Consider the following 284051-nt stretch of genomic DNA (forward strand, 5'->3'; position numbering starts at 1 on the left):
GGGGCCACTGCTGCTTCACGAGTAAAGGGGGTGCTGCCCGCGTGCACGTCAGAAAGGTCGTTCCACCATCCAGGTGGAAGGGGGAGGCCGGACTGATGGTGAGAAGCGGCCATAGCCATCCAGACCCCTGGGTCAGCTTCTCCCCATCCAGTGTTTAGGGTCCTCCCAGACCGGGCCCCTGGCTCCGGCTTCAGCCCGACACTTCCAGCTGGAAACACACCATCTTGCCGTGGGAAGGGGGCTGTCATCAGAGTGTGGGTGGTGGTGGTGGGCCCAGCAAGGCTCTGAGTTCTGGTGGGACACAGCCTGCAGGAAGCCCTGGGCGGCATTCAGCCAGTCCCCGACCTCAACTGAGGACTCAGGGGACGGTCCCAGGGCTGGACTTGGGCCTGGACAAAAAAGTCCAGGACCCCAGGCCCGGGGCAGGAGCATGGTGGGTATGGGTCCTTCTGCCCAGCACCGGGAACCCTCCCCACCTTACTCTCTCCTGCTAGCAGAGCTGGTCCAGGGCCCAGCCTAGACTGGAGGGTGGGGCGGCCTCCGAAGAGCACCCCTCGCTCTTCTAGGCCCCCACGTGGGGCTCCCAGGGGGCAGAGCCAGGCCACCCTGCCTCGGGGCCTTGTGGTCCCCTTGACTCCCGGGGGCTCCCATCAGATCCCCCGGGGCTGGGCCTGGCTGAAGCTGGCCCGGCCTCCCCGATGGCTGCTACCATGTGACGCCCGACCACAGGGGAAGAGCACCTTTATTGTCAGAGGATTACCGCCCCTCCATGAAGACAGGCCTGTAAGAAGCCACACCTGGCCCCCCACCCAGCCAGCCCTGCCTCCCGAGGGGCAGTCCAGGCCTCGAGGGCAGGGAGAGGTCATCAGGGCCCAGAGGGACGGAGCACAGCCTCCCAGTAGCACCAAGGGTGGTGGGACAAGTCACTCATGCCACAAGGGGAGACCACGGGGGTGGCGCCAGCACCTGGGAATGTCTGCATTTGCTGCCGTGGCCGAGACAGCCAGAGAGGAGCACCAGGGCAGGTCCAGGGCACAGAGGACCCGACGCCCAAGAGGCCTTGAGGGCCCTGGTCTGAGCTACTCTAGGGCACCGGGACCCAGGACCGGAGCCAGGCTGGGCCCACAGGACCAAGCGCGGAGCGTCTCTCCCCAGCAGGGCCTGGGAATCAGGTGGCGACCCCTCCTTCTCCTTGGGACACAGGACTTGCCTTGTAAATCGAAGGGGGCCACCCTAACCCTAACCCTGCCGGTTCTCAGCGAGTCTGGGAGAGGCTGGGGCTGGAGGGACACCCCCAGAGGGTGCACCGTCCCATTCAATCTTCCTCCTCGCTGCTCAGCGGTGGGAGGCCCTGGGAGGGTGGGTAGGGTCAGAGGGATTAGGATGCAGTAGGGGGCGATGCCAGTTCAGTCTGAGGATCCTGGCACCCCAACGCTCCTCTCTCACGGTCTCCAAGTCCACTGACTGTCAGGGGTTTATTCAAGGTCTCCCTGGCCTTTAAGAGCAGCTATAGGCCAAGCTGCCCACATCCCCACCTGTGAAGTAGACCCCCGAGCCCAGGGAGGAATGTCAAGGAAGGAGGACGGAGGGCCCCCAGGGTCTCGAGCTGGGCAGGGCCTGCCCTCCTTCCCGGCTGGAGCCTCCGGGGCCGTCGGGCCCAGCGCCTGCCCTGTGTGAGTGTCCCCGTGAAGAGGGGGAGCTGGCAGGTAGAGAGAACACGGGTTCAAATCCTGCCCCGGTCCTCCATGGTCCAGGGGCCTCGGGCAGGTGATTTATCCTCTCCCAGCCTCTGCCCCCAAGTACAGTGGGGGGAACGAGCCTACGTCCTAAGGGTTAAATGAGACAGTGTAGGGAAGTGCCTCGGGTGGGCCCAGCCGACTCAGGGACCCAGTAAATGGCGAGTACTATGACGACTCTCACGCCCCACCCAGCCACCAGACCCCGTCTCCAGCAGGGAGTGGGGGTGGGGAGGGCAGGGACCAGGGCAGGGCTCGGCCGGGGGCGCTGGGCCCCTCTGGCCCCCGCCCCTGGCGTTGCCATCTGTCCCCAAGGCCCCCGGGAGCCAGTGTCCCTGACGGTTGTGCAGGCCTGGAGCCCAGTCCCACTCGGGGTGTCCTCAGTGCTGACGGCAGCACAGGCCTCGGGGTGGGGTCTCTGGCGGAGCCGGGGCTCCTCTGGGAGAGCTGGCCTCCTACTTCCCACCGCTGGCCCGGCCAGCGCTCCTCTGCCCGGGGTCGGGCCCGAGCAGGACGGCCAGGGAGCCGTCGGGTGGGGGGCCTCCGCGCTTCATCTTGAGGTTGGCTCTCAGGGCGGCGTCCTGGCCAGAGCCCCCCTCAGGGGTGGCCTGGGGATCTGGAAGGAAAGCAGGAGGGTGGGCTCACGCAGGGCCTCAGGAGCCCACGAAGCCCCTTCACTTCCAGTCCTGCCAGCCAAGGAACCTCTGTGCCCAGTGAGGGTGGGACAAAGCAGCTGCCAGCGTCTAGTTTTCATGCATTCATTCTCTCACTCATTTATTCATCCATTCATTCATCCATTCATTCAACTCATCCACTCATCCATTCATTCACTCATTCATTCAGTCTCCCACTCACTCATCTACTTATTCACCATTCACTCATTCATTCATTCTTCAAACAATGCTGACCAGGGCCAGGTTCCAGGCACTGCAGAGGTCCCAGGGAGAGATATAGACACCCCAACCCGTAAGGGAATAGAAGGCTCGGTGGAGAACAGGGAGGAGACAGGAGCGCGGCTTCCCAGAGGAAGAGATCCTAGAACAGGCCCTGAGACCAGAGCTGGTGTTCAGGAGGCGGAGCGACCAGTCTGAGCAGAGGTGTGGTGCTGAGAAGGGCCCGGGGCGCCTGGATGACGGCTCTGAGTCACCGGACGCCAGGCTGTGCTAGGGGAGGGACTTGGGAGCTGTACCTCGGTCTCGGGCAGCAGGGAGCCACGGAGGGTTCTTGAGCAGGGGTGGGACAGGGGCAGACTGGCCGCCAGGTGCGGGGCCATCAGGGCAGGGAAAGAGGGGACCAGAGGCAGCACGGGCGAGGGCAGCAGGGGAGGCGGGGCGGAGGGAGATGCTGGACTCGGCGGCCCGGGTCACCGCTCACCGTGGATGCCAATCATGTGTTCCAGGATGAGCACTCTCTCGGCCAAAATCTTCAGGGCCTCCCGCAGCTGCTGCACCCCCTCGCCCTGGGGTGGAGAAAAACGTGGGGTCAGGGCCGCCCTGCTCCAGCGTCCTGTCCCAGCCCTCACTTCCCTCTTGTCACCATCGTCAACGCAACAACCACCACAGACGAGACACCCCGGCACCAGGGCTGGGGTTCGAACTCCAGTTCACAGACACGGAACTTGAAGCCCTGACGAGCCGGCCCCACAGCCCGGAAGTAGCCAAGCCGGAAGTGACCAGCCGGAAGTGGCCAAGCCCGGGGCTTCACAGCTCTGGCTTCCTCCAGCCTGAGCTTGCTGCTCCCATGGCCGCCAGTTGCCTCCCTGTGCACCCTTCTTTCTAGAAAATATCCTGCTGTGGGCAGAGCACCTCATACGGGCCCATGGGTGGGAGGCGCTTTGCTGTTCTCCGTCCCGGTCCCACCCATCCGAGGGCAGAGCCGAGGCTGCCGGAAGGCCCCTGGGAGGGCACAAAGATGGCGCCTCTGCGTTCCTGGGACCCGGCATACACACGGCGAAGGACCTCGGGTGTCAGGACACGTGAACAGGCTGATTAATGGAGAAGAGAAGATGACAAGGTCACTTTGAAAAAAAAAAAAAAGTGATGGTAGAGAGGCAAGGCCCCGCCCCAGCGGCAGCAGCAAACAGGAACCTTTTTGGCTGGTGGAACATGACAGCTCTGTCATGACACTTAGATTAATTGCTCTTAAAGCAAAATAAAACCGGAGAGCACGCTACTGAGTTACACAAGAGAGCTCTTCCCGTCAAAGACCATGAGAAGCCGGACTGTGGGTAGTGTCTGGGATGGGGGTGTCCGCGGTGAGGAGCAGGGCTCCAGGCCCCCTCTGTCAGGACCCAGTTAAGCCCTGGTTCCCGGGCCACAGGAGGCACGCTGATGAAACTGGGCAGGGGGAAGTCGTGGGTACCCTCCCAGTCATCCATCGCAAGTGACCCCAGCATCCACATCTTCCTCCCACTGTCTCTTGTGCCCACCATGGCTGCCACGGTTCCAGCCTCAATCCTATAAGGATCCCTTCAATCCTATAAGGACCTCTGAAAGGTCCCCTGATCCCAGCTTTACCCTCTCCAGCCCAGCCTGCCTCACATAGCTGCCCACCTCCAATGCCCACCGCCCACCTCTCCAGGCACCCCCAGCCCTGGCTTAGCATCTCCCCAAGTTCACTCGGAGGTGCAGCGTGCCCGCTGTGCTGGACATCTGGCCGAGCCCTGTCACACCAGGTGACTCATTCCAGCTTGCCCCACCGCCCTCGTTCCCTTTATGCATCACTCTGGTCCCCAGCCTCCCCTCCGCTTCCCAGAAGGTATGGTCCCTACAGCCACGCTCGCGTTCCATCCGTGCCCCTGCCCTGCCCCGACTTGTTCTGACCGCTGTGAGCTCCCAACCTCCTTCTTCCATCCGTCCTCTCCCACATCCACCAGCCAGCTCTCCGCCTGCCTGTACACCCTTCAGTCCAGCAGCACCATGACCTTGGGCACGTCCGTGTGCCAGGCGCTGTCATGGGAGGGTCCTAGCCCTGGAGAGAGACCCCACAACCCGAGGCCTCCTTCAAACAGAGGGTCTCGTCCACTGGTCCGTTACTCCTCCGCCCTGTCTGGCGGGGTCGCCCCCACCCTCAGGCCCTGGGCCAGTCATCTCATCTGCGCTCCCCCACTGCAGCTGACTTCACACCGGGCCACAGTCACTATCCACTCCACTGCCTCCCCCGCCAGTGGGCCCCCACTCGCGCTGCGACTGATGCCCTGCTCAGGATGAAGGTGTTGGTCCAGCTCTACTGGACTGTCCCGCAAGGACACAGCCAGGGGGCAGGAGGGGAGCACAGGCCCAGGGGCACAGTTACCTCAGCGGCGGCTTTCTCCTCCTCTTCCCCCTTCCCGCCAGGCTCCCCCTGGGAAGAAAGTCACGAGGTCAGTGATGGGTGACCAGCTTCTCTACCCGGGACCCCTGCACAGGTCGGCATGGGCTTGACTTGAGGGGCTTAATTCTGTTTCTAGGGAGGGAGGAGTCAGGTTGGAACTCAGGTTCCGGCTCTTCCAGGGATAAGGCCCCCTGCCTTTCCCCTCTGTTCCCCTGACTCTAAAATTGGGGCCAGGGACTTCCCCGGTTGGTCCAGTGGTTGAGAAGCCACCTTCCAGTGCGGGGGGACGTGGGTTCAGTTCCTGGTCAAGGAACTAGGATCTCACATGCTGCACTGCAATTAGAGAACCTATGCACGGCAACAGAGACCCAGCGCAGCCAAAATAAATGAAATGTAAAAAAATTAAAATTTAAATAAGTAAGTAAAACAGGGCCAGTAATATCAGCCTCACAATAACACCTAGGAGGCCACTTACTCTTATATGACTTTACCTCTCTGTGCCTCGGTTTTTCCGTCTCCAAAATGGGGATAATAACAGTGCCTGCCTCACAGAGCTATTAGGAGGATTAAATAAATCACTCTCGATAACAAGCTTGGGGAAGGCCTGCCTTTGGAGGCTAACACTCCTCAATTTAAATCTTGGCTCTACTTTGGTCTGTGTGACCTTGGGCAAGTTGCTTAACCTTTCTGGGCCCCAGCTGCCAGTTCTGGCTAAGAGGGAAAATAAAGCACCATCTCGCGGGGGCACTGTGAAGCTTCAACCCACTAAGGATAAAGAGGGCCTCCACATAGAAGATGAGCCCCCTTCTCCCCCAGCCCTGTGCCTCTGACATAAGACTTGGGCACGTGCCCACTTCCTTGGCCCTGAAGATAGGGGCTGAGTCTTGTGAATTCTTATTTTTAAGATGGGAAATGAATGGTCAGCCGTCTATGTCTATTCCTGGGAAGTTCAGAGAAAGCAAGGGACTCTGCAGGTCACCCAGCACATTAACCCAGGGGCCTGGGCTCCTGGCAAAAGACCTTAGGACTGTCATCCAAGCCCCTCGACGGGTGGCTATTTCAGTCCTTACTTCATATGCCCAAGGACGGGGGGAGTGTCCCACTTCCCAAAGTCACCCCTTCCCAACTTGGGCAGCTGGCACTGCACCCAGGTTGCCCAGTTCTCTCCCTCTACTCCGTCCTGGCTGGGCTGGATCTGGCCATGCCCGGGGAGGCTGGGGGCCTGAGCTCAGTCAGGCTGCCTGCGGCAGACACACACCCAGTTGGTACCCGGCGCCTGCACCCGAGCCCATCGCCCTGGGGGTGGCCCCACACACGGCCCCACACTTACAGACGGCCCCGTGGCGCCCCGCTCTCCAGCCAGGCCCTGCAGAAAATCAGACAAAGCAAGTTAGGCTTTGCCCTGCCCAACCCCTTAGTCCTCTGCACGCCCTCCCCTGCACTGGGCTCTGGAAATCTGAAAAACAGGACAGGAGGAGGGTGGGCGGGAGAGGAAATTGGGGGGGGGGTGCCACAGCGGGGGGCCTGTCTGCTCCTGGAGCCCCCCTACTGGCCAGTGGATGACCGTGGGCTTCCACTGAGTCCCCCATCTTCTCGTCTGTGAAATGGGCCAATGCCAAGTATGGTCATCACTTGGAGAAGGCACGTGTGTGCGTGCATGCTCAGTCATGTCCGACTCTCTGCAACCTCATGGACTGTAGCCCCCTAGGCTCCCCTGTCCCTGGGATTCTCCAGACAAGAACACTAGAGGGGGTTGCCATCACCTTCTCCAGGGATCAAACTCGAGTCTCCTGTGTCTCCTGCTTTGGCAGGCAGATTCTTCACTGTCTGAGCTACCGGGAAGACCCTTGGAGAAGGGAACCGGATGGCCGCATACACATCCCCCCAGCACTCAGAAAGGGCCCTCCTAGAATGAGTGACAGCAGTGGTGGTCTCAGGCTTCCCTGGAGGCTCAGACGGTAAAGAATCCACCTGCCAATGCAGGAGACCCGGGTTCGATCTCGGGGTCGGGAAGATCCCCTGGAGAAGGGAATGGCAACCCCCTCCAGTACTCTTGCTGGGAAATCCCATGGACAGAGGAGCCTGGAGGAGCCATGAAGACTACAGTCCATGGGGTCACAAGGAATCAGACACTACTGAGCCACTAACACGACTCCTACTAGTGGTGAAGGCGAGGGTCCCCGCGTGGGCTCCCCATCAGCATTGAGGCCCGGTCAGAAGGCTCCCTGGAGCCCCAGACCTGTGCATCAAGCTGTCCCCAAGCACCCCGACCTGGCTGGCCAGGAGGCGCCCCCGCTCATCCTCTCCAAAGTGGAACTCCTGGTCTCCCCCAGCCCAGCCATCCGGCCCCCACCCTGTGGTCTCTCTTTTCCATGAAATGGCTCTGCGGTCCCAGCCACTCCTGTACGCACCTCGCAGTTAACCTTCCTCTTCCCGTCCTCACCGAATTTATTCCATCAACCAGACCTGTCAGGTCCACTTTCTAGATACGCCTGTTTCCTCTGCTCTGCCCCAGCCTCCTCCCTGATTTCCCTGCTCCACTCCCTCGCCCCCGCCTTCTACTCCTCAAGCCACAGCCAGAGGGGCCCTGGAAGATGAAAATGGGGTCCTGGACTCTCCCTCCCTGACACTTGATAAGGCCCCCTTTCACTGTGACCCAGGTCTGCGCATGGGCTCTGCAGGTTCCGCCCTGCCCACTTCCCTCCCACCTCACCTCCCCCGACACGCTTCTTCACTCAGGACCTGCCTGGTGTTTCCCGGCCTCAGGACCTTTGCACTTATGCTTCCCTTTACCTGAAACGCTCTTGGCATCTTTGCGTGACTGCTCCTTTCTGGGTCCTTGGGTCTCAGCCGAAGCGTCACCTTCTCCTATCTGTCACCCCGCTCCTGTTGCTGTAGGTCCCGCCCCACTTACTCTCTATCACATCTGCCTCCCCCATCAGACTACCTGCTCGCAGAGGGCAGGGACCTCGAGAAAGTTGGAGCGGGGCCTGGAGTGACCTCGGCCCTGCCGGGACCCCTGCTCTGCTCCCTTGCTGGGTGACTCTGGCAAGTGACAGAACCTCTCTGAGCCTCTGCGTCCCCGTCACTGCTGGGACAACACAATGGGGACCCTGAAAGGAGTTGGCGTGAGCAGGTGGGGGGAAGGGTCAGGGACACCATCATCTCTGACCTTGCCTGTTGCTGTGGGCTTGGGTCTCTAGAGGGGGGTCCTACTGCCCCCAGCCCTTCTCACGAGAGCCTCTGTCAGCCTCACACCCCCTCCTGCCCTTTTGTCAGGGGTGAGCTGTCCAGCCTCGCAGTGGGAGCCCCGCTTCTCAGTCACCCCCACCCCCACCTCCTGCCCAGGCCCGAGTTCCAGGGAACCTGAAGCCCTCGGCCTGGATGAGCTGCAGGAAGCTCTGTGCAGACACCCCCAAACAAAACCCTGCCTACCTTGGTGTCCAAAGTCCCCCCTCCTCCGTGTGACATCCCCCCTAGACCCCTGGGGCCCTGCAGCACAAGTCATTTCCCCCTGACACTTTATTTCTCTCTTACTCCCTGTAACAACCCACTCCGTCTTAGCAGCCAAGGAGCCGGAGCCCAGAGAGGCTGTCTTTCTGCCCAACGTCACACAGCTGAGGAGGCAAAGCCATTGCCCCCCCACCCAGGCAATTCTCATCCAAGAGGGGCCATGGCTGTGATCCTGGCCCAGCTCCACACACCGCCTGCATGACCTCGGGTTACCTCATCTATGAAATGGGAACGATGCTAACTTCTCTGGGGCCCAGGTAGCTGCTGCTGCTGCTGCTAAGTCGCTTCAGTAGTGTCCGACTCGGTGCGACCCCATAGATGGCAGCCCACCAGGCTCTGCCATCCCTGGGATTCTTCAGGCAAGAACACTGGAGTGGGTTGCCATTTCCTTCTCCAATGCATGAAAGTGAGAAGTGAAAGTGAAGCCGTGTCCAACTCTTAGCGACCCCATGAACTGCAGCCTACCAGGCTCCTCCGTCCCTGGGATTCTCCAGGCAAGAGCACTGGAGTGGGTGCCATGGGGCCCAGGTGAGGTGGGCAGCAAAGGGCTGTTGCTAAGAAAACAAGGATTCCATGCCTACCTTCCCCTGGGGCCCACCTGGACTCAGGTGGGGACCAGCCAGGTGGGCTGGTTCCTTCCTGAGCAACCGTGCTGCTAAGAAGCCCGGCCCCTTTCTTCCTGGGGAGACAGTGCCCTCACCCTCCCCAGAGATGGGCGGGACCTTACCTGGGATCCAGGCGCACCCGGGGGGCCAGGGGGGCCATGTGGTCCAGGGGGACCTGCCGGCAGAGTCATAGATGGTCACCTGGAGCCAGAGACTCCCCCCGCCCCCTCATCGGCTCTGGACAGGGGCCTTCCTACCCACCCTGGGTCTGTCTCCTTGGCCAGCGCAGAAAGGGGAGGTGAATAAATGGTGAGGGAGGGGGCATGGGCTCCCTGGCCCCCTGCCCACCCCCAGAGCAGAGAGCCCACTGCAAGCCCCTCTCGCTGCCTGTAATCCCTAGACCACAGCCCGCTGCTGCTCCCACAGCCTCATCCACGGGGCCGGGGGGCGCCCTGTAGCCCGTCCCCAGCTGGTCAGTCCTCGGGCAAATCTCCCTGCCCCGCCTCGGGACCTCAGACCTCACCTCCCTGAGACCATCCTCCTTGCCTGGGTTACTACAACTGCTGCCTACCACCCGGAGTGCTGGTCACCCATCCACGCAGCATGCCCCCCCCTCCCCAAGTTACTTTTCAGACAGGTCCCTCTCAGCCCAGCCTCCTCCACCTTCATCGGTCAAACACCCTCCTGGAAAGTCCCTCTGGGTCCATGCCTTTGTGGTGGCTGTTCCTTCCTCCTGGAGTGTCCCCATCCCCTCCACATCCCAGTCAACTCCCACCAGTCTCAGACTGAGCGTCACCTCCTCCAGGAAGCCTTCCAGGCACCTACCCCCACCTCTTCCCTAGGCAAATCCCTGACAGTGACCAGCCACTGCCTCGGGCCACTGCTGGTTTGAATGCCAGCCCCCCCTCTGGGCCAGGGAGCCCCCAGAGGATCAGGCTAGGCCCAATGGGTGCAGTGTAGGGCATGGTGTTCGTGACTAAATGCCTCGAATATTTGGAAGAGTGAGGTCTCTGCCCCCTGGGCTGCTAGTCTGTACCAGAGTGCCCCCTGGCATGCCTAGGGAGGACCTACAGCAAAGTGCACCCCTGTGGGGGGTAATGGTGTGGACGCAGTCTAGCTAAAAGGCAAACACCCTCCCAGCACCCTCCTCAATGCTCCCTTTTAAATGGGGGCACCCTGGCCCAGCCGCGAGCCCAGCCCTGCTTTCTGGGAGGATTCACCGACAGCAGGAGGGCACCGCCCGCCTTCTCCACTAGAATGTACCGTGAAGACAGAAATCTTTTGTTTGTCCAAGGATCCCAGGAACCCAGGACACTGGCCAGCCTGTAGGAGGTGCTCAGTGGGTGTTTCCTGACTGCGTGAGACACTGAACCACTGGCGGGGAATGACTGCCCGGCCTGGAGCCGAATCAAGAGGCGCCCCCAGCCCGAGGGCGCCCAGTGCCTGTTGCTTTCATTCAGGGGTAGTACCTATCAGAGGAGAGGGCCACACACCTGGGCTCCCCCCACACCACCCCCTCCCCCAGTGAGGGTCCCATCCCCTCTCCCAGGACCCCGCTTTCTGCCTGAAGGCCCAGGGCCCTCTGTCTCGCCCAGGCACCTGCCCCATCAGCTCCCTCTGTCTTCCCACCCACCATCCCCTACGCAGACCTCCTGGACCTAGGCCTCCAGCACCTGGAGGACCCCTGCTCTGGCTCACTCGAGGGCGGCCTGGGGCTGCTTCATGTGGGTGTCAGGACACCCAGAAACACTGTATCCAGTCGCAGGGGAGCTGCCACCCATGAGCACCCCCTCAAGCCGCTGCCGGCTGGGGCAGACCCAGTGCCCTGCCAAGGCCATGAGCCCCCAACCGGCCCCTTCAGGACCCCCGGCCCAGGTGAAGCCCAGGAGTGGGTACCAGTGGAGACCAGCTGCTGCTGCTGCCCTCTGCACTCACCTGGGGGGCCAGGGGGACCCCGGGGCCCCGGGACGCCCGCCAACACTGTGTCCACAGCCGCGGAGGCCAGCTGCACGTCTCCATCTGCGGGAAGGGCAGAGTGGCCTGTGACCTGTGGGGCGGGGCTGGAGGGCTAGAGCTGAGTCCCCCAGAGCCAGGAAGAGCGGCCCGGACCCTGCTGGGCCTCACTGCGGCTCCTGCCCCCTTGGCTCAGAGGAGCTCCCTCGTGTGTAGTCACTCAGTCGTGTCCGACTCTTTGTGACCCCATAGACTGGGGCCCGCCAGGCTCCTCTGTCCATGGGATTCTCCAGGCAAGAGTATTGGAGTGGGTTGCCATTTCCTTCTCCGGGCGATCTTCCTGATCCAGGGATCGAAAACGGGACTCCTGCATTGCAGGCAGATTCTTTACTGACGAGCCATCAACACAGAGGCCAAATCAGAGAAGGGGGGAAGCCCTGTGGGCTCTGTTTAAAGTACAAACTTCTTCCTGAAAGTTCCAGGCCCTTAGGCTCCGGCTCCACCTTGCTCACCTCCCCGCTGTCCAGGCCGGACTCTGTTCCAGGCTCCCCTCCACATGCCCATCCTGACACACCTGACTAGCTCACTCTTGTGGGGCCTCCTCCAGGAAGCCCTCCCTGACCACTCTTCTGAGCCGCAGGGCCCTGGGGCAGATGGGGTCTGTCTCGTGGCCTGGGTCCCTCCAGAGTGAGCCCCATGTGATCTCACCCTGCGCTGTCCTGACGCAGAAGCAGACAGCCAGGCTTGGAAATCTCTGGGCTGGGGGTGTTCGCCTCTGCCTTTCCCCCCTTACCCCCGCCACGGAAGCCTGGGCAGCCCTTCCATAGGCCTCGCGGCTGGCGGGCCTCCTACACCTGCTCAGTGCTGGCTAACCAGGTGCCTCCACCGGGACCCCCCCAACACACACTCTTCCTAAACGTTCACATCTGCGCCCTCCAGGCAGTCTGCCCTCTCTTGGGGACCCCAGGGCTGGGGAAGGAGGGTACTGTCTCGGGGGAGCTCCGAGCAATGGAGGCGGGCAGCGGCAGACGCCGGGCATCACGCCCAGGCTGGGGCCGGCTGAGCTCTCGTGGCCCCGCGATGCCGGGCGGTGGAACCCTTAGACCCCCAGGGTACTAAACAAGCATCACCCTTTCGCCTCCACCAGGGGGCACCACTGAGCCCACCACGACAGTGAGACTCTGGGTCGCCAGGGACTTCCTTGCTCTGGCCCCCGCACACGCGGAGGGCAGCCCAGGCACCCCGATTCCCTTGGGAATGAGTCCTTCCCTCGTGGCTGGGGGCTGTGTACCCCAGAGCAACTCCGTCAGGATGTATTACCACTCCTGCTCTAGGGATGGGGAAACGGAGGCTGGGAGCGGGACCCTGTGATTCAGGCGCAGGTCTAACGCTCGGGGCAGGGCGGCGCTGCCCGGGGAGCGGGGCGGACAGGGCGGAGGCGGGCGCGGGGCGCGGGGCGGGAGGGGGCCTGGGTTTCTCTGACGGCTGACCAAGAGGTCCCTGTGCCCCCACGGTGCCCGGGATGTCACCCACTCAGACTGCCAAGTCAATCTCATCACCCCTTCTTAAAACCTTTCTCGTTTCCCAGGGCCCTTAGCCAAAGCCACGCCCTCCATGGGCCGCAGGCCCCACCCCCGCCCCATCTCTGGGGTGCCCTCCCAGGACCCGCCCTCCCCCCATGCTCCCGGCCGCGGGTTCTGTGTGTGCTCAACGGCGCCCTCTTGTGCTAGGCTGTGGCTCCTGCAGGCAGGAGACTTGTTTCGCTCACTGCTGTATCCCGGAGGTTACAACACACAGTCCCACAACTGGGAGGTGCTCCATCCATCAGCGCCTGTCCAGTGGCCTACAGTGAGGGGATTTGTGAAGAGCACAGGGGTGACGGATGACCTTGGTGGTGGTACTGTCACCAGGGGGGACCCCAAGGCCAGGCCAGAGAGCAGAGGGACATCAGGGGGTCAGACCCCAGGGGCAGGAGCTGAGCACAGAGGCAGGGACAGGCCCCTGGGGCCAACAGTGGGGTTTGGGGGACCACCCCCCACCTAGGCTACCCCGTCCCCCCACCTGGCAAAGCTGAGGCCCTACTCACAGACAGTCTGCTTCACGGGGTCCTTTTGGGGGAGTGGACCCTCCGAATTCTGGCCTGCCGTCCCACCCCAGCCCTCAAGCATGACACTCACTGTCCTTGTCCGTCGGTGGCTGCAGGGAGTAGAGGACACCTTGGGGGCCGTTTGGAGGGAGGCCCGGGCTGCCTGCTGGGCCAGGGGGGCCGGGGGGGCCAGGGCGCCCCATCTCTCCAGGAAGCCCACGGGGCCCTGGTGGCCCCAAGAGGCCTGCAGGGGAAAAGAGGAGTCACAGGAGGGCCGGGCCTCATGATTGACATTACAAAGATGAGAAATAGACCCGGGAGGGCAAGGTGGTGGCCTCTAGTCCCAGAGACTCCCTGGAGGGCTGTCCTGGGATATAATGAAATGACTTCCCTTCTCCAGCCAGTGCAGAGGGGACCCCGGGCAGCCAGGCGGGAGGTCAGGGAGGTCTGGTCGGTGAAGTCAGCGGGCGCTGTGGCCAGATGACCTCAGCCCTGGGGTAGGGGCAGCGAGGGTGACTGCCAGCCTGGCCCAGCCCCATACCTGCCCCGACAGGGTCCAGGAGCAGCTGCGTGACCTCTCGACGTTGTTTACAAGGCAGAGCACAACCTCCAGCCCCCAGCAGCCCCGCCCCCACAGCTGGAGCCTTCTCCTCCCATAGTCCCGGGTGAGACCAGGCCCCAAAGTGCTTGGAAGGAGGCTGCCCCGGGAGGTGGTGGTGGGAAGGGAGGGAACCTGGAGCCCTGCTAGATGGCAGTCATCAGCTCCACCAAGAAAGAGGGGGTCTGGGATGCCTCACCTGCTTGGACAGGGGAGAAACCCCAACCCCCTTCCCCCAGTGGACGAAGTCACGTCGGGGTATGTGTGTGGGCGGGTGTCCTTACCAGGAGGCCCCGCTGGGCCCTTTTCTCCTGCCTGACCACGGTCACCTTTGGAGCCTGGGGGACCTGCAGGCCCTGGTGGTCCCGTCTGTCCAGGGGGCCCTGGGGATAGAATGAAATGAGGCCTGAGAACATTGTGCGCTGAGCTGCCTCCATTGGCTCCAGGCTAAACGACCTTGCTGTCTGGTCAGACCTGCCCTCTCACCTGCCATGGGCAAAGGGACCACATCATCACAGTATACAAACCAGTTTTGTTCCTGTTCACTTCTATGATCTCAAGAGCTACTTGTGTTCCTATTTGACAGGTGGGGTAAACTGAGGCTCAGAAAGGTGTGGCCCCTTGCTCAAGGTGGCAGTGCCAGGCTGTAAATGAGTCAGAACCCTCCTTCCACATCCTGCTGTTTCTTTGCTCAGGCTTGGGGACTGGGATTCATGCAAAGATCATCCCAATAAGGCCTCCTTAGAGACCCCGGGAAGCCTTGAAGGATCTGCCTGCCCTCTGGGGATCTCCAGGTCCCAAGGGTGGGCAAGTGTAGATGGAGAGGCACTGTGTGGCCTGCAGACAGCCCCTTCTCCCTCAGAAAGGCCTGGACCTGGGGAGGATGCTCAAAAAATGCTTGCTGACCAGATGGAGGGCTCCTTGGGGACCCCGCTGGGGCCGCCAGTTTCCAGGGATTCCCGCTTGGCCTCTGGGATGCCAGGATGCACCTAGGTGTAACCATTTGTAGGGTTTGTGCTCCACCTGGTGGCCATATTGGGAATGACATGCCCCCATAAGAAAGTTGCCTTGGGAGAACAGAAGCCTCTCCCAGCTTCCTCCCTCCCCTCCAGGGGGCACTGGGGCCTGGGGCCTTCAGAAGAGGAGAACCGCCCTCCCCCGCCCCCCCCCCCCACTTCCCCCTGAACTCTGCTCGCTCTTCAGTCCCAGAAGAAGGATTTGAAGAAGACAGGTCTCCTGGGAGTGAGACTTTGGGGAGAATGGCTAGAGAGGTGGGCCGGGGACCCGGGGCAAGTGAGACACCCCCTCCTCCCACAGCAGCCCAAGCTCACCCTCCACACGGCCTCCAGACCCCTCAGAAGCCTGCAGAGTGTCTGCTGCTTCCCTGGCCTCGGGACTGGCCACTGGCGGTCAACTTTCCCACTGCTGGGGGTCTGCAGGCAGGGAGGGGTCAGAGTTGGGTCTGGGCGGGATTGCTAAGAAGCTGGGGGCCAAACTGGGTGACAGCAGGAGGAAGGGTGTCCCCTGCAAAGGGCTCCAGTGAGGCTGTGAATTATTGAGTCAAAATGGCACTGGATCGCTGGGTGACCCCAGGGGTCACTTCTCTGAGCCTCGGTTCTCTCTCCCGTAACTTGAGCTTTACGAGCTCTCTGGAATGATTAGCCATGATATCTGTAGAGACTAGAGTGATATAAAAATACTGAATAACTGGCACAGCACAGATCCTCACCAGTCAGACGAGACCTCAGTCTTAAATCCTGGAGTTCAGCCACACGGATGATGGCAGCTACACCTCCGCTCAGGGTAAAGTCCCAGCACAGTGCCAGGCACGTGGCGGGCATTCAACAATCCTAACTATAGTATTACAGTTACTATTACTGTTCTGCAGTCCCAGAGAGTGCAGTCCAGTGGAGAGAGACTGCAGAGAGAAATTTACCCCGACTTCAAAACGTGGTGGGAAGAGTGAAAGCAACAGACCAGGGGCGTCCTCCAGCTCTGGTCAGAGAATTCAGAGAGGATCCCCTGGAAGGTTGGGAGGAGGCAGTAAGCTCCCCATCCCTGGGGGTGTACAGGCAGGGGCTGCTGTAAAATCGAGCCAGTCAAGGATGGAGCTGGGCTGGGGGCCTACGTGTAGATGCTAAATGGTGAAGCCAGTTTAGACAGCCAGTGAAGACAGCAGCTGGACTGTGAGACAGTAAAGAATAGTGAGGACTGTGGCAAACTGCAGAGCTTGAGTGAGATCTGTGGGGGCCTGACTTAAGCCCTGACTTAGCTGCAGCCAACTGTTTCTTTTTTTTGCCAATATTTTTTTTGTCCACATCACACGGCACGTGGGATCTTAGGGACTGAACCTGCACCCCTTACATTCGAAACACCAGGGAAGTCCCAGCTAACTGTTTCTATAAGGGACTGCCAACCCCAATGGCCAGCTCTTCCATTTTTCTAAGAGAAATGAGAAATCCTGACTTTTCTGTGAAATCCCCCAAATGTTGGCTCAGTTTTCCAAAATGCCCTTTGGGTGTGTATGACCTACTGGTGGAGGCCCGGTGAGGCCTCCCTGCCCGCCCCCCATCCCCCAGGCCTCACTCACCAGCCGGGCCTGTGGGCCTTCTCCTCTGGGGCCCGGGGTGGGCAAGCGGGATGGCGTCAGGGAGGAGACCCTCGTTCCAGGGCGGTGGGGTGTTCTGGGGCGTCGGCAAGTCATTGTCTGGGCCCGAGGGCCGCTCTGCTGCTTCCAGAAGGAGAACCTGGACCGCAGAAGGGCAGAGGGTCAGCCCCGGGGCACGGGTGAACGGGGATGTGAGCCCCAGGGGACCAGCAGCTGCCCGCTGCTCATGCAACCACCGTCCCCTCGCTGGAATGTTCTCCCACCCCACCCCCAGCCCTTCCCATCTCACAAAGCCCTCCGACCCTCGGGCTCAGGCAGGGCCCCTGCAGACATGTTCAGAGTCACCATACTTTTCTCCTAGAGAGGCCGTCACTGGGATTAGACTGTGCTTGTCTGAATAATGACCACGGTCACCCCCACTTCACTGGTTCTTCCCTAGAGAGGGACCAGGCAGGCTTGTCCCCCACGCTGTCTGGCTCAGGGCACAGTGTGGTCAGGGAATATTTGTGGCAGGATGGATGGGTGCGAGGAGGGAGAGATGGGCAGAGGGAAAGAAAGAAAAGGAAAGGGAAGGGAAGGAAAGAAGAGAAGAGGAGAAAAGGGGAAAAAAAGAGAAAGAAAGAATAAACGGGCCCAATTCGGTGTGTGAGTTTAGCAGGAGATCCAGGGAAACAAAGGGGGCCATGGTCACTCAGGGCCCGCCTGGAAAGCAGCCCATCCTCTCCCCCGGAGGAAAGCAGGGGTTAAAACCCAAAAGGACACAGGGCCTCAGTAGGGAGACTCTTCCTAATTCACGGCACCTGGGAGCCAGGAGGGCTTTCCTGGTGGCTCAGCTGGTAAAGAATCCGCCTGCAGTGTGGGAGACCCCGGTTTGATTCCTGAGTCGGGAAGATCCCCTGGAGAAGGGATGGGCTGCCCACTCCAGTATTCCTGGGCTTCCCTGGTAGCTCAGATGTAACGAATACGCCTGCTAATGCAGGAGGCACAGGAGACATGGGTTCGTTCCCTGGGTCCGGAAGATCCCATGGAAGAGGGCATGGCAACCGACTCCAGCATTCTTGCCTGGAGAGTCCCATGGACAGAGAAGCCTGGCAGGCTACAGTCCACGGGGTGCAAATAGTCAGACACGGCTGAGTGACTAACACTTTCACTGATCAAAATTGTACTTGGGGCTTTCCCAGTGGCACAGTGGTAAAGAATCTGCCTGCCAGTGCAGGAGAGGTGCGTCCGATCTCTGGATTGGGAAGATTCCCTGGAGAAAGAAATATCAACCCACTCCAGTCTTCTCTCCTGAAGAATTTCATGGACACAGGAACCTGGTGGGCTCCAGTCCGTGGGGTCACAAAGAGCCGGACAGGACTGAAGCCACTCAGCGCCCCGTAGCACAGGGAGCCGGAGGTCCGGCTGTTCCCAAAGAGGCCAGCAGGGGGCGCAGCACACCGGGATCTGCACAGCGCAGGCGGGCAGGTGCTCACCCACCTGGACCCACGCACCCCAGAAGAGGGGGCACTGGGGTTCCCCCCCCAATATCTGATGGGGCCCGGATTCCCGTCCCGATCTGCCAGACAGGAAGGAAGAAGTCCAGCGTCTCACGTTCCCCACCCTCCCCCCCGCCCCGCCCCCCAACCCAGTTCTTAGAAACTCCAAATCCGGCTAGATTCTCAGACTCAGCGCAGGGAGATGAAAGCGTTCCGAGGACGCGGGGCTGAGGGTGGGCCTGTCTGGAGGCTGCTGGGAGCGGAATCGCTGGCGTCTAATTCTGCAGATGCTGCTGCCTGAAGGCGTCCAAGCTCCAGCGCCCGGCCTATACCCCCACCCCACCCTACCCTGCGCCCACCCCAACCACCAGAGTCCTGGCGCACCTTAATTACAGGGGGACCCCATGGGACCCCGGGCCTCTCCCCGGGCCCTTCGGCCTGCCTGGAGCCCGCTGCCCCTCCCCTCCCCTCCACCTGCCCCGGTCCCCTCCTGCAGCCCCCACAGCGGCCGTGGGTGAGGACCTCATGCAGGTAAACCCGGCGGAACCCTCCCCCCCCCAAAAAAAAACCTCTAGAGACGCCACACGGTGCGTACACAGGTGACCAGCTCAGCCTCCCCTGCATCTCCTCCACCCGGCTCTGCTCCAGCCGTCCTGAACTCGCCCAGCCCCCTCAGACCGAGGCCTCCCCACCCCTCCGAGCCGCTGCTCCAGCAGCGCCCTCCACCAGCGCTGCCCCCAGCCCCTGGAAGATTCTGAGACACGGGAGAGCTGTCCCCTTGTCGCTGAGTCTGTCTGACCCTCTGGGCCCTGTACAGTCACTCTGGAGCAACACCGACGGCCCGCCTTTGGGAGTCAGGACCACCTGGGGAGGGGCGCCCTGTTCGCTCTGGTCCCCAGACCCCTGCCCATGTGAAGTACCATGTGATGGGGGAGGAGGCTCAGGCCCTGCCACCAGCCAGGCTGGTTCGAATCCCGGCTCTCCCACTAGATAGCCATGATATGCAAGCATCGTGATCTTTGTGGGCCTCAGTCTTCCCATCAGCAAAGTGGGGATGATAACACGGACCCTGCAGGGCCACAGAAGATCAGGGGCACACAGCACGTGGGCACCCGCTTACTCCTGCTGATGCTGGGGTGGCGTTCGGGGGGGAGTCACGGAAACAAACGGCTGCCTTCACAGCCCCCAGGCCTGGGCTGGGCTGAGGTTTTCTGGGGGCACAGAAAGGGTCCTTCTGAGCGCCTCCTCCCACCAGCTCTGCAGCATCCCTGGGCCTGGGTGACGAAGTTTCCCAAGACCCTTGGGAACAAAGTGGCATCCCAGATCTCATGTCCCCACCTGTACTGGGTGGGCTCCTGCACTGTGAGGCTCTGGCGACCCCCAGGGCCCCTGTCTCTCAGCCCCTCTCCTTCCTGGTCCTTACAAGGGCTCATGAAACAGGAAGGGCCACTGCAGCCATGCCAGAGACGAGATGGAAAGAGAGGCTCAGAGACCGCAAGGTCACCCAGCCAGTCAACGGGGGGGCCAGGGCCCCGTGTGGCACCTCATCCACTGCTCCACTGCTGGGCTGCTGCCCTGGCCTCAGTGGAGCGTCACGGAGGCCCTGAGCAGGGGAGCGGCGGGCTCAGACCGCATAGTGGCTTGGGGGTGGAACTCCTCGCGGAGGGGAGGGTTACAATCCCTGCCCCCACCACGGAGGGGACATCCACTGGGATGCTGACCCGCCATGGCCAAGGGGTGGAGCTGGGGGTGGACAGGGCAAGGAGACTTGGCTGTCGGTGTAGGGGATGGGGGCCCCGGGGCCGTGAGCGAGAGGCTGGGGGTGCAAACTGTCAGGACCTGGAGGCCAGGACTTGGGGGCAGAACGTGAAGGCAGGGGGTGGCCCTGTCTCTAGCCTGGCTTGGGGGGGGGGGGGTAGGATCGCCACCATTCAAACAGCGGCACAGGAGAGGACAGGTCTGGGGGTGAAGGTCCCCAGTCAGGGGGATGAGTTGAGATACAGCATGTTGGTGGGGGTGCGGAGGACTCCTCCGGGTGAACATAGGTAACAGGGGGGCTCCAGGAGCCGGGGGAGTGTGGCTTGGCGGGATCAGGGTGGGGGCAACCAGACTGGGCTCCTGGGCTCCTTTCGTGGTAGGGCTCCCGGGCTCCCCGAAGGGACCCTCTGCCTACAACCTCGCCCCTGCACAAAAGACCAAGCTCACTCCTTCCTGGGGCATCTCCCTCACAGACACCAAGGTCCACAGAGCCCATGGACCCAGGCAGAGGAGCCATGGACACCGTCAAGTTAGAAGCAGCCCACTCCAGAGTTCAAGCCCCCGTGGTCTGGTCGTGGCCAACCTCCTGGAGAAACTGACCCGTCTCTGCCGGGCTGAGCTCACCGGGGCGCAGTGGGCGGCGTGGGGACTCAGCTGAGAAAACCAGACGCCAGCCAGTCTTCCATCTCAGGGGTTCTGATGACGTCCTTGTGGCCTGGCTGATTGGCCAGGACACCACCCTCCTGCACCAGAGACCAGGCCTCACCCAGGGAAATCCCCTTGGGCTCCCTCCCACTCAGTCAGGTCCTTGGAGTCAGAGTGTAAACTGAGGGGGAGGAGAGGAAGGAAGGCAGGAAACTTTTTTTCTGCTGTCTTTCTACCCCACGATCCCCCAACAGCTGCTCTAGCCTATCCTAGGAAGGGGGTGGGAGGAATCTAGATCTGCTCCTAGGTTTGGATCCTTAAGCAACTAGGGCACTGCAAGGAGTGAAGATGGAGCTGTCCTTTGCCGTTGCCTGGCCTCCAACCACCTCCTCTTCCTTGGCTCTAGAACCCTTACTGTGAGCCAGTGAGTATGCCCCAGAGAAGGAATCATCACTGGCCAATTACTCATTTTCCCAGCTCCCTTGTACCTAGGAGGTGCGCATATAGCCTAGTGTTGGCCAATGAGACATAATGAATTTCTTGAGATACTTTGCTTCACCCTCTACTACCTGCCTTTGAACAATGTATAAGGATGTGAGGCTTCGAGCTGCAGCAGCCACTTTGTAATCATGAGGCACTGACCATGAGGCACTCTGGTGACTCAGACAGCAAAGAGTCTGTCTGCAGTGCAGGAGACCAGGGTTCAATCCCTGGGTCAGGAAGATCCCCTGGAGAAGGGCATGGCAACCTACTCCAGTATTCTTGCCTGGAGAATTCCATGAACAGAGGAGCCTGGCAGGCTACAGTTCTTGGGGCCACAAAGAGTTGGACAGGACTGAGTAACGAACGCTTTAGCACTAAATGACATGAGGACAAAAGCCAATTCACTAAGAAGGTGGAGAGGAAGGCTGTGGAGGGAGTCTGGTTTCTTGAGTCACCAAACCAATCCCAAAACCACAGAGTCTGGACTTCCTATTGAACTAAAAATAAATGCTAAGAAATAAGCTGCCAATGGCTGGGTTCGCATTGCTGGCCACTGAATGCATCCCTCTTGACATGTCAAAACAGGCTTCTCCTCTTGAGGAAGCAGACGTCGAAGTTTCCAGGCCTTGGACTTACTGCTGGCTGCCCAGGTTCTGACTCCCCATCGGGGATCTGCCTGCCCGCTTCTGCCTTCACCCACCTGACCCCAGCTCCGTGCTCTCTCTGACCCTGTGGGCTCCCCTGACCTCACACGCCCCTGAGGCTGCAGGGCTGTCCTGGCTGCTAGCCTGGCCTGCGTCCCCCACCCTCTCTCGGCTGCTGCCCCTCAGGGCCCTCTGATGGGGCGGGTGAAGCTCCGAGGGGCCCTGCTTCTCCAGGGGACACGTGGGCACCCAGCAGGCAGGCGGGCAGCTGGAAGGTGACCCAGACTGGACACAGGGGCTGAGACAGGAGCCTCCCACCGCCATCGGGAAATCCAGAAGGGACCCCACGGCTGCCACCTCTCTGGACACCTGTCTCAAGCTTCCTCGTCTATCTCCCCACCCAAGGGTCACCTGAGGTCATCTCTCTATGAGCCAGGGAGGGGCCGGGAAGTGACCCCTTCCGCTTCCACCTTTCAGGGCACCAGGCTGACGCCCAGAGCTGAGAAGGGTCCTGTTATCACTGGGTCATCACTGGGACAGCCTGATCCCCACAGTCTGTGGAGGAGACCCCCTGAGGTCCACGGAGGAGTCACGACCCTCACCCTCGGGGCCGGAGAGTAAGCCCGCCTCCAGCCCTCCACTCTGGCCGGGCCGGGGTGCGGTGTCCCCAGGCAGAGGGCGGCGCAGGGTGGGGGCACCAGGGGAGGACTTGCTCATGGCGGGCGGGCATGGGTGAGGGCCGGGGCGGGGGGACAGCGGACGTGGTGCCGGTCCTGCCTCAGAGCTGTGACTTGTAACACCCCGAGGTGCTGGGCCGGCGCTCTGCCAAACCACGCAGAGGTTTCAGGTGTCTGGAAAATGTCTGTCAGGCCAGTGAGCCTGGGGAGCCGGCCTTTTCTAGAGTCTTAGGTACCATGAGTTCCTTCTAGCATCTTCCCCAGCACCTTTCATCCCTGCCAGGGCTGCCCCAGCCCCAGCTTGGCTCATGTGGCAGCATCCGCTCCCTGAAGCCTTCTGCCCCCACCCTGCAGAGCCGCTGACCCAGGGAGGGCACGGGGTCTCCACCCCCGGCCTCTGCCCAGGCACCTGGGCTGCTGGGGGACCCTCCTGCCTGCGGGGACAAGGGAGGCCATTCACGCTTCTGCCGTGGGGCTCCTCCCATGTACCTGTGCCTCCATCAGGAAGAGGCCACAGCGAGGTGGCACAAATGGGAACACAGGGTCTCACATCTGTCCAGCACGGGGCCCCCACCCCGGCCCCTGAGGCCCCGAGCGGTCCTGCGAGGCTGGCACCCCCGCGCTCCACAGAGGAGGAAGTGGGGCTCAGGTTGGGGGTGGTCCCACACGTGCCCGGCTCCAGCTGCCAGTCACCGCAGTCCCCATCGCACCAGGCAGACGTCCCCACGGTCAGGCTTCAGGGCAGGAGGCACGGCCGAAGGGTGACGCAGCATTGGCCAGGGCTGTGTGCGTCTCTGTGCATCTGTGCGTGTGTTTATGTATATGTCTATGTGTGTGTGCCTCTGTGTGTTCATGTGTGTTTATATGTGTGTCTCTGTGTTTATGTATGTGTCTATGTGTGTGTTCATGTATGTGTCTGTATGTATCTCTCTGTGTGTGTCTATATGTGTGGCTATGTGTGTCTGTGCGTGTATCTGTGTGTGTGTGTATCTGTCTGTGTGTGTCTGTGTGTGTATCTGTGTGTCTGTGTATGTGTATTTGTGTGTGTATCTATGTCTGTGTGTATCTGTCTGTGTGTGTATCTATGTGTGTGTCTGTGTGTGTATCTATGTGTGTTTCTGTGTGTGTATCTGTGTGTGTGTCTGTGTGTGTATCTGTCTATGTGTGTGTCTGTGTGTGTATCTGTGTGTGTGTGTCTGTGTGTGTATCTGTCTGTGTGTGTCTGTGTGTATCTGTGTGTGTGTGTCTCTGTGTGTATCTGTCTGTGTGTGTCTGTGTGTGTATCTATGTGTGTGTGCATCTGGGTGTGTATCTGTCTATGTGTGTGTCTGTCTGTGTGTGTATCTGTCTGTGTGTGTATCTGTGTCTGTGTGTCTGTGTGTGTGTATCTATGTGTGTCTGTGTGTGTCTGTGTGTATGTGTGTCTGTGTGTGTGTATCTCTGTATCTGTGTGTGTGTGTCTGTGTATCTGTGTGTGTGTCTGTGTGTGTATCTAGGTGTGTGTATCTGTGTGTGTATCTAGGTGTGTGTATCTGTGTGTGTATCTATGTGTGTGTCTGTGTGTGTGTGTCTGGGTGTGTATCTGTGTGTGTGTGTATCTGTCTATGTGTGTCTGTGCGTGTATCTGTCTATGTGTGTGTCTGTGTGTGTATCTGTGTGTGTGTGTGTGTATCTGTCTGTGTGTGTATCTATGTGTGTATCTGTCTATGTGTGTGTCTGTCTGTGTGTATCTGTCTGTGTGTGTGTCTGTGTGTGTATGTGTGTCTGTGTGTGTGTCTGTGTGTGTATCTATGTGTGTGTGTGTGTGTGTGTCTGTCTATGTGTGTCTGTGCGTGTATCTGTCTATGTGTGTGTCCATGCGTGTATCTGTCTGTGTGTGTGTCTGTGTCTGTGTGTCTGCAGGGAGGCCCAGCCTGTCAGGCTCCCCTGGGCTGGGGTTCGACCCCTGGGTCTGCTCTGTGTTCCCGCTGTGGGGGTCTCGCAGCCCACCTCGGCGCCCTGCCCCCACTCCGGCCTCCCTGCCGGCCGGCCATGCTCACAGCGCCCTCCCGGGCAGCGCCCTGGCCCAGCTGTTGCAGTCTGCCCTGGAGAGAGTGCTGCCTCGGCTCAGGTCAGTCCAGCCCCCCGTGCTGGCTCTGCCCTGGGCCAGGAGCCCCCGGCAGTCCCGCTGCCCCCAGAGGCTCCTTGGAGGTTGGAGGCACAGCAGCCGCAGCCCCCAAGCCTGCCTCCCCCAGACCAGTCACCCTGCGCCTGCTTTCCAGGTGAAGGCGGTGGGGCTTGTCTGCAGGGGCACGTGGGGACAGGGGCAGCAGGCAGAAGCGCGTCCCAGCGAGGGCCAGGCCGGCCCCCAGGCAGGCTCTGCGCTGTCTCCCAGGGGCCAGGCGGGACAGAGCCCCAGGTGTCCCCACGGAGACGCTTCCCTGACACACCCGCACCTCTCACATCCTCCCCTTCTCTGAGCCCTATCCTCCTCCGCTGCTGCCTGGGGCCACTCCCAGATAAGTGACCTGGGCTTTACTGAGCCCTTCTGCCTCTGGGGTGGGCTGCTCCACCCCACTGCCCCCTGATGTAGACGGGGAGAAAGCTCTCAGGGGCCAGGCGGCTCCTCCTCCATCAGCTCCTGAGCCCAGCCCCGTGCAAGACCGGGAAGGAGGAACCAGAGTGGGGGTCAGCAGCCCTGGGGGGACAGCGACTTCCCTCCTCTTTCCAATGAGGGGTCAGCATCTGGGCTTCTGGTCTCCCAGCCATCGCGGCCCACACCCAGACCAGCCTGCTGCCTGGGACCCTCGGGCTTCTTACTCATCCTACTCCCCTCTCCCACCCCAGGAGGCTGGCCCGGCCTAGAGAAAGTTACCTAGAGCCACGGAGGCCCCAGATAGCACCCAGCCCCCGGGACCAGGCTGCTCAGGCCTGCCGGGCTCCCTGAGGCTGACGCCAGCTCCTCCCTCTTCAACTCCCTAGGCCCAGGATCCCCAAACCATCTGACCTTGGCCTCCAGCGTGGTCAGCCGCTCGCTCATGTCGCTGAGCCGGGTACAGTTCATACATTCTGAAAGAGAAGAGGTGAGAGTGGAGTGGATCCTGGGGAGAGAGCAGCCCAGCCAGGCAGGATAGCCTCTGCTCAGGCAGGCAGGGAAATCTCTGAGTTGCTGCCTGGAAAACTCCTACGCATCCTTCAGAGCCTTATCTTTAGTGCCCCCTCCTCCAGGCAGCCTGCCTGACCTCCAAGCCTCCTTTCTGGGCATCCACAGCAGAGTATTGCAAATCGTCTGAGCTACGACCTGGGATGCCTTGTCAGCCTGCAAGTGTTATATGCGCAAGGTCTTTGTCTATTTTGTTTGTTCATGAATTTCAGTACCTGGCACAAACTAGTGGCTCAAAAAATATCTGAGGACTTCCCTGGTGGCACAGTGGATGGGACTCCCCTTGCCAGTGCAGGGGACCTAGTTTGATCCCTGGTCTGGCAGGATTCCACATGCCGCAAGCTACTAAGCCTGTACGCCACAACTACTGAAGCCTGCAAGCTCGAAGGCCCTCAAGTTGTAACTAATGAGCTTCTGTGCCGAAACTACTGAAGCCCGCACCCTAGGGCCAGCAAGTCACAACTACTGAGCCTGCATGCTGCAACTACTGAAGCCCGTGTGCCTAGAGCCTGTGTTCCACAACAAGAGAAGCCAGCAATGAGAAGCCCGTGCACTGCAACTAGAGAATGGCCCCTGCTTGCCACAACTAAAGAAAAGCCCGTGCAGGAACAAAAACCCAGTGTAGCCAAAGATAAGTAAAAAATAAACAAATAGAGCAGTGTGTACATGTCGAAAAATATTTTTTAAAAATAAACTCCACCATTAAAAAAAAAATCTGATAGTTAATGAATGGGTAGTAAATGAGACACACTCCCTGCCTTTGAGAGCTACAGTCTGAGGAAGGGGACAGGTAAAAAGACATAGGCTGCTAAGGGCTGTAAGAACAGAACGTGTAAAAGAGCAACGTGAAAGTTGTTCAGTTGTGTACAACTCTTTGAGACCCTGTGGATATATTGTCCATGGAATTCTCCAGGCCAGAATAATGGAGTGGGTAGCCATTCCCTTCTCCAGTGGATCTTCCCAAATCAGGGATCAAATCCAGGTCTCCCACATTGCAGGCGGATTCTTAACCAGCTGAGCCATCAGGGAAGCCCAAGAATACTGGAGTGGGTAGCCTATCTGGAGTTACCAAAGCCCATCTGGGCTGGGGGTGGTCCAGGAGGGCTTCCTGGAGGCAGTGGCATCTAAGGTGAGGCCTGAGGGATGCACAGTGATTGATCAGATTCCATAGAAGGAAGAATTAGTGCTGACACCAGAGGGGAACAGAACGGGGAGGGTCTTCCAGCAGCCTAGCGGGCCAGAGCACACCTGGGGACCACAAGGCTGGAGCAGGAGGACAGTGGGGAGGAGCCCGGCAGTGTCCTGAGACCAATGGGCAGCTGTCGGAGGGGGTGAAAGCCAAGGTCAGATTTGCATTTTTAAAAGCTCGCTCTGGCAGCAGAGTGTACCGTGGGAGGCTGTGGGAGGGCCCCAGAGCCGGAAGGCCAATTAGGAGACCAGTAATGGTTAACCTCCCAGGCACACATCTCCCTGGGCTGTAATCATCTATTTATGTCTGTCTCCCCCAGAGACCCAGAGCTCTTTAATGAGGAAATAGATGGTTCAAAGCTGTTCCTAAGAGCTTTTATTGCTCTGGAAGTCAGGAGATAGATTCCTCCCTCAGTTCAAAGCCTGACCCACAGCCACCCCTTTCTGGTCAAGCAGACACACGAGAGGTATTAGGGTAACTCAGCATGCCCCATTTGGTGTTCAGAGGCCCCTTGGCTGTGGCGAGGCTCCCATGCCCACTGGCGGGGTCCCCGCCCCCCATCATCAGCCCTGTCTGTCTTTGGAGAAGTCCTGTATCTTTGTCACTGAACATGAACCACCTTGGAAATGTCCCTGTTTTACAATAATGCTTGTCCTGTGAGAGATGCAACGAAACTCCCAGGATCTTAGGACCTTGGGAACAGGTGGTTCAGGCTGTGTCTTCACCAGGGGTGCCCAGCCTCGGGGCCATGGGGGCTGACAGCCCCTTACTTTCTGCTCACCAGCCCTACCCCGGTTTCTGTGGGTTGGCAGGGACCCCCTCATCCTCATCTCCTTCCCCATCCACCCTGGGCTGTGCCCAGTTCATGGTTTATAAGCCTTTTTTTTTTTTTTTTAGAAACAAAACTCTTTTTCTTTCCCCAATAAAACCTTGTCAGTAACCCTGATACATAAAAGAGATTAAAGACTGAGGTATAAACACTGGAACTTTAAAACAACTAGAAGAATGTATACAGTTGTCTGACTCAGGGACAGGGCAGGATTTCACAAAAGACCAGCAGGAACGGAGGTGGTTTTCTGGTTAAACGTGGGGTGTTGAACACACATGTTTCCCTCCAACTCCTCCCAGCAAAAGGGATGGTAAAGAAAGTAAAAGGTACAAGGCACAGAGCAGAGAGACGAGCAGAGGGGACTTCTCAAGGATGAGTCACTAGGGGAAAGGCAGAGAGGGGCCGAGTCCCAGGCTGGCAGACACAGGAGGGCTTGGAGAACAGGGAGGGCTGATGGTCCTCTCCGGGCTCAGGGATCCACCCCAGGGGAAATGCCCACAGGCACTGAAATTCAGGGGGGCCCCCTTTACAATTTGGCGGTGGGAGGAGGGCGGCTCTCTGGAATGGCTCTGCGGGTAAAGAATCCACCTGCAATGCAGGAGATGCAGGAGACGCAGGTTCGATCCTAGGCTGGGAAGATCCCCTGGAGGAGGAAGTGGCAACTCACTATAGTATTCTTGCCTGAAAGACCCCATGGACAGAGGACCCTGGCGAGCTAGAGTCCAAAGGGTCGCACAGAGTCGGACATGACTGAGCACGCACACGTACCCTGTACAATGACCAGGTGCCCCTAGGCCCCCAGTCAACGAGGCCAGACACACGGAAAGATGCCCAGGGGACATTCAGTGCCTCCCTCCTAAATACAGCAGGATCCTGGTGCCTCTGAAAGCTGCCTTTCATGGGAAAGACAGACATCGAAACAAAACAAGGGTCTCACGTGTCATGCCACCCACCCCACCTCCACCCACCCACTCCCGCCCATCCATCCACCCACTCATCCATCCTCCAGCCTGACATTCACACCCCACCCCGTCCCCTACCCACCCCCGGCCACCCCCTCCTCCACGTGGAGGACTGGTGGGTGCCCGTGAGCCCCTTGGTGACCCTGTGCTCATATCCTTTTGCTTTTGTTTTAGATGTGGACCATTTTTTAAAGTCTTCATCAAATCTGTTACAACATTTCTTCGTTTTTCATGTCTTGGCACTTGGGCCACGAGGCATGTGGGAACTTAGCTCCTCCACCAGGGATCGAACCAGCGACCCCTGCATGGGAAGACAAAGTCTCAACCAACCACCAGACTGCCGGGGGGCCCCACCCCGTGCTAATGCTGATGCACAGGGGGTAGGGTAGCGGGAATGGGGTGCCTGCCCTCGCAGCAGAGACCCAAGAGCATCTTATGGGACAAAAAGGGCGTCGACTCTGGAAGCGGACTGGTCCGGAGAACTTTCTGGCTTGAGCTTCATCTGTTCCCTGCACACACAGGAGGGCGCCACCCCACCCTGGGGACCCCCCTCCCGAAGGAAGAAGGTGGGGCAGGATGGCCATGGGTGAGGTGTCAATCGGGCCTCAGCTCCACGCAGTGAACGTTCCCGAGGCATCTGGGACCCGTGAACACATTTCCAGGGTCTGAGGCAGCACACAGGATGCCCTGCAGGGGGGCCGGTCAGCAGAGAGAGGGGCGAGCCTGGGGCTCACATAGGAACCTGTTTCTGGAAAGCGTGCAGGGCCCCGGGCCTAGTCTGCGCTGGCACTGGGCACCCTGCTCGGCCTGCGGGGAGCGGCTTGGCTGTCAGCCGGCCTGGGGAGGGGTAGGGAGGGGTTCGGCACCCCAGCCGCAGAGAGAGGCCCAGCCAGCGGGCAGGGTCCCAGGCTGCCATCCCGGCCTCCCGTGCCACCTGCCCGGGCAGGCGCTCTGAAGCTGGGCGGGTTTTATGGCTCCCCTGGCATCCTGTCATCGACAAGCAATTAAATTATGTGTGTTTAACTTTCTCTAATTATTCCTCGGGGCGGCGGAACTATGGAAACGGGCCTGGCGGGGCGATGCTGGCTGTGTGACCGGCCGAGGCCCTGCCCACCTGGCTCCGGGCCTCGGTTTCCCCTCCCTGAGAGGCAAACTCTTCCCTTTCTGGGGTTCCGAGGATTCCCACCTTCCCAGCACACGCGGGTCCACGAGCGTTTCCTCGAGTCTAGGACACAGAGGCAGAACTTGGGCTTGGAGATCTTTGCCAGTATATGTGGATTGGAGGTGAGGGGGTGCGTGGCTGAGACAGAGGACTGACTGCTCAGTGCGGCCGGCAGAGAGAGAGCTAGGGAGGCCGCTGGCTCACTGTGGGGCTTGGGGCCCGCTTTCTCTCTGCACCTCAGTTTCTCCATCTGTAAAAGGGGTCTATACTTTTTTAAAAATCAGTTTTACTTCTGTATTTATTTTTGACCCTGCGAGGTCTTTGTTGCTGCATGAGGGCTTTCGCTAGTTGCAGAAAGCGGGAGCTACTCTCATTGCGGTGCAGGGGCTTCCCCTTGCAGTGGCTTTTCCTGTCATGGAGCACAGGCTCTAGGGTGAGCAGGCTTCAGTAGTTGCGGTTCCTGGGCTCTCAAGCACAGGCTCGCTAGTTCTAAGGCACGGGCTTAGCTGCTCCGAGGCATGTGGGATCTTCCTGGACCAGGGATCGAACTCATGTTTCCTGCATCGGCAGACAGGTTCTTTACCACTGAGCCACCAGGGAAGCCCTAAAGGGGTTTACACTGACCAGCTCCAGGGGCCCCAGGCTCTCTGCTCCTGCCCCCTGCCCCCTCGGCCTCTCACTGCTGGGCTCCCACCACCCACTGCAGAGGGTAGGTGGGGCCAACCCACCACGTGCCTTTGGCCAGCACTGCTTCCGGTCGTGGCTCTGAATCCTGAAGTCAGGAGCCTCCCCCTGAATGAGATCGGATTCCCAAGGTCTGGGCTTCGCTGACAGGGCAGGGGTTGGCTACTGCAGAGACTCCTAAAGAGGCAGAGTCAGTCCCCTGTGTGGCTGAGATGCCGATGGCGGCAGACAGGGTGGCCCTGCCTGAGGCCCATCGACCCTCTCAGAGGTGGTCTGCAGGCAGGGGGCATACACAGGGTGGGTGTCACCCGCAGCCCACCCAGTGGGGCCTGGCTGGAGGAGACCCCCACATCCCCTGGGAGACCCTTGACCCTAGCCAAGACTCCAAGGGGAAGACAGTTCCACGGAGGCCAACAGGGTAAGATGCTGCGGGGACGGGGTGGGGCAGGCCAGTTAGACTGGCTGTGAGTGCCTACAAGGCGCCGCAGGAACAAGAGGGTCCTGAGCGGCCTCAGTGTCCCTAATGTGACGAAAGCGGTGGAGGTAGGCGTTCCACTCCCACCCCAAAAAGCCTGACTATCGGGAATGAAAGCTGGCGGCAAAGAGGGGTACTGAGAACTCTCCTCTCTCATGGTAAGCCTTGAGGGGCTAATGGCCTTTTAAAAACAATATACATATTTAATATATTGAATACATGAGTGCGTTCTTATCGCTTCAGTCAAGTCCGACTCTGCAAACCTATAGGTTGTAGCCCGCCAGCCTCCTCTGTCCACGGGATTCTCCAGGCAAGAATACTGGAGCAGGCTGCCCTGCCCTTCTCTAGGGGATCTTTAATTTAAATGTTTAACTGGGTAAAAACACAGAACGTGCTTATGATGCTGCGTGGAAAATATACAAAACTGTGTTTCTTCATGAGCTGGCAGGAGACAAGCCAGCTGCAGGCTGGAGTTGCAGAGTCTCTTGGGATCCCCAGACGCCTGGGACCACCAAGAGGTGATCATTTTAGATTTTTCCAATCCTGATGTTTCCAATTCAACCTGAAGCTCTTAACCGCCCTCTGGTGCTCTGGAGCTGAGCCTCGTGGGTAGCAGAGAGGCCCTGATGGGAATTTTGTAAAATATCAATACCTTTCCTGGACCTGGGAAGTCACCTCTCCAGTTAACTTGTAGAGAGCCTCTTGTCCAGGTAACCGCAGACAGATGGGATTTTTCTAAGACACAGACCCCAAAAGGAAGGGTGGAAAGGGTGAGGCCAGGCCGAAGGTGGGGGCCCTGCCCTGGGTCTCCTCTGTGCTCCCTCACACATGCCAGAGCAATGAACCCCAGCGGGGCCGGGGAGCCTGCTGGTCGGACAGAGCAATGGCTGCATGCCAGGCCCAGCCGTGGGGCTCATGGACGGGACAGAATAATTAAATTCCATCCTTTTTCTATGTCAGGGATCACAGAGAAGGCCAGAGTTTTTCAGGAACTTCTGCCAAGAGTTTTTATTGAAAAGTAATTTGAGTTCCTTCTTGAAGAGGGGCAGCCTTGCATGGGTGTCCTCACCGTGGAAATAAAAATCCCCAAAGGACCAGCTGCATTGAAGCTGCTCAGAGCACAGTGGGAGCTGGCAACCCCCCCCCCCCTCCCCCCCCACACACCAGCATCCTCTGGACTGCAGAAATTTCCAGCAATGTTCAGAAAAACCCCATGGGGAAAAGAGACAACATGGGTGAGTGAAAACTATTCACCAAGGTTCATCAGTCACCTATGAGGTGAGAGGCAGAAATACCCTGGCATGCGTCGCTCCCTTTGTGAGTGAGGAAGATGAGACTCAAGAGAGGTTTAACAACGTAGTCAAGGTCACCCAGCTTGTTGATTAAAGGCAGCCTTCCCTTCCCAGAAGGCCACGGTGGGCGAGGCTAGATGCCCTGGTTGGGGGAAGAACTCTCCACGCGATATGAAAACAGTGCCTGGATCGTGACTAGACATGGGTGAAGTCTGTGATTTTTGCATCCCCCTAGCTTCCCAGGTGATGCAAGTGGTAAAGAACCCACCCACCAATGCAGGAGACATAAAAGACGTGGGTTCGATCCTTGGGTAGATCCCCTGAAGGAGGGCATGGCAACCCACTTCAGTATTCTTCCCTGGAGAATGCCATGGACAGAGGAGCTTGGCAGGCTATAGACCACAGGGTCACAAAGAGTCAGACACGACTGGAGTGACTTAGTACGTGCGCGTGGCCCTACAGACTCTGCCAATCTGACTGGGGAAGTCTGTCTTCTTCCCTCTCAACCTCCAAATCCAGCCCAGAGTTCAAGATTGTTGGGTCTTGTACCGCGGCTGGACCACACCCCAAAACATCTTTGCCCTCGAAAAATCTAAAGAGGAATTACTGGAATTACTAAGTTAATTTAGCAAGGATTATAGAGTTTTCAAAAACCAACCATATTACTATACATTGACAATAAACCACGTAGAAAATGAAATGTTAAAATATCATTCACACAGCATCAAATTATCTAGGAATAAATCTACTGAAAATTATAAAACATCACTGAGAGAAATTAAAGTAGACTTAAATAAATGAAAAGGTACACTATACTCATGGATTGGAAGGTGCCATACTATATACGTTAATTCTCTCCCAATTGATCTATCCATTCAATGCAACCTCATTCAAAATCTTAGAAGGTTTTTTTGTATGTTCTGTGTGTGTGTCTCAGGTTGTTTCCAAAATATATACAAAAATGCAAAGGTCCAAGAATAGCCAAACGCAAAGATGAAATAGAACAAACGTGGAAGACTTATACAACCAGAACTGAGATCTACTATAAAACTATAGTAATTAAGACACTGTATTATTGGTGCAAAGACAGACAAATAGATTCACATTTAACACAGTCACCTGGTTTATAAAAAAGGTATATATGAGTAAAGGAGAGAAAGGAAGGACTTCAGTAAAGAGTACTGGCTCAATTGGACATCAAAATGGAGAAGTAAAATAAAAGAATTTGACCCCCCAACCCATACCACACACGAAAGTTGATTCCAGATACACTGTAGATCTAACTGTTAAAAAAGAAACCACAGTTTTTTGGAAATTCCCTGGTGGTCCAGTGTTTAGGACTCCGTGCTTTCACTGCAGAGGGCACAGGTTCAATCTCCGGTTGGGGAACTAAGATCTCACACGTCATGCCAAATTTCGCCAAAACAGCAATACAAAAACACAAAACAAAAACAAACAAACAAAAAAATCCAATATAATTTTAATAAAATATAGGTAACTTACCTTCATGATCTCAGAATAGACAAAGATTTCTTCTAATACAAAAAGCAGTAACATTAAGGAAAGCTTTGATAAGATGAATTGCATTAAATGTAAGAATTTCTTTTCATCAGAAGACAGCATTAAGAGAATGAAGACGCCTATCATCAAGTAGAAGAGGTCCTTGGAATACATAAAACCACAAAATAAGATGCCAAATGGCTGAGTCATTCGTAGAGGGGCTCAACTCCCTAGCTCTATCAGGAAATGCAAATTAAACTACACCCACTAGGACAGCTGAAAACGCAAGACTAACAATGCAAGTATCTGAGTATCCAAGAGGGTATGAGTCACTGGGACTCTAAGACAGCATCAATGCAATGTCCATGAAACAACCACGGATATTGTGGCTGTTTCTAATAGGGACGAGCAATTTCCTCTAATAGGAGCAATTCCATCTCCAGGTACAAAAATGAATAATTTCACCAAAAGGCCTGTGTAAGAATAAGCAGTGTTGCTCCAAATAACCAAAAATTTTTAATAATCTGAATTCCCATTGGTGGCTGATGGGATAAACTAAATATTCACAAAATGGAATACTGCACAGTAAGAAGTGCACAGGAACCACATACCCAGTGGATGAACTCAGAGATGACAGACCCCAGAGAGCACACACTCATGTCAGTCCATTTACTGAAAGTTCCATCACAGGCAGGACAGCTCGAAGGCGGTGGCCTGTGGGTCAGTGGTTGCCTTGAGGAGGGCAGTTAGAAGAGGCAGGGGGAGGACTTCTAAGATGATGAAAATGGTCTCTTTCTTGACGAGGATGCTAGTACACAGGCGTGGTCTGTGTAAAACACGTCTAACCCTAACCTTGCTCATCCTAAATCACCAATCTGACATGTCACACTCCAGTATTCCCCACCGCCCTGAGGAAAACCCCCGTCCCCATGAACGGGTTGCTTGCCATGATCTGAGCACCCCTCACTCTTCTAGTTCTTTGGCATTTGCCTGTCTTGTTATCATATCCAGAAATAGATTCTAACCCACTCCAATGATTAGTAAATTCCTACTGAAGCACCACCTCCTCCAGGGAGCCTTCCTTGACTACTCCAGGAGGACCCAGGCAGCCAGTTTCCTACTAATTGCCAAGAGTGCAATATACACCTTGCTTAGAGCACTCAGCAGCCTGGCTGGGGAACATCTTGTGTACCCCTCCTCCCCGTGGGTCCAGGTCTCATCCATTCTCGTATTCTGAGAAGTGGGGCAGGCATACGCCTCTGTCACACGGGGCTGCAAAGAAGCTCATGTGTCCTCTCGGACAGAGGCAGCACCACCTTGGGGGAGGGGGCGAGCAGATCTAGAAGGAGACCCTCAGCTCATTGCTCAGGTGGCCCACCTTGGAGGACCTCAGGGAACTCGGGCAGGGGAGGGAAGGGACCGTTCTCCTCCCTCAGCAGGCAGGGGTCGTGTGTCCCAAGCGAACCCTGGCAACTCTGTGCTGGGAGCTTCCTCCCTGCTCCCCGCCCCCGCCACCCCGAGCAGCTGGTTTCCATTTCCACCGAGGCCAGGAGAAGTGGAAGGGGCTTAAGGTAGAGATAAGAAAGCCGTTTGGAGGCTGAAGTTCATTACCTTCTGGCTCATGTCTTGGTGGGAGGGGAAGAAGGGAGGAAATGCTCTCTTCCGATTTCACAATAGCAGAGAGGATCTGACCCGTGTGGAGCCACGCAGGTCATAATAATGATAAAAAGAAGAAAAAGCAGCTCGCATTCACAGAGTGCTCACTCTGCCAGACGCTCACGGAAGGACGAAACCCGAGGCACCACTTTTCATGGATACTTGTCTGATTCCTACAACAACCCAGTGAGGGAAGAACCTTTGTTATCTCTGTTTTGCAGATGAAGCAACCCAGGCACAGAGAGATTAGGTAATTTGCCCAAAGTCACACAGCTAGCAAGTGCCCGCGGCTGGATTCAAAGCAGGCAGTCGGGTGGTGGTGTTGTTGGGGCATACCACTGGCTCTTAGCCGGCTTAGTTGCGGCTCGCATGCTGGATCTTAGTTGCCCAGCCAGGGACTGAACCCACGTTTGTTTGAGGCAACATCTTTCTCATCAGCACTGTTTCCAGCGGACTGCGGAGTGACTCCCTTTCAGACTGACTGGCACAGCTGGGAGAAGTCTCCAGAAATCCATGAGTAGGCAACAGCCAGAATTCTGCAAGATCAAGGACTTCTTGGTCCTACTCAGAATTCTGCTGGAGTGGGGTTCCCACAGCTGGGGGTACTTGGATTAAAGGGGTCATGTACCCGTTTGCTCAGTGGAGAGATTTCCAGTCTCCTAGGACTGTCCTACAGGACTCGAGGGGGGTTTTATCCAGAAATAAGAGATTCAGGGGCTTCCCTGATGGCTCAGTGGCAAAGAATCCGCCTGCCAATGTGGAGACACGGGTTCGATCACTGATCCGGGAAGATCCCATAAGCATTGGAGCAACTAAGACCGGAAGCTGCAATTACTGAGCCCACATGCCTCAGCAGGGGAAGCTCGTGTGCCCTGGAGCCTGTGCTCCGAAATAAGAGGAGCCACTGCAATGAGAAGCCCACACACTGCAAATTCAGAGTAGCCCTGACTCGCTGCAACTAGAGAAAATCCCGTGCAGCAACGAAGACCCAGGGCAGCCAAATAAATTAAAAAAGTAAGAGATCCAGTCTCTGCAGTCATTTGAGGGGTTGAGAAAGCGGAGGACACCCCTGCATACGTTTTATTTTTCAGGGTTCACCGATCCGGCTGCTTATCTTGGGTGGATTTCTGAGGTTCGCGTTGTTAATCTGAAGTTATTGTCTGAAGTGCTGTCTTTCTTTTTCCCTCATCCAGAACGAAATCATAAATATCTCCAGGGTCCCAGAACGCTGGCAGGCGGCCCTGCCTGGGTCTGAAAGATGACACCAAGTGCAGCCCAGGGAGACCAGCTCTGACTCCCCCCGCCCCCATGGACATGTGGCATCGGTGGGCATGCCACCATCGTTCTATATCAGCGGGAAAGGATCCTTTTTAACAGGGCTCCGAGCTCAAGGTCAACGTTCAGGAGCCCTAAAGCGAAGCAGGCTGACTGAGGGCCTCCAGAATATGGGAGAGGCTGCCTGATTCTGCTGGGCAGATCACCCACAGTCTTGGACCCAAGGCAGGGCCTCCCCCTCTTGCATCACTGGTCCAGGCTCAGGCAGGTGATGAGCTCTAATCTTAGGGAAACGGATGAGGTGCCCCAAAGACAATCAGAAGTGGGCAGAGTCACTTGGGGGTTTGGGGCTTTCAGGGGAAAATGGCGGTAGAGTTCAAAGTCCCCAGGTGGGAGGTCTGGGGGAGCCCCAGGCATTGGAGCACCTCCTGGGAGCAGTTCTGATCTTTCCCTGCGTGCACTTGGGCAGACCCCTTCCCTTCTCAGGGTCTCTACTCCTCCAAAGGTACAGGAAGGCTCAAGGTGGCTTCAGCTTTAATTCAAGGATCAGCTGGGCTCCAGGGAAGCCCTTGGTCTCTTAACAGCATCGTCTACGTCTCGAAGGTTGTTCAGGGGAGCTGGGATGCGAGTGTGGGGTGCTTCCTCTGACACCAGGTCTCCCAAGCTCTCTTTTCTGTTGGTCGCTCTGCATGGCTCATGGGATATTAGTTCCCCAACCAAGGACTGAACCTGCACCCTCGGCAGTGAGAGCACAGAGTTCTAACCACCGGACCACCAAGGAATCCCAAAAGGCTCCCAAGTTCTCTATCAGAGGACGAATCCCAGGCTGGAGAGACCACAGGCCTGACCTCCTACCAAAGAAGGGCTCAGAGCAGCAGTTTTCAAATGCTCTTTTTATAAAATAATAATAATAATAATTTTCTTTATTTTGGCCATGCCGGGTCGTAGTTGCGGCATGTGGGATCTAGTTCCTTGACCAGGGATAGAACCCACACCCCCAGCATTGGGAGTGTGAAGTCTTAGCCACTGGACCACCAGGGAAGTCCCTCAAATGCCTTTTTTTTTTTTTCCCTCAAATGCCTTTTTAAAAGGACGAGGTTTTATTTTTTTCCTATACACATGGCTTCTGGAGCCGTCAAAAGATAATAAGTCAAAGAGACGCTGCTCTGACTGCATGGGGTGGGAGCCCAGAGCCCCGGCGTCAGGCGGTGCACCGCCTACCCCTGGGCTCGAGGTGGGCAAGAGGGAGACGGGTCTTGGTGCCCCCACCCCCCGTTCTTGGCCATTCAAGGGCACAGCATGTGATGACGCCCACCCCACGTCCAGCGGGGGACGCAGTGACCACACAGAAGGTTCCTGCTTCACGACATGGGGCAGTCTGGGCTCAGCTCCCCCAGACAATGTCTGCAGTTTATATTCTTTCAGGTCTGACCTGCTCCCTCCCTGCATACCTATCTCTCAGGGACCACCTTGCACTGGTCAGCTGCCCCCTCCTAGCCCAGGCCACCTGGCCTCCTGTTGAGACAGGGGATGAGGGAAACCAAGAAGGAGGAGGAGTGGGCAGATGACAAGACTCCGGATTCCCAGGGTCAAACCTGGACTGCATCCTTCCCCACAGGAGGAGGTTGTCATGGCAACTAAAGGACCACTTGACAGAGCCAGTCCCCACATGAGACACAGACCTTCACTGAGGGTGGATTTTTCTGCTCATTGCCTGTTTTTTCCAGCCTGGACAATCACTCGGACACAATCTGGCTCTTTCTTAGAGACATTTTCCCTCCCCCGACTGACCTGATAGTTTAAAACACATTCAAGCAACAGAGAGGCATTTGTTTAGGATTTACTGTGTTTGCCTAATAGCTCAAGGCTTAGTCATCTCTCTGGGCCCTCCACCTCGACAAGCTGTGTGACCTTGGGGAAGTGACTTAACTCTCTGAACTTCAGCTGCTTTGGTCCCAAGGATGAGGGTAATCAAGGCCACCTTCTCAGACAGAGAAGGGGCAGCTATATTTGTACCCATATTAGAAAACAAACCTCCTATACAATTGTAAAGGCCTTAGGCCTACCTCATTGGGCCCTTTCTTTTAACAGGTGAGAAAATAGATCGGAGGTGGTACGTTGTTCATGGATGTAGCCACACACTTGAGGTGATGGTCCACCCAGGGCTAAAACCCAGTCCTGGGCGTACACCTTCTCACCATTGCAGGGCAGGCACGCCACTACTCCCTGTTAGTCATTTACACCATAGTAAGAATCTGTACGCCACCACCGGAAGCCCAACACCATACAAAGAGTTCTGCCGTCCCTCTCTCCTGCCAGGAGAGCCTAGCAGGGAGATAATGTTATTGCCATAATTAAGGAGGGGCGAGAGACGGTTCAGCCCCCAAAGGTAAAACGTGGCCCAGGATCTGGAAATGCCAAGACTCCCTGGTCACCTGCTCCACGTGTGTGCAGATTAGAGGAAGGGACGAGAAACCTTCTGCTCAGGCACAGAGCGTGATTCCTGGATCCGGGCTCCTCCTGGCCGTTTTACCCGCATCCAGATGCTAGGCTAGAGCCACGGGAGAAGCTTCTGCTCCACGAGCAGGGCTCTCGTCCACACTGGTCCTACCCCAGGCTCCTGGGAGCCCAGCTGGACTCACCAAGTGGCAGGTGCGAGAAGGCTCGGGCGGGCCGCTGCAGGGGAGGTGAGGGGACAGCCCGAGGCGGGCCTTGGAGTCTGATGCTTGCGCCCTGCTCACAGCTGGGCTGCCCTGTGCGGGGGAAGGAGAGCCCCGCTCTCCTCCCTCCAGCCCCTCCAAGCTTTAGGGATGCGGTGGTGGGGTCTGGGGTGCAGATTATCTCGGGGGAGGGGTCAGTCCAAGTGCCAGGGAGGGGCAGTCTGACCCAGTTACCCCCACTTCCTTTCTCCGTCTCTTCTTCCGCCCAGCTCTGCACAGCAGACCCGGGCGCTGCAGCCAGAGACACATCTGGCTGCCTGGGAAGGGCCCTGACGCCAGCAGAGTCCAAGGAAACAAGTCTCGGAGACCCCAAGGGCCTGGGGTGGGGGCAGGGCGTGGGGGGAGGGGCTGGGGTAGACCCAAACAGCTCGGGACCCCTTGCTGGCCCAGCCTCAGCCAAGTCCTGAAGGACAACAGGAGTCCAGAAATGAGCCTCCCTATTAGTGGGGGCATCCGGTCCCCCTTCCTCCAACACCACCCTCTCAGCCCTGCACCCTGGGGCCCCGAGAGGCAGCGATCCAAGACTACAGAAGTCTGCCAGTCTGGTGAGTGTGAAACGCCCCCGCACTGTGGTTTGAATTTGCATGTTCCACACTGCTAATGAGGCTGAACATCTTTTCATAAGTTTTTGAGCCATTTGTCCCCACCACCTCCCCTCCAGCCTGTGAAAGGCCTGTCCATGTTCTTGACCCATTTCTCTATTGGCTATTTCTTGTTGATTCAGGGGAGTTCTTTATTTCCGATGTCAAAGTGTTGTCAGTTTTCGACACTGCAAATATCTCCTCCCAGTCGTGGCTTGTGGGGCTTTTGGTTTTCTTGCATTTGGTAACGCTGCCTTTTCTCAGACAGAAGTTTCCCAAACCATTTGCTTTTAATTCCTTTAAAGGTATGGTGTAGAGTCGTGACAGGTACCTCCGTATCCCACTCACAACTTTCAAAGGGGGGCAAGTCTACTGACTCACTCACACCAGCACGTGATGTTGGCTGTCGGATCGGTAGCGGAGGTCTATGCGGTCATAAGTTCCTTCCTCTGTCTTGTTTGCCAGGAGTTTCCATCATGAAGAGGTGTTGAATTGTATCCTTAAACTGTTCGTGAGCTGAATCACATGAATAGATTTTCTAAATTCTCCTTGGTCACGATCTATTTCTTTTCATGCATGGCTGGATTTAAAATAACTAATATTAAGGATTTTTCACTTGACTCATCTATAGTTCCAACCCGGAACCAACCTGGTGGCCCCAGACGGAGGGTAAATTTCAGTCTTGAATTTGGGGGAGGTTGAGGCCCAAGATTTTGATTTCTCAGGCTTGTTTTTTCCTTTCCTGAGTCCAGACACACAAGCTCCCTTGTTGTCATGAACCAGGGGTAGACTTTTCCGGTCTCCTCTTTCACCACGTCTCAGCTATCACTTAACACAGGAGCCCACCCCATCCCCCTCTTCTGGTTCAGGTATGAACTTTGGTCCACATCCCCACCTACCAAAGGGCAACCATAGCCACAGGGTCAGAACCCTCTGCTTCTTTGGCTTACTGGCCACCGGAACGTCAGGGGGTCACAGTGCCTCGGTAAGTCCTGGGGGCCCCCCACTTGGTCCCTGCCCTGGAGGGGAGGTACAGAAGGACTGACAACCTCTTCCCTGATTTTTTCCAAGTTGAAGTTCAATTTAAAATGTAAAAGAAATGGTTCTTGAAAATGCTGATGAAAAAGGCAAATGGATACCATCTTCCTACTGGTCCGCCAGCTGACCCAAGCACAGGGTGATAGTACATGGTATGTAAGTGCTGGTAGAACTCAGTCTTCTAAGGCCGAGAGGTCATTTGGGGGGACTTCTCCAGCTGTCCCGTGGTTACGATTCCACCTTCCAGTAAAAGGGGCGTGGGTTCGATCCCTAGCTGGGGAACTGGATCCTGCATGCATGCTACAACAAAGGAGTCGCAAGCTGCAACTAAGACTTAGCACAGCCAAAATTGATTAATTATTTTTAAAAAAAAGATAGAGTCCCATAAAAAGACCCTCACAGCGTGGCCTCTGGACCCTCCAGTCCATCTCCTTCACCTCTCCCCTTCTCCACAGCCTCCCTCTGCACCACATCACATGGCCTGTGGTCCCCAAAACAGACCGTGACCTTCTCTGGCTTCTGAACTTCGCACATCATCTCTGTGGCAGAGGCCTCCTTGCCCCATTGACAGACTCCTCCATCGAGGCCAAGCAGTGGGTGTGGAAGGACTGGGGGCCCATGTGGGGAGGTTGGGGGTCCCGGGGGACTTCGAGGAAACCATTGTTCCTTGATGCTTTGGGCAGGGCTGGACTGTGCCCATATTTAGAACCACTGTTCATGAGCCAACGGCAGCTCCACCCTGGGACAGGACATGGGGACTGCAGGTTTGATCAAAGGCTACAGAACCCAGGCCAAGTGCAAATGCCAGGAGGGAGCAAAGCATCCTTTCCTTTGTGAAAAAGGACTGTTTACCCTGAATAAAGATAAAGAGAGGGACGCAGATCGCAGGTGTAAACTATTATATGTATATGAGATGGATAAATAACAAGGTCCTACTGCATAGCACTAGCTTCCCCAGTGGCTCAGCAGGTAAAGAATCCACCTGCAATGCAAGAGACAGAGGAGACTCAGGTTTGATTCTTAGGTGGGGAAGATCCCTTGGAGGAGGAAGTGGCAGCCCACTCCAGTATTTTGCCTGGAGAATCCCATGGACAGAGGAGCCTGGCGGGCTGCAGTCCAAAGGGTCACAAAGAGTCGGACATGACTGAATGACTAAGCAGGAACTGTATTATAGCACAGGGAATGATATTCAATATCCTGTGATGAACCATAATGGAAAAGAATATGAAAAAGGAACACATATTTACGCTTGTGTACCCGAATCACTTTGCTGTCCAGCACACATTCACGCAACATCATAAATCAACTGTATTTCAATAAAATAAGATTTAAAGAAAGAAACGGACACAAAGACTAGAGAGGAGATGGAGATTAGACAAGATCACCTAAAAGGAGCCAGGGCAGGGTGACCAAACATAAATGAACTAATTTTTTAAAAGTTGCTGTTGGAAGGTGGTGCCGGGCTGAGTGTGGGAGGTGGACAGGATCCTGCCCGCTTTTTCTGGACACACAATAGGGTATTCTGGGAAAGCTTGCTGATGGAGTGAGAACTGCCCCTTCCCTTTGGGAAAACCTTTCCTGGCCTGCCCTGAGTGGGATCCAAATGCTGAGGGCACTTCCTATGGAGAAGCAAGACTCCCATCACTTGTGGCTGGTGATCCTGACATCTCCCAGGCCCACACATGACCCCCTGGGACGGGGCAGCTGCAGGGAGCTGGTGGCAGAGCCTGGCCTGGGGAGACCAATGGCATCTAATATTCAATCTGACATCATCTGGCCACGGTTTCCAGAGACTAAAATTAGGCCGAGGAAATTTAGGATGCTGCTTCAAATTTCCAAAAAAAACAGGGGTGGGGGCCAGAAAATGGATCATAAAAGAATTTTTGTGACTCAGTCCCAGCTAGGGAAAACAGCCATGAGCTCCACTTATGGGAAGAGGCAGAGGAACCTTTTATCCATTCACTATAAAGGGAGACCCAAACTCTCTGAGCTAGCACACTCCCACTAGCGGTTTCCTGGTTTAGCTCCATTTCATCAATGGCTTCCTTAGTGGCTCAGATGGTAAAGAATCTGCCTGCAATGCAGGAGACCTGGGTTCAATCCCTGGATTGGGAATGTCCCCTGGAGAAGGGAATAGCTACCCACTCCAGTATTCTTGCCTGGAGACTTCCCATGGACAGAGGAGCCTAACGGGCCACAGTCCATGGGGTCGCAAAGAGTCGGACACGACTGAGTGACTACGCTTTCACTTTTTCTTCATTGGATCAGACAGACACCAGGCCCTGTCCAGGGTCAGCCAGCAGCTGGCGGGGCTCCACCTTGAACCCAACTGCTTGATACAATCCTCTGCCCCCCAAGGACATTCAGTTTCCCCAGTTATGAGGGATGAGGAGGGTCCCCAAAGTCCTGCTGCTCCATTAGAATAAAGTGTTTATACCCAGGGATCAGCTGAGAAAGGTCCAGGCTACTCTGGACCTGAGAATTTAAGAAGTGACCCCTGTCCCATGTGGAGTGGGGCCTGGCAAGGATTAGGGGGTGTCTCCTTGTTTTCCCACCAAGGCTGAAGGACCTTGGATACAGGTTTCTTACTGAGAGATCAGGGAACACTTGGAATCTAGAAGCAAGATGATCGGTCATGGGCATGTTTTAGGAGAAACTGTCTGAAGTTTTGTCCAATTCTCAGAGTTGGGGATCCATAACTCCTCTAAATGTCAAGACCACGGCCTTGACGGAGCAGTTCAGTTCCACCCCTGACAGATGAGCAGAGAGGGAAGACTGGCTGGAGATGCTAACACAGACACGCACCTCAGCAAGTCAAAAATGGGTGGAAAGATGGAGGAGGGGAAATTCCTGGGCAGAAAGGTCAAGAAACTAGAGGTAGGTTTCTCTGGTGGTCCAGAATCCACCTTGGTGGTTAAGAACCCACCTTCCAGGGCAGGGGACAAGGGTTCAATCCCTGGTCCAGGAAGATTCCACGTGCCGCAGGGTCACTTAGCCCGTGCACCACAGCTCCTGAGCCCACACATCCTAGAGCCCAGGCTCTGCAACAAGGGAAGACGCCTCCATGCAAAGTCCACACACCGCAACTAGAGAGTAGCCCCCACTCAGCCACGAAGACTGAGTGCAGCCGAAAAAAAAGAGAGAGAGAAACCAGGGGTGAGTGAGGGGATGAAGAAATGGAACTGGGAAAATTGCCACAATTGTCAACCATCCGATACAAATGGGGCGCTAGGCTTTTTTAAAGGAGAGGCAGAGAATCACATCCTTAGAATAGAAACCACTAGCTGCTGGAGGAAAAAGGGAACTTGCACTTCTGGCAAAAGTCTGAGGAGCTCCTTCAGGGGCCTCCTAAAAAGAAGGGTAAGTGGAAACGTGATGTCCCCAGCACCTCCACAGCAGAAAACCACATCGGCGCACAAGGAGCCTCTCCCAGGACCTCCCAAGGCTTCCAGGAGCAAGCCTGGGGGAGGCAGCGCCCTTATGTGTCCTGTGGGCCGTTATACTGCCCTCACATGGCTGTGGTGGGAATTACAGGAGCAAGCTGGCATGAACCCCTGCTCCACCCTACACAGAGCCAGGCCCAGAGTAGGCAGGAACTCGACACAGATGTGTTCTCGTCCTTGAAATGAAAAGAACAGGACAGTGACCTGAATGGGAAGGAAATCCAAAAAAGAGGGGATATATGTATACGGATAGCTGATTCACTTTGCTGTGTAGTAGAAACTAACACAATGCTAAGAAGCAACTACACTTCAATAAAAATTAATTTAAAAAAAGAAAGAAAAGAACAGGACACGTCACCATTAAGAACTGTTGAGAGGGAGGGAAATGCTAGGTGGGCACCGGTGAGGAATTTCCTGGTATCTTCAGGATCGTGGTCTTCCGAGTGTACCCCTGGCAACACAGCAAAGACTCGGGTCTGCTTTGGGGATTTCATTTCTGACGTACTGGGCAAATGCTTTCAGAGTTGTAGAATAAATAAACAGGAAGCTGGAAGGGAAAACTAGCATCCCCCAGTCACCGCACCCCTCCACCCCAAACAGAAGGTTGAAAGCCTGATTTCAACACGAGGGTGCTGTGAGGCTGTGCAGACCGGGAAGATCTGCAGTAGCCCCACCCACGGGAAAGAGAAGCCACAGAGGGATCGGCAATGCACGGGGGGGCTAGGAGAAGGCGACCCCCGTGCGGTGCAGGCAGAGCCAGCCCAGAACCGGCCTGCCCACGGCGATTGCAACTCAGAACGCGGAGCCCCTGGGGCTGCCACGCCACCTGAGTGCTGAGCAGACCCGAGGATTCATCTCCCAGACAAGGAGACGGAGGCTCAGACAGAGACAGGCCCTCCCCACAGCACACACTGGGAAGCAGCAAAGCCAAGGAAGGAGCCCAGGCTTTTAAAAACGCCGGAACTGGGACTTCCCTGGTGGTCCTGTGGCTGAGACTCTGCGCTCCCAAAGCAGGGGGCGGGGCGAGGTCCAACCCCTGGCCAGGGAACGAGACCCCACGTGCTGCGATGAGGAGCGCGTATGCCACGCTGAAGACCCTGCATGCGGCGCCGGGGACCAGGTGCCGCCAAAGAAATAATTTTTTTTTTAAAAAGGTCAGAACCCTGTATCTTGACCAACTGATTTTTATCAAGCTTTCCAAGATCGCTCAATGGAGAAAGAAGAGTCTCTCCCATAAATGGTGCTGGGAACACTGAATATCCATAGGCAAAGAATGAAGTTAGACCCCTACCTCACACTATACACAAAAGTTAACCTGAAATGGGTCAACAACTTAATGTAAAGCTGAAATCATAAAACTCACAGAAGAAAACACAGGGTAAGCCTTTGTGACCTTCAGTTCAGTTCAGTTCAGATGCTCAGTCATGTCAGACTCTTTGCGACCCCGTGGACTATAGAGTCCATGAGATTCTCCAGGCCAGAATACTGGAGTGGGTAGCCTTTCCCTTCTCCAGGGGATCTTCCCAACCCAGGGATCAAACCCCAGTCTCCCATATTGCAGGCAGATTCTTTACCAGCTGAGCCACAAGGGAAGCCCCTTGTGACCTTAGATTTGGCAATTAATTCTTAGAAAGTACACCAAAAGCATAAGCAGCAGAAGAAAAAATAGATAAATTGGATTTCACCACAATTAAAACTGTTTGTGCATCAAAGGGCATTATCAAGAATATGAAAAGGCTACTGACAGAATGGAGAAAATATTTGGAAATCCTGTATCTGAAAAGGATCTAGTGTCCAAAATATCTTACAGTATGGCAACAAAAAGACAAACAACTCAATTTAAAAAGAGCAAAGAACTTGAATAGACATTTCTCTATTCTCTGTATAGAGAATTGCCACAAGGGAAGCTCCAAGAATACTGGAGTTGGGGGGGCTATCCTTTCTCCAGCAGATCTTCCTGACTCAGGAATCGAACTGGGGTCTCCCTCATTGCTAGTGGATTCTTTACCAACTGAGCTATCGGGGAAGCCTATTCTCTGTTTAAGAATGGCCAACAAACACATGAAAAGATTCTCAGTGTCATGAGTTGTTAAGAAAATATGCATCAAAACCACAGTGAGCTACCACTGCACATCCTCTATGATAGTTAATGACAAAAATATTTTTTGGGGAAAAAAAAACACAGAAAATAGCAAGTATGTAAGAGGATGTGGAGAAATATGGAACTCTTGTATATTGCTGCTGGGACTGAACAAATGGTCTAGTTGCTATGGAAAACAGTTTGGTAGTTATTCATTAAGGTAAACATTGAACTACCCTATGACTTAGCAATTCTACCCTTAGATAACGAAAGGTTTTAGCCAAGAACTAAAAACAGGTCCTCAAACAACCACACATACATACAGCACTACTTCCAAAAGGTAGAAATAGCTTAAATATTCATCAACAGATGAATGGATAAACAAAGAATAGAATACTCTTCAGCCATAAAAATGAATAATGTACTGATAAAGGTTACAAAGTGGACAAACTTCAAAACATTATGCTAAGTTAAAGAAGCCAGATAGAAAAGGTGTGATTCCATAGATAGATTCTATATAAATATTGATATGTGATTCTAGATAGATATTGTGTGGTTCTATTTATAGGAATAAATATGATAAATCCTCAGAGACAAAGCATAGATCAGTGGGTGCCAGAGGCAGGTAGAAGGGGGTGGTGCAAGGTGGAAAATAATTGGTTAAGGAGCTACAGGTTCAATTCCTGATGAGGGAACTAAGATCTCACATCCCACACGCTACAGGGCACAGCCAAAAAACAACGCACACACACAAAAAAACCCATTGTGGAATAGTTAAATGCTCAAAATGAGCCGGAAGTGATTTTCAGGACAAACTCCAGGAAGTTCCCGCTCTGAAGCCCGGACTGAGCCAGGACCTCAAGATTCATAGCCTAATAAGACCTCATTCCTGCTGGCAAGGTGCTCACAGCTCAGGGACATCTAAGGGGTAAGGGCTATGCCTGAGGGTCACTCAGGGGCTGGGGGAGCCTGGAGCAGGGAAGGGAGGGGACCTGCCTGGCCTTGGCCAAGAAAGGCTTTCTAAGCCTTGAAGTATGAGTGGCTGACCAAGCAAAGAAGGGCAGAGTGCGGTGGGAGAGAGGCCCTCTCTCAGCAGAAGAATGCATGCAAAGGACAGAGATATGAGACAACCATGATGCTGGTGATGATGATGGTGATGATAAGAGACACTAGTAAAACATGTCAATGCACCAAGCCCTGTTTTAAACATTTTACAAATATTAACTCACTTAATCCTCCCCAAAACCCAATGATGACGAGGAAACTGATTGGATGCAGAGGTTAAGGAAGTTGACAGCAGGTGCGTGGTTGAGCTGTATCCTGTCTCCCAAATCCTCTTTAACCACCGTGCATTTGGAGCCTCAGACAGCTCAATATCCTTGGAGGGTAAGATGTGAGAGGGTCAGAGGCGTGGGACATATGAGGGCCCTTAGAAGTCTGGATTCGGGAGACTGCGTGCATCACTACCCAGTCAACCGAGATTTGTGTATTCATTACCACCATTTCCCAGCAGGTGGCGGTCAAGTGCCTTGAGAAAGAAGCACCTTTTCCTAATCTGCACAAAGAGGCGTCTAGTGTGGTGCCATTTGGCTTGTGTCCAGAAGGATCTCAAACAGGGAGGGGGAATGTCCAATTTCCATCTTGGACTGGAGGCTGGTGGGGCGGTCCAGGTGATAGGTGGGTGAGGTCCAACCAGGGGTCAGAGAAGAGAAGATGGGTTCAAGGGCTGTGAATACACGGACTTGGGGATCCCTGGAACTGTTGCAAAGGAAAGTATTGGGGTTTTGAGGTTTCTGGACTCAACAGTCAATAGAGGAACATTCATCCTTAAGCAAGGAGAATATGGGATTTCCCTGGCAGTTCAGTAGTTGAGCCTCTGAGCTTCCAATGCAAGGGGTTGGGTCTGATCCCTGGTTAGGAAACGAAGATCTCTCATGCTGCGTGGTGCAGCCAAGAAAACATATTTTAAAAAAAAAAAAAAAAAGAGGAGAGAAAAACTGAAGTGGTTCTAGGGAGTGTTGATGAATTGGTTTTCGGACATGTAGGGGGTGAGGAGATCATGGGAATCTAAGAGGGACATCCAGAGGGTGACTGAACGAAAAGGAGTGAATCTCAGTGCACGACCCATCAATTTGAGACGCTGGCACTCTGGCTGGGAATCCTATCGGGTCTCAACCATCTTGCAGAGTTATCGCGGGAAACCTGGGAGGAAGTAGGATCTTTCTGGGGTCTCGGAGCAAGTCGAGGTGAAGGAAGCCCAGTGTTACACTTCTGTCCCATCCGAGTGGGACTCTGAGTCACTGTCTCCCCTCCTATGCCAAGAAGATCCTTAAACATACTCTCTCCATGAGGGCTGCAGAATCCACTTACTAATAGGAAGGAGTCCGTGTTTCTGGGAACACACAGAGTTCTGACACCCCAGATTGCTGCAACTGAACCGAAAGAACAAAGCGATCCAGAGATCCACAGCCTGGATGCAGCAGACACAGGCTGGCACCGAGGACCCACCCCCAACGTCTGGCCGACTCAAGGTCTGGGGTCCCCTTCTCAGGGCCCTCGAGCCTGAGCCACTGGCACTGTCCGTGGGGGTTGGGCGGGCAGGTCTGGCCTGGGATGGGTTTGGTTTCTGCTAAGAGTCCCCCACCGGCTCTTTGATTAGCAGCCAAGACATGCTTCTTTCCAAGTCAAAAATAAAATAAAAGAAAGCATGTTACAAAGTGACTCCCTCTCCCCGGCTCATTTTAATGTGGTTTTCGGCATCGGCTTATTAGAGAACATGTGTGTGCAATATGGCTGTCACAGCCGGGATCCTGGGAGGCCGCCGGGCCGCGCAATCAAGACAAGCAGGAAGGAAGTCGAAGGCCTGTCTTTGAGGATCAGGTAATTGGTGACTCTCAACTATTTGTCCTCGAGGCTCTGAATGGGTCCGGCTTCACCATGTCCTTTCCCCTTATAAAACCAAGGCTTTCTGGAGCCTGGCAGAGGGGAGGGGAAAAGACAGGGAGGTGGGGGGACAGTCCCGGGCCTGGCTTCTCCTGTCTTCGGATCCTCAGACGTGGACAAGGTGGGGAGGGGAGAGCGCTGCAGCAGGCGATCAGGAGACGGAAGGTGTGGCCTCTATCCGTGCTGTGTTATCTTGGGCAAGTGCCTGTTCCACTCTGGGCTGCTGGGCCTCGGTCTCCTCATCTATTAAGAGTTGGTGGGACTCCTGGTGCTCCAGTGATTAAGAATCTGCCTGCCAATGCAGGGGACACAGGTTTGATCCCTGGTTTGGGAACTAAAATCCCAGATGCCAAGGGGCAACCAAGCCGGAGTGTCACAACTACTGAGACCGCACTCTAGGGCCCAGGAGCCAACTACTGAAGCCCACACACCCTAGAGCTGGTGCTCTGCAGCAAGAGAAGCCCACACACCACAACTAGAGAGCAGCCCCCACTCGCTGCAAAGAGAGGAAGCCCAGGCGCAGCAATGAAGACCCACAGCCGCCACAAAGAAATTTTATTAAGAGAAGGTGCCTGACCTAGATGTCAAAAGGTGACTTTCATCTCTGATGTTCCCTGGTTTCTCTTGGTTCGAAGGGGAGGCAGGGAGGGAGGAGAGTGAAGCAGGGCTGGAGGTGTGGCCCCCATCCTGATTGGACCTTGCAGCGGGGGGAGTCCTTGCAATCCTGTAGAGTCAGAAGGTGACTTAAAGACAATCGAGCCCACCCCGGTGTGGCACATGACTCTTGGCCTCAATGTCCCTCCACCAAGAGGAAGTCCACTGCCTCTCTGGGAAACTACCAGCGGGTCATCTCTCCCTCTCCGCCCCCTGGTCCTGGGTGTGCTCACCGGTCCTCCTTCCCGATCCATGACTCAGCCCTTCAGATGTCAGGGGAGCAAAGACAAGTCTCCTCTGAACCTGTATCCTTGGCCCAACAGCCCTCTCTCTGCCCTCCACCTGCAGGTCTGGTGTCCACCTGCGGCCGGCTCGTGCAGACAACAGCCCGTTCTGCTAACAGCCACCCCACCTAGCAGGTGCATCCAGAGAGACAAGGCAGCAGAGGGCAGCGCACCTCTTGAGCACCTAGGATGTGCCAGGCACGCTGCCAGACCCCTGTTTCACAGTCTTGTGATTGCCCAAAGTCACCTGATCTGTCTGTAGCACCCAGAAGTATTAGGCGACCGTGGAACCCAGTGGTTAGGACCCAAGTCCGAGTCTGGCCTCACCGCTATTCAGCTGGGTGAGTCCAGGCTGGTCGCTTAACTTCTCTGAGCCTCAGTGGCCTCACGTGTAGAACAGGGGCCACTTCCTTGGGCGGTGGTGGGGTCCAGTTCACGTAAAGCAGAGCATTGCACAGGGGTGTCAGTGCCGTGCTGAGGCGCCACGTGACCCCGGCTCCATCGGACTCGACCAGGATGCGGGGGGACCACCAGCCACCTCGCAAAAGACCCCTTTGGGGGAGGGGGCGAAGGCTGCATTTGTTTCTCTGAGAAATGACAAATCCCTACAGATTTTAGAAGGCTTCCAAGAATCTGAAGCACCGATTCATCATCGGAGCCCCTGTTCCCCCAGCCATCAGCCATGCCCCACACTCCCCACCTGGGAGGCTCAGACCAGCAGTGGGAGCCCCAGTCACAGGTCTGGTCCTTTCTGCTTGTTCACCTTCCCGTTGTTCTCTGGATGCCCTGCCCCAGCTTACGAGAACCTTCGGGGGCCTGGCTTCGAGGGAGACACACTTGCCGTGGCTGCAGAAGGGTTCCAGGGTGGGATGCAAATAAAGAGAAAAGCAAATACTGCACAGTTGGTGGCTTTCCTGTGATCACCCCCTGTCCCCGGGCCATTTCTTCATGGCCGGGGAAGGACAATGCCATACACGCGCTGTGTACAAACACTCACACACATGCTTGCACACACACACACACACTCAGGCACACACATAGCAGGTTCACACGCACTGCCACTTCCAGACCCACTCAGGCCCATCCACACACGTGATTGGACACACAAGTACACACACAGGCCACACACACACACACACACACACACACACACACACACACACACACAGTGGGCAGGGCTGGAGTCAGAGAATCTGAGCAGCAATTAAGAGCCCAGGCTGTGACGCGTGGTGGCGGGGGCTGCGGGCAAGTCGCTGAATTCCTCAGAGCCCCGGGGCCTCATGGGTGTAACAGAAAAGATCATAAAAACCCTCTGCGCCCCGATGGCTTCTGGGGACGCAGGGAGAAGGCAGCAGACAGGGACATTTTATGAATCACAGACTCCAGCACACACAGCACTGCCCAGCACCAGCATTGCCCAGACAGACAGAAACACTGGCATCTCAGATGTGAAGGGGAGCGTGGTGGAACCCCCCAAATTGGGAGTTGCCTACGAAGGAGGGCACACAGCCTGGATTCCTAAATCTTAAAGCATGATGAGGGGCCAGTTGGAGACAAAGAAGGGGCCCTGGCTCACTCGGGCTTCCCTGGTGGCTCAGACGGCAAAGAATCTGCAGGCAATACAGGAGACCGGGGTTCGATCCCTGGGCCGGGAAGATTTGGTTCATGCCTGATTTTCCAGCCATGGTTTCTGAGATACAAAAAACCAGGAACAGGGTGGTGACAGCCGTTCTGCCACCAATACCCTTCGCCCCTGAAGCCGTAGGAAGGAAAGCGTTGCAGGAACAGAGGAGAAGGGGAGCCCTGCAGAGCCTCTGCTCCCAGGACCCTTGGCCCGGGTTCCATTGCTGACTAGAGAAGTAATAAAAAAGGTGTGTGACAGGAGGGACCGAGTACATATAACCCAGGCCCAATTCTTTGGGGGTGAAGGGAAAATTGGGATGATCCTGGGGGGAGCAGGCAGGTGGGGACCTAGGGAGCCACAGGAGGCACCGGGCCAGCAGATGGGCACTGGGGACAACCAGAGTGAGTGTTCAGACACCACGCAGGGTCCCAGCCCCACCGAGGAGATGCGCCCCGCAGAGGGCTGGGGCTGTGCCAGGAGGGAGGGGGGAGTGCCTATCCCTAGAAGTGCCCAGGAAGAGGGTAGACAGCCATTGGAGGGTATGCCCAGGGGAGGACTGGTTCCCCAAGAATGCATGGGCTGAGCCACGCCCCCACACGGGGCCAGGGAAGGGGGCTTCCAGCCAAGCCGCCCTCCCAGGCTGCAGTTGCCAGGCCCTGTTCATGAGTCCCCAAGGATGGTGGGGCTCCCGCTCAACTCCTTCCCAAATCCCGTCTCCTCCCTGGCAGCCTCCAGCCCATTAGAAGGCTCAGCCTCCAGTTTTGAAGGCGTTTTGGAATCAGGGCCAGTCTGGGTGGAAAGCCCAACCGCCCCCCTCTGAACCTTGGTTTCTCCACCTGAACACAAAGTAGGTTGGACCAAATGACCTCTAAGGCTTTTCAGGGATAATACATCCCACGTGTGCTTTTCTAAAGAGCTGTTTGAACTAAGATCGCAGAACCAGGTACACACAGCTCACATACCAGCTCACACAGAGCTTGTGTATCTACGTAAACCCTAAGGTCACACGCCTCCCAGGCAGGTGCACACTAGGCGCACAACCCAGGCTTGCACATGAGGTGCAGGTACACAGCTGGCTTAGGCACACACGTTTTACACACATCTGCACACACACCTAGAGTGTGTACCACCGTGGACCAGGGTCTGTGGCAGGCCCTGTGGGGATAAACCCAAGGACCATCTTGCCAAAATGGAGTGTGTGGCTGAGCAGGGATCCAGACCTGGGGCAGAAATAACAGGCAGAGAGTGAAAGAGCCGAAAAGAGGGGCAACTGCTAGAGAGAGCTGGGCTTCCACGTGGAGAGACCCAGGTAGGCATCTTGCAGGAGGTGCCCAGTGAACGTGAAAGAAACAGTGGACGATCTGGGGCCCAAAGAGATGGGCCACCTCCAAGGAGAGTCACCTCTGAGTTCATAGCCCCTTCTGGCCTCACCCTACCACCACCGCCACCTCCAGACCCAACGGGGCGGCGGTGAGGGATGGAGCAGGGCCGGCCATGAGGCCCACAGCTCCTACGGCCATTTCCTCCCTAATACTGCAGGCTTATTTCAGTTGGCAAGTCCCTGCGTGATATTTAACGGCCGCGTTTAAATGATCAGGGCGATTTTCTTTTTAATAAGAATAAAAATAAAACACCTCCGGGTACGAGCCCCAACTCCTGAGCCCTGCAGTGAAGGTCTGGTTCTAATGAAGCTGATGGCCCCGCCCCAGAGGCCTGGCTTCATCCCAGAACCGATGCTGCTGGACCAGTGTGAGCAGATGGTCGGCTCACATGGAGGATGTTAAAGATGAGCGTCAGTGACACCGGATGACCTTGGATGTCTGTCATCATAGGGTTTGTCCGAAGACCCCCTTCTGCCCCAGATCAGGGGGTCTCTGGATAAGGCCAGGTGCAGCATGCTCCTGGAGCCTCACTGTGATCTGGAAGGGATGCCACCAGCTCACCAGGCCCGGTTCCATGCCCACTAGGCCATCTATCTATTATATGGTTCCCAGAACCTCTGATACCTAAGCCCTGGGCATGTCAGCCGGTGGAAAGAAAGCCCCCACTGGGCATTTCATTCTTGTACCCAAATGCTCACAACAGCTCCATTCACAATGACCAAAACCTGGAAAGCCTGGAAATACCCCAAAGGTAAATGTCCTTCAACAGGTGAATGGATAAACTGTGGTTCCTTCATACAATGGAATGTCACTCCGTAATAACATAAACAAACTTCTAAACACATGCAACAACATGGACACAGACACCGAATGAATTGAGTCCTATATGAAGGAAGACATACTGCAAAATCCCAGTTATATATGATAGTCTAGAAATTGCAGTGGCACCCCACTCCAGTCCTCTTGCCTGGAGAATCCCTTGGACGGTGGGGCCTGGCAGGTTGTGGTCCATGGGGTCGCAAAGAGTCGGGCACGACTGAGCAACTTCCCTTTCACTTTTCACTTTCACGCATTGGAGAAGGAAATGGCAACCCACTCCAGTGTTCTTGCCTGGAGAATCCCAGGGACAGAGGAGCCTGGTGGGCTTCCGTCTCTGGGGTCGCACAGAGTCGGACATGACTGAAGTGACTTAGCAGCAGCAGCAGCAGCAACTTAGCACTAGAACTTGCAAAGTCAGTCTGCAGTTTTAGAAGTCAGGATAGTGATTCCCTTTGTGGGGTAGTGAGTGGAAAGAAGCACATGGAGATCTTGTGGGAGGACCGGAAGTATTCTATCAATATTTCTCTGTCAAGTGTTGTTGATTTGTCTGTCCTTTTATGTATGTGTGTGTGTTCAGTCACTCAGTCCAGTCAAACTTTTTGCGACCCCATGGATGTAGCCCTCCAGGCTCCTCTGTCCATGGGATTCTCCAGGCAAGAATCCTAGAGTGGGTTGCCATTTCCTACTTCACCCACTGGGCATTTTTACACACCCTCCCAAACACACCAACTCCCAGCAGAGCCTGAGATGCTGATACTAAGGAGGGAAGAGAGAGGCTTGCAAGAACAGCCCTGCTCCTTCTGGCAAGGTGCAGGTCAGCAGCTCAGCTGTGCTAGTGTCTCCAGGCTGCCTCTGCCCTCATAGGCATGAGCGGTGCCTGCACATGAGCTATGGAAAGAGGCAGATTTCCTTCTGGTCCTTACACCTGGATTGAGGCAGGCAAGCCCGGTGGGTAAACAAAGGCCTGGCTGCAACTGGCCACGTGCTGGCTATGTAGCCTTCGGCAAGTTACTTGATCTCTCTGAGTCTCAGTTTTGTCATCAGTAAATGGGGATAACAATCATATATGATAGGGACTTCCCTGGCAGTTCAGCGGTTAAGACTCCGTGCTTCCAAAACAGAGGGCATGAGTTTGATTCCTGGTTGGGAAACTAAAGCCATGTGCCGTGCGGTCTGGCCAAAAATCAATAAGCAAATAAAATGAAAGGTTTAAAAAATTTTTAATAATAAATGATAATATATATTGTTATGTTGGGGCTTCCCTGGTGGGCCAGACAGTAAAGAATCTGTCTGCAATGCAGCAGGCTCAGGTTAGATCCCTGGGTTGGGAAGATCTCCTGGAGAAGAGAATGACTATGTATATCAGCATTCTTGCCTGGAGAATTCCATGGACAGAGGAGCCTGGCAGGCTAGAGTCCATGTGGTTGCAAAGAGTCGGACAAGAAATGAGCAACTAACACTTTCATTGTTAGGTTGGTAATTACACATATATTAATGGGATGAAATGATATAACATAGAATAGCCTGCTTCATGGCATTGTTGGGAGGATTTCGTGAGAGAGTCTCGGCAGAGGGCTTTGCACAGTGGCTGGCAGTGAGAAAGAATTCACTCACTGTGGTGATGTTTCCACTGTGAATATTCCCACTGGAAGTCTCCACTAAACCACCAAGCTGTCAAACACCAAAGTGAATTTACAAACAAGCCATCATGTACGACGCTCAAAGCTTGTGATGGAGAGCTTCTCAGCTTGCCTCCATCAGAGCTATCCAAGGGTTGAGAGGGTTTTTGAAGTTTCATTCAGAGAGGATGGGGCGTGCGGGGGGAACCCAGAAGTGCTGACCTCTCACTCAAGACTGGTGAGGAGGCTTCCACAGGACCGGTGGTCTGGCCACTTGAAGAGTTCAAGGAGGGTTCCCTGTCATCACAGGACACTGAGGCTGTTGGACGGTCTTTGCCCTGGAAATCTAGAAGGCTGGTTGGCTGGTTGGTTGCTTTGGTGGTAGCACCAACAGGAATTGTAGGATCAGCCTGCGTGGGCATCGTTTCAGCTCTTATCCATCTATTGTGGATGAACAAACCTCAGCAGAAGTCAGAGGTGGCCTCCGAATGCCTGGCTGTTGCAAAAGGCAGCCGCAGCTGTCAGGAGAGAGTGGGTCTGTCCAGGTGATGGGATGGGGGCATGCCCCTCCAAAGAGAGAGGCCACTCCAAGCACGGTGGCCCCACATGAAAAAGCCACTGATGAGTATCCCACAGATAGCCACTCTCCTGTCCTTCTGGCTTCGCCTCCACCCTGAACCCCTGCTTCCGCCCCACCCTGGAGAGGCTGAGAGAGGTGCGGGTGTGGCGATGAGGCAGATGAGGTGAGAATGCCTACCCCACTCTGAGCCGGTCAAGGGCCAGGACAGAACTCCCACTTTGAATACATTCTAGAGGGAGTATGGGGACTTCCCTGGAAGTCTACCGGCTAAGACTTTACGCTTCCAGTACAGGGGATGCAGGATCCATCCCCGGTCAGGGTACTAAAATTCCACATGCCTCGCTGTGTGGCCAATAAAATGAAAACAGCAAAAAACAAACAAAAAATGGTATCTGTAAAAACATGAAAACATCAATGATGAAGCATGCATGCATGCTCAGTCACTCAGTCATCTCCAACTCTTTGTGACCCTATAGACTGTAGCCCGCCAGGCTCCTCTCTCCATGGGATTCTCCAGGCAAGAATACTGGAGTGGGTTGCCATATCCTCCTCCAGGGATCTTCCCAACCCAGGGAATCAACCTGGCATCTCCCGTGTCTCTTGCTTTGCAGGCAGATTCTTTACCATTGAGTTACCAGGGAAGCCCAGGATGGTGCATGGGAGACAATAATCAAGGCGCTCCCTGACCACACCCAAAAGTCCCGCGCTTCTCACACCTTCCAGGATAAAGGCGTCTGCTCCATGGGAGGTCCACTGCTTGTTTTCTAGCATCACTAGAGGGATGATCAACATTCCAGTGGAGAAAGAGAATTAGCAAGATAATTAACTAGCAGTTAATAATTGTCAGTTATGTGGCACACAACATATGTTGGGGGTGATACACGCCATGGGGAGAAATAAAGTGGAGCAAAAGAGAAAGTGAGGTGGGGCAGGGGCCACTCTCATCAGATAGCTTAGATGGGAAAGTGTCCTGGCTAGAAGAAACTGTAAGGCCCTGAGGTGGAAGCAGGCTTGTGGTGTTAAGGTAAAACCAGGGGGTCAGTGGGGCTGAGATGGAGAGAGCAGGGCGGGCTGAGAGGTGGGGGGTAGGAGGCAGATGCCAGAAGTTGCCCTGTCCTGTGGCTGATTCCCAGGGTGGGCAGAGGCCAGTTGGAGAAAGGCTCCCACGTACCTGACAACAGATCACACAAGAGTTGGGCTCTGCGAGGCATTTCCTGAAGCATTTCTAGGGCCAGGAGCGAGGGGCCCGGGAGGAGACAGGAGCCCCCAGTCTGTCCCCACCCCCACAAGGTCCATCACCGCCATGGCTCAGCTATAAACCAAGTCCTAAAGCCCACCTTCCAGGATGGCCGGGAGGGCATGGAGACCACAGCTGGGGATGCCAGGTCTCGGGGTCAGCCAGTGGCCCTGCATCCACGCAGGGAGAGGGGCTCCCCCTTCCCCAGCCCGACCTTCCCAGAAACAAGCATACCTCTGCTCCCCCATTCTGGAAAGCATTGAGACCTATGGCTCCATTTCAAGTGCAATTATTACAAACCCTTCAGGGAATGTGAGTTCCAAAATGAAATCTCTCTGTCAAAACTTTCATTAATGCGCCGTCGCTGTGTGCGGATCAGCTTACACCCGTGCCTGCGAGTGCTCGATGGAGACCAGATCCTCAGGGGTGCCGTGTGCAGGGAGCCAGCACCCGGCCTCTCTGTCCTCCTCGAGTTTGCAAACCCCAATACATCTCCAGTCTGTGTCTCTTAAATAGCCTTCGCCCTGGGAACACGTCCACTGGGGATTTCACCAAAGCCGGTGACGAACAAGTCAAAGAAGACACACAACTGCTCATTAGCCTCCAAGAGCCCTCACTAAACTCAGACTGGCATCAGGAGGGAACTGGTGGGTGGGCAGTGTGGAGGACACCAAGCATGTTGCAGATACACACGTGAAGCTTCGTGGCGTAGGATGCTCCCCAAGGCACGCCAGGTCGCTCAGAGCCAGCGTGAGAACCCAGAGCTCCCAACCCCATGCCCAGATCTCACACCTGGAATCTCAATCAATCTGACGCAACTTGGATGGTCCCCGAGGATGGATGCCCTGGGAAGCACCAGGGAACCCAGCCTAGGAGGCAGCCCCGGGATTTAGTTTTCCTATAAAGCAATTGGAGGGCTTTCGTTTGCAGCAATTTTTAGACTAGAAGCTTCCTTCCACCACATGGCTCTTTTCAAATGGACATGGTGAAGGAGATTAAAGAGCAGAGCAGTGACGCCCACTGTCCCTGAATCCCCTCCCCAGTCTGGAATCCTCCTCTTGGAACTCCACGGCTTCTTTCTGAAACGTGGGTCTCAGTTCCGCTCGATCCCTGCTCATCAGTCTTGAATGGCTCCCCATCGCTGACAGTTCAAGTCAGCCTGGGCAGGCAGCATCATGGTGTGCGGCCATGCACTCCACACACCCAGAGAACCACTCACTTCTCCTGGAATCTGCGTCCATGTTTCTGCATTCACTGTCCCCCCACCAAAAGGACTTTCCCAAAGCATCTCACCTGGCCAATTCCTCCTCCTCTTTCCAGACCCGCCTCCTCAAGGAAGCCCTCTCAGATCCCTGCGTCCTCCTCTGCTATGGTACATATAAAGCTATAAAGGGCTTCTTTGATGGCTCAAGATGTAAAGAATCTGCTCCTGCAAAGCAGGAGACATAGTTTCGATCCCTGATTCAGGAAGATCCCCTGGAGAAGGAAATGGCAACCCTCTCCAGTATTTTTGCAAGGAAAATCCCATGAACAGAGGAGCCTGGCGGGCTACAGTCCATGGGGTCGCAAAGAGTTGGGCTGAGCACTAATGCATGGAAAGCCATATGTAGTTTACCTGTCTCTCTGTCTCCTTGCTGATTGGCATGAGCTCCTCAAGGACAAGGACTGGGTCTTATTTTCCTAATTTTCTACTTACTGCCTTAGTGCTTTGGGCCATATGGATCATGACAGGTTATGAGTTTAGGTCCTGGCCCTGGCGCTTAGGTGCTGGGTGAGCTCAAGCAAACTATTCAACTTCTCTCCACCTTGAGAGATAAGCTTCCCCGGCTACAAAGTGATGCCAGCCTCTCACAGTAGCTGGGGATTCAGTGTAGATTCAGTGTCTTTATAAGGCTGAGCCCGGTTCCTCGCATGTGAGGTGCTCAGCACAGGACAACTGGAATGAGAGGAACATGAAATAGGATGAATTTCCCATCGCTCTTGCCCCAGAGCGCAGCTTGAAATCCTGGGAGTGCGGAGTGATTGCCTGCCTTGCCCGCCAGCAGCCACACTGTCAACGCCCTACTTTGCTTCCCAAATGCTGCAGACCCATTTTGGTAGCAAACTCATTTTGGTAGCAAACTAGATTAAGAAGAAGAGAAAAAAAAAAAAAAATGAAGGCTAAAGATGATGAAAGTTTTCCAGAAGGCCAGACAGCATACTGTGAGCCATGAGCACCCACCCCTTGGGGGCATCTTACTGTGATGAAGCCACGCTGCCTCTGGTACACACTGTGTGTGTGTGTGTGCTTACTCGCGTCGTGTCCGACTCTTTGCGACCCCATGGACTGTCCAGGCTCCTCTGTCCTTGGGGATTCTTCAGGCAAGAATACTCGAGTGGGTTCCCATGCCCTCCTCCAGCGGATCTTCCCAAGTTCAGTCCCAGGGACTGAACCCAAGTCTCCCGCATTGCAGGTGGATTCTTTACTGTCTGAGTCACCAGGGAAACCGAAGCATACTGTAGTGGGGAGTCTATCCCTTCTCCAGGGGAACTTGCCGACACAGGAATTGACCTGGGTCTCCTGCATTGTAGGTGGGTTCCTTACCAGCTGAGCTACCAGGGTGTACGTTCCTTCCCGCTAACCCCCGACAGAGGTCAACAGCCAAAGCCACTCTGTTCCTGAGACCTGAATGGCTCCTGCTGGACGTGGCCTGCCATGAGACCCGTGGACCTGGCCACAGTCTATTGGTCCAGAAGTCAGCTGGTTTGAGACCCTGCTCCATTCCAGACAGTAGCAAATTATCTTGGAAAGTGTCATGGCAATTCTGCCTGGAAATACAGGGATGCTGGGAGCCGGGTCACATCAAGGGACGTCGAGCCACTTTCTGGTTTATGCAGGGGATCTCGGAAGGCCCCGGGCCCAGAGTGTCTGGATGGGGTGCTAAACAGCCCCCAGCCTGTCCACAGAGCCTGCCTGTGCCCTTGAGCCGAATCCCATTGCCAGAAGTCCCCTGGGAACTTGGCGAGCTTCTCTTGGAGAAAAAGGGAAATTGAAGCCACGTGCTTCGCAACGCCCCGAGCTGTGAGAACTCGGGTAACCTTACGGCCCAGCGCTGCATGCCGGTGACAGCGAGGGGTGGCGGCTCCTCTTCCCGGACAGCTCCCTGACAGTCTGACATTCTCAGCGGATAGTGTAATGCCTCTTTAAGACAGCCCTTGAAATCTTTTCTTCTCTGTGCCAGAAGAGTATCAGGTCAATTAATTTCTCCAACCATGGCAGCTCCTTCAGGCTGCACGTGCCAGGGGTCAGGTTTAGAGGCAGCGGGGAAGGTGGGGGCGTGATGAGCAGCAGCCCCCTCCCCCAGAGATAAGATGAATCACAGCCAGTGCGGGGCAAGTGACAAGTTCTGATTCAGAGAGGGGGTCTTGCTTGCAACCTGCGGTGATCCGGACAGCCGACGTGTGCTCGCCATCACGGAGCAGGGCCAAGCCAAGTCACGTTCACACCATTAAACCAGTGCAGCTGGGGAACCATAGCCTGGGGAGAAGTGAGGCCTGACCCCCCGCCAACGCCTCCCTTCGCTTAATTCACTCACTCACTCACTCATTCAACAAACCTGCCGTTTGCTAGGTTTGACTCGGGCGCACAGTCCAAATGAGGCACAACTCAACGTCCTGGAACTTACAGTCTTGGCCCTCAAGGAACCCCGACTCTGGAGCACAGGTTCTTAGCCAGGGTCTAAGGATAGAAATCAGGAATTCGTGAACTGTGATGGGAAATAGAATTACAACTTAAAGAAATTTTATTTTTAAATTTATTTTTGGCTGTGCTGGGTCTTTATTGTTGCACGGGCTTTTCTCTAGTTGCGGCGAGTGGGGGATACTCTCTAGCTGAGTGCTCCGGCTTCTCACTGAGGTGGTTTCTCTCATAGGAGAGCATGGGATCTAGGGCGTGTGGGCCCAGTAGCTGCAGCTCCCGGGCTCCAGAGCACAGGCTCAGTAGTTGTGGGGCACGGGCCTAGCTGCTCTACTGTATGTGGGATCTTGTTGGATCAGGGGTCGAACCTGTGTCTCCTGCACTGCAGACTGATTCTTTACCACTGAGCCACCAAGGAAGCCTTATTTTCACCAGCCTCTAGCTGAAATTCAGCATTTCTTACAACAGTGATCACATTAACAGCAACATGAACAATGCAGAGGTAGAAATATCTGTATTTTATATATATATATATAACATATATATATATAAAACGACACATACATATATACATACTTATTTGGCTGTGACGGGTCTTAGCTGCGACATGTGGGATCTAGTTCCCTGACCGTGAATGGAACCCGGGCCCCCTGCATTGGGACACGGAGTCTTGGCCATTGAACCACCAGGGAAGTCCTTGTTTTTGCTCTTAAGAAAAAACAAAGAAGGCCTTTCCTAGAAGGTCCCAATGTCTCAGCAAGAAGAGAGAGTAAAAAAATGTCACTTCCGCAAAAGTTCAGTTCTTACCCTCTTAAGGGCTTCCCTGGTGTCTCAGATGGTAAAGAATCTGCCCACAATGTAGGAAACCCAGGTTTCTATCGCTGGGTCAGGAAGATCCCCTGGAGAAAGGAATGGCAGCAAGCTCGAGTATTCCTGCCTGGAGAACCCCATGGATAGAGGAGCCTGGCGGGTTACCGTCCACGGAGTCGCAAAGAGATGGACACGACCGAGTGATTGAGCTTGCACAAACACACGCGCGTGCACACACACACACACACACATACACACACGCGGTGGAAATACTCCCGCTGTGCCCCAAGCCACCAAAATGACATCACTGGATGCAAAGGTGGGAGAGTGCTCATGAGCAAGCAGGCAGGGGCTCCGGAGTGCAGCTGACAAGACCACACAGGGGAAAAACTCTGCTGCCCCCATTTCACAGATGAGGAGACTGAGGCTCGAAGAGCTTCCCTGGAGACTCAGAATTGAAGTCTTTCCACTTTACCACGAGGCCTCCCGGAAAAGTGCATTCTTCTCAGAACTGCCCTGGAGAGCTGGCAGAGGAGAGGTTGACAGAGAGACTATGGGGGGATGCTGTGGCTGCCAGGAGCCAGCCGCAAGGGGAGCTCCACCATCCACAGCCCCCTGGGCAGAGGGCTCAGCCCGCCCCCGCCCCACAGTGCCCCCTGCAGCCCTGAGCCCAGGTGACCTGCCGGCTCACACAGCTTGCAGAAGGGACCAAGCCTGCAATTCCCCCCAGGGACAGATACATTTTTTTTAACCACATGAGCAGCCACCCAGCAGGCAGTATTTACATTTTCCCTGCAAATACTTTTTATTGTTTTGGTTTTTTCTTTAACGACCGCCTTTCTTCTGAACCAAACAAAAGCTCTTTTGTCCAAGCAGTCCCAGGCACCCTGGAATGTTGTCTGCTCCCCCGGGGGCCACATGGGTCCATCTGCCTCTGAACAGTCAGTGGGAGGACAGAGCTGGAGGCTGGGACCTGGCCGCGGTGTGACCTTGGGCTGCTCACCTGACCATCCTCTTGGTACGTTCATCCCCTCACCTCACAGGGATGCCCAAGGGTCAGCGAGAGCAGATGTGATGGGCTCAGGGTGGGCGCTGGCACACGGGGAATTGCTCGGAGCCCCGCAGGGTCCAAACTGGCCCTGGGGCCTCGGCAGGGACACGAGCAAGTTGGCAGGTGACTTGGTCTCAGGGTCGTGTCGAGCCCTGGGTGGCTGACTGTGTAGTTACTGTCATTTTCTCCCAGGGTGACAAAGGATGGAATGTATCTGGCACCTCTTTCTCCAGCTCTGACAACTGAGAAGACCCTCAGCTTTGCACTTCCTACAGTTGAGTCAAGGCTCACACACCCCCAGCACCCCCACCCCCACACGACTTTCTCACCTGTCAGACCTGAGCTCACAGATTCCCAGTGAGGCTACAACAGAGAACATCCCCAGCCCAGCTGAGTGTCCACACGTTCCAATCCCATGAGGAAACGTGACTTTGGCTGAGAAATTCCAGGGTTTAAACCACAGCGCCCCCAGCTCCGCAGACTAAAATCTTATTGCTAAAGGACCCATTCTCACAAAAGGGGGAAAAAAATATGGTTCTCGTACAAACATTAAATGAGCACGTGTCAAAGATTTTATTTAACATATTAATTAAAGGGGGAACAAACCAGTAAGACACTACAAGCATTTCAAAAGAAAGTTCTTTAGAGCCACAAGACCATGTAGGCAAACAAGGGATGCTGGGATGAATTTACAAAGAAATGCAAACAGGCCCATCCCGAGGGCCATAACCAGCTGCATTCCACTGGACTCCATTATTTACGTTAATACGGACAAGGACTGTTCACGTTATTCCTGGTGTGGTACAGCTTTACAGGGCTGTAAAATACCTCAGAGACATCGGGAGGTGGGGATCACCCAGAAGACCACATTGGACAGGAGACATGGTCAACTTTTTCCCTCTTTCAAAGTCTGCAGCTTCACTGGGATGATGGAAAAGTTCTGGAGACCAATGCTGGGAGATGGTTGCACAACAAACATGAACGGACTTAATATCATGGCCCTGTGTGCTTAAAACTAGTTAAAATGGTCAATTTGTTCTTATGTACATTTTTACCACATTTTTTTTTAAAGGCTTCCATGTAAAAGATACTGTACCAACCCCATCAGTGACATGGTGGGTTCACTTTGTGGCCACAGAGACCAGTGTTGCGAAGGGCTTTGACCTGCCCCGGGGGCTCCTTTCTGCCCAGAACCCCTTCATACCTAGCTTTAGAGGGTAGGCATCCCTTACAGGGGGTGGGCAACCCAAGGGCTCGGGTGTGGGCTGGAGACCTCAGACCTGCACGTGAACTTGACCATCCCGGAGTGCCGGGAGCCAGCACACGAGATCCCACCCATGACAAGGTCATAAGGAGAAGACCTGACAAGCAAGGCAAGTCAGGACTTCAGGGATTTCGAAAAGCTGCCCTGGCGCTCACCTTAAAGATGATCTCTGTCTTTCTGATGCTTGCTATATTAGACTACTCCCTAATTTCTGTGACACGGGTAGAAGGCCTTCCCTGATCTCTTTCCAAACAGAATCAACTTAGAACTTTAATCAATATGTCCCCTGGATGGTGGTATCCTATAAGATTATCCAGGATGAAAGGAGTGTTTCAATTTAGACCCCTTTGCTGGCATTCTAGCCTGCTTGGCAAATGCGTACTAATGTACATGACTGCTCACACCTTAATCATGAACAGCATAAAGAACCTGATCTCACTAAAGGCCCTAATGGGCACAGAGCCCGTCGGGGGGGTGAGGAAGCCCTATTAGAGAACACAAAAATATTATTCTAAAAGTGGTTATAGTTAAAGATTTAGAAAAATAAGAGTTTAGAATTGCTAATTTTAACCAGGAATGCTAAACAGGGGCTGCCTCACCGGAGCTGCAGAGTCTTTGTGTGGTAAACCTTTTAGATAAATTTAACTGATAACTTCTGTAAAAGGACTGACCTTTGTGTTCAATAAAGAATAGATTACGGAAAACAGCTTTGCATTCACCTAGGTCATAAAATGTCAAGAGGCCCCCAGGCCAGAAGATAATGTACAAGACTCTCATAAACAAAGAAGTATGCAGAAAACAACCTGGTTTCGTGAAGGACAAGCTGATATATGTTAAACTATCTTCCCCTTAGAAATGTACCAACTTAGGGTATAAAGGCTACAGTGAAAAATAAAGCATTGCCAGACCCTGCTGCACATCCCCAGTCTGGTCTATCTTTCTCCCTCTCTCTTTCTCTCTCTCTCGCTGATGCCGTTCATCCTGAGGGTACCCCTGGATCCTGCTGAGGCTGGACCCCGGCACTGGAGGAGGGAGAGGAGCCCTGGACTCCACTCTCCTTGAAGCCCCTTCAAAGCATATCACCAGGCCGGGCGGCTGGTCCTAGCCCCTCCCTTTCTCATCAAGTGCACCCAAGAAGGTGTCCAGGATGGTGGGGAAGAGCACCGAACGCTTGCTCAGAAGGGAAAAGGTGAAGGTCACGTGGAGGACGCTCCCCCATCCCACTCCCGGGCGCCAGGTCAACCTCCAGCTCCCAGGCCTGGCAGCAGGCAGAGGGGGCAGGCATGGCTGGGGAGCCCAACATGGGGTCGGGGCACTCAGACTACAGCCCAGGCTGCCCGGTGAGGAGAGGGCTCAGGATGCAGACAGCTGCCTCTTTCTCAGCCTCCTGGGTACCAACTGCCCTGGGGATGGGAAAGCCCCTGAGATCTGGCGGGCTGTGCACCCCTGGGCTGAGAGTCTGGACTGTGTATAGCCCTGAGGCACAGGGTACCAAAGAGACCTTTGGGTCTCCCCCACTCCCAGCGCCTGGAGGAAGAGAAGTTCCCAGAACCTGTGCTCCGAGAGGGTCTTTACTAAGTCACAGAAGGCTCCGTGGAGGCAGGGGACCTGGTGGAGCTGGGACAGGCTGCCCTGTGCCCTGGACATACTCGGCCTTCAGGAGCGAGATCCACAGGCTTGTCCAGGACTTGCACATGCCTGCAACACCTCTGCTGTCTCTCTCGGGCTCAGTGGTGGTACTGGACAGAGAATGCCAGGCTCAGCGAGGGGCAGTCACCATCCCGGGGTCAGCCATGAGCAAGAGGACTCAGGTCACCAAGCTCGGCCTTGGGTCCAGGCCCAGCGGCTCTGAGGGCAGTGTTCCTGCTCTCGTCCAGGAGACACCACCTTGGGGCTTCGTCCCTCCTGAACGTCCAGAGTCGAAGTTCTCTTCCCCACAGAGGTTCTGCTCATCTCTGGGTTTTTCGAACATCTGTGCCTCCTCCTCCCGGCCCTGCATCCTCTCAGCTCCCTTCGTCTGTCTCCCCCAGCACCCTCTGGCCTCCTCTCCCACGCCTGCCTGGAATTCCCTTAATTGGGAGCTGTCGGCCTGGGCTCCCTCCCCCTCCAGCCCCTGGACTGTGTTGAGTTCCCAGTGCCTGTCTGATGACCACGGGGGCAAACAGAGAACTCCGGCCTCCCTGGAGATTGCCCAAAGGCTTTAGAATTAATAGTATGGAGTCTGATTCCAAAATAGCATAAATTACATCCTGGAATCCATTACGTTCTGATCTGTTAGGCAGGAGGAAACGTGGTCTGTAGCAAAATAAAAGACATCCTGGAACCCATTATGGACTCTGATAGAAGACAAAGGCAGCAAAAAAAAAAGGGACATTATGGGATCGACGTGCCTTATAAACGACGTGTTGGCATCCCCCTTCCACCGGGACGTGGATTAACAACAGATGTACTACACTAATGTCGATTTGTATGCTAATCTAAAACAACTGCATGGCCTTTGCAGACAGAAATGCTATAAATGCAGCCGGGGTCCTGTTCCCCACAGCTGCTGGGGACAGAGACAGCGGTCGGCCGGAGGGGTGGGGGTCTGGCTCCAGCCCTTCCCCGCAGAATCGCCTGTGGGGGACCCCCAGCTCAGGGTCAGAGCCCCCAGCCTCCTCATATCTCAAGGTCTCTGCTGAGCCTGGTATGTGAACCCCGAGGCCCGAGGCAAACCCCAAGACTGCAGTAAGGCAGATACATGCAGGCTTGGGTTCTGAAGGAGAATTGGAATTGAGAATTCATTAAGGTCCTCTGCGGGGTTTGATACCTGACCAAACGTTTCCCAAGTTCAGGCATGCTGGAAGGTGAGGATGGATGCCAGAACCTCAGAGAATCTCAGACCCGCTGGGATGACTTAGGCACCCACACCACCATCCAGGATGGGAGTCAGAGGCCGAGCAAGAGCATGGAGCCATTCCAGAGTCACACGAATGCAGCGGCCAGGAGTGGACCCACCCCAAGTCTCCCCTGTCCACTCCCCGACAGCCTAGGCAATACAGGTTTGTAACAGCCTGCTCACAAGAGTGTCAAGACAGTCTGTCTGTCTTGACAGTTCTGTCCCACCAAAGAGCCTTTCCTGAGCCCTCTTCAAGGTCAGGCTCTGTCCGAGATACTGAGATAAATCAGATGATGATCCCAACATTCTGGCCAAAGGAGTCATTCAAAAACAGGTCAGGGGACAGAGGCTGGAACCATGAGGACCACATCCGTGCTGGTCTATGAGCTCCCAAGTGTATGTCCCAGTGGAGCCTGGGTATCCTCTGAAAACACAGTAGCCTATGGCACAAAGGATCCGAACTCACACTTATCACAGAGCACTCACAGCCGACTTTAGAATGTGTCTGCAACTACACATGTGTCTGGTATGGCATGACATGACTAGCCCCTGAAGCCAAGGAGAGAACCCCTCACACAGGGGAGCTGAAAGGCTGATCGGGCTCCCCTGCTGTTGGGGCTCTGGCAGAAGCAGCATCACCTCTCAGGGCCAATGTGTCCAGAGCTGACCTCTGGCCGCCTCCCACCTCCCTGCGGGTCTCTGGCCCTTTTCCTCCCTGGTAGAAACAGACAATATGGACTCAGAAGGCAGAATCCAAATTTTGGCTCTACCAGATGAGAAGTGGCATCTCACATGAGTTCCTTAACCTCTCCAGCTCCCGTTTCTTCACATACAACGCTACCTTGAAGCATTGCCGAGCACTGAGAAAGTAGGACAGGCTTTGCTAGTGACTCAGATGGTAAAGAATCTGCTTGCAATGCAGGAGACCCTGGTTCAATCCCTGGGTTGGAAAGATCCCCTAGAGAAGGAAATGGCTACCCACTCCAGTATTCTTGCCTGGAGAATTCCATGGACAGAGGAGTTTGGTGGGCTATAGTCCATGGGGTTGCAAAGAGTCGGACATGACTGAGCAATCAACACTTTCTTTTTTTCAAGAAATAGGACACTTTCCTGGCATAGTGCCGGACACTTCGAAGGTGTCTGAGAAAAGTTCCTACCTTTCTATCCTGCCTGAGGCAGAGACAGATATAATCACCCCATATCCCTACATTTCCTTGACCCTTTGGAGTTGACCAGGGCCACGTGACTAGCTTCGGACAGTAAGCTATAAGAGGTTGAGGCAGTGAAAAGTCCACGGCTTTTCAATTCCCCACTTATACTGGGTGCAGGTGCAAGATGGTGGAACTTCTGTCAACTTAGAGCCCTTAGGGACTCTGACATGCTGAACCCTCCACTGCCCTGCACCAGACATGCAGCTCGAGCAAGAAAGTAACTTTTGTTGGATTAATTCCCCTCTAAGATCATGGGGCTGTTTGTTACCGAGTGTAACCTGGTCTATTCTGACTGTCACAATATCCTATGTCATGGGGTTATTATATGGATGGTATGAAATAATATATATTATTGTAACTAGCATACCTTGGAAAACAAAGATATGTATAGTCAAAGCTATGATTTTTTCCCTAGTTATGTAAGGATGTGAGAGTTGGACCATAAAGAAGGTGGAGCACCAAAGAACTGATGCTTTCAAATTGTGGTGCTGGAGAAGACCCTTGAGAGTCCCTTGGACAGCAAAGGGATCAAACCAATCAATACTAAAGGAAATCAACCCTGAATATTCATTGGAAGGACTGATGCTGAAGCTGAAGTTCTAATACTCTGGCCACCTGATTCGAAGAGCTGACTCACTGGAAAAGATCCTGATGCTGGGAAAGATTGGAGGCAGGAGGAGAAGGGGACGACAGAGGATGAGATGGTTGGATGGCATTACCGACTCGATGGACATGAGTTTGAGTGAGCTCTAGGAGACAGTGAAAGACAGGGAAGCCTGGCATGCTGCGGTCTGTGGGGTCATAAAGAGTCAGACAGGACTTAGTAACTGAACAATAAACAACTAGCATACCATGTGAACACTAACTTTTAGTTTATTGTTTCTTCCTTAATTTATTCCCTCTTAGAATAAATTTAGCACAACTAAAGATTACAATCTGCACTGGGAGAAAATTAGTTATTTTATTTTCAAAGACCTCCAACTAGGCTACCCACAAATATAAAAAAGAAAAAGAAAAAACACATATGGTATCAATGTAACAGTAATAATCACTGCTAGCATTTATTGAGCACTTATTCTATGGCTAGATCAATTATGTAAATCCTTACCTGATTCTGATTACTCTTTGTAGAAGGCAACATTATTCCTACGTCCTAAGTGGAGAAACTGAGACAAAAGGAAATTAAGAATGGATTTCAGGTTCTAATAGATGGTATATAAGAAAATCCGAAAAACTTCTTTCTATAAGCACTTAGAAACACTGGATTAAAGAAGAAATGCTGGATAAAACACAATGCAAATTATTTTAAATGCATAGCTGAGTTCCGAAGAAAGAAAGGAAGTACTTACAAGAATAGAGGAAACTGAAAAGAGAGTAGATACTATATGAGCAGATGCTCTAACTGGACTTGGGAAATGAGGGAGGGGGTTATCACTACGGTAACACTGGCTGCTTCACTGTGATGTTTACACACCATTCTGCTTTCAGTGTCCATGAAGGGGGAAAGGGCAGCATGCCCCATGAAAGGTTTTCTAGAAGACTATCTGTCAGTCAGCACAGGGAGGGAACAATGAAGCTTCTCTCTTTTCCCTAGATTTAAACAGAAAATTTCTCCTGATGCAGCCAAATCTCAAGCCTGTGCCTTGTGTGGACCTGGGGTTTGAACTGATATTATAAACCCAGAACAATTTACCAGAAATCCACAAACCAAGAAATTAACATAAAAATCCATTCCTAGCTAGTGATATTCTGGAGTGCCTTATAACACTCTATGGGAGAATGGTTCCATAATCCAGGCTACAGGGGATTCTTACAAAAAAAAAAAAAAAAAAGCTGTAACAAAGAAGAGATCCCTATTAAAAAAAGATACATAAAAAACAAGGAAAACAGCTACCATAAGGGAGAGAGCAAAGAAGACAGCCAGGAAGATTAAATCCCAACAACAGGAGAAAATAAAATGACAGTAATAAAGAAAATATGAAATGGCTGATTTATGCTGAAGTTTGACAGAAAACAACAAAATTCTGTAAAACAATTATCCTTCAATTAAAAAATAAATAAAGAATATTTAAAAATAAATAAATAAAAGTTTTAAATGTAAATATATATATATATATATATATATATATATATATATATATATATATATATGTTTTAAAATATTAGAGAGTGGGGGCTTCCTTGGTGGTCCAGTGGTTAAAATTCTGCACTTCCAAAGCAAGGGGCGTGGGTTTGATCCCTGGTCAGGGAACGAAGATACCACATGCTGCACAGTGCCACAGCCAAAAATAAATAAGATTTTTAAAAAATAAAATATTAGAGGGCTAAAAGAAAAATGCTAAAAATTGGATACAAATGGAAAAGAACAAAATATAACCTATGGGAGTTAAAAATATGCTAGTTAAAAATAAAAATGAAATGGACAGTTAAAAAGGCATATTGGATATTGCCGAGAAGAATATTAATAAAAGTTGTATCTGAGAAAATTTTATCCAAAGTGCAAAAGTGAAACACAAAGAAGGAGTAGTTAAGAGACATGGATGACAGAATGAGGACCCTATCTTTCTAAAAAGAGTTCCAGAAGCAACAAATAGAGAAAACGATAAAGAAGAAAAATCTGGAGAGATTATGACTCAGAATTTTCTAGAACTGATTTTAAAATATATGGATCCTCATATATCAAGGATTCAAGGATTGCAAGGAGTCACAAACAGATAAATAAGCTGATCCATACAGTGAATCTGCAGACAAAATCTTATAACCAGCCAAAGCAAAAGGATGAACTATCTCCAAAGACATCTTCAGTAGACCTCTCAACAGCAACAATAGTCCAGAAAATAATGGTATAGTATCTCCAAAGTGCAGGGGAACATGATTATCAACCTAGAATTTTATACCCAACTAAACTAGCATTCAAGAGTCGGGACAACATATAAACATTTTTGGACAAACAAAAGAAAGAAGCTGAAATTGAGATATACTAGGGGAATGAAGATCTTTAAATCAATATACAATATCTCATCTACCAGAGTACCAAAAAATCACATTTGGCAACACCGAATATTAGTAAAAATATAGAGTAATGGGGAACTTTCATATGGGCTGGCAGAATGGAAAGGAAAGAATGGGATTGGAGAGAAAAACAGCAAAACACTGTCTAGGGGTTTGCTCTAGTTTGAGCAAGCTCCAGGAGTTGGTGATGGACAGGGAAGCTTGGCGTGCTGCAGTCCATGGGGTCACAAAGAGTTGGACTGAACTGAACTGAGGGGCTTCTCTGGTGGCTCAGATAGTAAAGAATCTGCCTGCAACGCAGGAGACCCAGGTCCAAACACTGGCTCAGGAAGGTCCACTGGAGAGGGAAAATGGCAGACCACCCAGTATTCCTGCGTGGGAAACCCCATGGACAGAGGAACCTGGTGGGCTGCAGTCCATGGGGTTGCAAAGAGTCGGACACAACTGAGCAACTAAACCAGCACCACAACAGAAGAATTAAAGATCAGCATTCTCAGTCTGGGCAAGCCCGTGCATGTGTGCAGGAGGATCTGAGGGCATTCTCTGTAGTCCTATTTGTATTTGTGAAAAAGTGAAAGCAATATGTCTTTCAGTGGGAGAATAATAAACAAACTGTAGTACATTCATGCAGGAGACTCCTAGAAAGTGATCAATGAACTAGAGGTTAAAAGGTCATCATGGGGACTTCCCTGGTGGTCCAGCAGATAAGACTCCAAGCTCCCAATGCAAGGGGTATGAGTTCAATCCCTGGTCAGGGAACTAGATCCCACATACTGCAACTAAGAGTTTGCACGCAGCAACTAAAGATTTCACATGCCACAACAAAGACCCAGGGCAGCCAAATAAATAAATAAAGATTGTTATAAATTGAGCTCACTGATATTTTAAGTGAAAAAGCAAACTGTAAAAGCATGCATTCAGCAGAACATTATGTATGCAAATTTTAAAACATGCAATCATCTATACTTTTATAGATACTCTACGTGTTAGTCACCCAATCATGTCTGACTCTTTGTGGCCCCATGGACTGTATAGCCAACCAGGCTCCTCTGTCCGTGGAATTCTCCAGGCAAGAACACTGGAATGGGTAGCCATTCCCTTCTTCAAGGGATTTTCCTGACTCAGGGATCAAACCTGGGTCTCCTGCATTGCAGACAGATTCTTTACCATCTGAGCCACAAGGGAAGTATATATACGTAAAATATTAATACAGAAATTTGCCTCAGAAGGGCACACACCAATTTGAGGTTAGTGTTTTGCCTGGGAAGGAAAAAGAGAAAAGGCATGGATGGTGGGACTTCAGCTGTACCTGGTTTTAGTAATACTTGTTAATATTTCATGACTTTAAGACACTGTTTTGAATTATTTTAAAAATAAAAAATTTTAAAGTTAAAAAAAATTGTTTTGAGGCAAATATGACATAATGCTGACAACCACTGTTAACTCTCAGTAGTGGGTACCTGGGTCTCTTATGGGGTACTTTTTATGCATTTTTTAGTTAGTTTGAAACAGTTCCTATGTACAATTTTTAAATTATGAGTTTAACTTGACCATGTGGATGGTAAGAGGTACTAAGGGTTACTGAGCCAAGTTCACCTGCCTCCACAAAGGAACAGCGTGCTGTTTTCCTTGGCTTACTAGTTTTCTGCAGAGATGTAAGGTACACATTTATCAACACTCTCTGAGGACTTCTTTGGTGATTTAGTGGCTAAGACTCCACGCTCCCAATGCAGGGGGCCCAGGTTTGATCCTTGGTCAAGGAAGTAGATCCCACATGCCCCAACTGAGTTTGCATGCCTCAACAAAAAGATGTCCCGTGCCACAACTAAGACCTGGTATAGCCAAAAACCAAACAAATAAATAAACACTCTCCTTAAACCCCACTGAAGTGACAAGAAGATTTTGGGGGTTTGGTTTTTCTAAAGATATAAACTGACAAGGATAAAGAAAAGAGGAGAGAAACTGACTGCAGCAGAAATGTGAAAACTGCAAAACAAATGCAGAAATGGGAGCTGCCTTTGCTGACTCAAGTGTTGAGTCCCGAGTCAGCAGGGTGATGGGCTGAGAAAAGCTCGTTTTCCTCCTGCAAAGGGCAGTGCATCAGGTACTGAGAAAAGGGAAGTTCTGTGGAGGTGTTAAAAATAGGACAGATGTGAAGTCTACAAGGAGGAAGAAGTTTCAAGGTACTCACATCACTTAGGCAGAAAACTGGAGACTTATTCTCCGGAGAGAAAAAAAATAGGATCTCGTGATGTAACGATACCAGGTGTGAAGGAGGGTGAGGGAGCCATGCTGAAAGCTCGTGGGTTAAGTGCAAGTTAACACTCAAAGGGTCAGACCCGCCTCACCCACCCCTCCCCGCCGTCTCAGCTTCCTTTGTGCAGGTGGCCAGATGTACAACCTCCAAGTTCAAGATTAGACAGATTATCTCAGGGGAATCTAACCAGTTCCCGAGAACATCACAGAGGGTTTATTACACACTCACTGCATATCTGCACACTCACACACAAACCTCACACACTAATGCACACATGAGCACAGACTTTACACACATCACTACACACACAGCACGCATATACCACATAGACACACAATCCACTCACCAACACACATATCCCCTACATGCTCACACGTATCACACGCACCCACCATGCACAGACAGCACACCTACCCCTCACACACGCCTGCACTTGCACCAGTTCTATGCATACACGGACCATATGCATAGTCACCACACATATCCCATACTCACGAGGCACACGCACGGATCATAAACACAGATGCACATGATATATGCAAACAGCTTTGCTCTGTGAGTCCACCCTGTGACCTTGACCCTGGCCCTTGGTCTCTGAATGAGGCCTCTGGAGACCTATCCTTCTGCCAAACCAACCCAGCTGGCGACCTGCTTTTCTTTACCCTGCCCGGGGCTTCTCCCTCACAGCTCGGGGATCCCAGAGCTGGCTACAGCCATGGAACAACCCTGTATATAATCGTCCATTCATTCATTTATTCCTTACTGAATGCGGCGTAAGTCCAAAGGCAGGACCTGGTTGTGATTTGCTCTTGGAACAAAGTGACTTGCTCCAAGATCAATCACTTACCAACCATGTGGCCTTCATCTACCCACTTAAGCACTTAGCCTCACCTTTCTCATCTGTAAAATGGGAGCACCGTGATGCCTGCCTGTTCCCTGGGGTTACTGGGAAGGTAAAAGGAAATCTTGTCCCAGGGCCAGGTGCCAGGCAGCACGTGTTTCTCATGGGCCAGGCCCTGGTCTGGTTTCCTGGGTGCTCCCAGGAGCTGGGCACTTCTCAGGAGCCTTGAGAACCTCCTAAGACCTCTGCAGGGTAAGCCCCAATTTTCCTATTTCATTGATGGGGAAAGTGAGGCTCCAGGAAATCATTTGCTTGTCCAACATTTCGTAGCTAGGAAGTGGTGGGGCCAGATTTGACTGTAGGTGAAACCCCACTTTTTTTTCCTTAGGGTGGCGTCCTTGCAGACCAAAAAGCAGCAGAGAAAGACGCAACCCCCAGGCAGCTCAGAGAATAGTTGGAAAAATGAACATGTAGGCAATTGAGAGGAGGAGAAGGGTGGGAGGGAGAGAGTGGGAAGGGGCGGGAGGAGGAAACCCCAAGCCTGGGAGAGAAGTGCTGAAGGAGAGGCCCAGGCAATAAATAACTGTTCAAAGCAGAGCAAGGCACGGGGGTTCTGGAACATTCCAACCCAAGTCAGGAAATACAGCCCCCTCTGAGGGGAAGTTCAGGCAACGCTTGGCCCTAAAGAACATGTGGGAGGTTCTTGTGGGAACAGGGGACCCAGAGCCAAATGTACTCCCTCTGCAGAGCCCGAGGGTCCCCGGGAGGCCTCTCCTCCCCACGACACTTCAGTGGTAAGGAATGAGGGTTTGCGCATATCCTCCAGTGTTTATGAGCTCCGCAGAGCAGGTGGGCACTTCATTAATGCGACAAGATGGTGAAACAGTTGGCTGAGGACAGACCGTCCTCATCCCAGCTGCTCCGTGGTCCCCTGGGGGTCATTCTCCTGGGATGTGATGAACATGACCCTGGTCCACACGTCCTGGGATCACAGAGCCTGTATCCTTCATTCACGCAGTATATACTGCCCTGTAGCACCGATGCCTTCCGAGACTGAATGGCTCCATCCACACGGCAAAGGCCTGAGCATCCTGCAATGGCAGCCGCCCCGTTCAAACGCTCGGTCATCCCTCTGCCACACGTGTGACTCCTGCCGTGATGCACACCGGGGCATCTGGAAACAGACGCCTGCGTTGTGCGCAACGGCTGCTGGAGCCGCGGTATGACATATCATTACCAGATGCCAGGGCCTCCCCTGCCTCAGATCTAGGGACCAAGGTAGGCATCCTCAGTGTATTCAGTACCACCAGCTTACAGAGGCGGTATTATAAAATGTTTATGTTTGACCTTCGTCCCCAGTTCCTGGAATCAAGCTCCCAAAACCTTTGGAATTTCCAGAGTGATGGGAGCCTCTTTTATTATTCACAAAGAGCCCCTTTCAAGCACACCTGAGTTCATGCTAATCAGGTGACTCCAGGTGGGTCCCTAGAGGGCTTTAGGTTGGGGGCTGGTGGCCAAAGGAACCAATCATTTGGTTAGGAGGTTGGAACTTTCAGCCTCAGCCCAGACCACTGGAGAGGGGAGAGGGGCTAGAGACTGACTTCAGTCACCAGTGACCATGATTAAATCAACCGTGTCTATGTAATGGAATTTCCATAAAGATCCCAGAGCATGGGGCTTATAGAGCTGGGTGGGTAAACACACAGAGGTGCTTGGGAGGGCGGTGCACCCCAGAGGGTGTGGAAGCTCAGCACCCTCCCCATCCCTCAACCTGCGGCTGTTCCATTTGGCTGTTCCTGAGTTGTACCCTTTATGATAAAACTGTAGTGGTAAGTACAGTGCTTTCCTGAGTTCTGTGAGTCACTCTAGTGAATTATCGCACTTGAAGGGGTGTCATGGGAACCCACAGCAGGGTGGCAGAGAAGGCCATGTGGCCCCGGGACCTCAGTGCAGCTGGCACCTGAAGTGGGGAGCAGTCTTGTCTGATGGAGCCCTTCATGTGTGGGGTGTCCTCTAACTCTGGACAGCTGGCATCAGAATAGGAATTGGGAGTGTCAAACCCCCAGTAGCAGTCAGAGAATTGGAGAACTGCTGTTGGAACAATGTATTTGGTATCAGAAAGAAAAAAACAAAAGCACAACAGTGTCCATCTTTTCCACAAAGACATCCCCTCAATTTGTTGTTCAGTCGCTCAGTCGTGTCTGACTCTTTGCGACCCCTTGGACTGCAGCACGCCAGGCTTCCCTGTCCATCACCAGAGTTTGCTAAAACTCATGTCCATTGAGTCGGTGATGCCATCCAACCATCTCACCCTCTGTTGTCCCCTTCCCCTCAAGTGCTACTGGCTTAACTTTCAGCCCTTTTCAGAGGAGACCCCAGGATCTCCAGAGGATACCCCAGAGGCCCCCTCTCGATAGCACGGCACTTCACAGCCTCTGAAGCTGCTCCTTTGCCTTGCCACATTTCTCATCACCAAAGCTGCAGGAGGTTGGTCTTAAAATGCAAAAAGGCATTCCTTCTGCTCGACACACGTGTCTACTGCTTTGCTCTGCCAGGTCCTTAAAGATCAGGAGATGGAAACGTTTGTGCTGGAATGTTCTCTGTCTCTTCCACCCCCATTTTACAGATAAGGAAACTGAGGCCCTGTGAGGTTGAGACTTGCCCCAGGTCCACCCAGCTCAGCAGGGCAGTGATCCAGCTCCTGGGTCTCCGGAAACCAGCACTGGTCACTTCCTGTGCTGGAGGAAGCCGCCACCTGGGACCAGAGTCTCCGTGAGCCCTGAGGGCCTTGCCCCAAGCACAGATGCCGGAAAGGAAGTGAAAAAGGAAGAAAGGGCCTCTCCTCCTTCTCCTCTTCTGAAAGCAGTCTTCCCCAGCACATGCTGGAGTCACAGAAATCTCTCATTAAAGTTTTACAGTCTAACCACTGAACATGCTACTTTGTCTCCATAATTTATACCTGACCTGCGTGTCTAGACATGACATCATGGTAAGGTATGCCTCGTTCTGCGGGAAGTTTACAATAACCAGAGCTCAGCCTCGTTGTTACAACAGCCTTGCTCCTGCGGAGGAGAGCCCAGAACCACAGGCTTGCAGACCTCAAAGGCTCACCCCTCGCCAGCAGAACAACCCGGTTTCCAGAGGAGAAACTGACGGGCAGGTGACTTAATGAAGGTCACATACCCAGGAACAGTCTCGGCTTCTGGCCTCACGCTCCCAGCTCCATCCACACCACCTGCCACCTCCCAGCTTCCATTCCGAGCAACATTGGTGCTGATCAGCTGCTTTGAAGGGGAATCTGGTTGGAGCCCAGCCCCTGGCTGCAGACCTCCTCTCCCTCAAGGAGAACAGCACCTCGGCGGGTGAGATCACACCTGGCAGTCGACGCAGGACACCCAGCCCCGGCAGCAGGACTAAGGACCCTGATGCCCTCTCCCTCTTGGGGCCACTCAGCATCTCTGGCAGCTGACTGAACCCCACTTCCGTGACCCCTGGTGCCTGGGAGTCTATGGGTTAAATCTCACGTTGTGCTCAGACCTCAGTTCAGTTCAGTTCAGTCGCTCAGTCGTGTCCGACTCTGCGACCCCATGAACCGCAGCACACCAGGCCTCCCTGTCCATCACCAGTTCCCGGAGTTTACCCAAACTCATGTCCATCGAGTCAGTGATGCCATCCAGCCATCTCATCCTCTGTCGTCCCCTTCTCCTCCTGCCCCCAGTCCCTCCCAGCATCAAGGTCTTTTCCAGTGAGTCAACTCTTCACATGAGGTGACCAAAGTATTGGCATTTCAGCTTCAGCATCAGTCCTTCCAATGAACACCCAGGACTGATCTCCTTTAGGATGGACTGGTTGGATCTCCTTGCAGTCCAAGGGATTCTCAAGAGTCTCCTCCAACACCACAGTTCAAAAACATCAATTTTTCAGGGCTCTGCTTTCTTCACAGTCCAACTCTTACATCCATACATGACCACTGGAAAAACCATAGCCCAACTAGACGGACCTTTGTTGGCAAAGTAATGTCTCTGCTTTTTAATACGCTGTCTAGGTTGGTCATAACTTTCCTTCCAGGAGTAAGTGTTTTTTGATTTCATGGCTGCAATCACCATCTGCAGTGATTTTGGAGCCCAAAAAAATAAAGCCTGACACTGTTTCCACTGTTTCCCCATCTATTTGCCATGAAGTGATGGGACCGGATGCCATGATCTTAGTTTTCTGAATGTTGAGCTTTAAGCCAACTTTTTCACTCTCCTCTTTCACTTTCATCAAGAGGCTTTTTAGTTCCTCTTCACTTTCTGCCATAATGGTGGTGTCATCTGCATATCTGAGGTTATTGATATTTCTCCCAGCAATCTTGATTCCAGCTTGTGCTTCTTCCAGCTCAGACATCAGTCACGTTCAAAAACAGCAGATATAAAATCAACCTCCTCCCCTCACGTTTCTCACACACACACACACACATACACACACACACACACAAGGGCCTAATAGAGATTTTCAGGTCCATTTCAGCCCTAAAGCACCCATATTCAGAAGGAAAGGACACCATGATCAGTCGATGTATATTTCTGATACCTAGCACTTGGCATTGTACCCAACACAGGGCAAGTTGAGAGAACAATAATAGTAACAAGAGCCACTTATTAAGGGCTGCTTGTGCCCATCAGGTACTTTTTAATTCATCTCATTTGATATGCAATAGAATTAATAAGTCTGCAAGACACGTATCATTGAGCCCACTTTACAGATGAGGAAACTGAGGTTCAGAGATAGGAAGTGACTTGCCCACAGAGCGAGGGTGTGGAGACAGCATTTCAGCTCCTGGCCTGGGTTGACGTCTGTGGTATTTCCACTGTCCAGGAGAATGAGAGATATGGAATCCTTCTACAAGGAGAGATGGATCGTTTCATGGTGCTGGGCACCAAGCCCAGACCCCCTGTCTGGGGACTCTAACTGGGAGACGGCCACCCTGGGCAAAGCAGGATCACAGGAAGCAGGGTGTGCGTGACCAACCCTTCCTTTCCTCCAGGATGGGTGGACAGTCATTGTCCCACGCTGCCCAGGGTACCCTTGCCCTCAGCCAGCTGGCCTGGCTCACCCCACACTGCAGGGGATCACGGGTGGGCCCTTGGGGAGGTAAGACACTGTTCTCCACTCTGCTTGTCCTGTTGTAACATGACCACACTCTGCCCATGGGTTTCCGGTTACATGAGAAGGGCCCTGATGCTTTTATCACTGCAAGGCACCTCCTCATATCTGCGTGGGCTGGGGCTCTCCCCTCCTCTCCCCTCCCCAGTCCAAGCCCAGGAGCTAACTCTGTTAAAATGGTTCAGAGAGAACCTTCCTGAGCTCCCAGTGTTGGTCACATGGCACTGGAAGAAAAACATTTAAATGGAGCCCATAAAGCAAATCAGACGGAAGTCCCACCCACCGATTCGGGTATAGCTCATCCACCACTGTCCCCAGGGACAGGAGAACCAGACAGGGCAGCGAGGATGGCGGTCACGGTCGCCTGTCTGATCTGGAGGAGGATTCGGGAAACCGAGTCTGCTCAGCAAGAGAGAGGCAGAGATACTATATGATGGGAAACTAAAAATACACAGCAGGGCTCACTCACAGACACAGGCCCAGGATGAGATGCAGTATGCATGTATGTGTGCATGCTCAGTCGTGTTGAACTCTTTGCGATCCCACGGACTGTAGCCCGGCTGGTTTCTCTGTCCATGGGATTCTCTAGGCATGGATATTGGAGTGGGTTGCAAATCTCTGCTTCAGGGTATCTTCCTGACCCAGACATCAAACCTGAGTCTCTTGCATCTCCTGCATTGGCAGGCAGGTTCTTTATCACTGTGCCACCTGGGAAGCCTGGGGTGAGGTGCAGATGAGATATTAAAGAGGCTGCCTCTCAGGACTTCCCTGGTGATCAGTGGTAAGATTCTGCACTCCCAATGCAGGGGGCCCTGGTTTGATTCCTGGTCAAGGAACCAGATTCCACATGCTGCAACTAAGACTCCGTGTGCCACAACTAAGAGCTTACATGCCAAAAGCAAAGATCCTGCACGCAGCAACTACGCCCCAGTGCAGCCAAGTAAATAAACAAATATTTTAAAAGAAGACGAAGCTGCCTCTCTGAACCCATCCACCCAGGACACGAGGACCCGGGTACCAAAAAGTAAGATGGAGAGAGGGATAGAGGAATGGGTAGATACGTCACCAAGCAAATCTTGGGGGTGGGCCCCATGATGGGATTAGTGAGTGCCTTTAGAAGAAGAGGGGCTTCCCTGGTGGCTCAGATGGTAAAAAATCTGCCTTCAATGCAGGAGACCCAGGTTCAATCCCTGGGTTGGAAAGATTCCTGGAAGAAGGCATGGCAACCCACTCCAGTATTCTTGCTTGGAGAATCCCATGAACAGAGGAGCCTGGCAGGCTACAGTCCATGGGGTCGCAAAGAGTCTGACACGACTGAGCGACTTTCACATAAAGAGACACCGGAGAGCTCTCTCCTTGTCCCTGTGTCCCCATCACCCTTTGGGGACACAGCAAGAAGGTGACCAGAAAGATAGCTTTCACTGGAAACCAAATCTGCCAGTATCTTGATCTTGGACCGCAAGGCTTCCAGAACATTTGCAAAACAAATGTCTGTGGTTTAAGTCCCCTTGTTTCCCTGGTGGCTCAGACAGTAAAGAATCCGCCTGCAATGCGCGAGATCTGGGGCTGATCCCTGGGTAGGGAGGATCCCCTGGAGAAGGGAATGGCTACCCACTCCAGTATTCTGGCCTGGAGAATTCCATGAACAGAGGAGCCTGGCAGGCTGCGGTCCATGGGGTTGCAAAAAGTTGGACATGACTAAGCGACTTTCACTTTCACTAATGCCCCCAGTCTGTGGAATTCTGTTACAACAGCCTGAGCTAAGCAAGCAGATCCAATGAGCCCGTCATCGAGGACATGAGAACACCAAGTGTGCTGTCAGCTCATACAGGTAAAGTGGGTCCAGCCTATCTCTGGGGCACTCATGCAGCCCAAGGGAGGCCGCATGGAGGAGAACAGCCTGGCCGCAGCTCACAGAACAGTGCCTGGGGGGGGGGGGGGCTGCCTCGTGCCTCCTTGGGGGACCCTGGACATAGCCTGCGGAGGTGGGAAGAGTGAGCCTGGAGACGCTGGGCAGGACTCTGGCACCCGCACCACCTCCTGCCATGGCTCTAGTGTGGCCAGTGAGGATTACGGCCAGGCACTGAGCACAGACTCCTGCAAGCTCTGCCAGGTGCTTTGCACAGAGCAGCTGCTCCCGCAATTCCAGGAGACTCAGCGCCCACCACCCCTTCCTCTCCAGGAAGGCTCTTAACCTCCCACCCTGAGAGCTGGGCCCTCTCAGCCCCACCTTAGGAGCAACTGTGAGAAAATGTCCTGTCCAGTTTTCAGAAGGGCTGGATCCCAGCCACCTCCATCCTCTTTCGGGAAAAGACTGAGCTGAGAATCAGGACGGCAGCAGGCTTCAGCAGAGAAAGCCTGGTCCAGGGAACCCATTTCTGCCTGTCAATCCTGGTCTGTCCTTGCTGTCTGCAGAGATGTCCGGTCCACTCTCCTGGGGAAGGAGAGGATGGTAGCAGGGTCATGTCACTCCTTAAGTGCCTGGGTCACGTGGGACACCCTCCCTGGAAGCCCCTCCTCGGCGGGAGGCCCCTGGCTTGCTTCACTCCGTCTCACCCAGCAGACGCCTGCATTCTCTAGTCCTCAGTACATCCTGGTTCTAGGACTGTCGTGATGGGTCCAGACCTCCCCCACCCTCCCCGTCTGTCACCTGGGGTCAAGACACAGAGGTCCCCGATGAGAACATGAGGAGCTGTTGATAACACTGCAGTCCTGGAGGTCCCGGGGAGAGAAGCAGAAGTATCTAGAAGACGAGGCTGTTGAGTTGAAAGGGATCCCTGAATGGGGCCCGTCCAGCACCACCCACCATGACAGGCCAAGTCTTCTGCCAAGCACAGGCACGTCCCAGTCAACTGCATAGACCATGTGGGTGGGGCTGGGGTAGACCAGTTGCCTCTGCCAGCCACTGGCTCCATCCAGTCTAAGATAGCATCATATGGATGAGTTTATAGTTGATGACATTGGCCACGGCCCCCTTCCCCCATCCCGGCCACAGCGTGGGTGTGATGTGCTCAGTCCCTGAGACCCCGGCCCCAGCTGGAAGGTTCTGGAAATGCTTTCCTGCAGCAGGCTGATGGCCCAACCGTCCTCGCCAGTGCACTGGAGCCGCCCCCAGCCACCCAAAGCGAAGTGTGTGACCTTGAGCCCTGGTGTGTGAACTTGGCCCCAGAGAGGATCCTAACGCAAAGCAGGAGGAAGAGGAAGACCAGCTCCTGGATCTGCTGAATTGACGAGACTCCTCCACTGCTTATACTTTCCCCTCTTCTCTTAACATCAGCACCCACCCCCACTGCAGACGTCTCCCCGCCAACACACAGGCCATGTGCTAGACAGCCCTTCCACTCCTTTCCTGAGTGCTCTGGAAAGAAGCCCACTGGCATCTCTCAGGTCGCTGAGGGGATGAACATGTTCTCCCTGGAGCATCAGACACTAATTGAGGGACCCAATCCTCCCCCGACCCCCCGCCAAAGGCTGCGCTCGGCGGGTGGAATGCACATCTGCTATCCTTTGCTCGGCCCCTCCTCCTCGCCCATGCACAGCCCCCTCTACCATGACATCTCACTGTAGCGTGTTTGTGCCATTTCAGGCACACGTGGCCCACCCCCTGGTCTCTGGGCTGGCCGATACTCACCTCTTGAGGAGGTGACTAACTGCAGAGAGACAGAGCCTGACTGTCCTGGGCTCTACCAGCCTTTCCTAGATCTCCGTGGAGGCCCCCATCTCCCTCCTCGTGTTCAGCACGTCAGAGGGAGTGACAGGAGAGCCTTGTCTTGCACCTGGAGCCTCTGCCCTGGAGAGACTCTGGATCTCTGCGGCCAGTGGGAAACATCCGGGTTCCCCCAGAGGTCATGTAACTCCGGCCAGGAGAGCCTCAGAAAATTAACCAGCTTAGCAACCATCTCCTGTGGCACCATGGTGGCCCCAGCCACACCCTGCAAAGTGCCCGTGAATGAACCAGCAGCGGCCACAGGGAGTGCTGGGAGCCCTCTGGACGTGCAGACAGCCCAGCAGCTGAGCGCTGCGCCTGCGACCTGGGCCAGCCCCCGTGCAAGCGCTTTCCAGAGAAAGAACAGGCAGGTGACATCTGTGGATATTTATAGCCCCACACAGCATGACGGGAGGTGCCGAAAGATGCTCGCCTGACAACAAAACCCATCTCGACGGCTGGAACCACTCCAGGCTGGGACGGAGTATCAAAGGGCCCCGAATCTCATCATTGAGGCCACGCTGTCTGTTGAGGCTGTGAGCAGGAGCAGATGCTGAACAGAACAGATTCTCAGCTCACTCTCCCCAACAGGCCAGGGTCAGAAGTCTACCAAAGAGGCCAGCAAAGAAGCAGGTGTTAGAAGCGGCTGAGTGGTCAGTGCCCAAGTGGTCCTCTCCAGCTCAGCCAGTCGGAAAGCAGTGGCCCTTTCTTCTTCCCATCACTTGGTCTCCTGCTCCCCCATGGGTTCCAGCAAGGCCTCACATAGATAATAACATTTCTCTAAGCCTCAGCTACTCGTCTCTACAATGGGGAGAATCAGCCATCCATCATCTGAACCTCTTATCACACACCTGTGAAAACTGCCTTTCTAATCTTTCATTCATTCATTCAAGAAATGTATTGGGTTCCAGCTCTTGGCCAGTGGATGGTGAAAAGACCCTCTGAGTGGTAAGTGGGGTTAAGGCTTTACCTTGCAAGTTGCCAGAAGAGCCTGGAAGCAAGGAAGCTGAGGATAGGAAGGTAGTTCTCCCAAAAGGCTTGGCCAAGAAAGGAAGCCCAAAACGGGACTGTGGCTAAAGGGTGACGCAGATTCAGTAAGACTGTTTTCTCAAAGATGAGAGATGCTTCACTTGCTGATGGAAAGAAACCAGTGGGTGAGAAGGATGGAGCTTATGAGGGCGAGGGGATGCTCAGCGGAGTGTAGATCTGAGAAAGTGAGCTGAGCTGGACATAGAGGGTGATGTCGTGAGCTGGAGGAAGACCCCCTCCCCAATCTCTACCCTCTGGGGGTCACATAGCACCTCTAACTTGGCTTTTGCTGTTGTTCTTTAGTCGTGGCCCACTCTTTTGTGACCCCCATGAACTGTAGTCCACCAGGCTCCTCTGTCCATGGGATTTCCCAGGCAAGAATACTGGAGTGGGTTGCCCTTTCCTCCTCCAGGGGATCTTCCCGACCCAGGGATTTAACCCACATCTCCTACATTGGCAGACGGATTCTTTACCACTGAGCCACCAGGGAAGTCCCTAACGCCTTTAGCAAAGCCCTTTACTTGGCAGTATTATGATGATCTGCTCACACCTCTATCCCCAGCACCCTCCAACATACTCCTGCCCCCACCGTTTAGGAGCTCCTGAGGTCTCCTTTTCATCAGTGTGACCCAAGCACCTTGCACAGTGTCTAGAACCTCCAGGCTAATTTGAATGTATGGCTTGTCCCCCTCCCTTTAATGGCAGCCATGGTAGCAAGTCTTGGAAACATCATCAGATTCACTAAGAATCATTTCCCTAAAATGCTGAGCTCTGCAAATTAGCCAGGAGGCTACAGCCTTCTCCCAGGAGAACTCCTTCTGGCTTTGAACACTCAGCCATTTAAAACACAAACACACTCATACGCAGAGCTCTAGCCAGAGGTGAAATGTCAGCATCGTCTTGGACTCAAATCAGTCAGCTCAGTGCTTGGATGCACTAACTGAGCTACCTCGCCCCGGGCCTGCCCTTGCCCATATGGAGGCCCAGAGGATTCATTTCCTGTCCTGGCCAGGACTCCAGCGTGCATGTGCACGCACGCACACACACACACACACCACCACACACAGGAAGCATTCCCTGGTTGAATTAAACTTGTCATCTCCTGATGAGTTTGTGGCAAAGCTCCTCCACGACACCAAAGCAACATGAGATCTTGCCTCTAAAACACCAGGGACCAGACCATAGCAGGTATTACGTGAAGGAGCCAGGTGAGAGTCCAGTTGATCTGTCCTTTGTGCTGGGGAAGCTTTGAGTGGGATTTCCCAATACCTTAAAGGTTGCGGGTAATTTAGAGTAAGGAGCATTTAATCAGGAGCACGAGATTCAAGTGTCAGCTCTGTATCAGCAATTTGTCAGCTGGATGACCTTGGCCAAGTTCCTGGTTCGCAGGCATCTGTCTTCTTCACATGTCCTCACATGGCAGAAAGGGTGAGGGAGCTCTCTGGAGTCTCTTATAAGGTCACTAATCCCATTCACAGGGCTTCCCAGGTGGCTCAGCAGTAAAGAATCCTCCTGCCAATGCAGGAGACATGGGTTCGATCCCTGGGTCAGGAAGATCCCGTGGAGAAGGAAATGGCAACCCACTCCAATATTCTTGCTTGGGAAACCCCATGGACAGAGGAGCCTGGTGAGCTACAGTCCATGGGGTTGCAAAAGAGACAGAAAGAACTTAGCAACTCAACAACAACCAACAACAATCCCATTCATAAGGGCTCTACCTTCATGACCTAATTACCTCCCAATCTAGATTGCTTCAGTGGTGTCTGACTCTCTGCAACCCTATAGACCAAAACCCACCAGGCTTCTCTCAATTACCTTCCAAAGGCCCCTAATACACCTATATCTTGAGGAATAGATTTCAACATATACCTCTGGGGGAGGGGGACACAGATGGTCTGTAGCAACTTCTGTACTGTGGAAATATAAAATAATGTGACTGAAAGGCCTTCTGAAAGTATGAAATTTCAGACATGAGGAATACTGACGTGATTATACAATGTTGATAAAGGTGTTGGTATCATCTCTGCTGCTAGCCAGTTGAACTCACTTAAAGGGACATCTGTTGGCAGAAGGTGGCTGAAGGAACACTTTTAAATGTACCTCTGGTGATGAAGTAATGGTCCTCTGTCCCAAGGTTACAGCCAACTCCTTTGATCAGCACTGGCAGCAATCATATTCCAGGTACAAAGCTGGTCAAAGGTGTTTGCAGATACTAAGTGTCAGCACTGTGTCGGGTACCACAATGGGAAGTTAGTCACGACAACACTACCCTCCAGAATTTCTCAACCTGTCCACAACACTGTAATAAGCAACCTTTCTAGGGACTTGTTTGGCAGTATGATTCATAACCCTTGATGTGGTGTACATGCTCCCTGACCCAATAATTCTGCTTACGAGTTTATTCTAAGGAAATCACTAAAGATGTGGACAAAGATCTAACTAAAAAGATGGTCACAAAGTTCGAGTGCCAGCCGGATGGAGTAGCTTGTGTCAGACTAATTCCACTTAAGATAAAAATAACACACTCTAGATAAAAATTTAAACAACTATTTGGAGGCACTAGAGAATAACAAAAAGCCAGCAGAAACTGGTGGGAATCCAAAACTTGGCAAACAAGAGAATACCACTGAGTGAATACCACATTACATGGTTTTTCCCTCAAGGTCATACCCCAGTTCAGGCAATGCAGGGTGGCCAGAATGCAAATCAAAAACTGCAGTTGTTGAGTCTTAAGGCTGCCAGAGAACCTGGAAACTGGGGGAAGAAATCTAATTAGAGAAGAACAACACTGAGCTGAGAGCCTTAAACTCTGTGTACAAACTACCCTGAAATCCTTGGCTGACCCCTGAACTGTGCATGTGTAGGGGAGATTCCAACAAGCTTAGCAGAAAACAACAGTGGGAAAGCTACAAAAGCTGAGCAGATGTATCAGCTGCTGTCTAATAAAAGGAAGGTGATCTAGAGCTTGAGTCTCTCCAAGTTAGGGGGCTTAATAAAAACCTCAGTTAGGTGTTTATTATTATAGCTTGCCTTTGAAACCACAGAAAGGCTACACCTTAGGTGAAAAAGCTGTATCCCAAGTCTGATTTACATATCCACCCCAATAAAGTGAAAAAAAACCAAGCCTTCACAAATGTACAGTGATTTAACGGTTTGCTACACAGAAGTCAACACTCTCCCCAAAAAATCTGAATCTCTGAAGTATATTTTTCAAAGTGTCCAGAGACAAGCAAAAGCTATTAACATGGAAGGAAGGAAGGGGAATGAAAGAGAGAGAGAGAGAGAACGAAGTAAACACTACCCAAGTCAAAAGTGTCAATACAAACAAACTATAAGATGACCCAGATGTTGGAAATAGAAGACAAGGACTTAAAAGCAGCTATTACATACACATCCTTGGATACAAAAATAAATTATGGTCATAATGAGTGAACAGATGGGGAAAGCTTATCAGGGAAATATAAGCAAAACAAAAAACCACACATATATACCCACATGGAAATTTCAGAACTGAAAAGCATAATATCTGAAGTGAAAACTTCACTGGAGGGCTTAACAGAAGCTTGTAAAGTCATAAGAAAGAGTCAATGAACTTGACGACAGATTGATAGAAATTATCCAACCTGAAGAAAAGAGGGGAAAAAACACAGATCCTCAATGACAGTCTCAAGCAATCTAACATGGATGCAAATGGAATCTTAAGAGGAGGGGAGAGAATAAGGCAGAAAAATACATTTGAAATGATGGACAAAAATTTTCCAAATTTGGTCAAAAACACGGACTTACAGATCCAAGATGTTCAAAGAAACCCAAGCAAGACTTTTAAGATCTCACTTGGTAACATCATAGTCAAACTGCTGAAAGGCAAAGATGAAGAAAACTCTTGAAAACGACCAAAGGAAAAAAGGAAACATTCTTATTGGGGAAACATGATGACAGCAGACTTCTCACCTGAAATAATGGATGCAAGAAGACAATAGAACGACCAAGCTGTTTAAAATAACTGAAAGAAAAAAGATCAATCCACAATTATAAACTCAATAAAAATATTCAAAAAATTAATGGAAAGTGAAGTATCATAGATGATGTGGAGAAACTACAGCCCCTGTACATTGCAGGTGGAAATGTGAAATGGTGCAGCCACTATGAAAACAGTCTTGCAGTCCCTCAGCTAGTTAAACAGAAAATTACCATATGACTCAGAAACCCCAATCCTAAGTATATATCAAAAAGAATTGAAAACAGGTGTTCAAACAAAAACTTGTACGTGAATGTGCATAGCAGCACTAATCACAATAGTCGAAAGGTGGAAACAACCCAAATTGTCCATCAACTGATGAATGAATAAACAAAACCAGTGTATCCATCTAATGGAATATTATTCATTATTCAGATACATGCCACAACTTGGATGAAGCTTCAAAACATTTTGTAAAGTAAAAGAAGCCAGACACAAAGGCCTCATATTGAATGATTCCATTTATATGAAATATCTAGAATAGGTAAAGCAGTAGAGACAGGAAGCAGATTCGTGGTTGCCAAGCACTAAGGGAAGGAGAGAATGAGGAATGACTGCTTAATGGGTGTAGGGTTTCCCTTTGGGGTGATAAAAATTCTGGAATTAGATAGCATGATGGTTGCAAAACACTCTGAACATATTTAATACCACTGAATCATATGCTTTAAAATGGCTGAAATGGTAAATTTTATGTTAAGTCACTGATTCAATGGACATGAATTTGAGCAAACTCTGGGGATAATGGAGGACAGAGGAGCCTGGCATGCTACAGTCTGTGGGGTCATGAAGAATCAAACATTGCTTAGCAACCAAACAACAACAAATGCATGTTTCTATAGATACAAATATCTATAGATATCTATAGATATATATATAGAGAGATATATATAGATACAAATATCTATAGATAGATAGATAAACATTAACACAAAATAGATATTGAAACATTCTTTTTGCATTCAGAGAATTCACCACAAGTAAATCTGTACTATAAGAATTGCTGAAAGAACTTCTTGGCACTGAGGAAAAAGGATTCTAGAAGAAAGCTCAGAGCTTCAGGAAGAAATAAAGATCATTGGAAATGAAACTACAGAATAAAGGGAAGACTGTTTTTCCTTCTCTTCATGTCTTAAATAGTAATCTGTTAATGCAAAAAGTATAATGATGAATTGTAAAATTTCTAACACATTCATATTTAAAGCATATGACAACAATAGCAAAAGAATGGAGGGAGTAGATAAATGAACTGTTAAAATTTTCTTTCATTGTACATGGAATAGTCCCATACTTACGCTAAGTTTGCTATGATAAGTTAAGACTACAGATTGTAACCTTTTGGAGCACTAGTATATCATACGGAGAAGTATAACTAAAAGCCAGTAAAGGAAAATATGCAACTTCTGATTCCAGTCATGATAGACTAAGTCATATTGAACTTGCCCTCCCATCATAAACAACTAGAACATGAGATGAAATTTATGAAACAAATATTCACAGACATGGAACCATGTGGAGCAGTGATTCCTGAGAGAAGGAAAACAAACAAGGTGATTCCTGAAAGCACTTTCCGGACTGGAGCGCATGATGGTGGTAACAAGTAGCCCACAGCAATCCGTCTGAACTGAAGAAAGAGAAATCAGAGTACGGCCAGGCAGGCTAAGGCAAAACTGGTGGGTGGAATACCAGAGAGAAGAGAATTATACAGATAATTATTCATTCATGGGGGTCAAAAGTTATTGAACTGTATACTTCCGGTGTATGTAAATTAAATACATATAATGCATTGTATGTAAATTATACTTCTATAAAGTTGATTTAAAATGTGCAAATAATTATTAACATAAGAAATAGAAAACATGTGTGGCCCTATATAGATGAAAGAGAATGAATTTGTTATCAAAAATTTCCCCACAAATAAAACTACAGGTCCAGATGGTTTCCCTGTGAATTCAAAGTTTAATTAAACACTTGAAAAAGCAATACGATCTTCAAAAAAAAGAGTTTTCAGAAAACAGAGGAGGGAAAATCTCCCAATTCTTTTTATGAGAACAGCTTAACCCTCATAATTAAAAATTGATAGATAGTAGAAGGAAAGAAAACTACAGATAGACATCAAATATGGAAATATAAAAAAGAATAAAGTATCCAAATGAAGTTCATTCCAGTAATAATAAGGCTACTCCCAGGAACAAAAGATTGGTTTAGTATTCCAAATTAATCAATGTGTTGCATTAACATAACAAAGGATAAAAATATAATCACCTGAATATAGATGCAGAAAAAGCATTTGATAAGATTTAGCTCCTATTCCTATTCCTGATGAATACTCTCAACCAACTTGGAAGTGACTGTCCTCATCTGATAAATAGCACACATAGAAAGTGTTAGTTGCTCAGTCGTGTCCAACTCTTTGTGACCCCATAGATAGCCCGCCAGCCTCCTCCATCCACCGAACTCTCCAGGCAAGAATACTAGAGTGTGTTGCCATTTCCTTCTCCAATACATAGAAAACCTACTGCTAATAACATATTTAATAATAAATTTTTAAATATTGAGAACTTCTCCCCTATGATCAGGAACAAGTATATCTATTCTCACAACCTCTATTAAACATTTTACTAGACATTCTAGTCGGTCCAATAAGACAAGAAAAAGGAATTAAAAGCAAAATATTTGAAAAGAAAAAGCAAAAATGATTTTAGTCACAGAAGACATGAGAGTTTATGTAGAAAATCCAAACAAATCAATATGTAAGCTATAATCAATATATAAGCTAATCAATATATAAGAATTAAAAAATGGATTTAGCATGGGTTTCAGACACAAAGTCAACAATAAAAAATTAAATATATTTCTATATAATATCAGTAAAATAACATGAAAACTTTAATTCTATTTTTTAGAAGCACCAAAAAAAATAGAAATACTTATAAATACATCTAATAAAAGATAAGAAAGCCATCTACTGTGAAAACTACAAAATATTGCTGAGAACAATTAAAGCCTTATATAAATGCAGAGAAATATCATGTTCATGAATCAGAAGATTCACCAGTAAAAGATCCATTCTCCCCAAACTGGGTCTGCAAATTCATCACAATCCTAATTTCAACCCAGTAGACATTTTTATAGACATTAATAAATGGACTGTAAAATTTTTACAGAAATGCAAAAGAACTAGAGTGGTCAAAACAGACTTAAAAAAGAAGAAAACTAGAATTACGTATCATTCCATCCTTACTAGAACAGTTCAAGTTAAAAAAACTAACAACACCAAATGTTGGTGAGAAAGGGGGACAATTGGAAAACACTCTACTTGTAGGAGTACAACGTGTTAACACTTCTTTGGAAACAGTTTGGCTGGTTTTATTATTATTATTAAACAACTCAAAAATGAGCAAAAGTCTTGAACAGACACAAAAGAAGATCTAAGAATGGTTAGTAAGCACTCGAATAGGCATACAGAAAGATGCTCAACATCGTAAATCAACAGGCAAGGGCAAATTAGAAAGTGTTTCATACCCACTGCTGCTGCTGCTTAGTCGCTTGTCGTGTCTGACTCTGTGTGAACTCATGGACTGTAGCCTGCCAGGCTCCTCTGTCCATGGGGTTTCTCCAGGCAAGAATACTGGAGTGGGTTGCCATCCTACTCCAGGAGATCTTCCCAACCCAGGGATCAAACCCAGGTATCCTGCATTGCAGACGGATTCTCTACCATCTGGGCCTCCAGGGAAGCCCAAGAATACTGGAGTGGGTAGCCTATCCATTCTCCAGGGGATCTTCCCAACTCAGGAATAGAACCAGGGTCTCCTGCATTGGAGGTGGATTCTTTACCAGCTGAGCTACTGGGGAAGCCTCGCTTCATACCCACTAGAATGGCTAAAATTAAACGCTGACACCACCAACTGTTGACAAGGATGTGGAGCAATTAGAACATACTTTGCTGATAAGAGTGTAACATGGTAAAACCACTTTAGAAAACAGTTTGACTCTTAAAAACTTAAGCATGCATTGCAACCTAGCAATTCCACTTCTAGCGATCTACCCAAGGGAAATAAAAACAGACATGTTGATAGAAAGACATAAACAAGACTGTTCACAGAAGCTTTCTTCATAAAGGCAAAAACTATAAACAACTCAAACATCTATTCACAGGAAAATGGGTGAATACAACCAGCTATTTTTACAATTGGATGGGCTTCCCAGGTGGCAGTAGTAGTGAAGAATCTGCCTGCCAGTGCAGGAGACATAAGAGACATGGGTTCAACACCTGGGTCAGAAAGGTACCCTGGAGAAGGGAATGGCAACCCACTCCAGTATTCTTGCCTGGAGAATCCCATGGTCAGAGGAGCCTGATGGGCTACTGTTCACAGGGTCGCAAAGAGTCGGACACAACTGAAGCGACTTACCACGTACACATGCATACAACGGAACAATCCTCAGTGACAAAGAAACTACTGATACACATATAAGGACATGAATAAATCTCAAAAACATTATCCTAAGTGAAAGAAAACATGCACAAAGGAGTATATATGACTGCTTTTACATGAAGTTCAAGCATGGATAAAACTGAGCTATGATGTTAGAAATCAGAACAGAGGTTGTTAAGGGGTGGGGATTTTCTGTGAGGTGATATATGCATGTATCAAAATTCTTCAAATTGTACACTTAAAATGGGTGTCCACTGGTATATGTAAATTTTATGTCAGCCAAAGAGAGATGCTTGCAGCAAGATTATGAAAAATTTTTAAATGGAAACAAGTTAAATATTTTCTAGTAGGGGGTTAGTTAATAAAGTGTGTACCCAAATTCCGCAGTCATTGAAATGGTAATAGAAAAAGCAATCTACTGACTAGGAGACGTGTTCATGACAATCGATGTGAAAAAAAAAAGTTATCGAACGGTGTGCAGAGTATAACAGACATGAAAGCACAGAAAAAGGTCTGTGGAACCACTCTGGCAGTCCAGTGGTTAAGATTCGCCTTCCAATGCAGGGGGTGCGGGATCCAGGGTGTTCCCTTGGTCGGGGAACTAAGATCTCACAAGCCTCTGGGCAACTAAGCCCACACCACAACTAGAGAGCCTCGCTGTGCAATAAGAGAAGCCTGTATGCCACAAAGAGAGAAAGCCTGCATGCCACAGCAAAGACCCAGTGTAGCCCTTCCCCTACAAAATAAAGGATCTGGAGGTTTTTCTTCAAAGTGAGACTGGGGGTCACCTTGAGAGGTAAAATTCTGGATGTTTTCACTTTTCTACACCCAACACGTACTTGCTTGTGCAATAAGAAAAAAATATTTCCAGATAGATGCAGATATTACAGTTAATTCTCCTTATTCAGGGTAGCCACATTTCATCAAGTCCCCGGGGAATCCTGAATCAGTGAGTACTGAACCATCGCTTGTGGGGGAAATACAGGATTAGATTCCTGTGAGTATCAGGTCACAACATGTTCGTCAACGGATCAATACGATCAGTACATAAGCTTGTTTTATGTGGGCTTCCATCTAAAGACATCTTATTGAATCTACATTGTAGATTCGTTAACATTTAACCCACAGCCAATAGCAGCACTGTAACTCATGCCAAACAAAGCTTACTTAACACATGTTATTTTCTCAGGAAGTCACATCAGTCTTTTTGCACTAAGAACATTGGCCCACTGTGCTTGGGGACATTTTAGACAAGAATATCACTCCCCTCCCCCCCAAAAATAAAGGCACAAAAATGCGAAGAACACGGCACTAAACAGGCTGTGAAAAGGATGCTTGTTTGCATGAGAACTGAAACCAAGAAGCAAGGAGCCATCTGGTTCAACCTCCTAACATGGGAACACACGTGAGGCAACTCAAATTTTTTATCGCTCTGCACACAGCTCTGAATGGCCACAAAAGTGCTTCAGGTATTAATTTGGGTTACAAGTAAATTTTAGTAAGATTCACAAACGCAGACTCGTCAAATAATTAGGATGGAGGAGTTCCCTGGAGGTCTGGGTGGCTAAGGCTCCATGCTACCAAAGAAGGGGTCCTGGGTTCAATTCTTGGCAAGGGAACTAGATCCCACATGCCACAAGTGAGAGTTTGCATGCTCCAACTAAAGATTCCACGTGCTGAAACTAAGATCTGGCACAGGCAAATAATTAAATAAAAATATATATTTTTAAATAATTAGAATTGATGGTATATAGACATGAGGCTTCCCTGGTGGTTTAGTCGGTAAAAAATCCGCCTGCGACGTAGGAGACATGTCTGTGAAGGAGATCATTCTCAAGCCTCGGGCCAGCACTCCTGGGGCATCCAGGGAGGAAATAGAAATGGAGACTGAGGAGAGGGAAACAGGTCCAGAGACAGGCCATCAGGGAGGCGGGAACCAGCTACCTCCAGGCAATCCCAGCCCAAGTCGTAAAACCAGAGACCGGACAGCTTGGAAGGAAGGCCAGACGCATCAGAAAAAAAGATGCTCCTCCTGGGGAATCTCATCTGAGGCAAAGCGAAACCACGGAGGAGGGCCCCTCTGACCTGCAGGCTTTCCAGAGAGGTCAGCCTGGGAGCTGAGGGGAGGTCATGGTCCAGGCCCCTCCACAACCATCTCAGGAATGTGTCTGAAGTCACAGACACCGCCCTGGCTTTGCCTTCGGTCATTATGGGTTCCTCCCTGGGAATGTAAAGTCGTTACCAGGGCTTCTAGGAACCAGTCCCAACCTCAGCCGGGGGCCTCCTGCTCCCAGGAATCCCTCAAGCCCATAGGGTTCCCAGGACCCTCACACTCACAGATGGATAGGAACTGCTCAACCCCAAGTCTCCTTGAAAGAGGCAAGCCTCATCCCAAGCCCTAAGACGCACACACGTCCTCATCGAGGTGGGCAAGCCTGGAAGATCCTTCCAGAGCTCTGGCAGAGGCTCTGAGGCTGAGAGTGTCTTGCAAGGTGCCAGCACCTCTTACTAATTAGCTCGGGACGCCCAGATGTTTCTGGTGAGTGTGCTGATAACCCACATCGGTGCGGTTGACCAGGGATGATCTTCCTTCCGGAGGGGAGGTGCCACGCGCTCTCAAGGGCAGGCGCCTCTGGGGGCATTTGCCCAGGTCAGAGTCACCCCATCTCCTCTCCCAGGAAGCGGGGGCCCCTGGCCCTGCTTGAACCTACTGCTATCCTGGTGGGCAGAACCTCCCTGAGAACAAAGCTTGACCCTCAAACACCCCTGGCCTGCTGCCGCTTGCCAAGTGTTGTGCTTCGTCTGAGCAGTCTGCAAGAATTACCCAAAACATGCGAGTGGGCCCAAAAGGTGATGGCCCAACCTTTCAATGTCATGGAGCCCACTTCAGGGCCACGGGTCATCCTGGGAGAAGGTTTTTTTGCTTCCTTGCCATTTACCACAGGTTGTAGCTCAGGTTCTGTGAAGTTGGATGTTAACTTGTACAAAACTGTAGAGATGTAAACGATTTCTCAGTAGAGAGGAAAAGCCCAAGGGTTTTGTTAGGATCTAACTTGGGCTTCCCAGGTAACTTGGTGGTAAAGAACCTGCTTGCCAGTGCAAGAGACAGAGGAACTTGGCAAGCTACAGTCCATGGGGTCACAAAGAATCGGACACGACTTAGTGACTAAACAACAACAAATAGTATTTTAACGTACATATAACTAAAATCAGGCTTCCCGGTGGTTCAGTGGGTAAAGAATCCACCTACAATGAAAGAGATGCAAGAGACTCGGGTTCAATCCCTGGGCCAGGAAGATCCCCTGGAGGAGGGCATGGCCATCCACTCCAGTATTCTTGCCTGGAGAATCCCCAGGGACAGAGGAGACTGGCGGGCTACAGTCCATGGGGTCACAAAGAGCCAGACACGACTGGAGTGACGGTGCATACACACAAAACTAAAATCAGTAAGTCAGGGAATAAAAAAAAAGACAAGGGAGGATCGTGTTGTCAGAAAGTCAAGGTTGAGGACAGCTACTGTTTCCAAATACAAAACTGACCCCTGAGCCAGGGGACAGCCTAGCTCTTCTGGAGAACCGGGTGAGCTGCAAACCTGCTCATCAGGCTGGACCCAACCTTCGCTGGACGTGAGCGGTGTGGCAGTGGGCTCTGTCACCCGCCTTGATTTCCACCTAAGCGCTACTGTCTGGCCCCTTCGGGCTCCAGAGCCAGACTGAGCCCAAGGCCCGGGGCTCGGAAGGGACACCTGGCCCTGGGCCCCGCCCTCCTCTGAGCACCGGCCAGGCAGAGGGGCCGGTGGGGTGAGGCCCTCCTGCTCCTTCCACCTACCAGGTCCATCTGCCTTATTCTACAACAGGTGCGGCTTCACGGCTCACATGCGCTCATCTGCATTTACTCAGAGCACATACCCAGCGCTGCCTGCCCCAGCTCCTGCGTGAATCAGAGCCAGAGCAGAAGAAATAGGCTGTGCATTGAATTTCCTCCCCAGGGTGGGGCTTACAATTCTCCTCCAGGCCTGGCCCGAGCAGTGCACACACGGACCCCACCTCGGTGCTCCCCGGGCAGGGAGTCAGGCTCACCCCAGCTGGCTGGTCCCGAGCGTTTAGTTCAGAGATGCTTGGGAGAAAGAAAGAATGTGAAAAAGAGAGGAACTCCTCCCCAACGGAGGGCAGGCGGGAGAGGAGCATCCAGAGACTCTGAGGACCAGCCTGGCCAGCAGCCATCCCCCAACCCCCTTATTTAAAATTAATAAAATGATAAACACAGTTACAGGTAAATGACAATTCAGTACATTTAGCTGCATAATATAAAAATTTACATATTCACAAGCATATAGCTCCTTCATCAACATCGATCATTTTAGTCCATGTAGTCAAAGTCTTCTGGCATCCCAGAATTTTTATCGATTTTATTTTCTCCAAACCCAAATTTTCCCCAGAGACTCACCCTCATCACAGTTGCTCCCGGTAAAGCCAGGGCAGCACCTCCATTCCAGCGCCGTCACTGTGCGGTAGGACACTCTGTACGTGGGTCTGATCAGAGTCCTGTAACTAACACAAGGGCAGCATCAGGACAGTGTGAGGGCCCCCCTCCACCCACCTCAGACCCCACTCCTGCAGAGACCACCCAGCCCAGCCAGATACAGAAGCACAAATATCATATGATATCGCTTTTATATGGAATCTAAAAAAAAATGAACTTATTTATAAAACAGAAACAGACCCACACGCATAGAAACTAAATTTATGGTTGGCTCAGACGGTAAGGAATCTGTCTGAAATGTGGGAGACCCAGCTTCGATCCCTGGGACAGGAAGATCGCCTGGAGAAGGATCTGGCAACCCACGCCAGTATTCTTGCCTGGAGAACCCTATGGACAGAGGAACCTGGTGGGCTACAGTCCATGGGGTCACAAAGAGTTGGACGTGACAAAGCAACTAACACACATACACACACACAAAGGGGATGGAGGGATAAATTAGGAGTTTAGGATTAACAGATACACACTACTACAAATAAAATAGATAACCAACAAGGAGCTACTGTATAGCACAGGGAACTACACTCAATATTTTGTAATAACTTCTAAGGGAAAAGAATCTGAAAAAGAATATATGTACGGGCTTCCCAAGTGGCACAGCGGTAAAGACTTCGACTGCCAATGCAGGAGACACAGGAGACGGGGGTTCAATCCCTGGGTTGGGAAGATCCCACAGAGCAGGAAATGGCAATCCACTCTAGTATTCCTGCCTGGGAAATCCTATGGACAAAGAAGCCTGGCGGGCTACGATGAGATCGCAGAGTCAGACACGACTGAGCACACACACATACATATAAAACTGAATCACTTTGCTATACACCTGAAACTAACATATTGTAATTTACACACTGGAAATCAGCTATAGTTTAAAAAAGGAAAACATACATATGATTGATTTTCACAAGGGGCAAAAACCCAGCTTTATTATTCAATTTCCATCACTGCTTGATCAAGTCTGCACAGCTTCCTCTTGAAAGCAAAACTGCATGACTTCACAGAACTTGCATCTGCTGACACCAAGCAACTTAATCATGAATGGGAAAATTATGAATTAATTGAGAGCAGCAGGCGTGACGTTTTTAGGCGCACTGTTGACAGGAAAACACATAAGTCATGTTTTGAATTTCAGAAATAGTGTGCTAAATCTGAAAAATCCTGTTACACTAATTATTCTTTTAAAAAAAAAAAAAAAATCCTCTCCCTTGTGTTTCGTAAACATTCCAGCGAAGCCACTTTCCCCTGGAGCTCTAAGCTGGGGATGGGGGAGGAGGAAGGGTTGGCAGGGCGCAGCACAGCTGGGGGCTGGAACCTTCGAAGTGAGGGGACGGGAGTCTGCAGGGAGCGGTGCCCAGGGGCAAACCCAGGCCTTAGGGACTCTGAGATCCATGGCAGGAAGATCTCAGGAAGCAGCTGGCATAGGCCACTGGGGTGGGGGGTGGGAGGGCAGAGGACCAGTCATTGTCACCACTCCTCACAGCAAGGGACCTGATGAGACACAGCGGGGTAGGTGAGCCTGGGTCCAAGGAGTCCAAATAGACTGTCTGCATGAGCAACATGGCATCACTGACTCAACGGACATGAGTCTGAGCAGACTCTGGGAGTCAGTGATGGACAGGGAGGCCTAGCGTGCTGCAGTCCACGGGGTGGCAAAGAGTCAGACACAACTGAGCGCCTGAACTGAACTGATAAGAAACATACACCATTTCTCACCCGCGCGTTCACTCGCATGCTCACACACACACACACACACACACATACATACTCACACGCTCACAGCTGCTTCTTGCTGCAGATCTCCCAGCCAGAAACAGGCCCAGCTGGGAAAAGGAAGATGCTTTAATATCTATTTAACATGTCATTTTTTAAAAATTGGAGTATATAGTTGCTTTGGGACTTCCCTCATAGCTCAGTAGGTAAAGAATCTGCCTGCAATGCAGGAAACCTGGGTTTGATTCCTGGGTCTGGAAGATCCCTTGGAGAAGGAAATGGCAACCCACTCCAGTATTCTTGCCTGGAGAATCCCACGGAGAGAGGAGCCTGGCAGGCTACATACAGTCCATGGGGTCACAAGAGTCGGACACAACTGAGCTACTAAACGACCACCACAGTTGCTTTACAAAGCTGTGTTAGTTTCTGCTATATAGCAAAGTGAAATCAGCCACACTGATCCATATATATGTAAACATACATCCCCTCTTCCTTGGATTTCCTTCCCATTTAGGTCATGACAGAACATTGGGTAGAGTTCCCTGGGCTACACAATTGGTTCTCCCCCTTTTTTTTTTTTTTGGCCACACTGCATGGCATACGGGATCTTAGTTCCCTGACCGTGTCACCCAAATTGAAAGTGCAGTCTTAACCACTGAACTGCCAGGGAAGTCCCTCGGTTCTCATTAGTTATCTATTTTACACATTAATAGTGCATATATGCCAATCCCCCCAGAGGAGGGCATGGCAATCCACTCCAGTATTCTTGCCTGGAGAATCCCACGGACAGAGGAGCCTGGTGAGCTACAGTCCGTGGGGTCTCAAAGAGTCGGGCATGACTGACGTGACTTGGCACACATGCCTGCATGCCAATCCCAATCTCAGTTCTAAAATTAATTCTTAAAGGCAGGTTGTTGCTCTGGCTAAGAGGGGGCGGGAAAGCGACGGAACCCCTCCCATAACCACAGCACCATGGGGTAGGTGGAGCCCCGGGCGGTGGGGGCACCAGCTGAGAATTCAGGGTCCTGACCCTAATTCACGATGGAATTGCACATGTTCCTGAACCTCCCTGAGCCTGTTTCCTGGTTTGCACGCTGAGGACCAGGATGCTGGGCGTGAGGCTCAGTGGAAGGGCACGTGTGAGAGCAGAAAGGGGTGTGTAGATGCTAGGCTTGCAAAATACAGACCTGACCTCACTCCTTCTGGCCCGCACCCTTTGGCCATCCCCACTGTGGCCAGGAGAGAGTCTGAGCTGTTTAGCCCCAGGGGCCAGCCCTTCCCCAGCTGCCATGGCTGCCCCCAGGCCCTTTGTGCCATAGGCTGCCCCTCGGCCTCCAGCCCAGGAGCCCTCCCAAGGGCTCTTCACTCTGCCTTGAGTGGTGATGGTGACAAAGTGATAGCAGATACAATGAGAGCTTTGAGTACTTGCCATGTGTCAGGCACTGTTCTGACACATAACAACCCTAACAGGGGGATGCTACCACCATTCCTAATTTACTGAGAGCTTTGGTAACTCTATCAGGGTCACACTGCGAGAAGGTGGTGGAACTAGATTCCAAACCGAGGCAGAACTAGCAGAACCTAGGAATACTAACTTGAGTGCATGCAGTACCAGGGCACCCTGTTCCTCTCTGCATCTGGCCAAGGTACTGAGACGTGGCCCCTGAACCAGAGAGCGAGCTCAGTCCCCAGAGAAAGTCTTGTTCTGCCCCTCTTTCCGAGCGAGGGCCATGGGCTGGTCTGTCCCCTGTGGGACCAGAAGCATCTGGGTGGCTGTGAAGTCCAGGAGCAGGGCCCGCCAGTAGGTGGCGCTGCTTCACCAGCCCAGCAGGCCATGGCTCAGACCCTCCGCCCTCCCCTGAATGGCCAGGGCAGGTGCAAGTGTCCGTGGGCTTATTCCCACCACTTTGCCCTCCTACATCCATGAAGAACTCCCAGCCCTTCCACTGGGGTCCAGTCCACAGATCCACTGATCTTTCTAAAATGATTCTGTTTTGTGGCTGACCTCTCTCAAAACTTTCCACGGCTCCCATAGACCAAAGACCACACTCTCCAGGTCAGCGAATAAGGCCCCACCTAGCGTCCTCCCCTCCCCTCCCTGCACAACCAGCAGTCAAGGCTCCTCCCACCACAACACAACAAGCAGCTCTTCCTGCCTCCCGGCCTTTGCACGTGCCGGCTCCTCTGCCTACTGGCCCTTCCTCCTGTACTCGGCAGAGAAAAGCCCCCAAGAGCCTTCAGGGGGTGATGCCAGGCTCCTCTTCCCTGTGAAGCACCCCCAGTCCTGGCCAGAGTGGATGGGCTCCCTTATCAGCATCCCCACACCCTAGACAGAGCTTGGCTTTTCATGCGGGGTGCCCACTGTATACCAAGCACTGGAATTACAAGAATAAAGGAGGCCACAAGAGCTCTCACGGGGCTAGAGCTGGCGGCACAACTTCTGGATCATAGGTGTGAATATGTGCCTATGCACAGTGCTTCCCTGGTGGCTCAGATGGTAAAGAATCTGCCTGCAATTCAGGAGATCCGGGTTCGATCCTTGGGTAGGGAAGATCCCCTGGAGAAGGAAATGGCAACTCGCTCCAGTATTCTCGCCCGGAGAATTCCACAGGCAGAAGAGCCTGGCAGGCTACAGTCCATGGGGTCGCAAAGAGTCGGACACAACTGAACCACTAACACACACAGGATGGTAAGTGCCAGGGAAGAAAGCACTGAGTTCACTCCTCGCATTGCAATGGATTAGTTTTCTTTTTTTTTAATTAAAATATAATTTACAGGGACTTCCCTGGTGGTCCACTGTGGCTAAGACCCCAAGCTCCCAAAGAAGGAGCCCAGGTTCCATTCCTAATCAGGCAACTAGTTCCCTCATGCCACAACAAAGATCAAAGATCCGGCATGATGCAACTAAGACCTGGTGCAGCCAAATAAACAAATGAATATTTAAAAAAGAAAGAAAGAAAAATATCTTGCCATGTGGATGGAAGACCAGGTTCAGAAGCTCATACCACTTAGCCAACTGACAATCCAGGCTAAGGCAAGACATCTTTCAATACCCTAAAAAAGCATGCCCATGATCCTATAAGTAACACACATGTTTATACCAAGTCATGGCTGGTTCTAACGCTTCAAAAGGCATCATAATTTTCATAATGTGAAAGTCAGCAGTGAGGCAGCAAGTGCCAATACTGAAGGTGCCAAAGCTTTTAAAGAAGAGCTGCAGAGGATAATTGTGGATGAGAAATATTTGCCAGAACAAATATTGAATGTCGATGAAATGAGCTTGTTCTGGAAGTGTGTGCCGAAGTGAACATACATTCATCAGGAGTCCAGGACAATGCCAGGATTCAAGGCTTTCAGAGACCGTGAGGAAGGCTGCTTTGGGGGTGGAAATGTTACAGGGCTCGAATGAAAGTTTTTCCTAATCTACCAGGGGGAGAACCCCAGAACATTCAAGTGTGTGAGCCAGGCACTCACTTCCCGTTTGTTATGGCCATAACAAGAAAGCCTGGATGACATTAACATCGTTTGAAGCCTGGCTTCTTTAAGTGTTTTATCCCTCAAGCAAGAGAATATTGGAGGCAAAACAACATCCCATTCAAGATTCGGCTGATCTCAGACAAGGCTCCGGGGCATCCACAGCATATCAGGACAGGCATCCTGATGTCAAGGTTGTGTAGCTACCACTGAACACAAGTGCACTTATTCCACCCAAGGACCGAGGCGCCACAGCTACGTCCAAACCACACACTTGACACCAGATGTCTGTGCAGGCCCTTGAAGCAACGGGAACTGGTCGAACGCTCTGAGAGTTTTCAAAAGGTTTTAACATAAAAATGCTACCCAGACCACCCATTGCTGCCCATGGGAAGAAGTCACACAGCAATGAGTGAACAGTGAACTGCATTTTGCAGAGAGTTTTAAAGACATATGTGAACACGTTCAAAGGTTTGAACCAAGATTCTCTTGTGGATGAAACAGTCCCGAGATATGAGTGCTTGGGAAACACCTAGAATTGGACATTTGAAGAAGAGGATATTCGTTGTTGGTACCGAGGGTGAAGAACGCTCCAATGAGGAGCTGTTCAAACTGGAGAAAGAAAGAGGGAGAGAAGTCGAAGCAGAGGAAGAAGTTATGCCCGGGGCACCAGGAAAGTTCACAACAAAGAAACTGGCAGAGATGTTTGCTGCCATCAGCAGTGGTGGAGGGATGTTAGAAGAAATGCATGTCAATTACAGGAGGTCCACAAGAGCTGACAGGCAGATACATGATGTTCTTGCTTGCTCTAGAGAAATATACAATGGAGAGAAGAAACACGTTATATAGTCAAAACTTGGTATCTTCCCCAAGAACACTCCACCTGCTAAACCATCAAGTGTTGATGACCTGGTGCCTTCTCCCAAGCTATTCTGGAGCCTCATCCGAAGAGAGGAATGGACGACCCTGTCTCTGTAGCTTCTCCATCATCCAGCGATTAACCTTAGTTCAGCGCTGCAATCATTCTTCAATGTGCCTTCAGCGGGGTAGGCTAACGGTGAGTACCTTCCCATGCTGCTTCTCACTTTTCACCTTCTCACCCTCGTGTAATAAATTACATGAGATGGCCAACATTTCATTATAAAACAGGCTTTGTGTTAGGTGAGTTTGCCCAACTGTAGGCTAATGGAAGTGTCCTCGGCATGTTTCAGGTAGGCTAGGCAAAGCTACAATGTTCAATAGGTCAGGTGCATCTAATGCATTTTTGACTTAAGGTATTTTCAACTTGCAATGGGTTTATGGTGATGTAACCCCATTGTAAGTCAAGGATGATGTGTAGATAAATCTAGTGTTTAGCTCAATGAACTCTGAACCTATGTATACACCAACATTCCTATTGCTCCAAAGTCCTTTTGAACCCCTTCCAAGTTGATTCTCGAGCCCCCAGGCATAACCATTCTGACTTCTCACTAGAGATTAGCTTTGCCGGTTGTAGAATTTCATATGAATGGAATCATACAGCATGCACTCTTTTGTCTGCATTCTTTCTCTCAACCATCATGTCTGTGAGGTTCATCTATATTGTTAAGGGTAGCACTTTTCTGTTTCTTTTTATCCCTAAATAATACTTCATTATATAAACATACCACAGTGTAGCTGTTCTCCTGTTCATGGACTTGGGGTTATTTTCAGTCTCACTATTGGTGAATAAACATGCTATGAGTGTTTTTATACAAGTCTTTGTGGACAAATTTCCACTTCGCTAAGGTATGTACTTAGAAATAGAATTGATGGGCCATAGGACGGATATATGTTTAACTTTAGTAGATGCTACAAACACATGTCCCAAACCTATTTGAGTGAACAAGGTTCACATGCCCAGCAACAGTGTATGAGTTCCAGTTTCTCCATAACCTTGCTAACATTTGATATTGTCAGTCATTTTCATTTCAGTCATTCTAAGGCGTATGCAGAACCCTTTCATTATAATTTTAACCAAAGTTCAACCCTTTCTTCATGTTTGCCATTTAGATATCTCCTTTTGTGAAGTGTCTGCTCAGGTCTTTTGCCCACTTTTAAATTGGGTTTTGGGTCTTTCTTATCAGTTTGTAAGATATACAAGAGAGACCTTTTTCAAATATATGTATTCTGAATGTTTTTTCCCCAACCCGTGGTTTGCCTTTTCATTTTCTTAAAGTATATCTTTACTGATCAGTTGTAAATTTTTATCAAGTTCAATTATCATTTTTAAAATTTTACTATCTGCTGGGCAGGAGTCAAAGTTCATCATTTTCCATTTGAATGTCCACTTGCTACAGCACCAGTTGTTGAAAAGACCTTCTTTTTGCCCAAATTTTCCCACTAAAATTAAATTATCTTACTGCCTTGTTGTGGAGAAGGCAATGGCAACCCACTCCAGTATTCTTGCCTGGAAAATCTCATGGACAGAGGAGCCTGGTAGGCTGCAGTCCATGGGGTCACAAAGAGTCAGACACGACTGAGCAACTAAACTTTCACTTTTCACTTTCATGCATTGGAGAAGGAAATGGCAACCCACTCCAGTGTTCTTGCCTGGAGAATCCCAGGGGTGGGGGAGCCTGGTGGGCTGCAGTCCATGGGGTCGCACAGAGTCGGACACGACTGAAGTGACTTAGCAGCAGCAGCAGCAGTGCCTTGTTGAAAAAAGTCAAACGAGTGTTTAAATATGAGTCTATTTCTTGACTCTATTCTGTTCCATTGATCCGTTTGTCCATTCTTGCACCAAAACCACTTGTCTAAATTAATGTAGCTTACTAATAAGTCTTGAAATATGGTCATGTAAATCCTCCAATCTTGTTCTCCTTCAAGGTTGTCTTGGCACCTAGGTCCTTTATATTCCCACTGCCTTTTTTAATTGTCTTATCAATTTCTGCCAAAAAAAAAACAAACCCACTACAGTGTTGATAAGATTAATGGAATCTATAGATCAATTTGTAGGGAATTGACATCTTAATAATTCCAGTCTTCTTATCCATAAATATAGCACATGTTGTGCTGTGCTTAGTTGATCAGTCATGTTTGACTCTTTGCAACCCCATAGACTCTAGCCCGCCAGGCTCCTCTGTCCATGGGGATTCTCCAGGCAAGAACACTGGAGTGGGTTGCCATGTCCTTCTCCAGGGGATCTTCCCAACCCAGGGATCGAACCCAGGTCTCCTGCACTGCAGATGGATTCTTCATCTGAGTCACAAGAGAAGCCCAAACACAGCATAAGTTTCCATTAATATAAGTCTTCTTTAATTTTTCTCAGCAGAGTACCATCTTTTGTTAAATTTACCCCTAGGTATTTGTACTCCTCTGCTCAGGCTGCCATATTAAAATATAGTAGACTGGATGGTTTAAAACATCCTCACCAACACTTGATCCCAATATATCCCTGCCCATCTGGGAGCCACTGATTGAGCAAGTCCTGCCTCTCTGAGCCCACTGTAAAGTCTGTCCTTGCCTCTCTGAGCCCCCTGTCAAGTCTGGGCTAAGATGCAGCAGCATATAGATCTCTTGCTACCCTGAGACTCTCCAAATATGATGTGGAGTCTCCCATCTATGTCTCACTAACCCTGGTTGTTGCTGTTGCTGTTTTTTCCCAAGACAGACTAATTCTAGGGACTTCTGATCTCTCTATTTTCACTCCCTTCATAGGGCACATCCTGGGAGTTCCTTCACTGCCACTGGGCACATTTAAGGACATATATTTTCCAGGGGGTGGTTATTCACTCAACAAATATCCATGGAAACCTTGACCCTACCCTTCTCTGGCCCCTCCTATCAACGAGTCCAGGGAGATCAGTTCCACCAAGTAGATCCTACCTTCCCACTGCACTCCCTCACCCTGCCCTGGTCCAGCCTCCATCAACACCCTCCCCAGATAGCAGCAATGAGCCCAGACTGGTACCCCAGTTTCCACCCCCCACCCCTGGTATTCCACCCTCCACACAGCAGCTGGCTCCAGTGATGTTTTCAAAGCACAGGTCTCTTCCATGAACCCTTCCCAGCTTCCCTTCAATCTCAGGACAAAAACCAAATCCTCAGTATGACCACGTAGTCTTCTAAGATCCGGCCACTGTGCTTCCTGGCTGCCCGCCCTTGCTCATACCCACATTTACCACCTCCCCACATTTACCACCTCCCCACCCTCTCCCTCCCAGAACTCCAGCAGTCACTGGCTTTTGAATTTCTGAACCCACAGGGCTCTTTCCCACATCAGGGCTCAGCATTCACTGTTCCTTCTGCCCAAGACACCCACTAACACCAATGCAGCCCCCAGTGTTGCCTCCTGAGAAGCCCTCCTTGATCAGTCCACCCGTCAGTTCCGCACACTCCACCACAGGCTAAACCCCTTTGACTTTCACCGTCATAGAACCTTCATAGAGCCCTGACTTCTCTCCTAAACTCTTATCACCCTTTTAAGTATACATCTACCTGGGCGATCATTTGTCTGACATCAGTCTCCTCCACTAACCCCCAGGCCTAGTTCAGGGTTTGGCATATCATACGTGCTCAGTAAAAATTGGTGGAATGAATGAAAAAATCCATGAATAATTTGCACCAGATGGAGTCCCAGGCTGGGAACTTCAGTGCTAACCAAGACAGGGTAGCTCCCGGGAGGAGCCCAGGGTGACATTCGTGGAAACTGATGGGTGCAGGGATGGGGAACAGGGCATGGCCACTTCCACCCACCAGGAGGGCCCAGAAAAGACTGCCCACGTGAGGGGAGACTGGAGGGAGGCCTGCTGAGCTGACAAGGTGAGGAGGCAGCCAGCATCAGCAGAACTAGGAGATTTGGATGATGTTCGGGGGCAGAAGGCTTTGACAGGCAGACAGCACTCGGGGCGGCTGTGAAAGCCTGGAGTGCAGGCAAGGAGCCTGGACTGTGTCCCTGGAGACTGGCCATGCTCTCCAGGCATCCAAGGATGCTGATCAGGAAAATATTTCTGAGCCTGCATGAGATCATATTAATTTATACATGTACATAAACACGTATTATTTACCATCTTTGCAAACATAAAAAAAATCAGTAAAGCTTAATTTCTCTCTTATTTTGTAGATTAAAAAATAAACAGGAGGTTTGATGTGGTTTTTCCACCCCTCGACAAGAGAGTCTCGTGTACCCACAGGGAGACCACCCTTCCAGGCTGTGGGGAAGCCACCCAGGCACTGTGGCTCAGAGGAACATCGTGATCAGATCTGCTATCAAGAGAGACCCCACCTGCATTGGCAAGGCAGCCGGATGGGACAGAAGAGATGGGAGGTGGGGGGGCGAGCAAGGAGGCTGATGGCCAAGAAAGGGGGTGGGGCCGGCAGAGATGAATGACTGCAGGTGACAGAGGGGAAACTGAGGCCAAAGAGGAGCACGGGGTCAGATTCCAGGTTATAAAGTGGCAGAGACTGGACCAAACCTGATCTCCTGAAGGGACCCCATGTTCTCTCCCAGGAATTGGAGGAGGGCCCTGCCCTCTGCAGCCCCCTGGGACCCACTCAGTGAGCAGAGCAGTCATGAAGTCCTTGGAGACGCCTGGCCACAGTCCTCCAGCAGCCACTCAAAGACTGTCCTGGATAGGGGGCAGATGAGTCCTGTGTGTCCCCAAAGGTGGCCCTGGGTGCCCAAGATCACACGAGAGGGAATATGAAGGAAGAGCTCCGGAGAGGGATGAGATGCCCATCACTGGAGGTGTGCAAGCCAAGGTCATGGCTCTCTGGCCTCCAAAGGCAATGCCCCTACAGCACCGTGAGGTCCTTGAGTGGGTGCGACGACAGGGCCATCGTCCTGGGCAGGGTCCGCTGGGAATGACTCTACCAATGACCTCATATGGGGGAGGCAGGCGCCCCCTCCCTCACTGGGCACCGCAGCTCCTGCCCCGACCCCGCTTCGTCAGCGGGGACCACCACGAGGAGGACCAGACTGGGAGGTACCGAGACAGACTGGAGACTCAACAGGAAACGGGAGTGGGGGTTTCAGAAAGGGAGGCAGGAGATTATTAATCTCTTGATTAATAGCAGCGGGGCCGGCGGGGAGGGGGCGGGGCAGGGGCGGTCCCACCGCAGTTCTTCCGCAGGAGGCAGGGTCCTCCCGGCGCTGGCCTCCCCACGGTCCATGCCAGGCGTTCCCAAGTGCAGATGGGAGGGACGGCAGGCCCAGAGGATAGTGTCCCCCACCCAGGTCATCCCTCGTCCCTCGCACTTAAGCCTGGGACCAGAGTCTACTGGTGGGGGACGGGGAGATGGTGGGGGTCGCCGAGGCGGGGGAGGTGGACACATCCAAGCTTCTAGACCCGACCGGGCCGGCTGAGGAGGGGCAGGGAAGAAGGCCACGTTCTAAGAATGCACTAGGTCCAGGACTTCCTGTGGCCTTGTGGGCTGCAGGCAACCCAGCCCGAGGTGGGAGGCTGGCTGGCAGGGGGCCGTCTGGCCGAGAGGAATGAAGGAGGCAGAAGTTCCGGCAAACCCCTCGGCTCAGCACATCTGGAAGAGGTTGGCTCTAATGCCATCAAAGAGCAGAGCTCGGAGGGGCCAGGCAGAGAGTTGAGGGCAGGCCGAGGAAAACTTAACCCCCACAGCCCCGGGGCTCCTCCTTCCGAATCTGTCTGGCCCTGCGACCACCCCATCCAGCCTCTGACCAGGGACTCTGGAGGGCGGGAGGGCGGTGACTGACAACACCCCAACATCCGGCTGCAGGCCAGGGCTGTGATTCCCAGCCGGAAGCAAGATGGGGCCGTTTATCCCCATTTCCCAGGTAGGGAAACTGAGGCACGGGGAGCGGGCAGCACTCATCGTCCTCTGGACTGGTTCTGAGGGCCCTCCGCCGGCAAGGGTCCGGGTCCAGCCCCCTCATTACAAGCCAGAAGGAAAGGCCAGGAGGGAGGAGGCTGCCCCCTGCAGGGTCTTCGGTCCTGCTGTTCCCTCTCCCCATCCTGCTTCCCCAGATCTCAGCTCAAGTGTCCCCCAGGGCAGCCCCAGAACCAGGGCTCACAGCAGAGACACCCTTCCCCCCACTGGCTGTGAGTCTTGGATGGTCATGGCCCTCACGCCCCCGCCCCACCCCCACCTCTGAGAGGGAGGGGTCCTGATCTTCTTGCACACTAGTGCCTGGCACTTAAGTGCTCACTCAGACCCAAACAGCTAAACAGACCAAACACAGGATCAGAGAAACCTGAGTCGGGGCTGCGGGTCCCGAAGCCAAAGCAGGCATCATAGGACCCGGCTCCACACTAGCGTGGACAGACTGGGCCCCAGGCTCAGTCCTCCAGACCTCACGTTTGTCTGTGAACATTAGTTTCGGGTGCCACCCTCCCCAACACACACACATTACAAAAATCCTACATAGAAAAATCATAAAATGGGAAAATCCACAGTTGTAATACAATTTTTTTTCCTTCATTTAAGAGGATGGATAGTTTCTTTATTACTGAACATTTGTTGAGCACCTTCATGTGCCCAGGCTCTGGGATGAGGACATCGTGGTCCTGCCACAGTGATGCGTGCGTAGGTGGCTGGGAAAGTCAGCACTGAAATCAGACCGCCTGGCTTGGTCACGTGCTTGGACCTGCTCGGGGGATGGGCACCCCCTGCCCTGGCCTTCTCTCCTAGTGCTGCTCTGACAAGGCGCCCCCACTCCCTTCTGGGGTCCAAACCCCAACCCCCCCACTCTCTCATTTCCCCACCTCCCCCACTGCCACCCACCCCCAGCCCCGGGCTCCTCAGCACTTTTACTCCTATGGCTGTCTGCCCATCTTCACCAGCCGCCTCCCCGCTCTCCCCCCTCATTGCCGGCAGTTTACAAACATGCTCCTGTGTCTCCTGTCTTAAAAACCAAACATACACCTGCCTGGGCCTCGTGCTGCGCCTCCAGCATCCACGCCCCATTTCTTGCTTCCCTCACAGCAAAACTTCTGGAAAGAGTGTTCTGTTCTCCAGTCTTCATTCCCTCACCTCTCATTTTCCTCCTCCACCCATGCCATCTCAGCATCCATCCTTACCACTCCCCAAAACTGCCCTTGCCACGGTCCCCAGTGACTTCATGTTGCCAAACCCAATGGTCACTCCTTGGCCCTCATCCCATCGGCCACCCAGAAGCACTGAGAGACTCCTACTCTCCCTCCCAAAACTCTCCTCCCAGGACACCGGGTTTTCTGATGTCCCTTCTGACCTGGCTGCTGCTGCTCATATCCTTAGCCCTACCTCCCAGACTCTTCTGGAATCAGCACCCCTTCTCCATCTATTCATCCCCAAGTTCACCTCCAGCCCCGTAGCTTTAAATACCATCAGAATGCTTGTGATTCTCAATTATATCATGTTTACATGCACATGCCATTGCACATGCATGCTAAGTCACCTCAGTCATGTCCAACCAACTCTTTGCAACCCCATAGATTGTAGCTTGCCAGGCCCTTCTATCCATGGGATTCTCCAGGCAAGAAAACTGGAGTGGGTTGCCATGCCCTCCTCCAGGGGATCTTCCTGACCCAGCAATCGAACCCACGCGTTCTGCGGCTCCTCCATTGGCAGGCGGATTCTTTACCACTGAGCTGCCAAGGAAGTTCACCCATACTGTTACATTTTAACACCTCTGATACTGAAATTCATGTAACAGTTGATGGTGTGCTATGGCTTAATTTGAAACATGCTTAGGGGCCATAGTATAATGTATTTCTTCCTACCAATGGCATATGAGAATCCATGAAATTCAGTATGGCTCCAGAGTCTTCCTGGGACTCCAAACTTCCTTACTCAACCACTTACTTGATACCCTGCTCCCCATGGATCCCTGACAGGCATCTCAGACCTCACTTGGCCCAAGTAGAGCTGTTAGTTTCTACCTCCTGGGGATGATCTCTGGTCAGTGTCCCCAGTTCAATGAATGGCATGCCCAACCAGCAAGCCTCTCACACCAAAAATTTAGGGTTATCCCTAGTTGCTCCCACCCATAAGTGATCAGACACTCTGGTCATTTCAGCTTCCAGAGCACCCCCTGAATCCACCCACTTCTCTTCACTTCCCCAGCTCTCACCCACTCTCATCTTGAGCCTGTGTCCATTTTTCCCTCAGCAGCCAGCGATCATTTCAGAACCTAAATCAGCCCATCTCAGGGACCTCCAAAAAGCAGAGAAACTATAAACCCAAAGCAAGCACAAGGAAAGGAAATAGTGACCAACTGTATTTTCCTGGGGTCCAAAGTCACTCGGATATGAAATTAAAAGACACTTGCTTCTTAGAAGGAAAGCTATGACAAACTTAGACAGCCTACAAAAAAGCAGAAACATCACTTTGCCAACAAAAGTCCATATAGTTAAAGCTATGGTGGTTTTTCCCATAGTCACATATGCATGTGAGACTTGGACCATAAAGAAGGCTGAATGCATCAATGAAGAACTGAGATTTTGAATTGTGGTGCTGGAGAAGACTCTTGAGAGTTTCTTGGACAGCAAGGGGACCAAACCAGTCAATCCTAAAGGAGATCAACCCTGAACATTCATTGGAAGGACTGATGCTGAAGCTGAAGCTCCAATACTTTGGTCACCTGAAGCGAAGAGCCGACTCATTGGAAAAGACACTGACACTGGAAAAGATCAAAGACAAAAGGAGAAGGGGACAACAGAGGATGAGATGGTTGGATGGCATCACTGACTCAGTAGATATGAGTTTGAACAAACTCTGGGAGACAGAAGGACAGGGAAGCCTGGCGTGCTGCAGTTCACGGGGTCACAAAGAACTGGATATGACTGAGCGACTGAACAGCAAGCACAAGGAAAGACAAAGTATACAGAAGAGCAGGAATCAAATGGAAATGAGAAAAATGATAGAGAAAAATCAATGAAACCAAAAAGCTGGTTTTCTGTAAAGTTCACAAAAATGACAAACCTCTAGCAAGACTGACAAAGAAAAAAGGAAAGAAGACACAAATGATCAATATCAGGAATGACACAGGGAAGAGCACCACACACATCAATTTAACAACTTAGAAAAAGGGACCAGTTCATCAAAAAACACAAATTATCCCCAACCGACTCAGTATGAAATAGATCATTTGAATAGCCCCATAACTATTAAGGAAATTGAATTTGTAGCTGAAAAACTCCCCATAAAGAAATCTCCAGGCCCAGATGTTCACTGGAGACTTCTTCCAAATGTTTCAGAAGAATTAATAGCAATTGTAGATAATCTCTTCCAGAAAATAAAAGAGGAAGGAGCACTTCCCAACTTATATGAGACCTTGATACCAACGTCAGACAAAGACAGTACAAAACCAGAAGCCTGCAGACCAATATCCATCATGAATACAGACACAAAAATCCTTAGCAAAATATTAGCAAACAGAATTTGTATTACATTTTTAAAAATTATACATCACGGGCAACTGGAGTTTATTCCAGGGATGTGATGTTAGTTCAATATCCCAAAACCATTCAATGTAATCACCATATTCAGCAGCTAAAGACATCCCATGACCATGTCAATCAATGCAAAAGAAAAAATTTTTTGACCAAATTCAGTGCCCATGATAAAAACTCTGATAAAAACAGTAATAGAGAGAACTTCCTCAATCTGATAAAGAACATGGATGATACAAAAATTTTACAGTTAATATTACAGTTGAAGGTGAAATGCTTTTCCTCTATAATTGGGAATGAAGCATTCTCTCCACTCTTATTTATGAGTTCTGGAAGTTCTCGCCAGTGAAAGGGCAAGAAAAGGAAATAACAGACATACAGGTTAGAAAGGAATAAACAGGAGTGTTTCTATTTACAGATGACATGATTGTCTTTGTAGAAAATCTCAAGGAATCTATACCCAAACTTCCAGAACCAATGCATGGGTTCAGCAAGGTTATAGGATCCTAGAAGAGTAATTGTGTTTCTATGTACTATCCATGATATCAAAATTTTAAACTCAATTTTACCAAATGTATTTTTTAAAAAAAACCCTATTTACAATCATTCCAAAAAAAAGAAGAGGATTTATATGCCAAAAACCTATAAGAAATCCAAGAAATCAATGAAGAAAGATGAAAGAAATAAAAAAATTATCTAAATAAATGAAATCCATATTTCTGGATTGGAACAGTCAACATAGTAAAGATATCAATTTTCCTCACTTGGATATACAGGTTTAATGCAATTTCTATTAAAATCTCATCAAGATTTTTGGTAGATAGAGACAAAATTAATCTAAAGTTTATATGAAAAGACATAGGAACTACAGTAGCTAAAATAGTTTCAAAAGAGAAGAACAGGGACTTCCCTGCTGTCCAGTGGTTAAGACTCCAAGCTTCCAATGCAAGGGGCACAGGTTCCATCCCTGGTTGGGGAACTAAGATTCCACATGACCCATGGCACAGCCCCCAACCCCAAAAAAAAATTTAAAAAGAGAGAGAAGAAGAAAGGGGGAAATCAGTCGACCTGATTCCAAGTCTTACACAGCTACAGAAATCAAGACTGTGTGATATTGGCAGAACCATAGACACACATATCAATAGAACAGAAAATAGAACCTAGAAAGAGCCGGACTTGACTGTGCCCAAATGATTTTTAACAAACATACAAAAGCAATTTGATGAAGGAAGGATGTTTTCAACAAATGGTACCAAAATAGCTGGGACATCCCAAGACCAGTAAAATGAACCTTGCCCTAAATTACACACGTCGTGCAAAAATCAACCTAACCTGGACCACAGACTCCTGTGCCAAGTAAAAAACTATAAAATTTCTAGAAAAAAACATAGGAGAAAATCTTCTTAGACTTGACACCAAAAGCACACTCCATAAAATGAAAAGCTGATACACTGGATTTCGTTGAAATTAAAAACTTTTGCTCTGCAAAAGACTGTCATAAGAGGATGAAAAGGCAAGCCACAGAGAGGGAGAAGATATTTGCAAACTATATACCTGACACTGGATTAGCATCTAGAATATATAAAGACACCTCAAACCTCTACAGTAAAGAAAAAAATCCAACTAGAAAATGGGCAAGCGACATGAAGAGACAGTTAATGAAAGAAGATATACAGATGGCAAATAAGCGCATGAAAAGATGTTCAACATTATTAGCCCCTAGGGAAATGCAAATTAAAACCACAGTGAAACAGACTACACAGAATGGCTAAAGTAAAATGTAGTGACAACACCAAATGCTGGCCAGGATACACGAAACTGGATCACTCAGACATTGCTGGTGGGAATGTAAAATGGTACAGTCACTCTGGAAACGGTCTGGCAGTTTCTTTAAAAACTAAACATGCAAGTACCACATGACCCAACAATTGCACTCCTGGGCATTTACCCAGAGACATAAACACCAACATTCACACAAAAACTTGAATATACACAAATGTTTATAGCAGCTTTATTCATTACAGCCCCAAACTGGAAATGACCCAGTTGTTTTTTAGCTTCCGAGATCAGACGAGATCGGGCGCGTTCAGGGTGGTATGGCAGTAGACAAGTTGTTTTTTAAATTAACAGACAAATGGTTACACTAACTGCGGCACATCCATATTACAAAATACTACTCAGCTATAAAAAGGAAGAAGTCCCTTTTTTTTTTGTACTGGGATCTTGACACAACAGTATAGATACTGTGTACAAATACTTCTGATTTGTACACTTAAAGTGGTTAAGATGGCAAACTTTATATTATGTGTATCTTAACACAATGTGAATTTACAATGACCTTGAAATAAAGTTTAATTTAAAAGAAAATTCTAAAGCAAGTCATTTATCATCCGTACCTACACCTTTCAATGGGGACTTCCCTGGTAGTTCAGTAGTGAAGAATCCACCTTCCAATGCACAGGATGCAGGTTCGATCCCAGGTCAGGGAACTAAGATCCCACATGCTGCGGAGCGTCTAAGCTCACTGCAACAGTGCCTTGTGAGCCCAAGCACCGCAACTACAGAGTCCAGGCGCTGCAATGAAAGAGCCTGCACAACACAACACAGATCCTGCATGCCACAACTAAGACCAGACCCAGCCAAATAAATCAATAATAAATGTGCTAAAAATAAAACCTTCAGTGGCTTCCCAACACTCTCTTACAATAAATTCCAAGCTGGCGCTTGCTGAGATCAGTCTCTGCCTCTGTACTGTCCTCACCTGCTCTGCTTCTGGACACGGACCTTTCTCTCTCAAGGTCCTTCATCCAGGACCTTGCTGCCTTAGGGCCTTTGCACCAACTGTCTCCACCCCATCTTCACACGGAGGCTCTTTCTCCCCATTCGTGACTCAGCATCCACGTCATCTCTTCAAAGAATCTCTCCCATGTCCTCTAAAGTTCCTGAGTCTTAATCAGTCACGATACCCTTTTTAAATTTCCTGAACTCATTAGGAGGGCATATTTTTTCTTGTTTTCATATTTAGGTGAATATAAACTCCACTGGGGGACTTCCCTGGTGGTCAGACAGTAAAGAATCTGCCCGCAATGCAGGAGACCCAGGTTTGATCCCTGGGTTGGGAAGATCCCCTGGAGAAGGGCATAGCAACCCACTCCAGTATTCTTGCTGGGAGAATCCCACGGACAGAGGAGCCTGGCGGCTACAGTCCGTGGGGTCGCAAAAAGTCGGATATGACTGAGCGACTTTCTCTTTCACTTTTTCCAACTCCATCAGAGAGAGGATTTAGTCTTATTCACCATCATATTCCACCCCTGTCCCCTGGCACAAAGTAAGTTCCTTTATAAACACTTGCTGAGACCCTTGAGTGCATGAACAAACACAGAGAAAGAGGCCTATGGGGGGCTCCTGGGGGAGAGGGTGGGGGCACAGGGAGGGACTGGGGACACAGGCCAGTCCCCCGGTGCATTCCAAATCGGCCTCACTGTGCCCAGATTCGGTTACACTCATGTTTTCACAACCACACCCTCCCTTCCCCCACCTGCGCAGTTTTGTCATAAAAATGTCATCAGGGTGTAATGAAATAATGTGATGACTTCATAGTGCTCAGCAAAGAGAGGCCCCACCAAGGATTACAGCCCCACTGATCCCCAAATCTCACTCTGCAGACGTGCGGAGACCCCTCCTCCCTGCCGTGGCCCCAGCCCAGACTTCACACGGAGCCGGCTGGGCAGCAGGAGGGGCTAGTGCAGGTGCCCCAAGCACTCGGCAGCAAAACAGCTCCGCATCAGCTCATGAGTCACTGGATATTTACACCTCTTCTCTGGGCATCGGAGCCAACGTACCAAGGGCATACCACCAGCAAGACACTGGCCAGGACGTGCTGTCACCTCCAACACCAAATCCCCCCAATAACTTCATACGACGCATCATTTTTACAGAAGAAACAAGCCAAACCCCAACACCCTTCCCTTCTCTTCCTACCCTCAGTCCATCCCACGCAGGGTGTGTGGGCCAGCCCGCATGCACCAGTTCTATTCGTGCTCCAACCATGCTTCTCATTCCCACAAAGAGCCATCCTTCAGCGCCCCCCTTAAGGCTTGCGGTGCACCCATCATAGGCACCGTCCTCCAGATTCAAGGGAGAGGCCAGTGCAGGCCTGGAAGCCAGTCAAGGCTATTTAGCCAGGTGCCCAGAGAATGGCCTAGGAGAGGCCGTGGGCTCCGTGGACACTTACCCCTGGCCTCATGGACTCTGTACTCCATGAGGATGGGCATGGCTGCAGGGCCAGAGTGGCCTCCCTGAAGGGTCCCCTTGACCTGAGTGGAAAGGCCATCTGCCCCAGGCACTCTGCTCTCAGGGTGGCGGAGGGGTGCAGGCAGGCCCCTCCTTCAGGCCTGTCCATCTCCTACGGCTCCACAGGTGCAAGAGAACATGGCGAGACTGCTGCTCTGGAAAAAACCCAGAGCTCTGAGCCAGCAGGACACTCCCCAGGCACATAGTGATGGGTGGAGGGCTCCACTCAGCTCACCCTTCTTTCCGCCTCCAGCCTCCTGCTTTGGGTCCTCACTGCTCAAAGTGCTCCCATCAAAGAGAAAGAAATGCCTCAGCCAGTTGTCTTGGCAGGAAGGGTAGGGGAGATAAATCTATTTAACCAAAGGCTCCTGGACTAGACGCTGCAAAATCTATGGAAGGACCAGCTAAGCCCCAACTCCTCAGCTGTGTGACAGCGCAGAGGTCCCTTCTGTCATCACCCAGCCCCATGCAGGGGTCCGGAGCCTCTGAGATCCTCCCATCATGACCACCAGCTGTTACTGCTTCTTTGCTGTGAGTCCCTGCCGCAGCTCTGACGTCACCTCATCCCAGGAGACTTCCTGATCCACCCCCCTAATCAGGATGAGGTACCTGGCAGAGAGGAAGTCAAAGGAGGCCGAGATCTTGAGCATATCGTCGGCCCCACGTGGAAGCACCTCTTCCAGACTGCTGTGAGGTTAATAGGCTCCCGTTACTGAAGCCTCTTTTGCAAACACTGCAAACGCCGTCTCCTGCGTTCGACCCAAGGTGTCGAGAGACACGGGAGGACTCACACATAAGACACAGCGCCGGCCCCAAAGGGCCCCCAGGAACCTCCCAGGCTCCTCCTGCCCGCTCTGCTGAGGGTGATCAGCCCGGAGTACAAATTTTTGAAGCATGCAGACTCTTAAGAAAACTATAAAATGATGCTTTACAGGACTTCCCTGGTGGTCCAGTGATTCAGAATCCACCTGCCAATGCAGGGAACACCAGTTCAATCCCTGGTCCGGGAAGATCCCACATGCCAAGGAGCAACTAAGCCCACATACCCTTACTGCTGAAGCCCAAGCTCCACAACAAGGGAGGCCACTGTAATGAAAGACCCTTGCATCACAGCCTCCACTCACTGCAACCAGAGAGAGTCCACTCGGAGCAGCCAAAATAGGTAAATAAATAAAATGTTTAAGTTTTTAAAAAATTAGTCTAAGAAACAATAAGCACCTCGAGACAGCACTATACAATCTGGAGCTTTTTCTTTCTTCTAATTTTTTGGCCACACTGTGCAGCATGTGGGATCTCAGCTCCCCAACCAGGAATCGAACACACACACCCCCAAATTGGAAGCTTGGAGTCTTAACCACTGGGCCACCAGGGACGTCCCTGGAGCTTTTTCTTACCTTGGTAAATGCTCCTCGAAGAAAGCCCCAGCTCAGGAAAGCTCCCCCCGCCACCATGGGTCTGGGCCCCCACACTGTATCCACACAGCATCAGTGACGATGTAACTACACTTGTTACTGTGGTGCTTTGACATACATCCTCCCTTCCCCCCCCACTGTCATCTCCCCAAGTCAAGGACTGATCTGTGTTCTCACTTACACTCTCCTGGGAGCTTTGGGGCGTGTACAAAGGAGGAGATCAACAAATGTTCATTTGGGAGGAAAGGGGAGCTGGGCCTTGAGACCACAGGAGCATCCCAGTGGGGCCTGTTTGATGGGCCAGAGTCAAACCCAACCCAGACCCTGTGACTCCCTGTGACCGTGGGCAAGTCACTTTGCCTCTCTGAGCCTCCATTACCTCATTGTAAGTTTGTGAACCGGTTTATCAGACAAGAACTTAGCTCCATAATGATCTGCATTCACAGCTCAACATCATGAGCTCACTGTGTGCGAATTCTAAGTGTCCTGACAACTCTGATCTCATTTCATCCTCCTGACATCGCATCATCAATTTGGTGATGTTTCTTGAGCCCCCAAACGCCAGGCACTGGCAGCCTAGAGGCACTGAGATAGACCCCTCTCTGGTGGCCCCCAGGCTGGTGGGCTGGGCAGACGATGACCAGGCTGACCACAGAATGAACGCTCTGGGTCAGAGAGCAGCAAATGCTAAGAATGAGATTAAGTGGGATAAAGGGCTGGAAAGTTACAGAGGGGAGAGAGAAGAGAGACGCTGGAATAGAGGACAGAATCTCATTAGGCGATCCAGCGTTTCCAGCTGCTCCAGAGTGAAAACAGTCCAAGCGAAAGGATGGCAAAGGTGATGCCCCGGGGAGAGTTGGAGCCTCCAGGCCAGCCTGGTCCATGTGCCCAGAGCCCAGGGAGCGAGACGGTTTCACGGCATCAGGAAGAGAATGGTCAGCCACAGAGAGAGGGATGGGTTTTTAAGTGAGATGGAAGCTCCTGGAAGATCTGGAGGAGGGCCATGCCTTGATCAGCCAGAAGGAGCTAGAAGGGGACACAAGTGCGGTGGCTGCTACCAGGACTATGCCTCTTAGATGTGAAAAACACAGAACTGGGACCTGAACGCAGGTTGCACTTGGTTCCCCAGGTCACCAGGCAGCGACCCGCCACCGCTCCTGCCCAGCCAGCAGTCCGAGGCCACAGAGGGCGTGCACCCCAGTTCTAACTCAGACATGAGTTACTGGTGAGGAAGAAAAGGGTGTTAAACCCTCCCTCCTTAACAAACAACAGTGACAGAAGTAGAGAGGACAATTACAATAAAAATGCAGTATTCCTTGAAAGAATGAGAATTGAGTTTTACTTCACAAAGCTCCTGTTGGCTGAAGTTTTGAAGGCAGAGGGCAGGCCCATGACAGACGCATGATTGAACATCCTGTTCTTGACTCCTGATGCCAAGGGGAGGGAGAGACCTCCCTGAAAGGCCTGTAAACACCCACTCCAAAGAAAAGGTCCCGATGCTCCTGAACCATTGTTCCCGTTATTTCTTCAGTCATAAAGCAAAGGGCCCTTGTGAAAATCAATGAACATTTGACATTTTTTCAGTTGAGGTCAGTGATTCAGTACTTAGCTCACTTGGCTTTTCTTAAAGGTGCCTTACTGTATTTAGAAAATATAAAAATCTCAGGCTGTAATTTTGACATTAAGAAAGCCAGCCCACTGCTCCCTTCCTTCCAAGGTTTTCTAGTAAAGGCAATCCTGACAGTTCATTCTCTGAACCCAAATACAACACAGTGGAGTGTGTGTGTCTGCATGCATGAACTTTTTTGTTCCACCTCCAGTGCTCTGCGTTTTTCCAGATTTTCTGATGCACAGCCCACTAAGTGCTCAGGCACGTCTGGTTCTTTGTGACCCCATGGACTGTAGCCCACCAGGCTTCTTTGTCCGTGGAATTTTCCAGGCAAGAAATACTGGAGTGACCCACTCCATGGGGTCTTCCCGACCCAGGGATTGAACCTCTGTCTCTTGGGTCTCCTGCACTGGCAGGTGGATTCTTTACCACTAATGCCACTTGGGAAGCCCTTGCTTCCACCGTGGGAGCTGACCGTGGAGTGTACCCAACACAGGGGACTGCAGTTAAAACCCAATTTGGAAAAACAAAAATACAACTGCTCATGTTTATGCCTCCACTCCAAAGACAATATGAGTTTCCTGAAGTCAAATCCCATGTCTTGTAAAGAGCCGTTTCCGAGCTTGGCTCCCTACTTGCAGAAATAGAGACTAGTGGGGCTGGCACTGTGAGACAGGTATAGCCTCGCTCCTCATGGCCTGAATTCCAGCCCCAACCAGCAGCTTCCCTGTTGGAGTGGTCACTCCTCACACTGAGCAGGACGCTCACTGTCAGGGTCATTTATAGATTAGACTCCAAAGACCCTTCTTCTCAGAAGATGCTCCCAGGATCAGGAGATGATGACCTGGTCCTCAGATGATCCCTGATGATGAGAAAGGCAGAAAAGTCTTGGGATTTGGGTCCTGGGATGTGAGGGAGGGAGGGAAAATGGGGTCCCTGTGCCCTCTGCTGAAAAGGAAAGGGAGTTAGGGGTAACTTCCCTGGTGGTTCAATGGGTAAGACTCTGTGCTCCCAATGCAGGGGGCCCGGGTTTGATCCCTGGTCAGGGAACTAGATCCCACATGCCACAACTAAGACTCAGTGCAGCCAAGTAAATAAACAAATAATAGTTTAAAAGAGGAAAGGGGGGCTAGAATCTTTTTTTCATTATCGATCCGTTGGTCATCCTCTAGCACAACAGTTAAAAGTAGCCTTTTGCCTTCGATTTTTGATGGATGTATCCATTTACTTGGGCTTCCCAGGTGCCTCAGTGGTAAAGAATCTGCTTGCCAAGCAGCAGATGCAGGTTCGATCCTTGAGTCGGGAAGATTCCCCTGGAGAAGGAAATGGCTACCCACTCCAGTATTCTTGCCTGGGCAATCCTATGGACAGAGGAGCCTGGTGGGATACAGTCCATGGGGTCGCAAAGAGTTGGACGTGATCTAGTAACTAAGGAGCAGCAGCAGAATCCATTTACTTAGCCATTCCCCCTGCAGAGTGAGTACATCAAAACACCTGCATACAACGCAGACCCCAACTAAAGAACCTCTACTACTAAAAAAAAGATGAAAATCAAAAATTACTATTTGGCAAACACCATAATAATAATTATAGCAAGCAAGAATCATCAATGGATGCTAAAATTACTGGGAGAAAGTAGAAGGAGGAACAGCATATTTGTCTAGACTCCAAATATCTCCCCACAATATACTTATTAATGACAAAGGGAGAAATAATTACACAACAGGGGAGAAACCTGGCTAAGACACCACCTTAACCAAGTGATTAAAGTTAACATCAGCAGTATTGATTCTATGTACCTCTTAATATGTGCCCCAAGAAAGGTACAACATGCCTTTCACAATCTCCTTCCCAAGAATGTATAATCTCCATCAAATAACTGGCTAGTACTTTCACAAGTGCTGAAGTCATAAAAGACAAAGTAAAACCAAGATATGGCCCCAGGCTGGGGGAGACTAAGGAGATATGACAACTTAAACGTAAAATGGGGAAAATAAAACCAGAAAAATGAGATGAGTAGGATGGTTGGTAAAATTTAAACAATGTCTTAGTTTAGAGTATTATATCATTGCTAATTTCCTGGCTTGGATAATTGACTATGGTTGTAAAAGATATTAACCTTAGGAAAATGCTATAGATTCAATGTCTGTGTTTCCCCCAACTCCACCTCTAAATTCTTATGTTGAAACCTAATCCCCAGTGTGATGGTATTTAAAGGTGGGGCCTTCTGGGAAGTGATTAGGTCATAAAGGTGGAGCCCTCATGAATGGGATTAGCACCCTTTTAAAGACCCCAGGGAAGATACATTGAGAAGAGGACTGTCTATGAACAAGGAAGAGAGCTCTCTCCAGATAAAGAATCTGGCAACACATTGATCTTAGACTTCTCAGCCTCCAGAACTGTGAGAAATAAATGTTTGTCATTTAAACCCCCCAGTCTATGGCGGTTTGATACAACAGCCCCAAAAATGGACCAAGACAGGGAAGTTGGTGAAAGGAAAAGCTACACAGAAACTCCATTTACTAGTTTTTGCAACACTTATATAAATATAAAATTAAACTTTAAACAAAGTTTGAAAAAAGCACTTGTAAAATTATTAAAATATATGTATGATAATGTGATTGAAACATGGTCTGGAATGGCTAAATTAGGAAACCACCTAAATATCCATCAATTGAGGGAATGGTAAATAAATGATGATGCTTTTCTACAGTGGAATACTACATAGCTATTAAAAAGGAGGTGTCTCTATGGGAATATATCACAAAATATTTTCCTGGGGGAAAACCAAGTTATAGAACAAAATAACATCACTTCATATTTGTTTAAGAAAATATGTTTACAATCAGGGACAAAGAGAATAGTAGCAGCCAAGGGTGGGGAGCCTTGGGAGTTTGGGATTCAGTTCAGTTCAGTCACTCAGTCGTGTCCGACTCTTTGTGACCCCATGAATCGCAGCACGACAGGCCTCCCTGTCCATCACAAACTCCCAGAATTTACTCAAACTCATGCCCATCGAGTCGGTGATGCCATCCAGCCATCTCATCCTCTGTCATCCCCTTCTCCTCCTGCCCCCAATCCCTCCCAGCATCAGGGTCTTTTCCAACGAGTCAACTGTTCGCAAGAGTGGCCAAAGTATTGGAGTTTCAGCTTCAGCATCAGTTCTTCCAATGAACACCCGGGACTGATCTCCTTTAGGATGGACTGGTTGGCTGCAAACTGGTATATACAGAAAGGATAAACAACAAGGTTCTACTGTTTAGCATAGGGAACTATATTCAATATCCTGTGATAAACCAAAATGTAAAAGAATATGAAAAAGAATATATATATATGTATATGCATAACTGAGTCACTTTGCCACACAGCAGTAATGAACACATTGTAATTCAACTATACTTCAGTAAAACATAAATTAAAAAAGAAGAAGAAAATATATTCACAGATATACATATATGTGGAGAAAAAATCTGGAATGACATTTTAACAATAGGGTTATGGAGGTGACACTGGAAGAAGAGAGAATGTTCATTTTTTTGCTTTACTCAGTTATTACCAAATGCTTGAACTTCTTTTTAGCAGTAAGGATATATCACTATCTTCATAATAAAAACAAACAATAATAATTCTGGCCTAGGAGCATACTCCTGTGGGTCCCACCAATTCATGCTGCAGGCTGATTCTGGGTTCAGCTCCATGCTGAGTCCTATAGTGGGCAGCACTGTGTGGGCACAGGGCCCAACTCAGGGGCTCACTCTCCATCTTTGGTGATGAAAACTTATCCAACTCATGATGACCCCGTGATGGTTAATTTTATGTGTCAACTTGGTAGAGCCACAGTACCTAGCTCTTTGGTCAAATGTGAATGGATGTTGCCATGAAAGTATTTCTTAAGATGAGATTAACATGGAGGGAGTAAACTTTGAGTAAAGCAGATTACCCTCCATAATATGGTGGGCCTCATTCAGTCAGGTGAAGGCCTTCAGAAAAAGACTGACCTCCCCTGAGGAAGAGGAAATTCTGTCAGTGGATTGCCTTCTGACCCCAGCTGCAACAGCAATTCTTCCCTGGGTCTCTGGAGCCTACCCTGCAGCTTTTGGAGGTGCCAACCCACTCCACCACATGAGCCAATTCCTCAAAAATCTCCCATATAATCTACTACCACACATTACTGGTTCTGCTTCTTTGAAGAACCTTGCCTAAAACAGACCCCCCACGCAAATGTCCTCTTAGTGGAGGGCACAAAGTGTTCTCTTAACACAGAAGGGAGAGGGATTTGCAGTTTGAGGTGGCTGGTCCCAGACAGTAGATGAGGAAGGGTCTTTGAAACAGAAACCTAGGGCTGGAGAGGAGTAGGGGTGAGGGGGTAAGGAATCCAGTTCCTGGAGCTGGAGCAAGACCTGAAGGGGCAGAGGATAAGGAGGCAGGCAAGGCTGGGTCTCAGAGTCCCTGGATGTCTAGTCACCCATTCAGACCTCTCTCTCTGAATGCCGAGGAGCTCCTGAGAGCTGGGAGTGGAGGACACTGGAGACAGAAGCAAGGCGGTGGAGGGGGGCGGGGCTTGAGGTGGGCAGGGCCATGAAAGGGGCAGGGCCGTGGTGGGGTGGGGCTGGGCAGAGGCGGGGCTTGGGTGGGTGTGGCTTGAAAGGGGCGGGGGCTGAGGTGTGTTGGAACCTGAGGGGCGGGGCTGTGCGGTGGGCGGGGCTTGTGATGGGTGGGGTTGTGAGTGGGGCTAGAGGTGGGCAGCTCTTGAGAAGAGGGGTTTGTGGGGTTTTGTGTGTGTGTGTGTGTGTGAATGGCCTCGCCTGGCCCTTTTGCTCATCAAATATCCACTGGATTATGAGGATCTTTCAGCTGGGGAGTAAGTCCCTTTCATCTTCGCACACACATTGTCCCCATACCCCAAACACAAAAGGTGCTCCATGAATGCGTGCCTGACTCTGCTTCCAGGCGTCAGCCCACCTACCCCAGCAGCTCTGCTGGAGCTGGGTTCACCCAGAGGAAGTGAAAGGAAAGGCAGAGCTGGCCAGCCCCGCGGCCGTTACCTCACGAGGTTCGCGCAGGGGCCGGGCCACCGGCAGCTCTGGTACACGCGCTGGACCACCGTCTCCGAGCCGTTCTGCACCTGGCAGGACACCGTCCGAGTCACCGTGTGATGGCACCAGTGCCTGTGGGGAGAGCAACAGTCACGTCAGTCCCGCCTGTTCCCCAGGGTCTGACTGGGGATCGAAAGGCCGTCCGAGGCCAGAAGGGGCCCCTCCACATGCCTGCAGGGCCACTGCTGCTGGGCAAGGGGCCCACTGAGACCCTCTGCCCGGTCAAAGGGAGAGAGCAGTCACACCCCTTAGCCATCAAGCACCCCCCCCGCCCCGCCCCCCGCATCATTCCAGTCTTCCAACAACTCCGTGTGAAATCAGGATGGGGCTGTACTCCTGCCAGGAAATCCCCCTCTGGAAGGGAAGACTGTCGGGGAGATGATTAGAACACAATGGAACGCGGGGTCATAGGGAAAATCACAGGATGAGCATGGGGCTGTGAAACTGTGGGAACCCAGCAGGGCCCCCAACCCAGGTCCTAAGAAAGGGCTCCGGCTGAGAACTGAAAGATCCAAGTCAGCCAACCCTAAGTGTAGGGGCAAAGAGTGGGGACAATCCGCAGAAGATACAGCAGAGTGAGCAAAGGCAAGGAGCTGAGACGGACCGTCGTGGGTTCAGAGACCTGCCTGCCGCCAGAAGACTGGAGGAAGGGGAGGAGCCAGGAGACAGGAAGAGGCCTGGAACCTGCCAGGCTAGAAGTGGGTCTCATCCTGACGTTGGTGGGAGCCACTGAAAGACTCTGAGCTGTGGGCAATGATCAGATGGCTCTGATTTTAGAAAAGCCCCTCTGGTGCAGTGTGTAAGAGCTGAGGAGGCCTGAGCTGGGACCCAGGGAGCTCGGGGTGCAGAAAATGTGCAAACCATGTGCAAACAATATGGTGATTGGATCAAGAAGGCAGACACCTCCCCCCTCCCATCTCCAGATCCCAGAAATTGAAATTCTAAAAGTAAGTCCCCCATGAATCATCAAGATGGTGGCAGAGGAGGTCCCTTACTCAGTACCCCCCAGTAACAATAATTTGGCAGTTGTGCTCAGACAAAAATGCCTTTGTGGGAGCTTTGGGATTTTTGCAAACTATTTATCTGATAAGGATTGATATCAAAATATATAAGGAACTCATAAAACTCAATAGCAAAAATTAATAATAATCTATAAAAAATGGCGAAAGAATCTGAATAGACATTTTCCCAAAGAACACATGTAGAATACATACAGATGGCCAACAGACACATGAAAAGGTACTCTCAACATCAGTTTGTGAAAGTCGCTCATTCATGTCCGACTCTTTGTGACATGACCCCATGGACTATACAGTCCATGGGATTCTCCAGGGAAGAATACTGGAGTGGGTAGCAGTTCCCTTCTCCAGGGGATCATCCTAACCCAGGTCTCCTGCACTGCAGGCGGATTCTTTACCAGCTGAGCCACCAGGCAAGTCAAAGAATACTGGAGTGGGTAGCCTATCCCTTCGCCAGGGTATCTTCCCAACCCAGGAATCGAACTGGGTCTCCTGCATTGCAGCAGGTTCTTTACCAGCTGAGCTACCAGGGAAGCTTCATCAGGGAAATGCAAATCAAAATAAGATATCACCTCACACCTGTTAGGATGGCTGTTATCAAAAAGACATGAGAAAACAAGGGTTGTTGAAGGTGGGGGAAAAAGGGAATCATGGTACAATGTTGGTAGGAAGGTAAATCGGTGCACCCATTATGGTAGGTTCCTCAAAAAAATTAAAAATAGAATTATTATATGATCCAGGAATCTCACTTCTGGTTTATCTATCCAGTTCAGTTCAGCTCAATTGCTTCTATCCAAAAGAAACAAAATCAGTATCCCAAAGAAATATCTGTACCTCCTTGTTCATTGCAGCATTATTCACAATAACCAAAATGGAAACAACATGTGTCCATCAACAGATAAATGGATAAAGAAAATATCGTGTACATATACAAGGGAATGTAGTTATTCAACCAGAAAAAAGAAAGGAAACCTTACCATTTGTGACAACATGGACGAATCTAGAGGACATTATGCTAAGGGTGTAAGTCAGACAGAGAAAGACAAATCTGTATGATCTCATTTATAAGAAGAATTTGAAAATGTCAAACTCATAGAACCAGAGAGTAGGACAGTGGTTGTCAGGGGAAAGGGGGATGGGAGAGATGGGGAGATGCTGGTCAAAGGATACAAAATTCCATTTATAAGATGAATAAGTTCTGGGGATCTAATGTACAGTTCAGATCTGTACAGGGTGATTATGGTTCATAATACCATGCTGTACACTTGAAGTTTGCTAAGAGAATAGATCTTCAGTGTTCATACTTATGTTCTTATACACATAAAGAAAGGAGCTATGTGAAATGATAGGTGTGTTAATAATCCATGGTAATCATTTCACAATGCATATGCAATTAAATCATCACATTGTAAACCGAAAAAAATCAAGTTGTACAATCTAAATACTTTTTAAGTTTGTCAATCAGAATTCAATAAAGCAGATAATACAAATAAAAAAGTCCCTAGGAGCCTTGGAAAACAAAAAGCAGTGGGACAGGTACTTTGAGGAATTTGAGGAGCTAAAAGCACCAGGGACTTAATGGAAGGAGGAAGCACAGTCCAAAACACACAGGGAAGAATGGGTTCAAGGTGGGCGCACTGTAGGAGCAGCAAATGTGGCTAATGGGAGAGGGGAGGGGTGCAGAGGTGACTGTCAGAGGACCACAGTAGAAGGAGCCAGACAGGTAGGACCAGGATTCCTAACCTTGCTGGTGTCAAGAATCAGGCATTGGTGTCATACAGATGAAGTAAGTTAGAAAGAGAAAAACAAGTACGTATATTAACGCATGTATGTGGGATCTAGAAAAATGGCATATAGATGATTTTATTTGCAAAGCAGAAAAAGAGACACAGACATGGAGAACAAATACACCGATACCCAGGGGGAAAGCGGAGGGGTGGGGGTGGGGGTGGAATTGGGAGACTGGAATTGACGCATATACACTGTTGCTACTGTGTATAAAATAGATAACTAATGAGAACATACTGTACAGAGCGGGGAATTCTAACGCACTGTTGTGACCTGAATGGGAAGGAAGTCCAAAAAGGAGGGGATGCAGGTATAAATATGACTGATTCACCTTGCTGTTCAGTAGAACCTAACACACCATTGTAAAGCAATACTTCAATAAAAAATTAATTAAAAAAAAAAAAAGAATCAGGCATTGAACTCTCCTGTTTCATGGCGGCTGTGTTCAGAATGGTGCCTCAGAGGCTGATGACCTCCAGGAAAAACTGGGACTCTCTCAAGGTCAGACTGCTGAATTCTTGAACATTCTTTATCCTCTACCTATTCCACCAACCCACCAAGAGGCAAAGCAGCAATGAACAGGGAAACAGAAACAGCTAATAGAAAACCCCAAATGCCAAGAATTTCAAACTATTTAAGAAAAAAAGGCCAATACCCTGAAAGGCACTGACTCAACAGAGAATAAATCAAGCTTCAAGAAAAAAACAATGAATGAAGCAATTGGAGATGCTGCCTTATGGAGATGGTTGTCTCCAGTGTAATTCATGTCCTCAAAGAGACATAATTTTTCACACATAAGAAATACTATGAAATGAAAAAGTTAGATACCTTGGAAATGAAATATGACTGGGAAAAGAAAAAAAGGCTCAACAGGTGGGCTGAAAATACAGAGCAGATAAATTAATGAATGAGCTGATGAATGGATAACGTGAGCCATGACCTCTCCAAGAATGCACTGCAAAGGGTCACAGAGATGGAAAATGTGTGAGCAAAGGTGAGGTACCCAGAGGACAGACCAAGTTCCAACACACATCTATGAGGGGAGACCAGAGAGAGCAAAGGAATGTATAGACTTGAAGCGATAATAAAGAATACGTCCCAGAGCTGGAAAAAGACATGAATTCTTGAGTCTGTGTGTGAATAATTTTTTCATTTTTAAATATTTTTATTGAAGTACAGTTGATTTATAATGTTTCAGGGCACAGCAAAGGGATTCAGTATTATATATATATATATATACACACACACATATATATATACACATACATATATATATATTCTTTTTCAGAATCTTTTCCATTATAGATCATTACAAGATACTGAATACAGTTCCCTGTGCTATAGAGTAGGTCTTTACTGTTTAGTTCATTTATGTATAGTAGTGTGTATCTGTTAATTCCAGATTCCTAATTTATCCCCCTCCTATCTTTCCGCTTTGGTAATCACAAGTTTGTTTTCTATGTCTATGAGTCTATTACTGTTTTGTTAAGAAGTTCATTCATGTAATGCTCTTAGATCCTACATATGAGTGATACCCTATGATATTTGTAAGACGTAAGTTCTTAATTCGAAAGGGCCCACTGAGTGCTAAGCAAGATGAACAAAGAAATGAATGAAAGTGAATCAACAAAATCAAACACAGGCTTTTAAAAAATCAAATAGACAAAATTTGGATAATTATTGTTGAGAGACAAACAAAATACATAAGTAGATACTGAGGACAAGAAAAAATTTTCATACAGAGATTAGACATTGTAAATAAATATTGTGTCTGATCGTAACATCAAAATTTTTCAAAATCTCAACAACTGGACAGTTTTCTAGGAAAATATATTGGCACTGTCAAAAATACCATGAAAGAACATGAAAAAGCAGTCAGAAGTCGACCCCCTTCCCCAAAGGCACCAATTAACCTGGTTCTGCCACCAGTTTGCTTCGTAACTTGAACTGAGCCTCAGTGAAATAAAGAAGTCTACCTCTCAAGGTTATTGTGAGGATTAATGAGCAGGTCCAGGCTACTGGTGTGTGAACGACATGGCACTACCTACCCCAAGGTGTCATGACTGATTAGCTGGCCACTTGAACCCCACAATGTTCATAAAAGTGTAAGAACTGTCCTTCCTACTTTTACAGATGGGAAAAAAAGTAGTGGGAGGTGAATTTTCACTGCCCATGACTCAAATCAGAGTCCGAGTTGGGAAGGGAATCCAGCTCTCCTGCCCAGGGTTGTACCTACACAGTACAAACCACTGTCTGCCAGTTACGCAGGGAAGCCGGGCCTGGACCCTTCCTCTATCTCTACCAGGGAGCATCAGCAAGAATCTCGAGGGACCAACTGCTGCCCATTCCAAGGACCATGCTCCACCCCGAGAGTTGCCCCTGGCGATCTGGAACAAAGTCCAGCCACTTCTGGGTCAACGCTTTCTATAGGGAAATGAGCTATGAATTGGAAAACATTTTCAAATGCCTCGATTCATCATCTCCAGACACTTGATCTTTTAATGGGCTGTAAATGGCCTCCCAAAATCAAAACCTAGCCAAAAACAACCAAGAAGGCAGGCAGAGACAAGGAAGGAGGGCTCCAGGTCTTTTCAGATGGAATTCTAAACCCTCTTCATCCCCAGGCTCCCGAGGTTCCGGGGAATTTTGGGAGAAGACACTCTGCCCTCACATGGGGTCCCCCTTAGGATACCCAGGTCCTGAGTACCACACCTATGTCTTCTGTTCGGTGGGTGGCATCACACCACCGCCCATCCTCACCCCCACCCCTGACCATGATGAGTGCACGATGGTGGGTGAACAAGGCTATATGGGCTACAGAATGACTCCACCCAGAGACCGGCTTGACAGTGGAAGTACAGCTCGTGACTGCACTGGAAGGACTGGCCCAGGGGCACAGAATTTGGGAGTGGCAGGGCTGGTCTTCAAACTGCCTAGGAAGTAAGGGTGGCCTCAGCAGCCTCCATCAGGATCGGGGGAGGGGGGATGACTGGCATTATTGGGGGACATCATCTCAGCAATATCCGTTCACCATTGCCACCCGTCCTCCAATTGAGCTTTCATGAAGGGTCCAGGATGGGAAACTGACTCCCAGATTTGGGGACAAATCTGCTCTCCTCCAGGCTTGTTTCCTTAGGAGGAGAGGCCCAGGGCTACAGTCTATAGGGTGTCGCACAGAGTAGGACACAACTGAAGCGAATTAGCACACGCACGCGCGCATACACACACACACACACACACCCCACCTCTGATGTGTGTTAGTCTCTCAGTCGTGTCCGGCTCTTTATGACCCCATGGACTGTAGCCCACCAGGCTCCTCTGTTCATGGGGATTCTCCAGGCAAGAATACTGGAGTGGGTTGCCATGCCCTCCTCCAAGGGATCTTCCTGACCCTGGGATCGAACCCAGGTCTCCCACATTGCAGGTGAATTCTTTACCATCTGAGCCACCAGGGAAGCCCAATCTACCCCTGATGGAGAAGAGCAACTGATGTGGCCCTGCTCGACCTGGCCCCCAGAGGGGCTGCTCCCAAGCAGCTTTCGCCACACTAAGTGTCTGGCTCTCTGACTTGGTGAATCATGAAATCTTTCGTTGAGTCCTTTGGGAAAAACCAGTGCTAAATGGCTTTAGGAAACCACGTCATGATGAAACGGAGAGGTCTTCAGAACACCCCCAGCCCATGCCTTCCTCTGAACAGGACTAACCAACCCGTCTCTGATGCTGTTTTACCCGGGAGATGCCACTGCAGCAATCCTCCCCGCCTTAGCCCCGGGACCCCCTCCCCCACTGACCCCTGAGCCCCAATCCTGTCTGAGCTTTGCTTTGGGACCTGATCTCACCTCCCCACCGACTCCTGAGCCTGACCCAAGCCTGGGGGCATTGACAGTGCCCTCCTTCCCACAAGGACCACACAGTTTGCCCCCATATCCCTGCCCCACGCTCTGCTCCACTCCCATGTGGCATCACCTCAATGCTTCCTCTTGAACTCCCAACATATGTGCCCCACTTGCACGGACACACCTCGTCACAGCCCATGGAACACCTCAAGACACACCACTGCAATCCATCCACGACTGAGACCATCGCTCTCCAACCCGTTGTCGCTCCATCTTGGTGACCAGCTGCACGAAGCTTCTGGTCCCCTGACCCAGAATCCCCAGGGGGAAGCTGCCCCACCCTCCATCTTCTCCCTCCCTCACGCTCCATGGCTGACCAGCCCTACATCAGTAGAGTCCTACCTGCACCCCGACCCTGGGCCCAGGGTCCTGATGCCCACAGTCCAGCCCCTGCTGGTCTGCCAGCCTCCCTGCAGTCTCCTCCAGGTGCCACCAGAGGGCGCTCCCTAGACCACAACCCATGGGTCCTGAGCATTTAGAGACAGACCTCCTGCAGACAGAGTCGGGCCCAGCCCCTCAAGACTGGTTTCCTGGTTGACAGAGCAGTTTCACATACAGTCATAGGATGACTTGTATCCCCCCAAATTCGTATGCTGAAGCCCTAACCCTAGTTACCTCAAAATCTGACTATTGGCAATAGGGTCTTTTAAAGAGATAATTACATTAAAGTGAGGTCCTTATAGTGGGTTCTAATCCAATATGACTGGTGTCTTTATCAAAAGAGGAAATTTGGATGTGATATGAACAGAGGCGGGGTGGGGTGGTGTGTTTCTCTGGTGGCTCAGACGGTAAAGAATCGCCTGCAATGAGGGAGACCCAGGTTTGATCCCGGGGTCAGGAAGACCCGTGGAGAAGGGAACGGCAACCCACCCCAGTGTTCTTGCCTGGAGAACCCCATGGACAGAGGAACCTGGTGGGCTACCGTCCACAGGGTCTCAAAGAGTTGGACCCGACTGTTGGCTTTCATGAACAGAGGGAAGGAGGCCTCAGGAGAAAGTACCTTTGCCAGGACCTTGATCTTGGACTTCTGGCTTCCAGAACCATAAGGAAAGTAATTTCTGTTGTTTCAGCTGCCCCCTGTGCAGTATTTGGTTATGGCTGTCCCGGTCAACTCATTCACGTGCATGACCTTGTTCAACTTCTACTTTTGTTCAACTTCTCAACAAGTCTCAGGTAGGAATTCTACCAAGAAGGAACCCAGACTGCAGGGGAGATTCAAGGTCACACAGTGATAAGTGATCAGTGTAGGTTCTTCTTTTTTTTTTTTAATTGAAATATAATTAACCTACAATACTATGTGTTTCCAGCTTACAACAGAGTGGTTCAATATTTCTACACCTCACAAAATGATCACCATAGTAAGTCTTGTGACCATCTGTCACTATACAAAGTTTTCACGATATCATGAATTATATTCCCCGGACTGTACATTCTATCCCTGAGATTCACTTATTTTGTAACTGTAAGTTCATCCCTTTTATCTTGGGTCTCGAAGGGCAGCCTTCTAATTCCAAACCTCATGTGGTATCCATGTGGCCATGAAGGAGAGTTAGTAAATACCGCATACTGTTAGCGAATACTGCATACTCCAGCAGGCCCTCAGGGGACCACCTCACACGCCAAACAGCAGGCAGAGGGGCCAGCCCCCGCCTCACGTGTGAAACCGTTGGGACAATTGCTGAGGGTGATTCAGGCCACAGAAGAGCTCACAGGGTGGGCTCCAAAAGGGTCCTGTCCCTGCTCCCTCCCCTCTGCGGTTACCTAATTGGGACCTCCTCACACAACCCTGGGCAGTCAGAACTGCTATCACGCCAGTTTTCCAGGTAAGGAAGCCAAGGCATATCCAAGGCCACCCAACAAGTCAACGGACAACCCAGATTCAAGCCCAGCCCTTAGCCACCTGGCCACCCTGCTGGCTTGACCTGAAGCTCGCCCTGAGAGCCTGGGTCTCTGCATACAGGGGTCTGTCCACCTGGGGCCATGCTGCCAGGAAGGGACAGGGCCGCAGACCGTGACAGACGGAGGCAGCGGGGTGGGCGGGGGGGGTTGGGGGGTGGGGGTCGTGCTGCTGACAGAAACTATGGAAGCCCGGGAGCTGGCATTTGCAGAGGCCTAGGTCCTGGGAGGGAGTCGGGATCCAAGCTAGATCTCCCCAGCCCATAGCGAGGAGCCAAATCTAACAAGAGGAAACACGACCAGGCAAACGTGGAGTCCAGCACTGCAGCCCCAAAACCCAGCGGACGAGCCCCAGATGGGGTGCAGTGGTTCTCGCCAACAATAAGTTCACTGTGAGTCAGCAGAGTGTGCGGTCCACAGCAGGCAAAGGCGATCTCAGGCCGTCTGAACAGCAGAATAATGTTGAGAACATCCCTGCTTGCCTCTGCACCGGCCCAAATACGGCGGACCCTGGGCTGCACCACCCAGAGCCCCTCAATGCAGGGCCTTTAGCCCCAGGTGCTAGGAACACTGCCAGGGGTCATTCAGTCTCGGCTGCCCAGAACCACCTCCCCCAGGTCCCAGGTCTTCCTGGGGCCCCATCCAGTGTCTGGTCCCTGCACGAGATGAAAGCCCCAGCCATATGGACTGCAGGACAAGTGGGAGGGCCATTGGAGGTACAGGGTCCACATCACAGCTCAACTTCTGCCTCTGACTCCTGCTTCAGCCCCACCCCACCCCCCGCCCCAGCTTCCACGGGCATCAATCTTAAGAACCGCCCCAAGACACATCCTCCCTCTTGGACCCCCATGGAGAGGAGCAAATTAAGAAGCGGTGCGCTGGGAGGAGAGGGCTGCTGGCCGCTGTCCTGCGAGTAGGAGACGACAGGGCTGGGAGCGAGGTGGGGCTGAGGACCAGTGAGCATCCACGGGAAGAGGACAGGTCAGAGGCCCACGATCTGGGGAGGGAGAGGGGAAGGCCCCATGCCCCCCAGGCTCCCACCTGCCCTCTCCAGTAGGTGAGACCTGTTGGCAATGGATCATTCAGACATATTCAGACAAATGGGCTTCCCTGGAGGTTCAGTTGGTAAAGAATCCTCCTGCAATGAAGGAGACCCAGGTTCAATCTCTGGGTCGCAAAGATCTCCTGGAGAAGGGCATGGCAACCCACTCCAGTATTCTTGCCTGAAGAATCCTTTGGACAGAGGAGCCTGGCGGGTTATAGTCCATGGGGTTGCAAAGAGTCAGACACGACTGAGCAACTAGGACTTCAGATATATTGAGCAGAAACAAGCTGAAGGCCACAGTGGGGTAGCTTGGGAGCCCAGCTCTGCACCCAGAGATAAGTACAGGGGAACCAGATGACCCTTGCTCGCAGGGCCACCAAGGACCCAGAGCAGGGTCAGAATATGGAGACCATCAGAAGGTACACTTCCACTCAGGCTGGAAAGGTGTCTGCTCCCAGAAGGGTGAGCCACGGTGCAATGAGCTGCCCATATAGTTGTAGTGGGTGTCCTGTCCTAGGAGGTGATGGGTGAGCAGAGGCAGGACCCCCACTCAGTGGATGGAGCGTGAACATACACAACTGGCCCTCAAAGAGCTTGGAGGAGACTCACCCTATTGGAAAAGAGGAGGTAAGACACAGAAGATTTTTAAACGAGATGGGAACCTGGTGAGTGGGGTTCCAGGAAGACCAGCTGGTGGCAGAGGCCAGAGGCTGAGCCCATTCGGGATAAACAGGCACAGTCCTTGAAAGCATCAGCCAAGGCCCCACGGAAGCCCCCTGAAATGGCCTTTACCACCTAGGTCGAAACCGGGCCCATCCATGGGCTACTATGCAGCATCTTGCAACAAATAATCGTCCAAGAAACTGGCTGACATTTCTCTCCATCTCTCATCTCTCATCCACGTAAACCACTGTCTGGAGTTAGGGCTTTGTTTGTGTAAGGATAATTGAATGTGTGTTACACTAAGGCCTGATGGGTTTTCAGGGCACAGAAACCAATAGGAGTGTTTGGATAAGCAGATCAATTTGCGTGCATCTCCTCCCAATCGTTTTTACTGGAACTCTCTGTTTCAAGGCAACACTGGGGAGGAATTTAAGTACATGTGAGGTCACTGGCTTTCAGAGGGAAAGGATGCTGATCGGAAAGTCCCGTGGCAACTGACCAAATGTTTCTGCAAGAAAGGAGTGTGCTGGCACAGACTCCAGGGTGCCAAACAGAGACTTCGAGGGGTAATTCGGACTCGTGGGTGGGTGGGGGGTGTGCTGGAGAGCCAGCAGACCCTGGGGATCTCAGCTGTGCTGCAGGCAGCCTCTGGGCTTCCTCCCACTTCATTATTGTCTGCACTCATCCTCTAGCACCTTCCACAGCAGGGAATTCTTGAGGCCTCCCCCACCAGAAGGGAGGCTGGAGAGAGCCCTGCACGGAACATCAGCTACTTAGGAGTTGAATTTCTTATTCAGAGGAGGGCAGCTAAGGGAGTATATGATTTGGCCGAACCAACCGTGTGGTTTTTGAGCATTTATATCGATCCGCATCTACTCCCCTTAATGGGAGCACCAGAGTCAGCGAGTTGTGAGAAGATGGGGCCAAATGCGTTGTGTGGGATCAGCGTTCCTGCACATGTTTAGGGGGACCACATGCTGAGACGCCCTCTGGCCACAAAGAACCCCCCCGTGACCAGCACTGGAACTGACCAGCACTTTTCCTGAGTGCCCACAGTGCATCAACAAGGTGCTGTGCATTCATTCTGGACCTCCCAATGGTCCTTGATATCCACAGGGGACCAGGATGCATTTGGTCAGTGAGTGATCTCTGTGGAGAGTAGAACCTTCTCGTGTCCAAGATCAGGATGGACCCAGCAGTGTTTTTCTCAGAAGACATGGTCCTTTGTCGTCTTTCTCAAGTGCATCATCTCTCAGAACCACCTCCTGACTCAGATTCTGTGGGGACGGGCCCAGGAACAGGCAGGTGTAATGGGCTCCCAGGTGATGCTGAGTAGGAAGGAGTGGCACTAATGAGAAAGTCTTCTTTCTCCCCTAGTCTCTTTCCTGGGTTGGAGAGACGCGGATTGGTCCAGCTCCTTCACCCACACCACGCCCTAGTAGGTCTAGTTGCTTTGGGTCAGATGCTCACTCCTAGGTGGCTGCGGGGGAGGGGGAGTTACATGGTACAGAACAAGGGGGTCCAGGACCACTACAGCAGGTACTCTGGGGAACTGTGTCCCTTTAGAACAGACTATGAGACAGGCAGGCCCAAGCTGACCTCTCATAGATAACACGTGTGTCCCAAGTAATCATCTCCTCCTCCTCCTCCTTCCTTAGGCATAGACCTCTGGGTTTCTTTAGACTCTGGGCATCAGCAAGAAAAGTAGGCAAAATCATAATCTCATTGGTTGAGGCACAGGCACGTTCACCCAGTTCTGGTCAATGACAAGAGGAAGTTGGCTAAAGGGCTTCTGGAAAACATTATCCCCTATGGGAGAAAGCAGGGAGTGCAAGAAGGGAAGCTCATACTTATTTCTAGACAGAGTTGTATGAGAATGTGATGCCTGGAGCTGTGGCAGCCATATTAGAGCCATGAGGAAAGATAGCCCGGGGAAGGCAGAATAAAGGACAGGGCCCTTGAGCATGTGATGCTGTTGAATCAGCTAACCTTGGAGCCACCCACTTCTTAATATGCAAAATATTAAATCGCCTTGTTGTGTGAGCCCATATCAGTAGGTTTTTACAACCATCTAAAAGCAACCTAATGGAAACCTGCTATCAAACAGCACTGTTAAGACATAAGAATGTGAGACCAGGAGGCCCAGTTTGTGCTCGACCTGCACCACTTACCACCTGCATGACCTTGGGCAAGTCTCAACTTCAGAGTCTCAGTTTCTCATCTGCAAATGGGAGCCCACCTTCCAAGGACTGCCAGAAGTCTCAAGAGGAATAACATCTGTATGAATGTAATCTGCAGACTGCAAACCTCTAGGGAGGTAATAGGTGTTACTTTCAAACTATAGAGATTTACCTCATAATGCAAATCATGGTCCTGAACTAGCTTGATCTCTTCTGGGATGAAAGAAGACTTTGCTCTTTACCCAGTGGTATCTGCATTTTAAAAATATTTATGGGCTTATTTTTTTTGCTGTGCTGTTTTTGTCGTGGCACATGGACTTGGTTGCCTTTCGGTATGTGAGATCTTATTTCCCCGACCAAGGATCAAACCCGCGTCCCCTGCATTGGAAGACAAATCCTTTTGTTTTTTTAACTTCTTATTTTGTATTGAGGTATAGCCGATTAACGAACAATATTGTGACAGTTTTAGGTGAAGAGTGAAGGGACTCAGCCATACATGTATCCACTCCCCCAAACTCCTCTCCCATCGGAAGGTGAATTCTTAACCACTGAACCATCAGGGAAGTCCCTGGAATCTGTAATTTTTTTCCTCCACTAGATGATGAACAGTCTCAGAGGCTGTGTCTGTGGTTTGACCAACCTTGGTTTGGGGTCTTAGGGTCCCTGGGATGTAAATGCTTCACTTCCATAAACATCAGTGTAGCACATGCCCCAAGATTCCCACAGCTGAGTGCCAGTCACAGTGCTGACTCTGCCTGGTGGGCCCAAGTGGGCATCACTCGCTGATCCCACCAATGTCCATGGAGCCCCTGCCTCATGCAAGGTCCCCCAATGAGCTAAGTGTGGCCCTGCGCACTCCGGGATACAGGAAATGCCCAGGTCCTGGGGAGTCAAGAGAATCAGGCTACAGTCCAGGCTACAGTTCCGCCTCGCTGAACAGGCTTCGTGGCATCCGAGCCTCTGTGACCTCCTTTATAAAATGGGAATAATAACATGCAGCCTGGGATCCACAAAAAATAAATGAATGTGAGAGCCGTTTGTCACTTGTTAAGGAGCATCCGTGAGAGTGACTGCCATGGTTATTATCACCGAGACTGTTGGGGAGAGGGGGGCTGCAAACTCACTGGAGCGTCCCCTGACGGCCCAGCCCCTTGGAACTGTGCCCATCTCTGAGAATCCCCACTGCAACGTTCAGGGGGAGGAACAGTACCCCGCGAGGGAGCGGACACATGGGAAGCCCACCTCTCCTCAACCCCCACCACTGTAGATGTGCTGGAAGGTTCTCCCACTTGGTGACGTAGTCGGAATGTGGTTTAGGTGTGTTTTTCTGGACAGCGTCTTGCTATGGACTTAGATGGAGGATTAAGAAAGCTTTGCACCCTCAAGAAGTTTTGCAAAGATCATCCTGTCCCTACCCCGGCTCTTTACAGGTGAGAAGAGAAAGGAAGGACCCAAGATGGATGGCATGCTGGTGGCAGAGCCTGGACAAAAGCCAGGACTCCTGTTTTTAATTTTCTCCCATCCTCCTACAATCAGCCAGGCGAGTGGTTCCCAGTGTTCACTTGAGGGAAAAAAAAAAAAAAAAAAAGCTGATAAGAATCTGAAGAATGTGACGGCTGAAAGGGACTGACTGTGGAATCTGGCATTTGATACCCGCCCGAGGATCACACACAATCACGACCAAGCGAGTCTCCCGTGCACCAAACACCTTCTGGACCTGCATCCATTTCCAAAGGAACAGGGTTTGGGCTCTCAACTCCGGGCCCAGCTGGGTGGCCCATGACACCCCAGAAACCTGCAGCTATCGGAGCCTCTAAGGGATTCCTCAATTCCCTTGCAAAGGGCAGAATTCGGGAGAATGAATGCCGCCTTCCGAATTAAATCCCGCTGTTTGTGAATTCTGCCTTTTCTTTGGGATCCCCACTCCTCAAACCTGCCTTTGCTTCCTAATCTCTTAGCAGTCTCTTGCTCTCAGCACCCTTCACTGGCAGCTCATCACCCCCTCCAGCAGGTAGCAGGGAAACATGGGTTAAAACCAAGGGATCCTGCACTTTTCATCCAAGACAAGCCAGTGGGTTCCAGGGACCTTCCTCACAGGAGCCTCCAGGGCTCTGACTTGGGATCCAGCTGCAGGAATGGCTGTGTGACTTGTTCGGCCCCATCCCTCTCTGGGCCGCCACCTCCTCCTCAGCAGCAGATGGAACAGACAAGAGAGCCTCAGAGCTGGGGGATTGTTATCGAGGCCATCACCCTTCACCTCGGCAGAAGGGCCCGAGAAACACTGCCCCTCGACTAGAGGTCAGACAGCTGGGAAACCAGACTGGCCAAGTGAGGTACCACATCCTCCAGACGGCCAGGGCCAGGCTTCTACTGCCCACGGGGCTGGTGGTGTCCGGGAAAGCCTTGACCTACACCCTTTCCGGGCAGGTAGTTCTGCAAACACCTGAGTCTGCAGAATCCCCCACACCACCCCACAGGGACTCTGATCCCCTCGAACCACACCCACCTGGGCGGGGGCCCTCCCGCTGATGGCAGTTCATCTTCCCTGGTCCCCCCACCCCAGGATGTTCTGCCGGCCTCCCCTCCCCTCCTCTCCTTTCCTGTCACCTGCAGGTTGCCCACCTCCCAATCCACAGAGAACGCTGAGGCCCCAGGTATGCACTCCCTTGGCTTCCCCCCAGCCTCCTCCGGGCTTAGCTGGCTCATCCTCCCCCTCCCACTCACCCGGAAGAGGTGGCTTCTCTGCCTCTCAGCTCACCTGGGATCAGGAGGCTGTGCAAGCTGTCCCCCCACCTCCCAAGCTCCATATAGTCCAGGCTTTCACGTCCATTCTCCACTGGATCTTCGTCCAGCGACCCACAGGCTCCAGGCTCTCGCATCAGACCCCGGTCCCCACGCCCAGGCTCGTCCTTCTCTCTCCTTTGCTTCTTTGGGGCCACAGTTCTCAAAAGAGGAGTCCCAACGCCCCGGCCTCCCAAGTCTCCACTCCTGACTCTCTGAGCCCCATCAACACCTCCTCTTCCTCCTTCCTCTCTGAGCCTCATCTAGACGTTGGGGTCCCCCAGGTCCCATGAACCCATCCCACCCCCTCTATGCCCGCCTTGAGGGAGCTCGTCCACTCCAGGTGTCTAGAGGGAAGGCCCCTGGTCATCGTCTCCAGGCCATCCAGGCACTGGACTGTTCCCAAGCTCAAAAGCGAACTCAGTGTCCTGCACACCAAACTGGCTCCCCTTCCCCACGACTCGGCCCTTCGCTCAGCAAACGTCCCCCGTCATCTCAGCCACCTCACCTGCACCAGGGCTTTATGCTGTCTCCTTAGCACCCACTGGGCCTCCCCTGCTGGCTCCTGCTGCCATTGGTCCCCGCCTCCTGGTCCCTCCCAGGACACAATTCTGCTTCCTCCAGTGCCGCTCACCCCAACACCGGGGCAGGAAATGATCCTTAGCATCCAGCATCAGCATCAGTCAGGCCCAAGGAATGTTCGTGAGGAGGATGGGCATTTGCAGAAGCCTGGAGGTTCTAAAACTGCCAGAGAAACGGCTGCGTGGGGCTGGAGGGGTCATGTGGTTCCAGCCTTGGCCTGAGTACAGGGGAGCCCTCGAAACAGTCTGTAAGCCAGGGCAGGATGTGAACACAGCTAAGTTCCAGAAGGTTTTCTCCAGCAGCCCCTGCATGCGCGACCCCAGGGCTGAGACCCCACCCCAAGACGGCAGCCTCCAGAGAAGCCGGGTGGAAGGCAATCCCTCAGCCCCGCTTTGTTCTCCACTGTGATTGAAGGCAGATGTCCCCCTCATCGGGCAGCCCACCTTCCCCTCACCTTTCCCCTCTCACGCCGCTGCTCTGCCCAAGTCCTCCAGGCACCGCGGGGTCAGCCACAGAAAAAAGAGACAGGATCACCGGAGAAGAACTGCCCCTCTCCCCTGGAACCCGGCGGAGACAGACTCTTTCAAGTTCTTGGTTTGTTTCTGCAGAGCCATTCCCCCACTGTCCCGCTGATGAAAGGCCTTTCCTCTCAGGAACCCCTGCAGACAGGCGGTTCCCACGGAGCCCCGCAGGAGGGCCCTTCCGTCTGCACCTCGTCTGTCCTGGGAGCACGGCCGCGGGGGCTGGCCCGGCTAGTGCACTCCTACAGGCGGGCTTTACCATGAGATCGCGACAGAAAATTAAAGCCATCACAAGCTGCAGCATGCTAGGAAGCAGGCCACCCAAAGGTCGGTCACATGAGACAAAGCTGAAAACTAATGACTTGCAGTTTCCCTGCTAGAAAGGTTTCTTTTCATCAGGTCTGTGGTGGGATGGCTGAGCTTTTGGTTAGAATTCCTCAGAATAAGGGTTTCTCCTCTCCAAGAGACTTCACAACAGGACACTGGGGATCAAATGACGGCGAGACCTGTAGACCCACTGCTTTTCTTTTCTCTAAACCATTTTATTGAAGTATGATGGACATACGAAAAGCTGTACATTACCTAATGGATACAACTGGATGAATTCAGAGACAAGTATACATTGGGGAAATGATCACTACAATCTCTGCCACAAATACATCCATCACTTCTTCCAATGCCTCAGTTTCCCTACCTAAAAAATGGAGATAATACCAGCACCTAACCTGTGGGTCTTTCCAGGCAGCGCTAGTGGTAAAGAAGCCACCTGTCAATGCAGGAGACGTAAGAAGATACAGGCTTGATTCCTGAGTCGGGAAGATCCCCTGGAGGAGGGCATGGCAACCCACTCCAGTATTCTCGTCTGGAGAATCCCCATGGACAGAGGAGCCTGGTGGGCTATAGTTCACAGGGTCGCAGAGTAGGACACAGCTGAAGCGATTGAGCACAGCGCAACCTGTAGGTCACTGTGGGGAATAAATGAGTAGATACACAGGTAGATCAGCTGGCCCAGAATAAGCATCAATGAAGGCTTTGCCATTGTAACTGGTTGTCGAAGATGTTCCAGGAACTGCAGTGGGCAAGTGAGACCGTGTCTAAGCTCTCAGGCCTCTAGAATTGGGTCCAAATGCAGAGATGGCTCCCTGCCCCAGAGAGCGTCAGAGGAGATTTGAGGAGCACCACCAAGGAGGATAGAGAGGAGGACGCAGACTCTCCTGTCCTTCTCCAATTTCCTGGGCCCAGCTGTCACTCAGCCAGATGGGTGGACACACACCCAGGACACCCAGGGCCTTGGGCGGGGTGTGTCATGGCCCCTGCTGGGATGAGCTCACGGTTCAGACCCAGTCAGCCCTTCAGGAAGGTAAGCAACAACCAGGATCCCCAGCAGACCCCAGTACTTCCAGCAAAAAGGGAGTGACCCACACACACATTCCCACGTGGGCTTGTGTGTAAGCAAACACCCAAGACCGGAGAAGCTCCCATCTTGTGCTGGAACCGGACGCCCCCGGCGAAGCAAACAAGCTTCTTTTCTTCGCCATCTGCTCCATCTGCTCCGGCTCCCAGGGCTGGGGCCCTCCCCTCCTCCCCCTCCCCCTTTCCTTCCGCTGCCCCATCCCCCATGTGGCTTCTGTTACCACCGCCAGGCAGCGCTGACCTCTACACAGAAGGCTTTGGTTAGCGGGTCAGGCTGGAGACGCAGGGCGGGGGGCAAAGGGCACAGGCCCAAGAGGATACCTATGTAGGGGGATGCTCTGGGAGGGAACCCTGGAGCCACAGGCAGGAGAGAGAAGGGTGAGGAGCTCTGGGGGTGGTTTTGGGGGGCCCCCAGCTGGCCAGACCCTTCCCCCACCCCCATCAGCCCCCCTCCACCCCAGAACAGCCCCCTGCAGCTTCTCAGCCCTAGAGAAGCAGTTCCCAGTTCCTGAGACCTCACCAGATATTTATATTGAGGCTGCCACAAGGAATTTTCTGGAAAACTCCTCCTTCTCCGCCCACTCCCACTTCAAAGGAAGAAGCTAGACCCCTAAAGCTGGTGGCCTCTGTGGCTCCTTTAAAGTGGCTTCTGGAAAACGGGTCTGATGGGAACGAAGCACAGAAGAGGCCTCTGCTCCAGGACCCCTCGGAATTCCAGACCAGCCCTGGAGAAGGGGGGAGGCCAATGCCTCAGTTTTCCGGAAGAGGGTGGATCAGGCGCTCGCTCGTGGGTTCACTTTTGTCCCTTGCTCTTGTCCCCAGTTATCTGCACCCGTGACTGGGCTGAAGTTTGGGTCTTTGCTCCCAGTGGGTGTCTGACCCGTAGACTTGTAGTCAGGCAAGGCTGACTTTGCCTCAGTCGACCGCACAGTTCCTGGCACTCACGGGCCCACTTAGAGCATCTGAGTGTGAATTCACAGTCTTCTCCCTGCTCTGGGGACTCTGGAGAAAGGCTCTGGTTCTCATCTTCCCTGAATGGTCCTCTTTCCCTTCCTCACCCGAGGCCCTTCTCTTGCTCACAAAATCCTTTCCAGTTCAGGACAACTGATCAGACTGGTTAAAATATCAAAGCTATGTATTATATTATTGAGTGTATGGCTAAGTTGGAGAGAAAGGAAAGGGATTTATACAAGAGGTGAGAAACTAATCATTGCAGATGTTGACTGCAGTCATGAAATGAAAAGATGCTTGCTCCTTGGAAGGAAAGCCATGACCAACCTAGACAGCATATTAAAAAGCAGAGACATTACTTTGCCGACAAAGGTCCATCTAGTCAAAGCTATGGTTTTTTCAGTAGTCATGCATGGATGTGAAAGTTGGACTATAAAGAAAACTGAGCACCAAAGAATTGATGCTTTTGAACTGTGGTGTTGGAGGAGACTCTTGAGAGTCCCTTGGATTGCAAGAAGATCAGACCAGTCAATCCTAAAGGAAATCAGTCCTGAATAGTCATTGGAAGGACTGATGCTGAAGCTGAAACTCCAATACTTTGGCCACCTGATGCAAAGAACTCCTTAGAAAAGACCCTGATGCTGGAAAAGATTGAGGTCAGGAGGAGAAGGCGATGACAGAAGATTAGATGGTGGGATGGCATCACCAACCTGATGGACACGAGTTTGAGTAGGCTCCGGGAGCTGGTGATGGACAGGGAAGCCTAGTGTGCCGCAGTCCATGGGGTCGCGAAGAGTCAGACACGATTGAGCGACTGAACTGAACTGAACTGAGAAACGGACAGGGAGCACAGGCTTGCAAAGGGACAACAGGTCACAGCGAGTCAGAGGCTCCAGGGGCGGCTGCTCCCAGAAGGTGAGAGCTGTGGAGCAGCTCGTACAGGGTCAGGAGGAAATCTGCCCAAAGTGGGGGAGAGTTTGGAGATGAATCGGTAAAAACTCAGAAAAGCTAAGGGGACAAAAACAACCATGAGAATTGTGATTCAAAATTGGGCCAAAGGGACTGCCCTGATGGTCCAATGGCTAAAACTCCACGCTCCCAAGGCAGGGGGCCCAAACTGGGTCCCTGGTCAGGGAACTAGACCCCACATATGCCACCAGTCAGAGTTTGCATGCTGCAACTAAGACCCGGCACAGTCAAATACAAAAATAAATATCTTTTTTAAAAAAGAGAGGCAAAAAATTTCGGCAAAGGACTTAGACATGTCTCTGTAGTTGACAAACAAGTGGACAATAAGCACATGAAGAGATGCTAACTATCCCTAATCATTGGACAAATAAAAACTAAAACCACAATGAGATACCATTTCACACCCATTAGGATAACTATTATCACACACAAAAAAACTACAAAATAACAAGTGTTGGCAAGGGTGTGGAGAAGTTGGAACCCTTTCACACTGCTGTTGGGAATGTAAAATGGTGCAGCCACTATGGAAAACAGTGTGATAGTCCCTCAGAAAAGTTAAAAATAGAAACCATATGACCCAGCAATTCTACTTCCAAGTATCTAGCCAAAAGAAATGTGTACACCCATGTCCCTTAACAGCATTATTTACAACAGTCAGAAAGTTTGGAAGAAACCCAAGTGTCCATCAACAGGTAAATGAATACACAAAATATGGTCATCTACACAATGGAATATTATTCTGTCTTTAAAAAAATGAAGAAATTTTGACACTCGCTACAGCATGGATGAGCTTTGAGGACATTTAAAAAAAATAAAATAATAAAGGGGTCTCCTGCATTGCATGCAGATTCTCTACCATCTGAGCCATCACAGAAGCCCGAGTGAAATAAGTCAGTCACCAAAGGACTAATTCTGTGTGATTTCACTTACACAAGGAACCCAGAGTAGTCAAAACCATGGACACAGAAAGCAGAATGGCAGTCGCCAAGGGCTGGGGAGTGCGGGCAGGAGGAAATAGGGAGTTAGTGTCTAGGCGGTGTATAGTTTCTCTTCTGCAAGATGAAAAGGGTCTGGAGATGGATGGCGTTGATGGTTGCACAATAATGTGAATATACTTAATGTCGCTGAACTGTACACTTAAACGTGGTTAAAGTGGTAAGTTTTAAGTTGTGTGAATTCCATTACAATATAAAGAATTAAAAATTCAAAACCTAAAAAAAAAGGAGCTATAAATGATTTCTTTCTTTCTATTTTTCCATATTTCCCAAATGATCTATGATAAATATAATCAAGTGGGAAAAAAAATAAAGCTTTTTTGAAAGAAGATGTGTCAGGCTCCTTTCACCTAAACATCTGTGCTGGCCACCGGAGCCCCAACCCCTGCTGCTCCCAGGCCTGCCAGGCCCCGGGCTTCCATCAGCTCTCTCTACCTGACACCAACATTTGGTTTCCATTCTCAACTCTTCGCATAATTCTTGGAGATCAGCTCCTGCCGGTTTCGGGTCCAGCGGAAAGAAAGCGGCCCTTGGGAGGGTCAGCTTGCATCCCATGGGGGTGCATTTGGCTGGGCCAGCCCTGAGCTGTCTTGCCCAGACACCCCCTGAACCCCCAGAGCCCATCCATCCTGCCGGGCTACCCACCCACTGTCAGTGGGGCAGGCGAATTTCCTGGTGCGTGGTAACCCAAGCCCTTCTCCGCTCCCCACGGGCATGGTCCAGGCTCTGTTATTAATCTTGGGGCAGATCCTATGTCCAAAGCTGAGACAGCTGTCCCCACGTGCAGCTGCACCAGGCCTGCAGGCAGACAACTTCCAGCCCTCCCACCTCCCTGCCAACAGCCAGGCAGGGAATTGATCTTTTTCCTGCCAAACGCCTTGCTCATGCAATGCCTGGACCCTCACACCGCATCAGGGTCCACCAGGCCCCCCTGTTCACTCCCTGGTTCATTCCAGGCAAGAATGTAACTCCAGGATCCTGAGTTCCAGAGCGACTTAAACTTCTCAGCCTGGAAGGTAAACTCTGCAATGTCCAAGTTGGGCCTGCCACGGTTGAATCAATGCTCAGCCATGGGTTACTTGCTGGGGCAGACAAAGCCATCAAGGATGGGGCTCCTGACCCCAAGAGGCTCAGAGCCCAGTTGCAGAACAAGAGCATGAAATAAGAATAAAGCAAGCCAGACAGAACCTGGGGAAAACAGCCCATAGCAGACACGTGGCCAGGTGCTCCGCATCCAGAAGGCAGCACATCCCACCCCTGGGGCCACTGTTCGCACTAGATTCCAAGCGGAACACGTGGCCCTGATTCAAACAGCTCATTGAAAGGTTCCACGGGAACTGGTTAGGACTGGCCCCATCTCACAGATGTGTAAACTGATGCAAGGTAATTGGAACTTGCCCACAGCTAGATGAGGGGCCAAGGTTCTGACATCAATCTGCCTTTCTCCAAAGCATCAGGTCTATGCTTTTGGGACTATCCACCACAGTCCAACTTGGCTGAAACTTTATAAACTGACCTGCCCAACTACTCACAGATGGCCGATGCCCACCCAGCATGAACCTATTTGGCTTTATCACGTATTTCTGACTCTAAATGGACAGATTCCAGGGATATTGTGATAACCAAGGCAGACAATCCCAGGCTCCCGGAAGCTTCCCTGCTAGGGCACGCCAAGATCTGAAGCATTGATGATTTGGCCTTCTGTATTATCTGAGACACAGCTGTGACTCAGTCTTATCTATCCCTGTGATTTCATCACCAATGGTCATGGAGGGACCAGAGCTGGCACACACAGCCAGCTCGTAGTCCATATGAAGCAACTGGACAGGGACTAAAATACAGCTGGCTTCGGTCTGTAGGAGAATGTCATGCCAGTCTGAAACACTGCTCTCTGGCCTTTAGGAATGCTTTGCGACTCCTGAGGTTTGGGCCGGGGAGAGTGGACACCATATACCTGGGATACCTGTGTGGAAGGACATAGGTTCATGTTCTTGCCTCTGTTAATCAAGATGGCCTTTGGTTTTCCTTGTAACCAAATTTCCCAGCACAGGACAAGTTGGGCAGGGGAAGGGAGGAATTCACATACTCTCCACCCCCAGCTCAGCATTCACCTCCTCTCCCACTTCAAACAGATGCTGGCTTTGTTAGAGAAAAAGAGATAGACCAAACAGAAGCTGGCCAGGGCTGTCCTCAGGAAGAATAAGTTGTTGCTGATGGGGGAGGAAAGGAGAGATGGGTGATAATGACAGAATAATTTAGCCTCAAATCAGAATGATTGACCCTTCAAGGAGTCGAGAAACCACAGTCCCTTATTAGGTTGTTTGTTTAATAAACAGGGGGGTGAAGTGGAGGGAAAGGTAGGTGAATCCTGGGTCCTCTGACTCCAAAAACATTCTACCTATAAACCAAGAAGTGAGGCGAATATATCATCATCTTTGTAGACAAGGAGGAGAAGAGGGAGCAGAGAAGATGATTCTGGGTGAGACCAAACCACAACCCACTTTCTCTTCTCTCTCCTCAGAGCCCTCGACCTCATCATCCCCATTCTTCCAACTCAACCAAGATGCTGACCTACACATGACCAACAAACAAATACACACTCATACCCACTGGAACACAACAGGGTTCTCTACCTCAGAAACCCTAGAGAACCATCTGAAAAACCATTAAAACATGTTTTAATGCCTGAAGGTAGCAGTATATACAACCAACCTGCTCCAAATCAAGTTTTCCTATTTGCCAGATATAAACATTTACAAGTGTCAGGAACAAACAGAACACATTCATGACAGCAATAAAAACTACAAAATGCCTAGGAATAAATCTAACAAGGTCTGGATAAATGGAGCAATGTTCCTTGTTCCCGAAAAACATGCAATATTATAAACATTGAATTCTATTAATCCACTGAGTCAACACAGTCTAGATCAAAATTCCAACAGCATGTTTTATAGAACTAGACAAGATGATTCTAAAATTCACCCAAAAGAAAAATGTACAACACATGCCAAGAATATTTTGATAAAGATGAACAGTGAAAGAGGAATTGCTCTATCAACTAACAAAACAACGAATAAAGATACAGTAATTAAAATAGTGTGATTTTTGGCACCAGATTAGATTAAGAGTTCAGGAAAAAAAAAAAGCTGTGTATATAGCGAAATTTAGTATGCAATTAAAAAAAAATTTCAAATTATTGGGAATAGATGGATTATTCAGTAGAAGTGTAAGGGGAGATTTGGGGGGGGGGGGTGGGAAACTACAGCTAAATCCCTACCTCACAACCTATGTGAAAACTTAGGTGGGAAGCCATGTGTTTATCACAACTCTTCCCACAAGGCTGAGTCTTAACAGGCTTTTGAAGCTCAAAGACACTTTCAATCTTAATCTGTCTGAAATCTAGGATCAATACAACTCTCCAAGGCTCCAACTCTCTGGCGTATCATTCCCTTTTCATTTCCATTTGTGTGGTGGGGGGCAAAATAATGCCCAGCCCCAAAGATGTACTTATCTTAACCCTGGGAACCTGCAAATATGTTATCTCACGTGGTGAAAGAGACTTGGCAGCTGTGATGAAACTGAGGATCTTGAAGTGGAGAGCTGAGCCTCAGGTACCCAGGGGGGCCCAACCTAATCACAAGGATGCTACATAACGGAGGCAGGAGGATCAGAACCAGAGAGAGGGGCTGGAGAATGACTTTTGAAGATGGAGGAAGGAGCCAGAAGTCAAAGAATGCCAGAAGCCTCTAGAACTGAGGCAGGAGGTAGACGGGCCCCACCACCACCACCACCACCACCAGCGTAAAGCCACTGGAGACTCATTCTCTGTGGCCTGAAACTCCAAGATGAGAACAGCAGGACAGTTAAGGGAGGTGGCTGGGCCCCACCCAGACCATGTATTTCTCATTCTCCAAGTCAGGAGATCTCCCCAACCACACACGTGGTTGGAAAAGGCTCCTTGGAGGTCAAAAGGGGAGTGATGCCAAGGCACGTCCTACCCAGACACCTTTTTGGTAAAATCCATCTTAGCTAACAGACGCGTGCGCACACATGGGAGGATCCTGAGATGAACGAAATATGGGCTGTGAACCAGGCAAATCAAAATGATTGGCCAAAGGAAAACTAGAAGAAATGCCCCATAAAAGTAATTCAAACTTCCATGAGGGCCCAACTCAGCAACTCTCTCTCTCTCTGAATCCACCCTTGCGTCCATGCACACATGCTGTACCTGTTTTCCCTTTGAATAAACACTTTACTTGTTTCGCTACTTTCTGTCTTTGTGGAATTCTTTTCTGCAAAGTCCAACAGCCAGGGCCCTTGTCACTGACCACTGGTCTAGTGGTTAAGATTTGGCATTCTGAGCACCTCAACCCAGCCTCAGTCTTTGGCTAGGAACCTGAGCCCTGCTTCAAGGGGCTGCAGGCTGAGGCCACCTGAGATCAGAAACTGGGGAAAGTAAGGAAATGGATTCTTTTCCAGAAGGACCAATCCTGCAAATACCTTTCATCCCAGTGAGACCCACTTCAGACGTCTAACCTCGGGAACTCTAAGATAAGACATTTGTGCTGTTTTAAGTCACAAAGTTCATGGTCATTTGTTACACCAGCCAGTAAGAAACTAGTACAGCTTGCAAAGTGGTTAGTTAGTCCTTTCCTGGATGCTCTCTGTAATCTGGGCACTCTGCAAGAACCTAGAGATACAGCAGGGACCCCTGTCCTCAGAGGACTTATAGTCTTGGACAGCTATTAACTAATGATCAATCAATTAATTGTAGGATTGACTTACAGTTATCATGAGATTCTAAGTATGAGAGTAAGCTCTGAGGGCATTTAACAAAAGGTCCTGACCTTTACCTTGAGGGGGTGGCAGCAAAAGGTTCCCTGAAGATGTGATGTTTAAGTTGATCTCTAAGCTTTGAGCAGGAACTAACTAGGCTAAGAGAAAGCAAAGACTGGCCAAGGCAGTGCAAAGGCTGTGGGGCAGGAAGCAGCTTGAGATTAAAGGGTAGCCAGAGGTGAGCAGAGCACCCAGAGAGACAAGCAGCAGGCTAAGCAGGGGCAGACTGTGCTCTCTCCAAGCCCCTGATACAGGGGTCTCTCCCATTTGCTCAGCTGCCTCTCCAGGAAGGCACATGTTCAGACTTCTTACATGAAGACTTTCAGGATCTGAGCTAATTGTTATCAACACCCAAGGGACAAAAGAGGGAAGGAGCCTGGCAAAGCCCGAAGAGACCCAGGAACTCATGACCTCCCCAAACAGAGAGCGTCTGGGCAGGTTGAGACCTCTCAGAAGGGAGAATCAGCCACATAGCCAAGTCCATCACAGAGGGGCAGGAAGAGGTACATGCTGACTCCCCAGATAAGCCCTCGCAGGAATGACAAAAATGTCAGACGCCAGAGGCAACTGGTGGGGGTGCAGACAGCTGGAGCCAAATCAGAAGGAAACTGCCACCCTTCTCCCCAAAGGCCCTGGCGCCTCCAGGGGCCAGCAGGAGTGGCAGGGTCAGCAGGCAGCCTGCAGCCTGCAGTAGAGCCGGATTCCAGAAGCTACCTTCTGGGGAAGAGGAAAACCTGAGCCTTCACAAGGGCTCCAAAGCAGAGCAGACCTTCAGCTGGGCCTCCCAAGTGTTAGGAACTAGGGGGCTTCCCGGTAAATGCCACAGAGTCCCATACCTTCCAGAGGAGGAAAGGGGAGGGGACCAGATACTTTCAAAGACAAAAGATGTTTCCACTGCAAACCGCAGCCACGCAAGGCCACAAACACCACGCGGATGCGCGCGCGCGCACACACACACACACACACACACACACACAGAGTAAACATCCATCCTCCCGCAAGTGTTGGTTCCCCTGGTCTTATTCACAGGGTGGACTTGGGCCAGACAGAGCTGCAGAGCTGGGGCCCTCGGCCAGTAAGCAGGCCACACTGAGTAATAATTAGTCTGCATATTTCACAAACACGTTCCTCATTTGATCTCAGCCCGATCCTGTTACTTTCACGTTACACGTGAGGCACTGAGTCAATGAAGGGAAGGGCTGGCTTGACTGTGGATCCCCTGGTCCCTTCTCCCCCATCCTGGGGCCACATGAAGCCCCCTCAGCTGTCACAGTCCCAGGACACGAAGCTCCTCAGAACTCCTCTGCCTCTGACTCACCATGGGCATCTCAGGACCCCAGATCCTCCAACCTGCTCCCCAGTCATATTCCAAGGGCAACCCTCAGTGCTCACTCCCCACCAGTGGTTGAGGTTCTGCTGGGAGTGAGGAGATGGGCCCCCATCCTTCACTCTTGGTCGTGAAAACCTGAGCGGGGTCTAAGGGATTCAGAAAAACCAACTGGCTTCTCCCTTCTGTATTTCTCTGGCTCCCCTACAGCATCAGTGGGGACGACTGCAGGGTGAGGTTGCAAATGACCCCCCGAAAGAGGTCCTCTGCAAAAGGTGGAAGCTGCCACAACCACTGAGGCATTTAACCTTGACCCACTTGGCCAGCCTTCCCCAGAGCACAGTATCTGGGACCCCACCCAAAAAACATGCTCCCCAAAAAAGGATCTGGTGGCCATAGATGTCTGCAAACCCCTACTTCTTCCCAAGGCCCAGCAGTCCACTGCTCCCTCTGGGAAAGCCTTTATCACTTCATGGGGCTGCACAGAGCATTTACTAGATATTGTTCCAAGCCCTTTGTGAATATAAACTCGTTGAAGCCCCAGAATGACCCAAGGAAGGAAACACTGTGATTGTGCCCATTTTACAGATAAGGAGACTGAGGCACAGAGAGGTCAGGTGATTCAGTCAGGGCCACCCAGAGCCGGAATTCCCAGGCTGCTTCTCATAACTTCCATTAACACCTGACAGAACAAGCTTGGCAACATCACTACGGCAGGGGAGCTGGCAGAGGTCAGCAGTCAGCGTGGCCAGCTCTGACCTTCCCACCCATCAGCTCTGGGGGTGGCTAGGGGTGGGGCAGACGGAGGCCCAGGAGGTGGGGGGCCCCTGCCTCTCACCCGAGTGTTACAGAATTAACCTGGACTGCATCCAGCTTCTCTCAAGGTGGTCTCGTCCAGGCCACCAAAGAACCATCTCGACCCTGGGATGTTTCTGGGAGGCAGGGCAAGGAAGGACCAGGCAAGGAGGCCGGGGACCCCCTGATTCTTCAGAGAGGAGAACAGTGTGCTGTGTGTCTCCTACCCCAGGATCCGCTGCAGGATTCCCGAAAATCCTCTAACAGTTAGTTATTGTTACTCGATTCCCCCGCCCCAGGCAGAGTTGGTCCGTGTCCAGCTCGCACACTCGAAGCGGCAATGAAGTGTCGGACCCGTTCAAGCCAAGAGAAGCCTGGAGTCGTGTTCTTATTGCCATAGGAATTGTTTCTCTGGGAATGGATTTTAAAATAACAGAGAGGCTGGTGGGGTGGAGGCAGGGGGGAGAGCGGACAGCGAGATGAAGGGCAAGGAGATGCAGAAAACCCGGGGGGCCTGAGGGGAAGGTCTCACCAGATATTCACATTCAGGCCATTCTGTGTGATTTCCACCCACTCCTACTTCAAAGTTGGCGCAGATGGTAAAGAATCTGCAGGAGACCCAGGTTGGATCTTTGGGTTAGGAAGATCCCCTGGAGAAGAGACTGGCAACCCACTCTAATATTCTTGCCTGGAGAATCCCATGGATAGAGGATCCCAGTGGGCTACTGTCCCTGAGGTCGCAAAGGGTTGGACATGACTGAGTGACTAACTCTTTCACTTTTTCACTTTCCTACTTCAAAGGAAGAAGCAGGACCCCCTAAAGCAGGGTGACCTCTGTGGCTCCCCTAAACACGGCTTCTAGAACTGATCTGGTGGGGGTAAAGCGCAGACAAGGGCCTCACGCCAGGACCTCTTAGAAAGACAGACCTGCACGGGGGCAGAGGCCACCCCTCAGCTTCCCGGAGGGTGGAGATCAAGACACTTATTCATTCACTTGCTCGAAAAGCAACCGTGGAACACCTGATGCGTGCAAGCCTGTCAAATACAAGTATTTGACAAAAACACAAGGTGCGTGAACGCCATGCCGTGTTGCTTTTCAAAGCTGAGAAAACACCGTGGAGCCTTTGCCAGGCTCCAGGGAGCTAAAGAGCCAGCTACCGGCCTCCCTCGGGCTCTGGGAAAGGCCAGGAGCTCAAGGCTACAATCTGCTCCCGCTGATCCTCCGTCCACCAAGCGGCTGGATGCTGCCAACCGCGCAGACTCGGAGCACTCCTGTGTCTACTCCATCCCTACCGCCCCAGCCCTGTTTCAGGGTTCCTGACACTGCCTGTTAGCTGCTCCTCTCCTCTGATTCTCCTTCTTCTGCCTGTCTCCTCCACACCAGTGAAGTTGGCATGGGACCCACCGTGACCAAGTCTTGACACAGAGCCCAGGCTCCTTGCTGCTGCTGCTGCTGCTGCTAAGTCGCTTCAGTCGTGTCCGACTCTGTGCGACCCCATAGACAGCAGCCCATTAGGCTCCCCCGTCCCTGGGATTCTCCAGGCAAGAACACTGGAGTGGGTTGCCATTTCCTTCTCCAATGCATGAAAGTGAAAAGTGAAAGGGAAGTCGATCAGTCATGTCCGACTCTTAGCGACCCCATGGACTTCAGCCTACCAGGCTCCTCCATCCGTGGGATTTTCCAGGCAAGAGTAGTGGAGTGGGGTGCCACTGCCTTCTCCACCAGGCTCCTTAGGGTGGCAGAAAAGAGGCTTCGCCCTCAGACTCCAAAGGCCCCAACTGCCTCACACTCCCAACCCTCAGGCAGCTGTTCTGTCACCCGAAACGCCCTTCCCAGTTGCTCACGTAGCCTTGGTCTACCAGGCCAGCGTCTCCCAAGGTGTGGAGTCTGGAACGGGCTTCCCTGATGACTGCATAAAGAATCTGACTGCATTGTAGGAGACAAGGGCTCGATCCCTGGTTGGGGAAGATCCCCTGGAGGAGGGCATGTTAACCCACTCTGGTATTCTTGCCTGGAAAATCCCACAGACAGAGAAACCTGGTGGGCCACAGTCCACGGGGTGGCAGACAGTCAGACGTGACTGAGCACACACACAAGCAGAGCCTGGAACACCATCCCAGCCAAAGGAGTCTGTGGCCTCCTAGGTGTGTGAACCTCCCCCCCTTCTTGGCACTCTTTGCAAGGTTAGCGCACTACACATCACAAGCATGAACACAATGTTTATGACATATTTCTCAAAGCACTTTTAACTTTCACTCATCTAAGCCTACAACAACCTTACAAAGCAGATCTGACCACCCCCATTTTATAGAGGAGAAAACTTAGACATAAAGATTCCCAAACACCCACAGACCTAGCTTCGTTAAACAGGTACTTGCTCATATGCCCCTTGCCTACCTGACCCACTTTGCACACATCTGTGTTACAGCAAATTCCATGACTTGCTCTGGGGGCTTCCCCAACCAGCCTCTGAACTCCTCAAGGGCAAAGGCTAAGTCTGAATCAGCAGTCATCTCACTACCCCAGCACTAAGCATGCAGTAGGTGCTTGTTAGTAACTTCTTTAAGGTAAGGCTCCAGGCACCATGGATCCAGTGGCAGGGACGAGGCTCATGAGCAAGCGGAAAGGACCATCCACTCCTGTGGAATCAGCAGAAAGCCTTTACCATTCAAGGCTCAAGGCAGAGAGCCCCTGCCCCGAAGGCTCAGCCCCCAGCTCCAGCCTGCTGACTGACCCCAACCATGGACTGAGAAGGTTGGATGGTTAAACTCCCAGCTTGGACAAATTCACATGGGTGGGTGTAGACAGCCCAGGCTCAGGGCACAGGCTGGCTCACGCATTCTGGTCCCTGGTGGACCAGTCAGAGCCATGTTCCAGAGGAAACAGGTAGGAGAAATGATTCTATCTTCAGGAAAGGAGAACAGGAAGTGAGTTCTTGGTACAAAGCCCACAGGCAACCACAGATACAGGGGGCACAGGAAACCACCCAAAGAGAGGGGAACAGAGCAATCCTTGAAGACTTCCTGAAGGAGGGGGTTTTGTGACCACCCCAGAAGAGGGTGGAGCCAAGGTATGGGGTGGGGAGTGGACAGGACAAGCACCTCAGCTCAGCAGAAACAAGAAAGAGATTTCAGAGCCAGAGATGAGCCTAGAGGACGAGGCACAGGAACTGGGATGAGGTGGGTGGGAAGCCAAAAGATCCCTGCATTTCCCCAGAGCAAGAGGTCTCTCACTGCAGGCCCTAAGTCAGAGGGGCTGTGGGATCAATTTTCTGAGTCTTGGCAAGCACGTTTTCATGAACTAGATAGACTACGATAAAAAAGAAAGGATCACATATGGTAATAGTAAGCACGATTTTGTGAAACTTATTTCAAGGGTGTGTGTGTGTATGTGTAAGTGCACACGCACAGACTCAAGCACCATATAAAAGGTATTTCCTACTACGGGTCATGATGAAAGAATCTCACAAAAACCTCTGTTCTCCATGCAGTGCTCCTCAAACCTGGCTGCATCAAAGAAAAGAAAAATAAAACACTTGGGGAGGCCATTAGATACAGCTCTCCAGGCCTTAGAGTCTGCATGGGTCTGGTTATCCAATGCTTCAATCTCCCCAGTTCATCCTGGTGAGCCAGTCGGTGCCCTGCTGTGTAAGGGATGCTCTATCAAAGACCAGCTAAATAATCTGTGGGGTGCAGTGCGAACTGAAGTTACAGGACCCCTCATTCAAAAAGCTGCATCAGTAAAGATAGTAGAATACGAAGTGTTTTCCTCTCTTCTGCAGTTCTGTCTCTCTATTTCTCGACCTGTCACTTGTTTAGTGTTTCGCGTGTGTTCCCTCAGGCACGGAGATCCTCGTGGTTAGCAAGGGCAGAACCCTCCCTGCAACTCCACGGGGTGTAAGTGCACGCGCACGCCATCCTTCCCACTAGCCAGCGGGCTGGAGCATCGCCCAGGTCAGGGGCAGGGAAGTCAAGCCAGGCATCTCCCCCTACCAAGGGCCCATCATCATACGGTGGGTGGGCACCCTTCCAGGGTATTACCATCTCTCCCCAGGACATGCCAGGATCAGTGTGGCCAGAGGCTCTGCCCTGCTGAGTCACCCACTGAGCACACTATGTTCTTGCCAGCCCAGGGCGGGCACTACAGCTGCCATGCCCCACTCCAGGGTGTCACAGCGTGCACGCACCTGATCCCAGCCCTCTCGGAGCCCACATCCAGGCTCCAGCCAGAGGCAGAGGGTGGCATCGTCACTGCGCAGGAGTGAAGAGGGGGTGGCCAGGTGGACCTGGGGTGCCAGAGGGTGGGGAGTGAGTAGCGGAGAACAAACAACAGGGAGGTGGTAGGAGGCGTTGAGAGGTAGGTCATGGTCAGCGCTGAGGATCAAGGCCCTGGTGCCTCGTGGTCCCATCAGACTTCCCTTAGAAAGCACGCATTCAAGGCTATGAGTACTGAGAAGTGGGAGACAGTAAGCACAAAGCACTGAACTCCAAGTGTGGACCCTGCTGGGCATCGCACCTGGGCCCCTGCACGGGCCCAAGGGCCCTGCCTGAGAAGCCAGCGGGAGGGAGGCAGGTGGGAGGCCCGGGCGAAGAAGGAAGAAATAGCCCAGGTCCAGCACTGTCAGCATATCAGGGATCAGACCCTTCCCAAAACCTTAACTGGCCACAGAGTTTCTAAAACCAAAAGCAGTCACAAGTTTTGAACTCCATCCTGTCACTTCTTAGAACAGTGTGAAAATCGGTAAAGGCTCTGAAGGTCAGGCCAGAATACAGATGTGCTTCTAAAAGAGCCAGAACAAAATCCCTGTGAGCCACCTTGGGCCCTCCTTCCCAGAAGCTCCCCGTCATCTCTGGAAGGGGTCTTTTCATCCCCAACTACTGCGTGTCCCATGCCACTCGCCTGCCAGTCACCCCCGGCAGGACCCGCATCCGCTCTGAATTCACAGCCTCAGCGGGTCCTTGGTGGATGCGATCTGGTTCACTCTACACAACTGACAGGGCCCGACCCTATTCCTGACCCTGGCCCAGGTCCCCAGCAGGCAGGTGACGGCCCCTGTGGCCCTCACAGTCTAACAGGGGACCAGGCAGAGAGGGCACAGGACGGGAATATCTGGACACAGACAGCTTAGCTCAGTCACCGCGACCTTTTGTGGCCATGGTCATCTGGGGGAAGGCCATTCAACTTCTGAGGATTTGGGGTACATGCATCCTTGCTCCATCCCCAAGACTCACTCCACATTCCCCCAGATCTGCCTTAGACCTGGGCAAGAAGAGCCCCATCCTAGGCAGTGAGCTGCAATAGCAGCCCCAATCTGGCCCTCTCTGGCTACATCCCACCTCACAGGGCAAGGAGACCATGGGGCTGAGGGGATATGACCCCCAGAGCCCACAGTCCCCCTGAGAGCAAGCGTGGGTACCCAGGAGTCCAGAACTCCCTCCCCAGGCACACTCAGGCAGGAGATATGGCCAGCTGGCAGTGGTTGGGTGAGGAGCAGGTGGCGGGCTGGATGGACGGGAGTGTCCAGGGTGTGCGGGTGAGGCCAGACCAGGGTGAGGTATCCAGAGCACAAGGAGGGAAGACAAGGGTGGTTTTTCCTGCACCACCAAGTCCCCGCACAAAATTCACGGAGGCAAGATTTCTAAACGTGAGCCCCAACCCCCACCCCCAGGTCATTAAGAGGGTGTGTTTGTCAAGGTCAATGACAGAATTTATTTTAACAGTTTACAGTTTTAGACCCTCAGTGTCCAACTCTTTGCAACCCCATGGACTGTAGCCCACCAGGCTCCTCTTTCCATGGGATTCTCCAGGCAAGAATACTGGAGTGGGTTGCCGTGCCCTTCTCCAGGGGATCTTCCTGAGCCAGGGATCGAACCCAGGACTCTTGCATTGGAGGCAGATTCTTTACCATCTGAGCCACCAGGGAAGCCCACTCTATCTTTTAAACATTTAGACATACAATGTTCAGCCTTCCATCTGTGACCTCACAAATGTGAGGGGTGGGCAGAGCTGACAGGTGGTATTGGCCAGGGAAGGCCATTTTCATCCCCTCCCCAAGGCCATTATGACCCAGCATCACTGAAGTGTCACCTTCAAATACACCCCAAGAAAAACCTGCTGATGGGAATACAAAACAGTATAACTTCTATGATCCTATCTGGCAGAATTATGCATGTATTTACCTTCTCACTCCAAAAGCCCACTTTTTAAAATGTATCTTGAAGAGGCATTGGCAAAAATATGAAATGAGGGGCTTCCTTAGTGGAGTGGCTTACCACCTGCCCATGCAGGAAACACACGTTTGATCCCTGGTCCGCGAAGATTCCACATGCCGAGGAGCTACTAAGCCTGTGGCCTTAGGGCTTGAGAGCCACAATGACTGAGTCCAAACACCCTAGAACTTGTGCTGCATCTAGAGAAGCCACTGTAATGAGAAGTCCTCGCCCCACAACTCAAGAGTCGCCTCCGCTCGCCGCAACTAGAGAAAGGCCTGTGCAGCAATGAAGACCGAGCACAGCCAAAAATAAAGTGTTTTTAAAAAATTTAAAAATATGAAATGAATAACTCACAAGGCTATTTACTGTGGTATTACATGTGACACAAAAGGTTAGAATAACACAATGTCCATTAGCAGGGGACTCACTGAAAAAAACTACAGTCATGGGCACCACCAAGAACTATAGGGCTACAAAAATGAATGCAGGCGAGATGAACATTCTGGAGACGGATGGTGGTGACAGGTAGACAACACTCAATGTATTTAATACCACTGAACGCTATACTTCAAGATGGTTAAGATGGTAAATTTTATGGTTTATGTAGCTAAAAAAATTTTAACCACAAATTTTTTAATTGTGAAAAACAAAATGAATGCAGAAAACTACCTATGCCCTGATCAGGAGCAATCTCCACAGTCCATCGTGAAACAACGAAGCTAAGTGCAGAACAGTATAACTAGTACACCACCTCTGGATAAGACTTAGTTGCTCAGTCATGTCCTACTCATTGTCACCCCATGGACTGTAGCCCACCACGCTCCTCTGTCCATGGGGATTTCCAGGCAAGAATACTGGAGTGGGTTGCCATTTTCTTCACCGGGGGATCTTCCTGACCCAGGGATCGAACCCTCGTCTCCCACAAGTCTCCTGCATTGCAGGCGGATTTTTTTTTTTACCGCTGAGCCAGTGGGGAAACCCTATAATCAACAAAACCTTAAACAAGGAGAATGTTATCAAGGCCTAGTGTCTTCAAAATGAACTGAGAAGAAAAGAGAGAGGAAGAAGTAGGGACCTGTAGAGAATGGTATTCTGGTGGAGGTTTAAAACCCAATTCTCCAGGAGAAAAAAAAGTCATGTCCACCAGTACTAGTCAGCTCGGGCTGCCTTATCAAAATACCATAGGCTGAGTGGCTTAGACTCCAGACATTTATTTCTAAGATCTGGAGGCTGGGAAGTCCAAGATCAAGGTGCGGATTCAGTTCCTGATAAGGACTATCTTTTTGGCTTGTGGACAGTCGACTTTGGGGTCTACACATGGGAAGGGAAAGTGAGAGAGGGTACTCTAGTCTCTCTTCCTCTTCTTATAAGGACACTATTCCCATCATGGGGACCCGACTCTCATGACCTTATCTAAATCTTCATCTTCATAATTATCTTCCAAAGGCCCCACCTCTAAATACCATCACACTGAAAGTTAGGGCTTCAACATATGAATTGGGGGGTGGAGGGAACATAAACGTTCAATCCATAACACATGATCTAACAAGATCCACCAGACCAACTATGAAGCATTCTTGCCCTCCCCCATTCTCCCAAATAAAAGATCCTAAATCTAATCAAACAGTCACACCTAATCTAGACATGGAACAACTGACTGGTTCAAAACTGCAAAAGGAGTATATTGTCAGCCTGCTTATTTAACTTATATGCTGAGTTCAGTTCAGTTCAGTTCAGTTCAGTCGCTCAGTTGTGTCCAACTCTTTGTGACCCCATGAATCGCAGCACGCCAGGCCTCCCTGTCCATCACGAACTCCCGGAGTTTACAAAAACTCATGCCCATCGAGTCGGTGATGTACATCATGCCAAATGCTGGGCTGGATGAATCACAAGTTGGACTGGAGATTGCCAGAAGAAATATCAACAACCTCACATAGGCAAATGATCCCACTCTAATGGAAGAAAGTGAAGAGGAACTAAAGAGTCTCTTGATGACTGTGAAAGAGGAGAGTGAAAAAGCTGATTTGAAACTCAACATTAAAAAAACTAAGATCATGGCATTTGGTCCCATTACTTCATGACAAACAGAAGAGGGGGAAAGTGGAAGCAGTGACAGATTTTATTTTCTTGGGCTTCAAAATCACTGTGGATGGTGACTGCAGTCATGAAATTAGAAGATGTTTGCTCTTTGGAAGAAAAGCTATGACAAACCTAGACAGCATATTAAAAAGCAGAGACATCACTTTGCTGATAAAAGTCCCATCTAGTCAAAGCTATGGTTTTTCTAGTAGTCATGTACCGATGTGACAGAGTCGGTCCATAAAAAAGGCTGAATGCCGAAGAATTGATGCTTTCAAGTTGTGGTGTTGGAGAAGACTCTTGAGAGTCCCTTGGACAGCAATGAAATCAAACCGGTCAATCCTAAAGGAAATTAACCCTGAATATTCATTGGAAGGACTGTTGCTGAAGTTGAAGCTCCAATACTTTGGCCACCTGATGTGAAGAGCCGACTCATCAGGAAAGACCCTGATGCTGGGAAAGACTGAACCTAAAGGAGAAGGGGGTGGCAGAGCATGAGACGGTTAGAGAGCATCACTAGCTCAATGGACATGAATTTGAGCAAACTCCGGGAGACAGTGGAAGACAGAGGAGCCTGGCGTGCTGCAGTCCATGACCTCGAAAACAGTTGGATGTGACTTAGTCACTAAACAACAATAACAACAAAGAAGAGGTTGTTCTGTCTCTCTGTCCTGTCTGACTCTTTCTGACCCCATGGACTGCCACACACCAGGCTTCCCTGCCAAAAAGTTTAAGAAAAAAAGGCAATGAAGACAGTTGGTCCATGAGAAGCCTTCCTCCTACCACCATTTTCCAGAGCAGCAAACTCTAAAGTATCTGAGAATTCCTCTTTGGACTTGGCTTTCCAGGTTGATTACCTTCAGGATTAACTGGTTTAATTCCCTTGTAGTCCAAGGAACTCTCAAGAGTCTTCTCCAGGACCACAATTCAAAAGCATCAATTCTTTGGTGCTCAGCCTTCTTTATGGACCAACTCTCACATCTGTACATGACTACTGGAAAAACCATAGCTTTGACGATCCGGACCTTTGAGTATACAGAGTAATTACTCATCAAGGTTGGAAGATCAAACCTACTTATTTAACCGTCCATTAGCTTATTGTATAAGCTGTAGGCATTCAGCATGTGTATAACCTGTAGACATTCAGCATGTGGTCTCCCTTTATCCTCTCCCAAGCCTCACACCCTGTAAAGAAGGAACAGGTTTACGGAATGCGAGCCATTCTTCAGGGCAGAAGCAAAAGCAACTCTGTCCCTCGCCCCTGCCCCATGACCCCACTCTGTGGGTGTATTCATTCCTTCCTCTGCTTAAAATCTGGGCAGATCTTCACCACTCTTCTGGTTTCTCTTAGCAGAACATTCTCACTCCAAGAATGAATATTAAAACTCTTATTCAAATTAAAACCTCTCCCTCCCCAGCTGAGAATTGTGCACCCAGAATGGGGTGGAGGGGCCCTTTCTCTGGTTTTCACTCCTCACGCTCTGATCACTCACTGCTGTGTTGGACCCTTTAGAATTGGATACAGAGATGAGGAGGTGACAACAGATGAGACATCTAATCACCATCTGTGAAAGGGAGGGAGGGGATGATCAGGGAGGGAGGCAGGAAGAGGAATGAAATACACATGCTGGTGGCTCCATGGTAAAGAAACCACCTGCCATGCGGGAGACCTGGGTTCAATCCCTGAGTTGGGAAGACACCCTGGAGAAGGGAACAGTCACCCACTCCAGTATTCTGGCCTGGAGAATTCTTGAACTGTATAGCCCATGGGGTCATGAAGAGGCAGACACGACTGAGTGACTTTCACTCTCACTTCAAAGAGCTTCAACAATGTGTTAGCCTTATTCAGGTACAATGGAAGGACTAGGGTGTGAAGCTGGGGGCTCCATCCTTATGCAACCCTCCCGGTCAGTTAATGTTATATTTCCCTTTAGCTTTTACTTGGCATCTGAACCCTCTGTGGCTGACAAGTCATTAGTGGCCCAAACACAGGGCTGCAAGATTTTACTGGAAATGGGTCTCTAAGGAATTGATGTCCTCTTCTTTCTGCTAGAATAGCTTCATCAGAGGGGCCCATGCTGGGCTTGCGATGGAGGTGACCAGAACAGAGCACCCTTGTGTAAAAAGCAAGATGCACCCAGAACGTGTCAGACCTAGATGCCCAGTCCAGGAGGGCAGGCACAGGCACGTATACACACAGAGAAAAGGGAACACAGGACCAACAACCATGAAATAAGAGAAGACCATTTGTCAAGAAACAGCCCTGTCATCCTGCCCATCAACTGAAACCAAGCCACTATAAACACATGCATGGAGCCAAGCAGAGGCCAGTGCTGTGAAGAGCCCAGTGCCAAACGCTGTCCCCAAGCCTTCTGCTTCTGGAGTGAATCAGACTCGGGACCGTGTGACACCAGCCCACAACTCACCCAGACCCGGATCTCACGCCTGCAGTGCCCACGCAGGCCTTTGGGTGGAAAGGCTCAGTCAGGCTCCAAGGCATCTGCCTCAACCTGCCCCAAGCCTGCTTAACACCTCCCAGTATCCCATTTGGAAACCCATTTTCCACACATTCATCCAGTTCGTCCCTGAACTTAACACACCTTCTCCCTGCTCCCATCCTGGTGGAAAGAGTTCTGCGAGATGACATTTGTTGGGGACTCTTTTTATTTGTGCCAAAACCATCCCTTTCCAAATTATCTCTGGAAGTCCCCGAGTTCCAATCTACCAAATGCCCGAACCCGCATCCCCCATTCACCGGCTCCCTGTATAGACTTCCCATCTGGTCCCTCTCAGCACACACAGTCCAGGCTGTAGGAGCCTTTTCCACCTCCCTCCCCACCCCCAGTGCGCACAAACACACTTTTGAATTACAAAAGTAAGATATGCAAACAAGACACAAGCAGACAGAGCCAGGAGGGGGGTGGAGGGAATGGGAGTTCTCGTTCACTCTCTCTTAGGACCTGGTCAAGACCAGGTCTCTCCATACAGGAAACTGCCAAAAATGGTTTCCTACCAACTTTATACGGGTTCCCCAGGTGGCACAGTAGTAAAGGATCCACCTGCAGGAGACACAGGAGAGGTGGGTTCAATCCCTGGGTCGGGAAAATCCCCTGGAGGAGGAAATGGCAACCCACTCCAGTATTCTGGCCTGAAAAATCCCATGGACAGAGGAGCCTGGCAGGCTACAAAGGTTGCAAAGAGTCAGACATGACTGAGCACACACAGTATTATTAAGTATTACCCATTGTGTGTGTGTGTGTATATATATATATATATATATATATATACACCTACATATAGATTGAATTTTTCATAAGTGAGATCTTAAACATATCATTTTTCAACTTGAAAAACTTAATTTTTAAAGTATTCTCCTATGGAAGTGTGCAGATTCCACACTACTCTGGGTGTTTGGAGAATAATACTAATAGAAGCCTTGGGGGAGCATTTCCAAACAAAATGAAGGAAATAAAATTGCATGCAAAATTTTCCAGAAGTACTTTTTATATGCTTTTCTGAGAACCGATTGAACTAGCCATGCAGTGTACCGACACAAAACATCCCGGTCTCCTCAATACAAGGCACTGCTGGAATTCACCCTGGTAGCCCTGCCAGGCTTGGTAAACACCAAGGAGGACAAAAGAACCAGGACCTGTCGCTTCTTGCCTAGCTCCGTAAACAATAAGCCCCGTGGTACCCTAGAAAGCACAGGATTTGGAGAAAGAAGACAGGAGGTGAGTCCTCAGTTGCCACTGAACCTGGGGACCTCTCTGAGAGTCCATGTTTCCTCGGTTAAAGAAAAGACAATAGCTAACCCTGGCGTGGTTTTAGGATCAAAAGAGACGGGTGGCACCAACGCGGGGTGTGTTCAAGAATGGGAAAGGCTAGATTCGAGCGAGCTGCGCAAACGAAAAGACTTGGCAACTTCTACTCGAGGGCTCACGCGTTTTCTGGGGGGATTCAATCACGGATTGAGGAGACGCTGCCCGAACCTTCCTGGGGTGGCCAGCGCGCCACCTGCCGGCGGAGGAGGTGGCCGCGGGGGGGTCCCGGCACCGCGGGCTCGGGAACCCAGCTCCCTTCTCCCAGCCCGCCGCCGACTCTTACGATCCGAGCCGGGTCCTCGTTCCCCGGACGGCCGGGGAGCCGCAGCCCAGGCTGCTCCGCGGGCCCAGCCCCAAAGGCCGGACGGAGTCGCCCCTCCGGTGTCTCTGGCGGCCGGCGTGCGAGTGGGGGGCCCGGATGCAAGGCCTTGGCGTCGCGGGAACCTGCTCCCCAACACAAAGCCGCGGCCGCGCAGGTGAGCGCGGCAGAGCCACGTGAGCCGGTGAACTTGCAGGAACTGGGCCAGCGAGCCCCAGCCAGCCACGGTCGCCCCCCTCCGCGCACCCCTGCCGCAGGTTTGAGCCGCCTCCGCTCGGATTCGGGAGCCGAAGGGGCGACGGTTCGGAGAGCAAGGAAACGAAGGAGGGGGGGTGGGGGGCGCGGCCAGAGACCACCCCAGTCTCAGCCCCGCACCTCCGGTCCCGAGGCCCCGCGCCCTCAGCCCCCACAGTCTGTGCCCCTAGCACGCGATCACCCCCATGTCCTCAGCCCCCCAGTCCTCCACCGTCCTGCGCCCCCAGCCCCCAATCCCACCCTCCCAAGCCCCAAACTCCACCTCCGCGCCCCCAGCCCCGGACCGCCCCGAGTCCCTAGGCCACCAGTTCTCGACCCCCCGGCGTCCCCAGCCCCGGCCGCCCGCTCCCCTAACCCCCCAACCCCCTGATCCGCAGCCCCTAAGCCCCCACTCCCGCGCGCCTCCAGACCCCGGCTTCCCCGAGCCCCCCGGGCCCGCCGCCCACCCCCGCCCCAACCGGCTACTCACCGGCGGCCCCCGTAGCCGCTGCCGGGGGAGCCGGCGCCTGGGTCAGGATAGCTGTGCTGCTGCAGGGCCGCGGCCGGGAAGGGGTAGAGGAAGCCGGTGGCCAGCGCCGACCCGCAGAGGCAGCAGCACGCCCAGGGCAGTAGCAGAGCCAGCTTCATCTTGCGCGGCAGCCCGCGGGGACCCGGAGTCCCGGGCGGGAGGACGGTCGGGAGCGCTCCGGCGGCCGCCGCCGGAGCCGAGCGAACGCGCCTACGAGCGAGCGTAGCCCGGGTCAGAGCTGGAAGTGCCTGGGGGGCGCCCACGCCTCTCAGGGCCGCCTTTTCAAATTCGGCGAGGTGGGCTCTGCGCCGTCAAAGGGGGCGTGGGGCTTTCTCATTAACCCTCGGCGGTCCGGGGCAGAGGAGGCGGCAGTGGAGGCCGAGCCGGGGGAGGGGGGCGGGGTGGGGAGGGTTCCTGCTCCACTGGGGGTCCCGGGAGCCGCGCGCCCCGAAAGCCAGATCTTGTGCCTGGGTCCCCGCACACAAGCTCTTTAGAAACCTCCCAGCCAAACCTTCTTCAGGTCGCAAGCCTTCTGGAGCACCCACCGTGTTCCAGGCATGCTCACCTGGGTAACGTGGTTTTATCCCTACAGTATGGCTGTCTGTATTAGGTGGTGCCATTCCCATTTTTCAGAAGTAAAAACTAATGCTCAAAAAAGTTAAGCAAGAAAGACACACACTCCTTGTCCAAGGCTCTTTGAACCAAATCGTTGCACACCCAGATGTCTGCAGAATCATCTCCCATTTTTACCTCCAGACTCTGTCACCTGCCAGCTAAGTTAAGAAGATGCTTCGAAGGAAGAGGCATTCCGTATGGGGTGCAAAGTTGTCCCTAGACTCACAGATTTGTGAAGCATCATATCTGGGAAGGAGCTGGGGGAAGACGTGATACAATCCCACCTTTTACGGGTGTGAGAACTGGGTCCCAGACTACACACTGAGCCCAAGGCCCGCCTGACCCCAAGTAGGTGTTTTCTGGACCATGTTATCCCCTCGGGGCTTGTACCCAGCACAAAGGGCCAGTGGGAGCTGAAATCCAGCCTGTGTCCCACTCCCCAGGTTAACATCTTTTTCCAGTTCTCCCCATAGCATCCTAGGGGCTGGCAGAGGCCCTGAGGCCAGCTCTGTGCCTGCTAACAGTGGGAAGCTCCTAGTTCCTGAAATGCAGGTAGGACCGGAGAGAAGCCATCAAGTGTGGAAATGCTTGGTGGACTGCAACCCGTTTTATAGAAGAACTGTGGGATTGTTTTTAGAAGAACTGGAAGATGCTGTTGAAAATGTGGAGGGAAAGCTCAGGTTCCACGGCTTTTACCCTCCTGTTACATACCTCAGTGTGTATCCATATATACAGTTCCCATATGTACCTTCTTAAGGGCTTCCCTCATAGTTCAGTCGGTAAAGAATCTGCCTGCAACGCAGGAGACCCAGGTTCTATTCCTGGGTCGGGAAGATCCTCTGAGAAGGAAATGGCAACCCACTCCAGTATTCTCGCCTGGAGAATCCCATGGACAGAGGAGCTTGGCTTGCTACAGCCCATGGGATGGCAAGAGTCAGACACAACTTAGCAACTAAACCACCACCACCATTCTCATGAGTACAAGTCCCAAGATTTCATATCCAGTCCCCTTCACCCTTTCCCCAAACTGCCCATCCTTATCCACTCAATTCCCTCAAATCCTGCCTGGGCTTTTTATTTATTTATTTATTTTTTACTATTTCAGTTCAGTTCAGTTCAGTCACTCAGTCGTGTCCGGCTCTTGGCGACCCCATGGACTGCAGCACACCAGGCTTCCCTGTTCATCACCAACTCCTGGAGCCTACTCAAACTCATGTCTATCGCGTCGGTGATGCCATCCAACCATCTCATCCTCTGTTGTCCCCTTCTCCTCCCGCCTTCAATCTTTCCCAGCATCAGGGTCTTTTCCAATGAGTTGGTTCTTCGAATCAGGTGGCCAAAGTATTGGAGTTTCAGCTTCAACATCAATCCTTCCAATGAATATTCAGGACTGATTTCCTTTAGGATGAACTGATTGGATCTCCTTGCAGTCCAAGGGACTCTCAAGAGTCTTCTTCAACACCATAGCTCAAAAGCATCAATTCTTCAGTGCTCAGACTTCTTTATAGTCCAACTCTCACATCCATACATGACCACTGGAAAAACTATAGCTTTGACTAGATGGACCTTTGTTGGTAAAGTGATGTCTCTGCTTTTTAATATGCTGTCTAGGTTGGTTATAGCTTTTCTTCCAAGAAGCAAACATCTTTTAATTTCATGGCTGCAGTCACCATCTGCAGTGATTTTGGAGCCTCCCAAAATAAAGAAGATTTTAAATCTTCTCTCACTGTTTCCACTGTTTCCCCATCTATTTGCCATGAAGTGATGGAACCCGGTGCCATGATCTTAGTTTTCTGAATGTTGAGCTTTAAGCCAGCTTTTTCACTCTCTTCTTTCACTTTCACCAAGAGGCTCTTTAGTTCTTCACTTTCTGACATAAGGGTGGTGTCATTTGCATATCCGAGGTTATTGATATTTCTCCCAGCAATCTTGATTCTAGCTTGTGCTTCATCCAGCCCAGCATTTCACAAGATGTACTCACATTTAAGTTAAAAAAGCAGGGAGACAATATACAGCCTTGACGTATTCCTTTCCCGATTTGGAACCAGTCTGTTGTTCTATGTCCAGTTCTAACTGTTGCTTCTTGACCTGCATACAGATTTATTTTATTTATTTATTTCCTTGGCTGCATGAGGTCTTACATGTGGCACATGGGCTTCTCTAGTTGTGGCACACGGGCTTAGTTACCCCTCACTTGTGAGGTCTTAGTTCCCTGACTAGGGATCAAACCTGTGTCCCCTGTACTGGAAGGTGGATTCTTAACACTGGGCCACCAGGGAAGCCCCATGCCTCAGCCTTTCAAATGGGACTTCCACACTTCCCAAGTCTGGAGTTTGCACCTAGGAATAAGGATGCACAGAGTCCATCTCTGAGTGGACAGCCCCCTAATGGGAAACATCACTTGGACAAAGGACCACTTTCTTCATCTTGCCCTCCATCCCTTTCTCAAGGCCTAAAAGATTTGGAGAATTTGGGTTATCAGGGGATTTTCAGTGCCTCCCCCAAAAGGAATCTGAACTGTGTTCCTTGGGCTGTTTTCCAACACCCAATAAATGATGAGGTCATCCCTCCCCTCCTCTCCCCCCCCGCCAGGAATTTGTGAGCATCTGTCTTCCTCCTCTCCCTCCTTCACTTGCATAATGAGACCTTAAAGACCAGAGGAATTCCACGTTGCTATAAATTGGCTTTATGCTGTAGGCATTGCAGTAGAGGAACAAGAGTTCACTTTTTATCTTAAACTCATTTTTCCAGTGCCATGGGCAGCACCCAAGCTAGAGGGACCAAGGAGAGAAAGGGATAACACTCTTCCGTAACTGCATGATTCTTTTAGGAGGAAAAGCTTTAGGGAAAGAATTAATACATCCCAGAAACTTCAGGACTAAGGCAGTTGGTTGAATTTGGTCCTCTGTTTCACCTCTAAGACAAAAAGTTCACTCTGGCCCCATGAATGTATATTGAGAAACTTCTGCATGCCCAGCACTCTGCTGGGTGCAGTGAATGCTCTAAGAGAAGCAAGTAACATATTTCTCACCCTCAGGGTGCTTACATTATTTTTTAGGAAGAGTTAAAATAATCTTTTTTTTTTTTTTCCTTCAACAGCATGGACTTCCCTGGTGGTCTAGTGGTTAAGAATCTGCTTGCTAATGCAGAGGACACAGATTCAATTCCTAGTCCAGGAAGATCCCACATGCCGCGGAGCAACTAAGCCCATGTGCCCTAGATCCCGTGCTCCGCAACAAGAAAAGCCCCCACGATGAGAAGCCCGTGCACCGCAACTAGAGAGGAGCCTGCACCCGCAGCAACTAATGAAATCTCATGAGCAGCAACGAAGATCCAGCACAGCCATGAGTAAATAAATAACTCTTTTTAAACCAGTTGGAAGTCTGGACAAATGCTCTGATAACAAGAGGAGATTCCATTTAGAGGGCAAGGGATAAAAATGCAAAGATGCCGAAAATCAAGAAAAGAAATGTGATATCACACAAGTCTACTCCTGGTGCCCCTGCTGACTTGCTGGGTGACCTGGAGTAAATCCCTTCCCTCTCTGGTCCTCCCCAGCATCTTCATTTGGAAAATGAAGAGTGGACTGGCTTGTCTCTAAAGTCTTTTCCAGTACCCGGCCCCCCTCCAAAGAGAGCATGGGAGTCAAGAAGAACGAAGAATTCTCCATTCTTAGAATGTGTGGTATCACATGGAATGTGTGGTATCACATTCTAACCCCTCCCTCACCTCCAGAGGACACCAGGTAATAGGGTTCAATTCCAAAGGGTACCAGCTGTGTGACCTTGGACAAGTTACTTAACCTCTCTGAGCTTCTACATCTGTAAAATCAGAATAACAGTACCCAATGTATGGGTTTGCTAAAAGAATTCAGTGAATTATTCACACAAAGTTCTTGGAATCATGTGCCTGATGCATTGCAATGTTCAATAAATGTTAATGGTTATTATTTGCAGAGCTCTGGTGAGAGATTAAAATTAAACTATGCCCCCCTGCCCTTCTCAAACTCCCAAGTGGGCTCATAACCCAGGAGTGATGGGAGCTTTCTTAGAAGAATCTGGAGCCTGGGATAAATCTGGTATATCGTTCTCTGTGGTCAATAATTTAAAGCAAAACTTCATTTTAAAACAAATACGGGAACATCATTGAGTAGAATGTGATATTTGCATTATTTTTCAAGCTTAAACATAATTGTGGGTGGTGGCAAAAGTGGGGTAGTTTGAGCAGCCTTGAAATAAAGAGCCTTCTGGCATCCTCAGAAAGATCCAGTGACTCCTCGGATTCTAGCCACCCCAGCAGGACTCTGGTTCACACTCCACACAAGTACACATCTCTGTATTTCTAAACTATGCCCACGGCACTCACCGAATACGTGTTAAAGCCTCACCAGAGGCAGAAGTCACTGTTCCCAAGAGTCCGAGAAGTCACGCATGAAAGCCTTGGAGTCGGCATCCAGCTCGTTACTGCTGGCTCCCTCTCCCTAGTGCCATGGCAATCTTGGGGCATCACCTAGCCCCTCCCCCATAGGACTTCAATAAAATGGAAACTGGACAGATAAGGGTCATCACGGTGCCACTGAGCCCTTAACTCCTTGACCGCTCACCACAACTCTAGCACAGACCATCAGGCTTCTCATAATCTCCCCATTTTTCATACGAGGAGACGAGAGAAGTGATTTGTCTGTGATTTTGTGCTCTCTCGCCGGTCTGTAAGTTCAAAAGAGCCTTAGAAACTGGCTTGTTTGTACAAAGAGGGATCAGATTTCTTGGTGGAAGTAGACAAGCCCCCCAATACACACACACACACACACACACACAAACACACACACCCTTGAGAAGTGGGCTCCTCTGCAACTATGTTTCCAAGCCTTTCTGATAAGAAAATATCAGTCAGCATCCTCTTGGGCAGACAAAAAGCAGATCTTCGCTTCTGCTGAAGTCAGCAAAGAGACCAACTGAACAGAGAAGTAAATACTCATCAAGCTGAAGCCAAGGTAAATATTGACCTTCTGGCATGATAAATCCTCCTGTTAATCTAAAACAGAAATCTCCCCCTCCCCCACCAGTCCCCTTCTAGGACACGGATCCTGTAATTCTCCCAGAAGTTCAGGGAAGCAATGGTAGAGACGGGCTGGTTTTCATACTGATTGCTCCAACAGCCCTCCCTCCCAGCTGTTCCAGATCCCAGACCGGCACAGGAGCGGGCTGGATTGACTCAAGGTGGCTATACAGTCGCAACAAAGGGGCTTCTTTGTTTTATTCCAAGCTCTCTGTGCTTCGCCAGGGGCAAAATACGAGCAGAGCATGGGTAGAATGGAAGATGCTGACTCTGTTTTCTTCTTTACCTGGACACCCACAACATTCCACCCACTCCCATAAAAGGGAACACCTCCTTGCTCCGCATGCATACAAGTGTAAGCTTACCGGTTTCCCTAAACATTGGCAGTGAAACAGACGTTTAGGAGACAACTGCAGACATCTAGGTCTTTTTAGCATTGTTAACATTTACATATGGCTTTAGTAAGTCAACTCTGTGTTCTCTTACAAGGAATAAAGAAATAATCAAACACACAAAGACAACAGCAAATTAGATGGCTACCACAGTAGCCCAGGATCTTAAACAAACACAAGCTTGAAAGGGGAAAAAGTAGTATTAAAAGTGAAAGTTAGGTCTTCCCTGGTGGTCCAGTGGTTAAGACTCCACACTTCCACTGCAAGGAAGCGCGGGTCCCATCCCTGATCCACATGCCACCATGCAATGAGGCCAAAAAAAAAAAAAAAGCAAAGCCTAAAATACACTTCCCTAGTGAGCAACTAACACACAGCAACAACAAAACACTTAAAAACATGAAGTCTGCCCAGCTGCCAACACCAAAGGCCCAACTCAAATATGGTGATAAGAAGAAACTGCTGACTGAGATAGCCACAGCTAAATAAATGCTCACCTAAAAACTTAATGAGATTGTCTGTCTGTGTGTGTGTGTGTGTGTGTGTGTGTGTGTGCTCAGTCATGTCCAACTCTTTGCGACCCCCTGGACTCTAGCCCTCCAGGCTCCTCTGTCCATGAGGATTCTCCAGGCAAGAATACCAGAGTGGGTTGCCATGCCCTCCTCCAGGGGATCTTCCCAACTCAGGGATCAAACCCAGGTCTCCCACATTGCAGGCAGATTCTTTACCATCTGAGCCACCATGGAAGCCCCCTTTAATGAGATTACTAGGTGAAACAACGAAGAAAGGAAATGTCTTAGTTTGTCTCCAGTCAATCCTAATGGAAATCAACCCTGACTATTCATTAGAAAGACTGTTGCTGAAGCTGAAACTCCAATACTTTGGCCACCTGATGCGAAGAGCCGACTCATTGGAAAAGACACTGATGCTGGGAAAGATTGATGACAGGAGGAGAACAGGGCAACAGAGGATGAGATGGTTGGATGGCATCACCAACTCAATGAGCCTGAATTTGAGCAAAGTCCAGGAGATAGTGAAGGACAGGGAAGCCTGGCATGCAGCAGTCCACGGGGTCGCCAAGAGTCGGACATGACTGAGCAACTGAACATCAGCAATGTGATGGTATTTAGAGGTGGCGCCTTTGGGAGATGATTAGGCCATGAGGGTGGAGCCCTCATGAATGCGATTAGTGCTCTAATAAAGAGACCCCAGAGAGCTCCCTCCCCTCTTTGGCCAAGTGAGGACACAGCAAGAAGATGACCCTCTGTGAATCAAGAATCAGGCCCTCGACAGACACCAAATCTGCTGGCTCCTAGATCTTGGACTTCCCAGCCTCCAGAAACCATAAGAAATGCACTTCTGTTGCTTGTAAACCCACCTCAATTCATGGTATTATCTCAGCACAAACAAAGACACTCTTCCTGCCTCACCCAGGCTCCCCCTGGTGAGCGTTCTTCAGGACACAGCTCTTCACCAAATCCCCAACTAGGACTGACAACCACGCTGTGCTCCCAGAGATCCTTCTATGTCCACACCCACTTCCACCTGCCGTGCTTACCTCTTAACATATTTTTTTATTTCCCATACCACACACTCTAAGAACAAGGGGGAGTTTCCCACCCATTTCTGTCTCCCTGGACCTAACAGCATCACACTCAGTCCGAGCTTAATAAATATTGGCTGGTCTTCTGAGTAAATCTGTGAACCACTTGGTTTGTTCTCCAAAGTCCCCAGGAAGAGAACAGAGGACAGAGCTGCCCTCCAAGGGGTGGTTTCTGGAGGACATTCATTAAAGTTGGGGACCTGAGCAACCCAGCTGTTTACTCTGTATTCTTTCTTCCTTGTAGGTGACAAAGCAAAGGAGAGAACCACAAATGGGTACTTTTCTGGTGGTCCAGTGGCTAAAACTCCATATTTTCAACGCAAGGGGCCCAGGCTCGATCCCTGGTCAGGGAACTAGATCTCACATGCTGCAACAAAGGTTGAAGATCTCACATGCCACAACTGAGACCCAGCACAGTCTAATACATTTTAAAAAAGAAAAGGTTGAAAAGAAAAAGAATCATAAATGAAAATGCCAGGTGGGTCCTATAGATGGCCAGACCAAAGAAGGAACTTGACATTCATTTCAAGAGAGATTGATATCTTCCCTACTCACATCTCTATCCAAAATTGAGTTTAGTACTTCATAAAGGGCTGTCAGGTGCAACCTTCAAACCAAAAGGCTCCAGATAACCCCATAAACACCAGCCCGCCAATGTCAATTTACCAACATCTTATGAGGTCTTTGTTGTACATAATCAAAAACACCTTCCCCATGGGTTGGAAGGCATGTTTCACTAAAAAGCAGAGAGGAAGACAGACCATGTGCCCTAAAGGAGGTTTTGCACCAATACCCAGACCCAAAAGAAAGAGAATGAAAAGGTTGTTCCACTTGATAAAACCTCACTGCAATTTACTATCATGAAGTGTCTGTTTGAAGTCGGGACAAGTTCTAGATAAGCTCTTCATTGAGAAACCAGGATAAAGGGGGGAGAGGGGAGAGAAGGCAGCCGGAGTGGAACTCTGATTACAGAGCCATTAATTAAGACCATGAAAGGCCACGGAGTTGCCTTTGATTGGAAAAATAGATGAGTGCAGAATTAAAGGCTTTGGGGGAAAATCTTTTCATGCTTAAGGAGAGCCAAAAATTATTTCAAGGGTTTTAACATTAAGGCACTATTAAAACTAAGGCGTTGGTGGCGACAAGATGACCCTGTCAATTTAATCAAAATCTTATGGGGAGGAGGGGGACAAAGTAAGTGACCCGTTTTGTTTCAAAGCCTGTGAGGCTGTCTGGTTCCATGCATGGGCATTTTTCAGGCTGGCCTGGGCCCCCTCACAGAGCCACCCAGAGGGGCCCTGCCATGGGGAAGCAGGCCCCCGAGTCCAGCGTGCACCCCTCGGTGCTCCCCAGAGACTGCCATCCAGCTGGTGTGGGGGTGGGGCTCAGGGTGCTGCCCCAGTCTGGCCTCGCTGCAATCTCTCCCTGATATTCCCACCACTGCCTCCCGACCCCACAGCGAGCCTCCAGGCCCAACAGAACCCCAGCTCACACTGACTACAGGGTGCCTCAGGCAACTTTCTTCACCTCCCTGAACTTCAGTTTCCTTCTCTCTCTGTGAGGCGGAAAGAATATTCCCACTGAGGGTCAGTCGGAACATCCATACCTATTTACATTCAAACATATAATATGATGGCTCAGCAGGTGAAGAATCTGACTGCAATGCAGGAGATACAGGAGATGCAGATTCAGTCCCTGGGTTGGGATGATGCTCTAGAGGAGGAAATATGGACCCACTCCAGTATTCTTGCCTGAGATTCCCAAGCACAGAGGAGACTGGTGGCCTATAGTTCATGGGTTGCAAAGAATCAGACACAACGGAGCACACACGTGCACACGGGTCTATGGAAGCTCCATGTGTGTTGGTTCTCTTCCTCACTTTGTCTCCAATTCTTCCCTGAGTGACATTCAGAAAAGATGGTTCTAGAATGCAGATCATGTCATTGCCCTCCAGGACTTTGCAGAGAATGTCAAGGATCTAGGTTGGACCTCGCTTTGAGCCTGACACTCAGAGCTAACGGTCCTCTTGGCCGCAGCCCTTGTCCTGGTTGCTCTCCCTCAAATACCTGCTGTGGCTCCACACTGCCTACAGAACAAAGTCTGAACTCTCTTTGAACTGGCATTCAAAGCCCTTCAGGAACTGGCCTCGCTACTCTTCTGGAATCATCTCTCACTCCTTACTTCCCTACATGCACATATCCCAGAGCAAGCCATATACACAGGGTCGGGAAATTGCATGAGCTAAGATGGGATTGTGCATGGTTTGGTGCCAAGGACCCAGAGGACTTGGGTAGACAAGTAAGCAAACCCACAGGTACAAGCAGTGTGACACCTGCAAGGGGTGTGTAGGGAGTCCCAAGAGAGGGACCGATGGCTAGAGCAGCCTGTGAGAGTTAAAGATGTCACAGGTCACAGAAGAGCCCTTTGAGAGCTAAGACTGAGAGATGAGTAGGAGTTCGCCGGAGAGAAAGTGGGGGCAGTGCCCAGAAGGGGAAAGAAGGAGGAGGAGCAGAAGCGGGCTGAACAGAGAGGACGTGGGCGAAGGCAGAAGATGAGGCCAGTATAGCTGGACTGCCACAGACGCATCGTGAAGGCTTTGAATGCCAGTTCAAAGAGGGCCTTCTTGCCGTTGACAGCGTGTGCATGCTCAGTCGCATTTGACTCTGTGACCCCATGGACTGTAGCCTACCAGGCTCCTCTGTCCATGGAATTTTCCAGTCAAGGATAATGGAGTGGGTTGCCAGATCCTCCTCCAGGAGCTCTTCCTGACCCAGGGATCGAACTTGCATCTCCTGCATGGGCAGGCGGATTCTCTACCACTGAGCCACCTGGGAAACCCATTGACAATGGGGAGATCCTTAAGAGTAGAATGACTCACACTAATACTCTGCCTCTGGTGACAGCTGGTTAGAAAAACATCTTAAGGAGACAGCGCCAAAAAAAAAAGAAAGAAAGAAAGTCTGTCTAGGGATTTCCCAGGTGGTCCAGTGGTTAAGACTTCACCTTCCAATGCAGAGGATATGGGTTTGACCCCTAGTCGGAGGCTAAGATCCAACATACCTTTCAGCCAAAAAACCAAACCATAAAACAGAAGCAATATTGCACTAAATTCAATGAAGACTTAAAAAAAGAAGACGAAACTCTGTCTAATGCAAATGTTACTAATCCAAAGAGAGAAAATGGTTTGTTTTTTTTTTTAAAGTATGTTGGAAAATAAAGTAAATATGCTATGCGGGCTCAAAAAGCTCCTCCAAAAATCACTGAAATTGGGACCTCCAGTCATTATGTGCCTTGTAAGATGATACAATGGGAAATACATAGCATCATCCACAAAGAAGCCCTGTCTTGAAAAGACATGGAACCTCAATCTAACAAAGCCTTGACGTCTAATCACGAATTTATAGGAAATATGGGAGACAGAGGAACATGTTTAACAATATGAGAGCAGGACTTCCCTGTGGTCTAGTGGTTAAGCCTCTGGCACTGCCAATGCAGGGGGCCCAGGTTTGATCCTTGCTCAGGGAGCAAGATTCTACATGCTGCAATTAAGATTGAAGATCCCGTGTGCCACAACTAAGACTCACCACAGCTAAATAAATAAATAAAAAATCAATATGTTTTTTTAAAAGGGATGGATTTCACTTGATGTAAATTACAGCTCAGTTCAACTGCCTTCAATATAAAGAAATACAGAAAAATTCATTCGCGGACTTCTCTAGTGGTCCAGTGGTTAAGACTCTGGTGTTTCCACTGCAGGGAGCCTGAGTTTGACCCCTGGTCAGGGAACTAGATCCTGCATACCACAACTAAGTGACATAAATAAATTAAAATAAATACTTTTTGAAAACACCAGAGGCAATCAGCCAAGTACAAATGCAGGACATTCCCCGGGTCAATTAACCTGCTTTCTTCCCAACATAATTGGCATGAGAAGGGGAAAAAAAAATGAGGTGATTAAATTAGGTCAAAATTTAGATTAGATTAAAGAGATTTGCCAAATGCAATATGGTATCTTGGATTGGATCCTGGGGCAGGAAAAAAAAATAAAAAGATGTTAGGGGGGAAAAATTATGAAATCTTAATTAACTCTGAGATTTAGTTAATAGTAATGTATTCACATTAATTTACTTTCGACAAATGCACCATGGTTGCCTAAGAGATTAACATTAAGCAAAATGATGTGAGGGATATACAGGAACTCTTATACAAGCTTTTTAACTTCTTTATAAACCTAAAATTATTACAAAATAAAAAGGTTAGGACTTCCCTGGTGGTCCAGTGGTTTAGAATCCACCTTGCAAGGCAGAGGGTGCAGGTTCGATCCCTGGTTGGGGAACTAGAATCCTTGGAGCAGGGCAGACAAATAAACAAATAAATTTTTAAAAAAGAAAGAGAGAGGGTTTGAAAGTTCGAGAGCCAAATACAATGGATGGCCCTTGTTTGGATCCTGGTTTGAACAAATCCATTTTTTTTAAAAAAGTCTTTAAGATAATAGAGGAAAATTGAATATAGACTGGAGATTAGATGATGTTTTCAGGATTAATTGCTCATTTTATTAGGTGTGATAATGATATAGTGGTTATGCTTTTTAAAAAGCCCCTATCTGTTAAACATATGTATGTACTGGTGAAATGATATGATTTCTGGGATTTAGTGTAAAATACTCCAGGAAAAAAAAAAAGTGGTGAGGGTAGATAAAATGAGGTCAAAAGTGGTCGATAATGGTTAAAGCAGATGACGAGTATGCATTTTAAGTTGTCCATACTGACAAGTTAAGAAGAGGAAGGAAGGGGGAAGGAGGGGCGGGGAAGGAAGATGACAAGGGTCAGAGGAGGAGATGGGGAGAGGATGTCTGTACCCTCTCTTCCTTGTTAATGGGTTTAGAGGTATCCCCCTGAAATGCAACAGTCTGGTCACCAACTTGCTTTGTTTCCCTGATCAAGGGAAATGATCAAGAAATGGACAATGATCAAGGTTCCTTGCCAAGGGACTTACCTGCTGGTCCAGTGGCTAAGACTCTGAACCCCCAATGCAGGGGGCCCAGGTTCAATCCCTGGTCAGGGAACTAGATCCCACATGCCACAACTAAGAGCTCGCATGCAGCCACTAAAAGATCATGTAGATCCCGAAAGCTGCAATGAAGATCAAAGATCCTTCACGCTGCAACTAAGACCCGGCATGTCCAAATAAATAAATAGCACCAAAAAACTCATTGCCAAGCCACCGAGCAACACACATCCCACCATAATGATGGCACCAGCAAGGGAGCAGGGTAGGGTAGTGTCAGGGAGTTGGGTCCCAGTCTCCCACAACCTTCATTCAAATCCTGGATGACTTCTAACAGGTCAGTCTCTGTGTCTTGGTTCTAGCTTCTATAAAATAGAAATGAAGGTAAAAAGAGTACCTACCTATGAGGTTGTTGTTAGCGGCTCCCCAGGCGATGCTAGTGGTAAAGAACTCGCCTGCCAGTTCAGGAGAGTCATAAGAGATCCAGGTTTGATCCCTGGGTGGGGAAGATCCCCTGAAAGAGGGCATGGCAACCCACTCCAATATTCCTGCCTGGAGAATCCCATGGAAAGAGGAGTCTGGTGGGTTACAGTCCATAGAGTCGCAAAGAGTCAGACATGAATAAAGCAACTTAGCATGCACGTACCTATGAGGTTGTTGAGAAGTGGCACTCAGTATGGGCTTTCCTGATAGCTCAGTTGGTAAAGAATCCGCGCCTGCAATGCGGGAGACCCCGGTTTGATTCCTGGGTCTGGAAGATCCCCTGGAGAAGGGATAGGCTACCCTCTCCAGTACAGTATTTTTGGGCTTCCCTTGTGGCACCTTGTAAGGACTCAGCGCACATTAGGTGATTTCATTACCATTAACATGCATTCCCCAGCCATGATAAGTTGGTGACCATCGTGTTTTTGCCTCCTGCTCCCCAGACCCTCCTGGACTTCATAACGTAATCCATATGAATGCTGAGAATCACCTCAAATTGTTTGGCTCAAACTGTGCCTTTTAGTTTTCACATGCTCCTAATTTTCAAATTAAATTCTCTTGTTTTCATGGTCTTTGTCAGAAACAATTTGATTAATCCCCTTCACCATTTTGAGAGTCTTCAGATGGTCAAAGAGATCTCTTTTCAAGTAAGAATTTGCCAAACTCTATGACCTTTCCTTATAACTAGCTGATGACAGAAGCGATGTGATGGTTGATCCTTGATACTACATTTTCCTGGGGGAGCAGGGACTTCACGTCTTGTGGCACCAGGCTCTCCCGCCGTCTGTGTAGGAGTGAGCATGCCTTTGATTTATGATATGCTCTGCTATCCTACAGCCCAGCTTCCTGTCCAGCCCTTGCATGACTGCTGTGCTGTGAGCTGAAAGCCCATGAAAGACATTAAAAGGAGTCTTCTGCTGACCCACTGGTCCTCATCTGAGCATGACAGCTCTTTGCAGGACAGATACATAACTAGTCGGTTTACATTTGATGGCATTACACAACACAATCAAGCCTCTTCCTGGCTCTTCTTGTGGTCCTAATTCATAGTAATCTTAACTGCCTTTCTTAGCAATTTTTCATGCTATGAATAAAGACCAGTCCACGAAACAGCATTACCCTAGAGCTGGGCCAACTTTGCACAGTTCTAAAATCTGATGGTGATGGAGCTCAACAAGGGCAGTTACCAGGAACTGAGCTGAGTGTCTGGGGTAAGTTAGCACATTGATCCTCACAAGAGTCCTTCAAAGCAAGTCGCTATTATTATGGCCATTTTACAGGCAAGGATACTGGCACACAAAGCAGTTAAGTAACCCCTCCAAGGTCACCCACCCAGGAAGTGGTGGAGCCAAGCTTTGAACTCAGACCAGCCAGCTGCAGAGCCCTAACTCCTTGTATCCCTGCTTCAAACAGTGACGCACCCAATAGGGACAGCCAGGGACTGTGAAGGTCTCGTCTGATTGGCTGGGATGTCTTCGTGAGGGCTACTGAACTGATTGGATCAAATCATTTTGTTGTTGACGGTGATAATGATGGTTTTTGTTTATTTGATTGGTTGGTTGGTTATTTTCCCTGACAATGAATCCTGGCTATGATATGTCAAGCATCTTCATGTACATGGTCTCATTTTATCTTCCCAATTATCCCATGACATGCAGATTACTATTCCTATCTAACAGAGCCTCAAAGACATCCTTACCCAAAGTCATCTTACTAGCATTTAGACAGAATTCACAAAGTTGAGTTGCCAACGGCAATGGGAGAGGGCCTTCAGTTCATGGAGTAGGTCAGGGGTACCAGTCCATGGCCTGGTAGGAACTGGGCTGCATAGCAGGTAAGCAGCAGGCCAGTGAGAGAAGCTTCATCTGTATTTGCAGCCACTCCTCATTGCTCGAATAACCACCTGAGCTTCACTTCTTTGTCAGATCAGTGGTGGCATTAGATTCTCACAGGAGCACGAACCCTACTGTGAACTGTGCATGTGAGGATCTCAGTTGCCTGTTCCTTATGAGAATCATCCTGAAACCATTACCCCCCGCCACCCTCTGGTTCATGGAAAAACGGTTTTCAACAAAACTGTTCCCTGGTGCCAAAAAGGTTGGGGACCACTTGACTCGAGAACATGACTATGAGCCCCAAACATCCACCCAGAGACAGAGAAGGCAGAGGTCGACACAGAGCAGGACTCGCCCAGAGGCCCCGATGGGAGGACAGTTACAGGAAACCCGCCTCCTTCTCCTCCTGCTTCCGGACTTGCAGTCCCCATGACAGGAGGAAAACCATCTCCCTTTCCAAAACCTGCTATGAAGATTGATTAGATAATAGGAGCAAAGAGCTTTGAAGGGAAGCAAAGGAGGAAACATCCTGTATTTGTGTCTGGGTTGATTCCCAAAAGAATTTAGACAGTGCTTAAGGCCAATGAACTGGATCTGCTCTGGTGACTGGGCTGTTTCTTGTAGGAAAGAAATTGTTTCCCCAAACATGTCTCCTGGAGGGACTGCCAAAATCACCCGGCTCAGCTCCACGCCCAGGCAAGTCTTCCTCCAGCCTAGCCATCACCCGAGGAAAAGGAAACTCATACGGTCAGGTTCACCATGGGCTTGTATGTGAAATGTTGACTCGTACTTAAGACATCAAAGTATGCCTTTGGAGAAAACAATTACCAAATGTTTTTAGAATATGACTCCAATATGTAAGTTTTATTGGGAGGAAAGAAGATGAGATCAATGGATGAGACAGAGCATCAGACTAGATAATTAGGATGGAAGGAGCATCTCAGGACATTTAGTCCACCCCTGTGCTTGTGATCAGTCGCTTCAGTCACGTCAACTCTTTGTGACCCCATGGACGGTAGCCCGCCAGGCTCTTCTGTCCATGGGATTCTCCAGGCAAGAATACTGGAGTGGGTTGCCATGCCCTCCTCTAGGGAATCTTCCTGACCCTGAAATCGAATCCGCGTCTCCTGTGTCTCCTGCGTTGCAGGCGATTCTTCACTGCTGAACCACTGGTGAAGCCCTAGTCCAGCCCCATCCGTGGTCTATTCCCCTCTTCCATGTCAAGCAGTCACCAGCCTGTATCTGAACACCTTGCCCACTGAGCAGGTGGTATATGAATTACTACCCTGATGATAAGTAAGAGAAGAAACACATCATAGAAATTAGCTGATGTTTGCAACATAAATATCCCTATTCCCAAGCCATAGGCATCATTAAGGTGGGACCTTTGTAAACTAACTTTATAATATACTCTGTGGTTGACACTGAAGGAACACAGAGGCTGTTATACATTGCTGATGGAAATACAAAGTGGCACAGTCTAGGTAAAGGTCAAATTAGCTCTATTTATTCAATTCAAAAGTGCATATACCCTTTGAGCAGTAATCACACTTCTGGGAATTTATCCTAGAGCATGTTTCAGAAATGAGATGCATACATACAGTGTTATTCATTGCAGCTCGGTTTGCAATAATATCATGCTGGAAACCACCAAGTATATATCAAAATGGATCTGGTTAATTAAAGTATGGTACATCCACATGGCAGAACACGATGAACCCAAGAAAAGGAGATGAAAGCTCTCACTACACTGATATGGAAAGATCTCCAGGCTCTTCTGCTAAGCGAAGACGAGCAAGGCATAGAGGAGGAGATATAGAGCTTAATGCCTTTTTGCAATAAAGGGAGAAATAAGGTCACATGCTATTAATAATATTTGCTTATAGGATGCATGAAAAACCAAGAAAAGTGGTTCTGTATCTGGGGGAGGAGGCCCAGAGTGGTGTGGATGAGAACAGGTGGGAGAGAGACTTCCTCAGGAATTTTCTTTTTCTAACATTCTTATTTTTAACCATGCGAATTTGTTACCTGTTTAAACACACAAATAAGCACAAATAAAACAAAAGTTAGCCTTGAGGATTTTTGGAAGAAAGTTGGTGAGCAAGTAGCAGAATATCCCATTTAACGCAAGGTCTCCTGAACGTTCTTTTCTCCATCCCCCTCCACCCTCCAACCTTTAGAATGAACAGTAGCCTTCATTTTCAGCAAACATACAGAATTTGGAACAAAAAAGCAGGAAACCAGCTAAGTTCAGCAAGAGTGAAGTAACTCTCTAAGAAGAAATTTTAACAGAAGTATATCTGAAGTGTATCAGAAGTGTTAGTCAAGGCATTAATTTATTTGCAACAGGTTAAGCATATGAATGCTCTTTCCTCCAAAAGACAGGGGCAGAGGGGGCTCAGCAAAGTTCAAGAGGTAAATCAATGTTCAAAAGGTACAACTGGTGTAATGGAAAAACTCTTGTGATCAATGGGATGGAAAGAGTGCATCAAAAGTATCACAAGGGACTTTCTCGGTGGTCCAGTGGCTAAGACTCTGGTGCTCCCAAAGGTGGGGCCTGGGTTCGCTCCCTGGTCAGGGAACTAGAGCCCACATGCCAAAACCAAAATACCTCATATGCCCCAACTAAGACCCAGCACAGCCAAAGAAATAATATTTTTTTAAAAGTATCACACGTGTTACAAAGATTTGAAAGTATTACAAGTAATGGTAATTGTCCAATATCAACCATCTAACGTACCAGGAACTAGACTGGATTGCCTGTATGCTTCATCTCATTCAATCCTCCTAGCAACCCTATCAGGGCTTCTCTGATAGTTCAGTTGGTAAAGAATCCGCCTGCAACACAGGAGACCCCAGTTCGATTCCTGGGTTGGGAAGATTCGCTGGAGAAGGGATAGGCTACCCACTCCAGTATTCTTGGGCATCCCTTGTGGCTCAGCTGGTAAAGAATCTGCCTGCAATGCAGGAGACCTGGGGGTTAGGAAGATCCCTTGGAGAAGGGAAAGGCTACCCACTCCAGTATTCTGGCCTGGAGAATTCCATGGACTGTATAATCCATGGCGTCGCAAAGAGTCAGACAAAACTGAGCGACTTCCACTTTCACTTTCAACAACCCTAGAGGACTGGTCTAGAATCCTTTCACTGGGTGAGACACTAAGGTTCTGTGCTATCTATTGCTACATGACAAATTACCCCAAAACTTGAGCACCTTAAAAGAATGAACACTTGCTATCTCAGTTTCTGCGGGCTGGGGATTTGAGAGAAGCTTAGCTGGGTGTTTCTGGTTCAGAATCTCGCAGGAGGTTGTAGACAAGATGTTGGCCAGGGGGCAAGTCATTTGAAGGCTGGATCGGAGCTCGGGGGACCCACCCAGGATGGTGGGCCACTCACAGTGACTGGCAGGTTAATGCCAGTCGGTAGACAGGAGGCTTCAGTTTCTTACCCCATGAGGTTCTGCACAGGGTGGCTTGTGTCCTTAAGACACAGCAGCTGACCTGCCCCAGAATGACTGGTCAACGAGAGTGGAGGGCGGAAGTTACGATGTCTCTTTTTTCATGACCCAGTTTCAGAAAGTCACATATCCCTCACTATCCTGTTGGTTACATAGGTCAGCCTTCTCAGTGCCAGAGGAACTACCTAAGAGTATGAAAACCAAGACGTGAACGTCATGGGGCCATCTTGAATGTTGGCTCCCACTAAGCCCAAGAGTATAAGTATTCTTCTTAAGATTGGTCAGCTAATTTCAAATTCCACCCTACTTCAAAATCAGTGCTCTTTCCACCACAGAACTGCCTCCCCAAAGCCTGCATGCAGGACATTGCCAAATGAAGACAAAAGGTCCTAGTTAAGCCACATCCCTGTTTCATTGTTTTGCCAAAAGTTTTATCTTCAGCCCGCTGGGAAATACTTTTTTATATTGAAAGCATAGCTCAGGCTTTCTAATGGGGATTGATGAAAAATAATTTTATTTTATTGATCTTGCCCTAAACCAAACTTGCTGAACCTTATCCTTGGCTAGAGCTTTTTAAAAGACAATAATAAAAATAAGGGATGCCTGCATTCATAGAAGACAAAATACTTCCAGATTACAATCCATTTTGTGATCATTCCTATCTTTTAGAGTTGAACCAAACATGTTCAGATCTCTGTGTTGTAGGAGGAGGTGATTGAAGGGCATTTTTATTCCCTCGAATAACAGGAAATCCATCATTTACTCTTTGGTAATAAAAACTGCATGTGTAAGAATTGGGACCATGGAAGGTCAAGTCAAATTAAAGATTTTATGACTGGCGGTTATATTAAATCTTTTCAACAATTTATAGAAAGGATTTGAAGTATGTCAAGTGTATTTCTTTAAGTTTTTTCAACTGAGAGGTTTTATTGCATCAAGTCACAGAATCAGGAGAAAAATTACTCTTAGGTCATCCAGGCCTGGCCCCTGCCAATGTCATATTGCTCCCTTCAGGACCAAAGACCAGATATTAAGCCGTCTGAAGTCAACCTCCCCTAATTAAAATGAAAGTCATAAAGCAACGTATTTCAATAATCTACCATAATAATAATAATCCCAAATTTATATAGTACTTATACCCAAGAAATGTAAAGCAGCTCACATTTTTTATTTCTCTCACCTGGAAACAGAAACTAAAGCCCCCAAGGCAAGTATAAGGGAACTTTCATTAACTTACATATTTACAGAGTAAATGAACGTGTGTTTGTATGTGTGTCTGCATGCATGTGCCAGGAGAGAGGGAGACAGAGCTGAAATTTATTGAGTACCTACTGGGTACCAGGCTTTGAACTGGGTCCACTGGACCCAAATGCGAAGAAGACTCTTCAGAGAAGTCACGGGTTGTAAAGGGATGGAGCACCTCCCAGAGAGGCTCAGGAAATGCAGAGGCTGAGGAAGCCCTGGCTCAGGACCCAATGCAGCTGGTGCAGACTGAGAGGCAAGGCCATTTTCTGCGCACAGAGGAGACACAGCGTCTCCTCACACGGGAAAGAGAACTGCTGTAAAGCCTCGTGGTTCCTGCCTCCTCCCTGACATTAGTTTAGGGTATGGACTCATCATCTGCTTTTTAATAATGGCTCCAGTTGAGAATTAAAATGAGATGATTATATTTGGTAAAGTGCAAGCTAAAAAGTGGTAGACAGGATGGTCTCCGTTGCTAGACTAGAGCTCCCTGGGTGGAGAGGGACTGTACAGATGCATCCCTGAAACCCAGTGTCTACCCAAGTGCCAGGCATTGGTTCTTCCAAAGGCCCACCCAGAGATCTAAGACATGACCCCAAAAACCAGGAGGTCGGTGTGAAATTTCCCTCAATTTTTCAGGTGCGAAAAGAAACAACTTTCTTTGAAGTTCCCTGGACTTTTAGTTGTTTTTTTTTAATACACACAAAAGAATGTGTGTAATATTTGATGGTTATGAAGTAGTATTAGCAAAATAAGCACTAGGGAACATGTCATGGCGCTCAAAAAGTAAGGCAGAACTCAGAGAAGGAGAGAGGTATCCAAACAGCTTCATGGGGCCCCCAATGACCAGATGAAGGACAATCAGAATTAACATCAGAATTAAACAATAATGATAACAGATTATAACCAACTGAATAAAACAGGAAATCAGCAATGCTACGTGACGGCCTGGATGGGAGGGGAGTTTGGGGGCGAATGGATACATAGATATGTATGGCTGAGTCCCTATGCTGTACCTGAAATTGTGACAACACTGTTAATTCGCTACACTCCAATATAAAAGAAAAAGTTAAAAAAGAGAAAAACAGGAAACCAGGAACTGAGAGACTATGCATGTGCAAGATGTAGACACAGATACCGGTACAGACAGTAGATACAGACATATAAATACAAATATATGTCCATATTACACAGCAAGTCCTCTCCTAAGTATTCACCCAACATACATGCAAACATGTGTTCACACAACGCTTTATTTCTAGCAGTCATGTTTATAATAGGCTCAAACTAGAAACAACCCGACCCAAATTCACCATCAACAGGTGAGCAGATAAACAAGTCCTGGTATAATTATACATGACATACAACTCAGCAATAGAAAGGAATGAACTCTTCATACTCACAATATGGATAAATATCAAAAATATTATCCTAAGTGAAAGAAACCAGACACAAAAGAGTAAATATTGTGTGATTTTGTTTGTATAAAACTCTAGAACAGGAAAACTAATTTATAGTGACAAAAAGTATAACAGTTTTCCGGGAACGAGGGGTAAGAAAGAGTTAACTTCAGAGAAACATGAGGGGACTTTGGGGTAATGGGAATGCTCTGTATCTTGTGTAAGTTGGTAGGATGGTAAATGTATATGAGTCTATGCATTTTTCAAAACTCAAAGCCTTATAATCTATTATAGTTACATTATAATCAAATAATATTAACTTTTTAAAAAACTCTGACTCAAGCAGAAAACCACCATCATCTTTCTACCTGAATACCTTCCTAACTGCCATTTGTTCTTCCCTCTTCTTCTTTCTTTAATTGGGAGCATAATGCCTGGAGGCACAGCAGCCACCTTGTGACTATGAGGTTAACAAGCATGAGGACAAAGACTAAAGCTTAGGAAAGCAGAGACATAAAGGTATAAAGATCCTGGTCCATGAGGCCATTTTTCAGCTGCCATACCATCTCTAGACTGTCAACCTTCACACTGTCTTGTTGCCACTAGAATAGGATTTCAGTCAAATTAATTTGCACCCAGAATACAAAGTCCTTCCATCCAGATTATTTCCACTTCATCTTCATTTTTTTCATCAACTGAGAATACATCCCTCCTCCTCCAGAACCCCAAACTAAGAATTCAAGCACATCATCTCCAAAGGTGCATTTTGAAAACGAGGGTTGGACTTGTCTGGTGGTCCAGTGGTTGAGAGTCTGCCTGCCAACGCAGGGAACAGGGGTTCAATCCCTGGTCCAGGAAGATTCCACATGCCTTGGGGCAACTAAGCCCATGTGCCACGACTACTGACACCCAAGAGCCTAGAGCCCATGTTCCACGACAAGAGAAGCCACCACAATGAGAAGCCCTCGCACAGCATCTAGACAGTAGAGTTGCTCATCACAACTGGAGAAAGTCCATACACGGCAACAAAGACCCAGTGTTGCCAAAAATAAATAAATAAATTTTAAAAGGAAAGAAAACAAGGGCTGTCCAAATACCAGGGAACAAGTTCTCTGAAGCCCCATCTCTCACTTGACCCAAGATGAGCGAACAGCACACTCTCCAGAGAAATTCTCCCTCTCTCCCTCTGCAGCCTCATGACACTTGGATAACTTCCAGGTGACATGCTAAGTTCTACAGAATGGACTAGATTCCGGGAGACACTCAACGCCTGTTGTCAGACTTTAAAGCCTCAGCCAAAATTGGAGTCACCTTTTAGCAACCTGTTATGGATCTCTATGTACTTAGAGTCTTGTAGAATGGGGATGTATGAGATGTATGGAGAAAAACAGTGAAGGATACACCCCAGGGTGGAATCATAGCCTCTCCATTGGGAGTTTACTCTTTTGTCTATCTCTTCACTAGAATGAAAACTTCAAGAGGTAAGGAGGGAAAAGGAGAGGTCAAAGGTGAGGTAAGGGAGCCAAAGTATTCATTGCTCAGTTGTGTCCAACTCTTTTTGACTCCATGGACTACAGCCCACCAGGCTCCCCCGTCCATGGGATTTCCCAGGCAAGAATACTGAAGTGGGTTTCCATTTCCTTCTCCAGGGGATCTTCCTGACCCAGGGGTCAAACCCAGGTCTCCTGCATTGCAGGCGGATTCTTTACCATCTGAACCACCAGGGAAGCCCAAGGGAGCCAAACAAAGAAAAAGAAATTACCCCAAATGAAAGGAAACACATGATCACATTTAGCCATTTTTATAAAACTATATGTGTGCGTGTGTTCACATGTTCAAAGATATTAAGTGAAAAGTAGCTTTAAAAAGTGATCCATGACGGTCACTGCATCTAATGGTCAATTCTTCACCTTCCCTGACTTCCCTGGATCTCTCGGCAGCATCTGATAACATGGATCACTCCCTGTCTCGCAACACGGTCCTGACATGGCTTACATGATGGCGTACCCTCCTAGTTTTCTTCCTACCTCTCTGGACATTCTTTTTCAGCTTTTTTTTTTTTTTTTCTTTTTCAGCTTTCTTTGCTAGATTCTCCTCTAAATAGCAGAGTGTCCCAGGGCACTCTCTGTCTACACTTATCTTCTCTGCCGACACTTACCCCCTACTTGTTCTCATCCAGCCCGTGGCTTCAATGGCATTCCACATGCTGACTGATATCTCATCCAGATTCGAGCTCCAATCCTCACCTCACCCATCAGGTACAGACTCTTATCTCCCATTTTTCCCTCAACAACTAATAGGCATCTCAAAACTAACACAACCAAAACAGAACTTTTAATCTCCCACCATAAATCCTCCCCCAGCCTTCTCAAGTCTGGAAATGGCACATTAGTCACACAACCATGAGTCAATGTCCTGGGACTCATTCTTAACTCCTCTTTCCCTGACATCTAATCTATCAGCAGCTCCTGTTAGTTCTACCTTGAAAATGTGTCACAGATTCAATCACCCCTGCTACCCTAGCCAAACCACCATCATCTCGCTCTTAAGCTACCTGAATACCCTCCTAATTATCATGTGTGCGGTCACATTTGACCCCTCTGCTCCACACGGCAGCCAGCGATCACTTTTAAAACATAAATCAGATCATGTCAATCCACTGCTCAGAATCCTCCATGATGACTTTTTTGGCCAATACCAAGTCCATATCCCCATACCCACCCTCACTCCCATTCTGTGCCCCTCTTCTTGGGAAGAGAAATAGGCAAAGCTACAACCTCTATTTCCCAGTTTCCTTTGCAGTGAGGGAGGCCACGTGACACAGTTCTGACCAATGAGACATGAGAAATTACTGGATAGGGATTCTAAGGAAGCCACTATTTTCCTTATAAAAGCAGAGTCTGTTGTCCTTTGTATTTTTTTTTAAAGTTCATTTGGTTTTAACCTTTTTTTTGATATGTGCACACCGCTGTATCTGTTTACTATTTATTGATTTATTTATTTTTAGCTGCACTGGGTCTTCGGTGCTGCATGTGGGCTTTCTCTAGTTGCAGAGAGCAGGGTCTACTCTCTAGTTGCGGTGCTCGGGCTTCTCTGGTTGTGGAGCGCAGGCTCTAGGTGCATGGGTTTCAGTAGTTGCAGCACTGACGTAGTTGCAGGCTCAGTAGTTGCAACATGCTGACTCCAGGGCATATGGGCTTCAGTAGTTGTGGCATAGGGGCTCAGCAGTTGCAGAACACAGACTCTAGAGCATGGGTTCAGTAGTTGCGACTCACGGGCTCTAGAGCATGGGCTCAATAGCTGGGGCTCAAGGGCCTAGTTGCTCCAAGGCATGTGGGATCCTCCTGGACCAGAAAGTGATCCTGCGTCCCCTGCATTGCAGGCGGATTCCCACCCACTGCGCTACACAGGGAAGTCCCACTCTGTATCTTTCGACCTTTGCTCTTCTCCTTTGTTCCTGCCTAGAAAGCAGATACACAATAGGAGAGCAGCCACAACAAAGATGTCAGAAAAGTAAGGAGAAAGCAGCTGCCTCAGCCCCTGTATGCCCATCCCTGGACTCCTGGTTATGTGAGAAAATAATAAATCCCTTATTTGGTTAAGTCGCTGTGGTGAAGTTTCTATGACATGGAGCCAAATACAACCCTGGCGCAGACTTCCAATCACCCTTAGGATGAATTCCCAAAGTCTGACATGGTCTCTCCAAAAGCATCTCCTACCACTCTCCCCTTATTTCTTCCTGCACCGGGGTTCCAGCCAGGTTCCCCGCTATTTTTGGAACATGCCAAGTGTATTTTCACCTCCTTGGCTTTGCCCTTGTTCTTCTGGAGTGTTCTTACCCTAGATCTTTCATATGCTTCGTTTGAGACATCTCTTCACCCAGTTTTCTGCTCTAATGTCACCTCTGCACCAAGGTTTTGCCTTAACTACTCCATCCAAAATTGGCTCCTTCACACACTTTAACTCCTTTGTTGTTGTTGTTGAGTTGCTACACCGTGTCCGACTGTTTGCAACCCCATGGACTGTAGGCTGCCAGGCTTCTCTGTCCATGGGATTTCCCAGGTAAGAATACTGGAGTGGTTGCCATTTCCTCCTCCAGGGGATCTTTCCGACCCAGGGATCGAACCCATGTCTCCTGCATCTCCTGCTTGGCAGGCAGATTCTTTATCACTGAGCCACACTTGGAAAATTCAACTCTTTAGTGATTTATTTTTATTCATAGCACTTGTCAATATCTAAAATTGTCTCTATCTGAGAGCAGACAGTTTTGTTTTACTTAATATCTATCTATTCCACTGTAATCAAAGCTTCAAGAGGTACTGGCACATCCCCAGTATCTAGAAGAAGACAGCAGGTATGCAAAATATATTTACTGAATGACATCTTTTTGAGTTCTTTTTTCTTTTCTTTCCAGTTGTAGCACTTAGAATCTTCGATCTTCCTGGTTGCATGTGGAATCTTTAGTTGATCTTTAGTTGCGGCATGTGGGATCCAACTGTTGGGCCAGGGATCGAACCCAGGCCCCTGCCTTGAGAGCACGGAGTCTTAGCCACTGGACCGCCAAGGAAGACCTGTACCACATCTTAAAATTAAGGTAGACTCTTCTTTACAGTTCATCCTGTATTGCAAAAGAAAGCAGTTTGGTATTGGACTTATTTTGGTTTTATTGTTGTTGTTGTCATACTATTAACAGTACTTTCGGGGGACTAGCATATTTTGTATTGACGCTCTCCGCATATAGACACAATTTCAGGGCCTCACTCAAAATTCTGGAGGGCTCTGTAATTTAAAACCGACCTAAGTGGCTTCCCTAGTAGCTAAGTGGTAAAGACTTTACCTGCCAATGCAGGAGACATCGGTTCAATTCCTGAACTTAGAAGATCCCACATGCAGCCCAGCAACTAAGCCCTGAGTTCCACAACTATTGAGCCTGTGCTCTAGGGTCTTGGAGCTGAAACTACTGAAGCGGAGACCCTAGAACCTATGTTTCATGAGAAGAGGAGCCATCCCACTGCAAGGAAGAGTAAGTAGCCCCTGCTCACAGCAAGGAGAGGAAAGACCGCGCAGGAACAAAGACCCAGCACAGACAAAAATAAACTGACCTGAAATAAACCTCACCAAAAATAAACTGAATGTAGCAGCAATGCCTTCCGACCCCCGCACTATCAGAAAGTCAGGCCAGGGCCTTTTGGTTTCTCCCAGATCATCCAAATGACAGTGAGTGACCCCTTACAGAGATTTGTTTTTTCCCTGACCTTTCCTAGACTGGGCTAGGGATATGATAAATCCGTTCTCAACATGGACAGTATCATGTCAGAGCGATACAGGCGTCAGATACCTGGTTCCAACCCCACCTCACCAGCTACTTGACCCGTTTGAGCTCTGGGGGTTACAAGAAGGAATAAAGGAGATCGGGGACCTGCAGTCGATCTCCTCCCCACAAAGAGAGGTCAGACTCGCAAGCTCTACGGGCTTCCCCACTCAGAAGCGAATCTGCATCCGGATTTTCTGCTTCTCTCCTACCTTCTTGCCTTGCTGCCCACTTCTAACCCTAAGCCCACGCCTCGCATCACGCGGGCGGCATACCACCCCAGAGCCCTCTAGGAGCCCGGCCCCCTGCAAGAACCCGCCCACTCCCGTCGGCCCCCGCGGCCGCTCCCGTCTCCATGGGAACGAAGGTAGCCAACCCGCGCGGTGACTTCCGCTCCGCCCAGACTACGGCGCGGGCTCGGGCGGCGCCTGAGTGGGCCCCGGAGAGAGATGCTGAAGGCGAAGATCCTCTTTGTGGGACCCTGCGAGGTGAGGCCGGGGCCGGCGGGGCGGCAAGCAGGGCCTGGGGGGGGGGGGGGGGAGGGGGGAGCGGACACGGGGTCGCCCCGGGGTTGTGCTGGCACCCGGAGCCCTCCAAGAGCTGGGAGCCCATTCCCACCGCGCCCACCCTGGTGTGTGCTGCTCGCTTCACCAGGAATTCGGCGTTCCCAGACCTTCACCCTGTTGGACTGAGGCCCAAAGGCACATGGTAGTGAGTGGCGTTTGTGATCAGAGCCTAGATCTCACGACTTTCCTTTGCGCCTGTGGCTTTCCCTAATGAAATAACATCAGCGGAGCAAGAAAACCAGGAGGAAGGACTGAACCATTACCTGGTCTTGGAACAATTAGCCTTTAACGTGGGTGGTGATGGCGGGGTTTAAATCTATGTGTAGGTCACATCGTACACAAGAATAAAATTAAGACGGACTGAAACGCTAAATGTGTAAAACAACTGTGGAAGTGGTAAATAAATAACTCTTCAACTTCAGTACCCGTCAGAATTGCCTGGTAGGCCTGTTACAAGTACAACTTGCTGATCCTATCCCAGAGTTTTGATTCAGTAGGTCTGGGAGGGACTTGAGAATTTGTATTTTGTCCATGCGGGTTGTCAAGGGACCACTCGCTGGGAACCATGATAGTAGATGAATATATGGAAAGACATGTTTTTAATCTGGAGTCAGGGAAGGTTGTCTTAAACACAACACAAACATGAAGAAACTGTAGAAGAAATGACAGCAAAATTAAAGCCAAGGGAACATATTAGCAAAATGCTTGACAAAAAAAAAAACAGGAAAGTTTAAGAATCAGTAAAGAAAGTAAGAAGCAACTCAATAGATAATCTAGCAAAGTCTGTGTATAAGAAGTACAACTGACCGAGAAGTATGAAAAGACTTCAGAGTCACAGGAACACAAAACAAAAAGATGACACTTGTTTGCCCATCAGGCTCCCCAGGTAGTGCCAGTGGTAAAGAACCCGCCTGCTAACGCAGGTTCGATCCCTGGGTCAGGAAGATCCCGTGGAGGAGGGCTTGACAACCCACTCCAGGATTCTTGCCGGGAGAGTCACCATGGACAGAGGAGCCTGGTGGGTTCCAGTCCATGGGGTTGCAGGGAGTGGGACATAAATGAAGCAACCGAGCACACAGGCATGCAACATGCAATCTGAGGATGCTTTGAGAGAAAGGAGTATTCTAGGATTCTGTAGATGTGACTATAAATTGATAACACCTTTTTTTTTCTGAGATCAAATTATTAAGGTTTAAAATGTGCATAGCTTATAGTGTAGTAGTTACATTTCTCAATCTCTGAAACTAAAGATCCATCCACATTCCCCATGAGTCTATACAATATTGAACAGGTGGAAACACCCCAGGTGCCCATCAATCAGAGAATGTCTAAATAAACTGAAGTACATTCTTACTTTGGAAGATACTGCAAGAGTGAAACAAAATAAGGCAAATAAACTGACACAGAGAACTCTCCAAGATGTCAACTATTAAATAGGGAGGTCACAACATATGCTCAGAATTAAGAAAAGCAAAACAAGCATAGATATATCTTTTTTTAAAGGAAATTCCCAAACATATACAAGGGGAGAAAGAATGACGAATCCTAGTACCCATCACCTCGCTTCAACAACAAAATATCTTTCTGCATTTATGTATCTCCTCCCTTGCTGCTCTTCAAATTTACCAGCCTTTCTAGTCCTTAAACGTGTCACATCCATTCCTGCCCTGGTGCCTTTAAACTAGCTATTCCCCCTGCTTGGAAGTGAGTAAAGTAGCAGCAGAGCCAGTGCTGAAATCTGTGCTCCCCACAACCCAGAGTGGGCACGGCACCCAACCAGAGAGAACCCCTTGCCCTGGGTGATCTCAGGGTGGCCGTGGCCTCTACTCCATCCCACCTGGGTCCAGGCTGGCTTTTAGAGGGCTTGCTTACGTTGACTTTTCTGCTCTTCTTTTACTGTCCAAGATCTTTTACTGTCTTTGTTTTCATAGAGTGGAAAAACGGTGTTGGCCAACTTTCTGACAGAATCTTCTGACATCACTGAATACAACCCAACCCAAGGAGTGAGGTGAGCCCTGACAAACCCGTGTCGCAGCGTCCCTGCTCCTCACTCGCCTCCTGACTTTGATGGCAGTGGCATCCCCAAAGCACAGTGTTCCCTAAGGAGAGGTACCGCTCTTGTTTTGTCTTTAGGATCCTGGAATTCGAGAACCCACAAGTTACCAGCAACAACAAAGGCACAGAGTGTGAAATTGAGCTCTGGGATTGTGGCGGCGATCCAAAGTACGTTTCCTTTAGAGCACTGGCTCCATCAAATGATTCAAAAATCAGCTGCCCACCAGGCACCTTGGACTCAGGCCTGGTGCCCTTCCTAGCATGTGTCTTGGGCTTGATCAATGGTCTAGCAGTAACATGCATTGCTCTTGAAATGTCGGTGACGGGGTTATGATACAGTGAGAGGTCATCTATCCATGATTAGTTCTTAGACATTATTTTCAAAGTCCATGATTAGAAACTCGAACTGCTGTTTATATGTGGAATCTTACAAAAAAAAAAAAGTACAGATGAACTTATTTACAAAATAGAATCACATATGTAAAAAAACAAACTTATGGTTACCAGGTGGGGAAAGAGGGGTGGATAAGTTGAGAGCTGGGGATTGACATGCCCACACTAAAATGGGCTTCCCATGTGGCACTAGCGGTAAAGAACCCTCCTGCCAACGCAGGAGACATAAGAGACTCGGGGCCCATCCCTGAGTCGTGAAGATGCCCCTGGAGGAGGGCACAGCAATCCACTCCACTATTCTTGCCTGGAGAATCCCATGGACAGAGAAACCTGGCGGGTTACAGTCCATAGGGTCGCAAAGAGTCAGACACGACTAAAGCAACTTAATGTGCATATATAAAATAGATCAACTAAAAAAAAAAAATAGATCAACTAACAAGGACCTACTGTATTAGCACAGGGAACTCAATGTTCTGTAATGACCTATATGGGAAAAGAATCTAACACAAAGTGGACATAGGTATATTTATTACTGATTCACTTCTCTGTACAGCAGAAACTTAACAGTGTAAATTAACTAGACTCTAATAAAACATTAAAAACAAGACACAGAAAGCAGAGCCACCTACCCTTCCCCCCACGCAGGTTCGAGTCTTGCTGGCCAGCCCTGATGAAGGACTCTCACGGAGTGGTGATCGTCTTCAACGCCGACATCCCAAGTCACCGGAAGGAAATTGAGATGTGGTATTCTTGCTTCGTCCAGCAGCAGTTCCTCCAGAATACTCAGTGTCTGTTAATTGCACACCACAAGCCAGGCTCCGGAAGTGACAAAGAAAACCCAGCTTTGGGTAAGGAGCCAGGAGTTCTGGCTTTTGTCTGAAATGCTCTGGGCATTTGTGTGTTGCTCTGTGTTTTGGAAGCCAACAGCTCTGTGCAGTTTGTGAGCACCTGCTGTGTCCTAGCCATTTGTCTTCCTCACCACGTAAATCAGAATTGCCGGGTTAGTAGATCTGCTAGACCACCCAGGTCAGGATGCAGACACTAAAAGCAGAAAGACACTAAGAGGGGAAAAAAACCTGGTTTTAACCCCTCATCCATCCTATTGGGGACACTCTTTCCTGACTTGCCTTTAAGCTCCAATCTGCGTGCGACAGACCCATTAGAGAGGTGTCAAAGTAATCATGAAAAGCAACTCAGAAAATTCAGAAATACCTTCCTCTCTGGTATAAGAACCAAGAGGGCCTAAAAGTGGCTTGCAGAGCTGTGAGCTTATTGCTGGGGGTAGTGAAACCTTTCTCTGTGAAATTGTGTCACGCAGGCCCCACTTTATTTTTGGACTTGGGAAAGTTAAATAAATTGGCTCCTGGAAGACTCAGGTCCTTTGGAGCTAGAAATAGCTGCTCATTGAAAGCTCACAGCCTAGGAACTTCCCTGGTGGTCCAATGGCTAAGACTCCGCGCTCCCAATCCAGAGGGCCCAGGTTCGATGCCTGGTCAGGGAACTAGAGATCCCACATGCTGCAAGGAAGATCAAAGATCCCCCACGCTGCAACTAAGACCTGGTGCAGCTAAATAAAGTAATTCATTTTTTAAAAGTTTATGCCTAATTACATTATTTTCCTTTTTAAGCACCACCCTTGAACAAGCTGAAGCTGGTACACTCAAATCTTGAGGACGGCCCGGAAGAGATCAGGATGGAATTCATAAAGTATTTAAGAAGCATAATCAACTCAGTGTCCGAGAGCAGAGACCAGGAAGAGATGTCCATTATTACCTGACTGGCCTCCATCTGGAAGCTTCCACATCCCAAATGAAGTTAATGTCAATGCAGAGCCTGAAGTCCATCCACCTAAGAAGGTTCTCACTGCCCTTTGGCTGTAGAAGGCATTTTCTTTATTTGCCCCAAAGACCAGTCAGCCAGGGAGTTGACTCGGTACTATCTGTTCTCCATCCTTAGTTCAGCTGAGAAAGTCCTGTTGTTGAATTCTGATTCCTTTGCCCCAGATCTCTCCAAAGAGCTGAAAAACCAAGGTGGTTTCTTTTTTTTTTTTTTTTGGCTTCCTTCCATATGTCACGTCATTAAAGTTGCAGAATTGTACCTGTCATAGCCCAGTGATATAACCATAGTTTAATTCATGTGGATTGGTTTAAATATGATTTTCATTCCTTAATCTATACAATTTGCCTAGGGACATTTTAGAAAAATACTAGCATTTAACCCCTCCAAGATTGTATTTTTACTTCAATGTCCTTGCTATCTGGACACCATATCACATTGGATGGTAGAATACATATACAGTCTCTAAAAAGTTTATTTTCTTAGGGGAATTTACTTCTTAAATATTACTTTGTGTAATACAGGGGAAAACTATGTTATACTGTCATAACACCTAATCTATAAAAACGGTTAAAGGAGTTAATGCTCAGAATAACCAAATAATGGCGAGTTTACAGCTTATTTGTACCAGTGAGTGTGTTTTAGTGATCTTGGGAATTACTGTTCTTTCATAATTTTTACTTCCTGAATTTTTTAATATAGCCAACCTAAAAATATATTAAGTAGATCAAAAGTTAAATGTATGTCATTTCAACTCAAAGTGGAAGAAAAGTAGAGACACTTAGAAGAGGTGAATAAATATGCTTGGCTGCGTTTCACTCTCACAATGAAGAGGGATAAAATGTGGCCATGTGGGTGGTCTGGTTGAGAGAGTGGGATTGGCAGATAATGACAGTTCCGGTAACTCAGGGCTTCCCTAGTGGCTCAGTGGTTAAAAAAAAAAAAAATCCGCCTACTAATGCAGGAGATGTGGGTTCGATCCCTGGCTTGGGAAGATCCCCTGGAGAAGGCAATAGCAACTCACTTCAGTATTTTTGCCTGGGAAATCCCATGGACAGAGGAGCCTGGCGGGCTACAGTCCATGGGGGTCACGAAAGAGTCAGACACGACTTAGCGACTAAACAACAACAACAAAACTTGTAGTAAACTGCCCGGATCATCCGTTAGCACATTTTAAGCCTAGCTTGAGTTCCTTCTTCCTGGACTGCTCTCAGTTGGAACTTTTGCAAGAACACAAACAGGGGATTACACTAACTCAAACTGTAGTTAAATCTTCTTTACATAACAGTAATACTGCAATAATACTATTTACGTAATAATACTAATTTACATAACTGCAATACTGCAATAATACTAATTGATCGGAACTTCCTTGAAGGTCCAGTGGTTAAGAAGCCACCTCCCGGTGCAGGGGATGCGGGTTCGATCCCTGGTCAGGGAACTAAGCCCCAGGTGCCGCCACTCAGCCCCACATGCATCAATGAAAGATCCCGCAACTAAGAACTGACATGGCCAAAAATAAATACTGTTAAAAAAAGATCCCTTTCTCTGTATCACAGATGTGAGGAGCCACAGATGTGTGAAACAGCCTAGATGTGTGGGAGCATCACTCAGTGGGTGGAGAAGGGAGTGTGTGAGTGAGATGGAGTGTGTCAAGGTGGCTGGGTGTGCGTGTGTGGGTGAGCAGACAAGGGGTCAGATGGTGAAAGGATTCTCAGACCTGACCAAGGAGTCAGGCTTTGAGGCACCGCTGAAGGATGATCACTGCAGATCGATGTAGGATCTCCATGGTAAAAAAGCCCCTCAGACCACAGCAGGAGGGCTGGATCAGAAGGCAGACAAGTGTAGAGGTGGCTGCCGTCATTCCTTGATTTGTAGCTGCTGTCACTCCAGTCTTTAAGGCCAACATCTTCAAATCTCTCTCTGCTCCTTCTTCACATCGCCTAATCCCCTGTGTACCTGACTCAAATCTCCCTCTACCGCACTCTTATTAGGACACTTATAATTGCATTTAGGGCCCACGCATGAAATCCAGTATAATCTCCCCATCTAAAGATCCTTAATTTAGTCACATCTACAAAGATGCTTTTTCCAAGTAAAGTATCATTTACAGGATATGTGCATTACAGGGAGTCACGTCTGATATTTTGGGGGCCATTAGTCAGCCTACCACATACGCTGTTCACTGAGGCATTATGGGAGCTTCCCTGGTGGCTCAGATGGTAAAGAATTGCCTGCAATGCAGGAGACCTGGGTTCGATCCTTAGGTCTGGAAGACCCCCTGTAGAAGGGCACGGCAACCCACTCCAGTATTCTTATCTGGAAAAATCCTATGGACAGAGGAGCCTGGTGGACTACAGTCCATAGGGTCACACAGAGTTGGATTTGACTGAGTGACTAAAAAGGAGGCATTATGGAAGAAAAGGAGTAGGTTTGAGAGTAGTGGCAAATGACTAGGTCAAGGTGACTCAGCAAGTGACTCAGAACTGGACCCCATGCCCCAACTCTTTCCACTGTCCTGTGTAACTGGGCAGATGAGTTCCACAAGTGGACCTGGCCAAGAGTGCCACTCTTTGAGACTGAACTTAATAAAGCAACAACAACTACAGCAGCAACAGCAGCAACAACCACTTTTGAAGCTAAACCATCCAGAAAATGGTTTGCAAGTATGTGGCACATAGATCTAGCATCATATTTCTTGAAACCAATCAAATGACTGAGTAGCATTCTGAAGCTTTCTCGGTTGTAAAGAAAACTACAACTCACATTGTAACTTGAATGTCCATATCTTGAAATTGTTCAGGAATGTTCCTGGAGATCATTATATGTTTTCTGGAACACCAGAAGACCCTTATATCCATAGTGTAGGCTATAACAACAAGTAGAATTTTGCTGGCAACTCAGAACATGTAAAAGTTAATGAGAGCAGTACTCTGATATCCATGGAAAAGGTAACTAATTGCATTTGCACCACTCAAAACCATTCTGAATTATGGTTCTTTTAGATCTTGATTTCAGCCTTCCCTATCTGATTCCTGAGAAGTACATGAACATCTTGGCCTTGTTGTTTAGTTGCTAAGTCATGTCTGACTCTTAGTGACCCGATGATCTGCAGCATGCCAGGCTTCCCTGTCCTTCACTATCTCTCAGAGTTTGTTCAAACTTATGTCCATTGAGCCAGTGATGCCATCTGACTGTCTCATCCTCTGTCACCCCGTTCTCCTTCTGCCCTCAATCTTTCCCAGCATCATCCTGGCCTTGGCTGATGCTTTTTCAACAAATGTACTCTTTCCTCAGGCAAGAAATGAAGGCATCTATGGTTTAAAAACCAAAACCAAAGAAATTAAATAAATGAGGAAGGAGGAAACTCTCTGCTTTTGAATGTTAAGAAGAGATTACATATTTTTTGACTGTGACTTCTAAATTGCTTTATCAGGTAAATAGCTCTCTACGTTTATGATCTGAGCCATTCTTCCTACCAAAGTTAAAAGCTAATGGAAATATTGTGTCTGCCAAGTATTCCCACTTCAAAAGGCAAGTTCTTGGTGCTTTGATGTGAGCAACACCTCATCTGTCATTTTACACCACAGAGTTCATTACTATCTAGGCTTTCTGATAGCCTTTAAAAGTATGCCTCCTTTCTCTAAAGCCTCAGGCAGATTTACTCCACACTTACAGCTCTTTGGATCAAGCGTAAATATAGAACCTAAGACTTTCAAAGTGTTGGGGGTGGGGGAGAGAAACGCATCTATTTTATATTTAGAGTCTTATCAGAGCTTTGTAAAGTAATTTATGTAAGAAACAGCGTGTTTTTTTTTTTTTTTTTTAATAAATCTTATAAATCTTTCAGGTGACTTTACAAGACTTGGAAAAACATCTAGGTGTGAGTTAATCAGATCATGTAATAAAATATTTTGTTTGGAAAAATAAAACTCTAATTTTATCAAAGTATGAAGAACGTGGTTTCTACTGATAGAAACCTACTCAAGTACTTTTTTCAAGAATATTTTGCAAAAAAAGAATATTTTGCAAATCCAGCTACTCTTGGAATTTATCACCCTTTTTGGGAGGGCAACTGTTAAAAGCAAAAAGTTGTGCTCTGCATTTGAAAAAAAAAAAAGTGACAATGGCTTTACGATATCAACACAAATGAGATGAACAATCTAAAGAGAACAATTCTTATCTATGAGGAGACTTGTGGGAGACAATAGGTGAAAGGTCAAATATATCATGCCAGCCGGTTAACATGGATTTGATTTTATTATCTGTGTAAGAGCCCTAAGCAGAGCAGGGACAATTACTTTGGTGGCCGCGCGGGGAATAGATTTAAGGGTGTGTTTAAAATACGGCACTGAGGGTTGGCACGAAGAGAAAGGGAAAGATTCTGTAAGTATTGGGCAGACAAACGTGTTTGAGCGGAAACGGGAGAGGTAGGGAGGACTCAATCCCATATCCTCGACTGTAAGTGCTCCAGGTAGTGGCTGTTAATCAATGACTACATTTCCCATAGCCCTTAGGGCAGCAACGCCTACACTTCCCAGAGGGCTGTGCGACGCCCGCGTTGACCCTGAGCATCCGTGGACACTAAAAAGGTAAACAGGAGGGAGTGTACCTTATGTTGCTTTATAACCAGTTTTTTCATCCTCCTCATTTCTTTTGTCCTTCTCTGTCTCCAACTCCTCTGTCCACGGACTTAAGGGCCCCAAATACCCCCGGACTGGTCTCCTTGACAACTCCTTGTTATCTTTTCGGCGGCCCGCGACCGGAAGCGGGGTGTGCCCGGAGACTCCTGGGAAATGTAGTTCAGCCTCCCGATGGCCCCGGCCCAGTCAAATGGCTCGGCCTCCTCGGGCACCAGAACCAAGGGGCGAGGGCGCGTGACCGGCCCGTTCGGAAGCCACGGAGAGTGGAGGCTCATCTGCACATGATCACCCGCAGACCCAGACCCCCGACGGTTGGTGAACCGACGAGCCCAGCCTGTCTCCGTGGTAACCGGCTGGCCGCAGAGAACTGTGGGAAGTGTAGTTGGGCAGGGCCGGCCAGTACTCAAGGTCAGAAAGGTTGCTGTTATACCTATGGCCACCGCGGGCAGAACGATTTTGCGGCATCCGGGCGACGTCGTCCCGCCGTCACCTTGGCCTCTGATCACCCAGGCAGGTGGGCGGCCGCCCCCTGGGAATAAGTTTGGTTGAGATTTGCGGAGACTCATACAGTGGATCATAGTGATGAGAGGGGGGATCTGAGTGGATCAGATTGGAGCCTTTAGAGACAGCATCTAGTCCAATCCTCTTTACTGTTAGAGAAGGGGGTACCCAAGTCCAGAGAGTGTCAAGTGATTTGCCCCGGATCTTCTCACGCCTTTATTTCCAGCACAAAGCACAGTGCCTGGCACAGAGTTGGCGCTCGAGCGTCTGTTAAGTATCACTTCGTACTAAGGACAAACTGCTGAAATACTTCAACAAATTACAAGATAAAAATGGGAAAAAAAATTTTTAAGAGGGAAGTGAACCTGAAGAGACTGTCAACTAAATGCAACCTGTAGACCTGATTTGGGTCATGATTCTAACAACCAATTGAAGATTTTTTTTTTTTTTTTAATCAAGGAAATGTGAACATGGATGATATTAAGTAATTACTGTTCAAAATTTTTAGTTGTGATAATGCTATTGGGGTTTATGCTTTACAAAGAAAAAGCGTTTTGAAGACACACACTGCAGCTCTTATGGGTGAAATGATGCCTGAGGTTTCCTTGAAAAACATCAAATGTGGTGGGGTAGGGGAGAGTAGATGAAAGGAGATTGGCATGATTACTTTCCTCCCAGCTCAGTTGGTAAAGAATCTTCCTGGAATGCAGGAGACCAGGGTTCAATTCCTGGGTTGGGAAGATCCCCTGGAGAAGGAAGTGGTTACCCACCCCAGTATTCTTGCCTGGAGGATTCCATGGACAGAGGACCCTTGCAGGCTATATGTAGTCCACGGATCACAAGAGGTGGATGCGACTTTGAGACTAAACCACCATATAATTACTGGAGATGGAGATAGGTCCAGGAGATTACTATTCTGTTATATATATTCCCCAAAACATCAAGTGTAATTTAATTTGAATCTACTAGAGATACATACTGAGTTATATATCGGGGGGAAAAAAGATATACTACCTAAGATTTATGTTTAAAATACTCCATAGGGACTTCCCTATGGAGTTCCCTACTTCCCTGGTCCAGTAGCTAAAACCAGGATCCCAATGCAAGGGGCCCAAGTTCAATCCCTGGTCAGGGAAGTAGATCCCTAAGTTCAAATGCCACAACTAAAATCTCTCATGCTGCAATCAAGATCAAAGATCCTGTGTGCCGCAGCTAAGACCCAATGCAGCCAAATAAATAAATACTGAAAGGGGAAAAACAAAAAACACACTACACACACACACAAAAGTATGGTGGGGCGAGCTAGAAACAGGAACGGCAGGAAATGAATAGCTACGGAGGCTGGGTGATGGGAACATGAGAGTTTGTTGTAATATTGTACAATAGTCTACAATATTGTATCTCCCACTAGAAAGTGGGATTGAAAATTTCCATAATCGAGGGACTTCTATTTTTTTCAAAAAACTTGTGTATTTCAGAACATTTCTGAAATTAAGCTCATAAAGAGTTTATCTGAAACATAACCCTCCCACGGCACAAGTTAAGCCTCCTTGGGGACTTCTCCAGTCAAGAATGACCTCAGCAATGGCGAGGTCTGTGTCCTTGGCCTCCGCCCAGATCCAGTCCCACAGACCGGCGTCCGGGGAACCTCCCAGAGAGGAGGTTGAGCAGCTGGCCTGCCCCAGAGAAGAGTTTGGAGCAGGAGAGAGAAGAGAGGAGCCGGGAAGGTGACCAGAGAGACCAGAACTGCCAGCCAGGTGAGCTCCTTGCCCTCGGCGGGCAAAGGCAGAGACCCGTGGATGGAACAGGCGTGGCTCTATAGTTTCTGAGCGGACCCAGCCCTCACCCTGCGTCAGAGCTCACACAGTCACCCAGAACCCGGCGGTCGGGGCGATTGTGAGACCAGACCGGGAGGGTGCGACCCTGGCGGGAGAAGGGCAAGCGCGTGAGACAAAGACAGAGGGGCAGGCACCGGGAGCCCAGATCTGTGCGAGCCGAAGGGCTCAGCTAGACAGAAGCGGCCGGGCGGGCAGCCCCCGGGCAGCCTGGTCCCCGCGTGGCTCCGTGAGCAGCCACGGGGGCGCTTTGCAGCTGCGGAAAGACACAGGGCTGCCGGGGCAGTGGCTCCTCCCCGGGCCACTCGGTTCTCACACCAGCCACCTGGCCCCCACCTCAGCCCCCTTCTTGGGGCACTTTTCTGTCACTTCTGCTCTTTTTAAAACAACAAAATACTTTTCCCCCCTCTTATCAACAAAAGTAGTACACGTCCAAGTTTTAAAATACATATAAACAACATTGAAAATTTTTAGTCACGTATTCCAGAATCACTGGTAACGCTGAGTGTCTTTTTTTATGCTTAGAAAGAAAATGCTAGAAAGACACTCAGCGTTACCAGTGATTTTAAGGATACACACACACACACACACACACACACACACACACACACACTTTCTCCACCGTTCAGGTTTCTCATTTAAAAAGCAAAACACAAACAAACAAACAAAAAAAAGGTTTCCGGTGGGAAACTTCCCGGAGTCCCCAGCTCCGTGCCGCCGCCGCGGCCTGTTTCCGGGCTTCCCCAGGGACAGCCTAGAGCCGGGCCTGCATGGGAACGCGGGTGCAGTACCCGCTTCGGCCACAAGAGGGGAGTGCCCACCCACGCACGTCTGCCCGGAAGATCCGCTGGACTCTCAGGTCCGCCCTTCACGCACCAAAGGTTTCCTCCTTGGGATCGAGGCACCGGCACTTAGTTCGAGCTTTATCGCTCACTCTGCTAGCGGCGCCTCTTGGAAAACCGCCTTAGTTAGTGAAGAAAAAGGACAGAACCCACGCACCAACTATATCTGCCCTGGTGTGAAGAAACCTTGGACGGCCCTCTCCGGGCTTCCAGGGAAGGGATGGTCTAAGACTGCCCAGGGCCTCCCCAAGATGAACATTCTCCGCGGCTTCCTATTGTTCGCTGGGTCCAGTCTGAGCTCCTTCTAGGAGCCCCAGGTGACCTGGTCCTTCCTCGCCTCCCTCCCTCCACGTCAGCTCCTTCCCGCTCTGCTCCTCATCCACAGACCTGCCATCGTCGTTCTCTGGAAGGCGCTCCCCAGCACACACCAGGTTGATGCTTATCTTTCAAGTCTTCCCTGACATGTCGCCCCTTCCCCGAAGTCAGCCTCAGTGATGCGAGTCAGGGTCAGGATTCTCCTCTGGGATCCCCCTTTCAAAACACATAGCCTGTTGGATCGCCTGCTTCCTAGAAGTCCCACAAGGGCAGGAGTGTGTCCATCTTGCTCACTCACATCCCCAGCACCGAAGCACAGCACCTGGCCCTCCATAGGACTCAGTGAAGATTTTCCTAATGGATGAACAGAGGAGTGAATGAATGAATGTCTTTCCCTGCCCACTAGAGTCTACAAAAGCCAATGCCCTTCCCCGCTTCCGTCCCCTTTCTTCCTGTTTCACCAGGGGCCTCTCACTGTCCCCGAAGCCTCTGGAAACATTACCCAAGGAACAGTGGTGCTAACGGACCCTTTCTCTCCCAGTGCTGATGGACAGACAGTGGCATCAGGAGTGAGACAGACCTAGACCGGCTGTGCCGCCTGCTAGCCGTGCACTCATCTTCCTTTCTTTACAAAGTAGGGATCACGGGTCACACAGGCAGGGGTCTCAGAAAAGCGCATGCTAGCCTGTCGTGTGGGAGGCAGTGATTAGGTCAGAGTTCTTCCTCCTCCCTTCCCAGCACTCTCTCCAAAGCCCCATCCGAAAGCCAGGACACAGACACCCCTGCAGTCTCGAAGGTGCTCCTGTTTTCCTGACTCCCCTCTTTCCCTGGGTAGCCCAAGCCCCTTGTGACTGACACTTCCTTTCTCCCCTGTCCTTGATCCCAGCACAAACAATGTGCCAGCTACAGAGTTGAGCAGATGCTCGAAAGATATTTGTGGAATGGATGGATGAATGGTCCAGGCACAGCAGCATCCCTGGGGCATATCCGTGAGTTGTCAAAGGTAATGGTGGTCACCTGCCTCTTCCTGGGCAGGTGGGCTTCTGTCCCCTGGGCAACACCAGAGTCAGGTGGGCACATGGCAGACACAAGGCCAGGACTTACCTGCCTGCCGGGAGAGGAAGGAGGCGGGACTGTGAAGAAACAGGGACACGGAGGCCCTGTGGGAAAGTATACTGCTGAGAGCTCGGGAGCCCCTCTGCTTGTCTCCTGCAAGGCACCAGGTCCCCCAGGGGCAAGTGGACCCCAGGGGCGCAGGTGCATGACCTTGTCACTGAACCGGCCTCCCCCACAGGGTGTTTGCGTTCCTTCCAGGTCAAGCCTGTCGTTCCATTACAGGTGCTAAAAGCACAAGTTCCAACAAAGTCGTTATCTAAATTGGCCCTTTCACCACGTTTTTCTCATCCATGACCATTGTATATGACTTGTGCTCTGAGGTACCACTGACTGTCCTCCCATGAGCCCTGCATGGCCTCCCAGTTTCCCGAGGCCGAGCCCTGCATGGCCTCCCAGTTTCCCGAGGCCAGAGGACTCCCAATAGTCCCGTCATTCACGATGAGCATCTGCCCTCTCTCCAGCCCGAGCCCTCGGGTGATGAATGAGGGCTGATTTCTCCTGAACTGATCATCACCCCCGATTCATCACCTGTGAAAGACTTAGCTCCAGAATGGCTTGGCCAAGTTGTGCTTTCTCAAAGCGCCACTGTGCTAATGAAGATACAGGTTTTTCGGTGTGTTGGGCTCCAGGCTGAGCTCTTTGTTAACGCGCTCTCTGCGTCCGTGCCCCCGGCCCTCCCTCGTGAGTTCTCTGATAGCTGCTGCCGCGCTCGGAGGATTTTCCTACATTGACGCCATTCATGGGGGAATCTCTCTAGTATGAGCTACGAGATGAATGGAAATTTCCCCGTATTCAGAATGTTCAAAGATTTCTTCTGGCGTGTGAATTCGTTGATCTTCTGCCAGATTCAGATGCAAGTGTTTGGCCACGTGCGTTTGTGCCAGGCTTAGAGCCTGTGCTGTCCCAGCGTGCTACCTTCCGCGTAAAGGCTCCAGATCCTGGCCTCTGAGGAGCGGCGGTCCCCCCAGGACAGCCCCCACCATGCTGCTCTGGCAGAATGGCTGGGCATAGGTTCCGACAGCACACCGTGGCCCTGGCCTCACACTGTGATGACGCCGTCGGAAATGAGAGTGTCACAGGCACCTCCGTTCAGGCAAACCAAGCTCTGTAGCTCTGTGTCGGCACGAACCCTTGAGCCTCTGACTGTTGGGATTACAGCAGCCAGAAGCGGAACCACTGGTTGGATCCTCTGTTTCCCAAGGGGGCAATAGAGGAACTGTGTTTGGAGCACCCACAGTTCTGGCTCACAAGAAGCTTCCCCAGGAGTGCTTCCCACCCGCCAAACACGGCCCAAAGCCCACCTCTTCCATGAAGGCTTCCTGGGACCCTGCGGGCCTGCAGTTGGGCTCCCAGCCTGCACTCTGCTCACTGGGTCCACTGGGCCCCGAGCCCCCTCTCGCACCCAGCCAAGCTCTGGTCCTTCCTGACCTTCTCATGCATTTTCCTCCTCAGACAGATGTAAAGCTCTTTGAGGAAGAACCACCCGGTGTCCCTTGGACTCACAGCACCTCTGAGCGCCGAGGGACTCGGGATGACATGGGGATCGGTGACTGCATACAGCTGTGGATGCAGACAGATGGATTTGTGGCTCAGGGTCATCACGCATGGAGACACGCTTACCCTTGACTGAAGACATGACCTGCCTTCTCGGGGATGGTTGTCGGCCATTCTCTTCCGGGTCACACAGGAGGAAGGTGATCTCATCTTTATTGCCACCTCTTCCCCCACCCCTGACCTGAAAGCCGGATTAGCCCTGATGTCCGTAAGGTGGCAGAGGCCCTTGGCTCTGCCTGGGGGCACTGCTGGCTGTCATGCGTTGCGCTAACCTTGGAAGTGACCTTGACTGGGGAGGCAGGAACAAGCAAGAAATTAGTATGTTGGAGAGCTGGCCAGTGTCCCGGTTAAGGATGGCTGGCTCAGGGTTCACCCCAAAGATGAACTTGGAGCTCTTTGAGAGCAAGACCTATGTCTGAAGCATCTCTATATTCACAGTGCCTCAATTAACACCTGGCACGTAGCAGGTATTCATCCGACACTGGGCACTCCTGTGGCTGCCAGCAACCAGAGTTACCAGCAAGGAGGTAACAGGAGAACAGATGTTAAGGACTGTATGAAAGGTCCCACCTGTGCTGGCCACCACAAATACATCATCCTTTACCATTCAGCAGAGTGCTGGGTCCCAAGCACAAAATGCAGGAACATCTCTTTGCCTTTTGTTAACTGCAAAATCTCTATCTCCCTACAAAACAAAACAAGACAGAGATAGGCTCTATGTATATATCCATGGATTTATATAGCCATGGCGTGCTCTTCTAAATGTCTTTAAAATCTAGAAAGTTAGAAATGTTGGAGGTGGGGATGATAAGAGCTAGTCCCTAGATCTGGCATTGTCCATCAGAACTGCGTTTCCTAGAAAGCCAAGGCTGCTCTGAACAGCTGAAACTTGAACCCAGGACAGCCTTGAACCCGGTGAAAGGATGAGTAGATCGTGGAGCATTAAGGAGAAAAAGGGAGGGTCCTTGCCAGCCTCCTCTCTGCCTGCTTACCAGAGGCTCATGAGCTCACATGGCGGTCTCTGGGCAGGAAGACAGCTGGCCGCTGGATTTCTGTGCTCCTGTCCTGGGAGTTTAGAGCTGGAACGTCACTTATAGTAGATCTCCAGATACCCTCTCAGATCACTCCTCGAAGGGCCTATCCAAGGAACAAATAGAGTAGGAAGCGATAGAAACAGGCAGAGGAAATTGAAATGGCTAAACCAGGGAAGGCTGTTGGGAGAGAGGGGACTGGAGGGACAGGGACTGTAAGCTCTGTGAAGTTAGAGACTCTTAACTCCTGGGGGGCTGGGTGAAAGCTGTTCCAAAGGCCTCTAGGAAATCACTCAAGAAACTAGAAGGAAAGCTGTCAAGTGCTTCATGGGGTGCAAAGTCACCCCCAGCCCCACTCACCACCATGGGGGGCCCCAGTGGAGCTCCCCATCAGAACTGCCACGCCACGCCAACTCTTTTGATGGGCGCCAGCCAGCGGGATCTCCCCTGGGGCTCGGCCCCACCCGAGCGTGTGACAGGCTCTGAGGACAGCAGTCACTCACATGTGTTTAGTGCTTTACACACAGGGTCTCATTTAATCCTCACAACAACCCTTGAAATGGGATGTTTCTATCCTCACGTTACAGATGAAGAAACTAAGACCTAGAGAGGTGCAGTAACCTGCCCAAGGTCATGCAACTAAGAAGTAGAGGAGCAAGGCTTAGAATCCAGGTCTTGCACGTTCTCATTTTCGTGTTGTGGGATTTTTCACTCCCTTTGCTGGAATCACCAGTCCATTTTCTGTCCCCGTTACGTGGTATCATGTTGAGTTAGTCCTGCTTCTCCAGTCTCTTCCGTGGCCTGCCAAAGCCACAAAATGGTTTCTAAGCTCTAAGTCCAGTGGGTACCAGATGCTGCCAGGCCCTATTAAAGCCACGTTCATGAGAAAGCCCGGCTTCCTACTAGCAGTCCCTGGAATTTCTCCTGTGGGAATTCAGGGGATATATCAGGGCAGACTCAAGAAACTGAAGGCTGTTCATTCTGTAAGTCAAGTAACGGGCACTCAGAGTGAGTGACCTGGACAACTAACTGGATCCAGCTGGGCAGGTTCAGCTGCAGCCACAGGTCAAAGGCCTTGATTCGTCTGCCAGCCGGATTCCTCTCTTCTCCACTTGGCATCCACTGAAACGGGACCGAAATGTGCAAAATGGCCTTTTCCCTCCTGTATCCACCTGGCGTCTCTCTAGTAGACTGGCCTAATTCCCTTATCTTGTTGCCCTGGACTCCAGGAGCCACTGTCCACGCCCTCTGTCCTGCCCCACCCCCATACCCCACCTCGTTCAGCCAGGTGGCTGTGTTGCATCACATGACTCTGCTTCTGTCCTCCTTGAACCACACACACACACACACACACACACACACACACACACACACACACACACACACACACACACACACACTCACACACACACTCACACACTCATGCAGGTCAGTGACCCAGGATCTGTGTACACAGGTCAACAACTTTTGAAGTCCCCTGACTCAGTGAATATTTGGAAAGTCAGTCAGGCCAGGCAGATTCCTCTTTTAGGAAATTTGAACCTCCAAATCAGACTGCATAGGCAGTGTGTGACAGGAGGTCATGAGGGCAAGTAGGCCGGAAGTACACTGAGGTGGAAGGTTGGAGATTGAAGAAAGGCAAAACAATACTTAACATTGGGGGATTAATGAGCCTCTTTGGGCAGAAGATAAGGCTGTGCAGATTAGAGGCAGGGCTCCAGGAAAGGCAGAGAGGGGCGAGCCCTCGAGCCTCCCCAGGCTCGCCAGGCCTGCCTTGCCATGTGTGTCATTGCGCAGGCTCCCCATTTAGTCCCTCTGCTGTCTGTCGGCTCAGAACCAGGCGTGCGACAGCTCTGCCAGCATGACTTATGGGAAGTGGCTGGGGGACCTTCTGGGAAGATGTTGCTTCCTGATTAAAGGAGAATGAAGAGGCCCATCTCTTCCTCCTGCTTTGAACAGGGATGTTTGAGATGTGATACTTGGAGCTGTGGCAGCCCTTTTGAGACCAGGTGTCAACAAGACCAAGGGAGAAAGCCAACATACCAAGGTTGGCCAAGTAGGCAGACCAAAAAAGCCTAGGAGCTCGATGATACCGTTGAACCACCACATCTATCCTGGAACCACCTACTTCCAGTCTTACTGATCTTTAAATTCAACTGTCTTTATTTTCTAAACACATTTCTGCTATTTGCAGCCTAAGGCATTCTTAGCCAACACGGCACTCCTCTGAACTTCCCCCTCATCAACTCCTCAGAGCCCCCACGGCTCTTGGTACAGCTCCAAATGGAAAATCAGCCCAATTTAGCCACTGGAAACCTTAATTGTATGGTAGGAAATACAGGTCAAGATTGGTCATAGCCCACACAAGCAAGCAGCTTGAGCACTTAGTTCTGATTCCCGGAGCGTACAGGGCACTGATGAGGAAGGACAGATTCAGGACAGTTTCAGATGTATGAGCCTGGGTCTTCTAAATTGCGGCTCCATGAGGAACTTTAGAACAAATCAGCATGGAAGGGGTGGGGGGGTGGGTGTTAGTCTCTGGATGCAGAGCCTGAGCATGTGTCAGAAGGCCATGGCAGAAGAAGCAAGCTGGAATTGGCAAATGGTGAGTTAGGCTGGATGAATTCTAGAGGAGGCCATTGTCACACAGCAGGGTTTTCTGAGCCCCATGTACTAGATAAAGGAAATGTATGGCAGCTAGAACTTAACTGATGGAAAACCAGGCTTTTTCGTTACTCTCCAACCAGCCTAAGTGACATTTCAAGTCCTTTGGGGAATAGGGTGCCCTGACTTGAGGCCACTTCCCGCATTCTCCATGCTTTGTCCCTTTGCCACCTGGCCCTTTTTTCTTTACCTTTCCTTCCTATCTTCTCTAAGCATAGTCAGGAGCCAGAAACGCACAGGACCTGAATCGCTTCTTCCTCAACTGGGGAATGGATATAGTGGCAAGCAAGGATGTCTCCTAGAAGACTTAGAATCCCAGGTAGGGATAAGGAGTTTGGTTGGGAGGTGAGAACGCAGTCGGTGGATAAGGACTAGATGAAGCTTTCTTCTGATTCAATTTTCATCACATAATGTGGTTTTTGTGTTGCTTCAACACAAGAAAATGTGCCTGACCCTTGCTTTATGAAAAGAGAAATTGAACTTAGGAACTCTAGCCCTTCCTCTTTAAATGTCTAGTTTTAAATATAAAACAAAGTGAAACTGGTATCCTCCTCATGTAGCTGTCAGATGCATTCAGAACTGGAGAAAAATTGGCCCCCCTCTTTTCCCATCTCAAAATAGTCTTCAGCAGTAAAGAGACGTGGCCCATAGAAGTTCCTCAAGCTAATGGGGGCCCAACACGAATGTGTTGCAATTAGGGTAGAATTTGCAACCTCCAGATCCTACCAGTAAGCCTCGCCTCCTCCACACAGTCCTTTCGCGCCCTCCACAATTTATGGAGTCCTGCCCTTGAAGGTTCAGACTAGGCTGACTCTGCTGTTTGCCTGTTGTATTATTTCATTCATTCAGCAAAACTGGATTGAATACCTACCAGGAATAGAAGTTAAGCTTATAAAAGCAAGTTTATAAGCTTATCTTCCTAAGTCATTAGAGATAAATAAATATATATATATTCTATGAGACAGAGAATGAAATGGAAATCTTGGTTGCAGTGAAAGAAGCAATAAAGTCTAAGCCCCTACTTAATGCAATTCATGCTTTAATTGACAATAAACCCTGAACCCCCTCCCCTCCTCAAAGTTTCCCCATTTATCACTGAAGATTCTCTGAAATCCAATAAGGAAAAGACCTGAAGGCTTTTCCTCATTCTCCACAATCAAGGCTTTTCTCCAGAATGAATTAGTCTGATTACTGGCTAAAAGCTCTCCCACAATCTTTTCCAATAAGAGTGTTTCTTTCCTGTAAATTCTCCAAAGATGATGCTCCACGTTGGTTCCACTCACAGGCTGCTCTCCAGCGTGAATGAGTTCAGTGTACCCCACACCTCCCCCGGACAGCCTCCCCCATTCAGCACACACGCCTGTTTCCCGTCCCCATGAATCAGCCCACATTGTCCGAGGCTGGAACTCTGATTGAAGGTTCTTCCTCATCCCTTCTGCTCCCAGGGCTCCTATCCACTCTGAAATCCCAGATGTCTAATTAGCTCTGAGCACCATCTAAAAGCGCTTTCACAGCTATGACGCGCATGTGGTTTTTCTCCAGTGTGAATTCTCTGACGTTGAATGAGCTTTGCTTTTCCCGAAAGCCCTTACAGTTATGGCATTTGTAGAGTTTCTGCTGCATGTGAATTAGCTGGTATCAGGATGCTGCCGGATGCCTCCTGCAAAAGGATTCTCTCCAAGATGATCGTCAGAATGTTGGGGAGGTGGGGTGCCCGGAGAAAAGTGGCCTCTGTTTCATAAGAAAGACGTTTTCTTCAAGATGTGTACTGTAATAAGGAATAAATTCTGAATTCTGTTCTAAGATTTGGCCATACCTATCTTACTTTAGGGTTTTCTCACCTCTTAAAAAATGTGTATGAATTGCAAATGTTCTCATGTTCATCCCATTCATGGGACGGGTTCTCCAGGATGTCTCTGTATTCACCGACACCTCAAAACTCAGACCTGGTCAGTGTCCCCCAGGGACCATCTCGATGCAGCTGCCTATGAATCTATGACTGCAGAGAGTTCCCATTCAGGCCAGGTGTTCCTGGTCCCAGGCTCACATTATGAAATTAGAGGAAATGTAAATTTCAGCCATTGTCTCTTAAAATATAAAATTTCTTGGACTGAGAATGAAAGATTTGAGCAGATCGATGATAAGAGTGCCTTTGGGGCGAATATATAAAGTGATGGGTGTGACAGACTGCTGGCCTCTGATATTCTTTTGTTCTTTCTTAACCCAATTTTGGCCACAGTGAGAAGGTGCCCATTAAAAATGCTCACCTTCTCTAGTGTCTGGGAGAGAGCATGTGGGCAGTTGCAAGGAGCCACTGTGTCTTGATCTGGGTGCTGGTCAGACAGGCGTGTTCACCTAGTGAAAATCCCTAAGTGGTATACTTTTTAGTATAAAATTAAAAAAAAATCACTTCTCCATCCTTCCAGGCAGCCCCAGGACAGTTCTAGCAAAGGAGATGGAATCAGAATTGGGCTTCCAAGAAACACATGTGACAGGGAGCAGACTCTGGAGCAAGAGCCTTTGGCCTTTTCCCTACCTGCCCCCTTGTTTCTGCTGGATCGTGGTCATGATGCCTGGAGCTACAGCAGCCATTCTGTAAACACGTGGAGGAGGACGGCCACATGCCAAAGAGGGCACAGTGAACCTAAGAAGGTGCCTGGCCCAGGTAGCCTTGAACTTCTCACCTCCAGAAGTTTCATTGTTTTTAGCCTAGAGGGACAGAAATGATTTACATTTGACTGTACGGTTAGGCATCTTTTCCTGTGTTTTTTGCCTTTTGTTTTATTTTCCCCACTCAAAGAACATCTGTACCCTCTGAAAATGTTAGCCCTTCGTGTATGAAAAGGTTGCAGATAGCCTTTCAGATTTGGCATTTGTCTTTTGAGTTTGTGTGTGTGCATGCATGTGTGTCTTTAAATCAAACAGAGGTTACTGCATTTTTGTTTTTTAGCTTCTAAATTTTGCATAATTTTATACTTTTTCCATTCCAGAACTGTTAAAATGCTAACTCTTTATAATGGTATCTCATGGTTTCATTTCATTAAGTTTAAATTTTGGATCCAAGTGGAATTCAATACTATGTGTAAGGAATTAGATCAAGATCCAGGTTTCTCCCTCCCACCACCTCTCAACATTGTCTAGTGAATAACTATCTTTCCCCAGCTATTTTGAAATGCTACCTTTATCATGTGTGAAATTCCATTTGAATTGGAGTTCTTTCTTGAATCTATTTATCGGTCTGTGTCTCCACCACTACATCATTATCTTAATTATTTTGCTTTATAAGTTGTTTCAATATCTGATAAGGTTACTTCCCTCATTACTCTTCTTTTTCAAAATGCTCATGGGTAAAAATAAGGTGGGTAAGTTGGAGCTGGTGAGAGTCACTCAGAGATGGAACACTGTCCTCAAGAGATGTTGGACTCAATGTGGCCAGTCGCATACATGACCGTGGCATTTGCTCAAAGGGAAAGGGGCAAAAGGAGAACAATGAAACATCCTCACAAAATGTCCTATTTATTATGAAGTCAGGGATTGCACAAAGGTTTCTCAACACAGGGAGCATTTTAACAATATATTTTAAACACTTATCCTTTTCCCCTACAATGTATTTCTGGAATCATTTTGTTAAAAAAAAAAAGTCATATTTTCTTTTAATAACTACTCATTCCCAGAAACTCAGCATCAAACAAGTCATGGTTCTAATAAGTAGGTCATAAGAGCAAAAATAGAAAACTTCAGATGGTCTTCAGTACTACACAAGCGTAACAACATGTTTCAAGTCCTATTACATGGCCACGTGTGCACTCAGGGTGGTTCTTCCACAGCCCTCAATGTACTGTGAAGTCTGCACAAAGCACAGATCATTCTATCTAGTCTGAAAATAGCCCCATCTATGACAAAGGGACAAATATAACATTAACAATCATGCTTCCCTTTTTGGAACTTCAGAGAGTCGTGAGGAAATTATATTTAAGATCCAAGACTCTTCTTAAAATAAGCTTTCTAAAGAGAACTGAAATGATCCTATTTCTTCTGATAACTTTCCTTGAGACAAAGGGAAGCATTCAGAATAATTCCCTTGGTCTTATAGCTGCAATATGGTTTTAAGTTTTTCCTAAAAAATGGCTATTATGGTATTTAAAGGCCTTCTTAGGACATTAGTTTTGAGTTCTCAGTAGTATTAAGAGAACTAGTCTCTCAAATCATGCCTTTATTATTCATCTTTGCTATATAAATGTTTGGTATTGGCGTAAAGAACATTAAAATCAAATGTTTGGGAAAATATGGACTCAGTAGCAATCAATGCCTCTAATAAGTGAGAATTTATAAGAGGAAAAGCAAGATCTGATGTGTTAAAAAGGATACTACGTTGGCTGCACATAGTGACTTCCTTCCAAAAAGCACAGTATGGAAATGGGATGGGTTGGGGGACTTCATAGTGGAGAAGCCGGACATACATGACCTCAGTCAGGTGACGGTCAACATCACCAGTGATTCAACATGTTGAGAGGAGATGCCCTTGATATGACGTCATGACAGCGGTACTTTGCCTCTGTCTGTGGCCTTTACCCCCTAAGTCCATAACCCCAGTCTTATCATGAGAAGAACTTCAGACAAACCCCAGATGAGGACATTCTACAAAGTGTCTTGAGTCCTCAACTGTCAAGGTCATCAAAAACAAGAGAAGTCTGAGAAACTGTCATATCTAAGAAGAGCCTGAGAAACGAAGTAATGCAATTACTCTGGATGGCATCTTAGAACACAGGGTAAAAACTAAGGGAATCTAGATGAACTATGAACTTTATTTACTAATATGTTAGTATTGGTTCATTGGAGTTTGCCAGGTGGCGCTAGTGGTAAAGAACCTGCCTGCCGATAACAGAAGACATAAGAGACGTGGGTTTGATCCCTGGCTTGGGAAGATCCCCTGGAGAAGGGCATGGCAACCCACTCCAGGATTCTTGTCTGGAGAATCCCATGGACAGAGGAGCCTGGCGGGCTGCAGTCCATCAGTCACAAAGAGTCGGACATGACTGAAGCCACTTAGCACAACACAGCACATTGTTTCGTTAATATAACAAGCATACCATTAAATGTTAATAATAGGGGAAACTACGTGTGGGTACATGGGAATTCTCTACCTTTGCAACTTTTCTATAAACCTACAACTATTATAAAATAAAAATTTTATTTAAGAATAAGCCAGGGAGGGACTTCCTTGGTGGTCCAGCAGTTAAGAATTTCCCTTGCAGTGCAAGGGACATGGGCTCAATCCCTGGTCAGGGAACTAGATCCCACACGCTGCAACAAGAGTTTGCATGCCACAACTAAAAGAAGACCCCGTATGCCCCAACTAAGACCTGGCACAAATAAGACCTGGCACTGTTTATCAAATAAATAGATAAACATAAAAATTTTTTTAAAATAAAGAATAAAACACTGGGGACTTTCTTGACAATCCAGGGGTTACGACTCCACACTTGTGCTGTAGGGGGAGCATGGGCTCAATCCCATATGTCATGCAGCATGGCCAAAAAAAATTTTTTTAATAAAAGAACAAGACATTGGATGGATGGTGGATCCTGGACAAGCCAGCAGGCATGTGAGGGTCCAGGCAGGAAGCCTCACACTGACTCTCTTCCAGGTTCTATGACATTTCTAAATTCCTACGTCAAGGCCTACCTACCAGGGAACCAGAAATCCTCATCAGAGAAGAGACTGATGAATGGAGAGATTGATGAACCACATCCAACGCTGGCCTACCGTCTGCCAAAAGAGATGGCTGAACGTGTAGCCAGAGAAGCAGCAAATTGGGACCTACAACTAGACGGTGTCAAGCTAATGGCCCCCTGGCGATACACACACCAAGCCAAACAGCACCCTGGTAAGAAGGCCTGTGGGGTAGTAGGGGAAAGTTTGTTAGGTCACACGTCCCGCTTCCACCAAATTCAGAGGAATTAGCCCAATTCTCCCAGAGCCAGGATTCCAGTAAAATGATCTCACTCAGTTCTCTGGTACAGAAAACCTAAAATAAAATAACACTTGTCACCGCTGGAGTGATGGTCTTAGGTCTGCCCTTCACCTTGGGTGGAAAAGAAGATCCACAAATCTTTTCTGAACAAACTACCTACTTACTTCTACCCCTTGAGAGAAATTCCTGATTAATTCTCATCACCGGTCTACCCTGGTGGTCCAGTGGTTAAGAATCTGCCTGCCAAAGTAAATAAATAACAACATCAAGGAATCTGCCTACTAATGCAGGGGACACAGGTTTGATCCGTGGTCTGGGAAGATTCCACATGTTGAGGGGCAATTAACCCCATGTACCGCAACTACTGAAGCCCAGGCATTGTAGAATCCGTGCTCTGAAAGCAAAGCCACTGCAGTGGGAAGCCCAGCATACAGCCATTAGAGAGTAGCCCTAACTCGCCACAACTATAGAACGCCCTCGCAAAGCAATGAAGACCCAGTAGAGCCAAAAATTTTAATTAAAAAATTCTCATCATTTCACCAGAGAAAGATCAGGAAATCAATGCCCCACACTTCTGGGCACCCACGGCAAACTCAGCACAGAGCTGACCACAGTATGGTGGAAAGCGGAAGACATCTGTATAGATAGTTTTCCAGCCATTGTCACCCCGGTCAGTCATCATCTCATCCAAGTTGTACCGAACCAGGTCATTTGCAAAGCACACACATGAGAATCACAGCCACAAAACCCAGCTGTAAAAACATAAGCACCAGGCAGCAGATGCTGGACAAGCAGCAGACTGCCAGTATTCGGGGAAAGAAACCATCACCACCATCATCACGCCGCCTGTCACTCCAGCACTCCACGGAAGTCTCAGGCCAGCATGTGGGTAAGGCTGTGACCCACCCAGGCTGTTGGGTTTCACGTCCCACAGTGAGATCCTGGCAACTATAATTCAGTCTCCGTGGAATTCTAAAGAGGTTCACAGCCCTATCCTTTGGCTGTGTGGCAGGAAGCCACTCCCCTCCATGTAGCCCACAAAGCCATGGATTGTCAAGTCATTCACCACAAATTCAAAGCAATTCAGCCTTGACTGGCCTGGCACAACTGCTCCAACTACAAAGAGCCGGTCAGGAGTCAGATGCCGTCTCCCCAGGCAGAGGCTTAAAGTAGGGTTGCTCCACTTTGGCGCTTTGACATTATGGGCTGGATAATTCCCTCTCGTGGAAGGCTGACTTGTGCGTGGTAGGATATTTGACAGCATCTCCGGCCTCTTCCCATTAAATGCCAATAGTAACCTGTAGTTATGACAGTCAAAAATGCCTCCAGGGACTTCTCAGGTGGTCCAGTGGTTAAGACTCTGAGCGTTCAATGCAGGGGGCGTGGGTTTGATCCCTGGTTGGGGAACTAAGATCCCACATGCCACTCAAGTAGCCAAAAAGATATTTTTTAAAACATCTCCAAGCACTGCCCAGTATCCCTTGCGGGGGACAAATCTCCCCCTGTTGAGAACCACTGGGTTAGACATTAGTACGCTGGGGTCTCCAAAAAGAGCAAGTTATGATTTGACCTAGAGAGAGGAGAGGGCCAGGAGTAAGAAGGTCTGGAAAAGAATAAGGAAAAGATCTCTAAGATAGGATTTGCTTTAAAAAAAAAAAAAAAAAAAAAAAGGAAGAAGAAAAGCATGACATGGCAAGTTAGGTGGAGAATAAAGAAGCCAGTTAAGCAAGAGCTGAGAGGTCAGTATGGAAGGAAACAGAACTCCTTGGGAGTGATATCTGAACCTTATTATCAACAGAGAAACTTGGAGATAGGAATCCTGGGCTCTAACATTAACTCTGCAATTCCCTATCCACATAGTCTTCCTACAGGAACAGACCCATAGATACAGAGAACAAATTGGTGATTGTCCACAGAGAGGAGGGTGGGGGATGGGCAAAATAGGTGAAGGGGATTAAGAGATACCAACTTCCGGTTTTAAAATAGTCACAGGGAGGGAATATACAACATAAGGAATATAATCAATAATACGACAGTAACCGTATGGTGACAGACGGTTACTAGGCTTATCGTGGTAATCACTTTTTATTATATTTAAATGTTGAATCATTATGTTTTACACCTAAAACTAACATCATATGTCAACTATATTTCAGTTTTGTTTTTGTGTTTTTAAAGTATATATCTTGGACTTCCCTGGTGGCTCAGTGGAGAAGAATCTGCCTGCCAATGCAGGGGACATGGGTCCAATCCCTGGTTCAGGAAGATTCCACATGCCTCAGAGCAACTAAGCCACAACTCCTGAACTCACACTCTAGAGCCCGCGTGACACTACTGACACCCACAGGCCTAGAGCCCGTGCTCTGCAACAAGAGCAGCCGCCACGGTGAGAAGTCCGTGCACCACAACTAGAGAGCAGCCCCCGGTCACCAAGACTGGAGGAAGCCTGTGCAGCAATGAAGACCCAGTGCAGCCACAAATAAATGGTTTATTTTTTTAATCTTGTAACCATTTAAAAAAAATCAAATTTGTAATTTCAAAAAAAAAAAAAAAAAAAACCAACAGCTTCCTGTCTCAGTGCTCCCACAACTAGTTTGGTGACTGAACAGATTCCCAGGATGCCATATAAAGTTATATTCAAGGTTAAGATTTATTATAGCAAAGGAGGCAATGCAGGAACAGTAGGAAAATGACGTTCGGAGGCAAAAGCTGGGGGCTACAGTCCATGGGGTTGCAGAGAGTTGGACATGACTGAGCAACTAACACTTTCACTTTCATATATATAGAGAGAGCAGAAATTAATACAACACTGAAATCAACTATACTTCAGTTTTAAAAATTTAATCTACCACATTAACAGGCTAAAGAAGAAAAGCCATATGATCATATCAACCAATGTAGAAAAGTGTTTGACAAAATTCAACACCCATTCATGATTTAAAAAAAAAAAAAAAAACTCTCCACAAACTAGGAATAGAAGGGAACTTCTTCAACCCAAAAAGTAGCATCTACTAAAGACCTACAGTTAACATTATCCTAAGTAGTGAAATGTTGAATGCTTTCCTCCTCATACTGGGAACAAAACAAAGATTTCTGCTCTCACCACTCTTATTCAATATACTATAAGCCATAACCAATGCAATAAGGCAAGAAAAGGAAATTAAAAGCATACAGATTGGAAAAGAAGAAATTAAATTATACCTAATTTCAGATGACACATGACTGTCTACCAAAAAAAAAAAAAAAAAAACCCTCAAAAAATCAACAATTTTAAAAACTGTCTAGAATAAGTGACTTCAACAAGATCTCAGGATATAAGATCAACATACAAAATTACAATACATGTATACAATTATATCAAATAACATTAGAATGACTAAAATGAAAGTACTGATATAGCAAATACAGGAAAGAATGCAAATAAACTAGATCTCTCCTACTTTTCCAATAGAACATTCCCTTGTGCCATATCTCTGGAGCACTATCAAAACCAGAACCACTTTCAGCTAAATTTCCTGCTTGAGTTTTCTTGTATCATCTCTGAAATGCAAATTTAGTCTACCATTTCTCAGAGAGGCTAGGTTTGGTTTATCATCTCACATGAATCTTAATCCCTGTAAGAACATAGGTTTACATCTCTTCTGTCTAACCTGACCTTGAGTACATGAGTTGGATTAGGGAGAGTTGGGTTTCTCTTATCGCTCACCTTAGATGTCCCTTGGACTTTCACTTCTGTCCCTCTCAAGCCATGAGGTAATCAAAACTGTAATCAGTTTCATAACAGTTCCCTGCTGAGTTAGTAAATGCCTTCAGGGCAAAAGTAGTTTTAAGAGCTCATTCACACATTAAAGCAAAGGCAGTGAAAGCAAAAATAAACAAGACTACATCAAAGTAAAAAGTTTCTGCACAACAAATGAAATTATTATCAAAATGAAAAGGCAACCTATGGAATGGAAGAAAATATTTGCAAATCATGTATCTGATAAGGGGTTAATGCCCAAAATATATAAATTACTTATACAACTCAACTGCAAAAAGCAAAGAAACTGATCAAAAAATGGACAAAGGACCTGATCAGATATGTTTCCAAACAAGAGAACAAATGGCCAACAGGTATATGAAAAACTTCTCAATATCAGGAAAATGCAAATCAAAACTGCAATGAGATATTATCTGACACCTGTCAGATAGTTATTATTAAAAAGATGAGAGACAACAAGTGCTGGCAAGGATGTGGAGAAAAGTGAACACTCATGCACCATTATGGAAAATATAAGTTGGTGCAGTCACTATGGAAAACAGTATGGTGGTTCCTCAAAAAATTAAAAATAAAGCTACCATATTATCCAGCAATTCCACTTCTAGGTCTTTATCTGGAAAAAACAAACAAACAAACAAACCACTAACCTGAAAATATGTCTACACCCCCAAGTTCATTGCAGCATTATTTACAACAGCCAAGACATGGAAACAACCAAAGTGTCCCTTGATGGATGAATGGATAAAGAAGCTGTGATGTGTGTGTGTGTGTGTGTGTGCATGCGTGCACTTAGTCAACCTCAGTTGTATCCAACTCTTTGAAACCCCATGGATTGTAACCTGCCAGGCTCCTCTGTCCATGGGATTCTCCCAGCAAGAACACTGGCGTGGGTTCCCATTTCATTCTCCAAGGGATCTTCCCGACTCAGGGATCAAACCCACGTCTTCTAAGAAGAGTTCCCAAAGCACTGCACACACTTCACCATTAGAGGTTTTGTCTTTATTGTTTTTATTGAGTCTCAAGAAGTGCAATCTGTGTTTTCTTCATTCATAAAATATTTCTTGAGCGCCGGCATACATCAGGCACTGGGTTTGGTCGAGGACATATAAACGTGACCTTTAGTCCCCTACCTCAAAGAAGTCACAACTTTTAAGGGAGAAATAGGTTTATAATTATACACAATAAGAGCCAAGAGAGTTGGGAGCAGAAGAGGCTGCCAAAATCCACAAAAGAGACACTTCACTGAGACCAAAAGGGTCTAGAAGAAGGTGCTTGAGTCGAATCTAGGAAGATGTCTATGAGTTAACAGGCTAAAGAGGGAATTGAGCATCTTCACCAATGGGAGTTATCCATGCAGAGGCCCAGAAGTGTGAGAGATCTTGGTGTAAGAAGAATAGCTGTGAGAGGTGAGACAGGACCAAGAAAATCTTAAACTGATTTGTGTCAGGAACTGGTCTGCCATTGACATTTTTCTGATAGCAGGGAGCAGACAGCCCAAGGTACGGTGGGAAGGGACCCAAGACAAAGACCAAGTCAATAGCAGAAGTGCTGTGGAAGTTATTAATCATTTCTGTCCTGTATGCCACTCTCATCTCTGCTGCCACCTTCCCAGCTGGGACTTAACCATGTGCAGGTCTGTTTCAATTACTTATTAATGATATTAATCAACTAACTATAATAAATACATATACAAACCTGTAACCACGTGTCCCGCCACCTATCTCATTTCTCCTATCTCGTTTCTCACCTATCTCCACGGCGTGTGGTAATACGGACCCTTCCCTTCTTCTTTTTACTTGTTTATTTATTTGGCTGAGCCGGGTCTTAGTTGCAGGATGTGGGATCTAGTTCCCTGACCAGGGATCGAACCAGGGCTCCCCGCACTGGGAGTACAGGGTAGTCACTGGACCACCAGTAAGTCCTCTGCCCTTCTTCTTAAAAACTCTCTTTCCTTGGTGTAGGCACACATCTTCCTTGTTCGCCTCCCACCTCTTGGGCTCTTCTTCAACCTTCTCTTAAACGGGTTTCTGGATATTTCTCTAAGCTCACCTTTTCCTCACTCTCCAGTCCAAGGGAGCAGCTGCTTTCTTGCCCATCCTGATGCTGATATCCCTCAGATCCCCACACCCTGCACAGCACATCCTCCTGATCTTTAAGCCCATCATCCCCAGCACTAGGCCTCTTGCTCTTCTTCCTCTGCACATTCCCCTCCCTCTGCTCTCTGCATCCATTCTATTTAGCAGACCTGGTGATCCTATCATCAAATATCCCTGGCATCCATTCCTCATCCCCTGCTTAATCCAGACCCTCCCTAAATCATGCCTCACCAGGATCAAAGCATCTCCTGGTCTTTCCCTCAATATCATTCTCCCTGCACTGCCAGACTGAGACTGTTAAGACATATATATGATCATGCTATTCTCCTGCTTAAAACTTTCAACAGCTCCCCACCACCCACGGGATGAAGGCCCAACTCCTTTAACTTAGCACACAGGCCCTGCATTCTCTGGACCTTGCTGCCTTTTAGCTTCATCCCTCATCCCCTACCATACCCCTATAAACAGTCCTTTATGGAAACCCTTTATGATTTATTGAGCACCTTTTTTCCCCCCTCAGGCTTTCTTGGTGGCTCAGACAATAAAGAATCTCCCTGTGATGTGGGAGACCCGGGTTTGATCCATGGGTTGGGAAGATCCCCTGGAGAAGGGAATAGCAATCCACTCCAGTATTCTTCCCTGGAGAATTCCATGGACAGAGGAACCTGGTGGGCTATAGTCCATGGGATTGCAAAGAGTGGGACACAACTGATCAACTAACACTTTCACTTTATTTTTTTTTAGGCAGAACTCATTATTTCATTTGATCTTCAGAGCAACAGTATCAACTGGTTATTATTATTATTTTCATCTTAAATATGATTTAAAAAGAGGCAGAGTTGTTGAGAAACTTGATCAAGGTCTTTCAACTATTAGGTACTGGACCTGTATCCAAGTAGGGGCAGGACTCCAAAGACATATTCTTAGCTTTTGCCCTAAACTCTGCTTCATCCTTTTCTCTGCCTGGCCAGCTACTCCTCAGCTTTCAAAACTCAGTTCTGCCATCACTTCTTTAAAACTTGTCTTTAACTTTGCAGTCTTGCCTTCAAGATTCCTCCCCTCTCTGCTCTCATCATCAGCAGAATTGAAAGAGAATACTCTGCCCATCATTTTGCAATAATTTCTTTCCCATGTTCCCTCATAAATCAATGACTTTCCCATGAGAAGGGTCTGGATTTTTCTTTATCTTTGTAGTTCTCCCACCTGACGTTGTACCAGGTATGTGATGGGTCCTGACTCTGCTACCTGCTAGCTTGTGGAGACCTAGCAAAGTTATTTCTCCTCTCTGCGCCTCAATGTTCTAATCTGAGTTTGTGTCCTTATCTGGAAAATGGGTATAATAAAAGCTACCATGGAGAGTTGCTGGAAGGATGCAGGGAGAATTTATCTCTAGGCTGGCACACAGTAAGTGCTCTGTACATGATGCCGGTTATTAGACTGTAATAGTTCGCGGAGGTTGATCTCTCTACCCCACCTTAGGGCTAAACATTTTAATTAACATTTCATCTGAATCAACAGGGACCTGGCTCCTGCCCCACCAGCCCTGTGAGGCTGCAGGCTGTGTAGTCAGAAGAAAGACCCCTCCAGCTCCCTGGAGGGCCGGAAGGGCCAGTTGAGGGGGAGTAGGATGACCCAGGTCTGGTGAGATCATGGGAGGAAAGTGTGTTGGGTCTCACAGGTCCTCAAGTCTAGCCCCTCACTGAGCACGGGCACTACCACCCCACCTGCTTCAGGAAGGGCACTGAAGCCCAGCTTTGGGCTCGTCCCTCCAGACTCACCAAGTGAGGGACACCTCCCACACTGCAAATCCATGCGGCAGAACACCAAGTGTATGGTTATGGAAACGGGGCAAGCCAGGAGACCCCTGGCAATCATAAGAGGTATGCAAAGACCTTTATCTCAGGGCCTTTTGGAGTTAAGCTCCAGTATCTGAAAAACTGGGCTTTCCCAGTGGCTCAGTAGTAAAGAATCCACCTGCCAATGCAGGAGACCCAGATCCCTGAGTCAAGAAGATCCCCTGGAGGAGGAAATGGCAGCCCACTCACTATTCTTGCCTGGGAAGTTCCATGGACGAGGAACCTGGCAGGCTACCGTCCATGGGGTCCCAAAGAGTCAGACACCACTTAGTGTCTGAACAACAACATCTGAAAAACTCTCTGCATTCCAGACTCAAGAGAAAATGACAGAAGCTGTCAGAGAGGCCAGGAAGGCACAAGGCTTGCCTGGGAGTCTGATCCACAAAATTCTGGAACAGAACTCAAGGAAGGATTGCATTGTGCATTTACCAATATTTTGTAAAGAATATTTCTGTAGGGTTGAAAAAAAGAAATGAGTTTTCTCATGCAAAACGACTTTTGCATGTTGTATTATTTTGCTAGGGCTGCCCTAACAAAGCATCACAAACTAGGGGAGTGTAATGAGGTGGGAGGAGAGGGGAGTCTTAAACAACAATAATTTATTCCCTCCTAGTTCTAGAGGCTGGAAGTCCAAGATCAAGGGGTCACAGGTGCCTGAGGCTTCTCGTCTTGAGTCATTGTTGGGTGTCTTCCCCCTGCATCCTCACACGACCTTCCCCCTGTGTGTCTGTGTCCTAAATTCCTCATCTTCTGAGGACACCAGTCATACTGGCTAACGGTAATTTAAATTAATTACTTTAAAGATCTTGTCTCCAAATACATTTATTCTTTGAGCCTGGAGGTTAGGCTTTCAACACATGAATTTGGGGGCTCACCCTTCAGTCCATAAAGGTCAGGCAATTCAACATTGAACAAAAAAACCTTCCAAGCACAGATTTATCTAAACTTCCCGTTTCCTTGGGCTCTTCCACTGCTTTCATCTGGTCTCAGCCATTAAGTCAGTAAAAGTGTTAACGTTTTAAAAAATACCTAAACAATTTTGACATTTAGGAAGGTTTGGTGTCTTAGCTGGCTCTCAGATGTGCGCAGCTTGATATGATCTCATTTTTTTCAGAGGAAGCAGCCTCTGTTCAGCTCTTAGTCACAGCTGACCTTCTGCAACATTCCTTCTAGCATCTGAACACTTCCAAGTGGTGGGAGGGGATGTTTTTGAGACCGGAACATTTTGAGTAATCTAACTCATGCAGACATTCTTCTTCATGAATGATCAAGCTACCTAACTTTCTACCAGAAACTGATGATTGTGCATCAGAACTACTTTTTTAGAAAAACTGATCTACCACATATCAAAAGAGATAGCACATAGAAAAACTGCTATGGATCAAGAACCGGAAGACTGAGGAACTGAGAATGGTACTTCACTTCTTTAATCCTGGTTTTTCACTTAAAAAATGTGAGTGGCTTAATTAAAGGTCTTCAATCCTTTCTAAAGGTTTGATGTAAAACAAACATGCAGCTTTCATCACACTGGCATCCTCCTAATCTACCCTAAAAATACAGATTAAATTGTGACCTTCAGCAGAGTTACCCAGCTACTGCTCATCTCAAATATTCCCCCCGCCTTTTTTTTTTTTTTGCTCTTTATTTTTTGGCTGCACATCTTACAGGATCTTAGTTTCCCAACCAGGGACCAAAGCTGGGTCACAGTGAAAGCGCCAAATCCTAACCACTGGATTGCCAGGGAAGTACCCCTCCTCCATAAATTTTAGTATGCTATATTTCGGTTTTCATTTGTCTCTAGGTATGTTTTGATATCTCCTTTGACTCCTTTGATGACACTGGTTGACCAGTAGCATGTTGTTTAATTCCCACATTTTTGTGATTTTCCCATATTTTTCTTGTAATTGATTTCTAGTTTCATAGGAACCTTACCTCCCCCACTAATATTAACAAAATGGAATTTACATGCACATAATGGCTAAATTAAGAGTTGTGGTCATTAGAGCAATAAGTCTTCACTAGAACAAAAACTCAAAAGGTCTCTCTACAAGGCAGAATCCTTACCAACTAAAACCACATTTTTGTAATTCTTTAGCATGACAGTCTCGGAGAAGGCAATGGTACCCCACTCTAGTACTCTTGCCTGGAAAATCCCACTGATGGAGGAACCTGGTAGGCTGCAGTCCATGGGGTCGCTGAGTCAGATATGACTGAGCGACTTCACTTTCACTTTTCACTTTCATGCCTTGAAGAAGTAAATAGCAACCCACTCCAGTGTAGCAGCAGTATGACAGTCTAGAAAGAGGCCCTCTGACCCTGTTCCACGAAACTCTATTCATCTTTGGTAATGTATACAACTTTATCCTGGAAGGTCAATGAGTTCTGAAAGAATTCCTAGAGTCAGTACTCTGGCAGCTCATGGTTGGATGAGAGCAGTGTATGAGGCAGGGATGAAAGATATTCTAGTTCTTTTGGCAGCTTGAATTCATTGCTGAATAAAAACTGATCCAGAAATTTCTCTTGCCTGTTTCTGATTTTGCCTTATTCCCCTTTTTACATCCTATAACCAAAGTGATAAACGGTGATGTCATTCCCAGAATAGACAAATAGGAAAATCATACCTAGATAGTTTAAGGCACATCTGTTGTTTGAAAACACACACACACACACACACACACACAACAAACAAAAGCAAAAATTTTCTTTTTGTCTGTTATTGCTCTCTAAAATTCACTCATCTGAAAGAGGCACTCCAAATAAGTGAATTTATTCGCTGTCCAAACAAAAGGTTTAATGGATAATCACCACGGTTGAGAGGTATCACTGTTGTGTTAACTACCATTGCAGCTGTCTTTTCCGCTTTAGTGGCCTGCAAGAATAAAATCATTTCTGCATATGCTTAGGAGATCTCCCCCTATCCCTCATTCCTTTTAAAGTCTTTTTCTGTCCCCTCACACTAATGTTCTGATAACCGTTATAAAATGTTTATTATGTGCGCCAAGTGCTTTACAGTCATTATCACGTTTCCTCCTAAGAGATTCACTAGGAAGGCACCAGTAATTTCACCCTGCGTTTTCGGCTGAAGAAACTTAAGGAGATAAAGCAAACTAACACAGTCACAGTCTGTAGAGAAATGAGGCTCAATTTTTTTGCTGTTGTTCAGTGGTTCTCAAAGTCCGGTGAGACTGAGCACCAGAATCACCCACAGGGCTTGTAAAAACAGCCGACTGCCGGGGCCCCAGCCCCAGACTGCTACGCAGGTGTGGAGCCGGGCTCAATAAGGTGCATTTCTAAACAATTCTCAAGTGATGTCCAAGCTGCTAGTCCGGGGACCACCTCTAAGAACCACTGTTTCACACCCTTGCTCCTCAAAGTGTGTTTGAGAAGGCACAGCATCGGTGTCCTCTCGGAGCTAATTAGGAACGTAACATCTCGGGCCTCACCGTAGACCTACTGAACCAACTCTGCACTTAACAAGATTCCAGGTGATTCCTGGGCACGTTGTGCGCCCTCATCACATAGATGCGAGACAGACTCTAAAGGAGGCAACAGATAAATTTTCATTTACAGAGAGCGTCTCTGGCTTAAGGATTAGCAACGAGAACCCCTCTCACCCCGGGCCACAAGGGCGAGAACTGAGATTCGGGGATCCCAGGCCTCGGCACCGCCCCTTCCGCCTCTCAGTCCCACCGCGCCCCGCCCCTCCCGCGAAGATGCTCACGTTAATTGGCCAGCGGGGCCTCCGCCAGGGCTCGTCTCGGCTCCGCCTCCTTCCAGAGGGCGGAGACTGCACAGACCCAGACTGCGCGGTCTTTCCGCTCGAGTCTTCCCGGGTCCTCCGGGTCACCGAGCCCTCCTCCTAGAGCAGACCCTGGGGGTCACCCTTACCTCCCGGGCTGACCGAGCCGCTACCCGGAAGTGCGGATGTCGCCGAGGTTCTTAGCGTCTTTTTTTTTTTAAAGAATGCCTGCCGTTACTCTCTCATTCACCCCACGAACAATTCTTGGGTGTCTGCCCTTTGGCAGAGAGATAAACAAGACTCGGTCCCGGTCCACATAAAGGACTGTGGGACTGGGAGATAAGAGCTGCCCCGGAGGGTAACGACCCTGAGCCTGGCAGTTAGTTGCCGGCCACGCAGGGACTCAGATGTTTGGTGGATGGAGAGCTCTGGTGGGAGAGCATTCCGAGTGGAAGAAAGGTGGCCGTCATGAAAACTCACCGTGTGCAGGGCGCATGGGTGCCTGGAGACGAAGCTGGGGAGGTAAGCAGAGGCGATCCTGAAGGGCTTTGTATGCATCATAAGAAATTTCAACCATGTCCTGAGTAGCCTAGACGGTATTTTAATCAGGAGATGTGGGGTCTGATCTGCACTTTAAAATGCAGCTGGCAGCTAGGCTGGGTTGAAAGAGGAAAACACGTGAAGGCCTAAAGAGTATGACGACAGAATGGAGGCAGCTGTGGCCTGATATTATGTATTTATTCCTTAGCTGTCTCTTCTCGTCTACTAAGAAGGATTTATGTCTGTTTAGTTCATTTCTCTTACCCAGCACTTAGAAGGGTGCCTGGAACACAGCAGAACCTTAAGAAATGTTTTGTTGGATGGATGAATGAATCAGTTGGGGATTGACAGGACTTCCTGTCTAATTAAACAGTAGATGAAAGTGGGAAGTAGAGGAGATTGGTCACTGAAGATTAGAATAGGAACAATGGAACCCTTGGGACTTCCCTGGTGGTCCACTGACTAAGACTCCGCGCTCCCATGCAGGGGGCCCAGGTTCCATCGCTGGTCAGGGAACTAGATTCCGCATGCCATAACTAAGACCTGGTGCAGCCAAATAAGTAATAAATTGTTGTAGTTCGGTCATTAAGTCGTGTCCGACTCTTTGCGACCCCGTGGACTGCAGCACGCCAGACTTCCCTGTCTTCCACTATCCCCCGGAGTTTGCTCAAACTCATGTCCATTGAGTTGGTGATGCCATCCAACCATCTCATCCTCTGTCACCCCTTCCCCTCCTGCCCTCAATCCTTCCCAGCATCAGGCTCTTTTCCAGTGAGTTGGCTCCTCACAAAGTATTGGAGCTTCAGCATCAGTCTTTCCAATGAATATGCAGGGTTGATTTCCTTTAGGATTGACTGGTTTGATCTCCTGTTAACTTCTTAAAAATAATAGTGAGATCCTGTTTGGTGGGTGTTTGCTGAGAACTTCTGGGCTGATCTGACAAGATGCTGTAGGGCAGAAGTCCGAAACAGGCTCCAATTTCTGGTGTTGTCAAAGGAGGGCCTCTGCCACCAAGTACCAGTTCTAGGTTTTGGTTCCACCAACAAAAACTGTCCGTTTCCTTTCTGCCCACTCACAGGACTGAATTTGAGAAGGTCATACGTTTTTGTTTTGTTTTAAATATCATCAGCCTAGAATCCAGATGACTGACTTTAAGGCTGTTTATTATTATATTGATGTAACATAATATTGATGTAACATCATTTAATAAAACCATTCCTTGGTGATTTAGTTGTTTGTTTATCTTCAGAGATATGCAGGAATGAATATCTTCATGCCTTGTCTTTCCTTTCTTTTTTTTGGCTTTTGTTGAATACTTTTTCCCCCACAGAAGGAGATACTAGTCAAATAATATAGCTCTTACTATATATTGACTGGTTTCTCTTCCAAAAAGTTAATCATAGCAACTGCAATAACCATTTATGCAACAATTATTAGTACTAATTGAGTATCCACTGGTAGAGGCTGTGAGTTCTATGGCATAAGATGAGCAAAACAGACAGACCCTGCCCTCCTGTAGCTTCCAGTCTAGTACAGGAGGGTGGCATTCATCAGCAAATCACACAAGTGTATAATTAGAAAGTAACACACAGTATGAACTAAAAATACAGGCCACTTGCCAAGAGACAGAAGTCAGTTTTACAACAATCTCAGCAGCTCTGGTGGTGGTTTGGGGGGTTTTGTTTTTAATTTTACTGTATTTTACTAAAAAAACTGGGGGGCGGGGGGGTGGGTAGTGGGATTGCTTTGCCTGTTTTCATTTTGAATTAATCTGAATTGTTCCTTCCTCATTCATCTGCTGCTTAAGGGAAGTCCTCTACTGTGCAAAACAAAACAAAACAAAAGACAAATTTACACGTAAATTTTTTAAAGATAAAAACTGGAGCATACTTACAAACTCGTCACATCCTTTCTGTCTGTTTATTCTTTAACTGACTCCTTGTCTCTGACGCTGAAGCAGGGCTCAGGTTTAAATCCCAGCTCCTCCACTTCTAGCTCTGTGACCTTCAGGAGATGAATTAAGCTTTTTGAGTCTCAGTTTCCTCATGGATCAAACAGAACTCTTGCCTTCCGGGTGTGATTTTTGGACCCAGGTCACATGTGAGCCTTCCTTAATGTGGGGGAAAAAAGAGACAATAGCAGAATAGGCTTTGGCTCCTGGAAGATGTTATTACCATACCCAAACCAATACTCATGTGGTTCACAAAAACACAGGGCTAACTAAGAAAAGAATGAGCGGGTTAGTCTTACATTCTGAAAATGCAGGGTGGGTAGTGCTCAGCCTCTCAACAGGAGCCCTCCTAATCTGGATGCCAGGGAAGGCCTTCCCTAAGGAGGAGTCTTATAGCTTAGAACTGAGGGTCAGTAGGAATTCACCAGGTCAGTCAGGGCACAAACCTATGTGTCATCCTACCGTCCTCTCTCACATCCAGTCCATCTGCTGATGGTTCTTGCTGACCATACTTTCTGACCACATATCCTGAACTCCTTCACCTCCACTGCTGCTGCTGTAGACCAGGTCACCACTGTCTCTTGCCTGGGCCATGCCAGTAGCCACCAGAGGTATTGATCTATGCTGGATCATTTCACTCTCCTGCCCAAAACCCTCCAATGCCTTCCCATCACTTGTCACATAAAGTCCAGATTCCTTACCATAGTCTACAAGGCCCCCCACAGTCTGCCCCTGGCTACCTCTCTGCCCTCATTTTCTAAACAACTCTTATGTGTCCCTTCCTTAAGGCTTTGACTCTTGCTGTTCCGTCTCCCTGGAGCGTTCTCCCCATTCACCTGCATGGCTACTTCAGTACTCTGTCCAGGTGTCACTTCTCCACGATGGGCTTCTTTGAGCTCTCCTCCACCAGCATCCTCTTCTCTCACAGTCCCTTTCCCTGCTTTTCTTGTTTTCACAGCACTTTATAAACTCCTGCCATTATTGTGTTTTTAGTTATTTACTTGTTTGATTATTTTTTCTGTTTTCCACACTAAAATGCAAGCTCTGTGAGAACAGGAACTTTATTCAGTGCTGATCCCAAATACTTAAACAGTGCCTGGCACATAACAGGTGCTCAATAAGTATTTGTTGAATGAACTAAATGGTAAATGAATGAATGAGTCATATAAGCAAAGCTGGGGGCAGGGGTGGGGGGAGATGTTCTAGATAGATAGCAGGGACTGCATGTACAGAGGGCCTGTAGCCACTAGGGGTTGAAGAACTGAAAGAAGGCCTGTGGGGTTGGTGTACAGACAGGCTGCAGTGAAGGAGAGATGATGAAGAGCAGGAGCCAGACCAGACTACAGAGAACCTTCTGGGCTTTGCTGCAAGGTTTTGGCCTTTGTTCTAACAGTAATGAGAAGCTATTAAAGGGTTTCAGATAAACTGAGAGTTGTATTTTTATAAGGTCCTTCTGATACTCCAAAGTGACAAGAGTTTGCATTTGGATGCTATTGAAAAAGATCAGTCGCTCAGTTGTGTCCCATTCTTTGTGACCCCATGGACTGCGGCATGCCAGGCTTCCCTGTCCATCACCAACTCCCAGAGCTTACTCAAACTCCTGTCCATCGAATCAGTGATGCCATCCAACCATCTCATCCTCTTTCGTCCCCTTCTCCTGCCTTCAATCTTTCCCAGCATCAGGGTCCTTTCCAGTGAGTCAGTTCTTTGCATCAGGTGGCCAAAGTATTGGAGCTTCAGCTTCAGCATCAGTCCTTCCAATGAATATTCAGGACTGATTTCTTTTAGGACTGACTGATTGGATCTCCTTGCAGTCCAAGAAAATCTCAAGAGTTTTCTCCAACACCACAGTTCAAAAGCATCAATTCTTTGGCGCTCAGCTTTCTTTATAGTCCAACTCTCACATCCATACATGACTCCTGGAAAAATCATAGCTTTGACTAGCCGGACCTTTGTTGGTAAAGTAATGTCTCTGCTTTTTAATATGCTGTCCAGGTTGGTTATAGCTTTTCTTTCAAGGAGCAAACATCTTTTAATTTCATGGCTGCAGTCACCATCTGCAGTGATTTTGGAGCCCCCCAAAAAATAAAGTCTCTCACACTTTCCCCATCTATTTGCCATGAAGTGATGGGACTGGATGCCATGATCTTCATTTTCTGAATGTTGAGTTTTAAGCCAACTTTTTCACTCTCCTCTTTCATAAGGAGGCTCTTTAGTTCTTCGCTTTCTGCCATAAGGGTGGTGTCATCTGCATATCTGAGGTTATTGATATTTCTCCCAGCAATCCTGATTCCAGCTTGTGCTTTATCCAGCCTGGCATTTCACATGATGTACTCTGCATATAAGTTAAATAAGCCGAGTGACATTATACAGCCTTGACGTACTCCTTTCCTGATTTGGAACCAGTCTGTTGTTCCATGTCCAGTTCTAACTGTTGCTTCTTGACCTACATACAGATTTCTCAGGAGGCAGGTCAGGTGACCTGGTATTCCTATCTCTTTTAAGAATTTTCCACAGTTTGTTGTGATCCACACAGTCAAAGGCTTTGGTGTAGTCAATAAAGCAGAAGTAGATGTTTTTGAAAAAGGCAGAGAAATGTAATTTGGAAGTAAAATGGACAGGCACTACTTCTTATCCCTATAATCCAGGGTAGATGGCTATGCTTACTAGACCCAAGAAGCAAACTTAAGATCTCTTCATTGGCACAGAATTGAGCCATGTAACATATTCTTTTTCCCTCCACAAATTATATTTAACAAACCCTGATGGAGCTTTTGCCACGCACCAGGTCTGTGCCAAGAGCTGCAACAGATACAAACATGGATGAGGGGTAGCAGACCACCCGAGGAAAGTAACATCCTGATAGAAATAGTGGACTTTTGCCTTTCTTAATTCCCTGCCTTGAAAGGAAGATAAGTTCTACTTGCCCTTAGTGTTCAGCCCTATTTTCACTCATCTGCTTCATATTATGTACACCTTTTTACCCTCTCTGCTCACCCCAATGCCCAGCCAAACTTAGGCACTCAGTACATCTTTGAAGGAACGTAAATTTTTCTCCTTGACTATTATGGAACCAGTTCCCTAAATGAGGTTTCTCTTAAAGTTTACTGAACTTATATCAACTGTCCAAGCCAAGTAGAAAAGAGTAACTTCCTACCTTAACTCACAAGGCTATTACGAGGAAAAAAGATTCAAGGGGCTTTGCAAATGTGTTTGGTGTTTGGATGCTAACCCCCTGCATTTGCACTGTGGTCACTACTATTATTTCCTAACAATTCAATAAATATTTCTTGAACATTTCGTTTACCTTGTGCTCAGAGCTAGAGATGGACAGATAAATAAGATACAGTTTCTGCCCTCAGGGAACTTAAATTCACACGTGTGCTGGAGCTCTGTGGGTCAAGGTAAAGAGAATTTGAAAGTCACTACCTGTCCTTCACTGCACAGAACACAGATGCCAGAGCAGCATGCAGCATTTCCCCTTTCCACGTTTTGTTGCTTCTCACTTCCAAGCTCCTTATTGCCCATGACCCCACATAGAAGGCCTTTCCCCCTTGAGTACACCCAGAGGATGCTTTATTAAATAATATTTAAAATATTGGACCTTCTGTGCAAGCAGAGGCAACAGCTTTTCTTTCAATTCCCATTAATAGCATCTCTCATTAGTATGCATTCCAGTCTCTGGCTTACGGTTGACAGTTATAGTTTTCTTTGCTCTTGCATTTTAAGTCCGCCCGGGCCCTGGAAACCCTGGTACTAGTTATAATTTTCTTGCAGGCACTAAAAAGTCATGTAGCCCCTAGGGTCCTAGATATCTGGGAGCAGGGAGTTGGGGTTGGGGGGGGGGCGGTGGAAGGGAGGAAAAGAGAGGGTTAGACTAGATCCTAAAATTACGGGATCCATGCCCAGATCCCCACCTTCTCTTTCCGCTGTTTTCAGTCTGTGGGCTAACCATCAAGACATAGTCTCGAACTTTATTGAGGCAGCCTCTGTAGACAGAGCCACTTGCAGGGTACCCAGGAAGACCCAACTTCAGGACTAGCCAGGCGCTGTGCGCGGCCTGCGGGCCGTGGTGAGGGAGGGGGGCCTATTGGAGCATGCGCATCACTGAGCCCAGATGCGCGCCGCGGCGGCAGCAGGCGGAGGCGGGTTCGGCGACGGCTACGGGAAGCGATTGGCTCTGCGTAGGGGAGGGCAGTCCCGCTTCCGCCGGGCACCGGAAGTGGCCCTCCGCCCCTGTTCAGTGGGCCATGGAGCAAGTGGCGCTGTAGCGTCTGAGTTGTGAGACCTGCGGGGCCGGCGGCCATGGAGGCCGTGCTGAACGAGTTGGTGTCTGTGGAGGACCTGCTGGTGAGGCCTGGCTCCGAGGGAGGGGAAAGGAAGATTCGGAGGGGCGGGCCCTGAGGAGAGTCGGGTAGGGGCCAAACTCTCCTCCCAGCATCAATTTTGGGTAGAGAAGCCGAACTACGGCTCCCGGCAGCCCCAGCAGCGTTCGGCTCTTTCCCAGAGGGTCCACCTTGCCCCAGAGGCTAATGGGAGTTGTAGTTTCCTATGCCACCACGCCTCAGACTCGGGGCCTGGAGTCTGACGGGTGCTAGGTTCTGTCAGAAGCTCGAGGTCAGGATGCGGGCCCTTGATTTTAAGAGCTCCTTCAGTGGCGGGGGAACACAGCGACCACCGTAAAGTTTCACATATTACTCAATCCGGCACAGTGCTAAGTCCCTTGTAGGGAAGGTCTCAATCTTTGTAGCTCTAACAAGAAGTAGGCACTGTTTTTATTATCGTTTTTTCCTTCAGATAAGATAGGGTCCAGACTAGGCAGGGTGGGGCTGAGAGAAGCAGTCTCCGACGAGGGGCCGCGTGGGCTGGACTGTTGTTGAGCTGTTCTGACAGCCTGTTTACTGTTCAAGCCGGCCTCTCGGGGTCAGCTGCTCCGGGAGCGGTGCCTGGAGCCGCCACCAGGTGGCATCTCCACTCGGCACCACTAGGGGGAGGGGAAGCAGAAAGGGGCGGTCCAAGGAGACAAAGGAGACGACCCGGCACTAAGAAGCAGAATGCCTGGCTGGGTCCCAGAGATGAAGATTGCAGAACCTGGGGTACCCCATGGTCGGGTACCCCAAGACCCGAACGGGGGATGTGGCAAAGGAGAAGATGGATAACAGGGACACCCAGGTCCTGCTCGAGTTCAGCTTGCCCCCTTCACTTCTAAATGACTCCTCTCCTCTCCTGCGGCAGAAATTTGAAAGGAAATTTCAGTCTGAGAAGGCAGCAGGCTCGGTGTCCAAGAGCACGCAGTTTGAATATGCCTGGTGCCTGGTGCGAAGCAAGTACAACGACGACATCCGTAAAGGCCTTGCTCTGCTGGAGGGTGAGGTGCTTGACTGACTCCCCAACTCGCTCCTTCCCAACTTGCCATCGTCGTCCTCTGCCACCATTGGCCTGGTTTGCTCCCTCCGTCTCCAGTGTGGGGATCCTTTTTCAACATGGAATCTCAGAGTACAGTCACCTCACAGTTATCTTCCAGTAAACTCACTGCAAGAAAGGGCTATACTTAGTCTGACTTCTCCCAGTGTGCTTTTGGCTACTTGCTACCATTGGTGTTTTGCCAGACAGTCATAGCATGTCAGTCCTCGTGGGACTTTGCTGATCTGGTCGTCTAGACAGAAGGAAAGTGACTCGTCTCAGGTCAGACAGGTGGTTAATAAATGGCTGAATTGGGACCAGAAGCTCCTGTCTTCGTGTGTCCCAGTCACGTCTCTGCCCCCACACCTCATCATGTTGCTTGTTTAGCAGCTGTTGAAAACCTTTGGGGGGAGTCAGGTAGAAGTCCAGAAGACTGTCCTCAAAATCTGTGAGCAGATGGTGTTTTTTTGATCAGAATCCTGTTTTCCGTTAACTTTGGATAGGTCACCATTTGTCAGAGGCCACAATACTTGACCTTTAAATTTCTCTGTACCCCTTTTCTCTTGGTCAAGTACTGGTGTATAAACAATCACTATACTAGCCAAGGATACCTATTGTAAATCCATAAAAGTAAGAATCTTTCTGAATGTAAATCATCTCAGCTTCCATTTGTGTATTTCTCAGGTTTCCTGAGAAATAGGACACAGCTGCAGAAATAGTCTCTAAACATTGCCAGTCTAGTTGAGGAGACAGATGCTTGGGAAGCTGTATAAACACCTGCCCACTTAGCAACAAATTCTAGTGCACAGAATACAGCTGAACACGTAACCTTATGGGGAGTCACTGAACTTAGAAAGTTATATGGGATCTTTCAGGGAGGGGTAGTTGAAGGTGAGTTTGGAGCTGTTTTTTTTTAAAAGGAGAAGGAGTGAAAACATTTTGAACACTAGTCTGGGCAGCAAGCAATTGGAGTAGAGATTCCTTTGGCTTGTCCAGTGCCCTGATTTGCTTTTAGTTCACTTGGATGAACCAGAGTTGACTGGAGTATTGATATGGGGGCTGCATACACCTCGGTGTTGGCTGGGGTTCATGCTGCCCCACGGCTCTGGTTAGAAAGCCCGGAGTGACTGGAGCTGAAGTGGAGGCTCGGGACAGTGAAGGTAGGGAGTGGAGGGGGTGTCTGGGACATAGGCACTAAGAAAGAAGAGAAGGGGTTTTCACCCTTTTCCTTCCCCCCGACTCCCCAGAGCTGCTGCCCAAAGGGAGCAAAGAGGAGCAGCGGGATTACGTCTTCTACCTGGCCGTGGGGAACTACCGACTCAAGGTACAGCAGAGCACTTCCTTCTCCCCCTCCACCCCGCCTGGGTGGCCAAGCGCCGGCTCATCTCTCTCCTCCAGGGTAGAGCCAGGCCAGAGAGGCGCGCAGCAGGGGGTGGTGTTGGGTACAGAGGTGCAAGGTGAAAGCAGGTCAGGACACTGAGGGAAGGCGAGAGACAGAGGATCAGGGTGCTGAGGGTGTGGGGAGCAAAGTGATGTCAGCGCTGGGGTGCAGCCCCAAGCCTTGGGCTGTTATCTCCTTCAGCTTATCACCCCCACACAGTTGGGGTGGTTTGTGGACTCTACTCCTCTGGGTGGGGCTGGAGCGAGGGAGCGGGTGGAGGTCGAGGGAGGAGCCCCAGGGCCAGCAGAGAGAAGGCCCCTCTGATGGGCAGGCGGAGGGATGGAATTCTGAGGGGGCGTGTGTTGTTTTCCCTGAGTGCAGGAATATGAAAAGGCCCTAAAGTATGTGCGAGGGCTGCTGCAGACAGAGCCGCAGAACAACCAGGCCAAAGAATTGGAACGGCTCATTGACAAGGCCATGAAGAAAGGTGACGGCCGTCCTCTCTGCCCCTCCGCCTCCCTCCACTCCCTGCCCTCATGTTTCCTTGGCCCCCAGCATCCCCACGTTCCCTTTCCACTCTGTTAACTCCTCTTCTGTCCCCCGTGCCTGGGCCCTCTGGGCTCTCTTCAGACGATGCCCTCCCGGCAGTTCCTCCTCCAGCCCTCTTCTTTCCCTGGCCCTCAGGGCCTCTCACCCCAGGACTCCAGGGAAAGAGGCATGTCTTCTGCCAAGGAGCAGCAGGCCGTGAGATGGTAGCCAGGTCGCCGCAGGGACTGGGTTTGTCCTCGTGACAGTCTCCCTTTTCCTCTCCCCAGATGGACTAGTGGGCATGGCCATCGTTGGAGGCATGGCCCTAGGCGTGGCGGGACTGGCTGGACTCATCGGACTTGCTGTGTCCAAGTCCAAATCCTGAAGGAGACGGCATCCCTGAGTCTGTGCAGGGACATGTGGGAGCCCGTGGAGGACACTGGAAGAGCGGCCCACCCCCATGGCCATCCGTTTCTTCTCCTGCACCCCATCCCTGTCCCCTGTGGCCGTCACCCTCCTGTCCCCTGAGACCTGTCACCTATCCCCAAATCATGTGCTTTGCAATGAGTGTAAATAAAATTGGACTTGGGCTTGGGAACCTCTTGTGTCCATGTTGAGAAAGGGGTGGGTTTGGTTGGGCCCGGGAGATCAGAAAATGGAATATAAGGCTAAGCTGACGGGGTCACACGTGGGCCTTTCCTGCTCTGTGCCCTCCTACTCCTACCCCAGAGGCTGCTGTGGGGTTCTCCTTTGTCTGCCAAGCTGCCCAGACCCCACACCCTTCCTTCCTTCCCCCACAACTAGCCATGTCCTTGAGCAGTGGCAGGCAGCATAGGGACTTGGCCTTCGCACAGCCTTAGAATCCTGACAAAAACAGTGACCAGAGGCGGGAAGGGCAGAGCTAAAGGGACAGGCAAGAATTTATGTCTCCTCTGACCCACTCAGCTGCCTCTCGGCGCGTGGATTTTTCCACACCAGGGAGGCCCCCACTCAGTTTCCTCCAAAACCTCCGCCCTTCCCTCCCTTTGTCCTGCGTCCTCCCCTTCCTCTTCCCTGTCCCTCTCCTTAAGAGAGGGGGGCTGGTGGGGGGGAGGAAATGGGCATTTGGCATGGAGTTGGCAGAGGTCATGGAAGAGGTCAGGAACCCAGGCCATCCCAGTTGCAGAAGGAAGGTCAGGACCCAGTCTCCACCCAGCCCACTTGGCCCCACACCCGTTGCCCTGTGCCAGGCTCAGCCTGGGCCTGTCTTGCTTCACTTCATACCTCTCATTCCTTATCCCCGCTGGGGGGACAGGGGAGGAGGGACCTGTGGGCAGCATGGAGGAGCCTGGGTCAGGGAGGAGGATGGGGATTACACCTCCGCACAGTGATGTCCCATGTGACTGCCTGGGTGTAGAATGGGCCCCTTGGAACTGAGCCTCAGCCACCCTCACCAGATGAGAACCGGAGATGTCCCGGCTGTGGCCTCAGGGTGGGAAATGAGACTGTCTGTGCCAGGACAGGTGCTCAGCATTGGCTTGGGGTGGGGACCTGGAGGTTTCTAGTCTGTCATAATTAGTAGAGCCGGTGACAGTTCTGATAACTCTGAGCTGCTTAGATTATCAGAGGATCACGTCCTGGGCTTGTGATTTACCCTGCTTAGGGCCCCTTTGGCAGCAAGATCAAGCTTTTTGCCGAGAGTCAAAGATCAACCCAATAAGGGGAGAAATTCAAGTTCAGGAAGTTGGAAGTTTGGAGAACAACCCCGGTGGCCTCAACCTGGGCCTTGGACACCCAGGGCATTCACCAGGTACTAAGCAGTTCATACTTGCAAGGAGCTTTGATCTGTGGTCACAATTCTTAACATAACCTACGGAGTGAGGAGTAATGGTTCTAGTTCATGGAAGCAGAAACAAGCTCAAGGGGCTCCGACTTCATGCCTGTGCCGCTTTGGTAAAGGATAGGACCTGGTTTGAATCCCGGTTGGTTGGATTCCAGAGCCATGGGTTCCCCCAGATTGCCCATTCCCTCATTCAACCTTACTCTTCCTTGGAGACTCAACTCCGAGGTCTTTGAGTTTCTTGAGCTGTTCTCACCAGCGTTCAGAGAGGGCTCAGCTGGCTCAGCTCCCCGGCTCCTTCCCCACTGAAAGGTGCAGGGGACGTCTGTGATCAGTCTCTCGCCTCTCAGCCACTTCCTCTTTGCTTGCCCCTCTTACTCCATTCTCTGGCCCCCGATGAAAGCTGAGTCAGAAGCCGACGCTTCCCTTGGCTCCCAGCGCCTCCCATGGGAGCCCCTCCTTGGCGGCGCGTCCGTTAGTCACTCCCCGGTAAGTCCTCTCCCCCCACCCTCGAGGGGCGGGGAGCCCAGGGCAGCCCAGAGGCCAGGGGGAGGGGGTGGACTTTTGGCCCTTTTGGTTTATTCCCTCCATCTCCTCGTCAACAGCTGCCGTGGGCGCTTGGCTCTTTCCTCTGACGGACCTGCGGGGAAGCGAAGAGACCCGGGGAGAGGGCAGGAGACAAACCGGAGACGGACCTGGGCCACGGAAGAGGCCGAGGCTGCGGCCTGCCTCCCTCTCTTTCCCTCGCCTGCCTGGACCACCCTCCTTGGCCACAGCCCCCTCAGGTTCCCCCGGGGCCCAGCCCCTCCCCGTCTCTGGGGCCCCAGGCTCCCCTCGGGGCCTGTGTCCCACCATGCCCGTGGCTGTGGAGATCTTCGGCTTCTTCCTCACAGCCGTGGGGCTGCTGATGCTGGGGGTGACCCTGGCGCACAGCAGCTGGCGAGTGTCCACCGTGCACGGGAACGTCATCACCACCAACACCATCTTCGAGAACCTCTGGTACAGCTGTGCCACCGACTCCATGGGAGTCCACAACTGCTGGGAGTTCCCGTCCATGCTGGCCCTCTCCGGTACGGGCTGGGGAGAGCCGAAGGGAGCAGAGGGAGGCGGGAGGCTGGAGAGACCCCGGGGAGGGTGGGCGCTGCCTGTGCTCGGACCTTGGGCGCCATGCAGATGAGGGCAGTCAGACGCAGTGAGGAGACCTGGTTCCTGCAGCCGGGAGTGCTGGGGGGCATCTCTCTGTCTGGAACTGCGGCAGAGGCCGCACCACACGTGGCCCCCTGCCCTAACATGACCCTCTGTCTTTGTGGCTACAAGCTCAGGCACCGGGGCTAGAGTGCCGGCCCCAGCACCTGCCGTGGACCTGCTCCGTGCCTCAGGCCTGATAAAATGAGCTTCATTTGACCCATCTGTTAAAATTTGGGTCAGAATAGCACCAGTTCACCGGGTGGTCGTGAGGATTATGTGAGATGAAATGTGCAGAATGTTAATGTGAGGTTGGCATCTACGTTCACTCAATCAAATTGAGCACTATAGTTTTGGGGTGAGAGTGCTGGGGCTCATGGGGAGAAGAGGAAACCCCATCTTGGATTCCTGGGGGATGAGATACTTAGAAGTCTCAATAACTGCACCAGGCTTCCACTGGGGCATTGACCTCACTGCCATGGCGAGCTCTAGAAGGCTGTTTAAAATGGAGTCCTCTTGCATGCCTCAGTACCCACTGTAGTCAGGGGTGTGTGTGCGTATGTGTTTGGGGTTGTTAGTGGGCTGGAGCCTACAGCTCTTTTGGCCCCAAAAGTTCCTCCCTGGTGGCTGGAGCTCATGCTCTGAGCTGCACCCATCACTCCCCGACCCGGGGAGTCCTTCAGTCGGCCCCTTGCCAGGCCACGAGGGGATGACCAGGAACCCAGTGCGCTGCAGCTCCTGCGCCCTCACTGGGGGCTGCTGGAGCCGTCGTGCCCTTCCAGGTCCCCCAGCTGCAGGGGCCGGGTGGCAGGGGAAGGAGCTGAGGCCAGCACACCAGGAAACTGCCTCCCCAAGTATCAGAGATGCTATGAGCCGCTAGGGAGTCTGGGTGGATCTCCCCTGCCCCTACTATTCCCAGGGTCTCCTGAGGCAGCTACAGGGGCTTCATGCTCTCATCCCATCCAGGACACCACCCCCCTCAAAATAAAAAACTTCTATGAAAGCTGAGTACAAGCTGGGTCAGACACCAGAATCGGATACCAGAATGCTGGGTGGGCAGGAGGGACATTGGCTGCAGACACTCAGCAGCGTGGTGTGAGGGGCCCCATTGGGACTGCTGCCGAGCGGGGAGGGCAGAGAGCACGCAGCTGTCCAGGGATACGGTTGAGGCTCCAGGCATCATTAGTGCTTCGCGTGCACCATTTCAGTGCTGTTTACAGCCCCACCATTGGCAGCATTAGTAACCTTATCTTCCAGAAGCAAGAAAACTGCATGGTGATCTGCCCTGAGCCACCCAGGTGGTTGGGGGGCTGGAAATCAGAGCCAGCCGATACTTCGTTCCCAGGCTAGTTCTAGTCCTGGGAGGGGTCCTGTCACTTATTCGTGCTACAGCCACCCAGCTGCTTATGGGCCCTTCAATAATGTCTCCTTATCTACAAGAGCTCCCTGGGGATCCGGAGCTGGTCTGCCCAGGTGGGGATGGATGGGTGGGTGGGGTGGATGGCTGGATGGATAAGTAGGGGGAGAGGCTGGGGGAACTCCAGAGCAAGTGACGGGGAAGGAGAACATGCTCCCAGGGAACTTTGCCCCTCCTCCCTGCCCCCCAGGTCTGGGCCACTTCACATCTTCCTGGCAGGGGCCCAGCCTTTCCCCTTCAACACAGGTGGCGCTGCCCCACCCAGGGAAGGGGTGCAAGGTCCTTGGGAGTGCTTGGCAGCTGTTGAGGACCGAGGAGGAGGAAGGGGGCCCAGGAAGGGAGCTGCCGTTTCCTTTGGCTTTGAGGAAGGCGCATGTGAGCTAGACTTGACTCGCACAGGTCCTAGGCCCAGGTATCCCACCTTCCAGATTAGAAGCTGCCACTGCTGCCCCCTATCGGTCACTTCGGGAAGAGGCTCGGTTCAGGATTGTCAGGCACTGTGCTAAATGGGACCTAGTAGGTGTGAGGGAGGGGAGGGGCGCTCACAGAGTGTACTGTCTGTAATACCCAGCAGAGTATGGCGGTTCTCAACTAGCGGTAGTTTTTTGACAATGTCTAGAGATTTTGACTGCCCTCTCTGGGGAGACTGCTACTGATGTCTAATGGGCAGAGGCCAAGGATGCTACAATGCAGGGACTTCCCTGGTGGTCCAGTGGTTGAGGTTCTGTGCTTCCACTGCAGGGGGTCACCAGGTTCGATCCCTGGTCGGGGAACAAAGATCCTGCACGCCAAGTAGTGTGGCCAAAAATTAAAAAAAAAAAAAAAATCCTGCAATGCAGAGTATGGCCCCCAGGACAAAGCATTATTGGCCTGTGTGTAAGTGGCGCTGAGCAGAAACCTTGTAACAGAGGTAGAGGCAAAGTGCACCTGGAGGGTCCAGAGGTGCAGAGGTGAGCTCCTGGGAAGGAGGGGGTATGACCCCTCAGTCTGACCCCCTCAGATTCGATGGGGCCCGAAGGGGAAGGAGAGGACTTGAGGGCTTGTAGGGACTGAGACCCGAGCAGGTTACATCAGGGGCTGACTCTGTCATAGGCTGGAGAGCAGACGGAGGGGAAGGGCCGGCTCTGGGACCCATGGCTGCGCCCCGCCTCCCCAGGGTACATCCAGGCCTGCCGGGCGCTCATGATCACCGCCATCCTCCTGGGCTTCCTGGGCCTCTTCCTAGGCATGGTGGGGCTGCGCTGCACCAACATTGGGGGCCTGGAGCTCTCCAGGAAAACCAAGCTGGCAGCCGCCGCAGGAGCCCTACACATCCTGGCTGGTAACTGGGGGAAGTGATGGGTGGACCCTGCTCTGCAGTGGGCGGGGGTGGTACTGCAGTGGGGGTGGGGTGGGCAACCCAGACCCCACGGTTGCCTCACCTTCCCCTTTGCATTGACACCTGTCCGCTCTCCCTGCTCACCCCACCCTCACCCATACTCACCAAATTCCTTGGCTACAAATCAGTCCATCAGCAATGTTTCTTGAGCCTGCACTAGGAACCAGGCATGAGCGAGGTATGGGAGGGAACCCAAAGATGGGCGTTTCTGCCTTCCAGAGCTTACAGTCTGGCTGGGAAGATCAGACTAGGACGTTGCACACATGCTCACACACACACACACTGTGCACAATAATAGTACCACAAGACTTGCCATCCCTTTTCAACTTGCAAAACATGTCTGTGCACATCCCCTCAACACGCCTGTGAGGTAGGGCAGGTCTTGTCCTGTTCTCCAGATGTGGACACAGGCTCAGAGAAGCCAGGTGGCTTACTGGAAGACACGGCCCCAGGGGGCAGCCAGGCTGGACCTGTAGTCCAGGGCCTGGAGGGCTTCAGGCCTTCATGCACCGAGCCGTGAAAACCTGGCACCGCACCGAGGGCTCTGGGAGGCCCAGGAAAGGGGAGTCAGAGCAGGCAGGCTGATCAGGGAAGACTGTTTGGGCTTTTGAGAATGGACAGGAGCTGGTGAGCAGATTCCAAGTGTGGAAACTGTGGTCCAGGCACTAGAGGTAGGAGGGACAGGGCAGGTGCGGGATAAACAGAGGGAACAGGGGCTGAAGAGCAGAGTGGGAGACTAGACAAGAAAGGGGGGCTGCAGTGTGTCCCGGGTGTTGGATGGAGTAGCCTGCAGTTGACGTAGGAAACAGAAGTGAGGAGCTGGCGAGGGGAAATGAAAGGGATCCGATGAAGCTTGCTCTTGGACTTGATGCCCATGTCCTTTCTCTGGGCCGCCCCTTCCTTCGCCAGGCCTAGCTGGGTTCTCTGGTTCCTCCCCCAGGTATCTGCGGGATGGTGGCCGTCTCCTGGTACGCCTTCAACATCACCAGGGACTTCTTCGACCCCTTGTACGCTGGAACCAAGTGAGTGTGGGGGACAGCGGGTGGGTCTCGGTGTGATTCCCGAGCTAGCGCCGCCAGCTCACCGTCCTCATCCCCAGGTACGAGCTGGGCCCTGCCCTCTACCTGGGCTGGAGCGCCTGCCTGCTCGCCATCCTGGGCGGCATCTGCCTCTTCTCCAACTGCTGCTGCTCTCGGGACTGGGACCCCTCCGCCGGGTAAGGGGGTGGGGGTGGGGGGCATGCCGCGAGGGCGGAGCGCGGGGCGAGGGCCGCACCTCCCTCTGACCCGGGATCTCTCCCCTGCCAGCGCCCAGCTTCCCTACAAGGCCCCCGTGATACCGGCCGCCAGCCTCGCTGCCCGCCTGCCCGCCGCAGCCTCGGATGAAGAGGACGACAGCAGCTTTGGCAAGTACGGGAAGAACGCTTATGTGTAGACGGCCGGGCCTGTGGACCCATTCCCTTCCCACTGCCCCCAGTGGAGAGGGGTCCCCGGAATACCGGGGCTGCGGGCGCGGGCCCCTGCGCCGGGTTATCAAGTTCTGGGCCAAGCCACGCTTCAGGCTCCGCCCCATGCCCGGAAGCCACACCCAGCTCTGGCCTCAGGCCCTGCCTTCCCACCGGAGCTCCGCCCTGGCCACGCCTCTTTCCTCTGGTTCTCTGGATCCTCCGTGGCCAAGAACCGGCCGCCTGAGAACTCATCTCTGGCCTCTGAGGCTGAACCCCTCTTGACCTTCTGAGTCTAGGTTCCGGGCCGTTAAGCAGGGGGAGGCGTCCCCGAGTGTTTGTAGTCTGTATAAATTCATGCATAAATAAACTTGTGAACTGTTGGGGGCTTGAAGGTGTCATGAGGCAGTTGACCCAGCAAGGAGTGGCTGAGGCAGCACCCAGGGTCACTTCAGTTCCTGGACCCCAGGCTGTCACCTGTCCACTGCCTTTGGACTGTCCCATCTGGCAAAGGAGGAAAGGAGTTGCAAGTAGTTTGTAGAGTGTAGCGTTCTCACAACTACTGATAACGCCCAATAAGGAGCAGATAAGGACCGGAATAGCAGAGATACCCTACGGCCAGACTGATAACAAGTCACTCCTTTTACTCTGGACCTTTCTCACAGCTATACGAGGAGATGATTGGTCTAGAGTTTCTTTACTTGGACCTGAGAGTGGGTATCAGAAATTTGACAAGCCCTTTGAAATGGTGTCAAGTCAGCCAGGCCTGGAGCAAGTATGTTTTTCTGGGAATGGTTCAATAACTTCCAGAAAAGGCACCGGAGGTCTGTTCAGAGGCCTGTGTATTGGTGGTGTGTGTGTGTGTGACTGAATGGTATCCAGCTCAGACGTGGCTGCAGGGCCAGCCAGCACTGAGCAGAGCCGGTACACACTTGAGGCAGGAAACTGAGGTGGAGGGAAAGAAGCCTGGCATCCAGTGTTAGGAGCGGAGAGCAGGGTCTACCCTGGCACCCATCCCCTGTCGTGCTGCGTATGGCAACGAGTCCCTTGGCAGTGGCCGTGGCACTTGATCTTCCTTTGATCCCATCTGCTCACCCGCACTGACTTTCTCCTGGGATGTAGAGACCTCCCACACCTGCGTTCTAACTGGGCCCTCTCTCCTGAGCTTCAGGAGTCGTGCAGCCCTCGAGTGTTGTCACCAGGCTGGGTGAATTCATCACTTTCCCCCCAAATCACAGTTTCTGCCAGGCCAAACTCTTGAGTCTCACAGACTGACCACTTCAGTCCTCTCTGGCTGCTCCCTTCACTTCATCTTCACCACCTCCCCTCAGCTGCCAGCCAAATCCTATCAGGTCTCCCTCCAGAGAGCTTCCCACTTCACCTAGTTCTCCCCCTTGTCCCGCCTGGTGCTGGGTCCAGCCCTCATCCCCAGACTCTAATGTTAGAGAACTCCCCTAAGTGAGCTTTGTGACCCAGTTCCCATTTCTCCCTATCTGGCATCCTGCCCTGGCAGCACCCTGGTGCCTCAGGCAAAAGGCAAAACAGAGACAACCACACCTTGACACACTGCCTGGCCCTAACCCAACTTTTAAAAAAATTTAATCTGGCTGCATCGGGTCTTAGTTGCCACACTCCACACTCGTGGGCTCTTTATTGCAGCAAGTTGGCTCCTCTCCAGCTGTGGCACACCACCTTAATTGCCCTTCGGCATGTGGGATGTTAGCTCCCCGACCAGGGATTGAACCTTCGGCCCCAGCACTGGCAGGCAGATTATTAACCTCTGAACCACCAGGGAAGTCCCTAGCTTGCCTTTCTATCCCCATTTCTTACTATTCCCCCATATATCTGTGGTCTCCCAGCAAGCTGGACTGCTCACGTGGACACACACATTTGAATCAGGGCTTCCTCCTGGGTTCCACCCAGAACACATGCCTTCCATGCTATTCCCTCCCTGCCCCTTCCCGCCCACACTGTGCTTTCACACCATTTGTGGCTGTCCCCAGGCCAAGTCCAAAGTCCACGTGGAAGGGACTGTACAGAAACATAGACACTGGGAAGCGGGTTTCACGCAGGCCCTCAGTGTAACGACCTACCGGACAGGCCCTGGGCCACGTGATGCTGACCTGCCTCTTCTCACCCCTTCCCCCTTTCAGGAAAACCAATCTGAGCCAAGTTTCACATTCGAGCCTTGACTACATGCCTTCATATGACCATGGGGTTAAGTTTTGGTTTCTTTGTCCATCAAGCAGGGTCACATGGCTATAAAGGGCTATCGAACTACTTTTTAACATTATTTTCTTCTTTGCTAGAAGCTACAGAAGCAAGATCTGGTCCCTGCCCTCAGAGAACTCACAGGCTGGGAGCAGACAGAAATGCAGACAGCTAGTTACCATGTAAGGGGCAAGGTGCTACGGCTGCTTATTCCAAGAAGCCTCTGATTTCTGAGGAACTGGCTGTGAAAAAGCTCAACAACAAACTGCTTAGGTCTTGGGCAATGATGTCAATAGCTGAGCACTCACCGAACACCAGGCACTGGGCCTGATACAGTCTCTAGTCCTCCAATTTCTGGGAGGTGGCTGTAACAGAGTCGGAGAGGCAAAGTTATCTGTCAAACCTTGTAAGCGGCACTAATAATTAGTAGTATAGTGAAGTTAAAGTGTTAGTCGCTCAGTTGTGTCCGACTATTTGCAGCCCCATGGACTGCAGCCCACCAGGCTCCTCTGTCTCAGGGGATTTCCCAGGCAAGAATACTGGCATGTGTAGCCATTTCCTTCCCCAGGGGATCTTTCTGACCCAGGGATCAAACCCGGGTCTTCCACTTGCAGGCAGATTCTTTACCATCTGAGCCACCAGGGATTTCCCAAAGACCCAGGTGTTTCCCAAGGTGGGGACCACGTCTCCACCAGTACATAGGAAGCTGGCAAAAACTGCTCAAGATTTTCCTTGAGGAATTATGGTTTTAAATGGGGGTCTGGAGATCCTTCCTAGAAAAGATCAATAAATGACTTGTAGAGCCAGTCATCATGAGGAGGCCCCCGGGATCCTATCAAGGCCAGCAGAGGAAGACTTGAATGTGTCAGAGTAGACCAATCTTATACCATGTGGAACAACAAAATATGAATCAAAGTCAGTACACTTAGGAAACAGACCAAGGAGACTGCTGACTCAGCAGCAATCTGACAGGAAATCCAAAGCAGGTGATCACAGTGAAGCATAGGAGGTGTTCCTCAGTCAAGAAATAGTCATGTCTTTTTTTTGGTCACACCGTGCACCTGTGGGATCTTAGTTCCCTAACCAGGGATTGAACCTGGGGCCCAGCAGAGTGACAGCACCGAGCCCTAACCACTGGATCGCCAGGAAATTCCCTCTATTTTCTTTCTTGAGTGCACTTCTTGGCGGAGAGGAAAACAGAAAGGTTAGGATCCAGGAAGGTTTCCCTGCCTGAGAACAAGATAATTAATCTAGGCCAAAGAGTCAGCAGCCAGTAGACTGAATCGCTGATGTCCCAGTTACTATTGCTGTCCAACCAACCATCCCAAGGCTCAAAGGCATAAACCGTTTTATTATACACATGGATCCTGTAGGTCAGGAATTTAGAGCAGAGATGGCCAGTGTCTGCTCCAAGATGTTGAGGACACAGCTAGGAAGACTCAAATGGGTGAGGGTGACTTGATGTCTGGGGTTTGGAATCATCAGGAAGCAGCTTCACTCCTATGATGGAAGCCTGGGCTGGGATGGCTTGAAGGCTTCCTCACCTGGACCTGTCAATGGGAGGACCTGCACACAGTGGGCTTCCTCACAGCATGGCGGCTTCAGGACGGCAGGATTTCTTACAAAGTGGCCGAGGGCTCCAAAGGCAAGCATCGAGGGACGGGGCAGAAGCTGCACTGCCTTTTAACACCTGGCCTTTCATGTCCCATGATCACTCTTCTATCACTGTCTACTGGTCCAAGCAGTCGTTAAGTCTGACCAGATTCCAGGGGAAGGCGACCAACAGCCACTTTTTGATGCTTGAAGGATGGTAAAAAAAATTTACAGCCATTTCTGAAAACCACCACGCTGAGGATTGTCTCCTAAACCCTGTCCTTACCACCATTCAACACGATGCTGTCACCCAATACCACTTGCCCAACCACCAGTATCCAGAAGAAAGAGCAAGCAACTTCCCAGGAAGAGACTGGCAACAACTGGCGAGAAAGTCCAACCACAAGGAAGTCCCCAATAGCGGGGAGAAGAGCCTAAGAAGGCCCCTGACACCAACCTGGCTGGATCTCATTAATAGCTTATTGAAATAACCCGTGTCACAGATATTTCCTACGCATCTGCCTTGCTATGTTGCAACAAGGTACTGAGCCTGAAGACAGCCACTCCGAGGCTTTTTTGAGCTCACGGCTTATAATCCACTTAGAGAAGGTGTGGTGCAAGAAGCTCTAGTGCCACAATGTTATATCAGTAGCATCAGGGCCACCAAAAACAGAGGCCTCTTACCATGAACTCCGATGCTTCCCAGAAATGTCTGGGTCTTCTCTACTACTAATAAATCACACACCACAGTCCATGATAAGACAGGCTTCCTAAGGACAACTCAGATGGGTGGCACCAAGGACAAGGGCCCTGGGACTCAAAATACACTCAGAAGAACTAGAGAAACAAAATGAAAAAAAAAAAAAAAAGTCAAAAAAACTAGATCAATAACCAAAAAAGTGACAAAAAGCAGCAGGCAAGAAACGCAAAGACATAGGGGTGGCGGAAGAATAGGACAGCATCTTTCTTGGTCAGGGGCCCAGAGGGGCAGGCAGTGGGAGGAGTGATTGACAGGTAGGCAGAAAAGACAGAGTAGCGAGTTCGGGAAACAAGGGACCCACCAGCCTCACCCCCAAAACCCCACAGAACCAACTGGGCAGGCTCCTCCTTGCACGAGACCTTTTATTACAACTGCACTCTGAGGGCTCAGGCACCGCCCAGCCTCCGGCCCTGGAAGCAAGGCTGGTCTCCCTGGAGGAGAGGACATGGGCTTTGCTGGGCTGCCCTCCTGGTCCGGGAGGAGCATCTTTTCTTTCGGTGATGCTCTCTCCGAGGCCGGGCGATGCACAGGGTCTTCCTCTCTGGGGACGCCCAGGGTCACACGGTCCACTTCAGGCACCTGCGGGCAGAGGAAGCCCTGGATGAGGAGAGGGTCCCCAGGCTGCTGGAGGGAGGAAGGGAAGGGTGTGAACCCGGGGGAGGCCCCTCTCACCTGGTCTCCTGGTGGGTGCCCAGACAGCGCACAGTACAGTACCGGGCACCACAGCTGACACAGGTGTAGGGGGAGGGGAAGCCACAGACAGCACAGAAGGGGCGCTGGGGCCGGGATGGGGGTCCCGCACAGGCCGTCAGGTAGTTAGGACCCTCGGCCACGCTCAGGTTCTGCAGAGACAAGGGGGCAGGGCTGGTTCTGACGGCTCCACCCACCCAGGGATCCCAGCAGATGCATCCCTGCCCTGTGGAGTCCTCCCAGCCAGCTCCTCTCACCTGCTCCTCCAGCAAGGCCTGAAAGTTTTTTCGGAAGCGGAGCTTAAAATGATCACCTCGTGTTTTCTTCTTTTTCTTTCCTAGAGGTCAAGGGCGATGAGTTACTTGGCCCTCACCCAGGAAGACACAAGCTTTTCTGCCCCACCGTTCCCAATGCCCCCGTGTCCGTTCCCTGCCCAGGTGCCTGCCAGGTTCTAAGCCGGCCTCTCTCTACCATCCTTCCCCGCCTCCCACTTCTCCAACCCGAGCCTTCCTCCATCTCCACACTCCCGATACCTAGAGCTCCGTGTCAGAGGCAATCTCCAGGGCTCATCTGCCCTGGCTTCTTTACTCTACACGCAGGAAAGGAAATTGAGGCTCAGACTGGGAGAGGGCGTGGGTCAAGGGAGCCAGAGGAGCTCCCAGTAAGCCGGCGTCCTTACACAGCCCTGACCCGGCCAAGCTCTTCCCTCTTCCTGCAGCCTTGCCTCCCGACCATCCCCCCCCCACCGGTACCCCCTTCTTCCTCCACCCGCCTCACCAGTGTCTGCGTCGTCATCAAACTGAGGCAGCCGCTTGCCCAGCTGGGGGAGGCCCGCGTGGGGGTCGTCCTGGAAGTTGTCATTCTCCAAGGCCTCGAGCTGCCTGTTGATGCGGCGCTGCCGGGCTGCCCTGTCCAGCACCCGCCGCTGTCCAGGGTCCTGGGAGCGAACTAGATGGGACAGGGCCACAAGAGTTACAGGGGCAGAGAAGAGACACGCTGGGCGGCCTTGGCTCTGGGCCATGGGTGGAAGGAAGATGTCCAGGGGGTGGGAGCCACAGTTCTCTGATCTCACCCTAGTCCCCAAACCCTTGGCCCCTGGATCTCCTCCCAATATATCACCCATTCTGGCTGCTTCCTTCTCAGTCACCTAAGACTGCTGTTTCAGTCATTCATGCCTGGTTTCCATCCTTTTGGCCCCATCCTTTCCTCCCAATCCCAGACCTGGTCAGTGAAATGTCTCCTGGAGACCTCTCACTGCTGGCGGAAACCACACAACCGTGCTGGTGGAGACCACAGTGCACTTGGGTTTTCCAGGCGCCACTGGGACCTTGTTGCACTCAGCCTTTATGAGCAGCAATCTTATTTCCCACCTCAAAGGACAAGGCGCCATGCAGAGATGCTTATCCATCAACCCACCCTCAATCATAACTGCACGGGTACCCCCATCTCCTTCCATTTCAAGTGGATGCACCCACAAGTCCCACTGCTAAACCCAAATCCTTCACTCCGAGTTCAAGTCTTCCCCCTCCCTTGCATCTTCAACACCCCCACCACCCACTCAACGGGTACTTTCCCCTCCATAGCAAAACCTGCTAAATTCTCATGTGTCTAACCTCACAGCCACTCTGCTGTGAGCGCGCAGTCCATGTGATGTTTTATTTGCTTACCTCCCTCCCACTCCAAACTCACCCCCAGCAAACCAACTCCCACTCCATGGGAACCAGTCACACTCAGGACAGCTGATGTAATTGATAAATGGATGTGAGTTCTGGCTGCTCCACCAGTCGGCTGGCCCAAGCTAGGAGAGGTTGGTTCGTGAGGTTTAAGGAAAGAAGCCTTCGCCATAACATAAAAGTGCAGAGTGATGCACCAAGTGCTGACACAGAAGCTACAGCAAGAACGAGCTAAGGGAGCTCCCTGGTGCTCCTGTGGTTAGAGCTCTATGCTTTCAGTGCTGTGGGCCCAGGTCTGATCCCAGGTTGGGGAACAAAGATCCTGGATGCTGCATGGTCTGGCCAAAAGCAGAAAAATCAGAAGAGTTAGCTAAGACAATTAATGAAGGTGGCTACATTAAACAACAGACTTTCAGTGTAGACCAAACTGCCTTCTATTAGAAGAGACCATCCAGACGTTCCTAGCTAGAGAGGAGAAGTCAATCCCTTACTTCAAAGCTTCAAAGGATAGGCTGACTCTCTTGTTGTGGGCTCAAGTGGCTGATGAATTTAAGTTGAGGCCAGTGCTCATTTACCATTCTGAAAATTCCAGGCCCTTAAGAATTAGGCTAGATCTACTCTGCCTTTGCTCTATAAATGGAACAACAAAGCCTGGATGACAGCACATTTGTTTATAACATAGTTGACTGAATATTTGAAGCCCACTGTTGATACCTACTTCTCAGGAGAAAAGATGCCTTTCAAAATATTACTGCTCATTGACAATGTACCCAGTCACTCAAGAGCTCTAATGGAGATGTACAACAAAATCAATTTTGTTTTCATGCCACAATAACCATTCTGCAGTCCATGAAACAAGGAGTAATTTTGATTTTCAGATCTTATTATTTAAGAAAGGTATTTCATAAGACTATTGCTGCTACAGATAATGATTCCTCTGATGGAGCTGGGCATAGTTCATGGAAAACCTCCTGGAAAGGATTCAGAATTCTAGATGCCATAAAGAACATTTGTGATTCATGGGAGAGGGAAAAAGTATCAACATTAACCAGAGTTTAGAAGAAATGGATTCAATCCTCAAGGATGACTGAGGAAGTAATTGCAGATGTGGTGGAAATAGTGAGAGAACTAGAATTAGAAGAGGACCCTGAAGATGTGACTGAATTGCTGCAATCTTATGACACAATTTTCATGTATGAGTCAAGAAAATGGTGCTTAAAGTGGAAACCACACCTGGTGAAGTTGTTGTAAAGATTGTTGAAATGACAACAAATGATTCAGAATATTACATAACTTAGTTGATGTAAAACCCTGGCAGTGGCAGGGTTTGAGAGGATGAACTCCAATTTTGGAAGAAGTTCTACTCTGGATAAAATGCAATCAAGCAGCTTGCAGGCTACCGAGAAATTCTTCATGAAAGGAAGAGTCAACTGATGTGGCAAACGTCACTGCTGCCTTATTTTAAGCAATCGCAACAGCCCCCACCCTTCAGCAACCACATCCTGATCCATCAGCAGCCATCCACAGTGAGGAAAAACCCTCCAACAGCAAAAAAAGAAAGTTATGATGTGCTAAAGGTTGAGATGATGGCTAGCATTTTTTAGCAATAAGTATTTTTTAATTAAAGCATACACAGGGACTTCCCTGGTAAGCCAGTGGCTAAGACTCTGTTCTTAGAATGCAGGAGGCCCCGAGTTCAAATGCTGGTCAGGGAACTACTAACAGACCCCACATGCCACGAGTAAAAAATAAAAGAAAGATCCCACATGCCACAACAAAGACCCAAGATAGCCAAATAAATAAAAAACTTTTTTTAAAAAAGTATATATATTGTTTTAAGACATAATGCTATTGCACACTTAATTGACTATAGTGTAAACATAATTTTTGTATGCAATGGGAAATCGAAAAATTGGTGTGACTCAACTTTATTGTGATACTCACAATCATGGTGGATGAGAATCAAGCCTGCGTATCTGAGGTCTGACTGTACTAATCTTTATATCAACCCTCTGAGACAGGTATCACTATCATCCCCAGTTTACTGGAGTTCAGAGGTTAAGAAACCTGTCCAAAGTTCACACAGCTAATAAGCAGCTCCTGGGTCAGAATTCAAACCCAGAACTGCCTAGCATCAAAAAAATCCTCTTGATCACTGTACTATACTGCCTCCCTTCCTAGTACCAGGCGGTGCCCTGGGTTCTGGGAATACAACCAGAGTTTAACATCAGGTGGGGGATATAAATGATCAAATCAACAAGCACAGTGCAGGACAGTATATGCTAGCACGGGAAAGTGCAAAGGACTATGAAACACGGGACAGAAACACATAACCTATTCCTGGGGTGTGTGTTAGTCACTGTGTCATGTCTGACTCCTTGCGACCCCATGGACTGGAGCCCACCAGTTCCTCTGTCCATGGAATTCTCCAGGCAAGAATACTGGAGTGGGTTGCCATTTCCTTCTCCAGGAATCTTCCCAACACAGGACTGAACCCGAGTCTCCTGCATTCCAGACAGATTCTTTACCGTCTGAGCCACCAGGTCTTGGGGTAGTCAGGAAGATTTTCCAAGGGAAAGTAAGTCCAAGTTGACGCCTGACTGATGAACAGAAGTTAGCCTGGTTGGAGGAGGGGAGGGTGTCTCAGACATTGGTACCAGCATGAGAGAAGGCCTGGACGAAAGACTGCAGTGTCTTCAATACATTTTTTTAAAGTTTTATATGGCTGGTATTATAAAGTATGTGGGCAGGAGATATGAAGTCAGGCAGACCATTAAGAATCTTACCTTTAAGTGTCTATATGAATTTGGATTGGGGAATTATATTTTATTTTTTGGCTGCGCTGCAAGGCTTGTGGCATCTTAGTTCCCCAACCAAGGATTGAACCCAGGTCTCGGCAGTGAAAGGGTCAAGTCCTAAGGGTCCATTCCACTGGACCGCCAGGGAATTTCCTGGGCTTGGGGACTTTATGGTGAGGGTGACAGAGATCCAGTGAGGGGTTTTATGAGGACATGACTGGATTTATTACAAGTCAATCTGGCAGATTGCTCCCACCCTCATCACTTTTTATCTGGATTACTCAATAGCTTCCTAACTGGCCTTCCAATCTATAGACCTGTGCTACAGAATGAAGCAGCCACTAGTCACATGAGGTTATTTTCGTTTAAATGTAGATTAATTAAGACGTAATTAATTAAAATGCATGAAATTTTAAATTAAGTGCTCAATCTAACCAGCCACATTTCAAGTGCTCGATAGTCACAGGCGGCTACTGGCTGCCAAACTGAATAGTGCTGATTAAAAACATTCCCATCATCCCAGAAATTTCTACTGGACAGCGTGGCTGTAGCCACCCCCCCAATCCATCCTCTGCACTTAAGTCCTTTTCTAAGAGAGAAATTTGTTTGCGTCAATCCCCTGCGTTAAAAGCCCTTGTAGGTTCTTCAGTGCTCTCTTTATAGAGCTTAAACTCGTCAGCAGTGTTTAAAATTCCTTTCAAGGGTACCTTTCCCTTGTCCTCCAGCCTCTCTCTCCTCAAGCCCGGGAACTGTGAACTTGGTTTCCTAAGCATCTACGTTCTCTTGCTCTCCTACCTTGGCGCGTGCGATTACCGCCGCAGGGAAAGAGTCCCCACGCACTTGCACGGAGCGAAACCGTAACTTTCAAGACACAGTCCAAGCGTCTTCTTTCCCTCCAAGCCTTCCCTGTCCCCTCCTTCTCAGAAGCTGGGTTGGATGCCACTCCTCTCTGAGCCCAGGCGCTTTGCATCCCTCTACCATAGCACGTATCACTCTGAAACGCAATGGTAGGTCTGCGTGTCTGCCCCGCTCCCAGAAAGCCAGTTCTTGGACGCGAAGGATCTTTCTTCTTTCTTCATCCCCAGCAACTGGTTTGCAGCACGCATGAATGAAACGTGAACAGAAGGGAGCTGCCCCGGGTTTAGGGGGCTGTCAGTATCCGAGCGCCGGGGGAGGGATTTGAAACTAATAACCGGGTGAGGGAATCCTAGGCTAGGTTCGAATCTGAGAGGAAGAGAGTGGGCCAACAGCCACAGGCTGACTTACCCGAAGTTTTCTTCTCCACCATTTCCACAACACAGCTGCGAGATGGGCCTACTGCGCACGCGTGCTAAATCACGTGCTGTGGGTCGTAGCATCAAGACATCCGGCGACGAGTGCTCCTGCGCGTGCGCGGAGTCATCCCACAGGTTTTTGACTAATTACGCGGTGTTCCCTTGGAGACCAGAAAGCTTTCCACCATATTTTTTACGGGCAAACTACTTCCGGCCTCGGTGCAGCTGTATTGTTTCGGAACCCCCGAAATGGGTCATTTTAAAGAAATGGTGCTAGCGATTTTTCAAGAAACGTCATTTTCCTTTGGCCTTTCCGAACGTAGAATCATCACAGAGGCAGCCCCTGGAGCTCCTCCCCCGGGCCGTGGAGATGATGGGCCAGAGTAGCGATGGGCCAGTAGCAGGCTTGAGTGGGAAGTCCCAGAGGATACTCTGCAAAAACCTCAACCCCTATCCCTGCTGAGGCTGCAGCCTCCCGGGCCTTCGTCCCTGCCGCCGTACCCGCTCGGCGCAGCCCCACCGCCTAGTTCTCCGGGTCTTCCGCCCGGCTGCTCCAGGCTGGGCTGTGGCAAAGACCCGCCTCCGCGTCCTGCCGGACCCTCAAGGGGTCACTTCCCCTCTCCGCGTTTCAGTTTCCTCAAGTGTTAGGCTGGCAGGGGGCCGGGCTGGCTCTAAAAGAACCTCGGCTCGGGATCGCCAGCCGCAGTCCCTGCCCTTCCCCCGCCTCCGGGCCGGGCGCCCCCTCCGCTCGTACAGCTCTGCCCGCGGCCCGGGACAATCCTCGCCTTGTCTAGGGCTCCGGCATCTGGAGTTTTCTGTAACCTCCGGCTACGCCTTTTTTTTTTTCACCCCCAGGGCGGAGCCCCAACCGGGCTCCTCCTAACTGCTGGCCGTACAGCAGCCCCGGTCCTTTTTCCGAGAGCCCCTCTCCCGAGTTGGGATCCAAGGCAGATAGTCAGAGCCGGGTGCGGGCCTGTGTGCGGCTCGGCCCGCTCTCCGCCATGGCCTCGGGCCCGGGACTCCGGCCCCTGCTGCTGCTGTTGCTACTGCTGTCTCCGTCTCCTGCCGCCTCGGCCTCAGATCGACCCCGGGGCAGCGATCCCGTCAACCCAGGTGAGAACCCCGGGAGGAACGACCGGCGCTGGGCTGACGTGTCTGCGGTCTTGGGCCGGGGAGGGGGATCTAGGCTCGCCTCTCCCTCGGTGAGCGGGCTCCCTAGGGCTGAATCACACGGTACCTCGCCCAGAACTGGGGTTTCCAGCCCCCCCCCCCCCCCCCCCCCCGCCTTCGCGCACTGACCGCGAATTTCTGAGTGTTACTATCATTCCGTTCTCACTGGAGTTGGTTTCCCTGAATTGGAATAATTTAAGAAGGGATAAGGGAAAAGAGATTGGGCTTCCCTGGTGACTCAGACGGTAAAGAATCCGCCTGCCGTGGGGAAGACCTGGGTTCGATCCCTGGGTCGGGAAGATGCCCTGGAGAGGTGAATGGCAACCCACTCCAGTATTTTAGACTGGAGAATTCCATGGACAGAGGAGCCTGGTGGGCTACAATCCATGGGGCGGCAAAGAGACAGACACGACTGAGCGACTAACACGCACACGGGGACAGGAGCAGCGTTGGGGGAGTCGGGGGAGGGGAGGGGTGGTCAGTGAGCTGAGCGCATGGGGCAGCAAGCTGGATGCTGAGTCCCGTCTGGTGACAGAGAAGCTGCTGGTGATCACCGTGGCCACAGCCAAGACAGAGGGATACCGGCGTTTCCTGCAGTCAGCGGAGTTTTTCAACTACACTGTGCGGGTGAGGAGAGGAAAACCCTCCTGGGTCCCTCGGAGGGGTGGGGGTGGCGTCTAGCCCCCCACCCGGAGTGGGCCAAGGGCTGGATGCCTGGGACCTTCCGGTGAGCCTGGTCAGGGCGATGCGCCCACCTGGCCACCTGAGACCCTCTCCCTGGCATTCTGGGTCTCCTCCACAGACCCTGGGCCTGGGAGAGGAGTGGCGAGGGGGTGATGTCGCCCGAACGGTGGGTGGAGGACAGAAAGTCAGGTGGCTCAAGAAGGAAATGGAGAAATATGCAGAGAGGGAAGATATGGTCATCATGTTTGTGGACAGGTAAAGGGGAGGGGGCGGGCAGAAGGGGAGAGGATTGGGTGATTCCTAAGTGGCCGTCCTCATCGTCCCCTGCCTTCCACAGCTATGACGTGGTTCTGGCTGGCAGCCCTTCGGAGCTGCTGAAGAAGTTCGTCCAGAGTGGCAGCCGCCTGCTCTTCTCCGCAGAGAGCTTCTGCTGGCCCGAGTGGGGGTTAGCAGAGCAGTACCCTGAGGTGGGCACGGGGAAGCGCTTCCTCAACTCTGGTGGTGAGTGGCAGAGGGTCCAGCAGTGGTGGGGAATGGAGCGTCCCAGGTGCTTGAGGGCGGGCGAGGGAGTGGGGACTGGCCCTGGGACACTGGGGAGTCTGGGAGTCAGCACATCCTCTCCCCCCACCCAGGATTCATTGGCTTTGCCCCCACCATCCACCAAATCGTCCGCCAGTGGAAGTACAAAGATGACGATGACGATCAGCTCTTCTACACTCGGCTCTACCTGGACCCAGGACTGAGGGTAGGGAAAGGCTGAGGTGGGTTCGTCCCCCCCACAGCTCTGAGGGGGTGGCAGGCACTGAGGGAAAGGGTCTAGAGGCTTTCAGAAAGACAGGGAGAGGAAAGAGTGGGAAGAGATGTCTCAGCCCCTATTTAATTCACTATCCCCCCCTCATCCCATCCAGGAGAAACTCGGCCTTAGTCTGGATCATAAATCGCGGATCTTTCAGAACCTCAACGGGGCTTTAGGTGAGGAGACAGCAATGAGAGAAGGGGCGATGAGAGAGGCTGTTGGCGGTCCTGAAAGTGGGCGGGGCTCCTGGTACAACTGGAGTGAACTTCAGCTCACCTCTGTGTTAACTTCAGCAAACGTCTGAATGGCCCACAGAGTAAGGTGCACTCTGCTACCAGGAGAGCAGCAGCCCCCGTTGCACGCGTCCATCGCCCCGTGCCAGGCTCTGGGTCAGGGTTTTCCTTCTTTAATTTCACTGAACACAACAATCCTACGAAGGGCGGGTCTGTGATTATCCACCGGTTACAGATGGGGAACCGCCTCCCTGAGGGGCCAGAGACTTCCCCGGAGTGCACAGGTAGTAAGTGGTGGGGCTCTCCAGGTGGCAGCAGCCTGGCCAGTGCCCTTGGAGAGAGACGTTATCCCATCCCTGCCCCGTGGACCACGATCCGTCATCCTCTAGAACACCTGTGTACCTCCCCCCCACCACCTCCACCATGTTTAGAAGCACCTGCTGATTGGCAGTTTCTAGAGTAAGGGAGTCTAACGCCTGGACCTTCTTCCCCAGACGAGGTGGTTTTAAAGTTTGGTCGGAATCGAGTGCGTATCCGGAATGTGGCCTATGACACGCTTCCTGTTGTAGTCCATGGGAACGGCCCCACCAAGGTGCTCCAGTCTCGCCTCCCCTCAGCCCAGCCCCTGCCCCAGTCAGCCCCGGCCCCAGCCCCCCAGGTTCCTCCAGCTCTCCCGCGAGACCTCCCCGGCCCCAGACGCGCAGGAGCTGGGAGAGCTGCTCCGTGCCCACGCTCTGCCGCCCCTCTCCGGTCCCCGCCCCCACCTCCCTCACCCCTGGCCCCGGCCTCTCACCGCCTCTGCCAACAGCTCCAGCTGAATTACCTGGGAAACTACGTCCCCAACGGCTGGACTCCCGAAGGAGGCTGTGGCTTCTGTAACCAGGACCGGAGGCCACTCCCGGGGGGGCAGGTGAGGAGGGGGTGCCAGGGTGGCTGGGTGGGCGGGAGAGCACTCTGAAGCAGAGGGTGCCAGGAGGGTGCTGGGCAGCAGGGCTGGAGGCAAAGCCCCTGGAGACCCCCCCCCCAACTAAACCTGGCAGGGTGCGGAGGATAGGCTGGGTAGGGGAGCCGGGCTTTCCCCTGAGCCCCTTCATGTCATCATCGTATCTTCCAGCCTCCCCCCCGGGTACTTCTGGCTGTGTTTGTGGAACAACCTACCCCGTTCCTGCCCCGCTTCCTCCAGCGGCTACTGCTCCTGGACTACCCCCCCGACAGGGTCACCCTCTTCCTGCACAACAACGTGAGACACCCTGACTTCCAGCCTCTCCCTCCCAAGGGACCCCCCTGCCCCGCTGCCCAGATCAGACCTCTCCCCACACCCCAGACTCCTTCCCGCAGCCTTCCTCCTGCAGGAAGTGTTCTTCCCACCCCGTTCTGCCCCTTAGATGCCATCTTTTCTGCCCTCTCAGTGTTCCCCCGCCAATCTCTTCTCCTCGCACCTCCAGGAGGTGTACCACGAGCCCCACATCGATGACTCCTGGCCCCAGCTCCAGGACCACTTCTCCGCTGTGAAGCTCGTGGGGCCCGAGGAGGCCCTGACCCCAGGAGAGGCCAGGGACATGGCCATGTGAGTGAGCCTCGGGCAGGGCGGGGGGCCTCCACCCGCACCTTTCCCACCCTTCCCCTGCTCCCCACGATCTTTTTTCTTCCCTCCTGACTTCCAGCTGGTCAGCTTCCTTCTACTCACTTTCCCTCCCCTCTCCTCCGTGGGTCGGGGGAGTTCCACCCCCTGCTCAGCCCCGCCTCCCCCTACCTGCTCCTGCTCATCTGTGTTTTGGTCTGTCCCCTCCAGGGACATCTGCCGGCAGGACCCCAAGTGTGAATTCTACTTCAGCCTGGACGCCGACACTGTCCTCACCAACCCACAGACCCTGCGCATCCTCATTGAAGCAAACAGGTCTCTCTCACTGGGACTGGCCAGAGGGCCCCCAGATTGGTTCCCAGGGAACCCCCACCTCCCGCTCTGGCCATGGGGCTTGCCCCTTCCTGGCTCTCACCTCCGCTTGTCCACAGGAAGGTCATAGCGCCCATGCTATCTCGCCACGGGAAGCTGTGGTCTAACTTCTGGGGAGCCCTGAGCCCCGATGAGTACTATGCACGCTCGGAGGACTACGTGGAGCTGGTGCAGAGGAAGCGAGTGTGAGTCCTGCAGCCTCCCCCCACCCAGGAGCCTGCCCAGACCCCTCCATCCTGCCCCAAAGGCCCAAACGCAGGGGCCCAGTGTGGCCACCACGAAAACGTGCTGTGTTGTGGGGGTAACAGGACCGATGGGGGAGCTGGGTGTGAGAGGGTTGTGACCAGCAGGGCTTCCCTGGGGAAGCAAGCGGGACCTCGCAGCTCTCAGCCGCCGAGGGAAGGGGCTCCAGGGGTGAACTGGGCAGGACTGTGGGGGGTGCCCACCTGGCTGACCCCTGTGTGTGGGTCTCCAGGGGCGTGTGGAATGTGCCCTACATATCCCAGGCCTACGTGATCCGCGGGGAGACTCTGAGGACGGAGCTGCCCCAGCGGGAGGTGTTCTCGGGCAGTGACACCGATCCAGACATGGCCTTCTGTAAGAGCCTGCGGGACAAGGTGAGGGGGCCTGGGGCTCCCGGCGGGGGCGCTGGGAGGCAGCCTGCTGGCTCCCTATCACCCTCCTCACACCCTCTGCCCACTGCCAGGGCATCTTCCTCCACCTCAGCAATCAGCACGAATTTGGCCGCCTCCTGGCCACCTCCCGGTACGACACGGACCACCTGCACCCTGACCTCTGGCAGATCTTCGACAACCCCCTGGTGAGTAGGTGGCCCCTGGCTCAGATGGCATGTGCCCGTCCCTGAGGGGGAATGCCATGCCCCGGCCCCATCCTGCCGCCTGGCGAGGGGGCCTCCTGGGTGGGAGCAAGCGGCGTGAAGAGGGCAGAGGTCAAGGTGCACCCCCCCGCTCTCCCCCTAGGACTGGAAGGAGCAGTATATTCACGAGAACTACAGTCGGGCCCTGGAAGGGGAGGGGTTCGTGGAACAGGTGAGCCCCGCTCAAGACCGCGGCCCAAGGGGATGCCCACCGCCCCTGGGGCCCACCACCTGGATGAAGGGTTCTCCCAGGGTCCTTGCCCAGGTGCCTGGGGGTTTTCTGCTCAGGCAAGATGAGGGCAGAGGCTGAGCTGATCAGCATGCAGCCCCCAACCTAGCATTCACCACAGTGGTCCTCCTTTGTCCATTGGGTATGTTGGTGTATGGGTAAAATGACATTTTTTAAAACGAGGTTGAAAACCACTGTTGCCAAACTGAGGGCTCCAGGAATCATGCTGTCTGTGCCGTGTTCTCAGCGCTGCTCTCACCTTCTCTGGCCAAGTTGTTCTCCTCCCCAACTCCCCCCACCAATCCATCCCGATGTTCAGTTCCCCGTTCCTCCACATTCTCTCATATCCTGGCTTACCTTTCTGCTCCCTGCTTTCTCTCCCCTCGTGCTGGCTGCCTGTCCCCTCCCAGAGCATCACCCAGCCCTGTTTCCTTCTTCCCCTGCCCCATCCCGTCTCAGCCCTGCCCAGACGTGTACTGGTTCCCTCTCTTGTCCGAGCAAATGTGCGACGAACTGGTGGAGGAAATGGAACACTACGGCCAGTGGTCAGGAGGCCGGCATGAGGTGAGGGGCCGGGAGCATGGAGGAGGCGGCCCCTAGGACGAGGGAGGGGAAATTTCCCTGATTGAGGGGAAATGGAATCTGGACAGTGGCAACAGAAAGGAGGCCCCCAGCAGGAAATGGCACACAGGGGGCACCTCTGTATTCTTTCATTCCGCCATGCAGTCAAGAAATACTCCCTGGGCGGGTCCTTAGACACCAACCCTGATCTGGACGTGCAGGTGGAGCTCTGCCCCCCACGGTCCCTCCTGGAGTCGGTAGCAGCAGGGACCTAGCTTCTAAAGTCTGTGATGGACAGCCTGGGTGCTGCGGGAGTCACAGGAGGGGACCTTGACCCAGATGCGGGGGGCCTGAGGGCTTCACAGAAGAAGTGACATCTTCGCTGAGACTTAGAGGAAGGAGGTGTGAGTCCATTAAGATGTGGTGGAGACTTCCAGAGGGAGGGAGCACAGACTTCAAGGCCTGGGAGCAAGAGGAGAGGAGGTTGGCACCACCGCCGTCAGCTGAGTACCCACTGACCGCAGGACTCTAGGCTGGCTGGGGGCTATGAGAACGTGCCCACCGTGGACATCCACATGAAGCAGGTGGGCTACGAGGACCAGTGGCTGCAGCTCCTGAGGACATACGTGGGGCCCATGACCGAGAGCCTGTTCCCCGGCTACCACACCAAGGTGGGCTGCTTCCTGCCACCCCTGCTCCCTCCTCCGCCTTCCCACACCTGTCCTGGCTGGACGTCTCCACACAATGCCTTTTGGCCTGCGAAGCATTCAAATCAGCCCCATAGAGTGAGATCCGGGCTCCCCTGGTGGCTCAGATGGGAAAGAATCTGCCTTCGATGCGGTAGACCTGGGTGGACCCCTGGGTCGGGAAGATCCCCTGGAGGAGGGCAGGGCAGCCCACTCCAGTGTTTTTGTCTGGAGATTCCCCATGGGCAGAGGAGCCTGGCGGGCTACAGTCCACGGGGTCGCAAAGAGTCGGACACGACAGACTGGCTGAGCACAGCCCAGAGTGAGACCTCTCAGGAGGGCAGCTCTGGGGGAGCAGCCTGCGGGGAGCCCTCCCGGCTGTCCCCCCAGCCTCTCCTCTGCTGCACCCGCAGACCCGGGCGGTGATGAACTTTGTGGTCCGCTACCGACCGGATGAGCAGCCGTCTCTCCGGCCGCATCACGACTCATCCACCTTCACCCTCAATGTCGCCCTCAACCACAAGGGCCTGGATTATGAGGTGAGTCTCTACTGCCCTCCACTTCAGGGCGCCCCCGGGGCCCCTCCACACACGCAGGCGCACACCACACCCCCGCCCCCAGGACCTGTGTCCAGCCCCCTTACAGCCCCTACACACACACGGTCACCTCCCTGCCGCTTGTCTGCCCTCGTCGCGTTTCCCAGTGACTTCGGCGGTCATATTCTGGACCCCTTCCAGGCCGGCTACCCTCTGTGTCCTGTGTCCCTGTCTGCCGATGCCCACCCCCCCGTCCTGTCCTTCCCTGAAGCCCAGATCGGCCTCTCTCACCTCGGGGCAGCCAGCCGCCCAGTCCCCACGTCTGCTCACTCTCCACCCCGCTCCCCTCTTGTCTCTCCAGGGAGGTGGATGCCGCTTCCTGCGTTATGACTGCGTGATCTCGTCCCCCCGGAAGGGCTGGGGGCTCCTGCACCCGGGCCGTCTCACCCACTACCACGAGGGGCTGCCCACCACTCGGGGCACCCGCTACATCATGGTGTCCTTTGTCGACCCCTGACACTCAACCACTCTGCCCAACCTTCCCTGCCATCGTGCCTTCCCATGCCCCCCTCCTCGGGGTTGGGGGGGGCGGGTGTCGGCTCCTCGCCTCCTGGGTGTATGGGGTCTGTGTGCCTGGGACTGAATGTGTCGCCTCCCCACCACACAGCCCTCAGGAAGCTCAGGGAGCCCCCTGTCCTGTTCCCCGGTCCCCAAGGGCTCATGGGGACAGGACCTCTGGAGGTTCGCTACATGATAAATTATTGTTTCTCAGTCTCCCTCTCAATAAAGGAGGATTTGTAATTCTTGAGCCCATTTATTGTTTCATTACCTGTGGACCCCTTGTCCATCCCACACCCAGAGCAGAGAGGAGACTGGGGGTGACCCCAAAGGAGAACTGAAAAGGAGAAATGACGGAAAAATTATATTAGAGCATAGTGGGAATCTAGAAGCTTCCTTGTCGTTCCAGAGCTCAGGAGGGATGTGTTGGAGGCCACACCCAGAGAAGGACTTCCCCTGTTAGGATAAGATGAGAGTCCCCCACCCCCACACAGCCCCCAAGCTGTCATCCCTAATTCTCTCCTCACCTGATGGCATCTTCTCCCATGCAGGAAGGATGAGAGAGGCACTGCCCTGAGCTGGGCTCCAGGTATAGTGCTGGGACGTGCGTTGTAAGAGGGAAAGACAGGCTGGAAGCTTACTGGGGCCTCTTGGACCTCAGCTTTTAGTCACATAGAATCAGGAGAGGGGAATCTGGAGGGTCAACCCAAGAAAGCTTCCTGGAAGAAGGGGAAGGGAAGCAGCCTTGGAAAAAAAAAAAGACCTCCTGGAGCTGGTTTTGCCTCTAGTCTTAAGGAGACCATCAAAGGCTTGCAGAGACCCCTGGAGGTGCTCTGAGAACAACAAAGCAGGCCCCTTTAGCCTGGTCCTCCCCAGCCTTGCACCTGCTGCCTTCCTGTGTTGATCTCCCAATGTTCCCTGGCAGAAGCCTTTTAAAAACCAAGCACCCATCCTAGGACATTTCCAGCTTCCAACTCTCCACTTGGATCCACAGTTAGATTGTCCTTCTTCCTTCCTCCTACCCGGATTCCCAGGAAAACATCCATGAAACCATCCTTCCATCCTTCCTGGACCCCTGGGAGGGTCACCTTCCCATGTGGACTGAGCATCTCTCTGACCAGACTCTAAAGTTCATCTCACCCAGGCCCCTGCCACCCTCATCACTTGCCCTGTGATGCAAGTGGGCTGATCAGGGACAGGAGGAAATATCTTTCTTAACAGAAGGTCCCTGGTCAGTGAAGCTGCACAGGTGTGAGGCCAAGGACAGAGGCAGAAAGGGTGCGTCAGCCTAAGCGGTATCAGAAGCTGCCTATGCTGTCTCTACCCTTCATTCATGGAGCATCTCCCATGTGCTGGGCACCCATCGTGACGGTTGCAGAGATGAGCACAATTTTCTTGTTGCTCATGGTGTGTGGGAGACCTTGATCAGAAAATTGCTGTGGCAGGGGACTTCCCTGGTGGTCCAGTGGTTAAGACTTTGCCTTCCAATGCAATGCATGTGGCTTTGATACCTGGTTGGGGAGCTTATGGTCAAAAAAGCAGAATGTAAACAATAGAAGCAACGTTGTAACAAATTCAATAAGGACTATAAAAATGGTCCATGTTAAAAAAAAATCATGGTGATGGAAGGAAAGTATTCTGTGCCAGGAAAGAATGTGACCCGTGACAGAGGCTTCTGCCAGTTGCGCTTCAGACTTCCATAAAAGAAGTGACATTCAATGTGGCTCAGGACTTCCCTGTGGTCCAGTGGTTAAGAATCCACCTTACAATACAGGGGAGGCTGGTTCGATCCCTGGTCAGGAAACTAAGATCCCACCTGCCACAGACAAACTAAGCCCGTGCAACTACTGGCTCCTCTGGATGGGGAACCCTTGTGCCAGAACTAGAGAGTCTGTGTGCTGAAACGAAAGGTCCTGCCTAATGCAGCCAAATGAGCAAATTAAAAAATAAAGAAGTGACATTCAAAAAAAAAAAAAAAAAAGAATAAAAGACGTGTCCTACCAGCGGGGAGGGTCAAGATGTAGGGGTGGGGAAATCAGCATGATCATAAAATACTGAGTTTAACATGGGCTCGAGGATGTTTGTCCAAGATGGGAAATAGCGCCAACACGTTATAAGAACAAGAAACGAAAAGTAACCTTTAGGGACTTCCTTTTTAAAGTGACATTCTAGGAATTCCTTGTAGGTCCAGTGGTTAGGACTCTGCCCTCTCATGGCCAAGGGCCTGGATTCGATCCCTGGTGGGGAACTAAAACCTCACAAGGCAAGGAGCAGCCAAAATAATTAATTAATTAATTTAAAAAGGTGTCAGTCCCTGACCTGGAGAAAGTGGTTGCTCCGCAGCCTCTAGTCATGTTGAACAGGGCTGTGGTCACAGTGAGGACTGGCACAGCCTACACGGATGGCGTGCTCACAGCCCAGGGGGCTCTCACTTGCAGGGGCTCCCCAATCCTTAGCCTTTCCCATAAAACCCTTCCCTCAAGAGGTCTCCCCACAGAGGTTTAAGCTGCTCCTTAGAGAATAAATCCTCCTGCAGGTCCTCTAACCCACAGGGGCCAGGCCTGGGTGACAAATGGGGAGCCCTGCTATGCACACATGGCAGCTTCAACTGGCCCAGGACCCTGCCAGTCTGCTCGTCACAGGGAGCCAGTCCTGACCTCCACAAAGTCCTAACACCTTCCTCACTGCCAGACTCCAAGCCACACCCCTGGTCTCCCATTTGGGTCCTATTGGTCACAGCCCTGTGAACTCAAAGAGTTGGTTAACCCTCCCTTTCCAGAGCTCACGGTGGTCCAATGGGCAGCTCAGCAGAGCAGGCAGAAAAGAGGGCAGAACCCGGTTCAGGGGTCAGGACCAGGGGGTTGAACCAGAAGACAGAAAGCTTCAGAGCCACAGTGGCCCCTGTGTGACTGACTCCCCTCTGCGGAAGGCCAGCCGCCTTCACCGGCCTCCAAGTGTGTGCCCTCCTGCGAGGGGTCTTCTCCATTTTGGAGCTTGGTGAGACCCTGAAGCCCTGAGGACCCCTGGGTCTGGCTCTCTGCATTCCGACGCCTATTGGAAGGGAGGCGAGGCTGGGATCTCTTGGACGGGGGCGGGGGGGGGGTTCTTCAAAAGATGAGAAAGATGTAGATTGGCCAGCTGACCTAAAATCATGCAATAGGGAAGGGGGTAAAGGGGGTAGTGGGGACTTAAACCTCTAGAATCAGAGTCCTCACACCCCCTCCCACCACCTCCAGCCCAGGGGCGCCTGACTGCCTTATTCCTTGTACTTTTGAGCCAGGCTTGGATCCTAGAATTCACTACCTGAATGGACACTATGGAGACAGACATACACCTTGGGCAGGAGGCTGCGGCTGTGCCTGGGTCTCCAGCTGGGCCATCTGGAGACTTTTCTGGGACCACCTCCCCATCTCGCTGAGGCACTGTGGAGTTCTGTGCTGGGTGGGAGCTGGGCTTCAGGGTAGAGCCTGGTCCCAGGGTAGACCCATGGGACCGTCACCCCCAAAGTCCAAACTTAGAAGCCCCAAACTGGTAAGCACCCTGGGTCCCCAGCTGGTGGACACCACAGACTTGGGTCCCTCCCACAGCTACGTCTTGGTGGAGCTTCCACCCTCTCGGGGTCCTGGTCCTCGGGGCCTTCAGCACCTTCAGCACAGAGGCCAGCGGCTTCTCTCGCCTCTTCCCTGGCCTCCGGCCCCACCTGCTCCAGGTGCCCCATCACCTCCATCTTCCTGTCTTCCTGGTGCTGGTGAGCAGGGGAGCCCCAGTCCCTGCGGTCACCTCCTCCCTGCCCTCCTCCCCTCTGGGGGCACCTGATCCCAGCTCCATCCCCCAGTGCCCTCCTCCCTCTTTTCAGGAGGACTCAGATGGCAGTCTTCAGGCCTCTACCTGTACTGAGAGGTGAAGGTCCCTGTTTGGGACCTGAAATTCTGGCAGCTGGCCTTGTCCTCAGGCTGGCCCTTGACACCTGGGCCAGCTGTGATCTCTGTCCTAGTTGATCCTGGGGGCCAGGAGGAGGAGTTGCTGGCTACTGCCAGTGACCACCCCTCTGGCCTCTTTCTGCCCAAGCTGGGTCCCCAATCCCAGTGCAGTGAACCCTGAGGCTCACCCCTGCGCTGGTGGACGGCTGAGCGAGGACTACCTCTAGTGGCTCTCCCAGCTTTCCAAAAGCACAAGACACTCTATGGGGTCCCCAGTCACAGGCACCTCCTCCTCAACTAGGCGGCCCCCAGCCTTCAGTGGTCCCCTCAATGGATGTCATGGGGACTGAAGTTAAAGGTGGAAACCACCTGTGATACTGCTGTGTTTGTGCTTGGCTGGAATATCAACACGCCTAGCTGCACCTCCCAGTGGCCTAGACAACGCCAAAGACCCACAAACACACCAGGGTCCGCTGGCCACACTAGAGATCACAGAGTCCCCAAAGCACCTGGGGGTGGGCCTTGGTGTCACGCCCCCCACTCCTCCGCTTGCTCCAGCATGCTGGAAGTGAAGATTCGCTTTGGGGGCCTGAAATCCTCCTGGCTGCCCTTTCGCAACAGCACCTGCCCTGACTCTGTCCTGATTGACCTGCCGTGCTGGTGGGTTTGATGCTGAGAAAGATTGAAGGTAGGAAGAGAAGGGGATGACAGAGGATGAGATGGTTGGATGGCATCATTGACTCAGTGGACAGGAGTCTGAGCAAGCTCCGGGAGCTGGTGATGGACAAGGAAGCCTGATGTGCTGCAGTCCATGGGGTCACAAAGAGTCGGACACGACTCAGCGACTGAACTGAACTGGCTGGTGGGTTTGTGTGCGGCATGGATATCCACGCTCCTGGCTGCGCCCCCCAGTGGCCTAGACACTCCCAGAGACCCACAAACAGAAACGGTGAGAGTCCAGGATCTGCTAGCCATTCTGGATATCACACAGTCTCAGCTGAGACCCAGTCGGTGGGCTCTGGCTTCTTCTGTGACCCCCTCCCCCACAAGATTCCTAATGCACCTGCGGGGGAACCTGGGTGTCAGGCCCTAACCCACCACTCAGCCCCACCCAGTGGTCACACAGACCCACCCACTGGAGAAGTTTCAAGATCAGTTGTCAGGAGCCTGGAGACTTGTGGAGCTCCAGATTCAAAGGTCTCTACCCTCGTACAGACCTCTATGAGCAATCGCAGAAGGCCCCAGGGACTTAGCCACTCAGGCTGGAAAAGTTACCCGAGCTCCTAGGAAAGCCTCCATCCTTTGTCCCCCTGGTCCAAGAGCCCTGCTGGCTGAAAGGCAGTGCCTGAAAGTCTCCACTGCCCTGCTGCCTTCCAGCAGCCTGATAACTCTGCAGAAACAGTGGCTGGAAGTACTGAGCACCGGCCAATACGATGCTCACTTTCCTCTTCATGGGTGAGCGGAGCAGTGCCCAGGGTACATTAGGGAAAGAGGGGAGCCTAAGAATGGGGAGGGGAAGGTAGAACCCCACCTGCATGGAGGCCCAAGGCAAAGGGAAGGAGAGAGGCCCAGCTGGGAGATGAGCAGAGTTCTCACTGCTGAGAGTGGAGGGGAGAAGTCCTTGTGGTTTTAGAAGCTAACTGATTTTTCTTTCTCATTTGTACCCAGGCCCTTTCTTTTCCTATCGCGCCTTCTTCCTTCTCTTCATCTCACTCTGGTGTCTCTCTGTTCTCTACTTGGTGTGGTTATTCCTGGACCAGGACACACTCTGCCAAGGTGAGGCTTAAACAAGGGCCTGGGGAGAAGAGGTGATAAAGGGTGTCTCTAGGAATTCTTCCCCTGCTTATCTCTCTGCCCCAGGCAGAAGGTTTTTTTGAGTGGATGAGGAACTGGACTGTTTGGAAACACCTAAGGGATTATTAGGTGTGATCACTCACCTAGAGCCAGACATCCTAGAATGTGAAGTCAAGTGGGCCTTAGAAAGCATGACTACGAACAAAGCTAGTGGATGTGATGGAATTCCAGTTGAAACAAATCCTGAAAGATAATGCTGTGAAAGTGCTGCACTCAATATGCCAGCAAATTTGGAAAACTCAGCAGTGGCCACAGGACTGGAAAAGATCAGTTATCATTCCAATCCCTAAGAAAGGCAATTCCAAAGAATGCTCAAACTACTGCACAATTGCACTCATCTCACTTGCTAGTAAAGTAATGCTCAAAATTCTCCAAGCCAGGCTTCAGCAATACGTGAACCATGAACTTCCAGATGTTGAAGCTGGTTTTAGAAAAGGAAGAGGAACCAGAGATCAAATTGCCAATATCTGCTGGATCATCAAAAAAGCAAGAGAGTTCCAGAAAAAGATCTACTTCTGCTTTATTGACTACGCCAAAGCCTTCGACTGTGTGAATCACAATAAATTGTGAAAAATTCTGAAAGAGATGGGAATACCAGACCACCTGACCTGCTTCTTGAGAAACCTATATGCAGGTCAGGAAGCAACAGTTAGAACTGGACATGGAACAACAGACTGGTTCCAAATAGAAAAAGGAGTATGTCAAGGCTGTATATTGTCACCCTGCTAGTTTAACTTATATGCAGAGTACATCATGAGAAATGCTGGGCTGGATGAAGCACAAGCTGGAATGAAGATTGCTGGGAGAAAAAAAAAAAGATTGCCGGGAGAAATATCAATAACCTCAGATATGCAGATGACACCACCCTTATGGCAGAAAGTGAAGAGGAACTAAAAAGCCTCTTGATGAAACTGAAAGATGAGAGTGAAAAAGTTGGCTTAAAGCTTAACATTCAGAAAACTAAGATCATGGCATCTGGTCCCATCACCTCATGGGAAATAGATGGGGAGACAGTGGAAACAGTGTCAGACTTTATTTTTGGGGGCTCCAAGATCACTGCAGATGGTGATTGCAGCCATGAAATTGAAAGACGCTTACTCCTTGGAAGGAAAGTTATGACCAACCTAGAGAGCATATTAAAAAGCAGAGAAATTACTTTGTCAACAAAGATCCTTCTGGTCAAGGCTATAGTTTTTCCAGTGGTCATGTATGGATGTGAGAGTTGGACTGTGAAGAAAGCTGAGTGCCGAAAAATTGATGCTTTTGAACTGTGGTGTTGGAGAAGACTCTTGAGAGTCCCTTGGACTGCAGGAGATCCAACCAGTCCATCCTAAAGGAGATCAGTCCTGGGTGTTCATTGGAAGGACTGATGCTGAAGTTGAAACTCCAATACTTTGGCCACCTCATGTGAAGTTGACTCACTGGAAAAGACCCTGATGCTGGGAGGGATTGGGGGCAGGAGGAGAAGGGGACGAGAGAGGATGCGATGGCTGGATGGCATCACCGACTCAATGGGCATGGGTTTGGGTAGACCCCGGGAGTTGGTGATGGACAGGGAGGCCTGGTGTGCTGTGATTTATGGGGTTGCAAAGAGTCGTACACGACTGAGCGACTGAACTGAACTGAACTGAACTGAAGGGATTATTTTCCCATTAAGGTAACAGGTCACCCTCCACCCTCTGCTTCTTCTCTGTCCCTTATCTGCCCCCTCCCTGGGCTGAGTCTGAGCCCTGGCTGCCTAAGTTCAGGCAACAGGTCAGGCAGTGGGATGGTGATCAAGAGGGCAGCCCTTGTGCCCTTGACACCCTAGTAAGACCTTGAACTCTCACATCTGCTGGTGTGGAGGGAGGTCTTTTCAGCTGGTATCTTGCCTTCTCTGCTTTCTTCCCCTCATTCTGCCCACCTCCCTTCCCACAGCTGGTGAAAATGGCAGAGCTGCTCCCAGACCACAGTTACCCGCTGGTCGCTCACCCACGTGGGGTCACGTGCTTTGGCCACTTCTGTAACTTCGTGCCTGAGAGCACTGGCTTCTCCCGGCAGTTCCCTGGACTTCGGCCCTAGACCACCGGGCTGAACAGCCTCTTCTACCTTGCAGTCTATCGAGACTACTTTTTGTCCTATGGTAAGTTTTGTCCCTGGTGGCTCAGACGGTAAAGCGTCTGCCTACAATGTGGGAGAGCAAGGTTCAAACCCTGGGTCTGGAAGATCCCCTGGAGAAGGAAATGGCAACCCACTCCGTATTCTTGCCTGGAAAATCCCACGGACGGAGAAGCCTGGTGGGCTAGAGTCCATGGGGTTGCAAGAGTCAGACACGACTGAACGACTTTACTTTTCCTTCAAGTGTTGACCTGAGGCGGAGGTGGGGTCCTCCCACTGCTGCCAGAGTGGCCCCCCACCCACCACCCAGCCCCGGGACCTGACTTGAACACTGGCCGGGCTCACAGTGGGGGTCAGTGACTGGTTTGGGAGCGAGCGTCCCGCATCCTTGCTGGAAGACGTGCTGTAGAGCAGATGGACAGAGGCACAGGAAAACGGGAGTTTGGGAGAAAAGGGGTGAAGAGCTCAGGCTTCCTGAGCTAAAGGGCAGGGTGAGGGACTAGGGAGCCAAGGAGCAGGTACTGACGGTTCCCGCACCCCCTCTTGTCCACAGGAGCATGTTCCGTGAACAACCAGAGCCTGGATTTTATTCTGTCGTAGCCCCAGCTCAGCCAGGCTATGGTCATCGTGGGCGGGGAGCCCACGAGGCCCTGCATGCCATCCCAGGGAGCAGTACCTCACTCTCTGGAACCGTCAAGGCTTCGTCCGCCTGGCACTGAGGCACAGGTGAGTGAGGGCCCAGCCAGGGCTGCCTTCAATGGTCAGAACCTCACAGTGTCTCTGGGGATCTACTCTCTATCCCTACACACTGGCCCCCTGGAGGTAGACTGGGTGTCCCCAGAGCTTACCCCGGGACCACCTCTAGAGGGCGGCCTCTAGAAAGTTTCCTCTGTGCCCAGCCCCGCGGCCCATTCCCCAGGCTTCCTCCCACACAGAGAGACAGACACGATCACAGTACAAACTGCAGGACCCTGGGACTCAGACACCCTTGGTTCACAATCTTTTATGACACCATCTCAGGGACAAGAACTTGCACACTTCTTTTTTAAAAAAAATTAAAAAAAAATTCATCTATTATTTGTGTATTTACTTTGGCTGTGCTGGGTCTTCATTGCTATGGGGGCTTTCTCCAGTTACAGTGACTGGGGTCTAGTCTCTCATTACAGTTCGCGGGCATCTCCTTGTGGTGGCTTCCCTTGTTGCAGAGCACAGCCTCTAAGCCCACCTGCTCAGTCGTTTGAGGACACTGACTTCATTGCCTTACCAGATGTGGGATCTTCTGGGACCAGGGATCAAACCCTCGTCCTGTGCATTGGTAGGTGCTTAACCACTGGACAACCAGGGAGGGCCCCACGCTTCTTTACTTGTGATATAGGGTTAACGCCCACCTTACCATCATGTGGTGGTTGTCGACTGTATGGAGAAATGTACATAGGACGGCCCAGTACACACCAATTTCTCAAGAAACATTAAGTCCCTTCTCCCAGATAGCTCTATGCAGCCACTGTCATTTGCTTCAAATGGTCTTGGGAAGTGGTATCTTGTGGGGGAGAATGTGGGGGCACTCCTAGAGCCCCTGACCTGACCAGCCCTCTTCTCTCTTGCACGCATCGTCCCCCTCCCCCCCCCCCCGCCCCTGCCACCAAGAGCCTCTCTGATGCCCGTGTACTCCTTTGGAGAGAATGACATCTTCAGAGTTAAGGCTTCTGCCGCAGACTCCTGGCAGCGTCTTTTCCAGATCACCTTCAAGAAACTCGTGGGCATTTCTCCTTGCATCTTCTGGGGCCGTGGTCTCTTTTCAGCCAAGTCCTGGGTCTGGTGCCCTTGGCCAGACTCATCACCACTGTGGGTGAGTGCCCGTCTCCAGGGCAGAAGGCCGCTATCCGCTGTGTGTGCAGCCGAGGCCCCTCCCCTGACCTGAGTCCCCCTGTCCCTGCAGTGGGCCGCCCCATCCCGGGGCCCCAGTGCCCGCAGCCCACCGAGGAGCAGGTGGACCACTATCACGTGTTCTACATGAAGGCTCTGGAGCAACTGTTCGAGGAGCGCAAGCAGAGCTGTGGCCTCCCGGCTTCTACTCGCCGCACCTCCATCCAGCCCTGGCCTCACCCCTCCCCACCTCCCGGTCCCCCCAGCCCCTGATCCCAGGGCCTGAGCCCCCCCACCGGCTGCCTGCTACTGGGCCAGGAAGAGCCAGTTCTCTTACCTCTGCTTCGTAGAGTCTCTCTGGGAGGGAGCCTGCCCACGTGGGTTCCATCTCCACCTGATCGAGACAGACTTGCTGCCTTAGACTGATAGCAGGGCCCTGAATTCTCCTCCCAGAGACTGGATTCTGCTCTATCAGCTTCCGTCTAAGTCTGTTCCCTTGGCTAAGGCCTTTCTCCCTCTAAATAAAGGCATCTGCTTAGTTAAGAGATATAGGGTATCAGAATGGTGGTGGGGAGGGTAGATCCCTGAAAAACTTTTCTCTGAAGTGTGCACAGCGTTTAAGTAGGTGGAGACAATAGGGTAGATGGTGAAATACTGTGACCAAAGGCTGACAAGGGTCAAGAGCACCTGTCAGAAGGGAGGGTTGGCATGAGCTTTCATGGTAGAAAAGAAAGAGTTAAGTACACAGCTTCCTTCTGCATCTCCTCCCATCCTTCCTGTTCCCTGAGGGCTGGGAGATCACATGAAGCAGGGATTTATTTTACCATATGAAGCCCTACTGCAAGCCCAGCATTTGGTCCACATGAACTCAATCACTCAATGAGAAGGGACTCTTGGCAAAACTAACTTATTAAGATAAAAAAAATTTAAAAGAGTTTGGCAAAAGAAGAGTCAATGAATTTATCACTATCGTGTCCATTACCACCATCATCATCACAGGCATGGCACCAGTGAAATATTGTGAGCGACCTTATGTGATCCAATGGTTGGGAACCGGCTTGCCAGTGTAGCGGACACAGATGGGATCCCTGGTTCGAGAGGATCCCATGGAGCAACTAAGGATGCCGAGAATCAGCTAAGCCCAAAGGCCACAACGACTGAAACCTGGCCGCTCTAGTGACCAAGAGCTGCAACTCCTGAGCTTGGGAGCCACAGCTACTGAAGCCTGAGCCTAGGGCCTGTATTCTGAAAGTAGAGAAGGCTCCTCAATGAGAAGTCTATGCACAGCAAGGCAGAGGACCCCCATTCGCTGCAACCAGAGAGAGCCCTTGCACAGCAACAAAGACCCAGCACAGCCAATGATAAATAAATAATTTGAAATATTTGTAATAATTTTTTTAATTTAATTTTTTTCTACTTTATTTTTGGCTGCATTGGGGTCTTGCTTTTGCATGCGGGGCTTTCTCTAGTTGCACAAAGCCAGGGCTACTCTCTACTGGCGGTGCACGTGCGTCTCATGGCCCTGGCTTCCATGATGCTGAGAACAGACTCTAGGATGCTCAGGTTTCAGTAGCTGTGGCTCCAGCTCAGTAGTTGCAGCGCATGGACTTAGTTGCCTCGTGGCAGGTGGAATCTTCCCAGACCAGGGACTGAACCTATATCTCCTGACTTCCCAAGACGATTCCTAAGTGTTGGACCATCAGGGAAGTCCAATTTTCTTTTCATTAAAAAATTATTTCAAAAAGTGATGATCCAGGAATTTCCAGGCGGTACCATGGTAGGACTCTGAGTTCACACTGCCTAGGACCCAGGTTCAGTCCCTGGTCAGGAAATAAAATCCCACAGGGTATAGTGGAGCTCAACAACAACAAGGAGAAAGGACACTTTCTGTGACCTGAAAACTGCTGGCTCACCGCCTCTGGCCATTGTTGAACTGGTCCGTGGTCACGGTGAGGACCGGCCCCAGTCCACCTGAGGGTGTGCCCCGCCCAGTGGACTCTCTGTTGGCGGGGCTCCCCAGTCCTTAGCATTTCCCACAAAGCCACACCCCCAGAGGTCTCTCCACCAGGCCTAAGCTACTCCTCAGGGATTAAGGCTTCCTGCACATCCTCTACCCTTCAGGGCCAGGCCCCGGGGAAAAGCGGGGAGCCCTGCTATTCAGGGTACACGCCCACACGGCGAGCCCCACTGGCCCAGAACTCTGGCCTTGGGTGGGCCCAGGGACCCGCTGGAGTCAATGCCCAGATCCCAGATCAGGTCGCTGAGCGTGCAGATCTGCCATCAGAAGGGATTTGCCAAGTTGGCACTGGAACATCGGTGAGGAACCCGGGAGGTGGGGGAGGTGGGGGTTGGTGTCCAGGCCAGGCCTGGCCTCTCGGGCAAGGCTGCTGGGGAGGGGCCCCGGCTCCAGGGCTCCGGAGTCAGGTGTCCCCTGTGCCCCCAGAGCCTCCCCGGTGCCAGTCTTCTCTTTGGGGGACAATGAGCCCTTCCACAGTTTCTCTGCCCACCCGGGTTCTGGGTGGAAAGACACAGGAGACACTGGGCTGCTGCTGAGACTGACTCTACGAATGTTCCAGGCCCCAGGGCCTCCTCCTGCCCTTCCACACCTGAAACCTCTGCCTGCTCTGCTCCCAGGCTCCCCAGCCCGCTCCCCACTCCAGGGCTCAAGGCCCCCGCATGGTTAGGAGGTGAAGCTCCCAGGTTGGGGCCTGAATACTTGGTGCCAGCCCCGCCCCCAGGCTGGCATTTGGCAAACCCACCAGCCCTGAACCCTGTCCCACTGGATCCCTTGAAAGGGAAGGGGACTTCAAAGCATCTCGGCGATCACCCCTCTTGATTCTCTTCTGCCCAGAGAGGGGGCTCCCATCCCGGTACAGCTGGGTGGGCTCTGGGGGCGGAAGGGGCACTTCAGTGCATGCGCACGCGCTGCTCTCAGTCTCCACCCGCAGTTGAGCTCTTCCAAGATCAGACCCTGTGCTCCGGGGTCCCCGCCCATAGGACCTCCTCTTCATCTAGTTGGCCTCAGGCCCCTGGAGGAGTGTGGCTGGCGACCGAAATTCAACCTAGACATAAACGTGTGTGTTGCTGCGTTTGTCCTTGGGGTTGAGATACCGGCACCAAGTAACGCCTCCGAGAGGCCTAGACACTCCCAGACCCGCACTCGTCCAGGAACGGGGCGATCACACAGTCAGGGCTGGGACCCGGTGGGTGGGCTCTCTGGCTTCTTCTGCCACTCCTTCCCACAATGATTTCTAATGCACCGAGGGCTGGGCCTCCATGGCACGCCCCCTAGGCCGTCTCCCAGTAGCAAGAAGGGACCAGCCCAGACCAACCCACTGGAGAAGTTCATGATAAGTGAGAGCAGACTGGAGACCTCTGGGGCTCTGCTGAGAGTCTCCTCACGCACACAGCCCCCTGCAAGTGATCCTGGGAAGCTCCAAGTGCTTGGCCACTCTACCAGAAAGGTTTCCTGTGCTCCTACCAAAGCCTTCATCCCATTTCCGCGGTTCGGGAGCCCTGCTGGCTGAAGGGGAGCCCTGCTGGCTGAAGGGGAGCACCTGGGAGTCTCCACCACCCACCGACAAACCCCCAGCATGAAAACCCTAAAGAAACAGTGGTTAGAAGTACTGAGCATCTACCAGTATGTGCTCTGTTTCGTCTTCCTGGGTAAGGGGAGCTGGGCAGGGGTCCAACTGGGAAGGTGGGAAAGGGGAGGGTAGAGGGAGGAAGGCTGCAGCACGCCCTACTGGACCACCAGGGCAAAGGGAAGTGAAGGGAAGTGAAGTCTCTGAGTCCTGTCCCACTCTCCGGGACCCCATGGACTGTAGTCTACCAGGTTCCTCTGTGGATAGGATTTTCCAGTCAAGAATATGGGAGTGGGCTGCAATTTCCTTCTCCAGGGGATCTGCCCAACTCAAGGATTGAACCGGGGTCTCCTGCATTGCAGACAGACGCTTTACCGTCTAAGCCACCAGGGAAGCCCAGGGCAAAGGGCTAGCAGGGAGGCGGTCTAGCAGGGAGACGGGCAAGGATCTCACTGGTGAGGGTAGGAGGAGGAAGTCATTGCGGTTTCACAATCGGAACCATTTTCATTTCTCAACTGTCCCCAGGCCCTGTCTTTTCCCTTCTTGGCGTCTTCCTCCTCTTCACCCCGCTCTGGTGTTTCCCTCTTCTCTACTTGGTATGGTTATTCCTGGACTGGGACACACCCCAGCAAGGTGAGTGTCAAACAACGGCCCGAGGACCAGGGGGCGACAGAGGGTAAGGTGGTTGGATGGCATCATGGACTCAGTGGACATGAGTTTGAGCAGACTCTGGGAAATAGTGAAGGGCAGGGCAGGCTGGCATGCTGCAGTCCATGGGGTCACAGAGCGTCAGACAGAGCTTAGCCGCTAAACAGTAACAAGGGCCCCAGTAGTGAGAGCTGATATACGGTGACTGTAGTGATTCTTCCCCCCTTATCTCTCTGCCCAAGGTGGAAGGCGTTACCAGTGGTTGAAGAACTGCACTGTTTGGAAACACCTGAGCGATTATTTCCCCATTAAGGTAACAGGTCACGCTCCAAGGGATGCTCCACCCCTCCCTCTCCCTTACCTCCCCACCTCCCCTCACCTCCCCCTGGTAGATTCTCACCTCTGGCTGCTGAAGTTCAGGTGATGGGGCAGGGGGTGGGATGGTGTTCCAGAGTGGACCCCCGTGCCTTTGACCCCATCTTAGATCCTGAACTCTCAAGTCTCTTGATGTGGAGGGAAGTCCTTTCAGCTGATGTCCTGCCTTCTGTTTTCTTTCCCGCATCCTGCCCCCTGCCACCACAGCTGGTGAAGACAGTAGAGCTGCCCCCAGACAGGAACTACGTGCTAGTGTCCCACCCACACGGGATCATAGCCGTCGGAAGCTTCTGTAACTTCGCCACGGAGGGCACTGGCTCCTCGCAGCAGTTCCCGGGGCTTCGGTTCTCACTGGCCGCGTTGAACTGTCTCTTGTACATGCCAGGCCATCGAGAGTACTTTCTGTCCTGTGGTGAGTTTGAGCTGAGGGACAGAGGGTGACCCCACCCCAATCTGGCCAGAGTGACCCCCACTCACCACCCACCCCAGGCACTTGGCTTGAATTGGCCAGGTTCACAGTGGGGGTCAGGAGGTGGCTTGGCCCAAGTGTCCTGCATCCATGCTGGGAGAGTGACTGTAGGGCACGTGGACAGGGGCACAGAGGTAGGGGGTTTGGAGAGAAGGGGGTGACGTCTGATACTTGGTGTGCTCAAGGGACAGGAGAGGGACTGTGGGGCCAGTGAGGGGGTACTGACTGTTCCTGAACCTCCTCATGCCCACAGGAGTATGTTCTGTGAACCGTCAGAGCCTGGATTTTGTTCTATCTGAACCACAGCCCGGAAGGGCTGTGGTCATCGTGGTCGGAGGGGCCAATGAGGCCCTGTATGCCGTCCCAGGGGAGCACTGCCTCACTCTCCGGAATCGTAAAGGCTTCGTCCGCCTGGCACTGAGGCACGGGTGAGTGGGTGCCCAGTCAGGGCTGCCTTCAATGGTCAGAACTCACAGTGCATCTGGTCATCTACTCTTTATCCCTACACGCCAGCCCCTTGGAGGTGGATTGTGTGTCCCCAGAGCTTACACTTTGACCACCTCTAGAGGGCGCTCTAGGCAGACCTTGGGTGTTTCCTCTGTGCCCAGCCCTGGTGCCCATTCCCCAGGCTTCCTCCCACGCAGAGAGACAGACAGAGTCACAGTGCGAATGGCTGGACCCTGGGGGCTCATAAGCCCTTGACTCACATTCTTTTATGATGCCCTCTAACAGGCAAGACCTGCACACTTCTTACTTGTGAAACAGAGTTAATACCCACCTTGTCACCATGTTGTAGTTGAGACTGTATGTGAAAATGTCTATAAGAAGGTCCAGTTACATTGGTCTTAAGAAATAAAATCCCTTCCTCTAGATCTTTCTTGCAGAACCATCATTTGCTCCTAATGCCTAGGAAAGTGGTAACCTATGGGGGAGGAATTTGGGAGTGCTCCTCGAGCCCCTGATGTGACCAACCCTCTTCTCTCTTGCCCCTTCCCAGCGCCTCTCTGGTGCCCGTGTACTCCTTTGGGGAGAATGACATCTTCAGAGTTAAGGCTTTTGCCCCAGACTCCTGGCAGCGTCTGTTCCAGGTCACCATCAAGAAGCTCCTGACCTGCTCTCCTTGCATCTTCTGGGGCCGTGGTCTCTTCTCAGCCAAGTCCTGGGGCCTGGTGCCCTTGGCCAGACCCATCACCACTGTAGGTGAGTGCCCGTGTCCAGGGCAGAAGGCCGCTATCCGCTGTGTGTGCAGCCGAGGCCTCTCCCCTGACCTGAGTCCCCCTGTCCCTGCAGTGGGCGGCCCCATCCCGGTGCCCCGGTGCCCGCAGCCCACCGAGGAGCAGGTGGACCACTATCATATGCTGTACATGAAGGCTCTGGAGCAACTGTTCGAGGAGCACAAGGAGAGCTGTGGCCTCCCGGCTTCTACTCGCCTCACCTTCATCTAGCCCTGGCCTCACCCCTGCGCCGCTTCCACCCTTCCCCCCCCCCCCCCCAGCCCCTGATCCCAGCGCCTGAGAACCCCACCTACTGCCACACTACTGTGCCAATAAAAGTTCTCTCACCACTGCTTGAAAGAATCTCTCTGGAGCAAGTTTGCCCACGTGTGTTCCACCACCACACTAATCGATAGAGACTTGCCGATAGCAGGGCCCTGAGTTCTCCTCCCAGAGACTGAATTCTGCTCTATCACCCTCCATCTAGTCTCTTCCCTTGGCTGGGGCCTTTCTCCCTCTAAATAAAGGCATCTGCTTAGCTGAGAAACATAGGACATCAGAATGATGTTGGGGAGGGCAGATCCCAACGGGCTAGGCTTTGAGGTGTGGACAGGATAGAGGTAGCTCAAGGAAATAGGGTAGTTGCTGAAATACTGTGAACAAAAGCTGCAAGGGTCAAGGGTACCTGTCAGTAGGGAGATTTCAAATGATCTCTTGCGATAGAAAAGAAGAGTGTTAAGTACCTAGCTTCCTTCTGCATCTCCTCCCATCCTTCTTATTCCCTGGGGGTTGGGAGATCACGTGATACAGGGATTTATTTTACCATATGAAGCTCTACTGCAAGCCCAACATTAGATCCACATGATCTCATTCACTGGGTGAGAAAGGATTCTTTTCAAAATTACTTTATTAACATCAAAAAATTTAACAGAGTTTGGTAAAATAAGAGCCAATGAATTTATCACCATCATGTCCATCACACCATCATCATCATAGTCATGGCACCAGTGAAATACCAAGGATCCCCTGAAACATTGGGAGGGATATTATGTGGTCATAGCATCCTTTGACTTACATGACTCCTATTTGCTGACTATGTTTGTGCCTGTATCCATGACTTAAATTAGAAGCACTTGTTGGAAAGTAACTGAGTACACATCAATTTGCTCTCCACCATGCTAGAAATTTTATTCAGTGGAAGAATTTTCTCTTGTCCAAGCGAAAACTCTTAGCAGTCTCATGAATTATCTGGGTCGTTCTCAGGTGACAGGTTCTACATTCACTTAACGTTGGTATCTAGAAATGTTCAGTTGGGTTAGCAATCAACATTTGAATCTGCATCTGAGGGTAGGAATTCCCTGGTAACTCAGGTGCTAAAGGTTTCCCTGGTGGCTCAGCCATAAAGAATCCAACTGGGAGGCAGGAGACCCAGGTTCAATCCCTGGATCAGGCAGATCCTCTGTTGAAGGGTGTAGCAACCCACTCCAGTACTCTTGCCTGGAGAATCCCATGGACAGAGGAGCCTGGCTGGTTACAGTAAAGTTCATGGGATCACAAATGGTCGGACACAACTGAGCAACTTTCATTTCTTCAGCTGGTAACCACTGGCAATGCAGGAGAGTCTAGTTCGATGCTTGGGTCAGGAAGATCCGCTGGAGAAGGGATAGGCTACCACTTCAGTATTCTTGGGCTTCCAGGGTGCTTCAGACAGTAAAGAATCCACCTGCAACGTGGGAGACCTGGGTTTGATCCCTGGGTTGGGAATATCCTGTGGAGAAGGGAAAGGCTACCCACTCCTGTTCTGGTCTGGAGAATTCCATGGACACAGGAGCCTGGCAGGTTACAGGTCATGGGGTCCCAAAGAGTTGGAGACAACTGAGCGACTTTGACTCATAGCAAGGGGGAGCTAGTTGCACCCAGGGAAGGGCAGAGAAAGAGGTGCAGCCACTGCTGAGAGTGGCCCTGCCACTGCCCCACGTTCCCTGGATCCTCCTCCTGCCGTTCCTCACGCCTATCCACGCCATCAGTGAGACCAGCTTCTAGCTGCTCTGTCCCCAACTCCACCGCAGGCTCAAGGCCGCTGCATGGTCAGGAGGTGAGAGTCCCAGGACGGGATCTGAATACTTGGTGGCAGGCCTCGCACCCAGGCTGGACTCTGGCAAGGTGACCGCCATGATCTTTGTCCCAGTGAATCCCTCGGAAGAGAAGGGGACTTGAAGGCATCTCAGCGACCACCCTTCTTGACTCCTCCTCTGCCCACAGTGGCAACCCCGATTAGGTTACAAGGAACCAGGGGGCCTACTCCCGTGCAGATGGAGCCACGCACGCAGTTGTTCCAAGAGCTCGGGGCTCGGTACGTGTCCCCGCCCACAGGCACCTCCTCCTCACCTAGGCAGCCACTGGCCCCCTCAGTGACTCTGGGCAAGGACTGAAATTAAAGGTGGGAAAATACTTGACACTGAGATGTTTGACCTTGGGGGTGAGATACTCTTTCCAAGCCATGTCTCCTTGTGGCCTTGACATTCCCAGAGACCTACAACTGGACGAGGGTGCTTGTCCAGGATCTTCGAGATCAC

General features: G+C 50.6%; 7 protein-coding genes, 1 long non-coding RNA gene and 1 pseudogene across 13 annotated transcripts; 7 read left to right on the top strand and 2 right to left on the bottom strand.

Moving 5' to 3' along the window:
- Positions 1–1359: 1359 nt before the first annotated feature.
- Positions 1360–166158, bottom strand: COL26A1 (collagen type XXVI alpha 1 chain). 2 transcript variants are annotated; one of them, XM_065920401.1, is made up of 13 exons: positions 165908–166158; positions 125041–125163; positions 97044–97141; positions 25083–25144; positions 16394–16550; positions 14088–14186; positions 13297–13449; positions 11102–11185; positions 9289–9341; positions 6379–6414; positions 5031–5078; positions 3111–3195; positions 1360–2352 (listed from the first exon to the last, which is right to left on the bottom strand). In XM_065920401.1, the coding sequence occupies exons 1-13, from the start codon at positions 166063–166065 to the stop codon at positions 2192–2194; spliced, it is 1317 nt and encodes a 438-aa protein (XP_065776473.1). In that variant the 5' UTR covers positions 166066–166158; the 3' UTR covers positions 1360–2191. The 2 variants fall into 2 exon arrangements, with proteins under 2 accessions (XP_065776473.1, XP_065776472.1); XM_065920400.1 differs by having other exon boundaries at positions 97044–97147.
- A 26542-nt stretch (positions 166159–192700) lies between these two features.
- Positions 192701–198020, top strand: IFT22 (intraflagellar transport 22). The gene is made up of 5 exons (XM_065920402.1): positions 192701–192831; positions 194841–194917; positions 195043–195132; positions 196003–196205; positions 196986–198020. The coding sequence occupies exons 1-5, from the start codon at positions 192793–192795 to the stop codon at positions 197132–197134; spliced, it is 558 nt and encodes a 185-aa protein (XP_065776474.1). The 5' UTR covers positions 192701–192792; the 3' UTR covers positions 197135–198020.
- A 5949-nt stretch (positions 198021–203969) lies between these two features.
- LOC136158586 (uncharacterized) lies at positions 203970–214447 on the top strand. Its single transcript, XR_010661359.1, has 3 exons — positions 203970–204094; positions 207898–208139; positions 214121–214447. It is a non-coding gene; the product is annotated as an uncharacterized lncRNA (long non-coding RNA).
- A 14758-nt stretch (positions 214448–229205) lies between these two features.
- Positions 229206–239520, top strand: FIS1 (fission, mitochondrial 1). 3 transcript variants are annotated; one of them, XM_065924893.1, is made up of 5 exons: positions 229206–229641; positions 236846–236978; positions 238261–238337; positions 238776–238881; positions 239210–239520. In XM_065924893.1, the coding sequence occupies exons 1-5, from the start codon at positions 229588–229590 to the stop codon at positions 239305–239307; spliced, it is 468 nt and encodes a 155-aa protein (XP_065780965.1). In that variant the 5' UTR covers positions 229206–229587; the 3' UTR covers positions 239308–239520. The 3 variants fall into 3 exon arrangements, with proteins under 3 accessions (XP_065780965.1, XP_065780967.1, XP_065780966.1); XM_065924894.1 differs by lacking the exon at positions 229206–229641 and adding an exon at positions 235802–235960; XM_065924895.1 differs by lacking the exon at positions 236846–236978.
- Positions 239521–241313: 1793 nt separating this feature from the next.
- Positions 241314–246538, top strand: CLDN15 (claudin 15). 2 transcript variants are annotated; one of them, XM_065920404.1, is made up of 5 exons: positions 241314–241811; positions 244569–244664; positions 245662–245743; positions 245821–245937; positions 246029–246538. In XM_065920404.1, the coding sequence occupies exons 1-5, from the start codon at positions 241595–241597 to the stop codon at positions 246153–246155; spliced, it is 639 nt and encodes a 212-aa protein (XP_065776476.1). In that variant the 5' UTR covers positions 241314–241594; the 3' UTR covers positions 246156–246538. The 2 variants fall into 2 exon arrangements, with proteins under 2 accessions (XP_065776476.1, XP_065776475.1); XM_065920403.1 differs by having other exon boundaries at positions 241315–241811; positions 244500–244664.
- A 4539-nt stretch (positions 246539–251077) lies between these two features.
- ZNHIT1 (zinc finger HIT-type containing 1) lies at positions 251078–257324 on the bottom strand. Its single transcript, XM_065924899.1, has 5 exons — positions 257157–257324; positions 252197–252367; positions 251677–251756; positions 251402–251571; positions 251078–251308 (listed from the first exon to the last, which is right to left on the bottom strand). The coding sequence occupies exons 1-5, from the start codon at positions 257176–257178 to the stop codon at positions 251287–251289; spliced, it is 465 nt and encodes a 154-aa protein (XP_065780971.1). The 5' UTR covers positions 257179–257324; the 3' UTR covers positions 251078–251286.
- Positions 257325–257837: 513 nt separating this feature from the next.
- Positions 257838–265696, top strand: PLOD3 (procollagen-lysine,2-oxoglutarate 5-dioxygenase 3). Of its 2 annotated transcripts, XM_065924896.1 has the most exons (19): positions 257838–258277; positions 258870–258961; positions 259137–259273; positions 259356–259519; positions 259651–259763; positions 259927–259990; positions 260542–260639; positions 260856–260957; positions 261162–261287; positions 261493–261614; positions 261840–261944; positions 262061–262186; positions 262477–262618; positions 262708–262821; positions 262982–263050; positions 263567–263671; positions 264193–264339; positions 264768–264893; positions 265252–265696. In XM_065924896.1, the coding sequence occupies exons 1-19, from the start codon at positions 258166–258168 to the stop codon at positions 265405–265407; spliced, it is 2220 nt and encodes a 739-aa protein (XP_065780968.1). In that variant the 5' UTR covers positions 257838–258165; the 3' UTR covers positions 265408–265696. The 2 variants fall into 2 exon arrangements, with proteins under 2 accessions (XP_065780968.1, XP_065780969.1); XM_065924897.1 differs by lacking the exon at positions 261162–261287.
- A 2153-nt stretch (positions 265697–267849) lies between these two features.
- On the top strand, positions 267850–275458 carry LOC136157406 (2-acylglycerol O-acyltransferase 3-like; annotated as a pseudogene).
- Positions 275459–277421: 1963 nt separating this feature from the next.
- On the top strand, positions 277422–281706 carry LOC136157407 (2-acylglycerol O-acyltransferase 3-like). Its single transcript, XM_065919310.1, has 8 exons — positions 277422–277501; positions 278715–278851; positions 279295–279402; positions 279660–279730; positions 280000–280204; positions 280515–280689; positions 281259–281461; positions 281552–281706. Exons 1-8 carry the CDS (start codon positions 277422–277424, stop codon positions 281704–281706), a joined length of 1134 nt encoding a protein of 377 aa, XP_065775382.1.
- Positions 281707–284051: the final 2345 nt, after the last annotated feature.

Source organism: Muntiacus reevesi, chromosome 2 (assembly GCF_963930625.1).
Source record: "Muntiacus reevesi chromosome 2, mMunRee1.1, whole genome shotgun sequence".
Lineage (NCBI taxonomy): Eukaryota > Metazoa > Chordata > Mammalia > Artiodactyla > Cervidae > Muntiacus > Muntiacus reevesi.

Bases quoted from the DNA above. Each gene is read 5' to 3' on its own strand.
- COL26A1 (XM_065920400.1), bottom strand. From the start codon at position 166,065: ATGAAGCTGGCTCTGCTACTGCCCTGGGCGTGCTGCTGCCTCTGCGGG. The intron at 25,145-97,043 runs GTGAGTCTCTGG...CTTCTCTTTCAG, and splicing joins CGGGAGCAACTGTGATGAGG to AATGTATGAACTGTACCCGG. The intron at 5,079-6,378 runs GTAAGTGTGGGG...CTTTCTTCCCAG, and splicing joins GGGGCGCCACGGGGCCGTCT to GGGGAGCCTGGCGGGAAGGG.
- IFT22 (XM_065920402.1), top strand. From the start codon at position 192,793: ATGCTGAAGGCGAAGATCCTCTTTGTGGGACCCTGCGAG. The intron at 192,832-194,840 runs GTGAGGCCGGGG...TTGTTTTCATAG, and splicing joins TCTTTGTGGGACCCTGCGAG to AGTGGAAAAACGGTGTTGGC. The intron at 196,206-196,985 runs GTAAGGAGCCAG...TTCCTTTTTAAG, and splicing joins CAAAGAAAACCCAGCTTTGG to CACCACCCTTGAACAAGCTG.
- FIS1 (XM_065924893.1), top strand. From the start codon at position 229,588: ATGAAAACTCACCGTGTGCAGGGCGCATGGGTGCCTGGAGACGAAGCT. The intron at 238,338-238,775 runs GTACAGCAGAGC...CCCTGAGTGCAG, and splicing joins TGGGGAACTACCGACTCAAG to GAATATGAAAAGGCCCTAAA. The intron at 238,882-239,209 runs GTGACGGCCGTC...TCCTCTCCCCAG, and splicing joins TGACAAGGCCATGAAGAAAG to ATGGACTAGTGGGCATGGCC.
- CLDN15 (XM_065920403.1), top strand. From the start codon at position 241,595: ATGCCCGTGGCTGTGGAGATCTTCGGCTTCTTCCTCACAGCCGTGGGG. The intron at 241,812-244,499 runs GTACGGGCTGGG...CCGCCTCCCCAG, and splicing joins GTCCATGCTGGCCCTCTCCG to GGTACATCCAGGCCTGCCGG. The intron at 244,665-245,661 runs GTAACTGGGGGA...TTCCTCCCCCAG, and splicing joins AGCCCTACACATCCTGGCTG to GTATCTGCGGGATGGTGGCC.
- ZNHIT1 (XM_065924899.1), bottom strand. From the start codon at position 257,178: ATGGTGGAGAAGAAAACTTCGG. The intron at 251,572-251,676 runs GTGAGAGGAGCT...TTGTCTCTGCAG, and splicing joins AGGCCTTGCTGGAGGAGCAG to AACCTGAGCGTGGCCGAGGG. The intron at 251,309-251,401 runs GTGAGAGGGGCC...CTCTGCCCGCAG, and splicing joins GGCACCCACCAGGAGACCAG to GTGCCTGAAGTGGACCGTGT.
- PLOD3 (XM_065924896.1), top strand. From the start codon at position 258,166: ATGGCCTCGGGCCCGGGACTCCGGCCCCTGCTGCTGCTGTTGCTACTG. The intron at 260,640-260,855 runs GTGCTCCAGTCT...CTCTGCCAACAG, and splicing joins ATGGGAACGGCCCCACCAAG to CTCCAGCTGAATTACCTGGG. The intron at 262,822-262,981 runs GTGAGTAGGTGG...CTCTCCCCCTAG, and splicing joins AGATCTTCGACAACCCCCTG to GACTGGAAGGAGCAGTATAT.
- LOC136157407 (XM_065919310.1), top strand. From the start codon at position 277,422: ATGCCCAGATCCCAGATCAGGTCGCTGAGCGTGCAGATCTGCCATCAG. The intron at 277,502-278,714 runs GTGAGGAACCCG...TGCTGGCTGAAG, and splicing joins AAGTTGGCACTGGAACATCG to GGGAGCCCTGCTGGCTGAAG. The intron at 279,731-279,999 runs GTAACAGGTCAC...CTGCCACCACAG, and splicing joins GCGATTATTTCCCCATTAAG to CTGGTGAAGACAGTAGAGCT.